Raw genomic sequence first — 276644 nt, 5'->3', positions numbered from 1 at the left:
GGTTCAATCCTTACATTTCTAAGCTAATTTGACATTTTTGTGTAAATTTGTTTAGTTCCGCATTATTTTGACTAAAACCGTCTCAGTGCTGCCCCCTTCAGGTGAAACAGTGCCTCTGCAGTTCGATTCTATTGGTGTCAAACGTTCCAGCTTCAGCCACGCCCCCTGGTGGCGACTGTATGTGATCGATAGCCCTGCTTTATCAATGTGTGATTGATCAGCAACACGCCGTGATCCACTCTGCCTGCAGCGCTGAGGGCCTCCACATGGCAGCTGCATGGCTGCTAAGCATGTCGCTGTAAATCTCTCCAAACACAGAATAACATCTACAAATTTGTTATTTCTTGGTTTGGATAAAAAGTTAAATATAGCGACAAACGGCAGCAGGGAGCGGCTGAGGGCCTCCGCATCCTGACCTCAGCCCTGACACCTGGCCACGCCCCTCTGTTTTCTTGCTAAATCCTAAATGTGTGAGGGGCTTAGCTTTCACACAGAACCAGTCCGTTTAAACAGAACTCAGTTGATTTTAATCATCATCCCCAAGTTAAAATCATAAATTAAGGTTCATAACCCTAGCGGACGGCAGAGGTACTGCGGCCCCTAGCGGTCGGCAGAGGTACTGCGGCCCCTAGCGGTCGGCAGAGGTACTGCGGCCCCTAGCGGTCGGCAGAGGCACTGCGGCCCCTAGCGGTCGGCAGAGGCACTGCGGCCCCTAGCGGTCGGCAGAGGCACTGCGGCCCCTAGCGGTCGGCAGAGGCACTGCGGCCCCTAGCGGTCGGCAGAGGCACTGCGGCCCCTAGCGGTCGGCAGAGGCACTGCGGCCCCTAGCGGTCGGCAGAGACACTGCGGCCCCTAGCGGTCGGCAGAGGTACTGCGGCCCCTAGCGGTCGGCAGAGGCACTGCGGCCCCTAGCGGTCGGCAGAGGTACTGCGGCCCCTAGCGGTCGGCAGAGGTACTGCGGCCCCTAGCGGTCGGCAGAGGCACTGCGGCCCCTAGCGGTCGGCAGCGGTCGGCAGAGGCACTGCGGCCCCTAGCGGTCGGCAGAGGTACTGCGGCCCCTAGCGGTCGGCAGAGGTACTGCGGCCCCTAGCCAGCGGCGCCAGCGTTACCTGCCACCTTGTCACGGATCAGCTTTGCCGACTCGACCTCGCCCACGCTGCTGAACAGGCTGCGCAGCTCGTCCTGGCTCATGCTCTGCGGCAGGTAGTTGACGATCAGGTTGGTCCGCGAGTCGTCATCCTCCTCCATCATTGTCTCGGTGAAGCCGTTGTCGTACAGCTCCTGAGACACAGGTGGGAAAACGCATCAGGTGAACACATAACGGCCAATCAGAGAGCAGCCAGAGGGAGCCAATCAGAAAGCGGTGCTTACCTTCACAGCTGCTCCTTTGGAGGAAATCTGAGTGTCTCTGACTTCACCTTGAGTCGGTTGGACCTCACACACCTGAACACACACAAGTGGGTTAAAGGTCATAATGCTAAATTTGGTAAAGCCTGGTATCAGAACCAGGATCCAGCTAGAAGTTATGGGACTGAACTGGTTCTGGATATGAACTGGGTTTGTTTTGGTTCTGAGATTTAAATCAGCTGGAATAATGAGAGTCTAAGTGGCCTTTATTTGAAAGGACCGGCCAATCAGGAGGTACGATTATAAAATAGTCCAAATAATAATGAGATCAGCTTAATCGGCTTAGATGGAACCGGTCCAGATTGGTACGAGTCAGCTGATAAGAACCAGTACCGGCCCATTTCTCTGCAGGGTGCCAACAGAACCAGTTGATGGTGGATCAAACTCCAAATGTTCCCCAACATCCTGAAGCAGCAGGCTTTAGGGAACCTGCTGCATCCTGGTTGCCATGGAAACGCCTGGCAGGTGTCATCAGTGGTGGGCTCACCTTCAGGTACCTGATGTGTCCTCGTCTCACTGCCATGGAAACAGGTCAGCTGGTTTTACTGTGTCTGAAAAAGGAAGCTAATTGGTCAGTTTGAGAACACTTTGATCACATGACTCCACCAACATGGCGGCCTCTGGACCAGTGGAGGTTCCCGCCCCTGATGTTCTACCTGATCATCCCCAAACACTTAATCTGACCTCTGACCTTCAGCTGCAATAATTAGGTTCCTCACAACTGATCCGGATCCACCCGGAACCCTAACCCTTCCCCCGCTCGGGAACTAAGCTACTCATCTGATTCTAGCTAGGTTCGAAGCGAGCCGCCATTTGACGGATTATGACGTCATCCATCTCTAAACAGAACCAGTTTCGGATCTAAAGACCGTAAATCCCTGCCGTACAAGGTTAACAATTACCGAACCGTGCCAAAACGGACCGAAACGGTTCTGACGTTAGCAGGTGAGAGGACTCAAACTGAGCACGCGGAGCTAAGAGAGTGCTAACAAGCTAACGGCGAGAGCTAACAGCTTCACTGATAGAGCTCACCTGGACAGGAGGCACAGGTGAAGCAGAATAAGACCCAGCAGTAAACAGGTTCGGTTCAGATTCGACCGATGGTTCGCTTAGTTTAGACACGAAGTTTTAAATTTGCAGCTTGACACGCTCCTCTCAACACAAAGAAACTGAGTCTCGCGAGAATACAGCTTCCTCTGCGTGTTTATGGAAGATGGCAGAAGGTGTTGCCCTCTGCTGCACAGGCAGGGAAACTACAGTTTTAAAATATCAAAAAGTTCCCTAAAACTCATCTTTTCCTGGTGTTACTGTGGTCAGAAGCTGTTTATGAATTTGCTGTATAAAAGAACTTCACATTAAACATACAGCAGTTGTTAATGAGCTAAAGTGATATATTTTATTTTTTAAAACTAAACGTCGCATTTCAAACATTCAATTTAGTTGTAATTGATTTAAATCAAAGCTTATTAATCTCAGTGAGAAATTAAGTCTCGATGCAATCTGCAAATAGAAACTTTCTAAACTAATTTGAATAATTAACGTAGCTTAGTGAATTGTTTGATAACCAGGGTCCAGTCAGAATGGATGTGTGATTGGATTTAAATGATTTTGTTGTAAAGTTCCTCGAGACGACGTCACTTGGTGCTGAATAAATGAACTGAACTGGTTGGTCCTTTTTTTTTTTTGGTTTTGTTGGGTCTAGTGGCCTTTATTTGAAAGTAGTTCGATAGGAAATAGGGCAATGAGAGACGGGAAGACATGCGGCAAATATTGCCAGGCCGGGAATCGAACCTGTGACCACCACCATGAGGACTAAGGCCTCGGCTTGGAGGTCCATTACTGCCCCCCTTTTGGATTGTGTGACATCACATTTTCTATTGATGTTTTCTCAAAGATCTAAGATGTTGTCTGTTCATGGTTAAATAATTTTTAGGTATCTGCATCTCCAGCGGAACCAGAGGGTCTGGATCAGAACCGGAGTGTTCCTGAAGGTGATTCTGGGCCGTCCCCTCACAGCTCAGCTACTGAAACGGAAATGAATAAAACGTTTAACTTAAAATGAACTTGTTCAAGTTTTTCTTGAGGAAAACGGACGGAGGTGGAAGGAGAAGCGAGTGAACGTAGCAAACAAACGAAGGCGGAAGGATTAGATTTGGCGGATTGCATAAACTGTGCATTGACTGTAGCAACATGGCTTCTCCATCAGGAGGGAATAGTGGGAATGGAATGGAACAAATATACAAAAAGCATAAATGTAGAGTGGATGAAAATTCAATGGTGGTGAAAAAAGAAAACTTTGTAGCATTTATGTGTCACATTATCAATGTTACAGTTCAAATGAAGAAGAAAAGTGATTAAATAAAAGCAATCGTAACAGCAGCAGGGAGATTCTTAGATATGAAAGAAATCCAAGCAGATCAGATTCAAACCATTTTGAGTGAAACAACAGAGAATGCTCAGGATTCAAGCTTTTATAATGTTCTACATATTATTCAATGGAATGCTAGAAGTTTAATAGCCAGTGGACAAGAACTTAAAACGTTTATTTATGATTTAGAAATAATTAGATATTATATGTATACAGGAAACATGGTTGAAACCTAACATTTTAAAATCCCAGGATATAGAGAGACAGGATAGAAGTCATGGTAGTGGAGGTGGATGTGCCACTTTAATTAAGAATGGAATAGCTTATAAGAAAAACATAACGAATAAAGAACTAGAATGTGTTAATATAGAAATATTTAAATTAAGAAAATATGGAAATATTAAAATGATAAATTACTATAATCCTTGTAAAAGTCTTGATAGTGAAATGTTTAAAGAAGTAGCAGGAAAAATACATAGAAGAGAATTATGGTGTGATTTTAACGCACTCAATAGTCTGTGGTAACAAGAAGACGGATCATAATGTATCATAGTTGAAGAACTGATGGATGAAATATCATTAGTTTGTCTTAATAATGGAAACGGTACAAGAGTAAATATTCATAAAAACACAGTTTCATGTCTAGATGTTACATTAATAACTGACTGTCTTGTTAGTTTATGTGAATGGATATTAACAGGGAGACTACATCAGGGAGTGATCACTTTCCAGGGAGTACAATAATTAATGACAGTATAAATAGGCAGCAAGATTTCATGTTAACAAGATGGTGGTTCAATAAAGCTAATTGGCAAAAATTTAAAATCAATTGTGAAAAAACCAGCCATATGGTTACATTAAAAGGTAACATTGAAGAATTTTCAAAACACATAACAGAACACATTTTAAATGCTGCAAGTTCTAGCATCCCAGAAATCAAAGTAAAAGGTAAGAAGAAAGTAGTTCCTTGGTGGAATGATGAATGCAGTACAGCAATTAAAGAACCTAACAAAGCATTTAAAATATTACAGAAAAATGTAACAACCGAAAACCTCATTGAATATAAAAAGAAAAGAGCAATGACTCACAAAATTATTAAAGAAGCTAAAAAGAAAACATGGAGAGAGTTTTGTTCCTCAATAGGTTCAGAAATAAAGTTGCAGAACGTTTGGTTGTTTAGGAAAATGATGGTGAAAAGGAATGAAGTTAAAATGTCAGCATTAGTCAGAGGGCAGGAAATCTTAGTTTTAAACAAAGATAAGGCAGATTTATTAGGGGAGACATTTGCTGCAGTTCACAGTGGTGAACATCTTACAGACATTCATAGACAGCAGAAAATAAAGAAACTTGGAAATTATAGAAATATTTTGGACAAATGTCAGAAATGCATGTCAACATTAGACATGAATATAACCATGAAAGAAATGAAAACGGTACTGAAAGGGACAGGATACTCAGCTCCAGGAGAGGGTCAACTATGTTATGCTATGTTTCGACAGACTACAGAAGTAACATTGAAATTAATATTATGATTATTTCATAAAATATGGAATGAAGGTTTAATACCAAATAGCTGGAAAAGGGCAATAATACTTCCATCATTTAATAAACCAGGGAAAGATCCTACTTGTCCAAATAACTAGACCAATAACTTTAACTTCTCATTTAAGTAAATGGATGGAGAAAATAATAGTCAGTAGATTAGGATACGTTCTTGAGCATAAGAAACTAATGAATGGATCCCAGAGCTGCTTTAGAACAGGGAGATCAACAATGGATGCTCTAACCAGATGTGATGATATAGAGAAAGCTTTAAAAATGAAGGAGGTAATTATTATAGTATTTTTTGATATAGAAAAAACATATGATTCACTGTGGAGAGAAGGATTACTTATAAAAATCAATCAGATGGGAATTAGTGGAAAGTTGTATAATTGGATAGCAAATTTTTTACTGGATAGAAAAATAAGAGTTAAGATTGGGAACGATTATTCAAAAGAGTTTAATGTGGAGAATGGGTTACCTCAAGGTGGTGCAATTAGTCCAAAATGATTTAATTTAATGATTAATGATATTTTTCTGATACTGATAAATGTATAAACTCTGCATTGTATGCAGATGATGGGGCCAAAGGGATGAGGGGAAAACATGTAAAACATGTAGTGGAAAAATTAAAAAAGCAATAAAGTGGAAAAATGGTCGTATGAATGGGGGTTTAAATGATCAGCAAGTGTCAGGTTCAAACACTAGACATTTCTTACACACTGCAAAAAACAGAGACAAAGAGTCAGTAAATAGTTTTCACTCGCGAGGAGAGTGCTTCAGAGAATGCTTCAGTTACAATCTCCGACCAACACTCTGAAGTTTCTCTGCTCACCTCGCTCTTTTATTGAATCAGAAAACGCCCTAGTTACAAGCAGCTTCAAACAGCTAAACAGATTCTGTTGAAGCTTGACACAGCAAACTCTTATCCATATAAGATAACTTGAACAGCACATTCTCCTCGAGGTCGTTGGGGTGTGTTCTTGTTCTCTGCCGCTTATCTTCTGCAACACAAGAAGTGAACGAACAACAGACAGAACAAACTTCTAAAAGTGGCATAACATTATAAGCTTCATATAAGTAAGATTAAACAAATAATAATTCTAACATTTCCCTCCTGTTTATGCCATTTTTAGCCAGAGCTAGTCCTTACTCAATAACTTCTTTCGATTTTCTATTGGTAATTCATTAAGTGGTTCAAAACAGGTACACTCAGAGGGAAAAGGACACATTTCGCACCTTACATCAATAACATTGTATTTACAAGTTCAACATAGGAACATTTGAGTCAGGATACAAGTCTGGAAGGTTGAGAGACATTTCATCTTCTTCATCACTGGACTCAGCATCTGTTACATCTTTATTGTCGTCAGGAGGAAGGAGAGAATACATTTGTTCCTGCATCGGAGTGATGGCAGTGGTGATGAGCTTTTGAATTAAAGCTCTAATACAGGGAATACAACAACATCCACACAAGGTCAGTATTGCTGCAAACACAGCTATGGGAATTAAGACAGAGACTATTAGTTGTTGATATCGGCCAAATACATTACCCAAACCGTCCCACATTTCTGTATCAGCTCCAGAGTGGTCTTTCATTTTGCTGTTTAGGGCCCTCAAACCATCCAAGGCCTTGGTGAGGCTGCCATCCGCAGCGGTATTGTTGGGAATGAAGGTGCAGCACTGCTCCCCAAAAAGGGCGCAGACCCCACCCCTTTCCGCCAACAACATGTCCACAGCAATGCGATTTTGGAAAGCCATCAGGGAGGTAGCTGACAGTTGCTCGTGGACGGCTGAGAAACCTTGCTCTGTTTTGTTACCTAACCTCTGGACATTGTAGTGGATGTAGTTTATTCTATCAACATTTTTATTTATAGTACACCACCAGCAGATAGATGATTCAAAACCTGCATATATCTGATTTACCAACTTATATTCATCAGGTACACCACGTGGGACCCCAATACTATCTATGTATGTGGGATCATCGTCATCTATTTGGATCATATGGAGGTGGGGTTCTATCAGATAGATTACTGCCTTGTGGTGTCGGTAGGGGTGGAGCAGTTGTTCCTTGTAGTTCCGGGCGCTGCTGCTCTACCGCAGCTTCCTGCAGCACTTGCCTCGCTTCTCTCAGTAATGCTGCATACACTGTACTGTCATTGTCATCCTCTTTTCTATGAAACATGACTGTACTCTTACTATTTCCCCCCCCTCCTTTCTTACACTCTGTCTCCTCTGCCTTATTTTTCTGCTCCTCCGTTTCCCGTCCTCTCTTATCTTTGGCCTTCCTTTCTCCCTCTTCTCTTCTCTCAGCTATTTGGAGCCAGACTTTTGTTTGTTCATAACCCTCTTTTGCCATTTGTTTTTCTTTTCCATTACATTTTGTTCTAATTTTTTGCTGTAGTTCTTTTATGCTAGTAGTACTTAAACTGCCATTAAAATCGTACTGTTTTACCCAGTAACAAAGCGGGTTTACTGCATCCTCATTTATTTTTTCAACTCTTTTCCAGTCTTTACTGGACAGGTCTTCTAAGACCTTTTGTTTATATTTGCTTCCCCCGGTACCCATTTTGAACTAAATTTAGTCCAGTGTGGTCTCAACACCTGCTGTGTTCTAAACACTGGAAAATTTCAACAGGATGGTGATAAATAGATTGTGGTAAAACTCACTTCAACTCAGAGAGCGGAGTTTTCTTGTCTACAAACATCCACAAAATCTCACCATTTGTTCCCCGTTGTTTTGGTATAAAACTGTTTATCTAGTGATATTCAGTTTTCATTCACTCACACACACTTTCACACTTTTAAGTAGGACACTCCTGCCCTTCGCGGATTTTAACTACCTAGTAGAGGACTCCCGTTGTCCTTTTTGCAGGGGACGCCGCCGTCCCACACAGACTTTAACTTATAGTTAGAGGAGTCTGGCCTCCCGCGGACTTTAACTGCTTTTATTTTACCTGATAGTGCCTAGGATTCTCAGGGTTTTAATTTCTTACCAGAGGACGCCGCCGTCCCACACAGATTTTAACTTATAGTTAGAGGAGTCTGGCCTCCCGCGGACTTTAACTGGTTTTAGCAAGCAAGTCTTGTTTTATGGTTGTTACAAATAAAAGAAATATCGATACAGGAACAATAACATTATACGGACAGCCTTTGGAAAGGGTTAAATAATTTAAATATCTAGGATTATGGTTGGATAGTTCTCATACATGGAAAACAGATAGATAACTTAGAAACCAAATGTAAGAAAGTTATAAATTTACTAAAGGCTGTGGCTGGTAATAACTGGGGTGCAGATAGAGAGTCATTATTAAACATATATAGGGCTCTTATGAGATCAATAATTGATTATGGCAGTTTTGTATATGGAGCAGCAGCTAAAACACTACAAAAGATAGATAGACTACAGAGCAGGGCTTTACGTACAGGAGTGGTGAAAACGACACCTATTAATGCTCTTCTAATAGAGACTGGAGAGACTCCGCTGGAAATGAGAAGAATAAAATTAGCTTTAATATGTTGCATGAAAATTAAAAGTAATGAAGAAGAGAATGTAGCATCAATTATATTAAAAAACTCTTGGGAATATGCAAAGTTCCCGAGTAATGGATTTGGATGGATGATAAGTAAATCCTCTCCTTGGGCTGCCACCTTATCATGGTGGAGGGGTTTGAGTGTCCCAATGATCCTAGGAGCTATGCTGTCTGGGGCTTTATGCCCCTGGTAGGGTCACCCAAGGCAGACAGGTCCTAGGTGAGGAACCAGACAAAGTGCAGCCCGAAGACCCCTATGATGAATACGAACTTTGGACTGCGTTTTCCCTCGCCCGGACGCGGGTCACCGGGGCCCCACTCTGGAGCCAGGCCTGGAGGTGGGGCACGATGGCGAGCGCCTGGTGGCCGGGCTTTTACCCACGGAGCCCGGCCGGGCTCAGCCCGAAGAGGAGACGTGGGTCCCCCTTCCGATGGGCTCACCACCTGTCCGAGGGGCCAAAGGGGTCGGGTGCATTGTGCTATGGGCGGCAGCCGAGGGAGAGGACCCTGGCGGTCTGATCCATGGCTGCAGAAGCTCTTGGGACGTGGAACGTCACCTCTCTGGTGGGGAAGGAGCCGGAGCTAGTGTGCGAGGCTGAGAGGTTCCGGCTAGAAATAGTCGGCCTCACCTCGACGCATGGCTCTGGTTCTGGAACCAGTCTCCTTGAGAGGGGCTGGACGTACTTCCACTCTGGAGTTGCCCACGGTGAGAGGCGCCGGGCTGGAGTGGGCATACTTGTTGCCCCCCATTTGGGCGCCTGTACGTTGGGGTTCACCCCGGTGAACGAGAGGGTAGCCTCCCTCCGCCTACGGGTGGGGGGACGGGTTCTGACTGTTGTTTGTGCTTACGGGCCGAACAGCAGTTCAGATTACCCACCCTTCTTGGAGTCCTTAGAGGGGGTACTGGAGAGTGCCCCTCCTGGGGACTCCCTTGTTCTACTGGGAGACTTCAACGCTCACGTGGGCAATGACAGTGAGACCTGGAGAGGCGTGGTTGGGAGGAACGGCCCCCCCGATCTGAACCCAAGCGGTGTTCTGTTGTTGGACTTCTGTGCTCGTCACGGATTGTCCATCACGAACACCATGTTCAGGCATAAGGGCATCCATATGTGCACTTGGCACCAGGACGCCCTAGGCCGCAGTTCGATGATTGACTTTGTCATCGTCTCATCGGATTTGCGGCCGTATGTCTTGGACACTCGGGTGAAGAGAGGTGCGGAGCTGTCCACTGACCACTACCTGGTGACGAGTTGGCTCCGGTGGTGGGGGAGGAAGCCGGTCAGACCTGGCAGGCCCAAACGTGTAGTGAGGGTCTGCTGGGAACGTCTGGCGGAGTCCCCTGTGAGACGGAGCTTCAACTCTCATCTCCGGCAGAACTTCGAACACGTTCCGGGGGAGGTGGGGGACATTGAGTCTGAGTGGACCATGTTCCGTACCTCCATTGCCGAGGCGGCCTATCGGAGCTGCGGCCGCAAGGTTGTTGGTGCCTGTCGCGGCGGCAACCCTCGAACCCGTTGGTGGACACCTTCGGTGAGGGATGCTGTCAAGCTGAAGAAGGAGTCCTATTGGGCCTTTTTGGCCTGTGGGACTCCAGAAGCAGCTGATGGGTACCGGTGGGCGAAACGGCATGTGGCTCAGGTTGTCGCTGAGGCAAAAACTCGGGCGTGGGAGGAGTTTGGAGAGGCCATAGAGACAGACTTCCGTACGGCTTCGAGGCGATTCTGGTCCACCATCCGGCGTCTCAGGAGGGGGAAGCAGTGCAGCACCAACACTGTTTATAGTGGGGATGGTGCGCTGCTGACCTCAACTCGGGACGTTGTGGGCCGGTGGGCGGAATACTTCGAAGACCTCCTCAATCCCACCAACATGCCTTCTGTTGAGGAAGCTGAGCATGGGGACTCTGGGTTGGGCTCTCCAATCTCTGGGGACGAGGTCGCCGAGGTGGTCAAAAAGCTCCTCGGTGGCAGGGCCCCGGGGGTGGATGAGATCCGCCCAGAGTTCCTTAAGGCTCTGGATGTTGCGGGGTTGTGTTGGCTCACGCGACTCTGCAATATCGCATGGACATCGGGGGCAGTTCCCCTGGACTGGCAGACTGGGGTGGTGGTCCCCCTGTTTAAAAAGGGGGACCGGAGGGTGTGCTCCAATTACAGGGGGGTCACACTCTTAAGCCTCCCTGGTAAGGTCTATTCAGGGGTCCTGGAGAGGAGGGTCCGTCGGATAGTCGAACCTCGGATTCAGGAAGAGCAGTGTGGTTTTCGTCCTGGTTGTGGAACACTGGACCAGCTCTACACCCTCAGCAGGGTCCTGGAGGGTTCTGGGAGTTCGCCCAACCAGTCTACATGTGTTTTGTGGACTTGGAGAAGGCGTTCGACCGTGTCCCTAGGGGGGCCTTGTGGGGGGTTCTCCGGGAGTATGGGGTACCGGGCCCTTTGATACGGGCTGTCAGGTCCCTGAATGACCGGTGTCAGAGTCTGGTCCGCATTGCCGGCAGTAAGTCGGGCTCGTTTCCGGTGAGAGTTGGACTCCGCCAAGGCTGCCCTTTGTCACCGATTCTGTTCATTACCTTCATGGACAGAATCTCTGACCAGCCGAGGTGTTGATCCGTTTTGGTGGCCTTAGGATCACATCTCTGCTTTTTGCGGATGATGTGGTCCTGTTGGCTTCATCAGATCGTGATCTGCAGCTCTCACTGGAGCGGTTCGCGGCCGAGTGTGAAGCGGCCGGGATGAGGCTCAGTGCCTCCAAATCCGAGGCCATGGTCTTGAGCCGGAAAAGTCCCTTCTCCGGGTCAGGGGGGTCGTCCTGCCTCAAGTGGAGGAGTTTAAGTATCTGGGGATCTTGTTCACGAATGAGGGAAGAAGGGAGCGGGAGATCGACAGGCGGATTGGGGCAGCGTCTGCCGTGAAGCGGGCGCTGTACCGGTCCGTCGTGGTGAAGAGAGAGCTGAGCCAAAAAGCGAAGCTCTCGATTTACCGGTCGATCTACGTTCCCACCCTCATCTATGGTCATGAGCTTTGGGTCATGACCGAAAGAACGAGATCACGGGTACAAGCGGCCGAAATGGGTTTCCTCCGCAGGGTGGCTGGGCTCTCCCTTAGAGAGAGAAGCTCGGTCATCCGGGAGGGACTCAGAGTAGAGCCGCTGCTCCTCCACGTCGAGAGGAGCCAGTTGAGGCTTGGGCATCTGGTCAGGGTGCCTCCTGGACGCCTCCCTGGTGAGGAGTTCCGGGCACGTCCCACCGGGAGGAGGCCTCGGGGAAGACCCAGGACACGCTGGAGGGATTACGTCTCTCGGCTGGCCTGGGAACGCCTTGGGATTCCCCCGGAGGAGCTGGAAGAAGTGGCTGGGGAGAGGGAAGTCTGGGCCTCCCTTCTGAAGCTGCTGCCCCCGCGACCCGAGCCCGGATAAGCGGAAGAAAATGGATGGATGGATAAGTAAATTGACCAAAATGTTTGGATTAGAGGAAAAGAAAACAGCTCAGATTAATCCGATTAGTGTTATTCCTCCATGGTTATTTCCTGAGGTTAATGTAGACATGAGACTTCTTAAAATGAAAAACGACTGGAATTTAAATGAAATAGGGGTAAAGACTGACTGATGTATATTTAAGATAATCATATTATAACTACCTCCAAATTTATTCAGACGGTTCTAACAATCTTCAAGGATGTGTGGGAATAGGAATAAATATACCAGAGTTTGAAATCCACATCTCCAAAAGACCATCAGATCAGCTATCTGTTTATATTAGGCTTGCAGTGGGTAGAGGAGGTTCGACCAGACAGGGTGGTGATATGTACAGACTCTAAAGCAGCTTTAGAAAGTATTCAGGGAGAAGGAAATGATAGGAAAGATTTAGTATTAGAAACTCTGCATAGTTTATTTAGAATATATAGAGGTGGCATTGATGTTTGGTTCTGCTGGGTACCAGCTCATGAAGGGTTAAAGAAAATGAAAAAGCAGATAAATTAGCAAAAAGGGCTTTAGAAATGGCAATAACAATAATAATTCCTTTTGGGAAAGGGGAATCCTGTATTAAAAATGAAGAAATAGAAAAATGTCAAAAAAGGTGGAATGAAGATAAGAAAGGGAGATTATATAAAGTACAAAAGTCAGTATTAATTAGAAATATTAATGAGAGAAACAGAAGGGAAGAAATAATTATGACAAGATTAAACAGGTCATACCTATTTAAATGACACCTTATATTTAATAGGGAAGAAAGTAATGATAAATGTGAAGGATGTGGAGAGAAAGAAAATGTAGAACATGTATTAATGAACTGTGGAACATATGAATCTGAAAACAATGGTTGGAAGGACAGGAATGGAGTCTTAAAGGAATATTAGGAAATGAAGGAAACATAATGGAGATTTATAGATTAAGGAAAGTTTTATTTATTTTTCTTAAAAATACAAGATTAATAAATAAGAAGAAGAAGAAGAAGAAGAAGAAGAAGAAGAAGAAGAAGAAGTTTTTCTTTCCTTCACTGTCATCTCCAGTCCACCAGCAGGAGGCGGCTCTGTTTGATCTGTTCACTAGGAAGTGACGTCACTGCGTGGTTTCCGTTGCTACTTGTAAACAAAGCGCAGTTAGCTGCGGCTACCCTGGTGACGAGAACTGGGCAATAATCAGAACCAAGCCGAATCGGTGGATCCGGACCGGAACGTCTTAGGGATGGAGTGAACCAGAACCGGCACCATGTCCATGGAAGACCCGTTCTTCGTCGTTAAAGGGTCAGAACCTCCGCAGCCACAGCAGCTAGCATCAAACCGAACCAGAACCGAGCCCGAACCCCTGGTTACCGGTTAAACTGGTCAGACTAGCACCCAGGCCGGCACCAGTCTGACCAGTTGAACCAGTTCAGCTGGTTGAGGAGCATCAGTTGCTAACCTGGTCGTGTGATGAGACTGAATAGAAACAACGATGCGTTCAGGTTCAGACCAAAAATAAAATATCTGAAACTGGACCTGATGTTCAACAGGGGGTCACGTGATGAGCACGTGACCTGAGCCTGCAGCTGGTTAGCTTGGTAATCTGCTCTAACTGACCCTCTGAGACACACCTGAGCAGGTAACCCTACCTGCAGGTACCACCGACCCGCCAGAGGTCCAGTTGGACCGTGTGGGTCCAGTTCACGAATACATTACTGATCCCAAAGGGAAATTAAACCCGGTTCTGGTTCTGACTCTGACTCGGTTCTGGTTCTGTGTGCAGGGAGGTAGAGAAGGCGGTTCACGCTGCCCAGAGCCTCCATCGCCGCTGGGTGGAGCTGCAGCAGGAAGTGGGCGGAGCCTCCAGGGAGGAAGCGGATTGGACGACCAATGAGCTGCGGAACGGCCTGCGGTCCATCGAGTGGGACCTGGAGGACCTGGACGAGACCATCAGTATCCTTGTCCCCCAGTCTGTCCTCCACTCTGTCTCCGAGTCCCCCATCCCAAGTCTCCGTTGTCCTTGACGTCCCTTAAGGCATCGTGGAGTCCAACCCCAGGAAGTTCCACCTGGACGCTGCCGAGCTGACGAAGAGGAAGGCCTTCATCACCAGCACTCGCCTCACCGTCCAGGTAGGTTTGACCTTCTCCAAACCTAACCCCTACCGGGTCCCCGAGCTGGTCTGACCCGGTACTCGGCTGGTTCTCTGTTTAACAGGACATGAAAGAACAGATGTCGGGTCCAGCAGCTGGTTCTGGTACTGCTGACAGATACGGCAAACAGGTACAGGCCCTCAACAGCCAATCAGCTGCTGTGACTCAGTTTGAGCTCTCTGATTGGTCGCGTCTCTTGCTGATAACAATCTGAACGGGTTCTGGTTCTGTTAGGTTCTGCTGGGAGACTCCCAGGATCCCATCTGGCAGCCTGGTTCCGATCAGTTCGGCCCACCGGACCACCGGCCGCAGAACGCCAACACTCAGTTCATCGGCGAGCAGCAGACACAGCAGCAGGTAGCAGAACTTGCTGCTGTGGTTCTGGTTGCCAGTTCCAGAACCACAGCCGTCGGTTCCAGTTCTGACCCGAACTGACCCGCCACTTTGTGTTGCAGCTGATTGCGGAGCAGCAGGACGAGCAGCTGGAGCGGGTTTCCGGAACCATCGGGGTTCTGAAGAACATGTCGGAGCGGATCGGCCTGGAGCTGGACGAGCAGGCCGGGTAAGAACCCAGTTCTGACTGGAACTACCAACTGGTCCAGTTGGGTCTAATCCAGTGCCGGTTCTGGTCCAGATGAGGTTAGTTCTGGTTCCAGTACCAGTCTGGTACCGGTTCTGGTACCAGTCTAGTGAACAACTTTGGACATGAGATGGACGGCACTCAGTCTGGTTGGGTTCTGGTTCTGGTTCTGGTTCTGGTTCCGGTTAGCGCTGTAACGATTATTAAAATTCCTGGAGGAAATTTTACCTGTAAAAATGTTTCATTTCAATCCATCAGATGTTATTTAACAGCAGATTTCAGCAGCAAGAGTTTCATGAAAATCAAAACAGGAAGTGACGTGAAGAATCAAAACGTTAAACCCTGACGAGTCGGGGGGCAGCACCGCGCCTCTTGACATCTTTAAAACGTAAACAGTGAGGAAGAGAAATAAAAAGAAATTAATACATCAATAAAAAGTAAAGATAAAACATTAAAAACATCAAAGTCATCAAACCCACTGAAACCCTAATTTAGCCACAAGCAGCTCTAACCAGGTGGGTTTAGTCTGGATGTAAAGGCTCTCAGTGTTTCAGCTGCTTTACAGTTTTCTGGAAGTTGGTTCTGGGGCTGCAGAGCAGAACCAGAACCAGAACCTGAGGGGTCCAGACGGTTGGTACAGCAATAACAGATCTTTAAATTATTGTGGTGCTAAACCGTTCAGTGATTTATAAACTAACATCAGTATTTTAAAGTCTATTCTCTGAGCTACAGGGAGCCAGAGGAGGAACTTTAAACCTGGATTTATGTCTCCATCTTCCTGGTTTTAGTCAGAACAGCTGCAGCAGCTTCTGGATCGGCTGCAGCTGTTTGATTGATTTATTAGTCAGACCTGTGAAGACGCTGCTGCAGGAAAAGATAAACACATGGATGAGTTTCTCTGATCTGAGACATAAGTCCTCTAATCCTGGAGATGTTCTTCAGGTGATAGAAGGCCGACTTTATGACTGTCTTAATGTGGCTCTGAAGGTTCAGGTCAGAGGTCAGAGGTCATCACTACTCTCAGGTTTCGGGCTGATTGCTGGTTTTTAGTTGTAATAACTGAAGCTGTGCATTGATTCTAGTTCGCTCCTCTTTAGGTCCAAATATAATAACTTCAGTTTTGTTTCTGTTCAGCTGGACCAAGTTTTGTCTCATCCACACATTGATCTTTTCTCAGTATCTGTTCAGTGACTGGATGGGGTCAAAGGTCACCTGGTGACATCATAATGTAGAGCTGTGTATCATCATAGTTATGGTAGCTGAACTTTTTTCCTGTTATAACATGAGCCAGTGGGAGCATATAAATATTGAATAGGAGGGGTTGTAGGATTGAACCTTGTGGTTCCGCACTTGTGACCTCTGACCTCTCTGATGAGAATTTTCCGATTGAAATACAGTAATCCCTGTTCTTTATGTAAGATTAAAAATTCAAACCAGTTGAGCTCTAGACCGGAGAGTCCGACTCAACTCTCCAGTTGATTCAGTAAAATGTCCGATCAACACTGAGGTCCAACAGAATCAGAACCAGCACTGTGGTTCTCCCACAGTCCGTATTTATATGGACATCATTGAACACTTTGACTAGGCCGTCTCCGTGCTCTGGTGAGACTGGAAACCAGACTGGAAGGAGTCAAGCGATTCATTATTGTTAGGAAGTTATTTAATTGTTTAAAAACTGCTTTTCCTTTTACCAAAATCGATCAGAACAACAATATCCTCAGTGCTGAGGCATCTTCTGCTGTTTTGGTTGAGCAAAGTAGGAGAGACGACCTCTCCAAGATGGCCGCCGTATTTCCTGCACCAGAGCAGCCAATGTGGGGTCTACTCTAATATTATATGTCTATGGTGAAGGAGACCTGCTGCTGTGCGGAGCAGGTGTGTGTTAGAATCATGGCAGCAAAGAACTTTTCACAGTTTTTCCCCCAAACTAACAGACTGAGTTGAGTGAAGCTGCTGGATGCAGGTAAAGTTAGCTAAAAGCTAAAGGTGACTAGCTAATACCAATACATCACCTTAAGCTTGTTAACAAGTAGCTTGTAGGCTACTGGTGTTGTTGTCTGTCCCCCTTGTTCATCTGGAGCCGGGGCCGAGTAGAACAGAGCCTCCAAGAATCCACCCCCTTCGCTCACACACACCGTTCAACCAGACGGCTATCTGTCAGCCATGTGGGCCCAGAAATGGTTTGGAAACCTGCCATAAGGTATGCTGGATTGATGGGTATGACAGACAGACAGAACACCTGTTGCTGTTCTGTAGCTGATTCGTAACATAAGTGTAGCTTTAAGGACGAAGCGCAAAATAAATTTCAGATCATCCTGGTCTCAACCAACGTGTGGCGGAGCGCATCGTGGCGACACGTAGCTACATCCCTTCGCTAACATGAACACAAAGCTATAAATGTCTGGGCAAGGTCAGAGTTCAACTATTAAACTGAATGAAGATGAATCATAAACTAAAGGCTGGAGTAAAAAAAGATGCTAGCACCATAGACATATTTTATAAGCGTATCTGTGAGCCTGCCTCTTTATTATTAAATTCAATATAATTTCAGATTTTTCTATAACTTTTCAGTTTAGCTTAGAAAGTGAGCTATTATTGTTACAAGTTAATTTTCTAAACTAAAGAAAAGTTATTGTTAGGGAAGCTGAAATATGAAAAATTGGCCTGATTGATATCTGATAATAACACTGTTGTTATGCTAGATTTACCAATATTTTATTTGATCATTTTTTTATTCGATTACTCGAGAAATCATCAGAATATTGATAGAATACATGATTACAATAACCCTAGTTCTGGTCCAGTTCTGGTCCAGTTCTGGTCCGGTCCGGTTGCTAAGTCTTGTCTACCCATCAGGATGCTGGACGACTTTGGACATGAGATGGACAGCACTCAGTCCCGCCTGGACACCGTCATGAAGAAACTCGCTAAAGTCTCACACATGAACAGCGGTAATCTGCCCGGCAACATATTATTCATTCAGAAGCTCAGTCTGGGTTCTGATTGGGTAGAATTCAGTGATTTGGAGCTCTGATTGGACAGAGCTGTGTGTTTTAGGGGCGTGTCTGTCTATCTGATCACTGATTGGTTGGTTTCTCCTCAGATCGCCGCCAGTGGTGTGCGATTGGAGTGTTGCTGCTGATCCTACTGGTCGTCATCATCCTCTTCTTCATCCTCTGACTGAAGCATCACATCGACCCAAACCGCTGATCCCAGCCCTCTGGACCCGGTCCGGTCCGGTCCGGTCCGACATGTTCCTGCTGTGATTTTCACTTGTTGAACTTTATTTCAGAGAAAAAAGAAGTCTGTTCAGTTTGTTTTTGCTTTTAATATTCTGAAAGTACCTAGCATAACTCTAAAACCAACCAGTCTAACTAGTTCCTGTCCAACATGGACCTGATGACTCAGCAGAACCTGGGTCCATTCTGTTCACTCAGAGCCACTTTGACCCGTTTGAGCTTTAATCTGATTGGCTCTGCCTGCAGCAGGAGGCTGGGTTCTGGAGGTTCTGGTTAGGAGTGCACCGATTGCAGTTTTCTGACCGATGGCCAATATCGCTCTTTAAAAGCCCGAGCTGCCGAGTCCGACTTTCTTTGTCTGGAATGTCGATAAATAAAATTATTTATTTGGATAACTGGGGCGGCTATTGTTACTGCAGACAGGATGTGGAGGGCGGGGCTAACCTGGTGGGCGGGGCTAACCTGGTGGGCGGGGCTAACAGTGTAACCTCAGCAGAGGACAGTGGCTGATTTTTAGAGCTTTGCTGATGTAGATCAGGTTGTCCAATCACTGATCTCCCAAAACAAAGAAAATCTGCACCAATAAATCGGCTGGCCGATAAATCGGTGCACACCTAGTTCTGGAGGTTCTGGTGGACTGGACCCAGACAGTGAACTCTGCTCCACCTTTAGACTGAACAGTTTTCAGTTTCATAAAATGTAAAAACATCAGGAAACATTATTCTTTCAATAATGTTTCTTAGAGAACCAGAACCAGAACCCTGACCCAAACATCCGTTTTAGTTTCTCCAGGACCAAAACAAACCTCACTCTGAACTAGAAGAGTTTAAACTGGTTCATTTTAACTGGTTAATTTGGTGGAACTAACTTAAAAACACTAAATTTTGTTTGTGTTTGTTTTGTTTACTGAAAACTTTTACTTTGTTAAACAGTTTAAGTGATATGTTGACGTTTGAATTCAGATTATTGAAAGTGTTTAGGATATAGATTTGAGTCCTCAACCACACTTCCTGCTGCTCCTTCACAATAAAAGCTTCTCTCTGTCAGTAAACTCAGCTCAGCGGTAGAAGCACCTTCTGACAGACTCTTATTCTGAAGGAGCAACAGGAAGTCTGATAAATGAGCTCTTTATGAGAACAGCTGACCAAGAAGCAGTCAATCATGGCTTTACACATCAGGTGTGACAGCCGTTTGGTCATGTGACGTCAATGAAACATTTCATTTCTGACTGATCAACTTTATTAAAGCATCTTGTTGGAAACTCCAGCTTTATTAAAGGAGCAGTTCGCTTTATTTCAGCTTAGTAAAGGCGTAGACATAATATCAGTGTAGTGACTATCTGTCCCAAAACTTAAAAATCAAAAAACTCAAAACTCGAAGGTGATCAAAACAAAAGTGAATCCAACTCAAATAGTCACCTGATGCACCGTGGATTCTGGTTTACGCAGCAAAAAAGGATCAAAGGTCAAAATATAGTTCTTTGGTTTTATTTTACTGTTCAGGCAAAAGGTTCCAGGCTTCTGCTCTGACTCCTGTATCTGTTCTTTGACTAGTGAGACTGATGTGACCGATTCTGTAGGCTGGTAACAAACCTCATGACCACCACGTGCATAATAAGACCCACCTAGTTATACCCTGAAATACCCACAGCCCAACCTGACATTCATTAACTCATTAAGTGAATTCTTAATCAAATTAAACAAAAATTCTAATGATAAATCAACTAGGAAATAAACAAATAATAAGAATAAACTAAACAATTTAAATTCTAAGATTTAACCAAAAAATGAGAAAATAGCTCCTACAATAAGGATAGACCCTCATGGCCGCTCTCTCCTATTGTCGCTGACGAGATTTAGGACGGCCATCTTGGAGCGGGCGGCCATCTTGGAGCGGTCCACCACTCCACTCAGCGTTATGTGTTTAGCAGCACAATGACGTATCAGCGCATTTAATCGATCATAACACGCTTTTTTGTTACTGGAAACCATATTCAGACATCTATCAAAGCTACATTTATAAACAATTGTATTATTTAGTATGTTTTTAATACATAGTTCAGCATATTTAAATATGCTTAGTGGCTATAACAATAGAATAGGAATGTAATATTCTGATATTGATGTATGATGAGCATATTAAGCACACAGCCGTTCATCATGTATTTAATAAATTATTTAGTAACATCAATACATATTTATATAACTATGCAAACAAATAAATAATGATTAATACTGAATAATATATGTTGAATACATGTTTATACCTTAGCATAGCATGCTAACAGGGCTAGGCGTTAGCATAGCTCCACTAACGGGGCTAGGCGACGGAACCAGCTGGATCAGAACCTTCTTGGTGGTTTCTCTGATGTCGGGTCCATTGAACCGAAGCTGAAAAGTGAATCTGGAAGCGACGGAGTTTCTGCTGCCAGAGGAACCAGGAATGAGACGCCATTCATTTCAACATTTTGAAAACTTGAAGCAGGAACTTAAGAGGTTAAAATATGTTTCATACTTTTAACCTTGGGTGAATATAGACATTTAAAACAGACGAGGAGTCAAAAGTACAAAAAGTTTTATTTAATCCAGTTTAATATCCATTGAATCAACCCAGTAACAGCAGTTGTTGGTCCAACTCCAGTCCACTTCGTTTTGTGTTATTCCACCAGTGAACACCAGGGGGTGACAAAATGTTTCTAAAGAGGGATTAGACTGTAAAAAAAAAAATCAGGTGCCATTAATTCCATTAGTTACATTCAGCGCTGCAAACTAAACTGGTTTCAGTGGTTTCCAGTTTGGAAGCTCGCTCTGCCCTGTGGCTCATCATCAGTCGGCTCTGATCTGATGGTCCACTCATTTCCATCAGAACCCTGAGCGGGACCGACCGATGACCTCTGACCTCAGACATGGATGGACAGACAGGGAGGAAACTGAGCTGTGATTGGGTGGGACGGTGGTCAGCTGACTTACATCAGCTGGTCTGTAATCTACGCTGCAGTTCTTGCTCTCCTCAGAACCAAAACTCTGCACTGATGACGACTTCTTCATTTGCAGTCCCAGCGCCCCCTGCAGGACAGACAGGACACACACTCAGCAAAACAAAATGTCTAGTGTTCAAAAATCAGGATCTACAACAGAAAATCTTCCCACACTGAGAGACTGAGCAGAAGGAGATTTCTTCCACAGGCTGCAGTTCCTGCCGTCACTGGGAAGACGGTCAGGAACCGGGGGAACCAGTCGGTCAAGGCTGGCGGTTTGAGTCTTGCTCAGTTTGACCGAGGAGAAAAGGCGATGCAGAGAGAGACGAGAGGGTCCAGCTCTACTGAATCTGAAGACAACAAAAGAGAACCGATTGGTTCATTTCTAAGAAAAACCGATCAGAGATCTGATCAGAAAAAGCTGCTGCCTTTTACACATTGTCAAATAAATATGGAAATTTGATTTTACCTTTATCTGCAATATTTTCAATGATTTTTTCGATTTCCTTGTCATCAGTTAATTTAATCTCAGATTTATTCAAGTTGCTCCTGATTGGTTGGCAGTTTAAAGGCCGGTTATGAAGAACAAGTTAGAATCTGATTCCTCAACATTAACCATTTAAACCTCAGTTTCAGTTTTAGGTTAAACCAATCAGAGTCCAAAGCGTCCAGCTGCTGGTTCTGGTGGCTCAGACTGAGTCCAGTCCCAAAACTCGCCCTGTGCCCCCTATGAAGTTTGGACTCAGTCAAAGTGCACATCAGGGTTCGAGGTTACAAGCAGTAAAAATGTGAGAATTGGGACAATTCACCTCCGCCTCCAAAATGGCCGACCGATCACCATTCAGGCATTTTCAAAAAAGTACAACAAGCAATCAGTTTTAGTGTACAGTAGACATTGTTTTTGCAGGAGACATTTGGTCGTTTAGATGTGTTTTGTTATGAGCTGCTGAATGCTGAACAAATGTACAGTAGAGTAAAACAACAATTATTCCAATACTTTACATTTGAAAACGATTGTTTTGTAACTATATTTCCACCTTTTAATTCAAAACAACACATGCAGCAAAGAATTGTGGGTAATATACTTCACCAAAGTTCTCCTGGAACCAGGTTTAGCAGATGTGCAGAAAGAGGACCCAAAAGGAGGCGGGGCTAAAGCAGGAAGTGGAGAATTGGGACGTGCTATGCAATGTGAGTCTGAAGGACACAAAGCAGGAAACCGTGGAGCCGAAGCCCCTGGTCAGCCTGGCCTGGTGCTACATGCAGCGGTGGAGCCTGTAGCTCCCAGCAGCCACAGCTGGTTTCACTCTGACTCTGGATCAGCACAGAATGAATCTGGATGGGGAGCCAACTGGGCAGCATGTGTGCTGCAGCTTTGATTGTTTTGTTGCTCTCCCCTTTCTTTTCTCCTAGGTTCTCACTCTAACCCTGAGATTATTTATAGATTACTTTAGAAAAATAAAACTAACTATACCCTCCTGGTTTTGTCTCTTCACTCCCTGGTTATTTATTGTTACAGCAGCCTTAGGGATGCAACACCTGGCAATGATGATGTCATCAGTCTGGTTTTAATGATGTCATCAGTTGGGGTCTAAACTCACCGCCCAGGATGTGAAACAACACTGTGCAGCTCTTCTCTGATTGGATGTCTGCGGTGTCCATCTGGGCTACCTGAGGTGGGCGGGGCTTTGTCTTCAGCTGTGGACCAGAAATGTGATGTCACCAATAAATGTTAATGCTTTTTTATAAATATTGTAAAACGCATTGAAATTGATCTTCTCTTATCAGTTTTTCAGTTTTATCCAACTTCTGTCTTTCAGCTCATTGTGTCCAAATAAATGTAAAGATTCGCTGATTCTGCCTTTTGACCACAGAGTTCACGACCTGAGTTCACATTCTGTCATTAACTGAAAAGTAAAGATTGTAGGAAACAAAAAGAAGCAACATTCTGTGTAAAACCAGCTTTTTCAGATCGATCCTGGAGTTTCTTTACTTTAAAACTTATAATTGATGCTTTAAGGTCAATTATGATTCTGTTCAGGTTCTGATCAGTCAGAGCAAAAATTACCTGATTTCTTTGTTTTAAATGGAAAAAAGATTTAAAACCCATTTTAAGAACATAAATCAGAGATTATAAGAGGAAACAAATACAGTTAGCTACCAACTGTTAGCCTCCAGTCAAAGAGCAGCTTTTCCCTCTGATTACCTGCAGCTCACTCTGCCTGACCACCTGGACGTTTGACCAGGTGGTCGTCTGAGCTCATCGTGTCTACAGGTCAGTCCTGTTCTCACCTGAGTGAGACCAGTCCGTCTTCTTCTTCAGTTCAGAGCCAGGCTGGGGATCAGAGCATTTCTTCTTCTCTTGCTGGTTTCCCATCATTGTGTTATGAAGCCCTCCATTCTGTGACATCATCAGTGATGTCACAGGTAGCGGGGTTACAGGGGAAGGACGTGTATGGTCATGATGGTTGCAGGTAGGTGGCTGGGGCGACGGCGTGCCCACCGGGTACAAGGCATAGGGGTTGGCAGGTGTGTCGACAGTGGGCGGGGCTTGTGAAGCTGTCACCTGGTTTGTACCTGTTTTATCCATCCTGCTAAGAGCCCCACCCCCTCCCTCACCTGAGTCAGCAGGTGAGATGCAGCCGATATAAGAGTCTTTGAGGACCTCCGTCCGCACCTGGAGGAGGGGTCTGTTCAGGCCCCGCCCCCTCACCTGGGCTACAGGTGGACGCAGAGTGAGGTGGCAGTCCAGCTGGGCTCCAGACATCGCCACCATCATCGCCGGTCTTCCTCTGACGTTGAGCTGGTTCAGGTCCGGTTTGGACACCTGGACACCTGTCCCCTGCTGCCGCTCCAGGTAACGAGACTCTGCCTCCGTCTCTGTCTCATCCTCGAACCGCAGGCGGCGAGTTGGAGACGCAGACCGGCGCCACCTGGTGGACGGATTGCTCAGGTGTCCTGGCAGCGATGCCCCGCCCACCGACCTGAAGACAAAGGACAGGTAGAGCAGTGAGAGGCCGGCGAGGAATAACTGGTTGTGGTTCCATTGGTTCTGGTCAAGTGAAGTTTATTTGTGTAACAGGCAGTTCAGGTGCTTTACGTCATAAAAACACAGAAATACAGACGTAGAATTACTGAAGCGTAACATTTTCACATGTCGATTGATTATTGATCAATGTTTCATTTATTATGTTTCAAAATCAGCTCCAACCAGCTGGTTTAGTCTTAAAGGAACTCTGTGTTTCAGCTGTTTTGCAGTTTTCTGGAAGTTTATTCCAGATCTGTGATGATGCAGAACCAGAACCAGAACCAGCAGGTTGATCCAGGAGCAGATCTTTAATCTTTCAGTGATTTATAAACTACCAATGAAGAACCAGGTGGTGTAGAACCAGGTGGAGTAGAACCAGGTGGTGTAGAACCAGGTGGTGTAGAACCGGGTGGTGTAGAACCGGGTGGTGTAGAACCAGGTGGTGTAGAACCAGGTGGTGTAGAACCAGCTGGTGTAGAACCAGGTGGTGTAGAACCAGGTGGTGTAGAACCAGGTGGTGTAGAACCAGGTGGTGTAGAACCAGCTGGTGTAGAACCAGGTGGTGTAGAACCAGGTGGTGTAGAACCAGCTGGTGTAGAACCAGGTGGTGTAGAACCAGCTGGTGTAGAACCAGCTGGTGTAGAACCAGGTGGTGTAGAACCAGGTGGTATAGAACCAGGTGGTGTAGAACCAGCTGGTGTAGAACCAGGTGGTGTAGAACCAGGTGGTGTAGAACCAGCTGGTGTAGAACCAGGTGGTGTAGAACCAGGTGGTGTAGAACCAGCTGGTGTAGAACCAGCTGGTGTAGAACCAGGTGGTGTAGAACCAGGTGGTGTAGAACCAGGTGGTGTAGAACCAGGTGGTGTAGAACCAGGTGGTGTAGAACCAGCTGGTGTAGAACCAGGTGGTGTAGAACCAGGTGGTGTAGAACCAGCTGGTGTAGAACCAGGTGGTGTAGAACCAGGTGGTGTAGAACCAGGTGGTGTAGAACCAGCTGGTGTAGAACCAGGTGGTGTAGAACCAGGTGGTGTAGAACCAGCTGGTGTAGAACCAGGTGGTGTAGAACCAGGTGGTGTAGAACCAGGTGGTGTAGAACCAGCTGGTGTCTCCACCCTCCTGGTTCTACTCAGGTCTCCAGCTGCAGCTTCTGCTTCGTCTCTCTGGTCTCAGACTTTCGTCCTCTGGGCCTGAAATGTTCTGCAGCTGCTAGAAGGTCCACTGAGGAACCGGCTTCATGAGGCTCTGGAGGCTCAGGTCAGAGGTCAGAGGTCAGCCTGATCTCTAGTTTACAGCTGGAAGAACTGAAGCTGACTCTAGATCGATAATTCTAGATCGTTCCTCTTCAGTAACTTCAGTTTCTGTTCAGATGGACAAAGTTTTGTCTCATCCACACCTTTATCTGTTCTTAGCATCTGTTCAGAGAATGGATGGGGTCAAAGGTCACCTGGTGACATCATAAAGCAGAGCTGTGTATCATCTGCATCGACATGGTAACTGATCTTATTTCCTGTTGTAACCTGAGACAGTCAGAGCTTAAAAACCCGACATGTGACCCCAGAAACCCCAGTTCTGCAAGTTAGTCAAGGCAGTTTCCATTTGTGTGTGTGTGTGTGTGTGTGTGTGTGTGTGTGTGTGTGTGTGTGTGTGTGTGTGTGTGTGTGTGTGTGTGTGTGTGTGTGTGTGTGTGTGTGTGTGTGTGTGTGTGTGTGTGTGTGAGACTCACCCAGAGTGTGTGTCAGGGGTCAGCAGGTTGTGGTCGCCCCTCAAAGGAAAACAGAGACGCTTCATACGAACTTCTTCCTCACACTGATGCTGCTACGATAACAGAGCACACACACACACACACACACACACACACACACACACACACACACACACATGGCATGGTGGGGGAAGGGAGAGGATGACATCAGCAGCCCTGATTGGTCAGAGTGACAGGAAGCCGGATTAAACAAAGCAGCTATTCAGGATTAATTAACTTGATGAGACAGAGTGTTTACCTCAGCGTCTGTGTGTGTGTGTGTGTGTGTGTGTGTGTGTGTGTGTGTGTGTGTGTGTGTGTGTGTGTGTGTGTGTGTGTGTGTGTGTGTGTGTGTGTGTGTGTGTGTCGAACTATTCTTCTTAGTTCTACAATTTACTGTCATATTTACTAACCTTCTGACCTTCTTTGGGGTCAGGGGTTAGGGTTAGAGGTCATGTATATGGTCAGAAATACAAACCTGTGTGCTGTGTATCATCTGCGTCGTCATGGTAACTCATATTGCTGATCATGGCACCGTTGGAACTTCCTGGTTCAACAGCTGCAGTTTCATTTAGAGCGGCTCCTGCAGACTAGCCGCCTCCAGCCGGCTCCGTGCTGCTGCTCACCTGGATTAGACCACCAGGCTGCAGACATGCACAGGAAGTGATGCAATCATTTGAGTCAGCTTGGCTGGAGCGGGAAACATCTGGAACCGGACCGGACCTTTCTGAGCACATCACTGAGGTTCTGATGAGCCGAGGTTAGGGTAAAGGGTAAAGGGTAAAGGTCGGGACGGTCCTGTCAATCGTTAGCCGGAGCAGAACCAGAACCAGCAGCTCAGTTCTGTTCCAACTGCTGCAGGTTCTGATCAGATCTGAGATTAAAATCATTGTTGCAGCAAAACAGAGAACACAAATAAAACTGGAAGAGTAGAAATACCTCAACAAATTTTTCCTCAAGTGAAAGTAAAAAATATCCGTCCATGAAATTAGTCAAGAGTAAAAAAGTATTTTGTAAAAAGTTTACTCAAGTACTGAGTAACTAATCAAATTATAAATAATTTCATATTTAAAAATTACATAATCAGAAAGAACAAAGTATAAAATTAAGATTAGGACAAAAATTTTAATAATTCATATAACAAAAAATAACTAAATCAGACAAAAGAAAATGTCTCCAAATAAGACTTTCTTTTTTCTGTTTCAATAAAATCTTCTGAGATTTAACAGAAACTGAGTGTCTGATTCTGCTGGTTTAGGGTTAAAACGTGTTTGTTTTTCATTCAGTGGGGAGAAAATCCAGAAGTATGAGTAGAACTACTTCAAAATAAAATGACTCAAGTACAAGTTAGAATTACATCGTAATAAAAACACCTCAAAAAGATTTATTTTATTATTATTATTAATTTATTTTTACATTTACTTCAGTAAATGTAGCTGGTTTTTACTCAACTCTGGAGTTAAACAGGAAGTTCTGTTGGGTCAGCGGTTCTGTCTGTGGTACGTCTAGTTTGCTGCTTCCTACATCTCCCAGAATGCACCACGCCAGTGGGCAGACGCTCATGGCCGCTCCTTAGCGCGGCCATCTTGGAGAGGTCGACCGCTCCACTCAGTCTAGTATGTTTGACATATCAGCGCATTTAATCGATCATAACTCGCTCAATACTAAACAGATTTTCACGATTCTTTTGCTGTGAGCCTTATTCAAACAGTTACCATAGCAACATTTACAAGGACATTATTTTTAACGTAGTTTTGAATTGACTGATAAATGGTTTAGCATATTTAAATATTCTTAGTGGAGCAACAGAATAGACTCGGAATATGATATTTTGATATTGATGTATGATGAGCATTTTAAATTAGATTGTTTAGTAATATCAATACATATCTATAAAAATAAACAAACACAAAATAATACAATCATAGAGAAACTAATATAATAAAATGATTAATACTGAATAATATTAAACTACACATGTTTACATGACTATATACATAATGTCTATGTAGGTTTTATTCAAGTTTTCCAGTCGAGGAGCTGAGATTCATCCGTCTCTCTTCTTCCTCACATCGTGTCTTTATGAAATAAGACGGGAGCCATTTTACTTTAGACAGACTGAAAGAATTACATATAAATAACTTTGTGTCGCATAATTTAAATCAATGTTAGGGAATAATTAATGCTTTTTAAGATTTACAAAATCTACAGTTAGCCTTCATAGCGGCTAACTGTAGATTTGATCTATTGTAACGTACGTATATATCACTTATCGGCCTATAAATAAAAATTGTATTGTTTGTCTGGATTCCTGTAGGAAATGAAGAAGTAGATATATTAGCTAAACAGGCCCTGAAATTAGATGAAATAAACTTAAATATTTATCTGAGGAAAAATGAGGGGAAATCTATTAAGGTAAGGTAATTTTATTTATATAGCACATTTTCAGCAACAAGGCAATTCAAAGTGCTTTACATGAGTTAAAATGATATACAAACAAAATAACTGTAGGAGCTATTTTCCCATTTTTTGGTTAAATCTTAGAATTTAAATTGTTTAGTTTATTCTTATTATTTGTTTATTTCCTAGTTGATTTATCATTAGAATTTTTGTTTAATTTGATTAAGAATTCACTTAATGAGTTAATGAATGTCAGGTTGGGCTGTGGGTATTTCACGGTATAACTAGGTGGGTCTTATGCACGTGGTGGTCATGAGGTTTGTTACCAGCCTACAGAATCGGTCACATCAGTCTCACTAGTCAAACAACAGATACAGGAGTCAGAGCAGAAGCCTGGAACCTTTTGCTTGAACAGTAAAATAAAACCAAAGAACTATATTTTGACCTTTGATCCTTTTTTGCTGCGTAAACCAGAATCCACGGTGCATCAGGTGACTATTTGAGTTGGATTCACTTTTGTTTTGATCACCTTCGAGTTTTGAGTTTTTTGATTTTTAAGTTTTGGGACAGATAGTCACTACAATAACAAACCAAAGGAAACAGAGGAAAGAAAACTAATCTAATGTTTTTCTAGTGTGTGTAAACTAAGTGCTGCTGTTCAGGGTTGCTAAGTATCTAATACCATTTCTAAATAGTGAAACTACAGTTTCTGATAAAATAAGCTAAAGAGTGACTGATCTAATTCCTTTTCTGGGTTAAAAGTAATATAAACTAAGCAGTGGCTGTTCCTGTTAAGTATTTCTGGATTCAAGTTTGTAGTTATTCTAATTCTAATTCTGTTTCCATTTCTAATCTGTATAATATTGATCTAAATAGTGCGTACTCCACAATTTCTGATATTACTAATAAACTAAAATAATCCTTTTCTGGCTTAAATAGGGAGGACTTCACAGTTTCTAACAAAAAAGAGGAAAGGACACATTAGGGCAGGTGGCAACATTCAGACAAAACAAAGACATGAGTGAAGGCGGTGAGGTCAAAGGGCCATGAAGCCATGTTGCTCAGCCTAACCCAAAGTCCCATACAGGTGTTGTTATCCAGGAATGATGTCCTTGGCAGCGCTCAGATCCACAGCTGCATCAGGAGGGGTGAGGAGGGAAGAGCGTTGTGTTTACATATCTTCAAGGAGATTAGAGAGATGCAGCCCTTCCAAGGCCACACGGGGGAAGCCAATTCAGAAACAGAATGTCTGAGGTCGGGAAGATTATAAATTTCAATCTTCCCTAAAGTCTCTCCGATGCATCTCAGTTCCCAATCATCCAAATTAGTTTGATGGTTCCACTGAGCCGAAACCAGCAACTTCTCCAAGATCGATTCCATCCCGTTAGTGAGTTTTAGAGTCCTGGTCTCTGTCCACCAACAGTCTGAGTGTTCGCTACTTCGGCCAAGTCCGTCACAAATGTGTCGATAATCCAGGAATCCAGAAGCTCCAAACAGCAGAAATCCTGTCATCATGAATAAATCCAGGATGAATCCTGCCGGGTGTCCCTGCAGGACAAGAGGCTCTCTGTGCCCAGACTTCTCGTCGAAAGTTTGATCAATGCATTGAGAGATCAGTTGATCAGATCCATAATTTGTAGATTCAGAGAATATGCAAAGAAAGGCTCCAAAAATATAGAAAGACAAAAACAAAGCAAGCAGGGAAGGGAGGGAGCAGAGGGAAAAAGGGTTCACCTTCACCAAGAGCAAGAGAGAAACAAAATTCAAAACAAAATCCTCAAGGTGTGGCAGGAACAATGTGATGATCAAGATACTGGCAGAAAACACAGTGGGGGTAACAGGAGTGGAAGTGATAACATCACGTCTCAGAACTGCTCATGCAGGCCTTAGATCTACAGGAACATGAAACAGGGACTTGTAGTTATTCAGCTGGAATCAGTGGAGAATGTTTTATTAGAATGTAACAAATATTCAGAGGAACGTCAGCATTTAATGAGAAAATAAAACAAGAAGAAGAAGCAAATAAATCCTCTAAGGGAAATGGGGATGCAGGGAAAGAGATACTGAGCTGCTGTGTCTTATTCAGTTACACCTTTTGATTGTTTCCATGTGTGAATGAAGGTTCATAAAGAAATACAGCTTAATAAAGATAATAACTGGGTAGATTTTGTAAATGATATGTAACACCTTCACAGTTATATATACAGATGGTTCAAAAGATTTAGTTTTGGGTAAAACAGCATTTGCTTATGCTATTCCTGAATTATATATATAAAAAATTATTTTATATATATATATATATATATATATATATATATATATATATATATATATATATATATATATATATATATATATGACCATTTACTGTGTAAACAGTGGAAATGTTAGCGGTAAAGAGTTCTTACATGTTCAAATTCATTATCATCACTAATGTCCCTTTTAAATGTCTCATATTAAAGTCGTATGGAGCTGATATGAGATTTATGAAATTATATTTAGAATGACACAAGCTCAAATAAAGATTAGGGTTATGTGGACAACTGCTCCTAAAGATTTTGAGGGAACAACATGGCAGATCATTTAGCTAAGATGTCTTTAAAACAAGGTAAAATTATGGAAATAACATATTGTAAGTCTGAAATAAAATCTATTATTAAGAGAAAAGTTAACTATGAATGGCAATAATTGTGGGAGGAAGAAACTAAACATTGTAATTTATTTTATATACAGAAGAAAGTAGGAAATATGGAAATAATTGGAGGAAATCAAAAGGAACAAGTAGCATATGACAAGGTTATGGCTTGGACACAGAATGAAATAAAACTTTACATTTGATAGGAAAACATCCAACAGGTAGCTATGAGTGTGGTATGGATATGGAGACAGTACAGCATGTAATGATCCAGGGTAAGTAGAGAAAAGTTAAAACAAGAAATTAGGAAATATGATGTGGAGACATTAAGAATAAGAGAATTTACTCTGTCCACACTCCAGCCAGTAGATGGCGATAATGTACCTTAACGTTAGATTTCACCCGCCATTGAAAATCAGAAAGAAGAAGAAAACGAAGAGCCTCGCCGTCTTGTTGATCGCGAAGCCAACATGGCGGCTCCTCTGGAGGTGGTAGTCAGCAGCGATTCGGGCTCCCAGCTCTGGAACTGCACCGTGTTCGACCTCCACAGCGGCTCCAGCCTGCTCTCCTACCGGGGAGGCAACTCTGCGGCCCGGAGCCTCGCCGTCCTGCGGGGGGAGTTTCTGCTCAGCGCGCAGCTGGGGAAAAACTTCATCAATGTGTGGGAGATCCAGAGGAAGGTGAGGACCCGGCCGAGCAGAGCCGAACCGAGCCGAACAGCCCTGCGAAGCGTTCCCGGACCAGCACACCGAACACCGAGACTCGTATAGCGCGAAAACTCAGAATCCCGACAGACACCGGAGAGTCCAACCCGGTTCCACATCAGCCGGATTTTAAAAATCCCGCTTGGTTCCAGAGAGGAATTAGACAGAACCCGAACCTGATGATTCTTTGATCCAATAGGAACATGTGAATCTGGTCTATAGGAACATGTGAATCTGGTCTATAGGAACATGTGAATCTGGTCTACAGGAACATGTGAATCTGGTCTACAGGAACATGTGAATCTGGTCTGCAGGACTACAGGAACATGTGAATCTGGTCTACAGGAACATGTAAATCTGGTCTATAGGAACGTGAATCTGGTCTATAGGAACATGTGAATCTGGTCTATAGGAACATGTGAATCTGGTCTATAGGAACGTGAATCTGGTCTATAGGAACGTGAATCTGGTCTACAGGAACATGTGAATCTGGTCTATAGGAACATGTGAATCTGGTCTATAGGAACATGTGAATCTGGTCTGCAGGAACATGTGAATCTGGTTTACAGGAACATGTGAATCTGGTTTACAGGAACATGTGAATCTGGTTTACAGGAACATGTGAATCTGGTCTATAGGAACATGTGAATCTGGTCTGCAGGAACATGTGAATCTGGTCTATAGGAACATGTGAATCTGGTCCAGAATGTCTTCCCACACGTTGGACTGAACCATTGTTCTAAAAACGGCGGGGGAACCTAGAAATTAATTCTTTTTTTTTTCTTAGATGAAAGGCGGGTTAATTGTGTTCTTTGTTTCTATTGCCTTTTCATATTGATATTATTTAAATGCAAACGTTTCTTCAATTATTATATTTGGGGGGGACGATTCTAGATGGTTTATATTTATATTTATGATATAAATATAAACCATAACTGAAAACACCGTCTCTTACCTGGTGCACAAGCAGAAATCTGGCAGCCTTCAGTCGACTCTGAGCCGATGTTGACCCTTGACCCCTCCTCTGGCCTGGACCTGTTTGTACCGGACGGGTCCGCCGTTCTCCGAGGCGTTTCTGATGGCGGTGTAAAAGTCACATGACCCTGCTGTGTTTGCAGGACCAGCTGCAGCAGAAGATCGTCTGTCCAGGTGTGGTCACCTGTCTCACCGCCTCACCTGACGGGGCTTTCCTCGCCGCAGGAGTCGCCGAGGAGGTCTACCTGTGGGAGGTGAGCCTACTGGTTTCCATGGTAGCAAAAAGCTTCTGCTGACTGTTGAGTGTGTTTATAAACTCTGTGCTCTGATTGGTCCAGGTGTGCACAGGTAAGCTGCTGGCGGTGCTCAGTCGACACTATCAGGACGTCACATGTTTGAAGTTCACCGACGACAGCAGCCATTTTGTTTCTGCGGGCAAAGACAACCTGGCGCTGGTGTGGAACGTGTGCAGGTAACTCACTTGGTGGTTACCTCGGTAACAGCTGAACCACCTGCCTAACAGGTCACTTCCTGTCTCACCTGTGTCTGTCCCTCAGTGTGGTCCAGATGGATTTAAGCCACGCCCCCGAACCACGCCATGTCCTGTCCCGCCACTCTCTGCCAATCACAGACCTGCACTGTGGTCACATGGGAGCTCAGGCCAGAGTCGCCACGTCATCGCTCGACCAGACCGCAAAGGTGAGGCTGAGCGTAGCCCCGCCCCCAGGCAGGATTACATCTGGATTACTGGTGTTAAACTGAGATTATGATGGTTTTGGGTCACATGTTTAATGTTGGGATTAAATTCAGATTATACACTAAAATACAGGATTACTCTTTGTGCATCTGTCCAGGTGTGGGAGCTCTCCTCAGGTGAGCTGCTGCTGTCCGTCCTCTTTGACGTGGAGATCATGTCGGTAACCTTTGACCCCTCAGAGTACTTCCTGTTCTGTGGAGGACGTGACGGGAACATTTTTCAGGTGTCTCTCTGCAGCCAGGTGAGTGGGAAGGGGGCGGAGTCAGGCGGCCTTGAGGAAACCACGGCAACGCCTCTCGTTAGCCAACAGGAAGTGACGTTCAGCTGTAGATGGGACTGATGGTGCAGAGGTCAGGAAGGGGTCACTAGGGGTCAGTCAGGCCCGATCAGGTAGAACCTTCCCTCGACCCGGTTCCGTTCTGATGGGACTTTAGCTTCCCATGCGTTCCTCGTCGAGTCCCAGTTGTCGAGTGTCCGGCGTTTGGTTACGGTGCCGGGTCCAACCGGCTAAAGTTGCTGGAAAAGCCCGTCCTGGATTATAAGGGGAACCGGTCCTTTGAAGCAAGAACGCGAGACGCATGGACGTTGCCATGACAACATATTCAAGATGTCCGAGCCTGAGTCGGGAATAACTGATCCCAGAATGATCCACTGGAATATTCCCAGCAGGAACATCGGCGCCCTCTGCTGGTCGGTTGGTCCACATGTGGCGACACATTGGAACCAGTAGGTCCAGTTTGGTCTGGTCCAGTAAAACTAGTTCGATCCTGTTTAGTCCGACTCAGGCCGGGTTCTGCCTGATGGAGAGAATGCACCCGACTGGTTCTGGAAGTACGGCCGGGTCTCACTGCAGTTTCTGTCTGCAGAGTCTGAACCGGGAGAAGTCGTTCCAGTCGGACGGCGAGGGAAACCAGGTGTTCAAAGGCCACAGGTGAGTAACCGTGGTTACAGCAGAGGCACTACCGGTTCTGGCCTGTGGGATGTTCTGACCCGGTTCTCCTTAGGAGCCTGGTCACCTGCCTCTCCGTGTCCATGGACGGGACGCTGCTGCTGTCCGGGTCGCAGGACGAGACGGCCCGCCTCTGGGACGTCCAGAGCCGGCAGAGCGTCCGCTGCCTCGCACACAAAGGTAAGCCCCGCCCGCCCCGCTGATCTGGTTCTGACAGGATCAGAGCGGGTCGGATCTGGTCTGGGATTTTCTAATGAACTCCCATAATCCCTGTGGGCGGGACGGGCACAGCGTTGCTCCCCGGCCCGGTTCTGCTGTGGGCGGTGAGGATGCCGCTAGAGACGCTCCGATCAGGTTTTCACCTGCCGATGCCGATTCCGATCGTTTCTCTTTAGGTATAAATGCAACTATGTGATCTGGCAGAACAGAACCACAAATTCACCTAATTTAGGCAAAAACATGGAAAATACCTGCAGGTCCAATGCAGCAGATATTCAGGCAAAAAGGCGACATAAAAAATCTGGATAACATTTTATATGAAGGGATGTGCATAAGACTGACATGACAAACATGACAACACTGTAATAAACATGACGTAACACTGTAATAAACATGACACAACACTGTAATAAACATGACACAACACTGTAATAAACATGATGTAACACTGTAATAAACATGACACAACACTGTAATAAACATGACACAACACTGTAATAAACATGACACAACACTGTAATAAACATGACACAACACTGTAATAAACATGACACAACACTGTAATAAACATGACGCAACACTGTAATAAACATGACACAACACTGTAATAAACATGACACAACACTGTAATAAACATGACGTAACACTGTAATAAACATGACGTAACACTGTAATAAACATGACGCAACACTGTAATAAACATGACACAACACTGTAATAAACATGATGTAACACTGTAATAAACATGACACAACACTGTAATAAACATGACGTAACACTGTAATAAACATGACACAACACTGTAATAAACATGACGTAACACTGTAATAAACATGACACAACACTGTAATAAACATGACGTAACACTGTAATAAACATGACACAACACTGTAATAAACATGACGTAACACTGTAATAAACATGACACAACACTAATAAACATGACACAACACTGTAATAAACATGACGTAACACTGTAATAAACATGACACAACACTGTAATAAACATGACGTAACACTGTAATAAACATGACACAACACTAATAAACATGACACAACACTGTAATAAACATGACGTAACACTGTAATAAACATGACACAACACTGTAATAAACATGACGTAACACTGTAATAAACATGACACAACACTGTAATAAACATGACATAACACTGTAATAAACATGACACAACACTGTAATAAACATGACGTAACACTGTAATAAACATGACGTAACACTGTAATAAACATGACACAACACTGTAATAAACATGACATAACACTGTAATAAACATGACATAACACTGTAATAAACATGACATAACACTGTAATAAACATGACACAACACTGTAATAAACATGACAACACTGTAATAAACATGACATAACACTGTAATAAACATGACACAACACTGTAATAAACATGACGTAACACTGTAATAAACATGACATAACACTGTAATAAACATGACATAACACTGTAATAAACATGACATAACACTGTAATAAACATGACAACACTGTAATAAACATGACACAACACTGTAATAAACATGACGTAACACTGTAATAAACATGACACAACACTGTAATAAACATGACACAACACTGTAATAAACATGACATAACACTGTAATAAACATGACACAACACTGTAATAAACATGACATAACACTGTAATAAACATGACACAACACTGTAATAAACATGACACAACACTGTAATAAACATGAAGGAGTCTTTATGAATGTTTATGACTATTGTCATGAAGTCATTCGGTAAATAATGACACTTTTAATGCAAAGTTGCTCTAAAAGTAAAATTAAAAGTCCATTAAAAATGCCAACTTTACATGATTTTGTACATTATAATTTAATGCAAATGACAACAGTCTGACATTCATAAAGACGTCTTTATGTTTATGACAGATGTTATGTCATGTCAGTCTTTTGCACATCCCTTCATATAAAGTGTTACCAAAATCTGCAGCCAGTAAAACATTGTTTCATTTCTCTCAAAGCCTAAATTATACACAACATTGTCTGTATCAAATATTGTCAAGTAAAATATTAAACATTCATTCAAAGTCAAATGCAGGTTGCATTAAAATAATCAACTCTGTTACTGGATCAACCTGCCTGACAGCAATAGCATGGCTAGCTGCTGATTGGCTGTTCCTGGCCAAGCGGTGTAATTCTGCAGAACACCTGAAGGGGGCAGAGCAGCTCCATTTCTTTCACAGATTGTCTGTCTCATGTTAGGACAGCAAAAGTTATAATACATATGTAAAATCTGTTAAGTTCACCGTCTGGGAAATATTACCACCAGTAGCGGCGGTTCACCTGGAATCCGCAGCCAATCAGCTGAGAGAACTCAGGAAGCTGCTTCAGGTTCAGGTGACACTGCTGCAGCTTCGTCTCCATGGAAACGGACAATGAGATCAGCATGAAGATGAACTGGGCTCGAACCAGTCTGTCCAGTTCAGTTCATTCTGCTAATCTGACCATCAAACTGATCAATAATCTGACAATCAGCAAATTGATTCATCAGCCAATCAGGATCAGTCGACAGCCTGATAAATTAAACTGATCTTTAATGAAGCGATTTCATCTCCTGATAGGCTCGTGCCTCTGGTCCCTCTGTGACGTCGCTTCCTGTTATGTGTCCAGGTCCTGTGACCAACGCCGTCATCATGGCCGTCTCAGCTAACATGTTCCTGCCGGACAGTCGGCCCGCCGTCCCGCTGCCCCGCTTCAGCCGACACCTGCAGGCCCCCGAGGGCCCCGACGCCGAGGGGGGCGGGGCCTGGGTCCGCCCCGCCCTCCATGCACAGGTGAGGGTCCACAGGTGAAGCTCCGCCTCCGCTGGAGTCAAATTTAATCCGTTCATCTTAATTCAGTGGATTCATTCGGACCAGAATGGATTCTGAGTTAAATTCAGTTTCATTGAGTTGATCAACTTTAAGTTTTTATCATTATTAAAGGTTCCACCCTTTTTGTGTGCGTAGCTCCCTCTGAGGCCTGGACTGTCCAGCTGAAAACCAAAACATCACAGACAGCAAGTGAAAAATGTAACCACAGAGTTGGAGTGTTGCTAGGTAACCACAGAGTTGGAGTGTTGCTAGGTAACCACAGAGTTGGAGTGTTGCTAGGTAACCACAGAGTTGGAGTGTTGCTAGGTAACCACAGAGTTGGAGTGTTGCTAGGTAACCACAGAGTTGGAGTGTTGCTAGGTAACCACAGAGTTGGAGTGTTGCTAGGTAACCACAGAGTTGGAGTGTTGCTAGGTAACCACAGAGTTGGAGTGTTGCTAGGTAACCACAGAGTTGGAGTGTTGCTAGGTAACCACAGAGTTGGAGTGTTAGTTGATGCTACCCAGCCTGTCTGTGTGATCGACATGTGTTGTTATTGATTGACTGTCCAGTCCTACTACTTCTGCACCTTCAACCAATTTCAGCAGATTATTTATCAAAACCTTCAGCTGCTTCTGGAGAATTACACTATGAGTAATTTCTCTGATACCTTTTGAAGAAATGTGACTTTTACATGAATTGAAATGCATTTAGCAGAACCTTTGCTCTTTGACAGCTTCTTCCTACATCAGCTCAGAAACTCCATTCAACTTTTCAACAAGTCATCTGCAGATTTGAATTCTCACAGATATTTTGCAAAGAAAAGCAATTTTTCCTCATTAATATTTACATGTCATTTTCTTATGAGTCATATTCAGTTGAGTGGAGTTTAAGTTTAGTTTGTTGATTGAACCTGCCAGCAAATTTAGTTTTGCATCCTTAATTTGTATTTATTGAATTTTCCACTGTGCGACAGTAAAGGACACTTCATTAAAAAAATAAGACTTTTAGTTTTTGAAACTAATTTTCTTTGTCATTTTTTTCTATTTTTTCAAAATATGATCTGAAATAACCTCATTTTGTTGTAGCTGATTTTTTCATCATCTTCAAAATTGGATGGTCCATTTTCTAACACCCTGTCCCTCAGTGGGGTCAGGAGGAGCTGCTGCCTCTCCAGCTAACGTTCTGGGCGAGAGGCGGGGTCACCTGGACGGGTCACCTGGACGGGTCACCTGGACAGGTCGCCAGTCTGTCGCAGGGCAACACAGAGACACACAACCACACACACTCACACACCTAGAGACAGTTTGGAGAGACCAGTTAACCTGACAGTCATGTTTCTGGACTGTGGGAGGAAACCGGAGAACCTGGAGAAAACCCACCATGCAGGGAGAACATGGAGACTCCATGCAGAAAGACCGGGAATCGAACCCAGAACCTTCTTGCTGCAAGGCAACAGCTCTACCAACTGCACCACTGTGCAGCCGGTTATGATCAGCCTTTGATTAGAATTCAACATTGAACTCTAGATGAATGTCTGATTTTTTCCATATGTTTTAATTTGAAGGGCATACAGTCCTGCTGGACCAAAGTCTTTTATTCTGAAAATAAACTTGTCTGTTTCATTTCCTTTGACGTCTTATTTTGAAGTCAGGCATGCTGCCATGGCTTTTGTGCTTTTATTTTGGCATGTTTCCTGTTTTCAGGAGGAGCAGGAGTCGTACCTGCAGAAGGCCAACAGGTTGTACTCCCTGATGCACGCCGTGAGCGACAAGGTGAGAGGGCTGGGCTTCATGTTCTGGTTCTGACCCGACGCACTTCCAGTCCCATTAATAAAACCATAGTGATGATGATGATGGTGACCTCTGACCCCTCCCTTCCCAGGCGCTCTGCGGTGACGGTGAGAACTCGGCGCTGCGAGTCGCTGAGCTGGAGGAGGAAGTCCAGACGCTGAAGAAGGTCAACAAAGATCTGTTTGAGTTTTCATCTCAGCTGCTCACCAAGCCCACATGAGCACTTCCTGTCCTACAAAATAAAAGCCCTGTTTTGTATCAGCTTCCTGTGTGTCTTTCCTCCAGACCAACCAGGACCAACTTTCCTTTGAGGCTGAGAGATGAAAGTTTCTACTAGAATCTGTTTGTCTCTTTCTTTCTCTGAGGCCATAGGTCAGGAGAGCGGGTTGAGGGTGAAAGGTCACCGGGTCGGCATGGTGATCTGTGGCGTTCCGCCCCCGGGCTACGCCAAAGCCCCGCCCACTTTCTCAAAACAGCTTCTGTGTCTTGATCTAGACAGTTTGACCTCTAATAACTCGACTTCTGCTACTTGTTCAGTTTATTTGACAAACTTGACTTTGAATCACATTTAAGTTACTTGCTTGAACAAAATACTAAACTTTTTGTCTGTAATGCATTTAATATTAATTTATATGAATAATTTCTAATTCATTAAGGATTAATATCACATCAGATATTGATTTTGCAAAATCATCTGCATACATGGTTAATTTAGCAAGTTTTAGAATAACAGACTCACCACTGATGAAGATGAAGGTGATGAAGGTCAACAGTGTTTCCAGAGGCGAGTTCTGATCAGTGACCTGAACGCCGAGACGTCCGATGGGATTCTTCCGTCTGCCGCCTTTCTGCATGGCACACCTGTAAAAAGGGGCGGAGCTTCAGCAGGTCGACCACCCGAATGGCCACCAGGGTTATCGTGGGATGCTTTAGGTCAGTCAGACGCTGTCCAACATCTGGACCTGACCTTGTTCCAACACACCTGCCTCAGGTGACTGACTGACCTCAGGAGTTCTGATAACTAATCAAAGGGAACTAGTTCATCTGAAAGGAACCAGTTCATCTGCAGGTGTTGATCATTATAACAAATTAAAACCCCAAATTCAGTATGTCAGAAAATTTGAGTATCGCTTAAGACCAAAAAATATTTTTAGAAATGTTGACCAATAGGAAGCTCTCCATGCTGAGTTCTACCTTCTGCCCGGTTTACTGCAGCCGTACAGCATGGCGTCCATCAGCCCGTGGCGTCCATCAGCCCGTGGCGTCCATCAGCCTGTGGCGTCCATCAGCCTGTGGCGTCCATCAGCCTGTGGCGTCCATCAGCCTGTGGCGTCCATCAGCCTGTGGCGTCCATCAGCCTCTGGCGTCCATCAGCCTGTGGCGTCCATCAGCCTGTGGCGTCCATCAGCCTGTGGCGTCCATCAGCCTGTGGCGTCCATCAGCCTGTGGCGTCCATCAGCCTCTGGCGTCCATCAGCCTGTGGCGTCCATCAGCCTGTGGCGTCCATCAGCCTGTGGCGTCCATCAGCCTCTGGCGTCCATCAGCCTGTGGCGTCCATCAGCCTCTGGCGTCCATCAGCCTGTGGCGTCCATCAGCCTGTGGCGTCCATCAGCCTCTGGCGTCCATCAGCCTGTGGCGTCCATCAGCCTACGGCGTCCATCAGCCTGTGGCGTCCATCAGTCTGTGGCGTCCATCAGCCTGTGGCGTCCATCAGTCTGTGGCGTCCATCAGCCTGTGGCGTCCATCAGCATGTGGCGTCCATCAGCCCGTGGCGTCCATCAGCCTGTGGCGTCCATCAGCCTGTGGCGTCCATCAGCCTCTGGCGTCCATCAGCCTGTGGCGTCCATCAGTCTGTGGCGTCCATCAGCCTACGGCGTCCATCAGCCTGTGGCGTCCATCAGTCTGTGGCGTCCATCAGCCTGTGGCGTCCATCAGTCTGTGGCGTCCATCAGCCTGTGGCGTCCATCAGCCTGTGGCGTCCATCAGCCCGTGGCGTCCATCAGCCTGTGGCGTCCATCAGCCTGTGGCGTCCATCAGCCTCTGGCGTCCATCAGTCTGTGGCGTCCATCAGCCTGTGGCGTCCATCAGTCTGTGGCGTCCATCAGCCTGTGGCGTCCATCAGCATGTGGCGTCCATCAGCCTGTGGCGTCCATCAGTCTGTGGCGTCCATCAGCCTGTGGCGTCCATCAGCCTGTGGCGTCCATCAGCCTGTGGCGTCCATCAGCCTGTGGCGTCCATCAGTCTGTGGCGTCCATCAGCCTGTGGCGTCCATCAGCCTCTGGCGTCCATCAGCCTGTGGCGTCCATCAGCCTGTGGCGTCCATCAGCCTCTGGCGTCCATCAGCCTGTGGCGTCCATCAGCCTGTGGCGTCCATCAGCCTGTGGCGTCCATCAGCCTGTGGCGTCCATCAGTCTGTGGCGTCCATCAGCCTGTGGCGTCCATCAGCCTGTGGCGTCCATCAGCCCGTGGCGTCCATCAGCCCGTGGCGTCCATCAGCCTGTGGCGTCCATCAGCCTGTGGCGTCCATCAGCCTGTGGCGTCCATCAGCCTCTGGCGTCCATCAGCCTGTGGCGTCCATCAGCCTCTGGCGTCCATCAGCCTGTGGCGTCCATCAGCCTGTGGCGTCCATCAGCCTCTGGCGTCCATCAGCCTGTGGCGTCCATCAGCCTACGGCGTCCATCAGCCTGTGGCGTCCATCAGTCTGTGGCGTCCATCAGCCTGTGGCGTCCATCAGTCTGTGGCGTCCATCAGCCTGTGGCGTCCATCAGCCTGTGGCGTCCATCAGCCCGTGGCGTCCATCAGCCTGTGGCGTCCATCAGCCTGTGGCGTCCATCAGCCTCTGGCGTCCATCAGCCTGTGGCGTCCATCAGCCTACGGCGTCCATCAGCCTGTGGCGTCCATCAGTCTGTGGCGTCCATCAGCCTGTGGCGTCCATCAGCCTGTGGCGTCCATCAGTCTGTGGCGTCCATCAGCCTGTGGCGTCCATCAGCCTGTGGCGTCCATCAGCCTGTGGCGTCCATCAGTCTGTGGCGTCCATCAGCCTGTGGCGTCCATCAGCATGTGGCGTCCATCAGCATGTGGCGTCCATCAGCCTGTGGCGTCCATCAGTCTGTGGCGTCCATCAGCCTGTGGCGTCCATCAGCCTCTGGCGTCCATCAGCCTGTGGCGTCCATCAGCCTGTGGCGTCCATCAGCCTCTGGCGTCCATCAGCCTGTGGCGTCCATCAGCCTGTGGCGTCCATCAGCCTGTGGCGTCCATCAGCCTGTGGCGTCCATCAGCCTGTGGCGTCCATCAGTCTGTGGCGTCCATCAGCCTGTGGCGTCCATCAGCCTGTGGCGTCCATCAGCCCGTGGCGTCCATCAGCCCGTGGCGTCCATCAGTCTGTGGCGTCCATCAGCCCGTGGCGTCCATCAGCCTGTGGCGTCCATCAGCCCGTGGCGTCCATCAGCCCGTGGCGTCCATCAGCCTGTGGCGTCCATCAGTCTGTGGCGTCCATCAGCCTGTGGCGTCCATCAGCCTGTGGCGTCCATCAGCCCGTGGCGTCCATCAGCCTGTGGCGTCCATCAGTCTGTGGCGTCCATCAGCCTGTGGCGTCCATCAGCCCGTGGCGTCCATCAGCCTGTGGCGTCCATCAGTCTGTGGCGTCCATCAGCCCGTGGCGTCCATCAGCCCGTGGCGTCCATCAGCCCGTGGCGTCCATCAGCCCGTGGCGTCCATCAGTCTGTGGCGTCCATCAGTCTGTGGCGTCCATCAGCCTGTGGCGTCCATCAGTCTGTGGCGTCCATCAGCCCGTGGCGTCCATCAGCCCGTGGCGTCCATCAGCCCGTGGCGTCCATCAGCCCGTGGCGTCCATCAGCCTGTGGCGTCCATCAGTCTGTGGCGTCCATCAGCCTGTGGCGTCCCCAGCCCGTGGCGTCCATCAGTCTGTGGCGTCCATCAGCCTGTGGCGTCCATCAGCCCGTGGCGTCCATCAGCCTGTGGCGTCCATCAGCCTGTGGCGTCCCCAGCCCGTGGCGTCCATCAGTCTGTGGCGTCCATCAGCCTGTGGCGTCCATCAGCCCGTGGCGTCCATCAGCCCGTGGCGTCCATCAGTCTGTGGCGTCCATCAGCCCGTGGCGTCCATCAGCCTGTGGCGTCCATCAGCCCGTGGCGTCCATCAGCCCGTGGCGTCCATCAGCCTGTGGCGTCCATCAGTCTGTGGCGTCCATCAGCCTGTGGCGTCCATCAGCCTGTGGCGTCCATCAGCCCGTGGCGTCCATCAGCCTGTGGCGTCCATCAGTCTGTGGCGTCCATCAGCCTGTGGCGTCCATCAGCCTGTGGCGTCCATCAGCCTGTGGCGTCCATCAGTCTGTGGCGTCCATCAGCCCGTGGCGTCCATCAGCCCGTGGCGTCCATCAGCCCGTGGCGTCCATCAGCCCGTGGCGTCCATCAGTCTGTGGCGTCCATCAGTCTGTGGCGTCCATCAGCCTGTGGCGTCCATCAGTCTGTGGCGTCCATCAGCCCGTGGCGTCCATCAGCCCGTGGCGTCCATCAGCCCGTGGCGTCCATCAGCCCGTGGCGTCCATCAGCCTGTGGCGTCCATCAGTCTGTGGCGTCCATCAGCCTGTGGCGTCCCCAGCCCGTGGCGTCCATCAGTCTGTGGCGTCCATCAGCCTGTGGCGTCCATCAGCCCGTGGCGTCCATCAGCCTGTGGCGTCCATCAGCCTGTGGCGTCCCCAGCCCGTGGCGTCCATCAGTCTGTGGCGTCCATCAGCCTGTGGCGTCCATCAGCCTGTGGCGTCCATCAGCCCGTGGCGTCCATCAGCCTGTGGCGTCCATCAGTCTGCGGCGTCCATCAGCCTGTGGCGTCCATCAGCCCGTGGCGTCCATCAGCCTGTGGCGTCCATCAGCCTGTGGCGTCCATCAGCCTGTGGCGTCCATCAGCCCGTGGCGTCCATCAGCCCGTGGCGTCCATCAGCCTGTGGCGTCCATCAGTCTGCGGCGTCCATCAGCCTGTGGCGTCCATCAGCCTGTGGCGTCCATCAGCCTGTGGCGTCCATCAGCCTGTAGCGTCCATCAGCCTCTGGCGTCCATCAGCTCTGCTCAGCTGTTGTCAGGCTCCATGTTGTTCTGTTTTTGGCCTTCAGCTCCAATGAAATGTCGGTTCTGGTTCATCACGTCTTTGCTAGTTCAAAACGCCACAGACCCTAAAACAGGTTCTGTGTTCAGCAGCCAAGTCCTGCTGGAAAATTAAATCTGCATCTCCACAATGTTGGTCAGCAGCAGGAAGTTCTGGTAGGTACATTGACCTTTGACCTCAGCAGTGGTGGAGAAAATACTCAAAAAATTTACTTTAGTAAAAGTACAAATACACAGACAAAACTGTACTTAAGTAACAGTAAAAAAGTACTGGCTTTTAAAAATATTTAAGTATTAAAAGTAAAAGTACTTGCTGAATGGATTACCTAATCGCTAATATCATTAAGTGAACCGATCGTATTTAATTTTAATACATTAGAAATGTGTCATTTTAATGAACAGCCACAGATAAAGCATGTTTTGATTGTTTACTCTGTAACATAGTTTAGACTTAGATATGTGATTCTATGCATCATCATTTCAGGGATGGAAACATCTGGTCTCCTGTCCTAACATAACATGAACTTCACTTTTTTTGCCACTAGTGGCTTTTATTTTGAAAGAAATCCAACTGGCAGGGGAGGACATGGAACCAAGGAGCCACGTAGCAGAGTTGTAGTCTGGACCACCGAACCTGAGACCAGCACCCCGCGCTACGTGACACAAATAATTTTACTTTTACCATCAAAATTGCTTCTCAAATTGATCTGAAAGATCCACATTACCATAAAAAACTAGATATTAAATACTTAGAGCTGAAATAAATTTAATCAGTAAAGATCCGTCCAGAAGAATCGGATCGTTCCTGAATGTTATATCACTAAATTGCACTTTGGTCACAGCGTTGTCCCATATATGCGACACCTCAGTCAACACCTCCACACAATAATTCAGCGCATGAGTGACAACTTGTTTTCATCGCAGATGCAGCATGTGTCTCTGTACAGCTAGCTTAGCTAGCATCACGTCCACAGATCTTACCTTTCTTTAAGCTTTCCTTCCAAGTGACGCTAAAAGTTGGACAAAGTCCCACCGTGATTTTACATGTCGCCATATCTATGATTTATGCAGCTATTATATAACTGACATTAGACAGACATCTTCTCCCGCTCAGAGGAAACCACTGCGCATGTCTGGAGCTCCGCAGCGAGTAAAGGTGGAGGCGATGGGTGACAACAGACACTAAGTCACGTTATTGCTGGGATTTTACGGCGCCACCTTAAATCCCTGAACTTCACATTTTAACGGACAAAAAGAGCAACGAGACTTGGATGTAACGAGTAACGCGACAGTTTAGTAGAAATGTAGTGAAGTAGAAAGTACAGATACTTACTGTAAAATGTAGTGGAGTAAAAGTAGAAAGTATTCATTATTAAATCTACTTAAGTACAGATACACACGTCAGATACACTTCAGTTCAGTTCTTCCCACCACTGGACCTGAGAAAACACAGTGGACCGACACCAGCAGAGGACATGGCACCAAACCAACACTGACTGGAAACTTTGACTAGACCTCAAGCAACATGGATTCTGTTGCTCTTCCTCTAGACTGAGAGGAAATGAAGAATTTACTGTAATCATAGAACAGAGCAGCTGTCCATCCGGCTTGTGTTCAGTCCAGGTGAGACGTTTGCGTCTGGTTCCGGTCCGACATGAGGAGGGTGACAGCTGCAGCCAGGTCTGTCCCTCTGACCCTCCGTCCCTCTGTCCCTCCGTCCCTCTGTCCCTCCGTCCCTCTGTCCCTCCTGACTCCAGCTGCTGGCCTCTCTCTGAATCTCCCTGATATTGTAAACGGTTTGTTTCCTGATCCTCTCCAGGACGGTTTTCCTGGTTTTCCTGGTTTTCCTTTTGTTTCCATGGTTTCCTTCCTTCACCTCTATGAATGTATCTGACCTCTGAACAGCTTCTTTAGCAAAGGTCATCTTCTGGACAGCTGTCAGGTCAGCAGTCATGTGACCTGCAGATCTGAACTGATAGACAATTTAAAACTGTTGGCACTGAATTAATAATCTGATTGGTGTGGAGCATCAGGGGTCTTCAATACTAAATCTTTCCACAAGAGGCCTATTCCAATTTTCTGAGATTCATAATTTGTAGTTTTAATTTGTTGTCAGCAATAAACACTAAAGGAAAAAAACATTTGAAATATATCAGTCTGTATGTAATGAATGATTAGAATATACACATTTTACTTTGTGGATAATTTAAATCAACTTTTTCATGATATTCTAATTTTATGACCGGCACCTGAAAGTGAATCGGTTCATCTAAGTGAATCGGTTCGTCTGGAGCCGTTTCCGCCTCAGAGATCGGATCCCGTCGTTCTGGATCTTTCTGTTTGCTGCCAGATGTTCAAACCGTCCAGATGTGATCTATAAATAAACTCTGCAACAGGAAGAACGGCGACACATTACAAATATTAAAAACGGGATTAAAACGATTCGTTTCATCTCGGAGCTGCAGGAAGCAGAGAGACAGGAAGCAGAGAGACAGGAAGCAGAGAGCGCCTCACTTCCTGTGAACGCTCACAGGAGCATCGCTGCTTCAGTCAGGAGCACACGGCTTTACGCTGCAAGTTGGAGCTGCACTGCTGATCTCAATGTCTTGCAGTTTAATATTCAGATCACAGCAGCTGGTCACATGATCAGGAACTGATCATTGATCATTGATCCGTTAGGATCAGGAGAAAGGATCCAGTGTTTCTGTCTCCAGGTTGGCAGGCGGTTCGGGTCCAGTTGGGTTTCTGTCCTAATGGCGGTTCTGTTGCACATTGAGGTGGAACCAGAACCAGAACTGGGTCAGAACCTGTAACCAGGTAACCAGGTGATCAGTTAGTCTCTGTCCTAGAGGAGAGCTGCTCTTTGATCTCTGAGAGAGCTTAGCCTTCCTCTTCCTCCTCCTCCTCCTCCTCCTCTTCCTCTTCCTCCTCCTCCTCTTCCTCTTCCTCTTCCTCTTCCTCCTCCTCCTCCTCCTCTTCCTCTTCCTCCTCCTCCTCCTCCTCTTCCTCTTCCTCTTCCTCTTCCTCTTCCTCCTCCTCTTCCTCTTCCTCCTCCTCCTCTTCCTCTTCCTCCTCTTCCTCTCTCTCCTAGTTTCAGGATCCCCCGGTAACCCCCCCCCCCCCCCCTCACCCCCCTCCTCAGTCTGTTTCTGTTTTCCGCTGGAGCGGCAGCAGGAGCGGCGGGAGCGGCAGAGCGATGCTGACGGCGCGGCAGGATGTCTCTCACCTCTACGTTGTCCTGGTTCCGGACTTTCCGAACTCTCCGAACCTTCCTGGTCGTGCAGCTTCTCTTGGGTCCGGGGTGCCACCTCCACCCGCAGCCCTGCCACCTCCTGGCGCAGATCGGACACGCAGTGCGCGTCGGTGCGCTCCTGCCGGCGCAACGGGAGGCTCGTCTCCAGGTCCAGGCGGCGCTGAGCCGCACGGCGGCCGCTCTGACCCAGGACCGGAACTGGGACCAGGATCCGGACCCCGAGCGGGTGAACTTCCTGCCCTACAACCTGAGCGTGGAGCTGGTGTCCCGGCAGCTGGCCGCCGCGGACCCGGAGTCCCTCATCCGGTGCGCGTGCCAGCGCGTGCTGGAGCGCGGAGTTTCCGCCGCGCTCGCCTTCCCGCAGAGCCGCGAGGAGCTGCTGCAGGTGGATCTGCTGGCCGCCGCGCTGCGCGTGCCCGTCATCAGCCTCATCGAGCACGCGGAGCCGTTGCGCACACAGGTAAGCCGCGCATGTTTACCTGGGCGCGTGCACGCCCACATGTTCCGTCCCTCCTCCGGTAGAGGTTCGGCTCTTCCGCTGTGACCTTGACCTGGTTCCGAATGAGGGACGCGGGCTGCCGCGCGCACGTGCGTGCTCTCCGTCTGTTGATTAAAGATTCTGAACCGAACCGAACCGAACTTTGAAGCTTCATTTTCAGCCTGAAAGAGTTTGAACACATTCATCTGTTCGTAGCATCTGTTCGGTGATCGGATGGGTTCAAAGGTCACCTGGTGACGTCATAATGTAGAGCTGTGTATCATCCGCATCGTCATGGTAACCAATCTTATGGGGTAGCAGGGCCGGCCCAAGCCTCCATGGGGCCCAGAACAGAGTCTGGTTTTGGGGCCCCTCAGATGATCAGGTGATTCACTCACCTGATCCACGTATTAGGATGTTGACATTGTACCTTTTATGCACGCATCATATTGGCAGCCATCTTCTTAACTTGGGGGTTCGGCTGATCTGACCCTGATCCGATCTGACGGGCCACCATCAGATCTGAATGCTTAACAATATTCACTGTTTCCACTCAGTGACTTTCTATTTAGCAACATTTCAGACAAAGAAATTGGTGTCGGTCAAATTAATGACATTCCTAAATTAATTTCTCTTAGGTGTAATTACAATAGTTAAAATGTAATTTGAGTCTTTCTCATCTGAGAATGTGGACCAGTACCGGTACCAGTACCAGTCATGTCACCACCTGCAGCTCATTGATTTGTTAATGCAGCTTAATGGAAAAACGTTTTGCAATAACATCGAGAAGTTTAAATTATTATTATCAAATTTGATCAAACACGCCGTTTTGAAGCCAAAATAATCTCAGAAACATTTCAGACCAACCAGGAGAATCGACTCATTTAAAGTTAAAACTCAGTTTCTCACAAATAAGAATATTGTAGCTTAAATGTTTGGCTGTTGAACTGAACCGTTCATGTTGCTACCAGGCTATGTTTCTATTAGCAGCTCCTCAAATCTTCCTGATAAACTTTACCAACACTTTAAAACTAGGGTGTAACTGGTTGTCTGTAGGTCCAGTCTGTTGGTGGGGCCCATCCGTCCTTCAGGAAGTTACGCCTGTTCATTAAAAAAAACCTTTATGTTGACTTCTTTTTGTTCTTGCTCCTTCTGTTCTCTCTTCCTGAAGGATAAGTGTTTTTGTGACATTTTGATAACTTTTCTTCCACCGGAGTTTTGGAGGTTTGTGAGCTCAGCAGCTCATATGACCATGATGTGCGATACCAACCGCGGCCACCAGGGGGGCCCCATGAGCAATTTGTTTTGATGTTTTGCTTTATGTAACAAATATTTCTGCATACATCATCAAATATATTATTGTAAAAAAAATCTGAACTTTATAATGAAGTTGTGTGTTTTTCTTAATATTATCACATGGAAATCATCACTAAACAAAAAATAAAAGCTCAGTTCCACTTAGGGGCCCAGCGGTCCAAAGTTTGCTTTGCCTTGGGCCGGCCCTGAGTGGGACCATGTAAATATTGAATCAGAGGGGTCCTAGGATAGAGCCTTGCAGAACCCCACATGTGACCTCTGACCTCTCCCATGAGATCCCAGTTCTTCATGTCGGACTGGTACCAGTCTGGACTGGTACCAGTCCAGACTGGTACCAGTCCAGGCTGACCCCCGTCCGACTGGAACAGTAACTAACTGCCTCAGAACCCATCAGTTCGCAGAACCATCAATTATGGACCCGGAGCTCGGCCGGGTTCTGGTGGAGATGGAAACGCAGCAGCAGGGTGGGAAAATTAAAATAAATCAGTTTTACGAGTGGCCTAGTCAAAGTCTTGATTTAAATCCTACTGAGATGTTACAGCCTGACCTTCAGCAGGTTGTTCTCCCAGTTCAGAGAGGGTCAAAGGTCGTCTACAGGAATGTTAGAGACTGAGCTCAAGGTGTGAAAACTTTTTCACATGGAACCAGTTAAATGATGGGGGTGAATCACTTCCTGTGGTTTTTCAGAATAAAAGCCTGAGTGTGGTGATGGGATTAACTCTGTAGGGATTTTCATTTCCACTCCGGAACAATCTCATTAAATCCCCGCAGGATTCCTCAGACATTCCTCTGTCAGCGCACAGCAGAACCAGAACTGGGTCACAACCTGGAACCGGATCAGGGCCGGGCCCGGAAGATGACACACATTAATAATAATAATAGTTTACTAGAGAAAACCGGCAACGTAGAGACAAACACTCAGACCGAGTCAATAAATAAACTCAGGGGCGCGTTATGGGGTGGGGGTGATGACAATTCTAGGGGCCCTGACCAGCAGGGGGCCCTCCACAATTTATTTATTTATTTATTGTTCATAGAAATAAAAAAATAAAAAATGGGTCCCTGTCAATTACAGAATGAATCATATTGTGTTTTCTAAAATTGTTTTTAGCAGTAAAAATCAAATGTTGCCCCTCCCAGACCAAAACACACATCTACATTTGCCCTGAACCCCCCTGGATCTGCATGAAATGGTTCGTTCCTGCTTAGCGGTGACGTTTTCAGCAGCAGTCAGTTCAAGACAAGAACGACTGGCTGTTGCTAAGCTGCCTAGAAAACTTATAAAGTTGGCTTTTCAAGAAATAGACAGAGAAAAAGGTTAAAGTGTCGATTTGTAACCCAGTTTTTCTCCAAGAGGTGAGTAGACTGAGATCACCAACCATTTAGCATAGTTAGCTTAGCTACAGACTGTTTGCCTCCATTTCACTAGCATTTAATGAATTAAGGAAATAATTTACCAAGATATTCATATATTTAACTTGTCCCTTGTACATTTAACCACTTAACAACAGATGAGTCAGTCAGCAGCAGCTCTAACCCACGTCCCCCCAGATCTGTTTTCTCCTGAGTGAAATTAAAGCTGCATTATGTCACTTTTATAAAAATATATTTTTTTCATTGTCATTATGTTGTGACAGGATGGTATGAGAGGTAATATGTGAAAAATTCCTGGCGGCGCCCCTGAATAAACTCAACGAAACATTTTTAGTCCTGCGACTCGATCCTGACGGGATCTTCAGTTCTGAATTGAACCTCTGACTGCTGGAGAACAGCGTCTTCCTGCTTCCTGTCCTGACAGGAAACACTTTCAAAATGTCAACTCGGTTTGACCTCACCTGAGAGGGTCCAGTTCAGACCTTCAGTCGGTACTGGCGGGATGAGACTCTGTTCTCTGGTTAAACTTGGCCTCTGTCAGAGTAGAGCTCAGTGGGTCAGAACCAGAACCAGAACCCTGGTACCGAACAGAGAACCATTGGTGGTCGGTTCCGACCCATTTTATTAAGACAGGCTCCAATCAGCTCTCTGAGCCTCAGAACCTCCAGCTGAGCCATTTGGACCCGACGGTCCCAGAACCTCCAGTTGGCTCGGTTCTGTGGCTTCAGTAAGCAGAACCGAGCTGAACCCGACTGAATCTGAAGTTTCTCCTCAGACTTTATTTGAGCCATCTTGGACCTCCATGGCTGCTGGTTGGGAACTGAAACCAGATAGCAGATTTAATGAGTTCATGACGAGCCGAGGGTTCGGCAGAAAACACAGCTGATCAAACTGATCCCAACTGACTGGAGTAAACACACACACACAGATCAAACACACACACACACACACACGCGCGCGCGCACACACACACACACACGCACACACACACACACGCACACACACACATTCAATCAGAGGACTGAATGCAGTGATGATAGTAATAAATTCAGTCCCATTCTGCGTCATTTGGAGATTACAGCTCGCGCGGCGCCCGCAGCTGTGACGTCAGCAGCAGATGAAACGTGTCAAAGCTTCAGTTTCACCGAAGCGAAGCTGGAGAATCTGATTAATACAGAAAGTCTGAATAACAAAGCGAGTTTCATCTTCAGGTCCGTTTGCTCCTGATTTCACCTGAACTCACCAGATCCATGAAGACTGCTGTTGCCATAGTTACTGTTGCTGTAACACCTTAACTGTCACCATCATGGAGCTGCAGCAGGAAAAGCAACTGGTTCTCTGAGGAATCGACTCTGATGCAACAGGACGAGAGGGTTTCCCAAACCTTTTCCCCAGTGGGTCCCAAACCTTTTCCCCACTGGGTCCCAAACCTTTTCCCCAGTGGGTCCCAAATCTTTTCCCCACTGGGTCCCAAACCTTTTCCCCAGTGGGTCCCAAACCTTTTCTGGGCCCCCCAGTGGATTACAAATGGCTGTCCAGTTGAATCGACTTTTTTACCGACGTTGACCTACAGGTCCGGTCCGGTCCGGTCTGGTCCGGTCTGGTCCGGTCCGGTGTCTGTAGGTCTGTAGGCTCAGTGTTCTGTTTGGGCTGAATGTGGACCAGTTCTGGTATCAGTCAGACTAAACACTGAGTTACATCTGGGATAGAATCCCAGCTGGGAATGTGTCCAGTTTCCTTTATGGACCAATCGGGTTGGGTTTTAATCCGAGTCCAGAGTGACACAGACAGGAAGTGACATCACAAAGACGGTCTGATGAGCTTCTGTGAGTTTATTCAGGTCAAAGGAAAATGTCAGAACGTTGTCACAGTGATGGAAGAGCTGTCCTACGTCACCATGGCAACAGAGACAGGCAGATGTGTGATGTTTCCTACGTTACATGATGGGTCAGAACCGGTCCTGCTGGAGTTCAGGTCGGGCTTCGGGTAGAACGTGCAGCTGTTGAACCCAGGTTCTGTCAGAACCACGAGCCTTTAAAGGGTCCTGTGATCAGAACCGGGTTCTGTCAGAACCACGAGCCTTTAAAGGGTCCTGTGATCAGAACCGGGTTCTGTCAGAACATATTACTATTACTTGGCTGGATCCATGAAACAGAACCAAACCAAATATTGTCCTGTACATGCCTTCATTCTTTCTAAGCAGAAGTTCTGCGTTGTTCTCCTGGGTTTGGTTCTGGTGAAGCGCTGTGGAGTGAGTATGGTGGGTTCTGGCGCTCCGGGTCAGACATCAGGAACTTTCTGTCCAACATATGACAATATGATCCCTCAGCACATGAAGGCTAATGAAGCCATGGAGATCTGCGGGTCCATTAGGACCATAAACCACGAGTCGGCATTTCTTGAAATATTGCAGAACCAAAAGTTCTGGTTCCGGTTCTGATGGGCCAATGGTCCTACTCTGAATGGAGAACCATTTAGGTGTATTTATGTGCTTTGTAGTTTGTTACTGTCGACAGAAAAACTTGTTCACAGCAGGTAGAAAGTTTGCATATATTTATAACTTTCATGTTATAAACATCCTGACTTGTGTGTAAAACATGACATGTTCTGTTTTCACGCTCTGATCTCTGCCTACATCCAGTGGAGGCCAGCGACGCTCCAGACTCTCCACTTATCACCGACAGTCTGGGTCACGTGGAGGTTAAGGGTTCTGCTGAAGTTTCACTAGGACATTAGTTGGTCCAGCCTTTCAGCTGACCGCATCATTCCAGTCTGACCCCTGGCTGCTGGTCATGCCTCCAACAGCCCCATCCTCCGCTCAGCTCCACGTCAATCACAATGTTTGGGGTCAGGAAAGGTCAGATCCAGACCTGTGCTGAGGTTCCTCCATCTCCAGAGCTCCTGCCTGCATAAATCTCACTTGGTCGGTGTGAAGAACCAGGGAACCCGTTAGTACTGCTGGTTCTGGTTGTTGAAGACTCACCTGCAGCTTAGCGGTGGAGTCGCAATGACATCAAGGTGCTGCCATCTTTATTAGTTGGTGGAACTTTGAATGGTTTTGGTTCCACTGTGTTCTCAGATTAATCAGCCCAGTTTGGGTCTCGGTGTCCAGGATTGGTCCAGATCTGAACAGAACATCTGAAACAGTTTTGTGGATATTACTGACCCATTTCCAATGAGGCCTAACTTTCTCCTGCTGCTTCTGGTCTCCACAGAACCGATTCCACCTGCAGATGGTGACAGGGGTTCCAGAATCTGTTCTGTCTGATCTGTTGCTGGCGGTTCTGCGGCGGTCCGGTTGGAGGGAGGGGACGGTGGTTCTGTGCCGAGGCTGGGAGGAGGCGGGTGGCCTCCTGCGGTTCCTGGACTCGCAGACCTCTGGTCCTTGGGACGGATCGGGCGCAGTCACCTGGCACCTGCAGGAGCTGCTGAACCTGACCCAGTCGGCCCATGACGACACTCAGATCCACGACTTCCTGTCCCGACATTTCAGACGGAACCAGCCCCCGCCTGCGGCGGTGCTGCTGTTCGGAGCGGACCCTGAGTGCGCGGCGGCGGTGCTGCGCAGCGCCCAGGACCTCGGGCTGACTCTACCCCGGGTCCACTGGGTTCTGGGCCAGCCACTCAGTCCCGACGTGCTGCACACCTTTGGCCTGCCGCTCGGCCTGCTGGCCTACGGAGAGGTGGACCGGAAGCCGCTCGACTTCTACATCAGAGACGCCCTGCAGCTGATCACCAGAGCTGTCGCCGCGGCGACCGTGGTGAGACCAGACCTGGCTCTGGTCCAGAACACGGTGAGCTGCTACGACACAGCAGAGGCACCAACAGCAGGGCGGTACCTGTCCAGGTGAGACACCATCCGTCAGGGGTCAGAGGTCAGGGTTATTGCAGATGGACCCCACTGGGTTTCCTAACAGGTCCAGTTTCTCTGTAAATGCATCATCCAAACTTTTTCATTTTTTCATCTATCGATTAAGTTTTTCTTTTCCTTAAAAACCATCAATTTTCACAAAAAAAAATTTTTATCCCATAAAATGCAAACAAGGGTTTTTACTCATAAAAATGTTTAATTTATAATATCTGTTACATTGTTTCATTTCTAATATAGACTCTTGTGTCAGATAATCTAAGTCAATGTTAGAGAATAATTAATTATTTTAGATTTACAGAATCTCAGTTATCCTTCATAGCAGCTGAACCCGTATTACACCAAACACTGTAGCTAATATTAGCTGGTATCTCACCGGTGGACATAAATACAGTAAAGTTATAATGACAATATATACACAATAATATGTCCATCTTACTTGTGAAATGTTGTCTGTGGAGCCTCACATTAATAGTCCATCGATCAGAACAACAATATCCTCAGTGCTGAGGCATCTTCTGCTGTTTTGGTTGAGCAAAGTAGGAGGACGACCTCTCCAAGATGGCCGCCATATTTCCTGCTCGGGAGCAGCCAATGCGGGGTCTACTCTTATACGTATTATGCCTATGCTGGACGCTCTTTGAGATGCTAACATACGGTGGCCAACAGGTGCAAATGCGCAGCAACAGAGAAAACATGCAAACAAAAAAAAGACACGCGCACAAATGAAATGCAGCAAACAAAAGAAAAGATGCAAACAAAAAAGTGCTGAAAACCGGAAGTGCTCCAGACCACTAGAGGGAGTCGAACAGAAAACAGCTGTGTCCAAATTTAGGGTCTGCATCCTTTAAAGCGGGTGTTCAGAAAAGCAGCAATGGTGGCAAAATTATTTTTGCTGTATTACACTTAAAATTACACGAAATTATTTTTACAATGTTTTTAGGCGAGAATGTAGATGTATAAATCTGAAATATCTGCTCGGCTAATCAATAAATCACTTAATTACAATATTGCTCCGACGTTTTCGGACCTGTCCGGCTCCCCTCCCAGCTGGCAGCTGGCCGGGAGCTCCAGGTTCGGTACGCCGAGAGAGAGCCATGTCTCCCGGCAACTCGTTAGAAAAACTCCCGATAGTTTCCCCTATAACAAGTTCCGTAGCTTTCTGTGTACTTTTAAATCTGCTTCTAGTCGCATCTTTTCGGGCCTGCTACTGCCTCTAGTGGCGTGGGGTGGTAGCACAACTAATATAATTATGTCACTAAAGGAGAATACCACAAAATCTTTACTATTTACTATTAATTTCGCTATTACTGGCAACATGAAAGACAAATTATCTTCTAAAATACCACATTTTTCTTCAGGATGTAAAGCTAATTAGGTGACATAAACAACACCTTTATACATTATAAATAATATCTATATATCTCCATCACTTATAGGAGGAAGAAAAGAAATCAGACATGAAAAACAACATTATCAACAACAATAAAAATACCATATACAAAATATACATAAGAAATTTAATTGAGCAAAAGTCAATAATGAACAAATTAATTAGGTTCACAGACGAATAACCAGGATTGTTAAACAAGCAATAATCCACATTTTTGTTTTGTTGGTAGAGTCCAATATATGGGAAAAATATGATTAAACTATTTAGTCTTCGAGGTGGAAGTTTTTATTTGACTAAAACAATAAAATTAATTAATAGAATCATAATATAAACAATTAGTGCATCAAGTAAACACTTAGCATGCTAAAGATAAATGTTATCATTTAGTTTGGCTCAGAATAATTATTGCACTGTCAGTGAATGACGTCTAATAGATGTTCTATATTAACCAGAGGAAACAGTGACGCCTTCAGGAGCTCAAACTGAGGAATAAAGAGGATGGATGATCTAAACAGTTTAGACAGAGATGTTTTTGGTTTCAACACTATTTACCTGCTATTTCTGCTGCTATTCCAAATATTCTTAAAAGTTTGTCTGTTAGTCAGCAGCTCATGTCACCAAACCAGCCGGAGATGAAAAGTTAAAACCTGAGATGACTTAAAACTTAAGTTAATTTTTTTAGGTTTTAACATTTTAACTCATTGTTAAATTGTTAACATTACTTAACTAGAGGTAATGTTAGCTAATGTTACGTCTAACTAACTAGAGGTTTTGCACAAGTTGCACTTGTTATATCACTGGGTCTTTTTAAAAGATAGGTTGACGTTTCTTAAAAATGTAATCAGTGTTTTCAGCAAAGTTGATCTGACTGTCCAGGAATAATCCAAGGTATTTAAAATGTGCCATAGTTTCAACAGGTTGGCCATCGAGTGAAACTGGAACCACTTTCAGGTTTTATGTCATTTAATTAGCTCTACTTCCTTAAGAAAATTAAAAGGTTTGGTGTTTGTGAGGGATTTTATCTTTTGTGGTTCCAGTTATGCCAGAATTAATAATAAATAATAAAGACTTTGGTATTCTGACTTAGTAATGTATTTATATTAGTTGTGCTACCACCCCACGCCACTAGAGGCAGTAGCAGGCCCGAAAAGATGCTTAAAATGAGCAGATTTAAAAGTTCACCGAAAGCAACGGAAATTGTTAAAAACTGAGCTTCGCTGAAGTAAATAAAAGAGAGAAGTTGAAATACATGCTGAGAGAGAAACTCCTTCCTAAAGATGAAGCTACATCACAGATTTCAAAAGAAAATTAAAACGGGAGGCCGCGGATAATATAGGAAATAGCGCCCCCTTCACTTCCGGAGTGCAATGGTCCCATTTCCAAATAAGGTAAGAGGCTGACTGGTCCGTCCCGCCCCTTCCTGTTTGCTGCAGCGACGTCCTTCTCTAGAGGTCTGGTTCGGTGGTATGGCTGTTAGCATACCACCGAACCGGTTCAGCTGATGCTGAACCAAACACAACGCGACAGACGGTGGGAGAAAAAGACAAGCAGCGCTAACAGATTTATTACTACTGGAGATGCTAACAAAGCTTGATCACCGGTACTAAATGTGAAATCATCACCAGTAACAGATGTTGCCGAACCGGACAGTTATCCACCTTATTCCTACGCCCCATGATGCTTTGAGTTATGGGCGTGACTTCCGCCGCAAGCCGGAACTTCCATTTGTTTAAACGTTACCCTGACGCTAACCGGCTTTTGTCAGAGCTTTAGGCTATAAAATATGTGGGAACAACATCGATCAAAGCTTAAATGTGATAATATCGGCTAACCTACAGCTATTACGGGGAGGGATGACAACTTGAAGACATGGCCGCATTTCTTCAAGTCTCACTAGCATGTAGCTACTTCACTGACTCAGTTGCTTCAGATGCAGATGTGGGTTATCTTGAACTTGCTGCAGCAACAAACTAAATGTGGTCTGATTATTAGAGAACAGCCACGAACAGCACAACAGTTACCCGAGCTTCACAAGGGCATCCTGCCACACTTTCCAGTTGCTCTCAGTAACAGGTTAATGTGATTCGGTTCCAGTCCAGTGGGGAGATTCAGCTGTTGCGTAAGATCTGAAGCGCAGCAGCTTAACACTCATCACTGTTTTGGCTGGAGCAGTCAGTTGGAAGTTACGCATCATTTACCCAGAATGCATTGCAGCGTGACCAACATGGTGACATTCCTGTGAAAATATTTTATTAAAGTTTATAAAACTACATAACGTACAGTATTATTACTGTTTTTTTACATCTAAAATAAATATTTCCCAAATTAGGTCCATCTTTGTAACTAGTCGTGGATCCATTTAATGTCGAGCTTCATTAACCAAATGGAAAACAAGACTTCAGACACCGAGACGCTGTCGGTGCTCCACAGACTACCGTTAGCCTAACGTTAGTCTACAGACTACCGTTAGCCTAACAGTAGTCTACAGACTACTGTTAGCCTAACGTTAGTCTGTAGACTACCGTTAGCCTAACGTTAGTCTACAGACTACCGTTAGCCTAACGTTAGTCTACAGACTACCGTTAGCCTAACGTTAGTCTACAGACTACCGTTAGCCTAACAGTAGTCTGTAGACTACTGTTAGGCTAACGCCGCTTTAGCTTTAGAAGCTAACAGAAAATGGTTGGGCTGTTGATGGATTTGTTCCATCAACAAAAGCTAATCATTTTTATTTCTTCCTTTATCTTTTTTGGTGTCGTTTCTTTAAGTGTCCAACGTTGGAATGAACAACATAAATTTGAAAGTGAAATCTTGGTGAAGAAATCTTTATTTCTATTCTCTTTGAATGTGAAATTGTTATTTCGCAAAGCATTGCTTTCTTGGTCTGTTCTTATTAATATATGAGGTTTTGGTTGGGATGTTTTATTCTGAAGTGAAAAGTCATCATCAATGGAGCCTGATTCCAATTTGCCATGGCAACCACTGAAATACGGACACTAGGTTGGCTGCAGCTTTAAAGAAAAAATCCGACTCAGCTGATAAAATCTGACTTGGTTTCCCAGCACTGAGTGGTCGACCGATTCAAATGTTTTGTTCATATAGTTTGAAACTAGAAGTTAAGACCTGGTTTACTTCCTGTTTGCTCTGTTGGTACTGAGCCCAGTTCTGGTTCTGGTTCTGCTGGAGGTTCCTTCCTGCTAAAGTGGAGTTTTTCCTTACCTCTGTTGCCCCCTGCTGGTCAGGAGGAGTGATGTGAATAATGATCGGAGCTTGATGCTGTGGTTGATAACTGGATCAGCAGGAAGAATCAGTTTGTTTTTAAAGTTCTATCAAAAGTTGCTGTGAATTAATCAACAATTGAAACTCATGAAAATGTAAATATTATTATTTCTGCAGAGGTATTTTTACATGCGTCACTCTGGAGAGCCTCATATCCTCAATGACTGTTACTGCCAACAAAATGTCATGAAGTAGAGTTCAGCGTTCAACCCTGAGGCGTTCGGCAGCATTAATAATATAATTCATAACATGTCCTGATATGCTAACAAACTGCTTTCATCTGCTTTTTAAAGGAGGCTGGATCTTTCCTTGCTGCTGGTCTGAGTCTGCTGGATTTTCAGCTGTTTTTCTTTTCCTGCAGGTTCCTGGCCAACACCTCCTTCTCTGGACTAACGGGTCCAGTTGGCGTTGACCAGAACCGCTCTCTGGTTCTGACTTCGCAGCGGTTCCACATCTGGAGCCTGCGGCGGGATGCGCTGGGCCAGCCGGCCTGGGTGACGGTGGGCAGCTGGGAGGACGGCCAGCTACAGGTGGAGGACCAGGAGGTCTGGCGGGGGCCCAAACCCCGGCGTCGGGCTGAGGGGTCGAGCGGAAGGAGTGGGGGCCGCTGGAGGCCCGGGACGCCCGTGGAGGGGATGCGGGTCCGGGTGGTGACCCTGGTGGAGCATCCCTTTGTGTTCACGCGGGACGTGGACGATGATAGCAGCTGCCCCGCCGGCCAGTTCTGCCTGGACGCCAGCACCAACAGCTCAGAGACTCTGGAGCGCTACTTCCTGGAGGTGGCAGCTGGGAACGGCAGCTCGCTGCCTCTGGAGTACAGGAAGTGTTGCTATGGTTACTGCATCGACCTGCTGGAGAAGCTGGCTGAGGACCTGGACTTCCACTTTGACCTCTACATCGTCGGAGACGGAAAGTACGGAGCGTGGAAGGGCGGTCGTTGGACGGGGCTGGTGGGCGACCTGCTGAGCGGCCTGGCAGACATGGCCGTCACTTCCTTCAGCATCAACTCCGCCCGCAGCCGTGTCATCGATTTCACCTCGCCCTTCTTCTCCACAAGCCTGGGCATCCTGGTGCGGAGCAAGGACACGGCGGCCCCCATCGGAGCCTTCATGTGGCCCCTGCACTGGTCCATGTGGGTGGGCATCTTCCTGGCGCTCCACATCACAGCGCTCTTCCTCACCCTGTACGAGTGGAAGAGTCCGTTTGGGATGACGCCTCATGGTCGCAACAGGGTCAGAGTGTTCTCCTACTCCTCGGCTCTGAATCTGTGCTACGCCATCCTGTTTGGGCGAACAGTGTCGTCCAAGACGCCAAAGTGCTGGACCGGCCGCTTCCTGATGAACCTGTGGGCCATCTTCTGCCTACTGGTGCTGTCCAGCTACACCGCCAACCTGGCAGCCGTCATGGTGGGGGAGAAGACCTTTGAGGAGGTCTCTGGGATCCACGATGCCAAGGTGAGAGAGCAGCTTCATGCTACTGTGAGCCTGGAGCAGAGGAAAGGTGCAGGGCAGAATCAGAACCAGCAGAAGAGACTGGACTGGGCTGATTGTTTGATCAGGAAGCTGATCTGATCATTTCACTCGGATCTGCAGACTTGTTATCTGTTCAGTGGAAGAACAGCAGATTCAGTTTGCTCTGTGGATCACCTGCTCTGCTCTAATTACTTTTTAATTCCGCAGCTGACTGAAGCATGAAACACACTGCTGGGTGTTTGTGCAGCCGGCGCTGCTGGGAGCTCAGAGGGCTTTAATTGGACGTCCATCTGTGTGAGATGAGCTTTTATCTTTTAATGTACAGAGGCTGAAGTTCTGCAGCTCAACATTCTCTGTCTCCTCAAACCTTCCCGGAGCGAGTTGAGGACTGTGCCATGGCGCTTGCTTTTCAGCCTTTTGAAAGGGACTCCGATCAACTTTTGTTCAATTTCTGTCTTCATCAGACTTCGGTAGAAACAGACCTGAGAGAGGCAACAGAAACTGGTTCACACTGACTCTTAGAGAAGTAGTGACTCATGATGGGAACACTGCCTTCCTTAGGATTAATGTCACCATTAGAAACCTCCTGTCCAGGAGAGATGATCCATGCATTTGTTGCTTCAGGTCTTGACTACTGTAACTCTTTACTATCTTTACTAAAGCCTTCCGCTCCATAGAGACCTGATGGGTCCATATGTTCCCAACAGAACCCTTCAGTACCAGGCTGCTGGTTCTAGCAGTAGAATGAGAGGAAGATCCTGTAGACATCAGGCTCCTTCCTCTGCAGTCAGGAGCTCAGAGAAGTTATGAATGAAACTATTGTAATTCAATGACCTAGAAGGGGGGCCGACCTGAGAACATCTAACCTGCAGGATTGCTGCAGTCAACGACTCAACGCTAGTGATTGTCTGCTGTCGCCCCCTTCTGGTCCTTTAGGAGTGAATGCTGCAGGTCAACGACTCAGTTCTCTGCTGGGTTTACTTTGACAGAAACTTTTAAACTCATTTAAATCTTTATCTGAATTTGATGCGTTGATTTATAACTCGGATCAACTGGAATAGCTGAAATCTGTCTGGATGACAGATCTAGAAACATCAGATTAGATGTTTCTAGATCTGATGGCTTCGGAATAAAAGTTTCTGGGTGAGTTTGTAGACTCTCAGTCATCCATGACATCACAATCTCAGAGATCAAGTACCTTAGAAAGCAACTGGACTAGAGAAGAGAATAAGTTATGTCAGCCTCTCATCCAAAAGGTGAAATATCTTCAGGAAACAAGAGGGAAAGTCCAGCTTTGAAGCTAGCACATGTTGCCTAGCAGGAAGGAGGTCCTGGCTTAGATTCAGCGCTTCGGTCCGTCTGCATGTTCTCCCGGTGGATGATCAGGTTCTCTCCAGGTACTCTGGTTCTGGTTGTTTGTTAATGTTTTTCCTTCCCCTGGTATGTTGTGTTACTCAAAAAGGTCAGTTCAAAGTCAGCAGACATTAAACAGCAGATTTCTTCTCATTTCTTCTTCGTTGGTGTCCAGCTGCACCATCCATCGAAGGGCTTCCGCTTTGGGACGGTGAGAGAGAGCAGCGCTGAAGACTACATGAAGAAGAGCTTCCCAGAAATGCACGAGTACATGCGGCGCTTCAACGAACCGACAACGCCTGAAGGAGTCGCAACCCTAAAGTAAGAGTGCAGAGTCCGGTTCTGACAGATCTGAGGTTCTGTTGCACATGAGATGGAACCTCCTCTGTCTGCTTCTGGTGCTCCGACCGACTTCTAATGATCAGTCTCCATGGTAACATGGACTAACCATGTCCCTCTGTCCTGAAGGACAGATCCTCCTCAGCTCGATGCCTTCATCATGGACAAGGCCCTGCTGGACTATGAAGTTTCCATTGATGCCGACTGTAAACTGGCAACGGTTGGGAAACCCTTCGCCATCGAAGGTCAGTGTCTCAGTTTCCTGGTCCTGTCTCTGTGGGAGACAATCCTGCGTCTTCTAGGCGCGTCCCTTGTCCATAATGCCTCAATCAAATGACTGAATGTCCTCAGTGTCCAGGCAGGTTCTCCTGCTGATGGACAGACTTTTGGACTGGTTGTGTTGAAGCAGAGGCGCAGCACACTGGAGGACAGGAGCTGCCACATGTGGTCCAGAACTCATGTCCACCGAGTTTTATTTCCATTTATTTTATGGAATTTTATCTTTGCCAAGTTGCTGTCATCACATTCATTTTCAGTCTCAAATGAACCAATAAAACGAACTGAAGAATCTGTTCGTTCAACTCATGTTCTACTGTAGAATCAGTTCATTAAAAGTCTCAAAATAACCATGGAAACAAACATTTCCGTCTGTCTCCGACAGGTTACGGCATCGGACTCCCCCAGAACTCTCCGCTGAGCTCCAACCTGTCCGAGTTCATCAGCAGGTACAAATCCGACGGCTACATGGACCTGCTGCACGACAAGTGGTACAAGGTGGTTCCCTGTGGGAACCGAGTGTTCGCCGTGACCGAGGTCAGTCTGAGCAGAACCCAGCAGAACCCAGCAGAACCCAGCAGAACCCAGTGTCTGGATGACATGTCTGTTGTTGAAGAAGATTTTAGGTTATAATATACTTTAAGAAAATCTCTGGGTCAATCTTCCTCTCACGGATCCCAGGAAGTGAAGCCACACAGAAAACAACAATGAGTGTAGACAGAATTAGAGTTTAATCCAAAAGAAGACAACGTATGAAATCACACCAGAAACTGCAGAACAACAGAGACATACATTCATTACCTGAGACAGATGGAAAAGAAGAAGAAGGAAAGAAAAGCAAAGACGTCTTTGGAGAATTGCTAGAGCAAATCTGATTTGTTCCTCCTGTGTAGAAAGTTTTATAGTGAAGGCGTATTCTTGTCTTTAATTTATTCAAATAAGGCGTATCTCTGCTCATCCAACCAGCAGCGGTCTCTCTGACCCTCTTAAAGTTAGAAACTCCCTGCAATTTGTTTCCAAGATCAAACACCAGTTGTCCCCATTATCTAAATAAAGTGGAAGCAGAGATTCTCCTGAACTCAGGATGTTTTACGGCTTTTCACAGATCAGTGTGAAGCTGGAGCTTCTGATTGTTTCCACTCAGACAAAGTGCAGAATAAGTTATTATCAAACAATCTGCTGTAACTACAGGCAACATAAAGGTCAACAGGGCAGAATAAGTTATTAATCTGATTAATTAGGCTATTTCAATCAAGACGTGTTAAGTTTGAAAACTAGCATATTATAAATTTATTTTCTTAAAACTGTTTATGGTTCCAACTGCTTTTGTAGTAAATTATTATTTATAATGTGGATTTAAGGAAGAGTAGCCGTTGTCATGGAGACAGCTAATGGGGATCCAAATAAACACATTTTTGTTTACCTGTGGTGCGTTCAGTGTCCGACTGCGTGGTGCGTTCAGTGTCCGACTGCGTGGTGCGTTCAGTGTCCGACTGCGTGGTGCGTTCAGTGTCCGACTGCGTGGTGCGTTCAGTGTCCTACCGCGTGGCGCGTTCAGTGTCCTACCGCGTGGCGCGTTCAGTGTCCTACTGCGTGGTGCGTTCAGTGTCCTACCGCGTGGCGCGTTCAGTGTCCGACTGCATGGTGCGTTCAGTGTCCTACCGCGTGGTGCGTTCAGTGTCCGACTGCGTGGTGCGTTCAGTGTCCTACTGCGTGGTGCGTTCAGTGTCCTACCGCGTGGTGCGTTCAGTGTCCTACCGCGTGGTGCGTTCAGTGTCCTACCGCGTGGTGCGTTCAGTGTCCCACTGCGTGGTGCGTTCAGTGTCCCACTGCGTGGCGCGTTCAGTGTCCTACTGCGTGGTGCGTTCAGTGTCCTACCGCGTGGTGCGTTCAGTGTCCCACTGCGTGGTGCGTTCAGTGTCCTACCGCGTGGTGCGTTCAGTGTCCCACTGCGTGGTGCGTTCAGTGTCCCACTGCGTGGCGCGTTCAGTGTCCTACTGCGTGGTGCGTTCAGTGTCCCACTGCGTGGTGCGTTCAGTGTCCCACTGCGTGGTGCGTTCAGTGTCCTACCGCGTGGTGCGTTCAGTGTCCTACTGAACCTACTGGTGAAGGTTAGGGGTCACCGACTTGACGCCGCCCCCTGCAGTCTGATTGAGGAACTGCTGTCTGTGTCAGACTCTGCAGATGGGCATCAGTCATTTCTCTGGACTCTTCGTGTTGCTGTGCGTTGGAGTGGGCGGAGCTCTGCTGACCCTCGCAGGTGAACACGGGTTTTACCGACTCGTCCTGCCGCACATCCGCCGCCGGCAGAACCTGAAGTACTGGCTGCACACGTCACAGGTGAGTCATGATGTCACGTCGGAGAGGAACTTCCTGTTCCTGGACGGAGAACTGAGGTCCTGATTTGTTTCCTGCAGAAGATCCACCGAGCTCTGAATCTGACGTACGACGATGTGAAGAGGCAGCGAGCCGACAGGGAGAAAAGGTTCTGGTTCTGATGGGACCCAGAATGGAACCATTATAAACATTTTTAAATATTTTAAAATTTCTCTGCATATTTTTAAGTCTGCTTAGGAAAATAAAACACATTTATGGCACTGATATCAATATATTGTCGTTTTGTACTAATAACTGACTTTATCTTTTTGACTTTGTCATTTGGTTGAAATTTATATTTAGTTTATATTTAGTTTATATTTAGTTTATATTTAGTTTATATTTAGTTTATATTTAGTTTATATTTAGTTTTAGGGTTTTTACTTTATCTCCATGCTTTTGTCAGTTTTAATCTGAACTGAGCAGAAAATGCTATAAATCAATAAATGAAGAGAATAAAATGTGCCTGTTTTGTTCAGCTGTAACCTGGAGAAGACCCAGGCAGACCAGGGGCCCCCGAGGCCCTCAGTACCTGCTGCCGCTGCCAGGTGGAACAACGAGTCCAGGAAGGAAACTCCAGCTGCTGCAGATGCTCCAGACTTCAAGCGAGTTCACTTCAGTCTGGAGACCCTGAACACGCGGCGCCTGCTGGCGCGCCTGGCGGTCACGGAGGCGAAAGGGGGCGGGGTTAGGGCTGACGGGGCGGAGCCTGTGAAGCCAAGGGCGGGGCCAAGCAGCCGGAAGTGTGAGAATGGGGGACCGGGAGCTTCACTGGCCAGTCTTGTGCTCTCACTGCCCTCCTCTTCCTCTGCGAGGACCAATGCCCCGCCCCTTCCGGGTGTGACTCCTCCCATTTCAGTAAAGACCCAACCCCTTCCTGAAATACCTCTTCCTGATGCAGCCCCGCCCGTCCCCGATACGGCACCGCCCCTTCCGGCTGAACTGGCGGCGCTGCAGCAGCAGATCGATCAGATGCGGGAGAACCTGAGGGCCGCGTTGGCTCGCCGGGCGGAGATCCAGACCTCACTAGCCAAGCCTGTTTCTACGGCAACCACCAGCCCCCCTCCAGTTTCGGTGGCTTCTACAGTGATCCCGTCCCCCACCTTACCTGCCATCACCATGGCAACAAGCCTTTCTCCAAACAGGAAGAGCGTGACGACCATGACAGCCCCCCCTCACAGGGTGCTGTCCAAAGTCCCGCCCCTCCGCAGCAGGCTGTCCAATCAGCGGAGGTGATGCCTTCACGTAACTTCCTGTGAACAGATGTCTGGACTGAGAAACGATAGATTTTATTTTTACAACCAGATCAAATGTGAACGCGGCGTCCATCCCGTCGTTGCTCAGTGCTGCCCTCTGGTGGTCCACCGCAGCTGCTCACATTCCCGAATTTAGGACTTTATGAATATTTTCACTTTGTTCAGACCTGAAGCTGCTGCTGTAGGAACCTTTGTGTAAATGGGAATCAGGCAGGATGACCTGGAGGAGTCGAGGCATCGGCCCTGAAGAACTCCGCATTGAAATTCTTTTTAGATTTGGTTTGTAAATGTTTAAATATGCAAACATTTGTTACTGCAGGTCAGATTTTTATTGTTCTATCTTTTAGTTTCAATAAAATCTACATTTGACTCTGGTGGCGTTTGTCTTTCACTGATTGGCTGACTTGTCAGGTTACCTGATTACCTGGCAGGTAACCCTGGTTACCTGTCAGGTGTTCCCATCGCCAGGATTCTGCCGTCAGAAACGTTGCAGGTTTTACTGAAACATTCAATTTTCTAGTCTGGGACAAAAAGAACAAAGGCAGAAACATAAAACAAACATTTATGGAACGATCGGTCAATTAACCTGCAGAACAAACTATTGTTAGGAATCAGGCATTGCATCAATGTTTGGCTCGTGTGATTATTAATAATTAGGATCAATACTTTATTGTCAATACAATTATTGATGAGTTAGTTTCTTTAAATTGAACTGAGGCACCAATCTGGAATCGTTAGCCGAACATGGCGGTTTCTAAAGGACTGAGTTCAATGCTATTGGAAAGCTAACTGACTTAGCAGGAAGGACTCAGAGATTCAGCCAATCAAACCTGAATGTTTATTAAAGCTACAGCGCAACTTTACAGTCCAACATAAATCAGTAGCGCTATGCTACCATCTACTGCAGCATTTTACTCTTCCTGTATTCAGCTGTGAGTCACAGTCAGTCGGTCGTAGGTCAACAGGAATCAGGGTCTGTAAATAGTGAAGCCTCAGAGTCCAAAACCAGGATTGTGGGTAAAACCAGGCAGTAAAACGGCTTCAGCTCGATTCTGAGGGTTCGAACAGCAGAGACCAGCTGGGTGTGACCTCTGACCTTCCGATGTTCAGAACAGCTGTGAGGCATTCACTGAACACTTCAACATTCTAGTATATAGTTTTCACACCACATAAAGGATTCAGGCTTCACACAACTGAAAATGGAATAAAAATTCAATTTTCCCTCCAAAAAATTCCCTCCACAATTTATTTTTTGTCAATTACAGAATGAATCATATTGTGTTTTCTAAAATTGTTTTTAGCAGTAAAAATCAAATGTTGCCCCTCCCAGACCAAAACACACATCTACATTTGCCCTGAACCCCCCTGGATCTGCATGAAATGGTTCGTTCCTGCTCAGCGGTGACGTTTTCAGCAGCAGTCAGTTCAAGACAAGAACGACTGGCTGTTACTAAGCTGCCTAGAAAACTTATAAAGTTGGGTTTTCAAGAAATAGACAGAGAAAAAGGTTAAAGTGTCGATTTGTAACCCAGTTTTTCTCCGAGAGGTGAGTAGACTGAGATCATCAACCATTTAGCATAGTTAGCTTAGCTACAGACTGTTTTCCTCCATTTCACTAGCATTTAATGAATTAAGGAAATAATTTACCAACATATTAATATTTTTAACTTGTACCTTTTACCACTTAAGAGATGAGTCAGTCAGCAGCAGCTCTAACCCACGTCCCTCCTGATCTGTTTTCTCCTGAGTGAAATTAAAGCTGCATTATGTCACTTTTATAAAAATATTTTTTTTTATTGTCATTATGTTGTGACAGGATGGTATGAGAGGTAATATGTGAAAAATCTATTTCCTCTGCCTTCTCCCAGTCAGTGGCAGGAGAGTTTTAGTGCTGTCAATCACCATCTTATGTGGTGCTGCTCATCCTTCCTCCCCCTCACTCTGTGCTATGCTGCAGCTAGCTTAGCACAGAGCTGTGCTGCAGCTAGCATAGCACAGAGCTGTGCTGCAGCTAGCATAGCACAAAGCTGTGCAGATTCAAACTGAATGCTCAGGTTAGTTAGCATAGCTACCAATGACGGCAGATAAACGGTTTCCTGTAATGATAAGTTGTTTCTCCACCATTAGCACATTTAGCAGTGAGTGAATGAGGATGATTGACAGCACTAAGACCCTCCTCCTGGTTCTGATTGGTTGTTTTGGTCAGAACGATGCATCACTTTAACCAGTAATTCAGGAAGCAGATGGAGGAGATGATTGTTTTCAGATTATCTGCCTCATAACAAACTGCTACATGGTGACAGCTGTAACAAATATGGAGAAACATATTTTTTATTGAAGTTATGAACTTTAATAAAAAAGTACATAACTTTTTTATTCAAGTAAAAAAGTTATGTACTTTTTTACTTGAATAAAATGCAACTACATAGTATTTTTGAGAAGTCTGGATTGCTTCATGTGTATGTGACTGTTGCCATGGAGACGCTTCAGTATCTAAAACTAATAGAAAACATTAACAACCTACTTGAACACTGGATGTGGACCGTTGGATGTTAAATACATGAGCAGTAAAAGTCTTCCTTACGGGCCGCCGTACTTTCTGCTTTAATACAAGCTTAAGGTTTTTCCATGGACTATTTCTGAGTTATTATATTAATAATCAGTCATCTGATTGTCTGTTGTTCGTCTGAATGGTTTAAAGAGCTGCTATTATTGATATGACAGGAGCAGCGGAATGACGCCTGGTGGTGGGTGTGACGTCATAACGTATTGGCTGCTGGCTCTGTGTGAGGAAGCCGGTGACCGGTGGTCAGCAAAGTTTGGAGAATGATAATGAGAATTTCATAAATCGATAATTGTGACAGAACAAAGAGGTTTGGAGTTGATTGATGAGATTCCCAGTTAAACCAGTGCTGCTCCACCACCGTCAGTTTGATTTAGAATAATAAAACGTTTATTATTGTTGATGCTTTGGTGCAGAAAACTGATGGAAAATCGATTTATTGACTGCATGTTTATGTCTGTTAAGTACGGTGGCCGACAGGTGCAAATGCGCAGCAACAGAGAAAACATGCAAATAATAAAAATAAAAATAAAAATAAAAAATAAAACACACACAAATGAAACGCAGCAAACACAAAGTGCTGAAAACCGGAAGTGCTCCAGACTGGAGGGAGTCGAACCATCGCTCCATCTATTTTTATAAAACTGATTGTGACTCAGCGCCTCACCAGCCGCACGTCACTGGAGGAACCGGAAGGACCGGAAGTCCGTCACATTCAGTCAAAGTTAGCAGCAGGAGGAAACTGTCCTGCACCGAACATGATGTGAGAATATTTGATTAAAATGTATGAAAACAGCTTTATTACCGTTTAACACCCAAAATAAATACTTACCAAATAATCGATTGTTTCAACTAATCATGGATTTTCAGCCACATTTGATGCAGCATTTGTACAACAGGAAGTTGATTTTGCTCCACAATCACAGCGCTGGCCCTTTAAATGAACCGGGCCCAGCTCGGTCCAAACGGGTTCTGCCTCCCTCTTAACCTGACCCAGATCTGGTTCCGGCTCGGTGAACTGGGTCGGCTTCAGCCGTTTCAACCCGGGTAACGGTTCTGACCCGGTTACCAGGTGAGACACAGACCACAGGAAGCCAGCTGGTTCCACAACTCTTTATTTTTGACCTTCAGCTGAGTCTGACCCACCAGCAGGCGGCCGCGCCTGGTCCACTGGGTCCAGTCGACCAGCAGGAAAAGCACCCGCCCACCCAGGCCCCGCCCCCAATGTCACGATCCAACCATGGAGGCGACGAGGTTCTGGTTCTGAACAGGTGAAGTCATGCAGCCTGAATACGTAAACGCAGGACACGCCCTCAAAGGGGCAACAGCCAATCAGCAGCTTCCTGTTCTACAAAATAAAAGCACAATTAGAGTTCCATCTGGGTTTCAGTCCGACAGAATGGGTCAGAACCAGAACCTGACGGGTCAGACATCCCTCAGCAGAACCGGCTCAGAGCTGTGGGTGTCCAGACGGGTCAGAACCTCAGTTCACCTGTTGGTCACACCTGAAGCCAGGGGTGGGGGCGGGGCTACCCTCAGATCAGCTCATTCATTGGTTAATTGATGGATCAGTTAATTAATTGATTAATTGGAGTAAAGTGCAGCTCAGTGATCAGCTGACGGTCCATAACCTCCAGGTGGCGCCGTGATGTCATCAGCTCACCTGGATGCTCACGACGTGCCGAGGGCAGTGGAGGTCTGCTGCCCAGGTGACTCGCTGTCTGTACCTGAGCTCTGAGGGGCGGGGCAGTCTGTATGAAGGGCGGAGCTTTCGGAAGGCTCCGCCCCCTGGCACCTGCTATCACCAGGTGAGGCTTCGGCTCCGCCCCCTGAAGCTTTATCCTCCAATGAGCCTTCAGGAGCTCCACCTGCGGCCCCACCCATCCAGAACTCCACACTGATCTCTGCCGACCCCTGACTTCCTCCCGAGTCAACGGAGGAGCCGAGCGCCTCTGTGATGACGGCGGCGGTCTGAGCGACCCAGTTAAGCTCCGCTCTGACCTCGCCGGCTCCGCCCACCGCCACAGAGGATGATGGGAGCGGCCCGGCCGGCGGCGGCTCAACGGTGCCGTCTGCTGACTGGCCGGTCCCAGCGGGTTCCGGCCCGGCACCAGGCCCGGCGGCCGTGGCGTGGTTGTTGTTGAGGTTGTCCTGCAGAGCCGTCTGGTTCTGACCCGCCTGCTGGTTCTGCAGAAGCATCTCCTGGATCCGGATCTGCTGCAGGATGGCAGGAAGCTCGTAGTGGTGGAAGAAGTAGATCATCGAGTGCTGCAGGAAGACAGAGAACCGGCCAATCAGAGGCAACCTGGGTAGGAAGGGGCGGAGCCTCACGGCTGACAGGAAGAGGAGGGACCTCACCTGGATGAAGAGCCAGGAAGTGACCAGAGCCAGGCTGCTGTACTGACCGTTGAAGCGGTAGTGGTAGGCGTAGAAGGCGAAGTGGTACAGGTAGAAGAACCTAGACCCAACAGAACCAACAGAACCATCAGAACCATCAGAACCATCAGAACTTTCTCATTCAGGAGAAAGAAATCAACCATTTTTGACATTTATCTGGACTGGATCAAAAACTGTCTCTATGGTTACCAGGTGAGCTACAGCAGCCACACCTGACCAGGTAAGCCACCTGACCAACCAGAACTGTGGATCCCATCATACCTCTAGGTATGATGGGGGCGTGTCTTGAGTGGGAGCTGACCAATCAGAGCAGGCTGTTCCTGTTTCTTCTGCTTCCTGCTGTTTCCTGTTGCATCATATTGTTTCCCATTTTCTCCTATTTCCTGCTTCCTGTTTCCTGCTTCCTGTTTGGGACTCACCGCAGCCAGTGGCGTTTGCTGGTGTTGGTGTGGCAGCAGATGGCATCGTATTGGTCGGCCAGCCAGACGATCAGGATGATGTAGAAAGCCGTGGTCGTGTCGTTGAAAAACTCGGACATTATGGCCTCCATGCCTGCCAACAGGAAGTGACATCACAGATACAAAACAACCAGAACCGTTTGTAAATTCAGACCGGATCAGAAGGAGAACCAACGCAGAACTCACCAACCAGGGCCAGGATGACGGTGAGCAGAGGGGCTGCTGGGAAAGCGATGGTCATGTTCATCTCCAGCATCTGCAGCAGATCCACTGAAACACACAGAGCAGGTTAGAACCGGACCGGGCCGAACCGGGTCTGAATGGACCAGGCAGCGCAAACAAACCGATGAAGACGAAGATCTGGTGGTGGGAGTATCTGAGCAGCATCGACACAGACAGCGTCTGAAAGGCAGAACCAGACCCGGCTTTATTTTGTGAGCGGTTCTGAATCCAACTGGTTCTGCTGATCTGGGTCCTAAAAGAACCTTTTAACCCGCCTGCAGCCGGTCCAGGTCCAGTTGATTTAAAGTGCCACTGAATTTAGTCCAGAGTTTTTGATCTTAAACAGATTTATTTCCTGAAATCTGGGATGATGAACGTCTGACGATAAATAAACCAGCTTTTGTTTGAAACTTTTTAATACCTTTTCTAAATTAATTTTAAATAAAATCAGTTAAAATCATTAAGTCCAGCCTGAACTATAAAGGTTCTCCTTCAATCTATAGATTTAATCTGAACATTTATCACTTCCCATCAGAAACAGGAAGTAGAAATATTCATCCCTTCCTGTCAGGAACAGGAAGTGGAAACATGCCTGACTTCCTGTCAGGAACAGGAAGTAGAAACATGCCTGACTTCCTGTCAGGAACAGGAAGTGGAAACATGCCTGACTTCCTGTCAGGAACAGGAAGTAGAAACATGCCTGACTTCCTGTCAGGAACAGGAAGTGGAAACATGCCTGACTTCCTGTCAGGAACAGGAAGTGGAAACATGCCTGACTTCCTGTGTGCTGCAGGCTCACATTCAGTTTCACATGCGGCTGTCGGGCCCCAGCTGACCAATCACAGCCCAGAGGCTCCCGGTCCGCCTGCGTCCTGCCGTGTCTCCGGTCCGTCGGCCTGACGGTGGAGCTCCGGCAGCAGATATCTACTACCATGACTCCACATAACCCCCACCGCGGCCCGGATGCATCATGGATGCAACAACTGCTCAAGAGTTGAACTGGCAACCTGTGACCTCCTGTCGGGTCAGAGGCGTTTGACCCGACAGAACCGGACTCGCATACAGAACCTTGTGAAAGCATTCGGCCTCCTTGAACTTTAACCTTTCGCCGCTTTTCAGGCTTCAAACAAAAAGATAAATTTTGATTATTTTGAAGAATCAACAGGAATCGTGAGGTGGAACGAAATTTATTAGATATTTTAAAAGGTTTTTAAATAAAAACCTGCAAAGTGTGGCGTCAATATTCTGGCCCCTTGTGTTGAAACTCTGTAGCGCCACCTGGTGCTGCGATTACAAACCTCTCAGTTTTGCACATGGAGAGAATGAAACTTCCTGAAAGCAGCTGGAGCTCAGAGAGGCTGGATGGAGAGAGAACAGCAGCTTCCAGCTCTTCCACAGACTCTCCATTGGATTCAGGGCTGGGCTTTGACTAGGCCATTCTAACACCTGGATACGTTTATTTGTGTAGGTTCTGCTTCATGTTTGGATCGTCGTCTTGCTGGAAGGTAAATCTCCGTCCCATCTCAGGTCCTCTGCAGGTTTTCTGCTCCATCAATGTTTTCCATCTTCTCTGTCCCAGACCATGATGCTGCCACCGCCATGTCTGACCGTGGGGATGGTGTGTTCAGGGTGATGCTTTCATCTGACCAGAGCTGCTCCTCCATGTTTGTGTCTCCCAGGTGGCTTGTGGGAAACTTTAAACCAGATTTTCATGGACGAAGCAGCTTTCTTCTTCTGGCTGCTCTTCCATAAAGCCCAGATTCATCCAGGGTCCCACCTGAGCTGCAGATCTCTGCAGCTCATCCAGAGTGACCCTGGGCCTGTTGGCTGCCTCTCTGACCAGTCTCCTCCTTGGTCCAGATGAAGGTTTGGCAGGTCGGCCGGGTCTGGGTACATCTGGTCCATTTCAACCTGATCGCTGCTCAGAAGCTGCTTCAGGTGTTTGAAGCTCTTTGTGGATCCAAACCCGGTTCTGAGCTTCTGGACCGGCCTGCTGTGATCCTGGGTCTCATGATTCTCTCTGCGCTTTAAACCCCAGAGACCATCAGAGCTTTTATAGACCTGATCACAGCAGGTGGATCACCAGGATCATTCAGAGACAAACTCAACGTCTGGACTGACAGGAAAGGAGCCCGAGAAAATTACACGCCACACTTTGCAGTTCATTTGTTAAAAAGATACAATAAACTTTGTTCCACCTCCTGATTGTGTCCCACTTGATTCTTGACAACATAATAAAAGTTTTACATCTTTATGTCTGAAGCCTGAAAAGCGGCTCTGATTTCTCTTTGATTCACATTTTATCTGTTTCTAGTCATTTGTATTCAGGTGAGTTTTAATTCATCGTCACTTTTTGTTTTCTCCTCTTCCAGGTTCTTGTTGGTAAAAAAGAAATGAGAGCAAACGTACAAATATGACCATGATGACGAAGGCGGCCAGATACGACGTTCTGGCCATCCACATGCTGACGAAGCGGTAATGTTCTCCAGACACCACGTTCCTCAGGAAGCCTGCGGAGAGCAGAGCTACCGTCAGCCGCCTCTACCTGCTGCAGGTACGTCACGGTCAGGTGGTCAGAGTGGGCGGAGCCTGAGTACCTTTGTTCTCCTCGTTCTCGGCAAGCGCCTTCACACTGGACATCAGGATGTCGTCGTAGCCCAGGAACTCGTCCAGCAGGAAGCGACTGAAGCCGTCGCCAAAGCACTCGTCCTTGGTGGGATCTGCACAGAACACAGAGAGGTCAGCGGGGTCAGAGAGGTCAGAGGGGTCAGCGGGGTCAGTGAGGTCAGCGGGGTCAGAGAGGTCAGCGGGGTCAGTGAGGTCGCGTGACGTGGCGGCTGACCCAGAGTGACGACCATGACGGGGATGTTGAGCCTCTGCCTGGTGCTCTGCGACAGCCGCAGGAAGCCGTACTCCAGCGAATACTCCACGATGTACTCGTCCTGCGGCCACACTGTAACCATGACAACGAGAGCAGCAGGGTGTAAACAACAACAACCCGAAGTAAACAGTCAGCCGTAGAAAGAAGATCTCTCCATCAACTGAGGGGAAGGACTGACAGAAGGTGGAGGTGGGTTTACCTGCTCTGGTCATCATCTCCAGCTCAGACACTGAGTCCTGCAGCGGCTGCATACCTTTAGAGGCGGGGCTAAACGACACGTCCTGGCTGTCATTGGCTGCTCCTCCAGAGCCTCCTCCAATCACAGACGGTTGGAGACGGGGCTCAATGTCCAGTTCAAACTGCAGACAGGTGAGGACAGACAGGTGAGGAGACAGACAGGTGAGGACAGACATATGAGGACAGACAGGTGAGGAGACAGACAGGTGAGGAGACAGACAGGTGAGGACAGACAGGTGAGGACAGACAGGTGAGGAGACAGACAGGTGAGGACAAACATATGAGGACAGACAGGTGAGGAGACAGACAGGTGAGGAGACAGACAGGTGAGGACAGACAGGTGAGGACAGACAGGTGAGGAGACAGACAGGTGAGGACAAACATATGAGGACAGACAGGTGAGGAGACAGACAGGTGAGGAGACAGACAGGTGAGGACAGACAGGTGAGGAGACAGACAGGTGAGGACAGACAGGTGAGGAGACAGACAGGTGAGGACAGACAGGTGAGGAGACAGACAGGTGAGGAGACAGACAGGTGAGGAGGAGACAGACAGGTGAGGAGACAGACAGGTGAGGAGACAGACAGGTGAGGAGACAGACAGGTGAGGAGACAGACAGGTGAGGAGACAGACAGGATCTTACCTGCACTGAGCTGTTTTCAAACACCGTCACCTCGTCGTCCTCGTCCTCCTCGTCTCCCAGGCTGACCCCGGCCACTGCTGCTCCTCCTGGTTGGGCCTGCAGCTCCCCCTGGAGGCCGGCGGAGTCGTAGTGCTGCAGGAAGACGGCGGCGCGGCTGGAGTTCCTCTGGATCTCCACCCTCAGGATGCCGTCGCGCGGCCAGCGATCCCGCACCGCCTCCAGGCAGTTGATGGGGGAGCGGGAGAAAGCGATGTGGATGTAGGCGAGGATGAAGAGGACGAAGAGCGCCTGATGCAGAGGGAGGGGACAAGAGGTTAGCCAATCAGGAGCTGCCTCTGGGTAAACCTCCATCTGTCCTAACAAACAGACGGAGTCGTCGTTAACGGGCTGTAGGGACTCCCACAATGCACTGCAGACCAACAGGAAGTCCAGGATGCGGCTTTGGACCCAAACCCACCCGGTTCACCAAATGGTTCTGGTTGTTTCCTCCAGCCCCGTCAGGACGTCAGAGACGTCTGGGAGACGTCTGGGAGACGGGTTAGGATTCAAAGATTCTTTTTTTAATCTTGAATCTTTATTTTGTTCATCTGCTTTTAACTTTTGTGGGAGAAAAACACAAATTTAGGTTACCGGGCCGACAAACACCTGCTAATCCTGAACTAAACGTCAAACAGAACCTGCTGCAATAGAGAGAAGAGAGAAGAAGACAACCAGTCTCACCAGGCCAAGTCACAACAAAAAGCCAAAGCTAACAAAAGCCACTGCTTGGCCTGCACCGCTGGCTGTGCGCCCCCCAGTGGTGGGGAGGGGAACAGGCCAGCCTCTTTACAGCGCCAGGCTCAAAGCCAACAGATGTTCTAAACTCCACAAGATATTAAAGGAACAGAGAAAATCAAACGTTTTAAAGACAACATCAGAAAAAATGAGCAAAAATAATTAAATGTGTCCGAAGCTCATAACAGCTACAGAGAACAGCTTCGGCTCCTGTCTGAGCCCTACAGGTCAAACTGTGTAACTGCAGTCGTTCCAGAACCAGATCAGAACCAGGGGAGCTGCTGGACCCAGCGGGAACCTCCCAACCCGGTCCAGGCCAGGTGGGACGTCTCACCTTCAGCAGGACGAAGAACTCAAAGACTCTCCTGAAGGACGGCGGGAAGAGCCGGGCGTAGGTGACGGCCATCTTGAAGAAGAGGGCGTGGAAGAGGCGGTCGCGCACATTGATGAGTGGGTTCTGGTTGATGTTGGGGTTCCGGATCCGGTTGGGCCCCATGTTGTTGTTCAGAGGAACGTTGTTGTTGTTGGCCTGGTTCTCCGACATGGCGGCGGCCGCTGCAGGACTCTAGTGCTCCCAACCCGTTCCTAGGTCAGCATGGTTCTGGTCCGTTTCATGAACTCAGATCCAGTCCCAGCAAGACCGACCCGGAAGCCGGATCCACCTGGAAGGTTCAACACAGCGCAGTTATTTACTAACTGGCCCTCGGTGCCAGAACCAGGTCAGGGTTCTGGTTCTGGTTCTGGTTCTGGTTAGCTTTGATGCTTTTATCACATTTTATATTTTCAGCTGGTGCAAAAAAAACAATAAACCTGAACCGGAAATTCACATCCTGACCAGACTGACCCAGACTGACCCAGACTGACCCAGACTGACCCAAACTGACCCAGACTGACCCAGACTGGTTCACGTCGCCGTTACCATGGCGACTCTCCACCTCACATTAATGTGTGCCGTGATCAGATTTTCTGGTTGCTATGGTGACCATGAAACCAGCTGGTGAGGTCTGTACCATGTACGGCAGAATGTGGGCGTGGCCTGGAAGCTGGCTGATTGGAGATCTTTAGATGTTTAAGAACCAGAACCCAGTTCTGGACAGGTTCGTTTCAAGGACACCCAGAACCCGGACCAGAACCGGTTGATAAACGCATCTGGATCAGAACCGCTGCTGGTTCCGGTGGTTCTGCTTACCTGGTCAGGTGTCAGAGGGTCTACAGGTGTTTAGAATCGGGACGTTGTTCCATCAGGTGAGGGATTCAGGTGTTCCTCAGCATCTTCTGTTCAGGTGTGCGGGGAGCAGTAGATGCTGAGGAACAGCGTCAGGCGTCACTGCTGCGTGTTGGGGGTCGTTTTCCCTCCGCCAGGTCAGAAAGGAGACCTGTAGGTGCGTCAGACTCACCTGTCAGCCAAGTTTTCCTGGCGATGTTTTCATCGGAAGGAAGCTAGCTGTTAGCTCGATGCTAACTGGAAGGACCGGACCTGAAGCTCGACAAAGCCCCGCGTTAGCGTTCGGCTGGCGGCTCGGAACCGACAGAGGAGCGGCTTCAGGCGGATTCAAAGGCCAGAATCTGCCGGGGAGCCGCTCAGAGAATCCGGGAGATGAGATCCGCTCCGCGCAGCAGCTCCAGCTAACGGCCGCTGCTACTGCCGAACCACAGCCGGAAGTACGGGTCCTAGCAGCGGAAAGGGCGTCGTGTGCCCTGAGCGCTGCCTGACAGGCGGCGGGGAACGTTATTCCTGAAATCGGACTGATCGGAAGTTTTTAACGCAGTTATTGGGAGTAGTGAACAGAGAGCGGCTGAATTAACCCTGAGCGCTGTCTGACAGGCGGCTTGCAGAATGAGCTCGGAGCAGGTTACCATGGGTTACTGCTCACTGGAGGTCTGCTACTGTAGATCAGCTGTTCTAGATCTGCTGCCCTAGATCACCTGCTCTAGATCAGCTGCCCTAGATCACCTGCTCTAGATCTGCTGCCCTAGATCACCTGCTCTAGATCAGCTGCCCTAGATCACCTGCTCTAGATCTGCTGCCCTAGATCACCTGCTCTAGATCAGCTGCCCTAGATCACCTGCTCTAGATCAGCTGCCCTAGATCTGCTGCCCTAGATCACCTGCTCTAGATCTGCTGCCCTAGATCACCTGCTCTAGATCAGCTGCCCTAGATCACCTGCTCTAGATCAGCTGCCCTAGATCACCTGCTCTAGATCTGCTGTTCTAGACCAGCTGCAGTAACGCTGCGTGTTGCGGTGAATGAGGCGCCTTCAGGCTGGAAGAACGTTTTTATTGTGACTCTTCATCATGGAGAGAACAAAGCATGCAGCATCATCATCCTCACACACGGCTTTACAGATGGCAACAGGATGAGATCACATGCAGCAGCAGGGACAGGCTGTCCACCTGTCCTCAGGGAGGTGGACAGCCTGTCCACCTGTCCTCAGGGAGGTGGACAGTCTGAGCCCCGCTGACAAAAGCAGCTTCACAAAAAATCACTAGAGAACGACAGTCACGTGACTCAGGCCGTCAGCCAATCGACGTCCGGCACCGAGCGCTTTACCACAACCAGACGTTACCGTAGCGACCGAGCCGTCGCCCTGGCAACAAAGTTGTTACCATGGTGACATCATGATTTCTATGAAAATGTTGTGGAGTTGAAGGAAAATGTCTCCCCGGTGTCTGTCGCCATGGCAACAGGCACATCCAGGCAGGTGAGGATCACAGCAGCAGCTTTAAAGCTGCAGCAAAACTTTTCCACACAGCAACACCGATGAGCTTCACCCTGTGGTCCCACTGCCATCTGCAGAAACGCACCGCTACCGCTCAACCAATGAGAGCCAGAGGGAGGGTCTTGGCACTGCCAATCAGCTCATGAACACGCTGCTCACACCCTCCCTTGTGCCAAACAGCCTAATGTCAAATAAACTTAATCTAAATTAATAGCATCATGGTGGCTATGCTAGCTGCTAGCTTGCATTGATGGCAGGCTCTGTTGCAGTGCATACACATGTGTGATTGACAGCGCTAACACCCACCTCCTGGCTGTAATTGGTCGTTTCTAAATGAGTTGTGTATTCTGTAGTTGGCACTGGGAGCAGGCAGATGATCTGATGACAGAAAAAACATTTTATTAAAGTTACAAACTGCAGCTTTAAGCTACTCATCATTTGGATCCAGAGTTCTGGTTCTGGTTTGCTGCGCTTCCAGAGGAAATCGTTTACATTTCTGGATGTGACCTTTGACCTCACACTGTTGATGGGCATTTCTGTGGGTGAAAAGTCCAATATTGTGTCCAGATGTCCTACCGTCACCAAGGCGACCAGGTCAATAAAGCCACCAATTTGCCACTTTAACTGCAATAAAGCTAACAGGTCCAACCTCGCTGACATCACTTCCTGTTGGCACACTGAGAGAAACAAATCTGCTGCTGGTAGCAGAGAGGCTAACGCGACCCCGCTGACCCTGAAGGTCAGCTGCGTTTGGTTCCAGTAACCCAGAGTTTCCCCCCTGGTCCTCAGGCCCCCCGCCCTGCATGTTCTAGATGAGCCTCTGTCCAGAACCGCTGATCCAAATGACTGACTGAGCATCAGGTGCTGCAGACGAAACACCTGGACATGGAGGACAGGAGGAGAAACCGCAGGAACACAAAATCCCTGTCCAACATCGCAAAGACGTCGAGTCCAGAACCCTGAAACGTTTTGCTGCCAACATTAACCATTTATTCCCCTGCTGGCAAAAAAACGTTCCTCAGTCCAGCTGCTAATATAGCAACCCATGCTAACGCTCAACAGGTTGTCGGTTTCATGCCAGGAAACGATTCACTAGAACCAAACGGCCTCCGAGAGCAGCTGGTGGCAGTGACCCTCAGTGGAGCGGCGCAGGCGGAAGCTGCTGGCGTCGGGTCCGACCTGCTCAGTGACCCTCATGGTTTACAATCTCATTATTGGACAAACATGTTTTTATTAGCTAAAAACTTTGCTGCATTTCTGTCAGGTTATAAAGCCGTTAGCTTTACTGCTGCTAAAATGGCCCAAAACCAGGAAGTCTCTGTCCTCAGGGTGTCTCTGTCATGTCCATGTGTCTGTCCCCTCCGTGTCTCTGTCCCCTCCATGTGTCTCTGTCCCCTCCATGTGTCTCTGTCCCCTCTAGGTGTCTCTGTCCTGTCCCTCTCTGGTCCATGTGTCTCTGTCCCCCCCATGTGTCTCTGTCCCGTCCCTCTGGTCCATGTGTCTCTGTCCCGTCCCTCTGGTCCATGTGTCTCTGTCCCCCTCCAGGTGTCTCTGTCCCCTCCATGTGTCTCTGTCCCGTCCCTCTGGTCCATGTGTCTCCTTCCTGTCCCCCTCTAGTCCATGTGTCTCTGTCCCGTCCCTCTGGTCCATGTGTCTCTGTCCCCCTCCAGGTGTCTCTGTCCCCTCCATGTGTCTCTGTCCCGTCCCTCTGGTCCATGTGTCTCTGTCCCCCTCCAGGTGTCTCTGTCCCCTCCATGTGTCTCTGTCCCGTCCCTCTGGTCCAGGTGTCTCGGGTCACGGTTGGTCCTTGAACCTGCGCCCCTGTAAACTCTTGTAGTAGTTTTCCTGTTCAGTCTGGTTCCGGATTTCCCGATCCAGCAGAACCAGCGCCGTTTTGCGCCTCATGGCCATTTCCCTACGCTGAGCGTCCGCCGCCATCTCCGCCTGCTGGGCGGGGTCGGCGGCGGGCGACGCGGAGCGGCGCGGGCGGAAGCTGCTGGCCCGGGCCGTCGGGTCCGACCTGGTCAGCTTGCTGAGGCCGTAGGGTTCTCGTGGCTCGTCTCCATTGGACACCGCGGCGGCCCACTCCCAAGGGCTTCCGTTCCCAGCCAGGGGCGGGGCTTGTGGAGGGGGTGGAGTTTGCACCACAGGATGATAGGGGGCGTGGGCGTCCACTGTGACGATGCCCGGCCCGTCTCGCGGGCGACAGAGCGGGGAGTCCGTGTTGGAGGAGGCAGCGGAGCCGGTGGAGGCGCTCTCAGAGGAGCAGGGGAGCAGACCCTGCTGCTTGGACAAGGCAATGACCTGCATGAGGCGTGGCTGGCTGCCGCGGCCAGCCGCCTCCCCGCTCGTCTTCTCCCGGATGGCGAGCCACTTGGCCCTGGTCAAGGCGCTCTTCGGGGACACTGGTGGGGGTCCGGCTTCAGGGATCTGAGGCGGTCTGGGCGTTGCCACAGCTTTGGCACCCCCTGGTGGAGGGGTGGGGTTGCGACCTGAGCCCACCCTCATGCAGTGCACCGGAGGTTGGTAGATGGGCGCCTGAGAACCGGCATCGTCCGTCCCCATAGAGCTCGCCTCGGAGCCGTCCTCACTGGGCTCGGGGTCCCCGTCCTCACAAGGCCCCGAGCCGCGCATCTCCATGGACTTCTGCTTCCACTCTGAGACCAGCTGCTGGGACCTCATGGGGCCCAGCGGGACCTGCACCGCCTTCAGCCGCCGCTGCACCGCCGCTCCCTGGGCCCCTGGTGCCTCGCTGGCACCCAGAGGGCCGTTGATGTTCACACTTGTTCTGGGCAGGGTGTTGCTGAAGGTCAGCATGGTCTCCTTTCCCATGGGGCTCCGAGGAGCCAGCAGCTCCACGTCTACGCTGGCCCTCTTCAGGCCCTCCATGGAGCCCTGCTCCCTCTGCAGCGGCCCCAGGCCCTCCAGGCGCTCCAGGGGGGCTGGCGCCGCCGCGATCTCGTCGTTGCTCTCCGAGGCCGAGGCGGGACCCTTGTTGTACACCGAATGGTGTCCGCGCTCCGTCAGCGCCCGCAGAGGGTCCTCCACCGGCAGGGGAGGGGGCGGAGCCTGAGCGCCCTCGTCAGAAGACCTGAAGTTGGCGACGGCATGAAGCGCCTGGAGAACGGGACAGGAGCAGCGCGTCAGAACGGGAGACAGTCCCAGGCAGACAGGTGGAGACGCTTCAGGTGTCTAACTTTGAGGCACCTGAAGACCTGCCGCCTCCGCAGCGCTGCACCGAGCCTCCTGGTGAAGTTGCCATGGCAACTGCAGTTGATCTCACACATGTGGGGTCTCACCAGATATGCAGCAATGAAGGCGCCAATCAGGAAGCCCACATAGACGTCGACCGCATGGCTGCGATGCTGCGTGATCTGAGTCAGGCCCGTCAGCGCCGCCGCCATGGCAAATGCAAAGACCAGGACCGGCTTCAGCAGCTTGGTGGAGTCGGAGATGGTGGAGTTAAAGTACATCTGGGGGGTGGAGGGGAGACGGACAGGACCAGTCAACCTTTGGAGATGGAACTGGGAGGACAGGGTTAGATGGTTCGTCGCTCACCGAGACGTAAACGGCGGCGAAGGCCGACAGAGTTGCATGCTGGGAAGGAAACGTCCTCCTGCCAGAGAGACATGAACAATCAGCCTCTACCTGGAGAACACGACACGGACAGGAGGACACGCCGCACCTGGCCGCCATGATGGCGTGCTGGTCGTGACCGGAGCAGATGTCTCTGGTGATGTAGGCGTTTTGGTCACATGACCCGCCGGCCAGCGTGTAGTTGGGCTTACAGACGGTGAGGAAGAACGGGGCGTGGTAACCCGTCGCCAGCTGGATGACGTCAGTGAGCAGCGCCGTCGCACAGAGCCCAAACACATGCACACCTGGGACAGGTAGAGAGACAGACAGGTGGACAGGTAGACATTTAGAGAGGTGAGGCAGTCAGGTGAGGGTCCTACCTACGAAGCGGACGGTTCTCCTCAGGAAGGAGTTGAAGCTGCAGCCGCCGGCGTTGATGCTTCCTTCGGCTCGGTGGATCTTCAGGCGAGGCTGCAGGCAGTAAACCGCCGCCTCCACCAGCATGATCTGACACACAAAACAAACGCACCTTAGCTGGCCTGGGTCAGGTTCTGGGTCTGTGAGGTCACTGGGTGGGCGTGGCCTCGTACCGAGGCGGCTGGGCCGGCAAAGGCCAGGCTCAGCAGCATCAGCAGCGGGATCAGCTCGTCTCCTCCGTCTACGTACGGCATGCTGAGGGCCCGGTCGCCGCAGCGGAACCCCGCCTGGGCCGGCTGCACCGCGTCCGTCAGCTCCAGGAAGTACAGCGACACCATAGAAGAAGCCACGATGGGCAGCTGCAGCCAGAACACAGTCAGGTTCCCTTCCAGTCCAGAAGATGCAGAGAGGTTCTGCTTCCTGGCCCGGAAGCGGATCCTCTCTGCATCTTCTGGACCGTCAACCCATCAAAGTCAAAAAGAGCAAATCAGGAAAAAAGATGATCGTTTGTTGAATCTAAAAACTTTGATGGTTAAAGACGATCTGAGATCGATTGTTTCTGTCTGCACAGGTCATGTTAGGATAGATATTTAAGTTTCTCTAACTGATAGTTTTCAATCATTTAGCTCCATCTTTATCCCTGGGTGACCTCTGACCTCGACAAAGTAGAAACATGGCAGGAGAGTCAGACTGTCCTTGGGAGCCTTCTTCTTCATCTTCTCTGTGGACGAGGAGCTCATCATCATCATCATCCTCATGAACCTGGAGTGCACACACACACACACACACACACACACACACACACACACACACACACACACACACACACACACAGTGAGATGTTTCGGCTCTAAAACTTTCTCTGTGGTCATGCTGCTACTGGCTGCTCTCTCTCCTGCTGTGCGTCACACACACCTGGGGTCCAGAACCAGAACCCAGCCCGGAACCGGGTCACATGAACAGAACCTGCAGCTCATCTACCCCTCTGTTTGCAGAACTTCCTCCAGAACCGGGTCACCGCCTGCGGCCCGATCGCATACAGACAAATCAACACCAAACACAGGAAGGGTTCTGGTTCTGGGTTCGGTGCTGTTTGGATCCAGTTCTTTTCTTTGCTACAGCTTCTTTGTGTGTTTAGACCGGGCCCAACTGGACCGCGTCAGTTTGAGCTGTTTGATCTGGTGAGATCGGCCGGAACCACGCTGGTTCTGGATCAGCGGCGCTGTGGACCAGGTCAGAGGTTCTGCAGGACAGATCCAATCAGTAATCACTGTGCTAGACACGAGGGGGGGCGGAGGGGGGGGGGGGGCTTCATCCTCCTCATCCTCCCCCGCGCTACGACACTCTGACCAATCAGAACCCAGAACCCGTCCGGACAGGCAGACAGGCAGGTGAGACAGGTGTTCCTGCAGAACCGCTTCATCTGGACCAGGAACGTTCTGCTTGCAGCGCGTTCACGTGCACGGATAAACACACGTGCACGCAGCAGAACGGTTCGGTCTCACCTTAGATCCCGGACAGGTTCAGGTTGTCTCTCTCCCGGTACCGGACGTTCCCGCAGAGCTGCTGGCTGCGGTCCCGTTAGTTCGGCTGCTGCTGGCTCCGGATCCGACCCAAACCCATCCGGCTCTGGTTCGGACAACGTTCCTCCGCAGCTTCCGCAGATCCGTGAACGTCTTTCTGTCTGCGGGCGATGCGGCGGCGCGGCGGGGGCGAGCTGCGCGTGCGTGTGGGAGAGAGAGAGAGAGAGAGAGAGAGAGACAGAGAGAGAGAGAGAGAGAGAGAGAGAGAGAGAGAGAGAGAGAGAGAGAGAGAGAGAGAGAGAGAGAGAGAGAGAGAGAGAGAGAGAGAGAGAGAGAGAGAGAGAGAGAGACAGAGAGAGAGACAGAGAGAGAGAGAGAGAGAGAGAGCGCCCCCCGTCTGTTCCGAGGAGCACTGCAGCTGATCAGCAGAACATTACGGTTCTGGTGGTTCTGACCCAAACTCCCAGTTGATTTCTTTCTGTGTGGACCGGCCCGGTTCTGTTGGTGCTCAGAACAAATCTGTGTTGGTTCCGTCTGTGGTTCTAAGATGGTGGTCCAGGCTCCCCCACCCCCACCTGTTGGTTGGTTGGGCTTTATATGGAAGTCTATGGAACACCAGTCTGATGCCTCATCTGGACCAGAACCAGCTGACCTGTTTGCAGCAGAACTCTTGAGTGGGAGGAGTAGATTCTGGTAATTGACCCCGTTGCCAGGTGTTGTAAGTCGTTGCTAGGTAGTCAACTCTGTTGCTAGGCAGCTAACCACATTTCTAGGTGGCCTAACCCCATTGCTAGATGTAGTAGACCCTGCTGCTAGCCTGGCGCCGCCTGCTGCTAGCCTGGCGCCGCCTGCTGCTAGCCTGGCGCCGCCTGCTGCTAGCCTGGCGCCGCCTGCTGCTAGCCTGGCGCCGCCTGCTGCTAGCCTGGCGCCGCCTGCTGCTAGCCTGGCGCCGCCTGCTGCTAGCCTGGCGCCGCCTGCTGCTAGCCTGGCGCCGCCTGCTGCTAGCCTGGCGCCGCCTGCTGCTAGCCTGGCGCCGCCTGCTGCTAGCCTGGCGCCGCCTGCTGCTAGCCTGGCGCCTGCTGCTGCTAGCCTGGCGCCTGCTGCCAGCCTGGCGCCGCCTGCTGCTAGCCTGGCGCCGCCTGCTGCTAGCCTGGCGCCTGCTGCTAGCCTGGCGCCTGCTGCTAGCCTGGCGCCTGCTGCTAGCCTGGCGCCTGCTGCGTTCCTAACCTTCACTGAGACGACGGAGCTGAAGAAGTTTGATCCTTTTATTAGAAAACAGGTTTTATTTACAGAACACAGGGGGCGCTGCAGCCTCTCTGCAGCAGACAGGAAGCAGGAGCTTCTCCATGGCCACGTCTGGCCAGGTGTGTTCAGGTGAAGCTGGGCGCCATCCTCCTCCACAGACCTCCACACAGGCAGTTCTTGATCCAGCGCTGCTCCCACTGCTTCATGGCGTTTGTCTTGTTGGGGGAGCGAAGCATCGTCACGCAGCCACACCTGTAGGGGGCGGTGTGTCACAGGTTACTGGGGCTCCAAGTGATCGGGTACTGCAATGACATCACTTCCTGTGGACTCACCTGGTGCAGGCCTTGCTCTCCTCGGTGGGGCTGACACCCATGTGAATGCAGCGCAGGTTGTCCATCTTCTGAGCTCCAGGACTCCTGAACACAAACACAGGTGAGCTCACCTGCAGCCAGAGCTGCAACGGGCCAGGTGAGGTTTACCTGGTGAACACATCCAGGGGGGCGGAGCCTCCCGCCCCCTGCAGCGACGAGGCTTTCCCAAACTGCAGCCGCAGCGGCAGCTTCCCTTGCAGCTTCACGATGATGCCGTCGTTCACTGGGAGCCAGTCCATACTGGGAACCAGCAGCTGACTGGGCAGCAAGCAGCACTCGTCTATCAGGCTCTCGTCGGGTTCCTGGGGGGGGCCGTCGTCCCGCGCTGCCAATCGGGACAGGAGGCGGAGCTTAGCGTCAGGTGCCCATCAATGAAACCCTAACATCTGATTAACGTGAAACGACCCCTAACACCGCTGAAGCTTTGCTTTCCCCAACGCCCCTGAATGCACCACCTGCCCTCCATGTTACAGTGATACGCATCAGCGACGTGCTGCCGCTGCGCTAGCGGGTGAGGTGTGGTGTTGCGGCGCCTTACAGCACAGCCACAGCTTGGTGAGCAGCCGGAACAGCAGCTGCATGCTGTCCTGGTTGTCCGACATGGCGGTGAAGGTGGGCAGGCAGCCGGGCTTCAGCAGGCCCCAGATCCGGATCATCACCAGCATCTCCCGCAGCATTCCCAGCGACGCCCCGTCTCTCATGAAGCCGAACCCGGGCCGCACCGCCGAGCCCTGCGGGAGGACAGGTCAGGGGTCAACGGTTCTCGCCTTGGCTGGACGAGGCGGCCGCAAGCTAAGCCGCCGTGAGGTCACCCACCTGGCTCACCTGGTTGGGCAGGTTGGCCAGCAGGTAGAGGACGAAGTCTCCCACCCACTGGATGAGCTGCTGCAGGGACTGCAAGGGGGGGCCGTCCAGGACGAACTCTTCCGTCTTCAGGTTGATCATCACCTTATCGATGTCTGAGGACACACGCCGCTGAGGTCAGACGCCGCCCGCCGGCCCGCCCGGCAAGCCGGCCGCTCGCCCGGCGCTTACCTGTGTCGGTGTTCTTGGCGCAGATCTCAGTGAGCCGGTCGCCCGGACTCTTGTCCGGCGTGTTGAGGACGTGCGGACGAAGCAGGGACTTCAGGGTGGAGCTGATGGCGATGAGCAGCAACTTGGCGTGAAAGTCGCACGCCCGCGCCGCCGTCGCCGTGGAGAGTTTGCAGAGAGACGCCTTGACGGCTACGATGCGCGTGGCCAGAACCTGCAGAGGTCAGAGGTTAGCGGAGAGAGGGCGCATGGCGGCGGCGGCCATGCGGTGCCGACCTGCTGCAGCGCCTGGTTCTGCCGCATGTACTCCTCATGCAGCTTCTCCACCAGGTTGTGCACCATGCTGGGCTGCACGTGCAGCAGCACGTCCCACCAGTCGTAGCCCGTCACCATGCAGTACTCCAGCAGGAACAGCAGGTGGCGCAGCGTGGTGTTCATGTCCAGCACCTGGCCCATAGAGGGCGACACGCGCAGCATGTGGAGCTGAGGACAGAGCAGCACTCAAGTTTCCTCTGAAGAGATTCAGCCTCACGTGCCAACAGACGGGCCTCACCTTGCCGTGGCCGTCCACCCCGGCCAGCGCCAGCGAGGTCCAGGAGAACTGCAGCGCCTTGAAGTGGAGGGCGGGGCCAGTGGTACGCGGGCGCTTGACGGCGGCGGCGGCGTCGTCCCCGGGCCGCTGGGCGGCGCCATAGAACACGCCCATGGTGTGGAGGGACAGGCGGTGCAGGATCTGGATGCTGCCGTCGTGGAATGCCAGGGCCAGACCTGCAACCAGAACCGGACCGGGTCACACGGGCCGGGCCGAGGACGGGTCCAGCGTCCGCCGTTTCCTCACCCAAACCGGGGCAGAACTTGGTGTCTGACGCCACCTTCAGGTCGGTGTTGGAAATGGAGATGGGCAGCTTGGGCAGCGCCACAGCGGAGACGCGCTCCAGGTCGCCGGTGGTCGTCAGGATGCGCCACTTCAAGATGGTCGGCTGCTTCTCGCCCACTGCGCAGAGGTCAGGTCAGAGGTCAGGACGTCAGGGGTCAGGTCAGAGGTCAGGACGTCAGGGGTCAGAGGTCAGGACGTCAGAGGTCAGGACGTCAGGGGTCAGAGGTCAGGACGTCAGGGGTCAGAGGTCAGGACGTCAGGGGTCAGGACGTCAGGGGTCAGAGGTCGGAACGTCAGGGGTCAGAGGTCGGGACCGAGAGGTGGGTCTTACCAACAGGAGAGCGGTGCTGGAAGATGTTGTTGACAGGAAGTCCCTCCTTCCTGAGGGACCAGCACTCCACGATGCTGCCGCTCTGATTGGACGCGCACAGCAGCACCTGCAGCCGGAGGAGCCGTCAGAGAGGGGCCGGTTCCGACCCGGTCGGCCCCGACCCGGTGGCACTCACCTGCTCCGAGTTCTCCCGGGTCAGGAACTTGAGGTGTGTGACGGCCGGATATTTGTCCCTCCGCAGCGGGTCGGTGGTGCAGCGCAGGAAGAGCGACGGCAGCAGCTCTGTGTCGATGCGGCACTTCTCGCTCACCACACTCACCACCACCTGCACAGACGCCGCCTAGTTAGCGTGCGCCTCGCCTGAGCGTCATGTTACCGCAGCAACAGCATTGCCTTCGGCCCTCACCTTGTAGAATTGGACCGGCGAGGAGCTGCTGCCGTCGGTCGCCGCCACCACGATGTTCCCGCCGCCGGTGAAGGCGATGTCGGCCAGCGCCACGCGGCCCCGCAGACGGCACAGGCTCTCGCTGGCCGTCAGCAGGGCGCCGCCCGGCTTCAGCAGCGAAACCGTCACCAGGCCGCTCACCGTCACCGCCAGCCAGCCTTCCATCGGCTTCCCACCGAACAGCGTCAGCGACGGCGAGAACTTGACCCGCGAGAACTTTTCTCCAAAGTTGGTGGAGCCAGACTGCAGCGAGAGGACGGGTAAGACCCGGTGCTGGAACAATGGGTCTAATGACGTTTCACTTTAGAGACATTGGACTGATCCTGATCGTCCATTTAGGTTAGATTTACTCATGATTAATCTAATCATAATCAGTAGAACATTTTCCTACTGGAAATGATCACCATTTGATTAAAATTAGTCTAATCAGGAGTTTTTATAGATTTATTCATCTGAAAATGTTTTAGTTCATTATAACTGATCAGAACATATTGACTGTAACGTGTTGGTATTGAAACTGATCATGTCTGTTTTATCACTTTGAAGATATTATATGAAACAAACGTGATAATTTTTATAATCAAATCAGCTGTTTGATGCCCTGGGTCAGAGGTCAGAGGTCAGCAGAGCTCTGTGGGTTCAGGAACCAGTTTGAAACGAGAAACACGGACAGCTGATGAACTTTGGTTCAAATGTTTCCGTATGAAATTAACATCTATTGTTGTTTCTCTGGGAAAGGAGGATCAGACAGAGATGATCTGACCCTCGGCCTGCAGCATGTCTCTGGCTACAGACGGCAACGATGACCTGGTGCTGCCTGTCGGCAGGCAGAGACGCCTCTGTAATGTCTCCAAACGTCTCCAAACGCCTCTAAATGTCTCTAAACGTCTCCAAACGTCTCCAAACGTCTCTAAACGTCTCTAAACGTCACCAAACGTCTCTAAACGCCTCCAAACGTCTCCAAACGTCTCCAAACGTCTCTAAACGTCTCTAAACGTCACCAAACGTCTCCAAACGTCTCCAAACGTCTCTAAACGTCTCTAAACGTCACCAAACGTCTCTAAACGTCTCCAAACGCCTCTAAACGTCTCTAAACGTCACCAAACGTCTCCAAACGTCTCTAAACGCCTCCAAACGTCACCAAACGTCTCTAAACGCCTCCAAACGTCTCCAAACGTCTCCAAACGTCTCCAAACGCCTCCAAACGTCTCCAAACGTCTCTAAACGTCTCTAAACGTCTCTAAACGTCTCCAAACGCCTCTAAACGTCACCAAACGTCTCCAAACGTCTCTAAACGTCTCTAAACGTCTCCAAACGTCACCAAACGTCTCCAAACGCCTCCAAACGTCTCCAAACGTCTCCAAACGTCTCCAAACGTCTCCAAACGTCTCTAAACGTCTCTAAACGTCTCCAAACGTCTCCAAACGTCTCCAAACGCCTCCAAACGTCTCCAAACGTCTCTAAACGTCTCCAAACGTCACCAAACGTCTCCAAACGTCTCTAAACGTCTCTAAACGTCTCCAAACGTCACCAAACGTCTCCAAACGTCTCTAAACGTCTCTAAACGTCTCCAAACGTCACCAAACGTCTCCAAACGTCTCCAAACGTCTCTAAACGTCTCTAAACGTCTCCAAACGTCACCAAACGTCTCCAAACGTCTCCAAACGCCTCCAAACGTCTCCAAACGTCTCCAAACGTCTCCAAACGTCTCCAAACGCCTCCAAACGTCTCCAAACGTCTCTAAACGTCTCTAAACGTCTCTAAACGTCTCCAAACGTCTCCAAACGTCTCCAAACGTCTCCAAACGTCTCCAAACGTCTCTAAACGTCTCCAAACGCCTCCAAACGTCTCTAAACGCCTCCAAACGTCACCAAACGTCTCTAAACGCCTCCAAACGTCTCCAAACGTCTCCAAACGTCTCCAAACGTCTCTAAACGTCTCCAAACGTCTCCAAACGCCTCCAAACGCCTCTAAACGTCTCCAAACGTCTCTAAACGTCTCTAAACGTCTCCAAACGTCTCCAAACGTCACCAAACGTCTCTAAACGCCTCCAAACGTCTCCAAACGTCTCCAAACGTCTGTAAACGTCTCCAAACGTCTCCAAACGTCACCAAACGTCTCCAAACGCCTCCAAACGTCACCAAACGTCTCCAAACGTCACCAAACGTCTCCAAACGTCTCCAAAGGTCTCCAAAGGTCTCCAAACGTCACCAAACGTCTCCAAACGTCTCCAAACGCCTCCAAACGTCTCCAAACGTCTCCAAACGTCTCCAAACGCCTCCAAACGTCTCCAAACGTCAACAAACGTCACCAAACGTCTCCAAACGTCTCCAAACGCCTCTAAACGTCACCAAACGTCTCCAAACGTCTCCAAACGTCTTTAAACGTCTCCAAACGTCTCCAAACGTCTCCAAACGCCTCCAAACGTCTCCAAACGTCAACAAACGTCACCAAACGTCTCCAAACGTCTCCAAACGCCTCTAAACGTCTCCAAACGCCTCCAAACGTCTCCAAACGTCTTTAAACGTCTCCAAACGTCTCCAAACGTCTCTAAACGTCTCTAAACGTCTCCAAACGTCTCTAAACGTCTCCAAACATCTCCAAACGTCTCTAAACGTCTCTAAACGTCAGACCACCAGACAGTAGAAACACGGCTGCATATAGAAGCAATGGAGCTAAAACAGCCAATCAGATCGCAGGTGGAGGAGCGTCTGCACTCGGTGCTCTCTGTCTTCGTATATTTGTATTTTTCTAAGGTAATTAATTTCCTGTGGCTTTTGGTTTTCTGCTGACCATGTTGAGCTGTTGGTCTGATTTTATGGATTTGTTTGAATAAATTCTGGTTGTCTTTGTGGTTTCACTTTTACACGACATCAACGGACCTGGAGAGACGAGAAAATATCCCGCGGCTCCAGGAAGTGACCTCACCATCTCTACATGCAGCGCCAGCTTGACGCCGTTGTGCAGCCAGCTCAGCGCCACGATGGGGTCTCCGTCCACCGAGCTGCTCAGGGCGCTCTCCCAGCTGTTCACCAGGTGCTCTGACATCGACCAGCACCGGATCCTGCCGTCACCATCCGCCGACAGCAGGCGGGAGCCTTTAGAACCGGGTCGGACCGGGTTAAAACACAGCGAGACACAACAGAGAATCAGAAAACTGCATTTAAAACCCTGCAGAACTGGGTCAGAACCCCCGGGACAACAGGTGACTTGGGTAAAGCTCACCTGATTGGTCCCACTCCAGACAGGAAATGACTTCACTGTGGCCAGAGTTGATGGAGAACACGTCCCACGGATGTTCTGTGTCGATGATGTGGATCATGTGACTGACATCTGGAAGATGAACGGGTTCTGATTAGGTCAGAGTGGGTTCTGATTGGGTCAAAGTGGGTTTTCCCGAGTCTTTGGTCCCTGCCTACCTTTGGTGTCGTCATCATCGTTCTTCAGGTCGGTGGTGAAGGCCACCAGGTTCCTGCAGGACCAGGAGCTCACCAGTGGGACGGACGGACAGTGGGTGCTCTTCGGACGCTTCTCCCAGTCGCACACATACGCCAGCTCCATGACTGAACCACAGAAGAAGAACCAGGACAGGTGGGCGCCTCACCTGAGAGAAAGCAAACATCTGGTGAGGCTTTGTGTTCCAGGTCAGGTCCGTCTACTGGTTCTGATCTTCTAGGTCAAGCATTCAGTTCTGGTGTAAACTGGGATAGGCCCAGTAGCATTTATCAGCAGGGGTCGCACTGCTTATGGAAACTGGGAAAAATAATAAATACATTTTCAGATTTAAATCACATCATCCTGTTTAATAGGCTGAGTTCTGATTAATTCAGAATCCCCTTTAAAAGCTGCTCATTTAAGCCATGTTGGTTTGACTGGATTTTAGCAGAAATCTATACTTATCCTTTATTAGAACAGCCTTTTTAAAGTAAAACTGCAGCCGAACTGGACCCATTGTCAGACGGAACCAGGTCCAGAAGCTGGAGGTGTTTAAAGTCCGCTGGTTAGCCAGTTTAATTCAGTTTTTCAGCAAATGCTAGCATCTACTAGCTGTTGTTAGCTTACCTGACTGATTAAGCGGCGAGAAAATAAAGAATCTTTTTCAGTCTCAGGAAAAAACAAAACTGTAGAATAAAACTTTAATATGAATTACAAGCCCGAATCAGGCCGGGTTTAGTAGAACTGAGGTCTATTCCAGAAATGGAGCTACAGACGGTGTAGTAAAACAGCCAGACTCGGTCCCACCCCCAATCCAACTAAAGCTGTTCAAACAGCTGCCTGAATGTAAAACTGGATTATTAAAGCATCTCATCAACAAGTTTCACATAAACAGTGTTGCGTTTTCTTTTTGGCGTTAAGTTTAATTTCTCTATAGATAATCTCCATTAAGCTCTGTTAAACCTGTCTGCTGATTACTGAAAAGGCGCCGCGGGCAGCCCGCACTGCGCGGAGGACCCACAGACAGGAGGACCATTTTACCCTCAGCGCGTTCTGACAGGCTCTTTCAGAAAACGTTTAAAGCGCTCATGCTTACCACCGTCCACCTGCTGGTGTTTTTATTTAAACTTCTAGGAGATATTTGAGCAGAATAATATTTAAACACGTTAATATTAATGTTTCACTCTGCTGACCAAACGGGCAATATCCATCAAACACCACAAATTCACATCTGAGACTCTGACCAGAAATGTTGTTAATAGTTAAACTCTGCAATATAAGAACAACAAAACTACCAGTTAGTATCGTAGATGTACTTATTCTTTATTTACTGAAGGAACAAAACTCAGAGATTAAAATCAGTTTATTATTATTGTGGGAGCATCAGCAGAATGCCTGTCAGTGAACAGGTTCTCCAATCAGAGCGCACCCTGCTGGTTGGGGAGGAGTAGGGGTTTCTTGGGATCATCTCCAAATATGGTTGCTTCCTGTCTGGTGGAGAAACCTCAGGTTTTTAACATGGCTCCGCCACCTGTGGGTTGGGTCAGTGATGTGACGTCAAAAGGAGGCTCTGACCTCAGCATGGAAGAAGTTCATGCTGATGGACTGCGAAGTTCTCAAGTCCAGAACCCATCCAGACAAACAGCAGAACTCCAACAATCAACAATCAATTTTAGGGCATCAATTTCAATCATGAGCAGTTACTGACTTCCTGTTTAGTTTTGTCTAATTAAAAGTGCCAAAATCAAACTCCTGCTTCGCTCTGAGGTCAGACTGAAAGCGACCAGTTGTCTCCACTGGACGTTTATTCAGCAGCTGATTGGATCAGGTGAGAACATCTTGTCTATAAGGGTCCATCAGTGGATGCTGCTGATCCATGACCCTGCTCAGGATTGGTCCACACTTGGTTCTGGAACCAAAGCTGGTCCTGGTGGTCTCACTGGTTGTCCTGGTTGGCGAACTGTCCAGCTTCCCACAGCAGCGCTCTCTGGTTCTTATGACGAACGACTCGAGTGGACTCCACCACCTGAGACAAGAGACAGAGGGGACATCATGGTGATGGAATAGATGCATGTGGAACCAGTCAGTGAAGTCTTTCAAAATAAAAGTCTTTAGTGACAGGGTCCAAATAACTCAAACTCCTGAAGATCCACAAGTTGATCCAGAAATCTAGACATGCTAACTAGCCAGTTGCTAAACATATGTCATGTCTTCAGCCTACAAGTTGAGAACCAACTGGGCCAGCGTTGGCTGGTCCAGTAGAACCATCATTCACAGTCTAAACGGGTTACAGAAAGCTTAGCGTGTTGATGGTTCAGACCTGGTGAGATGTTCAAAACCTTTTGGATTTAAACTCCTTTCATGACCACAGTTTCATCTCCACATCTCCCTCTGCTGGAGGACCGGTCAGTCCGGAGAACTGGACCGACTGAATGTTCTGTTTGACCCGGATCTACAGAATTATCGCAGAAATCTTCAGAATGTTGCTAAAGAGACGTTTTGGTGGGAATCATTATTTTGACCAATGACTCAACTTCTTCTTTGCGTCATCATCTTCTTCTTCTAGCCATGGTCTATGGTCTATGGGTGCCTCCATAGACCCAGTAAACCAAAACCATTGGGTCAGAACCTCTTAAACAGACATCGATTGAGTACTAAACATTCTGGGTTCTACAGAAACTCTCAAATAGCTTTTCAGAATAAAGCTCACAGATCTCCTTAAAGGTAAAAGTACTGCTCCGTAATGGATTGGGCCAGGTTCTCCAGAGGTTCTGTGTTCTAGCTGGGGTTGGTTCTGTAACTGGTGTAACTGGTTTCCATCCTGGACCGTTTCAGGGCCTGCAGTGCTTACCTCATTGTTGATGTCATCAACCGGCTGGATTCCTGCGTACTGAAAGACACAAACATCTTCAGACAGGAAGTCCCATCTCTCATTCTGAGACTACCAAAATAAGAGCAGGAGACTCACAGCGCTCTCTTCCAGCTTCAGCTTGGCTCGGTGTTCCTCAAAGTCCATCAGCAGCATTTCCGTCAAACCTCGAGGAACCGTCCGGACCGCCAGTGGGGAGGAAGAGGCCGGGGACGCCGATGAGGCCCAGGGCTTAGCGGTGACGAGGGAGGCGGAGGGCAGCCGGACGCTGAGATGAGGAGAGGACGAGGACAGACTGGCGGGTTTCTCTGAGTGACAGGAAGGAAGCACGTGTACATTAGCAGGCATGCTAACACACAACCCTGAGGGATACCTGAGACATCAACCACAAAGTGGCTGTGAGCTAATAGGATCTCCATGTTCTGGTTCTAGAGGAGTTCTAACGCCTCTTTAGAACCTGAATGCATCTCCAACACTGCTGCTTTGTGACACTGCCCCCCACATGCCACCCCAGGAAGGACAGCCCTGTTGTCCTTGAAGCTCAGGTGTGGTGTTCCTGAGGAGGCCGTCTGGCAGAGACTGGACTCTGAGTCAGAAACTGTTACTAATTGACTCAGTCTGCTGGACTCTGGCCTCATTAGGTTACTCATTGTGTCTACAGTGGGTTTGACCTGGAGCAGTTCTGGTCTAGTCTGGACCTCCTGGGAAACACCAACCCAATATCAGAACCTTGAAAAACTATGAAGCTGAGGCTTCCCATAAACATGGCTCAGGGTTCTTTAGAAATGACAGACCTTAGCAGCAGCCCAAAGGAACCAGCAGCGAGAATCTTGATCCCAGACGGTTCCTTTACGTGAACACCGAGCTAACGTTCCTCCACGTTCCTGATCCGGTGAAGGGAGCTAAAGTCAACCCGCCTCTGCCCCTAACCTGAGCGAGATCAGCTGGCTTCACGGCCAAGCACCTGCAGGGGGCGGAGTGAACATGAGCAACACCTCCTGCTGTGCCACCCCACCGGCCTGTTTCTTCTACATGGTTGTGTGGGACGAGCTGGATCAGGATGGAACAGCTTGGTGAAAATGGCCAAAGAGAATTTGACAGGACAGGCAGGAACTGCAGCAAACATCAGCATCCTTTTCCAAAACCGCCTGGGGTTCAATTCATCTCAGTGACAATAGATCCAACATCATGCCTGAATGTAAATATTTCTCATTAAAAGTGAAAGTAAAAAGCCGGTGCCATTAAACGTCGGATAGGAATCTGGTACCTGTTTTAAGTGGTGGGTAGAACTGCCTCATGGCCGTCCTGGATGCCTGCTCCACCAGAGGAACCGGAGAGAAGATGGGTCGGTTGGTTTCCTTCATGGACTCCCTCAGCTCTTTCAGCTCCTGTTCTCTTTTCAGAGCTTCTTCAATCTCCTTCTCAATGAAGTCTGGAGCTCCTTGCCCTCTGGACTGCAGGCCTGTGGACTCCAGGTTCTTCCTCCAGCTCTGAGGGAGCTCTAGTTCATGCAGGGTTGATGATACGAGAGAAGCAGGAGGGGAGGAAGCTGTTTGTTTTCTGCCCTCAGAGTCCTTTGGTGTGAATAAGGTGGCGGTTGGGTTCGTCTGGGAGAACCAGGACTCATCAGGATGTCGGTGAGGACAGCATGGAGAAAGGAACACTTCGTCTGTTCCAGAATCGGAATCAGGCTTTTCTCCTGAGTGTGGCTCAGCCTCTTCTTTCTTGTACCCCAGCTGTGGAGGAGGAGCTCTGCCATCTGGTTCCTGGATCTCTGGTTGCTGGGGGCCTTCCTCCCTTTGGGTTTTTCTGTGGAGGATGAAGCTCAGTGGATTCTTCTCGAAGGTTCTGTCAGGTGTCGAGGACAGCAGTGAACGTCTGGTTTTGATTCTGACCATCTCCGCTTGACCACTGCTGTGCTTCAGGCCTCGAGACTTCCGCAGCTCCGCCTCACGTTCCTGAGTTAATCGGATCTCCCTCTCAATGGGGGTTTCAGGGAACACCTTGGATTTTCTGCAGTGATCAAGCAGGCTGTCATCACTGGCGTAGCCTCCAGCCACTTCTACTGACAGCTCCTCATGGCCAGAGTCTTCAAAGACGCTACTCTCTCTACTCAGACTGCCATCGGACCGGAGCACTGTCACTCTCCTCTGAAGATCCATCTCATCTCCGCCTGCTGGTCTAATTGGAGTCGTGTCACCTCCTGCCTCCATGGCACCGTAGACCTTCACTTTCCTCGACACATAAACATTAGGACCCAATTCTGGAGTCAAGTCCAGTGGGATTCTTGGGGACCGGACAGGACTGAGCATCCGTGACAGTCGGTCTTGCTCTATCTGTAGAAACTTCTGTCGGGCTGCACCAAAGTTGATCTGCTCCTTCACCACAGCCCCTGGCGCAGCGGTTTGAGGAGGTTCTGGTCTGGAGAGATCAGGACTGAAGCTCAAACTGAACCCCTCTATCAGTCTATCTGTGGACAGGATGGGGTCCAGAACCTCCGCTTGGTTCTGTGGTTCTGGTTGGCTCCTCCTAGGAGCTTGGCTGTGGATGATCATCTTACGAAGCTGCTTCTCCTCATCCTCATCTATCATTTTTATCCCGTTGTTGGGATCCACTATATACTGATGGTCTCCATTGCTCTCTGAGAACAGACTCTCTGGCTTCTTGTTGCTGCTGTAGGTCTGTAGTTTGAATCCTTTCTCTTTCTTCAGGACGGCCAGCTGAGCCTGGCGCTGTGGTGACACCATCCAGGCTTCGTTCAGCTCCGCCTCCGGACTCCTGGGATCCTCCACAAAGGAGTAGAAGCCGCTCTGAGAGCCGGAGCTGCTACCGGGACTGTTGGGCTGCCACTCGTCACCGCTAGAGTTCCCGTCCTGCACCGTGTCATGCCGGACTTCGACGAGGCCGATCTGGGTTTCGTTGTTCTCCCAGGAGCTAGAGTCCCGGTCCGCCAGGCCAGGAGCTGACCCAACGATGGTTCTCAGGTCTGAGGGCTGCAGCAGGGGGGACAGAGGCTTCAGCACCCACCTCCTGGGGGAGCTGTCCATGCCTGTAGGGGGCGTTGCGGAGACACAGGGGGGAGAACCGTCTCTGGATCTTTGAGAACTTTGTGGGGACCAAACAGGCCAACAGTCTTCGGTTGAGAGTTTCTGCAACAACAGCAAAGACAATTACTGAAGCCAAGGAGCAATAAACTGATCAGCAACACCCAGGGAGTCCTGGGGGGTGTTTGCAAAGGATTGTGGGACCTGTAGTCCCCATAGAGTCTGAGCTGGGCTGGGAGAAATGAAACTGAAGTCACAGAGGAAAGGAACGTCTGACTGATCAGAGATGAGTTTACACCCCAGAGAGGAGCGGCTCGGTTCACCTGATGCAACGACCCGCCTCTTATCAGATCCGCCCTGCAGATCCAGAGATAAACCTGCTGATACCAGCAGTTCTGATGGACCCGGCAGCTGTTCTTTCAGGAGCCTTTGAACTGTGCTGATCTACACTGGTTTCCAGTTCAACAGTCCCAGTAAGCCAGTCTTAAACTGGATATCATGCTGGTTCTGTTGGTGGTTGACCCACAGAACCGCCCTTACTGGGTTCAGCCCGGGTGTATTTAAAACCAGAACCCGACTCAGGTCACTGACATCTAAACTGGTTCAACTCATCCAGTTTGAAACTGGTTTCATACTGAATTCTACAGGGTTCTGGACGGGTTCTGTTTAACTCTGGTTTCAAACTGGGTTAGATCCATCCGCATGCTGCTTTTAAACTGGTTCTGGATCGTTTCCATTTAAACTGCTACCATACTGGTTTAAACTGGTATGATTTTGCTTTATTTCGTACAGGACTTGCTTCTTTGGAATAAATTGGGATTAAAGTTGGTTCTGGACTGGTGTCAATTTGTGTCAGTCCTGGTTTTAGTCTGGTGTTGGACTGGTTTGATACCAATCCATTAATGTGGCGCCGCCTGCCAGGTTCTGGTTGGGTCCATATTAAGAGGATCAGAACTTCAGGTTCTCCCTCATCACTGATCCAGAACTTTCCGGACCGATCTATCACAGCCGGTTCTGGTCCGAATAGTTCACAACCAGCTGGTTGTCCGGGATGGTTCCAAGTTCTGGAGATCGGTTCACGTCGGGAGGATCAATCTGGATCAGAACCATCTGATGCGACAGTGAGAACTTGAACCACCAGAACTGCAGGAGGAACATTCAGAGCCGCAGCTTCGCCTGCGACTGGCTGATAAGACGCCGCTCCCGCAGCTGGCAGCCGATAGGCAACCACCCGCTGTGGGGCAACGGAACTGGGCCAGAACCTGTGTGTGTGTGTGTGTGTGTGTGTGTGTGTGTGTGTGGGAGTTCCTGTGTTGTTTCTGGACCGAGCCGAACCGCAGCCCAATGGACCCAAACATCTGGTCAGCCTCTGGCCTCAAATCACCTGAACAACAGAATCTCTCTTACCTCGGTCAGCGTCCAGCAGCAGCTGCAGGTCTGAAGAGCAGCTGCCTGAGGGGACGAAGGTTGCTGTGAGGCCCCGCCCCCTCACAGGCCCCGCCCACTCACAGGCCCCGCCCACCCGCTCTCCCTCAGGTGGACTCTGGATCATCATCATGGAGACAGTCGGGCTTTCTGGGTACTGAGAGCAGCGTTTCCCAGCCCTGGGCCTCCAAGCTCACTGCAGCCAGGTGATTTCAGTTGACAGGTGTTTGCTGAACTGCAATCAGCTGAATCAGGCGTAATGAAGCAGCTAAAACATGCAGGGCAGTGTTGAGAATAAATAATTCTGTTTTTCCTTCCATCTCCTTTAGCTAGTTGCAAAGCTAAAGGAAATGACATGTTAGGAAACGCCCTCAGAGCTAGGGTTAAAGGATATGACACACTAGGGAACGCCCTGTTTAGGGCACAGCTTAGATAGAGGCTAACAAAAGGAATGGAAAACTTTTGTGCGATGGCATTTTTTCCTTCTAACTCCTAAAGGTGCATGAGAAATGGACCAGCTGTATTTTGGTATTAATAAATGGAAATCGTGAATTCTACTCACTGACTCTTTTTCAACCTCATACATCAAGAACTTAGCATGGAGAAGGATAATTCTCCACAGTAGTGAGCCTGGAGGACCAGAGAACCAAGGAAACCCTGCCCCCTGCTGGACCAGCAGCGGTACTGAGGCTCTGCTGCCCCCTGCTGGACCAGCAGCGGTACTGAGGCTCTGCTGCCCCCTGCTGGACCAGCAGCGGTATTGCATCAGGTTGTTGGCAGCCTCACCTTGTTCTCCGGGTCCAGACTGAGAGCCAGAACCTTCCACGGCGGAGTGTACTGGAACATTCTGCTGCTCCAACTGGACCTGGCCTGTTCTTGCTGGTGCTGGTTAAAGACAGAAAGAGTCCATAGAACCTTTATGGTGAGTGGAGAATGTGGATGTTTATTGAAAAATTATGTATACAAGTTGCACATGTACCGGTACCGGTACCGCTGGGCTCCAAGTTCTGCTCAGATCCAGGATGATCAGTCTGGATGGATCTAAAGCTGATCAACCATCAGATCCATCTGATCAGTGATCAATCCTCCATCAGCTCCTCAGGTAGCGTCTCACCTGGATCAGAACCGAACCTGGTGGGTCCATCTGCTGACCAGCTGTTTTCTCTCCAGTCAGAATGAAATGAGCCACAGAAGCTTTCAGACGATGAGTTTCATCTTCATGAGACAAACTGAGGGAGTTATTATTTACATCGGAGTGAAGTTTCACCTTCCTTTAGTTTATTTTCTTTATTTTCAGGTTATTGTCTGAGGATAAATGTGGTTCAGCTTCATTGTTTAAACAATAAAAGATTCATGATAACCGTCGGGTTCGATGCTTCTTGGACCGAATGAAGTCAGATTTCAGGTTTCAGTGTATTTAGGTGAGTTTTGATGCCGTCTAGTTTGTTATTGTCCGTATTAAAAGTGGCTGTCGCACATTTTCACTGCAGGTAAAAAGTCTGTAGCTTTATGCAAACTTTCACACCACGTTCATTTTATACGTTGCCTTTGCGTAAAATATGACGCCACACATGTTCTGTGTGTATGCACACTTTATGATTCCCTGTAGTTCTTTGTCCGCCGCACTTTTCAGTTTTCATTTGTGAGTGTGAAAGCTGTGCAGTGTTTAATACAGAGCTCTGGTTCTGAAGCTGAAGGAGCTAACAGGTTCTGATGGCTCTGCTGGTTCTGAGGGTTTATGTTTGGTCTGCTTCTCCAGCTTGTTCTGCTCTTCATGAAGGTTTTGGTTTCTTTACTCTCAGAACCAGAACCGAGCCCAGACATCGGACAGATGAGTACCAATAAAATTTAAACCGTCAGCTACGATTGGTTGATACCGAAAATAAACATCAAAGGAACCGCAGCTGTAGGGGCGGGGCTAAAAATCTACTCTCAATAACGGCATCGATTAGCAACACAGGTAGCTGACATCATCATGATGTCACACAGGTAGGAACACGGAAAGACAAGCAGGACTCACCTAAGATCCACCGGACACCTCAGAGTGACCGGGAGAGTGTGTGTCTGTGTCTGTGTCTGTCTGTGTGTGTGTCTGTGTGTGTGTGTGTGTGTTGCTGGGCAGAGGAATTAGACAGGAATTCTGCTGATCGACAGAAATACAGACACAATGTTTACACCCCCCACACATTATCCCTTCCCAACCTTGTCAAAACACACACACACACACACACACACACACACACACACACACACACACACAGGTTTGTATTTCTATCCATGTTGGGACTTGGTTTTGACGACTTGGACTTCCTGCTGACCCGTTTCAGTCGAATATGTGTGCTATGTGAACTATGACCTCCGTCAACCAAAGCAACTGGGATGTAGCACACTAAGCTAAGCCTTCAACACACTGAACTGGATCCTCAGTGGGTCCAGACGTTCCAGTTCTGACCCTGACGGGTCTTAAGGATTTTATCATCAGTTTTATTAGAGAATGTATCTTCTATGGTGCCAGAATGAATAATAAAGACTTTGTTGTATTCTGACTTAGTGATGTAATTATATCAGTTGTGTTACCAACTCACCCCACTAGAGGCAGTAATCGACCCGAAAAGATGTAACTAGGGAGCAGATTTAGAGGATACAAAATTTAAGAACTGTGAGTTGAACTGAAGTAAATAAAAGACAGAAGTTCAAATACATGCTGAGAGTGAAGCTCCTCCCTAAAGATGAAGATAAATCACAGATTTAAAGAGGAAACGGAGACCATGGATAATACAGGAAATAGCGCCCCCTTCACTTCTGGAGTGCAATGGTCCCAAATCTAAGCTGTTTCCAGCTGCACAGGCCCCATTGGGCCACAATGGGCCCCATCAGGGGACCCATGGCTCTTCTTTGACCAGTCTGATCAGAATAAACTGGATCCATTACGTTCAGAAAGCAGCTGACAAGATCCATGACTTACAGTTCAGAGGATGAGAGAGAATCCAGAAAAGACAGCAAGAGGTCAAAGGTCAGAGAAAAAAAAAATCAATGTAAGCGAAGAAGAAGGTGAAGAGGATGTAGCAGGGAGACCTTCATCCTGACAGGTGACCTCCAGGGTGGCCTCCGCCTGGTGGTTACCATGGTGACAGCAGGTCCCAGGCGCTGGTGCCCACCTACAGGTTCTGTAGAAGAAGAGAAACAGGAAGAGCTGATGGCGCTGCCGGCCGGTCTGCATGGAGCCACGGGTTCTGATGGAGTCACAGTCTGGGTCCGCTACCTGAGGCAGTTCAGTACCCGGTTCTGGTTCTGGTTCTGCTGTGAGGTTGGGTGTTCTGATGGCCAGAACACATAACTGGGCCATCAGAGAGAAGAAACCCAGAAAATGAGAAACAATCTGAGAGCCACTAAGGCTGGCAGGAGCTGGGACCCCAGTATCACCAGTATCACCAGTCAACAACACACACACACACACACACACACACACAGCTTCACGGTAACTCGTTTATTTCCTCTTTTAGAAAACAGACAGGCATACAGGTGAACACACCTGGAGAGTGGAATGCTAACATGCTAATGCTAATGCACTTAAGTGTTCTCAGCAGGAAACAGCAGGTGTGTTGAAGTGACAGCAGAAAACAGGAAGTGATGTCATGTTGTTAAAGTGGCGCGGGCGGCGTTAGTTCAGTCTCAGTCACATGATGATCACATGATGCTGCAGCATTTACACGGCTGCTTCTTCTTCCCTGCTACCACCCTTCCCTCCACCGCCGCCTCTCCGTTGCTCGCCATCACCACTTCTGGAGCTTGGGTCGGTGTAGGCGGGGCAGCAGAGGGCGGGGCAGCAGAGGGCGGGGCAGCACAGGCAGGTGGATCTACCTTTCCATCTCCGTCATCGATGAGCACCAGCTCCGCCTTCACCGTGCCCTGCAGCCCCAGAACCTTCCTGGTCTCGTCCTCGTCCTCTACATCCTGGTATCCCATGAACACCATGGTAACCGGGTTCTGAGCGCTGGCCTCCGCCACGTCTGGCTCCCCGCCGGCCACCGCCTCCAGCCCCGTGATCTCTGTGTTGGCAGCCAGGGCGTGGCTGGGGGTCCATGTGGACCCTGGTTCTGGTTCTGGTGGAAGGCCCGACTCCCTCAGGACTTCTCCTGTTGGCAGGGAGGTTGCCATGGTGACGGAGTGTGACATCACCGAGGCCTCATCCGCTTTGTGAATGAGCTCCTCCACTTCAACGGAGCTGAGCAGGTGAGCGTCGTCCCCGTTCATCTCATGGACCACTGGGGACGGGATGTGGACGGGGACGGGATGTGGACGGGGACGGGATGTGGACGGGATATGGACAGGGACGGGGACGGGATGTGGACGGGGACAGGGATGGGGACGGTATGTGGACGGGGATGGGGACGGGGACGGGATGTGGACAGGGACGGGATGTGGACAGGGACAGGGACGGGATGTGGACAGGGACGGGATGTGGACAGGGACAGGGACGGGATGTGGACGGGATGTGGACGGGGACAGGGATGTTAGAGGGACACTAGACACACCTGCTGCTGAAGGACCAATAGCAACGCAGCACTGGATGACATCACACCAAGCAGCTGCAGAACTGACTGTTGCTCCTCCTGCATCATGGTGATGCCAGCAGTAACTTTAGGAGAAGGACATGGAGTCATGACAACCAGAAGCTTTCATGTTAATATGAAGCCATCTTCCTCCTCCTCCTCTTCCTCAGGCTCCTTGTCTCTTCTCCTAAAGCTCAGCTTTCTGTTAAATCTCACCTTTCTGTTCATCTTCATAAACTTTGACCCCTTGATCAGAGAGGTCAACAGGAAGTTTGGTGTTAGTGGAAAGAACTCTGGTTTCCCCCGTCACTCTGTCCCGCTCTACTTTAATCTCCACTGAGTACATGGCTGGAGGACAGGAAGTGGAGGACACGAGGTGGAGGACAGGAAGTGGAGGACAGGAGGTGGAGGACAGGAAGTGGAGGACAGGAGGTGGAGGACAGGAAGTGGAGGACAGGAAGTGGAGGACAGGAGGTGGAGGACAGGAAGTGGAGGACAGGAGGTGGAGGACAGGAGGTGGAGGACAGGAAGTGGAGGACAGGAAGTGGAGGACAGGAAGTGGAGGACAGGAAGTGGAGGACAGGAGGTGGAGGACAGGAAGTGGAGGACAGGAGGTGGAGGACAGGAAGTGGAGGACAGGAGGTGGAGGACAGGAAGTGGAGGACAGGAGGTGGAGGACAGGAAGTAGTCAGAGAGGATGCACATGGCTAACAGTGTGAAGGAAGTACAGCATGAAACAAGAGTTAGCACAGAAATAAAGAGCTGTTGGAGAAAGATGCTAACCATGAACTCATGATGTCAGCACCAGCCTGACCTCTGACCTGCTGAACCAGCAGTCTGGATCACCTGGTACGTATTTCTAAACTGGAACTGAATTACAACACATTGACAGAAAGCTAATGGTGGCTATGGCTACACACCTGTTAGCAGGTCCATAAAGCTGTACGTAATGTTAATGCAACTACTTATCATGTTATAAACCTGTAGTTACCACATTGTAAACCTGTAAAGACATTAAAACTGGTCATCATAGCACAACACTAGTAATAATCCTGTAATTAACATGTTATGCTGTTAACACTTTGCAAATCTGTTACCATGTTATAAACATGTAGTTAACACACTGTAGAGCTGTAGTGAAAAGCTATGCTAATGTTTCCCATTGTAAAATCTAACATCTTAACCGGTAGTTAACATGTTATAAATGTGTAGCTGACATGTAATAAACTTGTAGTTAATGCGTTATTAGGCTGTAGATCACCTGCTGGACATCTGACTCACCTTTCTTTATCTCACCCCGGGCTTCTCTTGATTTACTGACTTTAAGACTTTTGTGAACTTTGACCTCTGCAGGGTCTCATGGGACAAATGGGAAAGACGGAGACAGAATGTGATGTCATCACTCTCTACTGCAATGTGATTACTGTATCCTGATTGGTGTAACCGCTCCCACCTTGGATCACCTGACCTGACGGCTTAGCTCCGCCCAGCTCCATTCTGCTGCGACCTTTGACCTCAACAGCTGAGAAGAGACATGAGTTAGATGTAGAAACAACACAGCAAGAAGCAGAGAATAGGTAGTTACCTGGGTCAGGTGTTGACATCATCTGGAGGCACAAACAGAGACAGGAAGTTACCCTCCACAAACAGCTGAGACATTTCAAAATAAAACACTCCCAGTGAGATTGAGTGAGCGTAGTTACTCACAGCAGAGTGCGCTGTGGTCTGAGAGACAAGTCCAGTTTCCAGACTAGAAACTTCCTGAACTTCCTGCTCCAACCTGCAGACAAAACGCAAAAATAAACAGAAATAAACAAAAATAAACAGAAATTAACGAAAATAAACAAAACAATCAATAAACTCACAAATTAACGTAGTATAATGAAGGACTAGTAAAGTCGCTGTGAAACCAGATCAGACCTCCTGATGGACTCTTCCAGGGTTCTGGTTCTGGCCTTGTCCTCCTCCAGCTGACTCTGGACCTGGTCCGGGTCCTGGTTCTGATTCTGGTCTGGTCCAGCGGGTCCTTCCAGCAGCCAGCGCTCCCTCAGAACCTTCGACTGAAGAGACAGACACAGCGACACCTTCAGGTGACAACAGACAACATGGTTCTGTTGTTGGTACCGTCAGCTGGTACCGTCAGCTGGTACCAGCTGACGGTACCAGCTGACGGTACCAGCTGCTGGTACCCGTCTGTCGTCTGCTGGTACTCTTACCCAGACTGACTCGGCAGCCATGTTTGTTTTGAACAACAGAATGAACACCAGCTCCATTTAGGCCACGCCCACTCAGACATAGCCACACTCTGATGTTTGAACGAAGGGTTAAGACTTGCACTCAAATTGACTTTTTTTAACTTAAAAACAATTTGACCTTTGACCTTGGCCAATCAAAGCCTGCAGACATCTGGTGAGTTGCCATGGTTACCAGCAGAACCAACCTTCAGGTGCTGCAGAGCTCTCCGTTCATCCTCCAGCTGGCGCCGCTTATTCTCCATCTCCGTCTGCCACTTCCTGTTTTCCTGAGGTATGATGGGAGACTGAGTCAGTTTGGCCTCAGTGAACCAGAACCAGAACCAGAACCTGACAGCTGATGTCAGAGGTTGTGTGTATCTGAGGCGGCGTTTCCTGCTGGCCGACTGCCAGTGCATTTGTCTCTGAGTGGTTCTGAATAAAGCTGGCCCGGTTTGAATGCAGAATCTTCCCAGACTGGATCCATACCGGATCAATACCAGCATCAATCAGAACCAACCGCTGGAGGCAGAGAACCAGCCCATTTCTCCTGAGAACCCGGCTAAACCCGGTCCGGTTCTGCGGAACCTTCTAAGAGCCTGACCTCCGACCTTTTCTGAACCCACTTAGAACGGGTCGTGTTCCGTCTCTGCAGGTACCCGACCCGTTCTGTCTGCTGGCATCGGTTCTGATCGAAGTTTTCAATCAGCTGAATTGACTGGTCCGCAGTGAGGACCGGTTCTGTTCAGACTCACCGCCAGCTGCTGCAGATGGTTCTGATGAGCCTCCATGGCGCTGAAACACAAAAAGAGTTGGGTCACACTCGGTTCTGATGGTAAACCCAAAGTTCTGGTCCAGGATCTGAGTCCTCACAGCAACCAGAACCGATCCGGTTCTGGTTGTTCGGATCAAGAGAAACTAACAGCTTGTTCAGGACCAGAACCACAGCCAGTGGGTCAAATTGGCCTGCTCTGGTTCTGACCGGAAACTCCGCCCCACCCACCAGGAAACAGGAAGACCCTTTCAAAATAAGAGTCAGAACAGAACCAGAGAGGTTCTGCTGGACTCCAGAACCTCATCTGACCCGTCTGAGGCTGCAGGAGGTCGGATCAGAACCTCTGCTGATGTCCCTGCAGCTGACCTCACCATGAACTTTGACCTCGAGGTGAGATGACCTCAGAGAGCCGCTGGAGCACCAGCGCTGTGGAGGAGCGATGGGGGCCTTTTGTTTTGAAAACCTCACCGGAAGTCGTGCTGCCTGCAGGTGTCCACCTTGATGCGTCACATTAATGTCAGTAAACTGATCAATAACTGATACCAGCTGCAGCTCATTGATCCCTGATCGGATCATTCCGCTCTAAAAGTAGATCCTGGCCCGGAGTGCGGTCGGTTCCGACCCGCCTCGAACCGGACCGGGATCGGTTCTGCTGCAAAGTCCGGTGCCGCACAATGACATCACAGCGCGTGCACGTATAGACGCACGGGCGCGATTAATCCGCAATAAATAAAAATATTTAAGAACAACAGAAGAAGAGATGAAGGTTGACTCACCACTGCAGCGGAACCAGCCGAGACAAAACAGGCCCCGCCCACCGGAAGGGGAGGGGGTGCGGGGCGGGGCTTCAGGGTTCCGCCATGACGGAGCTGAACCGACTGGACCCAGAACCTCCACTAGGTTCTGTTCATCTTCCTGAAGGAGCAGCTCTGACTGTGGGGTCAAAGTTCAGAGGACCAGAACCAGGAGGTCAGAGGTTACCGGTGGTTTCCGCTGGGAGCCACCAGGGGGCCTCAGAGAGACCAAGAAAAAATGAATCTAATTCATTAAAACTGGATGTTTTCAAATAATTATAAAATGTAAAAGTAACTGAAGACATGCTCTGGTTGACCGTTTAACTGGGTCCGGACCAGAACCGACCAGCAGCTGAAAGCCCAATGAACTGATCTCTGGCTGAAAGACATTCTGAACACATCAGAACCAGTTCGTCCGTCTCTTTTGAGAACTCTGAGATGGTCTCAGAGACCCGGCCAGAACCAGAACCGCTCTGGACCCGATCAGACGATACCGGAGTACTTCTGGTTCTACTCACCTGGCCAGGTACCCGGCGCTCCATCTGGTTCTGCTGGGCATCAGACGATCCGATGGAAATCAAACTTTCTGAAACACCACTCTTTCAAAATAAAAGTCCACACAGATTCTGTTCAACAGCTACTTTTATTCTGAAAGGTCATCCTTAGTGTTCCAGGAAGCAGACAGGTGAGGGGGCGGGGCTAAAGGATCCAAGGCACTCCAGAACCACATTAGCAGGTTCTGGTTCCATCAGGAGCATAAAAAAAGTCTGCAGCTTTAAGAGCCGGCGAGCGGCCCGGGCGGACGGCGCCGCCCTACAGGACACTTTGTGACATGACAGTTAAATTAAATAAATAGGCGAATTCAGTCAGGATTCACTAAAACAGGCAGAAACACTGACTACAGCTCCCAGGATGCACTGCTGCTGCAGCCGGAGGCAGCATGGACGGAACCTGGGGAGGCGTCAGAACCGACCAGAAAACAGTTCCACCGCCTACCGGGTCAGAACCTTCAGGAGGAACAGAACCGCTAACAGAACCTGAGAGTTTCAGAACCGCAGCACAACCATGATTACTGGGTTCTGTTCAGAAGTTGGCGAGTCAGAAGCAGAGCTACAGTTCATCAGCAGATGAAGACCCAGGGATCGACTGGGTCGGCCGGAACCAGAACCATAGCAGAACCAGCGTGGCTGTGAATATTAATGTTGGCATTGGAACCTGCAGCGCTAGCAGCGCTAGCAGCGCTAGCAGAGCTGGCAGCGCTAGCAGAGCTGGCAGCGCTAGCAGAGCTAGCAGAGCTGGCAGCGCTAGCAGAGCTAGCAGAGCTAGCAGCGCTAGCAGAGCTGGCTGCGCAGCAGCTTATTGGCTGACACTTGGTAAAAAGTTCTGCTCTTCACGGTGACGAATGGTCGCTAGCTTAGCATTAGCATTAGCATGGCTGTCCAGTTGGGTTTTCTTTATCTACATTTTCCTGTGTTTCCTTCCTACATTTTTTTACAGTGTTTAATTTTAATGTGTCAGTTTTGTTACAATGATTTGGTCGATGATTCTTTACGATGTTTCTTTACGATGTTTCACCTCCGCTACTGCGGTGTGATAAATGTAGCGTGTTGTAGCTTTAGTGGCGTTGCCATGGAAACGATGCGGCCACATGGTGATTATGTCAACGACTCGGGAACAAGATTTTAACATGATGCTAATCGTAGCGTTTAATGCTAATCATAAACTGTTTTAGTCAAAACGGCTCAACCATCCATGTTCTGATCCACAGGACGGGTTCTAGCTGCTGGTTCTGATCCAGTGGGGGCTGGATGTGAGGGGGACCATGATGTCACACAGGTGAAGAAAGTAGGGAGCAAACGTTTCTAACTGAGCATGCTCAGCAGGAGGTGGGCGGAGCCTGGCTCAGAACTCCACCTTGCAGGCGGGGAAGGTCTCGTCCTGCATGGCGACGGTGCTGTTGCTGCCCAGCACCGTCACCGCCAGCTGCTGCTGCCGCTCATGCGTCTCCTGGTACCACTCGTGCATGGCCAGCGAGTCGAAGGTGGGGATGAGGGTCACCTGAAAGTCAGGGGGACAGACTGATCAGAGGGCAGGTCCAATCAGGAGAGGAAGTTCGGGACGGCGCCACCCACCGGATCGTCGGGCCAGGAGCTCTTCCCCACCAGCAGGCCCTCTAGGATCCTCCTCATCGCCGCCTCCTTCGCCGGGTCGTCGCCGCTGATGATGTAATACGAAGCACGCAGGCGTTTGAACAGGCCGTGGTCGATGGTGGAGGAGGCGGAGCCAGATGGCAGGTAGGCCAGGTCCACGTAAACCACAGGACCTTCAGGACCAGCAGAACCTGGCATGAACAGAACAACGAGGGTTGTTTCAGAGGAAGCAGCATTTTGGTCAGCAGGTGAGATGCAGCAGGTGAGGATGTCAGTCAGAGACCAGCAGAGGGAGCCAGAGGGATTTTCTAAACCATCAGATTCTACATTATTGATCCCAAAGCACAAATTAGTTGACATCCAGATAGTTAAATATTAGCAAATCCAAACATTACCAGAAGTCATAACATTCATCATGTGTGATTTAAATATGGACTAAAGTAAACTGAAAATATGAACATGGAAGCTGAGGATAAATTCCTGTTTCCTGCAGAAACGTAACCGAAAGAAGAAACAGACTTTCTGATTGGAGGCTAAAGGCTCCAATCAGAAACTGACTCTTTGTTTGGTTCTGGTTTGTCCAGAGATCAGGCTGAAACCATCTAAAGATTCCCAGGACTTCATCTACCTGACAGTCTTGAAGGCGTGACCTTGGATCCACCAGGCAAACTCCGTGACGAAGACTTGGAGTCGAGTCCGGTCCTCAGGGAGCCGGGGGAACTGGCTTTGGACCGGCTGCTTCCTGTTGTGGTTCTCTGCAGAGGCTTCTTTCTGGCGCCGGACGCCTTAAGGGCGCGGTCAGCCTCGGGGTCGGCCATGCAGGCGCCACGCTGCAGCGGCAGAGGGGGCAGGTCTTTAACCGGTGCCGGTGGAGGGTCGAGTCCCGTCCGCCGCAGGAAGCGCTGACCGGGAAGATCACTGGCCTGACGGAGGAAGCCAGAGTCTTCATCAGAGTCCAGGTCAGCGGTGATGGAGGGACACTCCTCGGTGCTGGGGGGCATGTCGGAGTCCGTGGCAGTCTGCAGAGAGTCGCTGACCGAAGTGGGCGGGGTCTCCTGGCTGCAGGCCGAGGTGAGAGGGGAGGGGTCATTGTCGGATAGGTCTGGTGAGGCACTAGAAGTCGGGTGGTGCTGGAACTCACAGGGGGACACCAGGCAGAGGTCAACATCGTGGGGAACCTCGGAGGGGAGTCCCGACACCCCGCGGACGTTCTCCCCAGAACCACAGCGTCCGTTCTGGGTGGGCCCGCCGGGAAGAACCGTGTTGGTGCCGGTAGAGGGGACCGGCTCTGAGGAGACCGAGAGGGAACAGTCAACCTCGGTGGAGTGGGGGGAGCCAACCTCCGCCGGCATGGACGTCATGGTTTGGGAGGAGTCCCTGGCCGGACTCAGGAGGCTGGAGCATTTATCCTGAGACGAAGTGGAGTTCTCCACACCTTCTGGCAGGGAGCTGACCTCTGAGGTTCTGCATGACCCGCCCTGGTTGTAGTCTTCAAAGCCCAGACTGGATCCCCGGGCGCCCGGGCTGCTGAGACCAGGCGTGTCTTCAGGGGACGGGTGGAAGGGAGTGTGTCCGGCACTGGTCGGAGCAGAGTCTGCAGGAGAAAACGGCTCCAGGATTTTCTCTACCTGGACTCTGGGGGAACCCTCTGCAACCTGGAACATTGCTGGACTGAGGTCGAAGTTCACTCTGAGTTCACCTTTTGGTGTTCTGGTGATGCGTGAGGTGGCGCCAGGCGAATCAGTCTCAACAGAGCGGAACTTCTCTGGACTCTCCGTGGTGGAGATCTGGTTCCCATTGAGGGAAGTGTCCTCGGACGCCCCTGCAGTCTTTGGGCCCCGGTTCCCGTTGGCATCCTCCAGGTTGTTAAACTCCACCGTCGTGACCTCAACCGTTAAAGTCTTCTGGTTTTCCTGGGATCCCGACTTCCCTCTCGTCTCCTTTTTAAAGGCATCTTTCTTTGGAAGCATTCCGCCCTTCTTCACACTGCCGGTTTTACCTGTAGCTTTCCTTTGGTCAGTAGCTCCGGTTAAGGAAGTGGTTCCACCGGTTCTCTTTACTTCTTTAACTGGTAACTTTGCCGGTTTCTTCTCCTCGGTTCTACTGTCCTTCTTGCTGTCTTTCTTTGGTTCTGGTTTCGCTTCATTCTTGGTCTTAGGAATAGTGGCGTCCTTCTTTGGAGCTTCCTTCTTCTTCTCCGAAGCCTCTTCCTTCTTCCCAGAAGCAGCAGACACCTTCTCATCCTTCTTCTTCACATCCTTCCTGTCCTCCTTTGACCCATCCCTCTTTGAATTTGATTTCTCAGCAGCTTTTGTGCTCTTTGGTTTCAGATCTACGTCCTTTATCTGAGTTTTTTCTTCTGCATCCTTGGTCGTGGCGTCCCCTCCTGCTTTGGTCTTAGTCTTCAGCTCAGGTTTTCGGACTTCGAACCGTCTATCTTTCTGTAAGGCACCGTTGGGTCTCGGGTCTTTGGACTGGGACTTGAGACTTTCGCGACTCTCTTGGCGGCTCAGTGGCTTCTGGGTTTTGGACGCTTCCAGAACCTCCAGACTGACAGTCGGCTGTTTCAGGAAGTCCAGATGAGCGAGTTTGTCCAGAGCGTCCAGGATCTTGGCCTGTGGCGTGCAGCCGGGGAAGAGAACTCGCACGATCCGGTCCTGGGTTCTGGATGGGTGCCAAACCAGCAGGGCGCAGATGGACACCCGGCAGGTCAGAGGAAGCTCTGCAGCTCCTGAGTCTGCTCCGTTGGGCCACAGCTGCATCAGAGCCTCCAGGTCCTTGGACCCGCGGACCGGGTTCAAAACGTACAGCTCCAGCCGGCCCACTCCCATCTTCTGGAACAGGATCAGCGGCTCTATGGCGGGCCCGCCAGGCCTGCTCAGAGGTTCTGGAGTCACTCCCAGCTTCTGGAGGGTCAACAGGGCGAGAGCCGCCTGGTCGCAGCCGCGCAGCCAGCCTGGTTCTGGATGGACGGACTTCAGTCTGCCGGGAGCGTTGAAGAACACCACGCCGAGCTCCGGGGACACCAGGTTCCTGACCCGGTTGTCCCCGTCCTCCTGGTTCTGCTCGGCTGCCTTCCGTAGCAGCAACGCGTTCAGGCCCGGCAGGTTGTCCTCGCCCATGTGGGTCAGCAGCACCGAGTCGACCCGGTCCAGGTGCCGGACCAGCTTCCAGAAGCAGGCGCGTGGATCGGATCCGCCATTCACCAGCACGTTGAAGCCGTTGACGGCGAAGAAGGCGGAGTCACCGCGGCCGCCGGGGAACACGTAGCAGCAGGGCCGCGACAGTTTGAGGAAGCCGGCGGTGCCGGGCGGCTCCAGGAGGTCAAAGGGCGAGCCGGACTCCAGCGACTCCGACAGGTACTCTGTGAACTCCTGCAGGCCCTCCATCTCCGGCAGAACCGGGCCCGGGTTGACCCGCACACAGACCGGCACCTGCAGGTTCTGCAGCTCCGTGTCGGTCCAGAGGCAATGGGCCGGGCAGCTGAGGGTGAGACAGGCCTTCAGAACCGGGTCAGCAGAACCCACCACCTGCAGCACCAGAGACACAACTGTTACCAAACGGACCGGAACCAGCTGACTCTAACCATTAGAACAAGCTGGTTCTAATAATCAGAACCGCTCACCTCGTCACCGGCCAGGATCTGGGTCAGATCCTGGCTGGAGAATCCGCCCTGCTGCAGAACCAACTCGCCGCTGCTCTCCACGCACTGACCCGCCAGAACCAGCAGCTTGTGGCGCGACGGGTCGCAGAGGAGCCGCTGGACCTGAACAGAACCGACAGGTCCGTTAGAGTCCGTCAGAGGAGACCCAGATGCAATGAGAGTCTCACCTCTGAGCAGACCAAGCTCTGGGTCGGGTTCAGAACCACCTGGGTGTCCAGAACCTCTCCCCGGTGCTGCAGGGTCCGCTGACCTGCAGGACCAGCAGAACATCTGTTACACAGCAGGAAGAATTGGACGGACCGTGCCCTGGGTCAGAACCAGAACCTGGTTACAGAATGGCAGCGCCCGGTTCTGCTCATTGGTCTTGTGGTTCAGAAACTGGGTCAGAACCAGAACTGCGGTGAAAACGCCCCTGATGTTCCTGCAGGCGGCTCAGCAGAGACTCAGCTGACCCGGTTCATGTGCTTATACACACACACACACACACACACACACACACACACACACACACACTCGTTCTTCAGCAGGAGGGCCAGTAAAGTTCTGGTTCTGGTCGGTCTGCTCACACTGAGGCAGCAGCTGATCTACACTCACTTGCAGGAAGCTCCACCTGAAGCTCCACCTCATCACAAAGCTCCGCCCACTTTAGTTCCCGACCGCGATGATGGCGGGGTCTACTACACCCACTATAGTTCTACCCCTGTATCGAGAGGAGCACCTTGTGTAAATAGAGGATCTTTGTTCCTCACCTCGGATGTCTTCAGACAGAAAAGCTGAATGTCTCGACACGAAGAGCTTTAACTGCTGATCCAGAACCGCAACGTCTAGATCCGCCTGCCAGCAGCGCACACCTGGAACAGAGACACCACCTTGTCATCATCATCATCATCATCACCAGGTCCTAACAGACCTAGTCGTTCTTGATCTGAACTAGTAAATAAAATGACAACTAGGATGAGCAGAAATGTTGGTTTGGAATCATTGGCTTCAATATCAATATCTATCACCAAAGACTTGTGATCAATATCAATTCAAATTGATAATGTCACTGAACTCTGATCCAGGAATGCCTGGCATTCTGGGGGATGTAGGCAGAGGAAAGCCTGTTGGTGTCACTAAGCTAGCTGGGTGGAAATCAGAAATTACACTGGAGTCGCTGATCACCTTGAACCCGGGTCGGCATGAGCTGCATGCCGACCCGAGCTGCACAGTGGGAACCCAGCGCTGTGTTCTGAAACTGAAAATTAGCAACAATGCTAAGGTGAAGACGCTGCACAGTGGCACAGTTGGTAGAGCTGTTGCCTTGCAGCAAGAAGGTTCTGGGTTCGATTCCCGGCCCCAGTCTTTCTGCATGGAGTCTCCATGTTCTCCCTGTGCATGGTGGGTTCTGTCCGGGTACTCCAGCTTCCTCCCTCCCACAGTCCAGAAACATGAATGACAGGTTAATTGGTTTCTCTAAATTGTCCCTAGGTGTGGTTGTGTGTCCTGTGTCTCTGTGTTGCCCTGCGACAGACTGGCGACCTGTCCAGGTGACCCGTCCAGGTGACCCGTCCAGGTGACCTGTCCAGGCGACCTGTCCAGGTGACCCCGCCTCTCGCCCAGAACATTAGCTGGAGAGGCAGCAGCATCTCCTGACCCCACTGAGGGACAGGGGTACAGAAAATGGATGGAAGGATGGATAAGGTGAAGTAAAAAGTAGTCAATAACATGTGAAGTACCATTATTATGTTGACTATTATGGACAGAGGCCATTCAGTGCACAAACATTAATGTACAAGCTAAAATGCTAAGGCTAGCTTAATGTGGGGTATCACCAGCATGTTGACTATCGCTGTCACACTCCATTTAGTGTGTAAAGTTTAGATTTTATGTTAAAATGAGCTAAAATGCTAAGGGTTAGCTTACATCTCGCCATCACCGGCTTGTTGCCGTGACCATTAGCATGTGTTGAAGCATGAAGCTTTAAGCCAATTACAGTTGTTGGCTCAGGATGGCGGACCAGCCGTCAGCCTCTTAACCTCCATCGTTATTGAAATCTGAGTTCATCCAGAACTTGTCATCCAGTGAACACATGTTTATGGAGCCATTTCTCATCACAGCAATGGAACTTTAAAATAATCCAGAATGTGAAACTATGAAATTGAAAGGATGAGCAGATAATCTGGAGGTTTTAATTTGCTAGCTGCTTATCAGCATCTGCTTTCTGTTTGAGGGTTTTCTGTCCTGTTTTGTTATAATACTATTATTTACAGATATTAGAGGAAAGAGTTTCTACCGCGGCAGGGACTACCGAGAAAAACAGAACCTGAACAAAAAGGTCCCGTTAGGCCTCAGTTTCCTCAGAGTGACCCATCGCTTTTTCTTCCTATCTTTGACCAACAAGCGTTTCCTGAACAAACAGGAAGTTGGTATGTAGAAACAGAACTTCCTCTTTCTGCCCAGCAGCTACAGAACCACAGCAGGTTCTCCAGAACCTGGGCTCAGAACCAGTTCTTCTCCAGGTCCAATCAGAACTAGACGTGTCCAGACTGAGGGCTGCTGCTCGGGAGGGTCTGCAGGGAACTGGGTTCGGTGAATGGACTCCTGGGTTCCTCCAGGAGGAGACGCATGTTCTGGTTCTAGATCCTGGACCCGGCCTGGGTTCACCACACCGCAAACAGAACTGTTGCTCCTCCAGGTGCAGACGTTCAGAGAAGCGGGTCAGAACCGAGCCACAACCAGCCGGAACCAGGCTGAACCCGGCCATCTCTGGTTACTGAATAAGATTTGGTCCAGATTCCAGTTTATGTTTCCGGATCAGGATCAGTAAGACTGATTCTGGTTCGGTTCAGTCCTGTAGTTCATAGACACTTTACTCTGAAAAGCCAGCTTCCGATAGAGAAAGCCAGGATGCTAACCCCGATAGCATGGCTCTGTCCGACCACAGAAAGTTCTGTTAAGAGTTCAAACCTGCCTTCAAGACACTGTGCAGCTCTTCACACCGAGCCTAAACCCAAGCAAAACCGAACCGGGTTCTGAATTTATCCGGGTCTCCGCGCTAGTCCGAACTGCAATAGCCGAATGCTTTTATTTTGAAAAGCTCACAGACCTCCCGCCCTACAGTTCGGTTCTTCAGTCCTCCAGAATCCGCTCACCTGCTTCTATCTGTCGCAGTACGAGATCCAGCGGTCCCCTGGGCTGGAGCGCTCCCACCACGACCAGAACCGAGTGATCCGCACCCACTGCGGGCCGAGAAGGACCGGGACCGCCGCCCCGCTGCGCCGCCATCACACTGACTGCTTGCAGCCAACGTCATTCCGCACGTTGACGCTCAGCTCCGCCCTGACATGAATACGGGAGGTGGAGGCGGGTGGACGGCTTCATTGCAGCCAATCAGAGACCACAAACAGAACTGTCCTAACCGTGATCCAACAGAAACTCAGTGCGCTGTCCAATCACAGGAGACCATGAGAAATCAAACTGATTTCGGCCCAGTTGGAGTTGAATCCAGAAAGAAGGTTGCATTCTGAGTGGATTCAGCAAACTCCAGCAGAATAACAGGAAAGGCCTTTAATGTAGCTATCTAACGAAACTATGAACATATTCCTGCTTTCTTTCACATAACTTTTAAACTGTTTCCACTTCAATCGGTCTGCCGGCATGTACTGACTTTTCCCACACTTCCCTGGTCACCCGAACGCCTCGTGTCTCTCTGGGAAAACTCTGGACTCAAGACGTTTTGGTGTCCGGTTCTGGGTCTGTCGGAACTCCGCAGGAAGACAAAGTAATACTTTGGTATTAACTTGAACTGGTCCAGAGTTTGAGACGGAAACAGATATTAATGTGTTATTGATACAGCTCCGCTCGTTAGGGGTCCGATTAAACATGAGAAATCCGTTTTATCCTCATTGTGATGACATTAGTAGGACTTACACTACACTAAAGGAGGAGCTGTGCAAACGACAAAAGCACGTGTTCATGACGTGTTTCCGCCACTACAGGAGCTCCGATAGACGTCAGCAGTAATTTTCCCCACTCCGCTGTGGACCCCGTATTGTTGTCAGTGACTGCCTGTTTTTTCTTACAGCCCTCCGAGCCCCTGAACGCCTCACCAGGGCCAATATGGCGGCACCTCTGCCCAGCAGATGCGGCTTCTTCGTCCAGAAGAAAAACCGCTTCTGTAAGATGGTCCCCGGAAAGGGGCGGAGCTTCTGCGGAGAGCACGCGACCATGGTGAGTCACGTGGATTCAGGAGTTACTTCCCAAAAAGGTCTCATCTGGATCGGTGCGCTGATCAACAATTACGTCATTAAAACTGTGACGTGTTTCCTGTTTCAGGAGGAGGGGGTCGGTGGCAGCAGGAGGATCACGTGTCCACTGGACCCCAAGCAGTGAGTCCTGGTTCTGATCTGTCTGGGTTGGACTGGGAACCGGGTCGGGAATCAGAATCTGTTCTGTCTACAGCACTGTGGCCCAACAGAACCTGGAGAAGCACCTGAAGAAATGCAACTCTAGAGAGAAACCCCGACCCGTGAGAACATCCAACATCTAACCTTCATCCATCCATTATCCATCCATCCAACCGTCCATAAAACCTCCATCCATCCATCCAACCATCAAACCTCCATCCATCCATCCATTATCCATCCATCCAACCTCCATCCATCCAACCATCTAACCTTCATCCATCCAACCTCCATCCATCCAACCGTCCAACCTCCATCCAACCATCCATCCATCCAACCATCCAACCGTCCAACCTCCATCCAACCGTCCATAAAACCTCCATCCATCATCCATCCAACCTCCATCCATCCAACCTCCATCCATCCAACCTCCATCCATCCAACCTCCATCCATCCAACCTCCATCCAACCTCCATCCATCCATCCATCCATCCATCCATCCATCCATCCAACCTCCATCCATCCATTATCCATCCAACCATTATCCATCCATCCATCCATCCATCCAACCATAAAACCTCCATCCAACCATCCAACCTCCATCCATCCAACCATCTAACCTTCATCCATCCAACCTCCATCCATCCATTATCCATCCATCCATTATCCATCCATCCAACCATCCAACCTCCATAAAACCTCCATCCAACATCCATCCATCATCCATCCAACCTCCATCCAACCTTCATCCATCCATTATCCATCCAACATCCATCCAACCTCCATCCATCCATTATCCATCCAACCATTATCCATCCATCCAACCATCCAACCTCCATCCAACCTCCATAAAACCTCCATCCAACATCCATCCATTATCCATCCAACCTCCATCCAACCTCCATCCAACATCCATCCATCATCCATCCAACCTCCATCCAACATCCATCCAACCTCCATCCATCCATTATCCATCCAACCATTATCCATCCATCCATCCAACCTCCATCCAACCGTCCAACCTCCATCCAACATCCATCCATTATCCACCCAACCTCCATCCAACCTCCATCCAACATCCATCCAACCTCCATAAAACCTCCATCCAACCCTCTTTCTCTCTCTCCAGGTCTACTATGTAGAGAACATCAATGCAGGACGAGTTGACAGAGATCAGGAGCTTCCAGAGGTAACAGGGCTGATGATGATGATGATGATGATGATGATGATGATGATGATGATGATGGTGGTGTGTATCAGGTGTCTCTGGCTGAGCGCAGCAGAGCAGATCTGGAGTCTCTGGTGGAGAAACTGAAGGCAGCTGCTGAAGGTGAGTTTCTGATGCCAGGTAACCAGGTAACCAGGTAACCAGGTAACCAGAAAAGGACCTGGTTAGTCCATGTCCCCCTGCAGGTCTTCAGCAGGACGTGGAGGACAGGACTCTGTCCCATCCCGTCCTCCAGGAAGAACTGTCTGACCCAAGGAACGGAGGCTCCGCCCACAAACACCTGAAGCAACAGGTGAGGGCAGACGCCAGTGGAGACGAACCAATCGACGAGCCGGTCCCCTCTGAGGGGGCGGAGCCTGTCTGACGGCCAGGTGTGTTCAGGCCTCCCTCCTAGGTCACCTGCAGGAGCTGGGTCTGCTCAGCAGGGGGCGCTGCTTTGTGGAATTCGGCGCTGGGCGGGGAAAGCTGTCCCACTGGATCCACCGGGCCCTGCAGAACCCTGAGGGTCAGGGCGTCGCCATGGAAACCAGCCAGGACCTCCAGCTGCTGCTGGTGGAGCGCTGCAGCACCCGCTTCAAGGTAGGAGAACCAGGGAACCAGAACCGGTCCGATAAATATTGATGTAAACCATGAAACCGACCAGAACTAGAACTGGACCTGCCCCTCTCACCTTTTCCCTTCTTCAGGTGGACGGGAAGCACCAGGGTTCTGCAGACCCATTTGAGCGGCTACAAGTGGACATTCAGCACCTGGACCTGAGTAAGACCCGGCATCTTCTGAGGCTCTGCAGTGCTGGTTCTGACCCGGTTCTGACCCGGTTTTATGCAGGTAAAGTTCCAGTGCTGAGGGAGAAAGCGCTGCCACTGGTGGGAGTCGGGAAGCATCTCTGCGGAGCGGCGACAGGTGAGAGCTGCAGGTCCAATTCAGCTGCTAGATCCCAGTTCTGGTTCTGGTTCTGCCCCCAGATCTGGCCCTGCGCTGCCTACTGGACACGGCCGGAACCCGACCAGGCACCCAGCCGCTTCCCAAGCGCCTCAGAGGGCCAGAGCTCAACTCTGGTACTGGTCCGGTTCTGGGCCTGGCCGTGGCATTATGCTGCCACCACCGCTGTGAGTGGCGTCACTACGTGGGTCAGCAGTTCTTCCTCCAGAGAGGACTCGGACCCGCCGAGTTCTCCGCCTTCTGCCGCATGTCCAGCTGGGCCACCTGCGGCCCGCCGGCCAATCACAGCGGAGCGGCCAATCACAGCGGAGCGGCCAGTCACAGCGGAGCGGCCAATCACAGCGGAGCGGCCAGTCACAGCGGAGCGGCCAATCAGAGCGGAGCGGCCAATCAGAGCGGAGCGGCCAATCAGAGCGGAGCGGCCAGTCAGAGCGGAGCGGCCAATCAGAGCGGAGCGGCCAGTCACAGCGGAGCGGCCAATCACAGCGGAGCGGCCAGTCACAGCGGAGCGGCCAATCAGAGCGGAGCGGCCAATCACAGCGGAGCGGCCAATCACAGCGGAGCGGCCAGTCACAGCGGAGCGGCCAATCAGAGCGGAGCGGCCAGTCAGAGCGGAGCGGCCAATCAGAGCGGAGCGGCCAATCAGAGCGGAGCGGCCAGTCAGAGCGGAGCGGCCAATCACAGCGGAGCGGCCAATCACAGCGGAGCGGCCAATCACAGCGGAGCGGCCAATCAGAGCGGAGCGGCCAATCAGAGCGGAGCGGCCAATCAGAGCGGAGCGGCCAGTCAGAGCGGAGCGGCCAATCAGAGCGGAGCGGCCAATCACAGCGGAGCGGCCAATCACAGCGGAGCGGCCAATCAGAGCGGAGCGGCCAATCACAGCGGAGCGGCCAATCACAGCGGAGCGGCCAGTCAGAGCGGAGCGGCCAATCACAGCGGAGCGGCCAGTCACAGCGGAGCGGCCAATCAGAGCGGAGCGGCCAATCAGAGCGGAGCGGCCAGTCACAGCGGAGCAGCCAATCAGAGCGGAGCGGCCAGTCACAGCGGAGCGGCCAATCACAGCGGAGCGGCCAGTCACAGCGGAGCGGCGAATCAGAGCGGAGCGGCCAATCACAGCGGAGCGGCCAATCACAGCGGAGCGGCCAATCACAGCGGAGCGGCCAATCAGAGCGGAGCGGCCAGTCACAGCGGAGCGGCCAATCACAGCGGAGCGGCCAGTCACAGCGGAGCGGCCAATCAGAGCGGAGCGGCCAATCAGAGCGGAGCGGCCAGTCACAGCGGAGCGGCCAGTCACAGCGGAGCAGCCAATCAGAGCGGAGCGGCTGAAGGTCGTGAAGAAGCGGAGCAGCTGGCGGCGCTGAGCAGGTAAAGCTTTGATTTCTGCTGGCGGTTCTGGAGCAGCAGTACCTCCTGGTTCTGATCCATCCTCCTGTGGTTCTGCAGGTTCTGGTCGGCGGCAGAACGGGAGCATCTGGGTCGGCTCTGTAAGCTGCTGATCGACAGCGGTAGGCGGGACTTCCTGCGGACCAGAGGCTTCAGCAGTCGTCTGATTGGCTACATAGACGCAGAGGTGACCTTGGAGAACGTTCTGCTGACCGCCCTGCCCTCGTCCTGACGGACTCGCCCGGTTCTGGCCTGGTTCACGCCCTGCTGGACCGGACCTGCTAGGGTCTGGTTCCTGTCCGGAACCAGCAGCTGTAATAAAAGCGACAGTCTGTGGATCAGAACCCGTTTATTAAAGTCAAACTTGATCAGCTCCAGGTTCTGATTTCAATTCTGTCTCTTGATCCAAACTGGGTTCTGGTTCTGATCCGGTTCACCGGAATCAGGCGGTAGAGGGGCCGAGCTGAACCGGGTCATGTCTGGGCTGGTCTTCATCCGTCTCTGAAAGGTCCATAACAGAAAGACGTCAGAACCCGCCGGCCCGGTTAGTGGTACCATTAGACCGTGATCAACATGGAGGTTAATGTTTGGGTCGGATGGTTCCGTTAATCCAGTTAGTGGGTCAGGTTCTGCCGTGGTGACCCGGTTACAGCTGAAGCAGTTTACTAGTAAGGGTTAGAGTCCAGACCCGGCGGTACCATCAGACCCAGCGGTACCATCAGACCCGGCGGTACCATCAGAACCGGCGGTACCATCAGACCCGGCGGGACCATCAGACCCAGCGGTACCATCAGACCCGGCGGTACCATCAGAACCGGCGGTACTAACGGTGGAGGCTCAGCACGGCGTCGTTTCTCCTGGATGTAGGTGAGCATGAAGTCCCGTCCAAACATCTCCCGGTCGTCTTCCCCGTCCTCCGTCCTCAGGGGCAGAGACACGTCCACAATCAGAGGGTTGTCCCGGAAATTCACAAACCTGTCCACAAGAGACGGCGCAGAATCAGTCCATGAGCCTGAGACATGAGAGACCGACCTGGGACTGACGCACTGCAGATTGCCCAACTTGGACAGTCTGTCCTGCAGTTGGACAGTCTGTCCTGCAGTTGGACAGTCTGTCCTGCGGTTGGACAGTCTGTCCTGCGGTTGGACAGTCTGTCCTGCGGTTGGACAGTCTGTCCACAGTCTGTAAGAATAGAACCATGAGCTTCTGGCTCGTTAGTCCCTGTCCTCCTCCTGCGTGGACACAAAAGCCACGGAGAGGCAGAGACGCGTCTCTCTGGACACGGACAAGTCAAAGCTCCACGTCTTCAGAGTTTATTCTGACATTTAAAAGTATAAAATCTCATTAGCACTTCAAACATCAAAGCGTTTTTGGAGAGTTGCAAAAGCAAAAACAGCAAATCTGAACGTTTACTTAAAGGTGTGATTTTATATTTTATATATCTGCTGGTCCAACTGGAAGACGTCTCTCACTGTCTCTTTCTGAACACAGGACAAAGTTCCTCATCTGTCCTGAACCGTTTCATGTTTTTCACAGATTAGTGTGAAACCCCAAACTACGGCCCGCGGGCCGAATCCGGCCCGCCTCCACATTTGGTCCAGCCCCTGAACAATACCAGAGAATTCAGATTGTTTTCCATATTTTCCAGACTATAAGCTGCTTATATGTGGATTTTTCTTCCACCACCAGGGGGCTCTCTAGCAGGAAGTGAATGATTGGAAGTCCAAATTGGAAATAAAAGAAGAAAGCGCCCATTAAAACAGAATTAGGTTTTAATAGGGAATTGAAATTTGAGAATGTTGTTGATCAGTTAAATAGCATTGAGGGGAAAAAGAAGATTTTTAGTTTTATTAAAATACTGGGATCATTATGAGAATCTGAGGTATAGATATTAGGATCCAGTAGGTGGCAGTAGAGCAACAATAATGGATGCAAGCTGCTGCTGAAATCTAAAGAAGAAGAAGAAGAAGGAGCCCGTTTTCATTTAGCACATTTAGCTAGTAGCAACACGAAGGATCAGCACTTTGTTACCGTTACGGTTCAGAAACTAATCAGTTCATTTAAATCTAAACTTGGAAACTTTTTATTTTCAGCCGTAATAAATGTGATATTCAGTCGACCTGTTCTGACCCAGATGTTGGCAGTTCGCCCCTCTGCTGCTGCTGCTGCATGGTGTGGAAAACCTGGTTTAATAGTTAGAAAATACGGATTATAATCCTTCCTGGATTTGTTCTGTGAAGAACCCAGAGAGGATTATTTGTTCTTTCTGGAAAACAATACATTTTTACATGTAGGCTCTCCTGCAGTCTTTCTGTTCCAAACTGACTCCGGCCCCCAGCAGAGAGACGTCATGTGGCCCTCAGGTAAAGGTTTGGGGCTCCTGGTTTATCCTATCCAATGAAAGAATCGTTTCCCAACAACCTTCTATAAAACACCTGAGCAGTTTTCAAACACTAAAAACATTTTCTATTTGATTCTGATGAACTGGCAGACATCACAATCTCAGAATGAATTAGATGATGGTGGTTTTAGATTCTCTGTTGTTTTCACACCAGATGCTCGTTTGGAAACTTTATGACTTTGTGAACAGAACAAACTTCTCTCTCTCTCTTGCTCGTCCAGGTGAAACCGCCTAAAATGGCCTCCTGACCTCTGACAGCCAAACGCTCCCTGCAGGTCTCCATCGCTCCTCCTGGCGTTGGGAACTGACCCATCAACAGTTTCAGATTAAATCATGAACACAAACCTGTTCTAAATTAGGAGTTTTACTCAAAATAACGTGTTCACATGTATGATGAACTGTATGAAACTCAGAATATTCAATTTTCCTCAACGATTCTCAGACACTTTGAATTTACAGATTCTTTTGATTTTGCCAAACTGTTTGATGGCTTGTTGTCTGTTGTGGTTCTGGAGCAGCTCAGAACCGTCCTGGTCTCACGGGGACATGCAGGTCTTGGACATGCAGGTCTTGGACATGTAGGTCTTGGACCTGTAGGTCTTGGACATGTAGGTCTTGGACATGCAGGTCTTGGACATGTAGGTCTTGGACCTGTAGGTCTTGGACATGCAGGTCTTGGACATGCAGGTCTTGGACCTGTAGGTCTTGGACATGCAGGTCTTGGACATGCAGGTCTTGGACATGCAGGTCTTGGACCTGTAGGTCTTGGACATGCAGGTCTTGGACATGTAGGTCTTGGACATGCAGGTCTTGGACATGCAGGTCTTGGACATGCAGGTCTTGGACATTTAGGTCTTGGACATGCAGGTCTTGGACATGTAGGTCTTGGACATGCAGGTCTTGGACATGCAGGTCTTGGACATGCAGGTCTTGGACATGTAGGTCTTGGACATGCAGGTCTTGGACCTGTAGGTCTTGGACATGCAGGTCTTGGACCTGTAGGTCTTGGACATGTAGGTCTTGGACCTGTAGGTCTTGGACATGCAGGTCTTGGACATGCAGGTCTTGGACCTGTAGGTCTTGGACATGCAGGTCTTGGACATGCAGGTCTTGGACATGCAGGTCTTGGACCTGTAGGTCTTGGACATGCAGGTCTTGGACATGTAGGTCTTGGACATGCAGGTCTTGGACATGCAGGTCTTGGACATGCAGGTCTTGGACATTTAGGTCTTGGACATGCAGGTCTTGGACATGTAGGTCTTGGACATGCAGGTCTTGGACATGCAGGTCTTGGACATGCAGGTCTTGGACCTGTAGGTCTTGGACATGCAGGTCTTGGACATTTAGGTCTTGGACATGCAGGTCTTGGACCTGTAGGTCTTGGACATGTAGGTCTTGGACCTGTAGGTCTTGGACATGCAGGTCTTGGACATGTAGGTCTTGGACATGCAGGTCTTGGACATGCAGGTCTTGGACATGCAGGTCTTGGACCTGTAGGTCTTGGACATGCAGGTCTTGGACATGCAGGTCTTGGACATGCAGGTCTTGGACATGTAGGTCTTGGACCTGTAGGTCTTGGACCTGTAGGTCTTGGACATGCAGGTCTTGGACATGCAGGTCTTGGACATGTAGGTCTTGGACATGCAGGTCTTGGACATGTAGGTCTTGGACCTGTAGGTCTTGGACATGCAGGTCTTGGACATGCAGGTCTTGGACATGTAGGTCTTGGACATGCAGGTCTTGGACATGTAGGTCTTGGACATGCAGGTCTTGGACATGCAGGTCTTGGACATGTAGGTCTTGGACCTGTAGGTCTTGGACATGCAGGTCTTGGACATGTAGGTCTTGGACATGTAGGTCTTGGACATGCAGGTCTTGGACATGCAGGTCTTGGACATGCAGGTCTTGGACATGTAGGTCTTGGACATGCAGGTCTTGGACATGCAGGTCTTGGACATGTAGGTCTTGGACCTGTAGGTCTTGGACATGCAGGTCTTGGACATGCAGGTCTTGGACATGTAGGTCTTGGACCTGTAGGTCTTGGACCTGTAGGTCTTGGACATGCAGGTCTTGGACATGTAGGTCTTGGACCTGTAGGTCTTGGACATGCAGGTCTTGGACATGCAGGTCTTGGACATGCAGGTCTTGGACATGTAGGTCTTGGACATGTAGGTCTTGGACATGCAGGTCTTGGACATGCAGGTCTTGGACATGTAGGTCTTGGACCTGCAGGTCTTGGACCTGCAGGTCTTGGACTTGTAGGTCTTGGACATGCAGGTCTTGGACATGTAGGTCTTGGACATGCAGGTCTTGGACATGCAGGTCTTGGACATGTAGGTCTTGGACATGTAGGTCTTGGACATGCAGGTCTTGGACCTGTAGGTCTTGGACATGCAGGTCTTGGACATGCAGGTCTTGGACATGTAGGTCTTGGACATGCAGGTCTTGGACATGAAGGTCTTGGACATGTAGGTCTTGGACATGCAGGTCTTGGACATGTAGGTCTTGGACATGCAGGTCTTGGACATGCAGGTCTTGGACATGCAGGTCTTGGACATGTAGGTCTTGGACATGTAGGTCTTGGACATGCAGGTCTTGGACATGTAGGTCTTGGACATGTAGGTCTTGGACATGCAGGTCTTGGACATGCAGGTCTTGGACATGTAGGTCTTGGACATGTAGGTCTTGGACATGCAGGTCTTGGACCTGTAGGTCTTGGACATGCAGGTCTTGGACATGTAGGTCTTGGACATGTTCGTCTCCGACAGCTGAACCAAATGTGAGGCTTGTCTAGAGGCTTGAGCTGAAGACGGGTTTCGTTTGTTCGATCCTGCTGTTGCAGCGCTGACGTCTTCGGGGACTGAGACAGATGAACGTTTACCTGAGGTTGGTCATGTCCTCCATCAGGGATGGGATGTCCCTCAGCCTGTTGCTGCTGAGGACCAGCGTGTCCAGTCTGGACATCCTGCTGATGTTCTCTGGCAGGATCTGCAGCTCATTCCTCTGCAGCCACAGCGTCTGCAGCATCTGCATCCTGAGGACAGACACGTCCCATTGGTCCACTGGGCCACAGGGGGCGGAGCTCAGCGCCACAGGGGGCGGAGCTCAGCGCCACAGGGGGCGGGGCTCAGGTGTCCCTACCTGTGGATGTCGTCAGGCAACTGCTGCAGGCGGTTGCCGCCCATGTCGAGCCACTGCAGCGCCGGCAGGGCGACGACACAATCTGGCAGCGAGACGAAGTCGTTCATGGACAGATCCAGGTGCTGCAGCCGAACCAACTTCCTCAGCTGGAGACCAACAGAGACGGGTCAACTGGACCGGACCCAGACTGTACTGGGACCTGGTCTGGTACCTGGTCTGGGAGCTCCTTCAGGTCCCGGTTCATGGCCAGCTCCAGCCTCTCCAGAATCTCACAGCCACCGAGTTCTTCAGGAACGACTCGGATCCGGTTGTAGCTCAGCAGCAGCTCTCTGAGCCGGGTCAGCTTCCCTGAGAAGAGAACCGGGTCACGACAGGTGTTCAGAGGCTGGATAGAACCAGTATGGGTCACCTGGGCCCAGTCGGTGCTTACCGATCTGCTGCGGAATCTCGGTGATGGCGTTCCGGGACAGGTCCAGAACCAAGAGATTCTGGAAGCTGCAGATGAAAGGCGGAACCTTCAGCAGGCCGGTTCTGTGGATCTGCCACTCCTGGACCTGGACGAACCGAACCAGACATGCCGGCAGGTTCTGAGACAAACACAGAAGGGTCAACAGGATGTTCTGGACCAGGGAACCGGGCTGGTCCCTGGGCGGTACCTTCCACTCCTCTTGTTCTATCCGGAGAACCAGCCGTCCATCTTCTGTCTGCAGCTTCTCCCTGAGGCGGGCCAGAACCGCCTGGTCCTCCCAGACCTGGACGCTCAGCCTGGTCCAGAACGGGTCACCGCAGTTAGGAACTGATCCCACCAGAACCCGACTACTGATCCTGGTTCTGAAGAACCTCTGATCTCAGTTTGGTTCTGGACACCATTCTCCTGGTCCGGCCCGGTCCGGTTCTTATGAACTGGAACCAGTATGTGGAGCCATACTGGTCCCAGTCCAGATTCATGGTGTCTGAACACAAACAGGACTCCATAACTCCGTTACCATGACAACCACCCGGGATTAAACCAATGATGATATCAACCAATAGGAGTGAGTGGGCGGGGTCTAACCTGCCGGTGGCCCCGCCCCTGGACGGTCTCCCCCTCTGCTCCTCCTCCTGCCTCCGTCTCTGGATCCGCGTTTCCCACAGAGCTTTGATGGAGCTCACCGAGCCACACGCCGCCACGCCCACCATGATGTCGACCTCTGACCTCTGGACGTCTTCCTCAACCTCTGCTGAGGACGCAGGAGGACAGTATGTGACGTAACATCGATGTGCGCATGCGCATTACCATAAGGCAGGGGCGCGGGATGACCATTCTAGGGGCCCTGACCAGCAGGGGGCCCTCCACAATTTAATTAGTTATATTTTGTTCATATAAATAAAATAAAATGAACTTTGGGTCCTGTCAAATACAAAATTAGTCATATTGTATTTTCAAAGATTGTTTTTAGCAGTAAAAATTTAATGTTTCCCCTCAGACCAAAAACACATCCGTTTTGTCCTGAAGCTCCTGGATCTGCATGAAATGGTTCCTGCTTGGAGCTTCATGGTGACGTGTGCTAGAAACAACAGGAGAGTTTTAGTGCTGTCAATCACAACCTCATGGTGCTGCTCATCCTTCCTCCCCCTCACTCTGTGCTGTGCTGCAGCTAGCGTAGCACAGAGCCGTGCTGCAGCTAGCATAGCACAGAGCCGTGCTGCAGCTAGCATAGCACAGAGCCGTGCTGCAGCTAGCATAGCACAGAGCCGTGCTGCAGCTAGCATAGCACAGAGCCGTGCTGCAGCTAGCGTAGCACAGAGCTGTGCTGCAGCTAGCATAGCACAGAGCTGTGCAGATTCAAACTGAAGATTCGTGGCGGCGCCCCTGGCATAAAGTATGTTGGATTTTCAGGTCTGACAGACAGTCAGAACACCTGCGTGGAAGTTTAAACTCGCTGTTGGTGCTTCAGGTTATGTCGAGTTTAATGCTGTGATCAGTGAACCTGAAACGGAAAATCAGCAAGAATCTCTGAACGGGCTGAGCACAGATACAAATACGTCGATGCAGGGCCGGACCAAGGGACAAGCAAACTAAGCAGCTGCTTAGGGCCCCAAGGCCACTAAGGGCCCCTCAGTGGAGCTGATTTTCTTTTTTTTCTTTTTTTAGTAATAATTTATTTAATTATAATATCAAAAACACACAATTTCATTGTGAAGTGACTTGTTTTTACATTAATATATATTTGACAATGCATGTAGAAATTATAATAAGTTGCTCTGGGCCCCCTGGTGGCCGCGGTAGGAACCGCAGCTCTGGGCCCCCTGGTGGCCGCGGTAGGAACCGCAGCTCTGGGTCCCCTGGTGGCCGCGGTAGGAACCGCAGCTCTGGGCCCCCTGGTGGCCGCGGTAGGAACCGCAGCTCCGCCGGTACCAGGAGCTGCACCGAGGATCCAAACGTCCTCTGCTGGACGTCCAACAGGCCACCGGCTCCACGACATCTGAGGCTTTATGACGTGACGCGACATGTTGGGGCCGTTTATTGTCTCATCTCGTCTGATGACCCAGTGGACATGTCCCACAATGCACTGAGTAAATAACTCACTGAGTACTGATGCTCACTGACTGCAGGCTGGACTAAATGTTAAACACAAACCAAGATAAATGTTACTTTGGTACAATGTCAGCAAATGCTCATTTACAGTTGGCAGCAATATCTGACATGGACCTTTATATTCTGTTCAGAACACTATTAGCTCACTGGCACCAAGATCCCATTCAACATGGCAGACGTGACGCATGGCAGCAACGAGCCAGGCCGCTCACTGAGGCGTCTGCGTACTCATGACTCTGGGGCTGAGGACTGGCCTGCAGGATTCTCCCGCTGCTCCCAGTCGTCCCAAATCAGAGATTTATTGAGCTCCTGAGGCAGAAGCTCTGGTCTCGGTGACCCTGATGCTTGGCTGACAGGCTGGAACCAATCAGCTGGTCATGAATCTGGATTCAGAGTCTCGTTGATGAAACTAAAATTAGACGTTTGATCGGCTCGTTTGCGTCCCCGTTATACACGTTAGGACATTGCATCGTGCTAGCAGTCACTGCTAATTGCTGCTGGCTAGTCTGAAGGAATTGAGCTGCGTCTTGAAGGCGGGGCTATGGCCACCCAGGTGTTTACCACCTGGGAGGTTGAATCAGTGCAACTCGAAGACGTGAAAGATTTTACGTGATTCTGGCCCTTTAACAACCACAAACTGCTGGAAACGTGAGCAGCTGGGCTTCTGTGACCCAGTTCTAAACTGGACCTCCGGAACCAGGAGGCCGTTTTATCTGGATCTCTGGAGAACCAGAGTCCGGTTGGCCAGTTCTGGAACCAGACTGTTAGTAAAATTCTGATTCTCACCTTGGAGCTCTGCCGCCGTCCTTCATGCTGCAACCCGACCTCCGATCTGCTGGCCAAGAATAGACCGGGTCACGTGACCCGACTGCCGGGTCACGTGACCCGGATCTGACGGCAGCTGCTTCCTGTAGGAATGTGCAAGACTGGCGTCTCCCTGTTGTTGGACCAGAACCGTATTGGACCAGAACCAGACAGGAAGTGTTTTCAGCAGCTTTATTGAGATCTTCCCACTAAACATAGAAAAGCTTTACATGACTGTGACCGGAGCAGGACCCTGGAGCCGCCAGCAGGGCGGCGACACCGACCACCCCATCATCAGGAGACGCTCTGGTTCTGAACCGGCCCGGCCAAACCGGATCCGACTGCGGTCCTTTGCAGCTGACCTTTGACCCGGGGCAGCACCAAAGACACACGGGACTTTTAGGACAGACATGGGACGCCAGCTGTAACCACGGTTACGCAGCCCTCAGTAGTTCCAGTGCTGCAGGAGGAGGGGGCGGAGCCTGAAAGGTCAGCTGGTCAGGTCATGTGAATCGGACCTGTGGTTGTGAGGAACCTGCCGGACGGTTCTGGATCTCCCGGTGTCTACTTGGTTGTCATGGTAACCGCCCCCCAGGGTCCTGCTCAAAGGCAACAAGGAAGCTACGGAGTGACAGGAAGGCCTCAGACACAAACAGGAAGTGAAGGCGAGGGATGGGCGGGGCCGAGGGGCCGGCCTCCCCGGGGCTCATGGGTACAAGTGTCTATTTCAGGTCCAGAACCATGCTGGCCGGGTTCTCCAGGTACTCCCGCCACAGGTTGGAGAAGCGACACATGGTGGCGCCGTCGATGAGGCGGTGATCCGCCGACCAGCTCACCTTCATGATGTGGGCCGCCTTCACCTGACCGTCTGGGCCGAACCGCGGCAGAACCTGGAAGGAAACACCAGTTAAGCCTGGAGAACCAATCAGAATGCCCCCTGGATGGATCCTCACTCTGATTGGCCGATCAGGAACACCTGGTCTCACCTGGCTGCTAGGATCAGATCATTCACCGTTTTACGATTTCAACTGGCTGAAAACTGAGAACCGTTTGCCAAATCAAGTCAGATTTTCATTTTCAGGAGGATTCGTCTGGGCCTCCATGTGACCTCCATGTGACCTTACTGAAGGGTTGACCCCGGTGTGGAGGGTTGACCCTGGTCTGGACCGTTGACCCCGGTCAGGACCGTTGACCCCGGTCTGGACCGTTGACCCCGGTCAGGAGGGTTGACCCCTACTGGACCGTTGACCTCGGTGTGGAGGGTTGACCCCGGTCAGGACCGTTGACCCCGGTCAGGACCGTTGACCCCGGTGTGGAGGGTTGACCCCGGTCAGGACCGTTGACCCCGGTCTGGACCGCTGACCCCGGTCAGGAGGGTTGACCCCTACTGGACCGTTGACCCCGGTCAGGACGGTTGACCCCGGTGTGGAGGGTTGACCCCGGTCAGGACCGTTGACCCCTACTGGACCGTTGACCCCGGTCAGGACGGTTGACCCCGGTGTGGAGGGTTGACCCCGGTCAGGACCGTTGACCCCTACTGGACCGTTGACCCCGGTCAGGACGGTTGACCCCGGTGTGGAGGGTTGACCCCGGTCAGGACCGTTGACCCCTACTGGACCGTTGACCCCGGTCAGGACGGTTGACCCCGGTGTGGAGGGTTGACCCCGGTCAGGACCGTTGACCCCGGTCAGGACCGTTGACCCCGGTGTGGAGGGTTGACCCCGGTCAGGACCGTTGACCCCGGTCAGGACCGTTGACCCCGGTGTGGAGGGTTGACCCCGGTCAGGACCGTTGACCCCGGTCAGGACCGTTGACCCCGGTCAGGACCGTTGACCCCGGTGTGGAGGGTTGACCCCGGTCAGGACCGTTGACCCCGGTCTGGACCGTTGACCCCGGTCAGGAGGGTTGACCCCTACTGGACCGTTGACCTCGGTGTGGAGGGTTGACCCCGGTCAGGACCGTTGACCCCGGTCAGGACCGTTGACCCCGGTGTGGAGGGTTGACCCCGGTCAGGACCGTTGACCCCGGTCTGGACCGTTGACCCCGGTCAGGAGGGTTGACCCCTACTGGACCGTTGACCCCGGTCAGGACGGTTGACCCCGGTGTGGAGGGTTGACCCCGGTCAGGACCGTTGACCCCTACTGGACCGTTGACCCCGGTCAGGACGGTTGACCCCGGTGTGGAGGGTTGACCCCGGTCAGGACCGTTGACCCCTACTGGACCGTTGACCCCGGTCAGGACGGTTGACCCCGGTGTGGAGGGTTGACCCCGGTCAGGACCGTTGACCCCTACTGGACCGTTGACCCCGGTCAGGACGGTTGACCCCGGTGTGGAGGGTTGACCCCGGTCAGGACCGTTGACCCCGGTCAGGACCGTTGACCCCGGTGTGGAGGGTTGACCCCGGTCAGGACCGTTGACCCCGGTCAGGACCGTTGACCCCGGTGTGGAGGGTTGACCCCGGTCAGGACCGTTGACCCCGGTCAGGACCGTTGACCCCGGTCTGGACCGTTGACCCCGGTCAGGAGGGTTGACCCCTACTGGACCGTTGACCCCGGTCAGGACGGTTGACCCCGGTGTGGAGGGTTGACCCCGGTCAGGACCGTTGACCCCGGTCAGGACGGTTGACCCCGGTGTGGAGGGTTGACCCCGGTCAGGACCGTTGACCCCGGTCAGGACCGTTGACCCCGGTGTGGAGGGTTGACCCCGGTCAGGACCGTTGACCCCGGTCAGGACCGTTGACCCCGGTCTGGACCGTTGACCCCGGTCTGGACCAACACTCATGCAGACCTGGAACGGGTTCGGTTCTGGAACCAACCTGGATTTTCCCCAGCGCTCCGATGGCGACCTCTGGAGGAAGAATGACCGGCTTGGCGTACGTCCCTCCGATCTGAGACAGAAGCACAGAGCGGTCGGACCGGATCGGACCGGGTCGCAGTCGGGAAGCCCGGCGGACTCACCGATCCGATGTTGGACAGAGTGAAGGTTCCCCCGCTCAGCTCGGCCGTCCCCAGCTGGCCGGCGGCGCCCAGCGCCTGCAGCCGGGTCAACTCCTGGGCCACCTGGAAGACGCTGAGCAGCTGGACGCTCTTCACGCTGGGGACCAGCAGGCCCTGGCTGGTGTCCATGGCAACGCCGATGTTATGGGACGCCTGCCGAGACGCCGCGTCAGCAACATGTCGCCGTGTCAGTGATGCGTTGCCCTGCTGACCGCCTCACCTTGAAAGTGATGTTCTGGCAGCCTTCGTCCAGCGTGGAGTTCAGGACGGGGAAGTGAAGCAGGCTGAGGGAGGCGGCCTGAGAGAGAGTTCAGCCAATCACCACATCGCTGTTCCACCCTGAACCAACCGGCTGCGTCTGAGCTCTGCGCTCACCTTGATGAAGAACGGCAGGTAGCTCAGTTTGACGCCGCGTCTCTCAGCGACCGGCTTCAGTTCGGACCGCAGCAGAACCAATCGGCTCAGGTCAACCTCGTCACAGTAACCAAAGTGAGGGATCTTCAGCGCCGCCGTCATCGTCTTCACCATGGCTCTGTGGAAACCTGCAGACAAACGTGGGACCAGAGAAACTCATCCAGGATTTTAAACACCTGCAGCAGCGACTCATCAGGTCTGACCAACAAATCAACCGTCCAGAAGCTGCAGCTGATCCAGAACCAGGAGGATGGAGACATGACACCAGATCTACATGACACCAGATCTACACCACCCAGATCTACACCACCCAGATCTACACCACCCAGATCTACACCACCCAGATCTACATGACACCAGATCTACATCACCCAGATCTACACCACCCAGATCTACATCAACCAGATCTACACCACCCAGATCTACACCACCCAGATCTACATGACACCAGATCTACATCACCCAGATCTACATCACCCAGATCTACACCACCCAGATCTACACCACCCAGATCTACACCACCCAGATCTACACCACCCAGATCTACACCACCCAGATCTACACCACCCAGATCTACATGACACCAGATCTACACCACCCAGATCTACACCACCCAGATCTACACCACCCAGATCTACACGACACCAGATCTACACCACCCAGATCTACACCACCCAGATCTACACCACCCAGATCTACACCACCCAGATCTACATGACACCAGATCTACACCACCCAGATCTACATGACACCAGATCTACACCACCCAGATCTACATGACACCAGATCTACACCACCCAGATCTACATGACACCAGATCTACACCACCCAGATCTACATGACACCAGATCTACACCACCCAGATCTACACCACCCAGATCTACATCACCCAGATCTACACCACCCAGATCTACACCACCCAGATCTACACCACCCAGATCTACATCAACCAGATCTACACCACCCAGATCTACATCACCCAGATCTACACCACCCAGATCTACACCACCCAGATCTACACCACCCAGATCTACATGACACCAGACCAACACCACCCAGACCTACATCACACCAGATCTACACCACCCAGATCTAACCAGACCACCCAGATCTACACCACCACCACCAGATCTACACCACCCAGATCTACATCAACCAGATCTACACCACCCAGATCTACATCACCCAGATCTACACCACCCAGATCTACACCACCCAGATCTACACCACCCAGATCTACATGACACCAGATCTACACCACCCAGATCTACATGACACCAGATCTACACCACCCAGATCTACACCACCCAGATCTACACCACCCAGATCTACATCAACCAGATCTACACCACCCAGATCTACATCACCCAGATCTACATGACACCAGATCTACACCACCCAGATCTACACCTGGAGCTCAGAGGACAGACTGTAAAATCCTGATAGTTTATGAATCACTGGACGGATCAGAACCACATCAAAGATCTGCTGCTCTATCAACCTGCCAGACCCTCAGGTTCTGGTTCTGGTTCTGCTCTGCATCAGAACCAGAACCAGACGAGGAGAAGCAGCATTCAGCTTCTATGCACCACAGATCTGGAACAAACTTCCAGAAAACTGTGAAACAGCTGAAACACTGACATCCAGACTAAACGCTGCTGGTTAGAGTTTATTTGAAACGTAATTAATTATGAATTTATTGACGCGTCGACTTGATGTCATGTTTTGATTGTTGATTCTCTGCTGCATGACTTTGTGTTGGTCATGATGTGAAGCTCTTTGAAATGTGCTGCACATATAAAGTTTGATTGATGGATGAAGCCACATGATCCGTCACATGACCCGGTACTGGTCCAACGGGTCTGACCTTTGAGCGGCTCCGTCACATCCTTCCCGGTGAAGACGGGTCTGGGGGTCGCAGGTGGAGGTCTGACCCCAGCGGGGGCGCTGAGGGCTGGTGCGGCGGTGGGGGCGGGGCCTGGCGTCTGGATCTCCTGGAAGAGAGGAGCTGGAGGCAAGATGGCGCCGGTCTGCTTGGCCAGGAAGTTCAGGATGTCCTCCTTCAGGATGCGTCCGTCCTTCCCTGTCCCCACCACCTCACTGAGCTTGATCTGAGGGGACGCAGCAGAGACATCACATACCTGCTCTGGACCTTCTGTCCATCGCGGACAGACTCCTCAGGTCCATCTCTGGATCATCTGGCGGTCAGAGCTGCCACCGCCCGGTGGACAGAGCCGTGATGGACAGGGACCTGGGGACAGACTCACGTTGTTCTCCATGGCGAGGCGGCGGACAGCGGGCGTGGCCTGGGTCTTGTGACCTTTGATCTGTTGGTGGGTGTGCTCCTCACGGGCCATGGCGGGCGTCTCCACCACATCCTCCTGGCTCAGCTCTGGGGGACGGACGTCAGAGACTAGTGGTCCTGATGGGACGGACGGGACCGGGCAGAACGGTCGGCGCCACCTCACCTGATGCAGACTCCGTCTCGATGTCCACCAGCGGCTTGCCCACCAGGGCGGTGGCGTCGGCGTCGTAGTACAGCCTCCTGATGACGCCGTCGTAGCGGCTGGTGATGGTGACGGACGCCTTGTCGCTCTGGACCTCGCAGATGCTGTCAAACTGGGACACCCTGTCCCCCTCCTTCACGTACCTGAGACAGGTGAGACCAGGTGGAGCGGCTGGTCAGGAGGTCACATGACTTCAGAGGTCATGTGATTAGCAAACATGAGCCAAAGGAAGGTAACAGGAGCTAATGGAATCAGAAGCTAACAAAAGCTAACGAATGCTGCTGCGGCCCAGCAGAACCGGGCCTGGTACCTACCACTCCTTGACCGTGACCTCCATGATGCCCTCTCCGATGTCGGACAGCTTGAACTGGACCACGGGTCGGCACCGCGCTGCGGGACACAGACGCCATCAGCTGCAGGTCGCCATAGCGACTACATCCTCCAGGACGGGATGACCCAGACCGGAACCGGTTTGGACTTACCCATGGCGGTGTGCAGCGTCCTGCTGCAAGACGTCTGCAGCGACGCGGCCCATCTGGACGGCACCGGCTCGGTTCTGCTCAGCCTGAGGTTCTGGGGTCCAAAACTCCTCCGGCGGTACTGCTGGGTCAGCTGACAGAGAGAACCAGAACCGCAGTTACCAGGTCAGAACCGGAACTGGCGTTCAGTGGGATGTGATTAAAGGGTCAGTTAGAAACAACAATCTGCTGCTGATCTCAAATGGACCTCAGAACATTTTGCTCTGGACCGCCTCAGGCCCCGAGCCTCCCAACAAAACCACTAATACCCAGTGAAGTCGGTATCAATGCCCCGTTGGGTAGATGGACGTCTCCCAGTTGCTCTCTGGATATTTCAGCTTCATTTATTGCTCCAGTGTGAAAACTTCCAACTTTTGAGTGAAACGCTTCAATTATCTGGTAACCCCACCACTTCCTGCCAACTCCACCACTTCCTGCCAACCCCACCACTTCCTGCCAACTCCACCACTTCCTGCCAACCCCACCACTTCCTGCCAACCCCACCACTTCCTGCCAACTCCACCACTTCCTGCCAACCCCACCACTTCCTGCCAACCCCACCACTTCCTGCCAACCCCACCACTTCCTGCCAACCCCACCACTTCCTGCCAACCCCACCACTTCCTGCCAACCCCACCACTTCCTGCCAACCCCACCACTTCCTGCCAACCCCACCACTTCCTGCCAACCCCACCACTTCCTGCCAACCCCACCACTTCCTGCCAACCCCACCACTTCCTGCAAACCCCACCACTTCCTGCCAAACCCATCACTTCCTGCCAACCCCACCACTTCCTGCCAACCCCACCACTTCCTGGTAACCCCACCACTTCCTGCCAACCCCACCACCTCCTGCCAACCCCACCACTTCCTGCCAACCCCACCACTTCCTGCCAACCCCACCACTTCCTGCCAACCCCACCACTTCCTGGCAACCCCACCACTTCCTGCCAACCCCACCACTTCCTGCCAACCCCACCACTTCCTGCCAACCCCACCACTTCCTGGTAACTCCACCACTTCCTGGTAACCCCACCACTTCCTGGTAACCCCACCACTTCCTGGTAACCCCACCACTTCCTGCCAACCCCACCACTTCCTGTGCGCCGGCCTGGGAGGGCAGCTGGGATGTTGGCATCACCATGGCAACATGTACAGGCGTGGCGGCAGTGGGTCAGCTCCTTCCTGATCATTAGGACCAGATTAGCAGCTGGGAAGCAGATCGCTGTTTTTGAGATCCGGGCCTCAGACGCCCTTCCAGTGGTCCGGTCCGGTACCGGCTCTGGGTCCAGTCCCAACCTTTTGCTGGTTCTGGTTCTATGAAGTGATCCCCAGAACCGGATTGAAAATCAGCCATTTATCCTGAAATCTAAACAAAGTGGGAGAATCCAAGCAGAACCTGGAAAAGTTCTGGACAAACTGACTGGACTGAAAGCTCAGAACCACATAGATGTGGAGCCGGGTTTGGGCTGCAGCTAAACCCTCTGCACACACGTAAGTAAGTAAACTTTATTGCTATAGCGCCTTTCAGACATAAAAACCACAAAGTGTTTTACTGAAAGGAAACAATGAACCAGCAGCCACTGATGGAGGGAGCCGGTCCAGAACCTGGGCTGCACCTGATGCTCCGTCACCGCCAGTTGAAAACGGTTCTGGGAACCAGAACTCAGAGTCCTGGGCGGACAGACAGGCTCCAGAAGGTCCGATGTACATTTGGGAGCCTCACCATGAAATGCTTTAAAAGCTGAAACCAAAGTTTTAAAATGAGTCCTAAAGACACGGGAGCAGAGCAGAGAGGCCAGAACAGGAGTTCTGTGGTTCTGGTTCTGTGGGTCTAGTTAAAGCCTGGCTGCAGCGTTTAGCACAGACTGAAGGGAAGCCATGGAGGATTTACTCAGACCCACTAAAAGGCCGTTGATCTGAAGGAGAAGAAATAAAAGCAGACAATCATTTCTAGGTCCTTCTGAGATAAAACGGCTTAGAAATGTTCCTTACTGGTAAAAACAGCCTGGAACCAACAGTGGCAGTGATTGTCCATCAACTGTCCAACTGTCCATCAACTGTCCAAGAGAACGTCCAGATTTCTGAGGCCGTTTTTACTCACAGGGTTTAAAAACCTCCATCCTTCCATCCATTTTCTTGCACCCTTGTCCCTCAGTCGGGTCGGGAGGGGTGCTGGTGCATCTCCAGCTAACATTTCGGGTGAGAGGCGGGGTCACCTGGACAGGTCATCTGGACAGGTCGCCAGTCTGTCGCAGGGCAACACAGGACACACAACCATGCACACACACACTCACACCTAGGGGCAATTTGGATAGGCCAGTTAACCTTACAGTCATGTTTCTGGACTGTGGGAGGAAACCGGAGAACCTGGAGAAAACCCACCATGCACAGGGAGAACATGGAGACTCCATGCAGAAAGACCGGGAATCGAACCCAGAACCCTCTTGCTGCAAGCCAACAGCTCTACCCACTGCGCCACTGTGCAGCCGGTTTAAAAACCTGATTCTGTGATTTTATCACCAGGAGCTTCGATAAGCGTCTCAGTCCTGCATTTACCTGCAGCTGGTTCAGATTTAATGTCAGATTTAATGTCAGCAGATTTAATGTCAACGTTACTGAGTTCAGTCAATTTATCCAGAGGATGGAAATGAACAATATCGTGAACATTGTTCATAAAAACAGGAAACGACCCATCAGATGATGTTCAGCCTGATCCAGAGCAGGCAGAACATTATGACCACCAGCTGCTGCTGCTTTCTTCAGACTGAGGTCCAACTGGACCGAGCCGTCAGCAGCAGAATCTCTGACAGAACATGAACGCACCATCAACCTTGGACTCTAGCGGAACCAGCAGCTCAGGGGAGCCCACCGGCTCGGTTCGGGAAAGACAGAACCCGCTGTCCGCTGCTCCAGAACGGAACCGACCCGGATCCATACCATCACAACCCAGCTAGCCTCAGTTAGCACCGCAGTGACGTAACGCCTGCGTCACCAGCAGCTTTTAGCGTCAGCCGCGCAGGCGCTAAAAAGCAGAACGGCCTGGTTGGGTTCCAGTGTGGCTCGGGTTCGTTTCGGCGTGGTTCCGGCTCGGTTTGCTCCTCACCAGAACTCTGAGAGCGCTGAAGGATCCTCTGGTCACCGCCGCCATCTGTCCTCTCCGCTGCACGCCCCCGACTGCAGCCAATCAGCGCGCTCCGCGCTCTTCTTCTGCGGCAGGAGGCGGAAACAGCGCCACTCGGCGACAGGAAGCGGCTCAGATTATGGCTCATTGACCGGTCCTGTCTTCCTCTCATAACGGGATTTCCACAAAGTCTGCATATCATCCCTCAGGAAGTCTTTATTGTTTGAGTCCTGCTATCAGCAGCTTCCATCCTCTTATATCAGCGATGAAAAATCATGAATACACACAACGTGTTGGAAACAACTGTCAGGTTTACGGTGAAAGACCTCGTTTATTTATTTATTTTACCATTTTGTTAGTTGCCCATTAAACTGGAAGTTACAACCTTGACATGATTATATGAGTGGTTTTATCGATAAATCGATCAGAAGGAAATGGTCGGATCCTCTCTGCCTGCAGTGCGCGCTCCCGACACAGGGGGGCAGAATTTCACACAGGCTTCTGGTTCTGCTGTAGGTGGGTCCAGAACCAGCTGAGGTTCTGTTCCGCTCTGCATGGTGCGTTCAGGAACAACTTAAGGTGACATCATGACGTCAGAGAGTTTAGGTCCAGATTGATCAGAACCGGCAAGACGATGACCGCTAATCCATCCATAATATAATTTATAATATGTAATAATCAGGACGAGCTCGTTTGTCAGATTTAAAGTATTTTTTAAAATAACTTTTTAGCAGCTATTAAACATACGTTTCCTTCAGCCCATAATTTCTGCATTAAATAGTTTTTATTGGTTTATAATATTCTATAATTACAGTAATTATGATAATTCTACTCCTTAAGGAAGCATAATTACATGTTTTCCAGGTCAAAGCTTATTTTTATAGCACATTTATAACAACCTGAGCTGAGCAAAGTGCTTCACAACATCACAGGTAGAAATATAAAACAAAACATACAATTACATAGCTATAAAATTATTTAAGCATAATCAAGTAACTGTTACCGTCAGAAATTTAACTTCCTGATTTAGCATCTTGAAATTGGGTCAGTTTCTTAAAAACCTCCTGCTCTCTGTAGCTCCGCCTCCAGGAAGTCGTCCCAACATGGCTCCTCTATTAACCCTTTAATGTTCTTACCAGCACTGATCTGAGCAGCAGTTCCTATAATGAGCTCAGCAGCTGGTTGCTAACTGCAGCTGGCTAGTCTGAAGGAGCTGAGAGGGGGAGGAGCTGCGCTTTTGAAGGCGGGGCTAGGGCCACCCAGCTGAACGGTTGCCATGGAGATTAAAATACTTCTCAAACATGAAAGAATCAAAGCCACACTCCAGGGACAAACGTGATGGAAATGGATTTTACACGACACTGGCCCTTTAAGAGAAACCTCCATCTGGACTTCCTGGTTCTGATCAGCTCACAGCTGGGGCCCACCGCTCCTCAGTCACCCAGTTAGACTCATTCATTCGTTCATTCATCATCCTCAGCGTGTGATCAATAATCCAGATATTGATCAGAAACACTGACCGAAGCCATCCAGTCCATCTGATCCGTTTCTGTCTCATTTCCTGTTTCTAAACATGTTTTACTTTATTTTCTCAGGTTTTTTCTTTCCATTTTCACTTTTATTTCTCTGTTTTTTATCTTCAGACTGGCTCCGCGTGCACGCGCGCGGGCGCGTGCCACATGAGTCACTGCGCGCGGCACGGAGCCGCTCGCTGATTGGCTGCCGCCTCTTACCATTCAGCAGGTCCGCGTGAAGCCGCGCGCGCGGAGAGTGACTCGGTTCGGCTGAAGCGGAGCTGCTGGTTCTGATCGCGTTCCGGTCCGGAACCGCTCTGGGTTTTTTTCTGCTGCAGGGAGCGCGCATCGGACCCGCCCAGCTGAGGTGAGCCCGCCGCACATCTATATCGAACCAGAACCGAACCGAGCCCAGGGTGGAGTCTGACTGGCTGCTGATCTTCTCTGATCCAAACAATCTGGATCAGAACCTGATTCTGTCTGGTCGCGGTTCTGTTGGTGCTTTCTGCAGGGTTCTGGTATTTGCAGGCCCAGAACCAGAACAGAACTCTGGGGGTTCTGTTGGGCCAGAACAGAACCTTCTAATCAAACTGACCCATCAGAACTTCTGCAGACGTTCTGTCTCTAGGTTTAGAGAACCGGAACCAGAACCAGTCGGTGGTGGACAGGTGACCTCCTGCTCTGATGGGTCCAGTTGCTCCAGCTGCAGAACCCAACCAGAACCGCAGTGACCCAGCGGGTTCAGACTCGGTTCTGAAGCAGCTTCCTGTTTTCACTAGGAGACCGCTGAGCTGCTGCTGAGCTTGTCTCCATGGTGACGGTGCTCAGGTGGGACCGAGCGTCCAGAACCTCCTGAGAGTCCTGCATCAGAACCGGGTCATGGTTCTGATGGGATGGATTCAGCTGGCTCCCATGACAACAAGGCTCAGTCACATGACCGGAGTTTCACCTAAAGGACACCTGATGGCAGTATGGTCCTGGTCTGGGTCAGAACCTCCAGAATCATCAGAACCTCAGAGTCGGAACCTCTGGACTCCATGATGGTTGGAAACCACGAGACAAAAGTTCTTCATCTGACGCTTCTGCAGGAACATCTGCACATCTCCTGCTGAGTCCTGGTTGCCATGTTGCCTGGTTGCCATGTTGCCTGGTTGCCATGTTGCCTGGTTGCCATGTTGCCTGGTTGCCATGTTGCCTGGTGTCCTGGTTGCCATGTTGCCTGGTTGCCATGTTGCCTGGTGTCCTGGTTGCCATGTTGCCTGGTTGCCATGTTGCCTGGTTGCCATGTTGCCTGGTTGCCATGTTGCCTGGTGTCCTGGTTGCCATGTTGCCTTGTTGCCTGGTTGCCATGTTGCCTGGTTGCCATGTTGCCTGGTGTCCTGGTTGCCATGTTGCCTTATTGCCATGTTGCCATGTTGCCTGGTTGCCATGTTGCCTGGTGTCCTGGTTGCCATGTTGCCTTATTGCCATGTTGCCATGTTGCCTGGTTGCCATGTTGCCTGGTTGCCATGTTGCCTGGTTGCCATGTTGCCTGGTTGCCATGTTGCAAGCGTCAGGTCCACCTGTGGAGCTCTGAGCTCGGGGTCCAATCAGAGGAGAGAATTATCCTCAGGTGTTCATGGTTCTGGTTTCACCAACAGCTGGAGTTCCTCTGCTGGGTCTCCCGGTGGGGCCCCTCAGGGCTCCGTCTCGGGCCCTCCACCTGGGTGTCTGGTTGGGGTCAAAAGGTCAGAGGTTCTCCTGGCTGATTGGTCTGGTTTGGTTGAGAAACGTTCCAGGGTTTGTCTCTACAACCAAACACAGGACATGAGGTCCAACTGGACCTTCCTCCTCAGGAACCAGCTCAACCCGCACCAGATGCCAGTCTGACCATTTCCTGGTCCAGACTGACCACTTCTTGTCCTGGCATCAGAACCATCAGCAGTTCTGCTGCTGGCAGGTGTGAGCCAGGTAATCGCTGACCACTCGATGGTCGTAATGTTATGCCTGGTAGACGTGGCCATCATGCCGGCGGTCATGTGACCTGTCCTCTTGCCCCCCAGATGGCGAAGGCAGACCAGCGCTACGGCCAGCGGGACGGCTCCGACCAGAACTTCGACTACATGTTCAAGCTGCTAATCATCGGGAACAGCAGCGTTGGGAAGACGTCCTTCCTGTTCCGCTACGCCGACGACTCCTTCAGCAACTCCTTCGTCAGCACCGTCGGCATCGACTTCAAGGTCAAGACTGTTTACCGCAACGACAAGAGGATCAAGCTGCAGATCTGGGTGAGAACGGGGCGGAGCTTAGTCCTGAACGGGGCGGAGCTTAGTCCTGAACGGGGCGGAGCTTAGTCCTGAACGGGGCGGAGCTTAGTCCTGACCGGGGAAGAGCTTCTGATTGGTTGGGCGGGGTTTAATGGGCGGAGCTTCGATTTGGATTGCAACCATAGGCTGAATGGGAGGGACTTCAGAATGAGTAGGGAAAGGAGGTCTAGGAACTCTCAGTAGGAACCATTAGTAGGAACCTTTAATAGTAACCTTCAGTAGGAACCATCAGTAGGAACCTTCAGTAGGAACCATCAGCAGGAACCTTCAGTAGGAACCTTCAGTAGGAACCATCATTAGGAACCTTCAGTAGGAACCTTCTATAGAAACCTTCAGTAGGAACCATCGGTAGGAACCACCAGTAGGAACCTTCAGTAGGAACCTTCTATAGAACCTTCAGTAGGAACCATCAGTAGGAACCACCAGTAGGAACCATCAGTAGGAACCTTTAATAGTAACCTTCAGTAGGAACCATCAGTAGGAACCTTCAGTAGGAACCATCAGCAGGAACCTTCAGTAGGAACCTTCAGTAGGAACCATCATTAGGAACCTTCAGTAGGAACCATCAGTAGGAACTTTTTATAGAAACCTTCCGTAGGAACCTTCAGTAGGAACCTTCAGTAGGAACCTTCAGTAGGAACCTTCAGTAGGAACCTTCAGTAGGAACCTTCAGTAGGAACCTTCAGTAGGAACCTACAGTAGAAACCTTAAGTAGGAACCTTCAGTAGGAACCATCAGTAGGAACCTTCAGTAGGAACCTTCAGCAGGAACCTTCAGTAGGAACCTTCTGTAGGAACCACGAGTAGGAACCTTCAGCAGGAACCTTCAGTAGGAAACATCACCAGGAACTTTTTATAGAAACCTTCAGTAGGAACCATCATTAGGAACCTTCAGTAGGAACCTTCAGTAGGAACCTTCAGTAGGAACCTTCAGCAGGAACCTTCTATAGAAACCTTCAGTAGGAACCACCAGTAGGAACCACCAGTAGGAACCTTCTATAGAAACCTTCAGTAGGAACCATCAGTAGGAACCATCAGTAGGAACCTTCAGTAGGAACCTTCAGTAGGAACTTTCTATAAAAACCTTCAGTAGGAAGCATCAGTAGGAACTTTCAGTAGGAACCTTCAGCAGGAACCTTCAGTAGGAACTTTCTATAGAAACCTTCAGTAGGAACCATCATTAGGAACCTTCAGTAGGAACCATCAGTAGGAACCACCAGTAGGAACCTTCAGCAGGAACCTTCAGCAGGAACCTTCAGCAGGAACCTTCTATAGAAACCTTCAGTAGGAACCACCAGTAGGAACCACCAGTAGGAACCACCAGTAGGAACCTTCTATAGAAACCTTCAGTAGGAACCATCAGTAGGAACCATCAGCAGGAACCTTCAGTAGGAACCTTCAGTAGGAACTTTCTATAGAAACCTTCAGTAGGAAGCATCAGTAGGAACTTTCAGTAGGAACCTTCAGCAGGAACCTTCAGTAGGAACTTTCTATAGAAAACTTCAGTAGGAACCATCATTAGGAACCTTCAGTAGGAACCATCAGTAGGAACCACCAGTAGGAACCTTCAGTAGGAACCACCAGTAGGAACCTTCAGTAGGAACCTTCAGCAGGAACCTTCTATAGAAACCTTCAGTAGGAACCATCAGTAGGAACCATCAGCAGGAACCTTCAGTAGGAACCTTCAGTAGGAACTTTCTATAGAAACCTTCAGTAGGAAGCATCAGTAGGAACTTTCAGTAGGAACCATCAGCAGGAACCTTCAGTAGGAACCTTCAGTAGGAACTTTCTATAGAAACCTTCAGTAGGAAGCATCAGTAGGAACCTTCAGTAGGAACCTTCAGTAGGAACTTTCTATAGAAACCTTCAGTAGGAACCATCAGTAGGAACCATCAGCAGGAACCTTCAGTAGGAACCTTCAGTAGGAACTTTCTATAGAAACCTTCAGTAGGAACCATCAGCAGGAACCTTCAGTAGGAACCTTCAGTAGGAACTTTCTATAGAAACCTTCAGTAGGAACCATCATTAGGAACCTTCAGTAGGAACCATCAGTAGGAACTTTTTATAGAAACCTTCCGTAGGAACCATCAGTAGGAACCTTCAGTAGGAACCTTTAGTAGGAACCTTCAGTAGGAACCTTCAGTAGGAACCATCAGTGGGAACCACCAGTAGAAACCTTCCGTAGGAACCATCAGTAGGAACCTTCAGCAGGAACCTTCAGTAGGAACCTTCAGCAGGAACCTTCAGTAGGAACCACCAGTTGGAACCTTCAGCAGGAACCTTCTGCAGGAACCTTCAGTAGGAACCTTCAGTAGGAACCTTCAGTAGGAACCTTCAGTAGGAAACATCACTAGGAACCATCAGTAGGAACCACCAGTAGGAACCTTCAGTAGGAACCTTCAGCAGGAACCTTCAGCAGGAACCTTCAGTAGGAACCACCAGTTGGAACCTTCAGTAGGAACCTTCAGTAGGAACATTCAGTAGGAACTTTCTATAGGAACCTTCAGTAGGAACCTTCAGTAGGAACATTCAGTAGGAACTTTCTATAGAAACCTTCAGTAGGAACCTTCAGTAGGAACTTTCTATAGAAACCTTCAGTAGGAACTTTCATAGAACTTCAGTAGGAACTTCATAGGAACCTTCAGTAGGAACCTTCAGTAGGAACCTTCAGTAGGAACTTTCTATAGAAACCTCCAGTAGGAACCTTCAGTAGGAACCTTCAGTAGGAACTTTCTATAGAAACCTTCAGTAGGAACCTTCAGTAGGAAACATCACTAGGAACCATCAGTAGGAACCTTCAGTAGGAACCTTCAGTAGGAACCATCAGTAGGAACCTTCAGTAGGAACCTTCAGTAGGAACTTTCAGTAGGAACCTTCAGTAGGAACCTTCTATAGAAACCTTCAGTAGGAAGCATCAGTAGGAACCTTCAGTAGGAACTTTCAGTAGGAACTTTCTATAGAAACCTTCAGTAGGAACCTTCAGTAGGAACCATCAGTAGGAACCTTCAGCAGGAACCTTCAGTAGGAACCTTCAGTAGGAACCTTCTATAGAAACCTTCAGTAGGAAGCATCAGTAGGAACCTTCAGTAGGAACCTTCAGTAGGAACCATCAGTAGGAACCTTCAGTAGGAACTTTCAGTAGGAACTTTCTATAGAAACCTTCAGTAGGAACCTTCAGTAGGAACCTTTAGTAGGAACCTTCAGTAGGAACCTTCAGTAGGAACCTTCAGTAGGAACCTTCTATAGAAACCTTCAATAGGAACCTTCAGTAGGAACCTTCAGTAGGAACCATCAGTAGGAACCTTCAGTAGGAACCTTCAGTAGGAACTTTCTATAGAAACCTTCAGTAGGAACCTTCAGTAGGAACTTTCTATAGAAACCTTCAGTAGGAACCTTCAGTAGGAACCATCAGTAGGAACCTTCAGTAGGAACCTTCAGTAGGAACTTTCTATAGAAACCTTCAGTAGGAACCTTCAGTAGGAACCTTCAGCAGGAACCTTCAGTAGGAACCTTTAGTAGGAACCATCAGTAGGAACCACCAGTAGGAACCTTCAGCAGGAACCTTCAGCAGGAACCTTCAGCAGGAACCTTCTATAGAAACCTTCAGTAGGAACCACCAGTAGGAACCACCAGTAGGAACCACCAGTAGGAACCTTCTATAGAAACCTTCAGTAGGAACCATCAGTAGGAACCATCAGCAGGAACCTTCAGTAGGAACCTTCAGTAGGAACTTTCTATAGAAACCTTCAGTAGGAAGCATCAGTAGGAACTTTCAGTAGGAACCTTCAGCAGGAACCTTCAGTAGGAACTTTCTATAGAAAACTTCAGTAGGAACCATCATTAGGAACCTTCAGTAGGAACCATCAGTAGGAACCACCAGTAGGAACCTTCAGTAGGAACCACCAGTAGGAACCTTCAGTAGGAACCTTCAGCAGGAACCTTCTATAGAAACCTTCAGTAGGAACCATCAGTAGGAACCATCAGCAGGAACCTTCAGTAGGAACCTTCAGTAGGAACTTTCTATAGAAACCTTCAGTAGGAAGCATCAGTAGGAACTTTCAGTAGGAACCATCAGCAGGAACCTTCAGTAGGAACCTTCAGTAGGAACTTTCTATAGAAACCTTCAGTAGGAACCATCAGCAGGAACCTTCAGTAGGAACCTTCAGTAGGAACTTTCTATAGAAACCTTCAGTAGGAACCATCAGTAGGAACCTTCAGTAGGAACCATCAGTAGGAACTTTTATAGAAACCTTCCGTAGGAACCATCAGTAGGAACCTTCAGTAGGAACCTTTAGTAGGAACCTTCAGTAGGAACCTTCAGTAGGAACCATCAGTGGGAACCACCAGTAGAAACCTTCCGTAGGAACCATCAGTAGGAACCTTCAGCAGGAACCTTCAGTAGGAACCTTCAGCAGGAACCTTCAGTAGGAACCACCAGTTGGAACCTTCAGCAGGAACCTTCTGCAGGAACCTTCAGTAGGAACCTTCAGTAGGAACCTTCAGTAGGAACCTTCAGTAGGAAACATCACTAGGAACCATCAGTAGGAACCACCAGTAGGAACCTTCAGTAGGAACCTTCAGTAGGAACCTTCAGCAGGAACCTTCAGCAGGAACCTTCAGTAGGAACCACCAGTTGGAACCTTCAGTAGGAACCTTCAGTAGGAACCTTCAGTAGGAACATTCAGTAGGAACTTTCTATAGGAACCTTCAGTAGGAACCTTCAGTAGGAACATTCAGTAGGAACTTTCTATAGAAACCTTCAGTAGGAACCTTCAGTAGGAACTTTCTATAGAAACCTTCAGTAGGAACATTCAGTAGGAACTTTCTATAGGAACCTTCAGTAGGAACCTTCAGTAGGAACCTTTAGTAGGAACCTTCAGTAGGAACCTTCAGTAGGAACTTTCTATAGAAACCTCCAGTAGGAACCTTCAGTAGGAACCTTCAGTAGGAACTTTCTATAGAAACCTTCAGTAGGAACCTTCAGTAGGAAACATCACTAGGAACCATCAGTAGGAACCTTCAGTAGGAACCTTCAGTAGGAACCATCAGTAGGAACCTTCAGTAGGAACCTTCAGTAGGAACTTTCAGTAGGAACCTTCAGTAGGAACCTTCTATAGAAACCTTCAGTAGGAAGCATCAGTAGGAACCTTCAGTAGGAACTTTCAGTAGGAACTTTCTATAGAAACCTTCAGTAGGAACCTTCAGTAGGAACCATCAGTAGGAACCTTCAGCAGGAACCTTCAGTAGGAACCTTCAGTAGGAACCTTCTATAGAAACCTTCAGTAGGAAGCATCAGTAGGAACCTTCAGTAGGAACCTTCAGTAGGAACCATCAGTAGGAACCTTCAGTAGGAACTTTCAGTAGGAACTTTCTATAGAAACCTTCAGTAGGAACCTTCAGTAGGAACCTTTAGTAGGAACCTTCAGTAGGAACCTTCTATAGAAACCTTCAGTAGGAAGCATCAGTAGGAACCTTCAGTAGGAACCTTCAGTAGGAACCATCAGTAGGAACCTTCAGTAGGAACTTTCAGTAGGAACTTTCTATAGAAACCTTCAGTAGGAAGCATCAGTAGGAACCTTCAGTAGGAACCTTCAGTAGGAACCATCAGTAGGAACCTTCAGTAGGAACTTTCAGTAGGAACTTTCTATAGAAACCTTCAGTAGGAACCTTCAGTAGGAACCTTTAGTAGGAACCTTCAGTAGGAACCTTCTATAGAAACCTTCAGTAGGAACCTTCAGTAGGAACCTTCAGTAGGAACCATCAGTAGGAACCATCATTAGGAACCTTCAGTAGGAACCATCAGTAGGAACTTTTTATAGAAACCTTCCGTAGGAACCATCAGTAGGAACCTTCAGTAGGAACCTTTAGTAGGAACCTTCAGTAGGAACCTTCAGTAGGAACCATCAGTGGGAACCACCAGTAGAAACCTTCCGTAGGAACCATCAGTAGGAACCTTCAGCAGGAACCTTCAGTAGGAACCTTCAGCAGGAACCTTCAGTAGGAACCACCAGTTGGAACCTTCAGCAGGAACCTTCTGCAGGAACCTTCAGTAGGAACCTTCAGTAGGAACCTTCAGTAGGAACCTTCAGTAGGAAACATCACTAGGAACCATCAGTAGGAACCACCAGTAGGAACCTTCAGTAGGAACCTTCAGTAGGAACCTTCAGCAGGAACCTTCAGCAGGAACCTTCAGTAGGAACCACCAGTTGGAACCTTCAGTAGGAACCTTCAGTAGGAACCTTCAGTAGGAACATTCAGTAGGAACTTTCTATAGGAACCTTCAGTAGGAACCTTCAGTAGGAACATTCAGTAGGAACTTTCTATAGAAACCTTCAGTAGGAACCTTCAGTAGGAACCATCAGTAGGAACCTTCAGCAGGAACCTTCAGTAGGAACCTTCTATAGAAACCTTCAGTAGGAAGCATCAGTAGGAACCTTCAGTAGGAACCTTCAGTAGGAACCATCAGTAGGAACCTTCAGTAGGAACTTTCAGTAGGAACTTTCTATAGAAACCTTCAGTAGGAACCTTCAGTAGGAACCTTTAGTAGGAACCTTCAGTAGGAACCTTCAGTAGGAACCTTCAGTAGGAACCTTCTATAGAAACCTTCAGTAGGAAGCATCAGTAGGAACCTTCAGTAGGAACCTTCAGTAGGAACCATCAGTAGGAACCTTCAGTAGGAACCTTCAGTAGGAACTTTCTATAGAAACCTTCAGTAGGAACCTTCAGTAGGAACTTTCTATAGAAACCTTCAGTAGGAACCTTCAGTAGGAACCATCAGTAGGAACCTTCAGTAGGAACCTTCAGTAGGAACTTTCTATAGAAACCTTCAGTAGGAACCTTCAGTAGGAACCTTCAGCAGGAACCTTCAGTAGGAACCTTTAGTAGGAACCATCAGTAGGAACCTTCAGTAGGAACCTTCAGTAGGAACCTTCTATAGAAACCTTCAGTAGGAAGCATCAGTAGGAACCTTCAGTAGGAACCATCAGTAGGAACCATCAGTAGGAACCTTCAGTAGGAACTTGCTATAGAAACCTTTAGTAGGAACCTTCAGTAGGAACCTTCAGTAGGAACCTTCAGTAGGAACCTTTAGTAGGAACCTTCAGTAGGAACCTTCAGTAGGAACCTTCAGTAGGAACCTTCAGTAGGAACTTGCTATAGAAACCTTTAGTAGGAGCCTTCAGTAGGAACCTTCAGTAGGAACCTTCAGTAGGAACCTTCAGTAGGAACCACCAGCTCTCTGCAGTGAGTCATGCTGTTCTGCTGTGACAGACTGTCTCCCTGCTGTGCTGGTCTTTTGGTCGGTATGTTGTTGCCATGGCAACACGTCTTCATGCTCACGTCCCTGCTGCCTCACACAGAGACAAAGACAGAAACTGAACCAAACTGCATCATAGTGGGAGATAATTAAATGGACACATTGAGACCCAGCAGATGTGCAGGGATGTGTGTGTGTTGGTGTGTGTGTGTGTGTGTGTGTGTGTTTATCTGTGTGTGTGTGTTTATCTGTGTGTGTGTTTATCTGTGTGTGTGTTTATCTGTGTGTGTTTATCTGTGTGTGTTTATCTGTGTGTGTTTATCTGTGTGTGTGTTTTCTGTGTGTGTGTTTATCTGTGTGTGTAACTCATTCTGTCCTGTGAGGAGTAAAAATAGACTGAAGCCTCAGATGTGTGGAGCAGCTGCAGCCGTTCCTGGCAGAGAGCATCATGGGAGCTTTAGTCATCACCATGACGCTGCAGCAGGAAGTTCAGATGCATCCTCTTCCTCAGAGAAATGAGGGAGACGTGTTTTACCTGGGCTCTGGGCTCCATTAGTTTGGTCTGGCAGCGGGCTGCTGGTTCAGGCGGCGCGTCTTGATGCTTCTTGAAAGCTCTGGAGGTATTTATGTCCACCAGAACCAGAACCAGAACCTGAATGGTCCTTTCATTTCCTGTTTGTGTCCAGGACACTGCAGGGCAGGAGCGCTATCGCACCATCACCACGGCTTACTACCGAGGAGCCATGGGCTTCATCCTCATGTATGACATCACCAACGAGGAGTCGTTCAATGCGGTCCAGGACTGGTAGGGGATTGGTCAGATGTTGGCTTGTGTCGTGATGTCAGAGGTGTGAATCCCTTCCAGCTAGCTGTCGCTCTGTGTCCACAGGGCCACCCAGATCAAGACGTACTCGTGGGACAACGCCCAGGTCATCATGGTGGGCAACAAGTGTGACATGGACGTGGAGAGAGTGGTACCACCTGAGAAAGGAAAACACCTGGCGGACCAGCTAGGTGTGCATCAGTTAGTTTTAGAAGGAAATAAAAACTCAGTAGTCAGATAATCTGTTATCAGGGCATTCCTGAATACTTTATTGTCTCAATAGTGATCTACGGTGTTTTTCAGTTTGATGCCAGTCAACCAGGGTCCAGGTCCTAAGATACTTTCCTGCAGCTCTTAGAGACATCCCTGAACCCAAGGCTGAAAGTCCAGTTCTCTGTCTCTCTGCTCTGAGTCAAACCAACCAACTTTGACTAGGCAGTCGGACTGGAGTCGGGTTAAATGGACTGAACAGGACTGGTGGGAATGAACCCTGAAAGCTGCAGGATGGTATCTCTGGAGGACTGGAGGTATGCCAAGTGGTACGTTTAGAGATTTTGAGCAATTACTGGTCCACTAAGACCTAATCAGAGACCTTCCACTAAACATTTCTAGAAGCAGAAACATCACAGGTCAAAGTTTGGTAAACCAGGCTTTCCAAACACAGACTGGAGACTTCTGCTGTGACCTTTGCCTGTCTCCTGCAGGGTTTGAGTACTATGAGGCGAGTGCCAAGGAGAACATCAATGTACGTCAGGTTTTTGAGCGCCTGGTAGACATCATCTGTGTAAAGATGTCTGAACGTGTGGACGTGGAGGCACCAGTAGCTCCGGGATCTAAGACCACCAGACTGACCGACAAGCCTGCCCAGCTACCTCAGAAATGCTGCTGATCATCGGTCCACTGCCCCCCATCCTGAGCTGTAGGTAAAATAAAAAGATCAGATAGTCTGACTGTTGAGACATTCCTTCACACCTGCTCTGCTTCAGTCCATGTTTGTGAGCCGTCAGTCATCCCTCCTGTGACATCCAGGAAACCCCCGTCTGTGTACCTGAGGCCGGCTGACTGCTGGAGGTCCCGTCCCGCCTTAACCTGGCCGGTCCATTGGATCTTCATCCAAATGGCAGTAGAGTATCGGTTTAGAACAGCCCACAGTGCCACCTACAGACTGTACAGATGAGTAGCACTTAGGGGCTGCTGTCTTTTCTGTGTCCGCACCTCCAAGAGTTTAGTGTTTCTACTGAGCCGCTGGAACGTCCGGAGCCCCAGTGCAACCAGAACCTCCAGCTGCCGTTAAAGCCATGATGAGGCTGTCAGCAGGAAACCTTCGAACACCCGATTGGCCCAATTGGCTCTGCTCAGGAAAACAGCGAAGTAGGTGAAACACCCAGAGGTCAACTACAGGTCAATATGAGTCACCTGCATGCCTGTCAAGTCTCCGGTTTTTGGCCAACATTTTTTACCCCCTTTTCCCGTATTGTGCCCCCTCCCCGCTCTGACCTCTGACAATAGCACCGGACGGCAACGTTTCCTATATTCTCAAATTCTAAACGTGACAAGTGTGGTCACCTGCCGAACATTAAACTCAGCACTGATTAGTCTCCTTCTGACCTCCAGCATCCAGACTCGTCATGTAAAGAGATATAATAGTCAGTCCAGACCCGAGGCAGTCCACCGCAGTTTTGCCTGGAGTCATTGGCTGCGTTCACACTGCAGCCTGAAGTGACCCAGTTCTGATCGTTTTGACGTGATGCGACCTGGATCCGATCTTTTCATGGCGGTGTGAACAGCTCAGGTCGGATTCTTTTAGAATGTGATCCATATCCGATACGTATCCGATTCAAATGCGACCATAACGTCCATCATCCGAACTGAACGGCACTGATTCTCAACAAATCTCACTATTCTGCTCCTGATGCGCAAGTGGGAAGAAAAACAACAACCAAGACGGATTATATGAGGATTAAGTTGTTAATGTGCTGCTCCGGTTGGACAACAACTTCAAATATATAAGCTAAGCTCCACCGTTAGCCTCCATGTTTGCTTCCTCAAACTCTGAGCTCTTCTTCTCTCTATGGCGGCTAGCAGCACACAGAGAACGCTGACTCTATGGCGCCCTCTGCTGCGCATGCGGGACACTTTCAGGTCGTTTGCCCGTTCAGACTGCAGAACTCATGCAGGTCGCATTTACTGCCAGTGTGAACGGCAAGAAAATGGGAATTGGGTCACTTCAGGCTGCAGTGTGAACATTTTGTTCCAGACTGTTCAGCTCAGGAAAGAACAGTTCCGGCCAGTTCAGATGAATCAGGCCAGTTCATCCCAGTTCGTGGTCCATCCCGCTCCGGTCCGGTCCGGACGGTTCCTCTCAGCCTGCAGCCGAGCCTCATGCTGGCGTCACTCTGAAGCTGTTTTTAGTCACTCATTGGAGTGTGAGGAGGCTCCGCCCCCTTAGCAGGTGTTGTCTTGTAGCCGCCATGTTTGCAGTGTGTTTCACATGATCAGGTGTGTGTGTGTGTGTGTGTGTGTGTGTGCGTGTGTGCGTGTGTGTGTGTGTGTGTGTGTGTGTGTGTGTGTGAGATATCGTTAAATATAATTACCATGGTAACCTGTCCAGCTGTAAGGTTCCCATCTGCCCCGATGAGAATAACGATAATATTGTGATATTTTGAGGTGAAACTGTAAATGATAGTTAGAGCTAAATATACCGTTGTTGAGTATGAGCTTATCTTTATGACTAATTCTGTGAACCTGTCTTACGGTTTGCTCCGTCCGGAGAAGCACAAAGTGATTGTACAAAATATTGTGTTTGTATATTGTAGATGATTCTTAGTATAATAAAAACCACAGTCTTTCATCAGAACACATCTTCTTTCGGTTTGTTCGGACCAGGATCCAGGTTCTGACTTTGTCGTGGATCGGTTCGGTCCAGTTCTTGGGTCGGTTCTGGAACTCAGCTTGGTTCCTTTTTCACATGTAGCTTCATCCAATAGGAAAGCAGCTGATGGAGTGAGCACTGATTACGTCATAAATATGGGCCCGATCCTGATCGGGGTTCTGACGAGAAGGACCTGCTGCAGCAAACAGGAAGGGGCGGGACGGACCGCTGCCAGCCTTTTACCTTATTTGGAAATGGGACCATTGCACTCCGGAAGTGAAGGGGGCGCCATTTCCTATATTATCGGCGGCCTCCAGATTGAATTTTCTGTTGAAATCTACATCTTTAGGAAAGAGTTTGACTCTGCCTGTGAGGGATTGACCCTCCCCAACAGCTGCTGTTTCTGTTACTTTTATCACTTATTTAGTGAATGTATCTGGTGTTTGGGGAAGTAACTTGATTTATTTACTTGTTTTAATCACCTTCTCATCTCTCTGAGGTCACCGGGTCATGTGTTGCCATGGAAACGCGCCCATGAGCAGCGCTGACGAGGACCTGGTGTTTTCAATCAGCCTCATTGGGAAAATCCATTTTCTGAGAGGGAGGAGAGAAGTTTTTGATTTCTAGTTTTGTTTGAGTTATTTGTAACTGTAGACATTTTTAAGAATTTAGTACAAATGTTTGTTCTTTGTTTCTGGAAATATCAATGTCTCCACCATCTATTTAGTCCTGGTGGGAGCCAGGAGGTTCAGATGAGACGGAGATTCTCCCTCTGACTAACATGATATGCTGTAAACTGTGAAGCTGAAGATAAAATAATAATATTGAGCTCTGCTGGTTCCAGCCTGGTTTCTTTTTGATGGCAAACTAACAGCATGTATTTGAATTCTCTCTTATTTTCTTCAGCAAAACTCAGTTTTTAACATATTCTGCAGCTTTCGGTGAACTTCTAGATCTGCTCCTTAGTCGCATCTTTTCCGGCCTGCTGCTGCCTCTAGTGGCGTGGGGAGGTAACACAGCTAATATAATTACATTTCTAATCAGAATACCATTAAATCTGTGCTAACACTTTATTTGAAGGGGTGTGCATAAGACTGACATGACACCTGTCATGAACATACAGAAGCCTTTATGAATGTTTATGACTGTGTTGCCACAAGGTTCAGTTCTGATGTTCTCGTGTGTTCAAAGATATCAAACTAAAATTTATTCCAGTTTTTTGAGTAATTCTTTTACAAGAGCAATAAAGTTCTTTGGTCTTGAACTTTAGCAAAGAACTTTATTCTTTGCTAAAGAATAAAGTTCTTTCGCAACTTTATGACATGTCATGTTTATGACAATGACATGTTTATGACAGTGTCATAAACATGACAGTGTCATGTCAGTCTAATGCTCACCCCTTCAAATAAAGTGTTACCAAATCTTTATTATTTATTATTAATTCTGGCATTACTTGAACCGAAAAAGATAAATTATCTAACAAAACACCACCAGAACTAATTAAAATGACATAAACGAGACATTTATACATTATAAAATACATTATATATACATTATACAATATAATGTATATACATGGAGAGACATAGAGAAATTTCTCAATGGAAAATTTGAATATACTGTCAGCATCAACCCTAAAACTTAGAGTCAGTCTGAATGTTGTGATTAAATTGTGAGCTTCACAATGAATTTAGCTCATTTTAGGAAAAATTGATAATAAAGTAAAGTCTCAGTCCTGCATAGTCCGTTCATATGTAAATATTCAACTACAATTTTATTTTCTCTCTAGAATATTGTTTGTGTTTGTGTCGATGTCAGTTCGGTTTTATGTGTGTATCTTAATAATAGAGCTCTAATAACATAGCGACACAAAATGTAAGATGTTTGTAAAATCTCAGAATAACTGTTTGCTTTGAGATCGATGTGTTGTCTTCTTCACTTGATGGTGTATTTTATTTCTTATTTTTAAATAATACGGACGACTTTATGGTCTGGAAACAAAGGAAATATGTACCTAAAAATGAATAAAATTGTAAACAATAGACTGCTGATCACGCAGCCTGTTGAGCTCTCGACCAATCAGAGCGCTTCTTTGACGCAGCCGCAGCTTCGCTCCAACTACAAACTTGAAACTTCAGCAGCAGCTGTCGAGCACACATCCAGGTAAGTCTTTCTCCTGCCGGTACCACAGGTCCAAACTGAATTTCAGAGCCAACACCGGGCTGCTGTCAAAGCCGAACTAGAACCGGGCTGAAGCGCCGGCGCAAACAGTTAGCCGTTAGCGGATTAGTTAGCAGACTGAGTCGCTAAGGCGGGTTAGAAAACAGCTTGGTTCAATTCCAGTTCTTGTTAATTCGGCCTTTTAGAGCTGCAGTTTTCCAGGATGTTTAAGGTTCGGTTCCGACTGCTAGTCCGCTGTTGCCTCTCTGTTTTCTGGATGCGAAGCTAGCAGCTCCGCTCTTAAATCGGCTGATATTAACGTGAAATTTTGCTCTCTATCTCGAACTGTCATTCAAATACAACGTCATATTCTGCGACGCGCCAAACTGCTGCAGGAAAATCCAACATTTTTCATTTGTTTTTATTTTCCAGCACCGGGAGACATGTTGGAATATTCTGGACATTCCCGTTTAAAACAACAGGTTAATGTGAACAATTCGGCTGAAAGTTTTAATATGTTTTTAAACTACTGTGGGGAAGATATTCCCATACTTTATCTGCTGGTGATCAAATTCAACTTTATTCATTTACCTGCACTGACCAGCAGGGGGCGGGGCTAATTCACAGACCTGGATACAACTCGGATTGAAAGCTTCAGGTTTTTTTGTGTAAAATGAGTTTTATCCATGTTTGCTGAAAGGTTGTTGCCGCCATCTGGTAGCCAGACCCAGAAGTCTTCCCTCTGATGAGGTCGATAGCTGCCATACCCCACCTAACCACTAGAGGGCGGTAACTGTGTCGCGCTGTTTCGTTATTAACGTGGTTCTGATCAGTGGTGGAGCCAAACTTTTAAATTGGAGGGGGGGGATGAAAATCTGTGTATGTGTATATATATATATCAGTGACGTGCGGTCACGTGCCTCACCTGCCTCCCCTGACCGCACGTCACCATGGAAAAATAATAATATCATTTATATTGCCATTTTCACCCTATGGTTTGTACTATACCTATTTTTTACTTAGCTTAACCAATTCTGATGAGTTTTTTTCTTAAAAATCGCTGAATTTTCGCATTTTTCCATTCAAATCCTCAGAAGCGAAGCAGGTGAGGCAGCAGCGAGCTGAGCCTCACCTGGGATTGCGCAACCTCTCGCTAGCAAGTTCGTCCTGTCTGCACGCCGGCAATAAAATGGCTAAAAAACATTTATTTGGACTGATTTTCCATAATTTAGCTCATGTATTTAATGTACAGTGTTTTTTGTCACTGTGTGTGTCGTGTTTTGTGTGAGGAGGAGCGATAAGAAACGGCAGAGAACAGACTGGAGGTGAGGCAGGCAGTTCTCCTGTCTCACCGCTGGGGGCGCTCATGATCCCAGATATAGTGACAGCACAACTGCAGAGTAAGACACAGCGAGCTAGCCATGGAGCTAGCCACACAGTAAATAAGTAAAGTACAGCGATATATTCGTTTTCTTCTCTCGTCAACATGAAAAACTACATTTCTACACTTTAACAGTTTTCTAAAGTGGGTTTTCAGCTGAAGCAGGAGATGAGTAGCAGTACAGGACCAGAAAATGGAACTCAACATTTACACTCGGGTTACACGAGTCTTATCATCCGTGGCCTTCATCTCTTCCATTGGCCAGCTAGTTATTCCGGCAGGGTATCTGATTACTGGTAAGGCATAGCTGTTTATTGCACGGATCTTGTTCTTGCCATTGAGCTGGCTTCTCAGGACTTGCCTTATTCGTTGGAGGTATTTGGCTGTGGCTCCTTTCCTTGTGACCTCATTGAGGTTGCCATTTGCTTGTGGTATTCCCAGGTACTTGTAGCTGTGCTCTATGTCTGCTATTGTTCCTTCTGGGAGTGAGACCCCTTCTGTGTGGGCGACCTTCCCTCTCTTTGTAACCATCCGACCACACTTCTCTAGTCCGAATGACATCCCAATGTCAGTGCTGTAGATCCTGGTGGTGTGGATCAGTGAGTCGATGTCTCGCTCGCTCTTGGCGTACAGCTTGATGTCATCCATGTAGAGGAGGTGACTGATGGTGGCCCCATTCTTGAGTCGGTATCCGTAGCCAGTCTTGTTGATGATTTGGCTGAGAGGGTTCAGGCCTATGCAGAACAGCAGTGGGGACAGAGCATCTCCTTGGTATATGCCACATTTGATGGACACTTGTGCAAGTGGTTTGCAGTTGGCTTCAAGGGTGGTTTTCCACAGCCCCATCGAGTTTGCAATGAAGGCTCTTAGAGTCCTATTGATGTTGTACATCTCTAAGCATTCAATGATCCAAGTGTGTGGCATTGAGTCACAGGCTTTCTTGTAATCAATCCAAGCGGTACACAGGTTGGTGTGTCGGGTTTTGCAGCTTTGGGCGACTGTGTGGTCTACAAGGAGTTGGTGTTTGGCTCCTCTGCTATTTATGCCGATGCCTGGGTGGGTCAGCTCTGTTGTTGGTACCCTGCCATTGGAGTACACTTTAGCTGGTTGGGTGGAGGAGAGCCGGTTAATCCTCCTGGCTTCATTCTTTAGGCAGCTGGCCAAGGCTTGGAGCCTTTGTTTGGCAGTTTCAAGTGCTTCAGGCGTATATATATATATATATATATATATATATATATTCTGACACATAAATATTTTTATTATAATTATTTTCTCGCATAAACGTGAATAAAGTGTGCCAACTTTGCCGAAACACGTTGTTTGAGCGTTCACGGGTCCGTAGTTCTCCAGATAAGTGCACTGAACAAGTGTGTGTTTTCTACACGCCTGTTTTTCCGCCTGGGTGGTGCAGAGCGGTATCTGATGGGGGAACGCGGATCGACGTAACAACGGAAAAGCCGGTTTTTGACATTTCTCAGACGGTTTACTTATGTTAGCATAACTCCGGTTGGCCTATTAATGCAATTTAAAAACTAGTGTGTAGTTTCTAATGTGCTCTTTAAGCAGAAGTTGAAAGTGAGACTGTGGGAGTCTTGCTGCTACGCCATTACAAATCAGACTTGTAAAACACTGACTTGGTCTCACCTCTGCTGTGTAGGAATGTCTTGTTGTTACAAGTCGGTCATCGGGGGCCGGGGCCCCCAGGCCCCCTCTGGCTCCGCCCCTGCCTCTGATGTCATCCTGCAGCTTTTCTTAAACATAAACCTCAAATGTCTGCAGGTCCAGCTTCCCCTCGCAACTCAGAAATGCCTCAGACCAAAAAGTCTGTGAGGGGCGCCGGTGGTGCGAGTCGGCCGGGCGACCCGGAGCCGGGCGACCCGGATCCGGGCGACCCGGAGCCGGGCGAGCCGCCGCCTCCATCTCCACAAGAAGGGAGGCTGGCTGGAGGAGGAAGAGGCGGAGTGGAGCTGGAGCAGGGAGACCCGGACATCGTCAAGTCCCCCAGTGACCCCAAGAAGTACAGGTGGGTCCTGGTCCCTGTCCCGGTTCTGGTCCCGGTTCTGGTCCCGGTCCCAGTCTCTGCTCTCGGTCTCTGTAGGTTCCTTGAACTCGGAAACGGACTCCGGGTTCTGCTGATCTCGGACCTCAGCAGGGCGAACGAGAACGAAGAGGGTCAGCAGGAGGAGAGCGAGGGAGACGAGGAAGAGGAGGACGATGAGGAGGATGATGAGGAAGGAGAATCCAGTGCCAGCTCTGATGAAGAGGAGGAGGAGGAGAGCGATGAGGAAGAGGAGCCAGAGCTGATGGAGGTGGACGAAGAAGATCGAACGAAGAAGAAGAGTTCAGAGAAACAGGTGGGTCAGACGATGAAGATGGAGGAAGAGTTACCAGCTGCTCTCCCCTCCGTCCCTCTCTCCCCTCCCTCTCTCTCTCCCCCCTCCCTCTCTCTCCCCTCCCTCCCTCTCTCCCCTCCCTCTCTCTCTCCCCCCTCCCTCTCTCTCCCCTCCCTCTCTCTCTCCCCTCCCTCTCTCTCTAACTCGTCCCCGGTGGGTGGAGCTCTCCGCCTGTGGAGGGCGGGTGTTTCCTCCGTCAGCTGGCTCTGATGCTGGCAGGGAGGCCGTGGTCTGAATGGTCACCTGGTCAGGAGGGTCCTAAACGTCGTGCTCCCTTCATCGGTGGTGCAGTAAAGCGAACGGCCTCCACCAGCATCCGCTGAAGGACGAGCGGAGAGATTTCCAGTCCCAACTTTCTTTAGTGGAGCTGAGAGGGGCTACAAGAATTACACAGACAAATCAAATGAAACGGTTCCGGTTCATAAAGCACACGACGAAGATGATGACTGGGTGATCTGCTCTACTGTCTCCGTCTGCATGAAGAATACCAGGACACTAAATATCGGCGGTGGGACGGGTCCACATGACCCGATGGGTTTAGAGACGGCTGGTCAGAAGACCCACCAAGGAAACGAGCCGCAGTGGGTTTGAGCTGCACCACCTGCTGCTGGAGCCGTTTTATTCTCCAGCTTTGGACATTAATGTTGCTCCGGGTGGAACTGGAAAAACCTTTTTTCTGTTTTATTAATATAGAATTTTATTTATTTATTTATTAGCGATGTATATAATTTTTGCAGCAGACCAATCAAAATGAGTCTGTTGTGTTGCTGCACTGCTAGCTTTATAACAGAACCGGGGAAGATCCTCGTCCTCCATCTTCTAAACCAACTCAGTTTATAACCTCAACTAACCATTATAACCTAAACTAACCATAACTGAGTCTGTTTATAACCTAAACTAACCATTATAACTTAAACTAACCATAACTGAGTCTGTTTATAACCTAAACTAACCATAACTGAGTCTGTTTATAACCTAAACTAACCATAACTGAGTCGGTTTATAACCTAAACTAACCATAACTGAGTCTGTTTATAACCTAAACTAACCATTATAACCTAAACTAACCATTATAACCTAAACTAACCATTATAACCTAAACTAACCATAACTGAGTCGGTTTATAACCTAAACTAACCATAACTGAGTCGGTTTATAACCTAAACTAACCATAACCGAGTCGGTTTATAACCTAAACTAACCATTATAACCTAAACTAACCATTATAACCTAAACTAACCATAACTGAGTCTGTTTATAACCTAAACTAACCATAACTGAGTCGGTTTATAACCTAAACTAACCATAACCGAGTCGGTTTATAACCTAAACTAACCATTATAACCTAAACTAACCATAACTGAGTCTGTTTATAACCTAAACTAACCATTATAACCTAAACTAACCATTATAACCTAAACTAACCATAACCGAGTCGGTTTATAACCTAAACTAACCATTATAACCTAAACTAACCATAACTGAGTCTGTTTATAACCTAAACTAACCATTATAACCTAAACTAACCATAACTGAGTCTGTTTATAACCTAAACTAACCATTATAACCTAAACTAACCATAACTGAGTCTGTTTATAACCTAAACTAACCATTATAACCTAAACTAACCATAACTGAGTCTGTTTATAACCTAAACTAACCATTATAACCTAAACTAACCATAACTGAGTCTGTTTATAACCTAAACTAACCATAACTGAGTCGGTTTATAACCTAAACTAACCATAACCGAGTCGGTTTATAACCTAAACTAACCATTATAACCTAAACTAACCATAACTGAGTCGGTTTATAACCTAAACTAACCATAACCGAGTCGGTTTATAACCTAAACTAACCATTATAACCTAAACTAACCATAACCGAGTCGGTTTATAACCTAAACTAACCATTATAACCTAAACTAACCATAACCGAGTCGGTTTATAACCTAAACTAACCATTATAACCTAAACTAACCATAACCGAGTCCGTTTATAACCTAAACTGGCTGGTCGACGCCTGGAGGACTAACCAGCTCAGGATCACCAGTAAACCTGGTAAAGGTGAAGGATGGGACGGTGAGTGAGGCTCGATAATTATAGAAATAAATGATTCATCTGTTTAATTTCACCAGTTGGGTTTTCTGATCCTTTTTCATGTTTTCTAGATGCATTTAATACTAAACTCCTGTAAGACATCAAAGCTTTAGTCGTTTTTGCCGAGTTTCCATCTTTATGAGGTTATAGATGTTGGAAAGTCATTTATGAGCCGATGTTACCCTGTCAGGATGAAACATCATCATCATTTATTGCACCATTTGGTTTTTATCATTTGTGTTCATGGTTTGCTGCCATGAGGTTCTGGAGGAGAAACCAGACGCTTCATTCCAGCTGCTGGACGGCGTCCATGTTGGTTTGAAACGTTGGTTCTCTGACCCTCCAGGCGGCCGCCGCTCTCTGCGTCGGCGTCGGCAGCTTCTGTGACCCCGATGACCTCCCCGGCCTCGCCCACTTCCTGGAGCACAGTGAGTAAAACAAGGCAGAACATTATGACCAGCGGCTGGTCATGCCGGCAGCCTGAGTTCTCCTGAAGTTCTGGTTCTGGGTCCAGTGGTCTTCATGGGAAGTGAGAAGTTCCCGGCGGAGAACGATTTCGACGCGTTCCTGAAGCGTCATGGCGGCAGCGACAACGCGTCCACCGACTGCGAGCGGACCGTCTTCCAGTTCGACATTCAGAGGAAGTTCTTCAGGGAGGCCCTGGACAGGTGAGCGTGGCCTCGGAACCGACCCGACCCGGTCCGACCCGGTCCTGATGGGTCTCCTGTGCTCAGGTGGGCCCAGTTCTTCATTTGCCCTCTGATGGTCCAGGACGCCTTGGACCGAGAGGTGGAAGCCGTGGACAGCGGTGAGTTCCGGTTCTGACCCAGGTTGGCCTCTAACAGGTGTGCTGAGCTTCCTCTCTGGTTCTGGTTCTGTCCTCAGAGTACCAGTTGGCCCGGCCGTCTGATTCCCATCGTAAGGAGATGCTGTTTGGCAGTCTGGCCCGACCCGGACATCCCATGACGAAGTTCTGCTGGGGTGAGCTGCGGTTCTGATCTGGTCCGGCCCGACCACCGCGGTCGGCCCGCTGTTTGGTTCTGCCTGAGTTCAGGGCGGATAAACGCCGAGGTTCTGTTGACGAGCGATCCGACCGGACCTGTTGCACCAGCCGGCCACTGGGGGGAGCCTTGGTGCCAGGGCGGGGGTCCAGGGTGGGCGGAGGGCCCAGATGGGGCCCCAGCATGGCCCAGATGGGGCCCCAGCATGGCCCAGGTGGGCCCCAGCATGGCCTAGCTGGGGCCCAGTATGGCCCAGATGGGACCGCGTGTGCCGCTGCTTCAGCGCGTCATCAATGAGCTTCAGCAGCTGCTGGCTGCTCCAGGCTCCGAGTTGAAACTGATAAAGTGCCGAAATGATCCGATCGCTCTCAGTGGTTCTGGACTGGTGTGACTTTGTGTCGTTTCAGCATCAGTGACCAGCAGCCTGATGGTTCTGTTCTCTTCTTGTACTTCATGTCTGATGGGTCCAGAATGACAGAGTCGCTCTGTGGTGGTGAAACTTGTCCATGTTGTAAAGTTAAATTATCATGAGCTTTATTATTGGGCCCGGTCATTAGCCCCGCCCCCTGGCCATTAGCCCCACCCCCAGCCATTAGCCCCGCCCCCGGCTATTAGCCCCGCCCCCGGCCATTAGCCCCGCCCCCCGGTCATTAGCCCCGCCCTAGTGATCAGGAACAGCCTGGAGCAACAGCAGGAAGCTAACAACCTTCACATGGCCTGTCGCGGGGCGTGACCCGTCATGTGACCCGTCATGTGACCCGTCATGTGACCCGTCATGGCGTCTCTCCTCAGGTAACGCTGAGACGTTGAAGCACGGGCCACGGGAGAAGAGGATCAACACCTACAAGAGGCTGCGCGAGTTCTGGAGGAGACATTACTCCGCCCACTACATGACTCTGGCGGTTCAGTCCAGAGGTACCAGCAGAACCATCTAAATGTTTCTGTTGCTGGAGGTTCTGGTGGCTCCGCTGATCAGATCAGCTCCAAGAAAAGCAGCAGAATAAACCCCAAAGTACTGATCCAATCTGTGATGTCATCACATGATGTAACTCTGATGTCTGTGTTTCCATGACAACCTTCTGACTGCTGCAGAGTCACTGGAAACCCTGGAGGAGTGGGTGAGAGAGATCTTCATCCAGATACCCAACAAGTGAGGCTGCACGCACACACACACACACACAAATACACATATACACACACACACGCACAGACACACACATATACACACACACACACACATACACACACACACACACGCACAGACACACACACATACACACACACACGCACAGACACACACATATACACACACACACGCACAGACACACACATATACACACACACACGCACAGACACGCACACACACGCACAGACACACACACATACACACACACACACACACACATATACACACACAGACACACACCCTATGTATGCTGTGATTGGCTCACCGTTTAACCAATCAGGTTACAGACACCGCCACTTTAAATGAAACCAGCCAATCAAACGAGTTTCTGATGTTTTTGCAGCGGGAAACCCCGACCCGACTTCTCGCACCTGCAGCAGCCGTTTGACACTCTGGCCTTCCACAAGCTCTACAGAGGTCGGTTCTGATCCGTCTGACTGGTTCTGATCCGTCTGACTGGTTCTGGATGGTTCTGATCCGTCTGACTGGTTCTGATCCGTCTGACTGGTTCTGGATGGTTCTGATCCGTCTGACTGGTTCTGGATGGTTCTGATCTGTTTGACTGGTTCTGATCCGTCTGACTGGTTCTGATCCGTTTGACTGGTTCTGGGTGGTTCTGATCTGTCTGACTGGTTCTGGATGGTTCTGATCCGTCTGACTGGTTCTGGGTGGTTCTGATCCGTCTGACTGGTTCTGATCTGTCTGACTGGTTCTGATCCGTCTGACTGGTTCTGATCCGTCTGACTGGTTCTGATCTGTTTGACTGGTTCTGATCTGTTTGACTGGTTCTGGATGGTTCTGATCTGTTTGACTGGTTCTGATCCGTCTGACTGGTTCTGGGTGGTTCTGATCCGTCTGACTGGTTCTGGATGGTTCTGATCCGTCTGACTGGTTCTGATCTGTTTGACTGGTTCTGGATGGTTCTGATCTGTTTGACTGGTTCTGATCCGTCTGACTGGTTCTGGGTGGTTCTGATCCGTCTGACTGGTTCTGGGTGGTTCTGATCCGTCTGACTGGTTCTGATCTGTTTGACTGGTTCCGGATGGTTCTGATCTGTTTGACTGGTTCCGGATGGTTCTGATCCGTCTGACTGGTTCTGATCCGTCTGACTGGTTCTGATCTGTTTGACTGGTTCTGGGTGGTTCTGATCTGTTTGACTGGTTCTGGATGGTTCTGATCCGTCTGACTGGTTCTGATCTTGTGAACATGCTGCAGTGGTTCCGGTCCGGAAGGTCCACGCTCTGACCATCAGCTGGGCTTTGCCCCCGCAGGTGAAACACTACAGGTGAGTCGGACCCAGTGGCGCCATTGAAACAGGAAGTCCCGCCTTCCTGTTGCTGTTCGCACACCTCTGCTGATATGCTAATGACAGAGCTAATGGGTAGCTTAGCACGTTAGCCCTGCTGCTAACTTTGTTTAGCTCTTCATTCATGTAAATTAATTTTCTGGATACATTCAGAAGCGCCGACTTGCTGCTTGGAAACTTTCAGCTAAATAAAGTTTGTCTTTGTCAAATTTTGGTTATTGACTGTTAAGATTTATTCAGCTAAGACATTTATATTCAAGCTCTTATTTTGAAGTGAGTTCTGTTTCCTCTTCTCAGATATAAACAAATATTTACATTATTAACTCAGATAATGGAGGATTGTAGCGCTTGGAAACATAACTGAAGGTAATCACATCTGGAAATGGAGTTTTTGTTGCAGACCAGATAAAATTAGAGTAAATGATAAAGTTAACATAAAAGCTCTGAATCACTAAGGTCACCTTTTTCCATTCAAATCACACAACCTGGTTCTGCTGTTCTCCACCCTACATGGAGCAAATGGGATTTACTCTGTACCCAGAATGCATTGCTGCATTCTACTGTAAACGGTTTACAGTCCTACGACGGTCAGTCATCAAAACTCAGCAACTTTAAAAACCTGTTCCACAGAATCACAGGTGTAACGACAGGTCTGAGCCTGTTGAGGGCGATACACCACATGGTTGCACATTCTGTGTCCTTGACACATGGTGGGTATCAACATGGTTCAAGTTAGCGCTTTAGCATTAGCTGGCTCTAAATTAACCCTTTGCATCTAAGGTCCCAGTCTTCAGAGGTGGAGCCACTCTGCCATTGCGGACGTTAAAACAACGTTGGACTCGTTACCTTTACGTTGTCCTGTTCTCACGCGGCCGACTGCAAAAACAGACCAAACTTTCATTTTGTCATAAACCTTTTGTTTTTGGCTCTAGTGGCTTTTATTTGAAAGTAGTTCAACAGGAAATGGGGCAAAGAGAGACGGGAATCGAACCTGTGACCGCCGGCATGAGGACTAAGGCCTCAATACGTGGGTTGTGCTCTGCGCCGCCACAGCAGCCATTATCATTAGGGCTGTAGTGATACAATCTCACGATACGATATATATTGCGATATTCAGCAAACGATACAATCCAATACACTTTTGATTTTCTGAAAGATTTTAGAGGGACAGAGATTTAGGTGACATTTTGTGACTGTTATAGAGTTTAGATTTAATAAATGTAACTGAAACTGATTAAAAGCACCAACTACACAACACCTGGCTCTGGTTGGACACAGACTTAAAGTGGACAGCTGGACAGAATGAATCAAAGTGGTGAGAAAACATGTTTCTTTTAGTTAAACCGTACAAACTGCAGCTGTAAAGTGAACAAAGTGAACCAAGAACCTGCTCTGAAGAGTTTGATGCCTTTTTAACATCTGAAGGAACCACTCAGCCTGGGACCTGATCTCTGCTGGTGAAGCAGGAGGTGAGGGACCAAGGTGACAGTTGGATGTTACGATACTTGTGGATGAATATCGATTTTTTCTAGGAAAGAAAATATCGTATATATCGTGAAATGGATATTATTACATATATTATCGTAACCTTAGATGAGGACAGGCGGGTAGCGTCCCGGCAGCTCTGTTCATTTGAGGATTTGCAGCAAAAACATTTTATAAAGTAACAAGATTAACGTTCAGCTTTGCTTTCAGCTCTGCAGCGTTTAGGGAAACGGCGTTTATGACTTGGTGACATAAATGGTGAGAATTCTGGCAAAGTTGGCGATTTGATCAAATCATTAGACATGTCCGGAGGAAGGAGGTACGGGTTGGTTTTTAAGCTAACTAGTCCCAACGGTTGTAAGCGTTTAGACCAGGTGAGCTGCTTTCGCAGACGAGTTGGCAGAAGCCAAAACGATCAGCTGGACTCTCAGACGTCCGTCATGGCGCCTCCATGTGGTCAGGAGACTTGGCTGCAAAGGCTCAGCACTTTAGCATTAGCATAGCTAGCTTGTTGGTTAGCGGTGCCTGCCACTGCGTTCCAAATGTGTCCATCGGAACCAGAACCTCCTCTGCATCCCTCAGGGTGAAGCCTCTTCATTACATCTCCTGGTTGATGGGACACGAGGGAACCGGCAGCATCCTGTCGCTGCTACGGAAGAGGTGAGTTCTGGACGGCCTGGTTCTGGGTTCTGACCCAGTTCAGTCGCTGACCAGCTGTCTGGTTCCAGGTGCTGGGCTCTGGCTCTGTACGGGGGAAACAGCGAGTCGGGCTTTGACCAGAACTCCACCTACTCCATCTTCTCCATCTCCGTCACGCTGACGGACCTGGGCTACCAGAACTTCTTCCAGGTCTGGACCCGGACACGCCTGGCCCAGAACATCTCATTGAACAGCCGGTGATGACGATGTGGTTCTGTTTGCAGGTGGTCCACTTGGTGTTCCAGTACCTGAAGATGCTGCAGAACCTGGGACCTCAGCAGAGGTCCGACTCAGTCAGCCGTGAGGTTCTGGTCTACACTAATGAACAGAACCGCTCAGACAGTCCATTTGGTACCATGAGGAGGGAACGGTTCCTAACTAGAACCTGTCCCGTTTCAGGATCTATGAGGAAATCCAGAAGATCGAAGACAACGAGTTCCGGTACCAGGAGCAGGTACAGCAGGTTCTGGTGACCCAGGTACCGGCGGCAGGTTCTAGAACCCGTAATCAAGCCAGAACCTTCCTCTGTTCTGCTCCACAGACGGATCCGATCGAGTTCGTGGAGAACATCTGTGAGAACATGCAGCTGTTCCCCAAACCGGACCTCCTGACCGGAGACCAGCTCATGTTCCACTATGACCCCGAGGTGAGCCAGCCAGCCTGGTTCTGGTCAGGGTTCTGACCTGGTTCTGACCCGGGGTCTTTGTGCTCAGGTGATCGGAACCGCCCTGTCTCTGCTGACGCCGCTCAGAGCCAACCTGCTGCTGCTGGCTCCAGAGAACGAAGGCAGCTGCCCGCTCCAGGAGAAGTGGTTCGGTACCAGCTACAGCTGTGATGGTGCGACCCGGTCCGCCGCCCTTCAGAACCAGACTGTGCCCTGAGCAGCTTTTCATGGTGTCCGTGTCCTCAGACATCCCAGAAGAGTGGGAGCGGCGCTGGGAATCCGACTTCGAGCTGAACCCGGACCTTCATCTTCCTGCAGAGAACCGCTTCATCGGTCAGTCGGCCTTCAGCTGGAGAGCGGTTCCGGTTCCGGTTCCGTCTGAGCTCCAGCTGGAGCCCAGTTCAGGAACCTGGAGTGGCTGGATCACTGTCTGATGCTGCTGGAGGCCTGGAGCCTGACGGTCTCACCTGTCTCTGCCGCAGCCACGGATTTCAACCTGAAGAAGTCCGACTGCCCGGACACGGAGTTTCCGGTCCGGATCCTGGCCCTGGAGCAAGGAGCTCTGTGGTACAAGAAGGACCACAAGTTCAAGATCCCCAAAGGTGAGATGAGGAGAAATGACTCAGAAATGATTCCGATAGACCAGGTGAGGAGAGGCAGAACCGTTCCAGGTCAGCCTGATGATGGCGGACGTTCCCACAGGAGGATCAGGGAATGTTCTGGAGAGCTGACGGCATCTCCTCCTCACAATCTCTTTCAGCTTACATCCGCTTCCACCTGATTTCTCCCATCATCCAGGAGAGTCCTGACAAGTAAGAACTCACCTGAACACACACACGCTGCTGGGCCACCTAACCGGCCAAGCTGTAATCGGACCCACAGCCTTCAGTCCGCCGGTGACCGACTCGTCTTCCTCCCTCAGCCTGGTCCTGTTTGACCTCTTCATCAACATCCTGGCCCACAACCTGGCAGAGCCGGCCTACGAGGCCGACGTGGCCCAGCTGGAGTACAAGCTGATGGCGGGAGAACACGGCATGGTGATCCGTCTGAAGGGCTTCAACCACAAGCTGCCGGTGAGGACACCTTCTTTGCCGGGTCCGGTAGAACGGTTCTGCTGGAAGCCGTCGTGGTTTTGAGTGGCGCTCCTCTTCCTCACAGCTGCTGCTCAAACTGATCGTGGATCAGCTGGCGGACTTCAGCACCGAGCCGAGCGTCTTCGGCATGTTCGCAGAGCAGCTGAAGAAGACCTACTTCAACATCCTCATCAAACACGACCGGCTGGGGAGGTGGGCGGAGACAGCTGCCCGGCAGCCAATCAGAGCAGAGGGGAGGAGTCTTCTGTAACCAGGTGCTTCACCTGTTCAGGGACGTCCGGCTGGTGATCCTGGAGCACCACCGCTGGTCTGTGGTCCAGAAGTACCGGGTCCTGACCGAGGGTCTGCAGGTCCAACAGCTGATGGCGTTCGCTGCGGCGCTGAAGGACGAGCTTTACGCCGAGGGCCTGGTCCAGGGGAACTTTACCAGCGCTGTGAGACACACACACACACTGCGGTTCTGGGCGGCCCGGACCGGGCCGGCTGTCGGTAATGTGTGGCTGTCTCTCCGACAGGAGTCCATCGAGTTCCTGCAGTACTTCACTGAGTGAGTATCTGGCCACGAGGATGGAGAACCTTAACGTCAGAGTCCGGTGTGCAGGTCCAATCAGAACCAATAACGCAATAAAACCAATCTGTAGCGATCAATATCGATGGAAAACATCCGACCTGCACGGCATTGTGGGGGATGTAGGCAGAGGAAAGGCCTCTCAACCTGCCACTGCTAGCTAAGGATGGTTTGTGGTTACCTGGTTCTGACCCATTCTGACCCGTCCTGCTGGTTCTGACCCGTCCTGCTGGTTCTGACCCGTCCTCCTCTTTGTGATTTGTGTCCAGTAAGCTGCAGTTCCGGCCTCCGCCTGCAGAGGTCCCTGTGCAGTTCCGGGTGGTGGATCTTCCTCGGAGACACCACCTCTGCAGGGTGAAGTCTCTGAATCGAGGAGACGCCAACTCTGAGGTCACCGTGTACTACCAGGTGAGCTCCTGGTCCGGTTGGTTCTGGACTCAGATGGTGCCGCTGATTGGCGTCTCCTTGTTGGTTACCATGGAAACATGTGTAAATGTTACTGAGAGTTCTGTTTGGATCCGAACCGGGCCAGAATGTCTCGTCAGATGTGTCCTCTGTCTGGCCCGGTTTGATCCAGACCTTGATGAAGTTCTGGAGGTTCTGTTGGTCTCTGTGTTGCAGTCAGGCCTGAAGACGCTCAGGGAGCACGCTTTGATGGAGCTGATGGTGGTAAGTGAAATCCAGAACCTCCTGGGCCGCTCCAGAACCTCCTGGGCCGCTCCAGAACCCTGCAGTTCCTCAGAGTCCCTGTCTGGTTCCAGATGCTCATGGAGGAGCCGTGCTTCGACTTCCTGAGGACCAAAGAGATGCTTGGGTGAGTGGGTCACTACCGAGCCTGGCCAGAACCGCTCTGATCTGGTTCTTCCTCTCAGCCCGGCTGCTGCCACCTGCTGGTTCCAGCTGGTACAGCGTCCAAACTGGACCAGTCGGTTCTGGGTCAGATCGTTGGTCCAGAAGTTCTTCCGGTCCTCTTTGACCTGCAGGTACCAGGTGTATTCGACCTTCAGGAATACCTCGGGCGTTTTGGGGTTCTCTGTTACCGTGGAAACGCAGGCCACCAAGTTCAGGTGAGTAGGTTGCTTCTTGTAGTGGTGGCTAACGCTAACACAGCTGCTAGCTGCACAAATGCTAAACATTATCCTGCTAAGGTGCTACACCAACATGGAATTTAGTGGAAGCTAACGCTAAAGCGCTAACTTGCAGCTTCTGATTGGTCTGTCTGGAGGCGAGCAGGACCCATGAACAACCCACCATTAATCCGACTGGAAGTTCAGAAAAGAACCAGTTCAGTTCAGATCTTTTTCCAGAAAGATTCATTTCTGGGAAGCGAAGCGCGTTTTAAAATGTTAGCTAAAAATTAGCCCTGCTAGTAGCTGATTAGCGGTTTCTTGGTAACCGACCCAGCCGGTTCTGTTGGTTCTCCTCGTCGTCCTTCTGGTGGCGTGCCACTGTAACGCTAGCTCCACTGTGATGTCACTTCCTGTCTCAGCTCAGAGCTGGTGGAGCAGAAGATCGAGGACTTCCTGGTGAGCTTCGGCGGGCGCCTGGCGTCTCTGAGCGAGGAATGCTTCTCCGCCCAGGTGACGGCGCTCATCAAGCTGAAGGAGTGTGAGGACGCTCACCTGGGCGAAGAGGTCGACCGCAACTGGTACGAGGTGGCGACGCAGCAGTACCTGTTCGACCGGCTCAGCAGGGAGGTGAGCAGGAACCACCAGGGGTCCAGATGGGTCCCAGACTGGCTGGCAGGTTCTGATGGGTCCGGTCTGACCCAGTTGCATGTTGCAGGTTGAGGTTCTGAAAGACTTCAGCCGGGAGCAGCTGGTTTCCTGGTTCCTGCATCACCGTGGCAACTGCAGCAGGAAGCTCAGCGTGCATGTGAGTGCAGCCATGATGGTTCTGGTTCTGAAAGACACGCCTGGTTCTGAGGTCCAGTGGGGCGACTGGTTCTGCTGGTGAAAAGACTGCTAGACCTGAGCAGGACCAGAACCACAGAGGAGCTGGTTTGTTGTGGTGATGCTCACAGGAAGTGATGTCATCACCCTGTGTGTTTCATCAGGTGGTGGGTTTTGGGGTGGAGGAGAACGACCCGCCTCATCAGAACCCCAGTGGCTCCGCCCCCTCCTCCTACGGCCCGGTGAGCGAGCTGACCTTCCTGCCGGCGGCGGCGCCTGCCCTGAGGAACGCCACCCTCATCACTGACATCAGAGCGTTCACCTCCGCCCTCCCTCTCCACCCTTACTATAAGATCCTCAGCTAGGCCCCTCCCCTCCGCTCATTTCCATGACGACAGCCATATTCACTTCCTGTGGGCCGTCTCTGTAAATAGCAGCTTCTGATTGGTCCGTCTGGAGGCAAGCAGGAAGAAGCGCGACGACTGAATAAAACCGGAATCATTTTAACTGACTTCTGTTGTGGTTCTGATCCGCTGAACACCTGCAGCGCCCTCTACTGGTTAAGACGAGAACTGCAGCCATCAGCAGAACGGGGTCAGGGCGCAGCAGCAGCTGCAGCAGCAGCAGCAGCAGCAGCAGCTGCAGCTGCAGCAGCAGCAGCAGCAGCAGCAGCTGCAGCACAACCGGCTGCATGGCAGGTTAGCAGTGACGGCCAGGAGCAGCAGGTCACTCTGCACGTTTTGTTCTCCAGCATTTTGACCGACAGGATAAAAAATCCGTCATCTGCTGTTTTTACCCATCAGATTATAATCATGTTAACATCATTAACTTCGGCTCCTGAGCCGCGTTTTTATGCGTTTAGTTAATATTCAGAGGTTGAACCTGAATCCAGATCCCGTCAGATGAATCCATCCAACCTTTTCTCCTGCCAAGGGCGGAGATTCCCTCTCCTTATTGGAGGAAGTGATGTCATCATCCTGTTTTTTTAATTGCTCTTAAAAAACGGACATTTTTTAAGAGCAATTTTGGGTTGGTTGACAAAATGTGACGTAAAATGAGGTTTAAATGATGTTGAAGGGCCAGAAATGAGCAGATTCTATCTGAGACCCACAGAGTCAAACTAAGAGTCAAATGTTTAGATCTGAGTTTGATTCACTTTCTGATCTAATCTCTGAAACGACTTCACAAAAACTTCATGCTGACTAAAAACGAGCTTTAATGAGCGACTCACTGGATAAAACTATAAATATCCATTTACTGCAGTCAGGCTCAGTACAAGTTATTTACATTATAACCTGAGTTGCTTTAAACTTTTCTCTCTTTTTCACGTTAAAACCTATAAATATGTAAGAATTTAATATTTGAGAAGTTTAATAATTTAAACTTAAGGCTCAGCACCAGAGGCGTCTAGAAAAATATCCAGATCTTATTTTGTGGTTTTAAAGGCGCTACGTTGAAGATGGTAAGAAATAAAGACATATTTTCTGTTGTCTCGCTGCCAGCTGCCTCTCGGCTCCCATACTGAGCTGTCGGCTAGTGCTAACGCTGAGCCGCTCCACGTTCAAACTCTCTTATTAAATAAGATCTAGAGAGCGCAAGAAAACGTGTTGCATGTCTTTTGCTTTAGGTATTACTGGAGGGTTTCTGTTAGTGCTGCAGCTGTTAGCTATGGCTCTGGCTATTCCCTCACTAAAGAACACACCTTTTCATTTTCTTAAGGATGTAGATCTAATTAAATGAGATAAACGAGACCTAAAGTGATTCCAGTTTCCCTTGATGGCCAACCTGTTGAAACGAGCAAATTTTAAATGCTACGTAGCTGAACATAGACAACATCAGTAACAAGTAGCTACAAGCTACTTGTTAACAAGCTTAAGGTGCTGTATTGATATTAGCTAGTCATCTTTTAGCTAACATTACCTGCGAGTGTTACACTACCTATGAAGACTGTCCAAGGCGCAATAAGCAAGAAGTAACCAAACAGAAGGAAGTGACTGTTCTCATCCTCCCTCCTGCTGCAACGTCTGCCACCATGACAGGAGACAAAAACAAAGAGCAATGAGCATGCTCTGTGTTCCTACGTTCATGATTTATTCGCCAATTTAAAAAAAAGTGTGTATATACTTTTTTCCCCAATGAAATAAAGATAACAATAGCTACTATAGTGTACGCAGAGCATTACAAGAACACAGAACGTCTCTCAGTGAGGCTTCAGTCCTTTAGGACTTAGTAAAGATCCGTCCAGAAGAATCGGATCGTTCCTGAATGTCATATCACTAAATTGCACTTTGGTCACAGCGTTGTCCCATATCTGCGACACCTCAGTCAAAACCTCCACACAATAATTCAGCTCATGAGTGACAACTTGTTTTCATCGCAGATGCATCATGTGTCTCTGTACAGCTAGCTTAACTAGCATCACGTCCACAGATCTTACCTTTCTTTAAGCTTTCCTTCCAAGTGACGCTAAAAGTTGGACAAAGTCCCACCGTGATTTTACATGTCGCCATATCTATGATTTATGCAGCTATTATATTACTGACATTAGACAGACATCTTCTCCCCCTCAGAGGAAACCACTGCGCATGTCTGGAGCTCCGCAGCGAGTAAAGGTGGAGGCGATGGGTGACAACAGACACTACGTCACGTTATTGCTGGGATTTTACGGCGCCATCTTAAATCCCTGAACTTCACATTTTAACGGAAGAAAAGAGCAACGAGACTTGGATGTAAGGAGTAACGAGACAGTTTAGTAGAAATGTAGTGGGGCTGCTGTGGTGGCGCAGAGCACGACCCACATATTGAGGCCTTGGTCCTCATGCCGGTGGTCACAGGTTCGATTCCTGACCTAGTGACATTTGCCACATGTCTTCCCTCTCTCATTGCCTTAAAACTAAAAAAATACAATGTAGTGAAGTAGAAAGTACAGATACTTGCATATTAAATCTACTTGAGTAAAGTACAGATGCACAAAAAATTAACTTAAGTACTTCCCACCACTGCCGCCGGGCCTGGATTTGTTAAAACCGCAGACTGGTTAGCTGTTAGCTGGCTAGCAGTGGCAGCTAGGACAGCGACGCTGATGCTGGACTGAAGAAAAGTTTGGTAATCACTCAGAAATCATCTGTCAAACTGGCTCAGATTATCTATCAGTAATCATAATTAGTAATAATTAGTTTTAGAATTGACATCAAAGGTCGTTGAATCTTTGTGTGTAATTGGAATCAACCAACTGTAAATCCATAAACAGGAACTTTGGTGAAGTTTCTGCTACATTAATATGTGATGGAAACCAAGATGGCGGCCAACTTGTCATCTTCATGCTGTTGGATGTTTGTGGTCTTGGCCAGGAGTTCTGGTTCTGCTGATGACCTCTGACCCTCCGAAAGAAGCGAACCAAGGAAATAAACTGAAGTTGCTATTAGCTTGTGGTGGAAAGTCCCTGAACAGCTGCAACAGATTAGTTATTTGTCCAGAACAAATTCAGTACCTGAACTTTCTACAAGCTGGACGTATTCTGGACGTATTCTGGACGTATTCTGTGTTGGACTTTGACCTGAACTCTAGCGGCCGGTGGACTGAGTCCTTCCTACAGAGTCCAGGGTGGCTCATCATTTACCAGTTCAGTTTCAGGGACAGACTGAGGCGGTTATAAAGGAAACTACCTGCAGACCAGTTGGTCTTTTGTAATGGCAGACATGACCGTGACATCAACTCCAAACAAAGAGCTGGATTATAGGAAAGTCCTGCAGAGACATGGAGCAACTAGTTTGATTCATCTGCAGCCTGAATGTTTCTCTGATGGAAGATGTCTGGTCATTTTCCTCCCCTGCTCTAAAGAATCAGAGGCTTCAGTGAATCTGATTATGTTTTTATTTAATTTCTTCTCTGGCTGAAGGTCAGCTGATCTGGACCTGATGAGGTTTTGTTTGACCTCCAGCTGCAGGTCGTGAGCGTGGTGGCTCACGGTGGCGGCTCACGGTGGCGGCTCACGGTGGCGGCTCTGAGGAACAGATGAACGAATGCTGGGCTTCGGCTGAGCAGTTGGTAGGAATCCATCTTCTGGGGTTTTCAACCAGCACACAGTCTGAGCTGATGCCAGCCTCATCCCGGCTCGCCGGCGCCCCCTCTGGCTGAATGAACTTTGTCCCACAGCCAGAGGTCGTGACCTCCAGATTGACCTGAGGACGACAGAGAACGTCAGCAGCAGAAATGTGGTTCGTTGAAGGTGGAGTGACGGAAACGTTCCACCGATCCAGAAGGACTTCCTCCCGCCAGCCTCCACATCCAGGCGGCGTCCTTCCTGGAGCGCACGCTGCTCAGGCTGCTGTTGAAGCTGAAACACAGCAAACATCAGACGCTTCAATAAGCCTTCAGCTGACCGCCAATGCTCTGACCTTTGGTAGGGTCAGAGGTCATACAGCACAGGGAGGTCAGCTGCTGATTCCTCCAGACAGCAAACATTTCCTCCTGCTCTCCACCCAACAGAGGAGCTTCTGCTGCCAAAGATCAAAGATTAGTTTGATCAATACTTAGTTTTGATGAAGCTAAACTAAACATGGTGGGCCCATGCATGGGGGGCAAGAGGTGTTCAATGCCTCCCATGGGCCCACCACCCGTCGAAGGGGCCAAAGAAGTCGGGTGTAGTGTGTTACGGGCGGCAGGGGATCCCCCTATCTGAACCCAAGCGGTGTTCTGTTGTTGGACTTCTGTGCTCGTCACGGATTGTCCATCACGAACACCATGTTCAGGCATAAGGGCGTCCATATGTGCACTTGGCACCAGGACGCCCTAGGCCGCAGTTCGATGATTGACTTTGTCATCGTCTCATCGGATTTGCGGCCGTATGTCTTGGACACTCGGGTGAAGAGAGGTGCGGAGCTGTCCACTGACCACTACCTGGTGGTGAGTTGGCTCCGGTGGTGGGGGAGGAAGCCGGTCAGACCTGGCAGGCCCAAACGTGTAGTGAGGGTCTGCTGGGAACGTCTGGCGGAGTCCCCTGTGAGACGGAGCTTCAACTCTCATCTCCGGCAGAACTTCGAACACGTTCCGGGGAGGTGGGGGACATTGAGTCTGAGTGGACCATGTTCCGTACCTCCATTGCCGAGGCGGCCTATCGGAGCTGCGGCCGCAAGGTTGTTGGTGCCTGTCGCGGCGGCAACCCTCGAACCCGTTGGTGGACACCTTCGGTGAGGGATGCTGTCAAGCTGAAGAAGGAGTCCTACCGGGCCTTTTTGGCCTGTGGGACTCCAGAAGCAGCTGATGGGTACCGGCGGGCGAAACGGCATGCGGCTCGGGTTGTCGCTGAGGCAAAAACTCGGGCGTGGGAGGAGTTTGGAGAGGCCATGGAGACAGACTTCCGTACGGCTTCGAGGCGATTCTGGTCCACCATCCGGCGTCTCAGGAGGGGGAAGCAGTGCAGCACCAACACTGTTTATAGTGGGGATGGTGCGCTGCTGACCTCAACTCGGGACGTTGTGGGCCGGTGGGCGGAATACTTCGAAGACCTCCTCAATCCCACCAACATGCCTTCTGTTGAGGAAGCTGAGCATGGGGACTCTGGGCTGGGCTCTCCAATCTCTGGGGACGAGGTCGCCGAGGTGGTCAAAAAGCTCCTCGGTGGCAGGGCCCCGGGGGTGGATGAGATCCGCCCGGAGTTCCTTAAGGCTCTGGATGTTGCGGGGTTGTGTTGGCTAACGCGACTCTGCAATATCGCATGGACATCGGGGGCAGTTCCCCTGGACTGGCAGACTGGGGTGGTGGTCCCCCTGTTTAAAAAGGGGGACCGGAGGGTGTGCTCCAATTACAGGGGGATCACACTCTTAAGCCTCCCTGGTAAGGTCTATTCAGGGGTCCTGGAGAGGAGGGTCCGTCGGATAGTCGAACCTCGGATTCAGGAAGAGCAGTGTGGTTTTCGTCCTGGTCGTGGAACACTGGACCAGCTCTACACCCTCAGCAGGTCCTGGAGGGTGCATGGGAGTTCGCCCAACCAGTCTACATGTGTTTTGTGGACTTGGAGAAGGCGTTCGACCGTGTCCCTCGGAGTTGCCATGTTGGGGGTACTCCGGGAGTATGGGGTACCGGGCCCTTTGATACGGGCTGTCAGGTCCCTGTATGACCGGTGTCAGAGTCTGGTCCGCATTGCCGGCAGTAAGTCGGGCTCGTTTCCGGTGAGAGTTGGACTCCGCCAAGGCTGCCCTTTGTCACCGATTCTGTTCATTACTTTTATGGACAGAATTTCTAGGCGCAGCCGAGGTGTTGAGGGGATCCGTTTTGGTGGCCTTAGGATCGCATCTCTGCTTTTTGCGGATGATGTGGTCCTGTTGGCTTCATCGGAACGTGATCTGCAGCTCTCACTGGAGCGGTTCGCAGCCGAGTGTGAAGCGGCCGGGATGAGGCTCAGTGCCTCCAAATCCGAGGCCATGGTCTTGAGCCGGAAAAGGGTAGAGTGCCTTCTCCGGGTCAGGGGGGTCGTCCTGCCTCAAGTGGAGGAGTTTAAGTATCTGGGGATCTTGTTCACGAATGAGGGAAGAAGGGAGATCGACAGGCGGATTGTGGCAGCGTCCTGTGAAGCGGGCGCTGTACCGGTCCGTCGTGGTGAAGAGAGAGCTGAGGCAAATATCGAAGCTCTCGAATTACCGGTCGATCTACGTTCCCACCCTCATCTATGGTCATGAGCTTTGGGTCATGACCGAAAGAACGAGATCACGGGTACAAGCGGCCGAAATGGGTTTCCTCCGCAGGGTGGCTGGGCTCTCCCTTAGAGTGAGAAGCTCAGTCATCCGGGAGGGACTCAGAGTAGAGCCGCTGCTCCTCCACGTCGAGAGGAGCCAGTTGAGGCTCGGGCATCTGGTAAGGATGCCTCCTGGACGCCTCCCTGGTGAGGTGTTCAGGTCCCACCGGGAGGAGGGGAGACCCAGGACACGCTGGAGGACGATGTCTCTCTATGGCCTGGGAACGCCTTGGGTCCTGGAGGACCTGGAAGAGGCTGGGGAGGGAAGTCTGGGCCTCCTGAGGCTGCTGACCCCGAGACCCGACCCGGATAAGAGAGATGGATGGAAGATTAGTTTTAATAAAGTTTAGTTTCATCAAAGTTTAGTTTTATTCTCTCGTGGTTCTGTTTCTGTCCACTGTTGACTTCTCTGATCAGAACCCGACCTGCTGGAGCTCCAACAGTTTATGGGATGGCTGAGTGTGAGGTTACCGCGGTAACAGTCAGAACTGAGCCTCTGTATTTTCTCCATTTTCTCCTCCCAGTTGATCAGTAAAAACATTTAATAATCAAAATAACTAAAAGCCTAAATAATCTAATGAACCTGAGTTGGTTTATTGGTCATTAGATTATTTAGGCTTTTTAATCGGAACCAAGCTGAACTTCGACCCTCATCACCGCAGACGGTTCGTCAGAGTTCATGTTCCACCTGCTGAGGTCAGAGGTCAGGAGGTCCATCGGAACCAGACGGTACTTACAGCAGAGAGCAGGTTCTGTGGGCGCTGGCCCAGCTGGCCACGGACCGGCTCACCATGTGGCAGCGCCCCTGTAGGCGGTCCAGCCCTCAGGACACACGCTGGACAGGGTCAGCACCTGGAAGGGAGAACAGCTGGTCTGTAGAACCTGTCCAGAACCAACCCAGAACCTGGATGGGCACTGTTGGACCTCCAGCCATGTATCAATCCCACAATGCACTGTGTTAACCTTCAGCAGGAGACTCCAGTCTCATTCTGTGGCGATGCTTCACCAGAGGACCAGGAAATGAAAACGCCACCAGTTTCTGATCCAAACGCAGCATCATGATGGTTGCCATGGCAACTGGGACAGAAGAGAAGCATCTCTGAGCTGCTCTGCTTCTGCTGCTGAGCCTCGGTGCTCCGACTCGTTTCCTTCTTGTTCCAGTTACATTAACTGACCCGACTTCACTACTTGGTCAAATTAAACTTTCTACTGGTTCACTGGAAATATTCCCCCCTCGCTGCTTGTCCAGGCTCTGACTGCCACCGTTTTGTCAATAATTAGCAGCTCCTGGATCCAGGCTCCGCCCCACCGTGTGGCCGCTCCTCTACAGGAAGCTGCTCTCAACGCGACTCAGATCCTGGTTCAGTGAGTCTCAGATCCTCCAGTCTGGTTTCTAAACCTTCCACTGAATCTGCTCTAGTCCAGAACGACCTGTTGGTGGCGCTGCTGAGGGAAATGCTGCTTCACCAGGTCTGTCCACCAGGTCCTGTCTCTGGCTCAGCTCATATTTATCAGGACGTTCTGCGTTTGACCGCTGATTGTTAGCGTAGCAGCTAATATAAACACTGATTGTTAGCGTAGCAGCTAATATAACCGTTGATTGTTAGCGTAGCAGCTAATATAAACACTGATTGTTAGCGTAGCAGCTAATATAACCGCTGATTGTTAGCATAGCAGCTAATATAACCGTTGATTGTTAGCGTAGCAGCTAATATAACCGCTGATTGTTAGCATAGCAGCTAATATAACCGCTGATTGTTAGCGTAGCAGCTAATATAACCGCTGATTGTTAGCATAGCAGCTAATATAACGCTGATTGTTAGCGTAGCAGCTAACGTTTCTTCCTTTTTGTAATGAGAGCTGATGAGAAACCGCTGTTAGAGGAGAAGTGAATTAAAAACCAGAGGATTTAGTGAGTAAAGGTCAGTCAGGATCAGAGCTGGAGCTGCTGGTCTTCAGTCTGTTTTCCAGCTCAGCTTCTCCATGTCGGTGTTTAGCTATAAAGATGCTACGAGTCAGAGCCCAACATGCTGAAAATGGCTTTTATGAATGTGAAGGAAACATTTAATGTATTTTCTATTAACTTTTGGATAATTTCTCTTTTATTTCTTGGCTTTAGCCTGTGAACCAGGACGTCTCAGAAGTCATTGAGTTCTCCAGTGTGACCAGCAGACTGAAGCCTGTGACCAGTGTTCTCAGTATAACATATACATGTTTTATTCTTTCACTTTTTGTGTATTTTTAAATATCTCAATCTGAAGTATTAGTGTATTAATGTAGCTTTTGTAATGAAATAAACATAATTTACTCTGTTAGAATTATTTTCACTCTTTGCTGTCAATAGCAGAGTTGACATACTGTAATATTCTCTGGGGAAAAAAAATGTAGTTTAATGTTTGACAGACTTATAAATCAAAAGTAATTTCTCAATGTATAAAAATACAGGAAAATTATTTGTTGTCTTGAAATGTTAAATGTACATTGAATTGTGTAAATATATTCTTTAATAAAACTGTAAAAGTTTCTGTTCATCAATTCAATATAAAATGATCAGAATCTATCAAATCAAACATTGAGCTCTTTATTCAGAAAACTTATAATCACATCCAAAGTTAGAAACTGTCTTTAGTCATTTCTCTGATTACCGAATATATTAATGTGTGAGAAAATAATTAAGTTAAAATACTTTGTAGAACGGCACTTTATAAAGTTCGGTCCATTCACTTGTATTAGCTACTGGCAGAGATGCCACATTTCAAGATGGCGGACGTTGTTACGTATCGCAGCAACGGCCGGCCGCTCCATGACCTCTGACCCGCTCCATGACCTCTGACCCGCTCCATGACCTCTGACCCCCTCCTGTTCTATGGTCGCTGCCTGTTCCGCCCACAGACGTCCCCCATTGGACCGGCTGGCAGCAGGTCTGGTACCTGGTTCTGAACAGCAGCTGGATGATCCAGACGGAGCTCAGCTCAGCGTTCCGTAGCCACACAGTCCCAACTGGCTGAACTCGGATCTCCGATCGTCGCTCAGGTTTAGCTCATCTGAGTATTTTCCCTCATTTCCTGCCACAAAGTAACTGCTCACCTTAACCTCCCGGGTTCTTAACGCCGCGGCCGGGTCCGAATGCGTCATTCATCCTGCAGCTCGGAACCAGAGGACGGAACCAGAGAATCGAGAGGACGGAACCGGAGGACGGAACCAGAGGACCAGAGGACGGAACCAGAGAATCGGAGGACGGAACCAGAGGATCGGAACCGGAGGACAGAACCAGAGGACGGAACCAGAGGACGGAACCAGAGGACCAGAGGACGGAACCAGAGAATCGGAGGACGGAACCAGAGGATCGGAACCGGAGGACGAACCAGAGGACGGAAACCAGAGAATCGGAGGACGGAACCAGAGGATCGGAACCAGAGGACGGAACCGGAGGACAGAACCAGAGGACGGAACCAGAGGACCAGAGACGGAACCAGAGGACCAGAGGACGGAACCAGAGAATCGGAGGACGGAACCAGAGGATCGGAACCAGAGGACAAAAAACCAGAGGATCGGAGGACGAAACCAGAGAATCGGAACCAGAGGACAAAACCAGAGGATCGGAAGGACGGAACCAGAGAATCGGAGGATGGAACCAGAGGACGGAACCAGAGAACCAGAGGACGGAACCAGAGAACCGGAGGACGGAACCAGAGAATCAGAGGACGGAACCAGAGGACAAAACAGAGAACCGGAGGACGGAAACCAGAGAATCAGAGGACGGAACCAGAGAATCGGAGGACGGAACCAGAGGACGGAACCAGAGAACCAGAGGACGGAACCAGAGGACGGAACCAGAGAACCGGAGGACGGAACCAGAGAACCAGAGGACGGAACCAGAGAACCGGAGGACGGAACCAGAGAATCAGAGGACGGAACCAGAGAATCGGAGGACGGAACCAGAGGACGGAACCAGAGAAGGAGGACGGAACCAGAGGACGGAACCAGAGGCGGAACCAGAGAACCAGAGGACGGAACCAGAGGACCGAGGACGGAACCAGAGAATCAGAGGACGGAACCAGAGAATCGGAACCAGAGGACGAAACCAGAGGATCGGAGGCGGAACCAGAGAATCGGGAGGACGGAACCAGAGAACCGGAGGACGGAACCAGAGAACCGGAGGACGGAACACAGAGAACCGGAGGACGGAACCAGAGGATCGGAGGACGGAACCAGAGAATCGGAGGACGGAACCAGAGAAACCGTGAGGACGGAACCAAGAACCGGAGGACGGAACCAGAGAACCGGAGACGGAACCAGAGGATCGGAGGACGGAACCAGAGAATCGGAGGACGGAACCAGAGAATCGGAACCAGAGAACCGGAGGACGGAACCAGAGAACCGGAGAGACGGAACCAGAGGATCGGAGGACGGAACCAGAGAATCGTGAGGACGGAACCAGAGAATCGGAACCAGAGGACGAAACCAGAGGATCGGAGGACGGAACCAGAGGATCGGAGGACGGAACCAGAGAACCGGAGGACGGAACCAGAGAACCGGAGGACGGAAACAGAGGACCGGAGGACGGAACCAGAGAATCGAACCAGAAGGACAACCAGAGGATCGGAGGACGGAACCAGAGAACCGGAGGACGGAACCAGAGGATCGGAGGACGGAACCAGAGATCGGAGACGGAACCAGAGAACGGAGGACGGAACCGAGGATCGGAGGACGGAACCAGAGAATCGGAACCAGAGGACGAAACCAGAGGACCGGAGGACGGAACCAGAGAACCGGAGGACGGAACCAGAGAACCGGAGGACGGAACCAGCGTCTTCTGAAGCGAACATCTGGATCAGAACCAGCTTCCCCTTTCAGACCAGACGTGTCTCTGAAAACCCCTGACTGTGGAGTCAGCAGATCCTGGTCCTACTGAAGGACATCTGGACGTCCTGATGAGTTCAGACGCTTTAGGCAACACCCACCTGCTGGTATTACCAGAGCTCCAGCGTTCCCAGTGCTCCCAGTGGCTCCCAGCATTCCCGTGCTCCCAGCGGTTCCCCGGTGCTCCCAGTGCGTGCTCCCTCAGAGCTGTGTGTGTCTCCAGGTAGCGCCTGGTCCTGCGGCTCCGTCTCGTCAGGGAGGGCCGGCGCTCCGGACGTCTCCTCTGGAGGGAGGGGCTGTTTCTCCCAAAGAAGCTCTGCCTCAATATCGGTCACTGGGTCTTCATCCTCCTCCGGTTGAGGAAGAGGAGGAGGCTCTACCTTTAGGTCTTCTGGGTTGCAGCGTCCTGGCAGACGGAGATCAGGGAACCAATTCAGAGAGGAGGTGAAGCTTTCACCTGAAACTGTAGCACTTGGTTCATCATCAGTTCATCGCCCAGGTAACTAACTGTAGACAGGCTGACGGCTCCCCCTACAGCCCGACGGCTCCCCCTACAACCCGACGGCTCCCCCTACAGCCCGACGGCTCCCCCTACAACCAGACGGCTCCCCCTATTGGCCAAAGGCTCCCCCTACAACCAGACGGCTCCCCCTACTGGCCAGCGGCTCCCCCTACTGCCCGACGGCTCCCCCTACTAGCCGGCGGCTCCCCTACTGGCCGACGGCTTCCCCTACTGGCCAGCTGCTCCCACTACAGCCCGACGGCTCCCCTACCACCCGACGGCTCCCCCTACTGGCCGACGGCTTCCCCTACTGGCCAGCTGCTCCCCCTACAGCCCGACGGCTCCCCCTACTGCCCGACGGCTCCCCCTACTGGCCAGCTGCTCCCCCTACAGCCCGACGGCTCCCCCTACAACCAGACGGCTCCCCCTACAACCAGACGGCTCCCCCTACTGGCCGACGGCTCCCCTACAACCAGACGGCTCCCCTACTGGCCGACGGCTCCCCCTACTGGCCGACGGCTCCCCCTACACCCCGACGGCTCCCCCTACAACCCGCCGGCTCCCCCTACTGGCCGACGGCTCCCCCTACTGGCCGACGGCTCCCCCTACTGGCCAGCTGCTCCCCCTACAGCCCGACGGCTCCCCCTACAACCAGACGGCTCCCCCTACAACCAGACGGCTCCCCCTACTGGCCGACGGCTCCCCCTACTGGCCGACGGCTCCCCCTACAACCAGACGGCTCCCCCTACAACCAGACGGCTCCCCCTACAACCAGACGGCTCCCCCTACAGCCCGACGGCTCCCCCTACAGCCCGACGGCTCCCCCTACAACCAGACGGCTCCCCCTACTGCCCGACGGCTCCCCCTACAACCAGACAGCTCCCCCTAGTGGCCGACGGCTCCCCCTAGTGGCCGACGGCTCCCCCTAGTGGCCGACGGCTCCCCCTACAACCAGACGGCTCCCCCTACAACCCGACGGCTCCCCCTACAACCCGACGGCTCCCCCTACAGCCCGACGGCTCCCCCTACTGGCCGACGGCTCCCCCTACTGGCCGACGGCTCCCCCTACAACCCGACGGCTCCCCCTACAGCCCGACGGCTCCCCCTACAGCCCGACGGCTCCCCCTACTGGCCGACGGCTCCCCCTACAACCAGACGGCTCCCCCTACAGCCCGACGGCTCCCCCTACTGGCCGACGGCTCCCCCTACTGGCCGACGGCTCCCCCTACTGGCCGACGGCTCCCCCTACAACCCGACGGCTCCCCCTACAGCTCAACCTACAGACCAAAACAGAAATGGCCTCTGCACTCACCTGAGCGGGGGTCAAGGATCTCCACGGCGGCGGTGTTTCTCTGACCCATGACGGCGTTCTGAGGGTTCCTCAGAGTGACGCTGAAGGCCTCGTGGTTCTCCTCCAGGCCGTCGTCCAACGGGAAGACGCTCCAGGTTTTTACGTTCACACCTGGAGCCAACAGGATGTAACGCATCAGACTGGCAGTGGACCAATCAGGACGGAGAACCGGCGTTGGACCTGACCTGTGTCGAACTGGATCAGAGCGGCTGAGCTGTGGGTGAAATCCCGGCCGGCTTTGGCCGATCCTTCCTCCACCTGCGCAGCAAGCAAAGCTCTGCTCAGTTATTCAAATTAGTCCTGATCCGATCCGGTTTCCATCAGAACTCTGCTGGAGGAGTAAACTTCCTGAAGACCCAGCAGCTGGTTCTACCGGGATCATCTGGACCACAGGAGCTTCCGAGTTTCAAGGTCCAGTCAGAACCGGGTTCAGTCCAACACGCTGGGAAAACGTGGAACTGGACTGTGGGGCTGAACCCTGTAGAACCTGGTAAGTTCTGACCTCTGTGGGTAAACCTTTGATCTGCTCAGATTGGTTCTGGTTTGATAGTTTATCCGATTCGTTCCAACCTGGACTCACCTGGATGGAAACGTAAGCCGGGTCGGCGCTCCGCCCAGCACGTTGGATCTGGATCTGCAAAGTTCCAGAAGTCTCGCAAGTTCTGTAGCAGCTGGCTGACAACTGGACCCGGGACCAGAACAGCTCCAGCCTGCAGGACCGGAACCAGAACCAGAGTCTGGGACCCAAACCAACAGGTACTGAGTCACGTGACTGGAGCGGACACCTACCTGTGAGGTGGAGCTCCATTTCCTGCCGGGTCCACGAGTCGGAACCAGAACCCGTCGGCCGTCACATCCACATCAATCGGTACGATGTAGAGGACGGAGCGCCGGTCCAGATCGCGCTGGGTGAAACGCTGGCTGATGGCGGACCCTGCAGGACGAGGAGGGGATAACCTGGGGCCCGACGCCAAGAGCCGGCGCCGAGACCCGACGCCAGAACCCGACGCCGTGACCCCATGCTGTGACGTGACGCCAGGACCCGACGCCAAGACCCGACGCCAGGACCCGGCGCCATGACCCGACGCCAAGACCCGACGCCGTGACCCCATGCTGTGGCCCGACGCCATGACCCCATGCTGTGGCCCCATGCTGTGGCCCGACGCCGTGACCCCATGCTGTGGCCCCATGCCGTGGCCCGACGCCGTGACCCCATGCTGTGGCCCGACGCCATGACCCCATGCTGTGGCCCGACGCCATGACCCCATGCTGTGGCCCGACGCCGTGACCCCATGCTGTGGCCCCATGCTGTGGCCCCATGCCGAGACCCGACGCCGTGACCCCATGCTGTGGCCCCATGCTGTGGCCCCATGCCGTTGCCCGACGCCATGACCCCATGCTGTGGCCCCATGCCGTTGCCCGACGCCGGACGGGTTCTAGCTGTTGGACCCATAGGGGTAACACGGGGCCCAGTGCGTTCTGGTGCTGACTGAGTTAAAGACAGGAGGAGAAACGGACCAGAAAAGGAGGTTCTGACCCGCTGCTAAACCTCTGGTTCTACCTGTGGCTGCATTCTCCAAGGATCCGAACTGAGGCGGCGTGATGATGGAGAACTCCAGGAGTTCTGCTGGGCTGTCCGGGTCCGAGCCCCGCAGGTGTCTGCTGGTGATGAAGATGCCATAGCGGCCGGCGCCGAGGTCCGTCACGGTACTGGGGCTCTCCAGGCAGTCCAGACTGGGAGCGGCCCGGTCCACCTGTTCCACCTGGGTCCAGAAGAGACATGGGTCAACCAGGAACCCAAAAGACCGGGACCAGCACCGACTGGACTCCATGCCTCCAGTGCAGAGCTCAGCTTGAGTTCTTCTGATTTCTGGATCCGTTTTCAACAAAACTCCAGAATGAAAAAACAGAATCAGTTACAGAAAGTTCTTAAAAACGGTATTTGACCCATCGTCTCGTTTAGCGAAGGAGTTCTAGGTTGGAACACAATCGCTAATTATGCTACAACAAGCTGTAAGAAACAAAAAGATCCAAATATCCTGATCAGGGAGATGTTTGATGTATGGAGGGATCTCACTGCACCGCTAATGTGGGGGGTGGGGGGGTCACTGTACGGCTATAGGCAAGGGGGGGGGGTCACTGTACGGCTATAGGCAAGGGGGGGGGGTCACTGTACGGCTATAGGCGAGGGGGGGTCACTGTAAGGCAATAGGCGAGGGGGGGTCACTGTAAGGCTATAGGCGAGGGGGGGGTCACTGTACGGCTATAGGCGAGGGGGGGGTCACTGTACGGCTATAGGCGGGGGGGGGGGGGTCACTGTACGGCTATAGGCGAGGGGGGGTGGGGGGGGGGGCGATAATGGCCCCAATCAGCACTCTGTCCACACCGAGGTCCAAGTTTGGAAACTCCAGATGGAAACTGTGACACCTGAACATCCTCATACATAAATGTCCAAAATGACATTTATTTATTTTGCCATTTTGATCCATGAGCAGAAACTTTATTCAACAGATTTATTCTATGTTCCAGTTCGTACCTTCAGCCCCCAACGTGTTTAGAAGGAAAATTATTCTAATTTCTCTAAAGGTTCTGTGGAGGTTCTGTGAAGGTTCTGTGGAGGTTCTGTGGAGGTTCTGTGGAGGTTCTGTGAAGGTTCTGTGGAGGTTCTGTGGAGGTTCTGTGGAGGTTCTGTGAAGGTTCTGTGGAGGTTCTGTGAAGGTCCGGTGAAGGAAAACCTCACGGTGCAGTTCCACTGTATGACCACCAGGTGTCACCATCAGTTCATGCTGCAGACTCAGCCGCTGGAATCAGCAGAAGCAGGACCACCTTAGACTCGGGATGGAAAGGTTCTGCTCAGAGGTTCTGGAGGTTCTGGACCGGCAGGTGAGCTCGTCAGAATCGGATCTGGATTTGAAGACTTTTCTACATCTGAGGTTCTAGACCATTTCTGCAGGACGCAGAGACCCACACAGACAGTTTCAGGCCGGTTCTGACTTCACCCCTTGTTGGAACCGTGAGGTCCAGTCCGGATCGGACCTCACGATGAGGCTGATGGGGCCCTGAGGGGAGGAGCTGGATGGGGCCCCAGCTGGACCGCTGCAGGTTTACCTGCTGCTGCTCACCTGGATGCTGAACACTGCAGGCTCCTCCTTCAGCTGGCCAAACTCCAGGTAGCCTCTGTTGGTTCCGTCGCTTGGCAGGAAGTAGAACCGGTCCGGCCGCGCCGGGCCGCCCGCCTCGTGCCGGTAAGCCAGGTCCAGCTGGTCGATGTCGGTCTGGAGGAACCTGGGCGGCGAAGGGAGCGGCGCTCCCCTCAGCAGAAGCTTTCCGTACCTGGGCAGCAGCGTGATCACAAAGGTCAGGTCGGAGGCGGCGGTGTCCGGGTCCGAGAGCCGCAGAAGGTCAGGGGTCACGGCAGCGACGGAGCCGTCCCGCAGACGAAGGCCGGCGTTGGTGCTGAGGGTGGGAGGGATGCGGTCGCTGCGTTCAATGGTGAAGAGGAGCGAGCCGGAACGGGACGAGGCGCCGTTGGTGACGACGAACCTGCAGACAAAACACATCCGTGTTCAGTGATGTGCAGCGCCCTCTGCTGGGTGGATGAGCGTACATCATGAGACCCTCACAGGTTTGATTCTGCACTCATTAGGAGAAGGCTCCCTGCTGAGCTCTGCTACGACCCAACGTCTGGTTCTGGTTCTGGTTCTGGGTGAGCTCCCAGTAAGACAAGGATGATGAGGACTGGGTCACAGGAGCCCACATAAAAATAGCTGGACAGGCTGGTGTGTGTTTGCCCTGACAGCTCCGTGCCGATCTGTCCTCACCCTGCAGCGCACACACACACACACATATGCACACACACACACACACACACACATATGCACACACACACACACACACACACACGCTGCGCAGCAGCATCTGGCGGCGGCGGCCATGTTTGCCCAGGGACGGCCGTCTGTCAGTTTGGCCCCTAATTCATCATCTGCTGTCACTTGAACACTGAGGCCTGGAGGCTCTGATGGTCAGGCGACCCGAAACAATCTGCTGAGCCCAGAACCAGCTAACGACCTGACTCACCAACAGCCTGGACCGGGCCCACTGCGGGACCGGGCCCACTGCGGGACCGGGCCCACTGCGGGACCTGGACCGGGCCCACTGCGGGACCTGGACCGGGCCCACTGCGGGACCTGGACCGGGCCCACTGCGGGACCGGGCCCACTGCGGGACCGGGCCCACTGCGGGACCGGGCCCACTGCGGGACCGGTAACTGGGCCCACTGCGGGTCCTGGACCGGGCCCACTGCGGGACTGGGCCCCCTGCGGGCCCGGGACTCGTTGGACCGTCGGGTCGCTGTGTGTTGCCCATCAAATCCCAGTGAATGTATTTGGTTAATTGAAATTAAAATTCCTGAAGGATTGGTCTGACAGCCTTCTTTCTATTGGTCTGGCAGGGCCACACAAAGTAATTCCACGGGCCACTTGTGGCCCCCGAGCCGCCCTTTGAGCTTCTCTGCTGTCAGCATAGAAACGGTCTGGACACAGAAGCTGATCATGAGTGGGACCAGAAGCCTGGCGTGTGGTCCGTCCCCCGCGGACCGGGTCGAAGTGTGAAGCGCTGACCCGGTTCTGTGGATCAGGCAGAAAGCGTAAAGTTCTGGCCCGGTTCTGATCCGATCGGCTGCAGCCAGGATTGTGACAGGAACTGGGCCGGCTGGCTGCTCGCCTGCGTTGGCTGAGATCGGCGGTCTGCAGCCAAGCAGGCGGCGGTTCGCGGTGGCGCGGTTCTGGGTGACAAACCCGGACCTGCTCACACCGACCTGCCCCTCCCCCACCCGCTGCTGCCAAGTTGGCTATAAAAGCCCCCCCCCTCCCCCCCATCTGCCCCCCGGCTTGTCTCGCTGCCCAGCGATCCGTCCTAATGTGCTGCAGCCGTTTTCAGGGGACAGAAACGTGGAGACGGAGAGGTTCTGATGGGTTCTGATTGGATCCGGATCAGCTCAGGTGTTTCTGTAAATGTGTGATCAGAACCAGAACCCGCTCCAGGAGTGCGGCCTCACCTGAACGAGTCGACGTCCGAGTCGTGGTCGTTGCTGTGGGTGTAGCACACTCGGTGCGCCGCCACGTCCAGCTGGGTGAAGCGGGTCAGCGGGCGGCCGGGTCGGCGCGCGGCGTGGACCAGGCCGTGTCGGGGCGGGCCGGACACGGCGAACACCAAGTCCTCGGGTCGGCCCGCCGAGTCCAGCGCCAGCAGGACGTCGGTGTTCAGGACGAGCCGCTGTCCCTCCCGCAGGCGGACGGGCCGGGTCTGCAGGACGATCTGACCTGGAGGCGTTCACAGGAAGACCGATGTACTGAAACCGACCAGAACCAGAACTACTTCAGCAACTTGTGAACACTAAACACACTGACAAACACCAAAACGTCTAACGGGTCGAAACAACCAGGAAAACTAAAAACTCAAAGTGAAAACATTCATACACCTTGTTGAAAAAGTGGATCAGAACCAGAATCAAGCCAGAACCTGATCCAATTCCTGAGCCATTCATCAGTCTAAAAAGTTCTGACCCAGATCTGAGCTCCTGCCTCGCTCAGCAGCGTGCCGGGTTCTGGAGCGACCCGTGTTTGTGTTTCGGATCAGCACCCAGAGGAGCCGGGTCCACAGCTGCTGCGCCTCCTCCCCGTTAATTATTCACCGCCTAACAGGGCCGCCGGTTCTCACCTCGGCTCCTCCAGGACCGCCGGGCCCGGCGCCAGAAGGGCCGGGCCCGGCGGAACCGTGTTCACCCGACTGGTAAAAATGACAGGAAGGAGGCGCTAAATAATGCAGGACCCGACGGACCCGGGGGGCTGCAGAACCGGGTCTGTGGACATAAACTGGATCAGTTCGCTTTAAACACGTGTTGTGGATCCACTGAGTCGGTTCTGGTTCTGGTTCTGGTTCACTGAGGCTGACCTGGGTCCACCGTGCGAATGGAGATCAGGAAGCTCTGAGTTGGAGACTCGTTGTCCTCGTCGCTCAAGATGAACCGGAAGCTGTCATGACCTCTGAACCCGACGCTGCTGGTTCTGTGATGGTACCAGACCCGGTTCATCTCCACCTGTTCCTGAGTGAAGTTCTGACCCGCTTCAAGGTCCGTCCAGCTGGACTCCGTCTGCAGAAACAGAGGCAGAAGCTGAGCGGTGGGACAAAAACTCTTCAGCACCGGTCCGTTTGGGTCAGGGAACAGAACCTGGAAACCTTCCAAAGTAAGAGTGGAGCTCAGAGAGACTCGTCACCTTCAGTAGAAGTTTTCCAAATCTTGGTGCCGAGTTGATGAAGTAGAACACCTGGTGGGCAGGTGTGTCCAGATCAGCGGCTTCCAGAACCGCGCCGGAGATCAGTCTGCGCTGCCCAGAGTCCAGGTCCAGTCCGGCGTTCCTGCAACAACAGACAAGTTGGTCTGGACCTCCAACAGAACCTCATCTGGAACCAGCTTCAAACACAACCAACCAAAACCCATCAAGTCTATCCAGCAGAACCAGAACCAGCCATCGTTCAGCCATCGCCCGCAGCGCTCTATTTACAGCACTTAAGATGGCCGCCGCAGCGCTCTATTTAGGCAGTAAAGATGGCCGCCGCAACGCTCTCTTTAGGCAGTAAAGATGGCCGCCGCAGCGCTCTATTTAGGCAGTAAAGATGGCCACCGCAGCGCTCTGTTTAGGCAGTAAAGATGGCCGCCGCAGCGCTTTGTTTATGGCAGTAAAGATGGCCGCCGCAGCGCTTTGTTTATGGCAGTAAAGATGGCCGCCGCAGCGCTCTGTTTATGGCAGTAAAGATGGCCGTCGCAGTGCTTTGTTTATGGCAGTAAAGATGGCCGTCGCAGTGCTTTGTTTATGGCAGTAAAGATGGCCGCCGCAGCGCTCTGTTTATGGCAGTAAAGATGGCCGCCGCAGCGCTTTGTTTATGGCAGTAAAGATGGCCGCCGCAGCGCTCTATTTACAGCACTTAAGATGGCCGCCGCAGCGCTTTGTTTATGGCAGTAAAGATGGCCGCCGCAGCGCTCTGTTTATGGCAGTAAAGATGGCCGCCGCAGCGCTCTGTTTATGGCAGTAAAGATGGCCGTCGCAGTGCTTTGTTTATGGCAGTAAAGATGGTCGCCGCAGCGCTCTGTTTATGGCAGTAAAGATGGCCGCCGCAGCGCTCTGTTTATGGCAGTAAAGATGGCCGCCGCAGCACTCTGTTTACGGCAGTAAAGATGGCCACCGCAGCGCTCTGTTTATGGCAGTAAAGATGGCCGCCGCAGCGCTCTGTTTATGGCAGTAAAGATGGCCGCCGCAGCGCTTTGTTTACGGCAGTAAAGATGGCCGCCGCAGCGCTCTGTTTATGGCAGTAAAGATGGCCACCGCAGCGCTCTGTTTATGGCAGTAAAGATGGCCGCCGCAGCGCTCTGTTTATGGCAGTAAAGATGGCCGCCGCAGTAATCTGTTTACGGCAGTAAAGATGGCCACCGCAGCGCTCTGTTTATGGCAGTAAAGATGGCCGCCGCAGTAATCTGTTTACGGCAGTAAAGATGGCCACCGCAGCGCTCTGTTTATGGCAGTAAAGATGGCCGCCGCAGTAATCTGTTTACGGCAGTAAAGATGGCCGCCGCAGCGCTCTGTTTATGGCAGTAAAGATCGCCACCGCAGCGCTCTGTTTATGGCAGTAAAGATGGCCGCCGCAGCGCTCTGTTTATGGCAGTAAAGATGGCCACCGCAGCGCTTTGTTTATGGCAGTAAAGATGGCCGCCGCAGCACTCTGTTTACGGCAGTAAAGATGGCCACCGCAGCACTCTGTTTATGGCAGTAAAGATGGCCGCCGCAGCGCTCTGTTTATGGCAGTAAAGATGGCCGCCGCAGCGCTCTGTTTATGGCAGTAAAGATGGCCACCGCAGCACTCTGTTTATGGCAGTAAAGATGGCCGCCGCAGTAATCTGTTTACGGCAGTAAAGATGGCCACCGCAGCGCTCTGTTTATGGCAGTAAAGATGGCCGCCGCAGTAATCTGTTTACGGCAGTAAAGATGGCCACCGCAGCGCTCTGTTTATGGCAGTAAAGATGGCCGCCGCAGTAATCTGTTTACGGCAGTAAAGATGGCCACCGCAGCGCTCTGCTTATGGCAGTAAAGATGGCCGCCGCAGTAATCTGTTTACGGCAGTAAAGATGGCCACCGCAGCGCTCTGTTTATGGCAGTAAAGATGGCCGCCGCAGCGCTCTGTTTATGGCAGTAAAGATGGCCGCCGCAGTACTCTGTTTATGGCAGTAAAGATGGCCACCGCAGCGCTCTGTTTAGGCAGTAAAGATGGCCGCCGCAGCGCTCTGTTTAGGCAGTAAAGATGGCCGCCGCAGCGCTCTATTTAGGCAGTAAAGATGGCCGGCGCAGCGCTCTGTTTAGGCAGTAAAGATGGCCGCCTCAGCGCTCTATTTAGGCAGTAAAGATGGCCGCCGCAGCGCTCTGTTTATGGCAGTAAAGATGGCCGCCGCAGTACTCTGTTTAGGCAGTAAAGATGGCCGCCGCAGCGCTCTATTTAGGCAGTAAAGATGGCCGGCGCAGCGCTCTGTTTAGGCAGTAAAGATGGCCGCCTCAGCGCTCTATTTAGGCAGTAAAGATGGCCGCCGCAGCGCTCTGTTTATGGCAGTAAAGATGGCCGCCGCAGTACTCTGTTTATGGCAGTAAAGATGGCCGGCGCAGCGCTCTGTTTAGGCAGTAAAGATGGCCGCCGCAGCGCTCTATTTAGGCAGTAAAGATGGCCGCCGCAGCGCTCTATTTAGGCAGTAAAGATGGCCGCCGCAGCGCTCTATTTAGGCAGTAAAGATGGCCGGCGCAGCGCTCTATTTAGGCAGTAAAGATGGCCGCCGCAGCGCTCTATTTAGGCAGTAAAGATGGCCGCCGCAGCGCTCTGTTTAGGCAGTAAAGATGGCCGGCGCAGCGCTCTATTTAGGCAGTAAAGATGGCCGGCGCAGCGCTCTGTTTAGGCAGTAAAGATGGCCGCCTCAGCGCTCTATTTAGGCAGTAAAGATGGTCGCCGCAGCGCTCTGTTTATGGCAGTAAAGATGGCCGCCGCAGTAATCTGTTTACGGCAGTAAAGATGGCCACCGCAGCGCTCTGTTTATGGCAGTAAAGATGGCCGCCGCAGTAATCTGTTTACGGCAGTAAAGATGGCCACCGCAGCGCTCTGTTTATGGCAGTAAAGATGGCCGCCGCAGTAATCTGTTTACGGCAGTAAAGATGGCCGCCGCAGCGCTCTGTTTATGGCAGTAAAGATGGCCACCGCAGCGCTCTGTTTATGGCAGTAAAGATGGCCGCCGCAGCGCTCTGTTTATGGCAGTAAAGATGGCCACCGCAGCGCTTTGTTTATGGCAGTAAAGATGGCCGCCGCAGCACTCTGTTTACGGCAGTAAAGATGGCCACCGCAGCACTCTGTTTATGGCAGTAAAGATGGCCGCCGCAGCGCTCTGTTTATGGCAGTAAAGATGGCCGCCGCAGCGCTCTGTTTATGGCAGTAAAGATGGCCACCGCAGCACTCTGTTTATGGCAGTAAAGATGGCCGCCGCAGTAATCTGTTTACGGCAGTAAAGATGGCCACCGCAGCGCTCTGTTTATGGCAGTAAAGATGGCCGCCGCAGTAATCTGTTTACGGCAGTAAAGATGGCCACCGCAGCGCTCTGTTTATGGCAGTAAAGATGGCCGCCGCAGTAATCTGTTTACGGCAGTAAAGATGGCCACCGCAGCGCTCTGTTTATGGCAGTAAAGATGGCCGCCGCAGTAATCTGTTTACGGCAGTAAAGATGGCCACCGCAGCGCTCTGTTTATGGCAGTAAAGATGGCCGCCGCAGCGCTCTGTTTATGGCAGTAAGATGGCCGCCGCAGTACTCTGTTTATGGCAGTAAAGATGGCCACCGCAGCGCTCTGTTTAGGCAGTAAAGATGGCCGCCGCAGCGCTCTGTTTAGGCAGTAAAGATGGCCGCCGCAGCGCTCTGTTTAGGCAGTAAAGATGGCCGGCGCAGCGCTCTATTTAGGCAGTAAAGATGGCCGGCGCAGCGCTCTGTTTAGGCAGTAAAGATGGCCGCCTCAGCGCTCTATTTAGGCAGTAAAGATGGCCGCCGCAGCGCTCTGTTTATGGCAGTAAAGATGGCCGCCGCAGTACTCTGTTTAGGCAGTAAAGATGGCCGCCGCAGCGCTCTGTTTAGGCAGTAAAGATGGCCGCCGCAGCGCTCTATTTAGGCAGTAAAGATGGCCGGCGCAGCGCTCTGTTTAGGCAGTAAAGATGGCCGCCTCAGCGCTCTATTTAGGCAGTAAAGATGGCCGCCGCAGCGCTCTGTTTATGGCAGTAAAGATGGCCGCCGCAGTACTCTGTTTATGGCAGTAAAGATGGCCGGCGCAGCGCTCTGTTTAGGCAGTAAAGATGGCCGCCGCAGCGCTCTATTTAGGCAGTAAAGATGGCCGCCGCAGCGCTCTATTTAGGCAGTAAAGATGGCCGCCGCAGCGCTCTATTTAGGCAGTAAAGATGGCCGGCGCAGCGCTCTATTTAGGCAGTAAAGATGGCCGCCGCAGCGCTCTATTTAGGCAGTAAAGATGGCCGCCGCAGCGCTCTGTTTAGGCAGTAAAGATGGCCGGCGCAGCGCTCTATTTAGGCAGTAAAGATGGCCGGCGCAGCGCTCTGTTTAGGCAGTAAAGATGGCCGCCTCAGCGCTCTATTTAGGCAGTAAAGATGGCCGCCGCAGCGCTCTGTTTATGGCAGTAAAGATGGCCGCCGCAGTACTCTGTTTATGGCAGTAAAGATGGCCGGCGCAGCGCTCTGTTTAGGCAGTAAAGATGGCCGCCGCAGCGCTCTATTTAGGCAGTAAAGATGGCCGCCGCAGCGCTCTATTTAGGCAGTAAAGATGGCCGCCGCAGCGCTCTATTTAGGCAGTAAAGATGGCCGCCGCAGCGCTCTATTTAGGCAGTAAAGATGGCCGCCGCAGCGCTCTATTTAGGCAGTAAAGATGGCCGCCGCAGCGCTCTGTTTAGGCAGTAAAGATGGCCGCTGCAGCGCTCTATTTAGGCAGTAAAGATGGCCACCACAGCGCTCTGTTTAGGCAGTAAAGATGGCCGCTGCAGCGCTCTGTTTAGGCAGTAAAGATGGCCGCTGCAGCGCTCTATTTAGGCAGTAAAGATGGCCGCCGCAGCGCTCTGTTTAGGCAGTAAAGATGGCCGCTGCAGCGCTCTATTTAGGCAGTAAAGATGGCCACCACAGCGCTCTGTTTAGGCAGTAAAGATGGCCGCTGCAGCGCTCTGTTTAGGCAGTAAAGATGGCCGCTGCAGCGCTCTATTTAGGCAGTAAAGATGGCCGGCGCTGCGTTCAGATGGCTGTTTCAAAATGTTTTTTATTTCTATATGCGTCCTTTCTGTCTGAAGGTTTCTGAAACATTTTCAGGACTTTGATGAGACTAAAACTGCAGATATCTGACCCTGTTGGTACTTCTGGACCAGGTTCTGGATCCAGTGTAGCTGGTAGCTGCAGCGGGAGGCAGCAAGCAGAGGAGCTGCTGATGCTGGACGTCTGCAGGCAGGTTGGGGTTTGGGGGGTTTGGGGGGCTTGGGGGGTTTGGGGGGCTCTGACATCAGGAACCATCTGTTTGCTTCTTCACTCGGAAATAAAATCCACGCAGGAGAAGCTGCAGCTCCGTCCTGCAGGAAACCAGGAGAGCAGCAGCTGCCAAGGAGACGTGTTCTTCTGCCTGACTGGAGGCCACAGCTCTGCTCCTTACTGCCCCCTCCTGACTGACTGACCCCTCCTTACTTACTGCCCCCTCCTGACTGACTGCCCCCTCCTGACTGACTGCCCCCTCCTGACTGCCCCCCCCTGCCTGACTGACCCCTCCTTACTGCATGGCCCCTCCTTACTGCATGGCCCCTCCTGACTGCCCCCTCCTGACTGCCCCTCCTGACTGACTGCCCCCTCCTGACTGCCCCCTCCTGACTGACTGACCCCTCCTGCCTGCCCCTCCTTACTGCCCCCTCCTGACTGACTGCCCCCTCCTGACTGACTGACCCCTCCTTACTGCCCCCTCCTGACTGACTGACCCTCCTTACTGCCCCCTCCTGACTGACTGACCCCTCCTTACTGCCCCCTCCTGACTGACTGACCCCTCCTTACTGCCCCCTCCTGACTGACTGACCCCTCCAGGCTTCATCTAGACCTGCAGCAACCAAAGGTCAGGTAATGTTCTTCTCCACAGGTGATCAGGTCAGCAGGGCCCGACCCGGCTAGGAGACCTTTGACCCAGGCTTTGACCTGGTCCGTTCTGACGCTGACCTTTGACCCAGGCTTTGACCTGGTCCGTTCTGACGCTGACCTTTGACCCAGGCTTTGACCTGGTCCGTTCTGACGCTGAGATTCGAGACGTCCAGCAGTCAGGCATCTGAACTGTGAGCCGCTCAGGAATCGGGTCAGTGTCCTCTCAGTGTCCTCTCAATGTCCCCCTGTCTCTCAGGACACCCGGCCTCTGTCCCCAGAGGGACGTCCTTCAGACATTTCTCCGTCTGTGACGTTCAGGTCTTCCTGCTGCTGAGGACCAGATGGTCCAAAAGGTGTTTCCATGGTAACGTCGTCCCAGCAGGACAACTGCTTCTGGTTAGACTCTCAGATTAAACGTTTATTAATAAGGATCATAAAAAACTGGAGGACTAACTCTGACCTCTGACCTCTGGGTCAGATTTACAGCTCTGACACGTTTAAGCATTAAACCACGTCTGCGTGTGTGTGTGTGTGTCTGCGTGTGTGTCTGCGTGTGTGTGTGTGTGTCTGTGTGCGTGTGTGTGTGTCTGTGTGCGTGTGTTTATGTGTGTGTGTCTGTGTGCGTGCGTACGTGTGTGTGTGTGCGTGTGTGTGTGTGTGTGTGTGTGTGTGTGTGTGTGTGTGTGTGTGTGTGTCTGCGTGTGTGTGTGTCTGTGTGCGTGTGTTTATGTGTGTGTGTCTGTGTGCGTGCGTACGTGTGTGTGTCTGCGTGTGTGTGTGTGTCTGTGTGTGTGTGTGTGTGTGTGTGTGTGTGCGTGCGTACGTGTGTGTGTGTGTGCGTGTGTGTGTCTGTGTGCGTGCGTACGTGTGTGTGTGTGTGTGCGTGTGTTTATGTGTGTGTGTGTGTGTGTGTCTGTGTGCGTGCGTACGTGTGTGTGTGTGTGTGTGTGTGTGTCTGTGTGTGTGTGTGTGTGTGTGCGTGCGTGCGTGTGTGTGTGCGTGTGTGTGTGTGTGTGCGTGCGTACGTGTGTGTGTGTGTGTGCGTGTGTTTATGTGTGTGTGTCTGTGTGCGTGCGTACGTGTGTGTGTCTGCGTGTGTGTGTGTGTGTGTGTGTCTGCGTGTGTGTGTGTCTGTGTGCGTGCGTACGTGTGTGTGTGCGTGTGTGTGTCTGTGTGCGTGCGTACGTGTGTGTGTGTGTGTGCGTGTGTTTATGTGTGTGTGTGTTTGTGTCTGTGTGTGTGTGTGTCTATGCGCGTGTGTGTGTTTGTGTGTCTGTGTGTGTGTGTGTCTATGCGCGTGTGTGTGTGTGTGTGCGTGTGTTTATGTGTGTGTGTGTTTGTGTGTGTTTGTGTGTGTGTCTCTGCCCTGAGGGATAATAACAGTGTTAGCTGTAGTAACAATACTAGCAGTAATAGTGATAATAATTACAGCTGCTCAGCCTCAAGCGACCCTCACAGCTCAGCGCCGCTCCGGCCTATTGGCCCCCGCGGGGGTTCCCGCCCCCTCCGCCAGGCCGTACGCATCGATGAGTTCGGCATCGCTCCGTGACGACTCGCCAAAAGTCTGGTGCAGATCGGCCGATGTAGCGAGGAGCTATAGCTGATGGAATAACCTAGGGGGCGCAGTGGAGTCAAATTACAACTCCATGCTGTCGGGCTCTTTAGAGGTGAATAAAGGTCATACGTATCCAGTTTGGTGCCAATCGGATGTTCCACGTGAGATTTAGAGACAACCGTATGCAGATGGCGAGGGACTACAACTCGGCATTTTGCCACGCTCGCATGGTTCAGCCAGCAGTGACATCATCATGTCATTTTATGTCTGTTGGCACAGGATTAAACCCATGTGAATCAGAGTGAAAGTAAGGCACACAGTAGATTAAACAGGTGACTTCCTGTCAGAAGTGGGCGGGGCTAAGGTGATGTCATCATTGACCACCTAAATGTGATCAGAGCTGGTCTATAATGAGACATGGGAAGTCTGATGCAGCTGTGACCTGGTATGTGGAAGTTATCGCATCTTGATGTTTTATGGCGAATGGTCAGTGACACTTAGCCCCGCCCACATGCTTTGACGTACGAAACATCCTGTGATAACTTTTGACCTGCAATGTCTCAAGAGTGAGCTGAGTGAGTTTGAAGTCTGTAGGAGTTCGATTCCAACACAGAATCATCTTGATTAGGTCAAGAGAGCCAGAGATGGAGCTTTCCAAGGAAAACAAAGGCACTTCCGGTTCTGAGGGGGCGGGGCTTAGATGACGTCAGACTATGACGATATGGGATGGTAAGGGACCCAACCAGGATCACTCATGTCAAGTTTGGTGCAGCTCGGCTCAAAATTGTGGAATCTAGAGCCAAACGTAGGGTCACGGCGTTACAGGTCACTTCGCCACGCCGCCATGCCGCCACGCCGCCACGCCGCCACGCCCACCTGCTGCATCCAAACCAGCTGGGGTTGGAATCCACAACACACCAACATGTCTTCCGTCTCTGGACACAGTTTAGTGTTGATTAGGTCAAAGGGGTCAAATAGCGAACGTTCACAGTAAAACATGACACTTCCTGTTCTCAGGGGGCGGGGCTTAAGTGAGTTCAAAATTTCACCGTTGCGTCTTGTAGAGCAGTGGTCCCCAACCCCCGGTCCGTGGACCGGTACCAGTCCATGGACCAATTGGTACCGGGCCGCACAAGAAAAAAATTGTATATTTCCGTTTTATGTATTATTTGAGTCTGGAGGATCTTTTATTTTGAAAGTCCTTTAACCGGATTCTCTCGGTTACTTGCCGCCAACATTGAGCCACAAGCAGCAAAATGAGTCAGAAACAGATCAGATGTCTGGAAAGTTTCTCTGCAAAGAGGAAAAGGCCCAGAGAAGAGACAGGAGGATGGATTTATCCCGGACCGGTAGGTGAGTCCCACATTACAAGCCGCTCTGCGTAACATGCGGCGACCGGCTGCTAATGAGGCAATGAAGCTTCAAGCTGCTTCACCACGTAGAGACCAAGCAGGCTGTGGATATAAGCAACACTTCAGGTGTTATTGTCTCCCATCTCTCCCAGATGGACCGTCTGGTTGCAGAGAAACAAGCTCAGGGCTCCCGTTAGTCATTATCATGAGTTAAAATGTTCACCAAAGTAAAATGTTCGTTTTTGTGGCGCATCTGTATCTTATTTTGAAGGGATATATAAACGTTACCATAGCGACCAGTCAGAGCGTTTGGGTCGAGAGGAGAGGAGTAGAGCTTGTGAGTCTTAAGTCTGGTTTAGACTGAAAGATTTCAGAATGTCGGCCGATTCTCCAAACCTCTGTGACCACAGAGCTGATAAAGTCCAACAGGTTCGATCGGTTCGTGTGTCCAAGGCAGGAGCAACACGAACCGATTCCAGTCACAAACATCCCGATTCCAGAGGATAATCCAGGAAAACCCCCAACATGGCGGGAAATTAGAACAACCAAACATGGATGACGATGTAGAAGCAACAGTGATAGTTTGTGGAGTCATTTTAGAGATAAAAGACGTAACAAAAAGAAAAGGAGGTGGATGAAAGACGACGGAGCAGCCGCTCTATTTGCTGCTCTATGATTTGGAGGTGAATGTTTTTTCATAGTTAACATTTTTAACTGAATAAACAATAATGACCTTTAGATTTAATAATAAATCTACGTATCATCCACATATCATCTCCGATATGTCAGCTGTTTGGGATTCCCCTCTGTTCTCACCGCGCTTTCTGATTGGCTGCCGTCACATTCAGCAGGTTGTTCTCGTTCCCAGTCAGGGAAAAACTCACAGGCTGGGTAAAAAGGCCAAGACAACCCAAATAGGGAATATTCAGGATTTAGAGGGACACCAACACCGTCTCTCTCTCACCCCCCCACCACCCCCCCGGTCTGCGGCTATAAAAAGGTTGGGGACCCTGTTGTAGAGCACCCAAAGATGATCAATCACTGAAAGTTTGGTGCCTCTATAACAGTGTCACATTTCTTGGCATGTAGGTGAACTTTGACCCCTGGTATCACCCCTTCAGCATGCACGAAAACTCACCAATTTGATAACTTTTAATCGGCCATGCCTTCTGAACGATCTGACCAAGTTTGAAGCCGATCGATCGAATTCCCTAGGAGGAGTTCGATCAAATGCGACGTCTGTAAACGCGACGTCTGTATACGGCCAAAATAGGGTCAAAATCGGAACTTAAATCCAAAATGGCCGACTTCCTGTCATACTTGGACTATGACATTAATTGTAAATTCTGTGCGCCTTGGGGAGCTCTACAACTGTACCGAAGTCTCTACGATGAAGTAAGGTAATAACAAAGGGTCTTTTGAAAATTTCTAGGTGGCGCCGTTGAGCCGTTTCTGTTGAGATTTTTGCGTTGAATTTAAAATATGTAAATTTTCCGCCAAGTTTGGTGAGTTTTTGAATATGACAAAGCCCCCAAAAAGCCGATTCATTTGAGGGAAGCGGAATAATAAACATTTTAAAAACAATAGGCCTTCGCAGCGAAGGGCGGCGAAGGCCTATTAGTAGTAGTAGCATTATTAGGCCTTCGCAGCGAAGGCCTAATATTGCTACTAATAGGCCTTCGCAGCGAAGGCCTAATAATGCCAGTAGTAGCAATAATACTAGTCGTAATAAGTCTTCTAACCTCTCAAACTTTTAACCCCCTGCTGAGGCGGCGTTTGAATGTAACTACCCAGTAATCAGTCAGTTAGTTATTTTTAAGTAGTAATCGGAAAGGAAGCTGCATCCCGGACGGCCCTGTGCGTACCTGACCAGGTGTGGCGCGTTGTCGTTGACCGGCAGCACCGTGACCCGGACGCCCCCCCCCACCGAGTGGACGCCGTCGCTCAGCCGCAGCAGGACGCCGTCCTCCAGGGTGTCCGAGTCGTCGTGAGCGTACAGCACCGTCACGCCTGCAGGGAGGATACGGACCCAAAACAGCGGTTCTGCCTGTAGAAGCGGGCCGGAGCCCAGAACCCGGCCCATCGGCCTCCTCACCTTGATGCAGCTCCTGAAGGGTGAAGGTCGTGACCGGGGCGCCCGCCCCCCCCTGCGTAGTGCGGACCAGCCGGCCGTGACTCGGGGGGCGCTCCACCTGGAAGGTCAGGAGGTCGGCTGGGACGTCCAGGTCGCAGGCGTCCAGGGTGGGCGGAGTCAGCTCCTTAACCCCGCCCTCCTTCACCTGCGGAGGAGCCGCAGGAGTCACTCACCTGTCTCATGTTACCATAGTTACATCTTTGATCAGACGCACGGTGAAGTTGGTGAGCAGCAGGGAAGGCGGCTCGTCATTGGTCGGGTTGATGATGATGTGGAAAGGGACGGGGGCGGAGCTAAATGTGCCGTCACTCACTCTGATGGACATCTGGTCCGCCGTCGGCTCCACCCCTCTGTGCTCTGATTGGACGTACCTGATGAAGCCCAAAGTCAGGTGGGTCAGGCTGAAGGATTCTGGGAGAAGACAGTCGGGTCAGGATCCAGAACTGGGTTGGGCCAGGAACCAGAACCAGACCTACGGACCAATGGGTATTCCTGCGCCGCTCTTCTCTGAGCCCGGCATCGGCAGCACGTTCTCCAGGAAGCCGTGAAGGGGCGGAGCCTCCAGGTGAAAGGTCAGCTCCTGGGGGGGGCTGTCTGGGTCTGAGGCCCCAAGAACCCCCCCACACAGACAGGCCCTGGAGCCTTCATCCACCAGCAGCAGGGACTCACCTGGAGACACAGAGACGGGACGCCAGGTGGGCACAGGTCAGTCCCTCAGAGCCCAGACCTGGAGCGGCTCAGGAGCCCTCTCTGCCCTCCTGGTGCGCTGCCTCTGAAGAACCCGGGTCAAAGTTCGTGTGCAGCCCGTGTATTTTCAGGCGGTTTGTTATTTTGTTTGAAATGAAAAATGAAAACACGGAAAGTTTTTCGTTATTTGCTCATTAAACCAAAATCGGAAAACGACTCGGCTCCTTGTTTCTGATTTTCGTTTTTAATTTCAAATGGAAAAACAAACAGCCTGAAAATACACGGACCGAGAGAGTCCTGATGGATCATTAGCCCCGCCCCCTTGGCTCCCTGGTCCAATCAGGAACGACTATGACCACCAATCAGCTCTGTCTCTGCAGCGACCTTGGAGAGCAGAACCGCATGGAGCTGGCCAGAACCTTTCTCTGGACTCGGGTGTTTATCAGAACACTCTGGGCTGATCCAAGTCGCTCTCACCAGAACCGGACCCGCCCTTGGGTTCCCGGTGGTCTTACCCAGGGTGACTTCAGGAACCTTGTTGTTCACAGGAAGAACCGTGATGTTCAGGTCAAAAACAGGAAGCGAGCCGTGCAGAGGGACAGGTGGGGGCGGAGCGTCTCCATGGCAACAGTCATCCATCACTCCGGCCTCTCCGTCAGAGATGATGAGAGTGACGGTGTCGAACACCGGCCCGGGTCCGATCTCTGCACCTGAACACAGAAAGGTGTTCTCAGCCCGGTGTAAAGACCTGCAGGCCCTGAACGCGGCGCGGACCCACCTGAACGCACCTGAACGCGGCGCAGACCCACCTGAACGCACCTGAACGAGGCGTAAACCCACCTTAACGCACATGAACGCACCTGAACACGGCGCAGACCCACCTGAACGCGGCGCAGACCCACCTGAACGCGGCGCGGACCCACCTGAACACACCTGAACGCGGCGCGGACCCACCTGAACGCACCTGAACGAGGCGTAAACCCACCTTAACGCACATGAACGCACCTGAACACGGCGCAGACCCACCTGAACGCGGCGCAGACCCACCTGAACGCGGCGCGGACCCACCTGAACACACCTGAACGCGGCGCGGACCCACCTGAACACACCTGAACGCGGCGCAGACCCACCTGAACGCACCTGAACGAGGCGTAAACCCACCTTAACGCACATGAACGCACCTGAACACGGCGCAGACCCACCTGAACGCGGCGCAGACCCACCTGAACGCGGCGCAGACCCACCTGAACACACCTGAACGCGGTGCAGACCCACCTGAACGCGGCGCAGACCCACCTGAACACACCTGAACGCGGTGCAGACCCACCTGAACGCGGCGCAGACCCACCTGAACGCGGCGCAGACCCACCTGAACACACCTGAACGCGGCGCAGACCCACCTGAACGCGGCGCAGACCCACCTGAACGCGGCGCAGACCCACCTGAACGCGGCGCAGACCCACCTAAACCCACCTGAACACGGCGCAGACCCACCTGAACGCGGCGCAGACCCACCTGAACCCACCTGAATGCGGCGCAGACCCACCTGAACGCGGCGCAGACCCACCTGAACGAGGCGGAAACCCACCTTAACGCACATGAACGCACCTGAACACGGCGCAGACCCACCTGAACGCGGCGCAGACCCACCTGAATGCGGCGCAGACCCACCTGAACCCACCTGAACGCGGCGTAAACCCACCTGAACGCACTTGAACCCACCTGAGTGGACGTAGTAGACGCGTCCCTGCAGCAGGTCCTGCTGGGAGAACCTGTCCGTCTTCACGCCGGCTCTCTGCAGCTCCCCGTGCCCAGAGCTCCTGGCCAGCATGTAGGCCAGCCTGGAGTCGTCGCTGTCCCGGTCCGAGGCCCACAGGAAGTCCGCCGTCAGCTGGACCCGCCCCCCCTCCTCGCAGCGCAGGGATGTCCGCAGGCCCCCAGCCAGCCGGGGCGGCTCGTCGTTCATCGGTCGCACCTTAGGAGGAAGCAGGCAGACGCTTGGATGACCCGGTAGAACCCTGGATCCGCTCTTAACCCGGTAGAACCCTGGATCCGCTCTTAACCCGGTAGAACCCTGGATCCGCTCTTAACCCGGTAGAACCCTGGATCCGCTCTTAACCCGGTAGAACCCTGGATCCGCTCTTAACCCGGTAGAACCCTGGATCCGCTCTGTAACCCGGTAGAACCCTGGATCCACTCTTAACCCGGTAGAACCCTGGATCCGCTCTGTAACCCGGTAGAACCCTGGATCCGCTCTGTAACCCGGTAGAACCCTGGATCCGCTCTGTAACCCGGTAGAACCCTGGATCCGCTCTGTAACCCGGTAGAACCCTGGATCCGCTCTTAACCCGGTAGAACCCTGGATCCGCTCTTAACCCGGTAGAACCCTGGATCCGCTCTGTAACCCGGTAGAACCCTGGATCCGCTCTGTAACCCGGTAGAACCCTGGATCCGCTCTGTAACCCGGTAGAACCCAGGTTTAGCTTATTGAAACTCAGCCAGGTCTAAAGACCTGCGGGCCCTGAATGCAGCACGGACCCACCTTCCAGAACCCGTCCAGCCTGACCCGTCTATCGGTGCTATTGGATCATGTCGCTACTTCAGACTCACCTGAATGTGTAGCACAACGTCCATGGAGTTCTGACCGTCCGTCACCTTCAGAACCACCAGGTCTTGTCTGGTCTCCGAGTCGTCATGGACGTACCTGGATGTAGGCAGAGAGCTGCTGAGCCTGGTTCTGGTTCTGGAAAACCCAGAGCCGGAGCCAGAGGGAAACATCTCCTCCAGAACCTTCTGGACAGAAACGCTTGGTGCTAATGAGACAGGAGGAAACCATGAGGAGACACCATGCTGGGGTCAACGTACGGAGCCACGAGCCCTCTGTACCGGGCCCTCTATACCGGGCCCTCTGCACCGGGCCCCCGTCACTGGGCCCTGTGCACCGGGCCCACGGCGCCACGGCACCGGGCCCACGGCAAAAACCATCTGAGCTCACAAAATCCTGGAGGTTCTGCTGCCTGACTTCCCGCCACATTGGGTCAGAACCAAACTTGAGTCAAAGCTCTGCTGAGCCCTGGATGAAGGCGGATCTCACCTGAGCTGCAGTCCTCTCAGGTCCGGCAGCCCAAACCCGCCCCCCTGCAGCAGAACCCCGCCCTGCAGCTCCAACCGACCGTGCCGGGCCGTCTTCTGCACCTCCACCCTCAGCTCGTCCTCTGGACTGTCCCGGTCCTGGACCTGCAGGTGCTCCTCTGTGACGAAGGCGGCGCCGCCCTCCTCCACTCGCAGCAGGTTGGTGAAGGCCTGAGAGACGACAGGTGAAGCAGAAACACGACCTCCATCCACTCAGAGCAGCCAGGCGACCTCTGACCTCAGGTGGGAGGTTGTCCACGGGGGTCACGGTGATATTGAAGACGAGCCCAGAGACGGTGCCGCCGTGCGGGTCGCTGACGGAAAACACAAACTGCACCAAGAGCGGGTCGGGGCCGATGTCCTCCACTGGCGGCATGAAGGCCACCTTCCTGTGGTGGACGGCGTGCTGCAGGGCAGAACATGGAGGACGGTCACTGGAGCCCAGAGAGCCGGTTCTGGAGGACCTGGAGGACGGCGAATCTGGACCCGGCAGGAAAGATGCAAACCCAGATGAACTAGTTTCTCTTGAGCAGCAAGTCGCCACGTTCTCCAGCCGCAGGGATTCAGTAAAACTACTGCAGCCGAAAACAATCCAGGTGAGAGGAAGAAAAGACCAAATGCCTTCGACTGGAGTATAAAACACAGAACTGCTAAATGTGCAGAAACGCTAAATCGTGTGTTAATGAACGACCTGACAAAGAGATTCTCACCAACCAGGACTCAGACTGATAAAACCCATTTTCACATTGATTTGCTGAAATATACTGAGAGACTAAAACGACTTTATAATTTATTCAAAATGTTTGTTCAGGTTTCTGTCTATTGATATTAAGACCTACATGAAGAACAGAGCGACAGTAACTGATGATAGTTTTAGTGCCATGTTTACTGTGTTGTATTAGTAATCAGCTTAATTTAATTATCACAAAGCAATTTACTAATTTAGTTAGAATAAAATCACCTGAAGCTGTGGAAGAAATGAAAGCAGAATTATTGAACTATAATTGGCCAAATGTTGATAATAACCAGTCTGTGCTAGCTGTCACTGCTAGCCAGCTAACAGCTAGCTGTCACTGCTAGCCAGCTAACAGCTAGCTGTCACTGCTGCTAGCTGTCACTGCTAGCCAGCTAACAGCTAGCTGTCACTGCTAGCCAGCTAACAGCTAGCTGTCACTGCTAGCCAGCTAACAGCTAGCTGTCACTGCTGCTAGCTGTCACTGCTAGCCAGCTAACAGCTAGCTGTCACTGCTAGCCAACAGCTAGCTGTCACTGCTAGCCAGCTAACAGCTAACCAGTCTGCGCTAGCTGTCACTGCTAGTTCCGATCCAGGACCGGTTCTGATCCAGTCAGGACCGGTTCTGATGAAGACTGGACCCGATGTGGCGAAACTCTGAGCTCATTTATTCATCTGCAACATCTGACCTCCTCCCCCCAGCACCGTAACGTGGTTCTGATCCGGTTCTGACCCGGTTCTGTGTGTCCCACCTGAGTGAAGGACTTCAGAGCCGGCACGGTCGGGTCCTTCTTCACCGCGCCGCTGCTGTCAGTGTAGAACAGACGACCCGCATCCATCAGTCTGGAAGGAGAGACATGGTGAACAGGCCCGGTCAGAGTCCGACCCGACGGACTCTGACCGGGTTCTGGTTCCGTACCCGGGCCGGAGTGGGCTGAAGCAGGACTGCGTGACGATGTAGGTCAGCTCAGAGTCTGGATTTTCTCTGTCTGTGAAGTGAAGCTGAGACGGCGAGACGTGGACCACCTCCGTCTCCATGACGACCAGAGACCGGACCGTACCGGGAGCCTCTACCGGGACCATGTCCTTCACCGGGAACACGTGGACCACCACCGTCTGCAGGCAGAGGACAGGACAGCTGGGAGGACAACTGGGAGGACAGGACAGCTGGGAGGACAGCTGGGAGGACAGGACGCCCCAGAGGACAGGACGCCTGAGAGGACTGGACGCCTGAGAGGACAGGACGTCCCAGAGGACAGGACGTCCCAGAGGACAGGACGTCCCAGAGGACAGGACGCCCCAGAGGCCGTCAGACTCACGTATGTCTGGGACAGGTTGGGCGGCTGGTGGCTGTCGGACAGCAGGAAGTCAAAGGTGTCCTCAAAGGTCTCGTCTCCTGAGTGCTGGTAGTAGATCTGTCCCTGAATCAGGTCTCTTTGCAGGAAGCTGTCCACAGGGACACCTGCAGGACATGAAGCTGGACGGTTGGTCTGAACCAGTGGACTCCAGTCCTGCGTCTCGAACACACCTGGACCAAGTGGACGTCTTGCTGCCTTTAGCTGGCTGACCGCTGGAGACGGATTCGTCCATTTGACTCAGGTGTGTCGGAGCAGGGATGCATCTAAAAGCTGCAGCGTCCCGAGGACCGGACTTCCCCTCACCTGATGTACGAGGCTGGAAGACCTTGAGTCTCCAGATTCTCTCACCTGGCAGCGTGGGGGTCGTCTCACCTGTCTGGAGGGCGGAGCTCTTCCTGACCAGCCGGCCTGCGCGTGGCGCGCTCACCACCTGGTACAGGATGAGGTCGTCGCTGGAGTCCATGTCGGCGGCCAGCAGCAGGAACTCCTGCAGCCGCACGGCGCCGCCCTCCGCCACCTCCACCGCCACGTTGTTGATGAGGAACGGCGGGGAGTCGTCCTTCGGCAGGATGTTGATGGGGAACTTGTGGCGGATGCTGTGTTGGCCGTCGCTGATGCGGAAGACGATGTGGTCACGGGTGGAGTCACTGTCGGAGTGATGGTAGACGACCACGCCCTCCTTCAGGTCCTGCACCTGGAACATGAAGGCCTTCACACCTGGAGGCAGCAGACATCACATGACCAGGGTCAGCTTTGTTTGAGCAGAGCAGGATGGGATCGTTCAGGTGGTGGGCGGGGCTCTATGTGGTGGGCGGGGCTTCGGGTGGTGGGTTAGGGTGGTGGGCGGGGCTTCCAGTGGGGATTCAGGTGGTGGGCGGGGCTTTATGTGGTGGGCGGGGCTTCCAGTGGGGATTCAGGTGCTGGTCGGGCCTTCATGTGGTGGGCGGGGCTTCAGCTGTCACCTGCATCCAGGAGATCTGCCAACTTCTGTTTCAAAATTGAACATCTTTTTCCGTTTCGCAGTGACCCGGCTCACCTGGTTCATCCTGGTTCATGGAAACCATTATCACTGCTAATGCTACTTTAAATACCTTAAATATTAGAGTAACAGTTTTATTACTGCTATCATCACCGTGTTCCAAATTATTATGCAAATTGGATTTAAGTGTCATAAAGATTCAGTTTTTTGTTGTGCTATTAAATTTATAGATGTTTTTGTGTCTAATGAGCTTCAGATTAACGGAAACCTGCTGAAGGAGGGCGATCAAGCAGCCTGGGGGAGAGAGAGGATCAGCAGCCTTATGCTGCTGTGGCTGATCCACAGCAAAGATGGGTTTGTGCAGACAGAGGCTCAGTGAGGAAGGTTTCTGCTGGACATCAGGTGACCAGCGCCAGTGGACTGGACCTCGGCTGAGTCGGGTCCGTCCCTGTAAAGGGTGTATTTTTATGCAACCACTTATTTAATGTTGCATTTTTCATTATTTGGTAGAAATCCGTTTTCATGTCATCTTTTAAAATTACACCCAAAAAGATCCTGATTAGTTTGTAAAATGACCCCCAGAGGGGTGAAAACTTTTTACACACATTGGTTGATAAGTTCTGCTGCAGTGAAACCCGATTGGGTCGACTCTCCGTCTCCTGCTGCCTCAACATGAGAAACTTGTTTGTCCTACATGGACGAAGCGTCTCCATCTGTCCGACGCCACCGGCCAACATGGACCGCTTCCAGTCACATCCACACTGATCCAATTACCGTCCCGGCGCCGCCCAACTGGACCGCACCTTAGGTTGGCGCCTGCAGGCACGCGAGCGCAGAGCCGGGCCAACGCGTGGCGTCCTTCCCGAGGACGGGGACTTCCTGCCGAGGACGGGGACTTCCTGCCGAGGACGGGGACTTCCTGCCGAGGACGGGGACTTCCTGCCGTCCTCTGCCAGGCGGACAGAAGGCCAAGGTCAGCAGACAGCTTGAGGGACGCGCTGGCCCGGCCCGGACCTCGTTAGCGAGAGGACCGGGGGGAACCGGGCCGCCGTCCGGGACCGGGGGGAACCGGGTCCACCAGACGCAGACTGCTCAGTAATTGGGCCCAAAGGTGGTTCTGGGCAGCCGGCCCAATCCGGCAGAGACGGGCCGCAGAGACCGTGAGGCAGGCAGCCGGCCATTTGACTGGAGGCGCTGTTCTGGACCGCCTGGCGACTGGGCTGGACCGGGCTGGACTGGTGATCTGTGGGTTGTCTGCTCCTCAGAGACCCAACATCTTCTGCTGCTCCAGCAGAACCAGCAGAACCCGGGCTTCCAGCGCTGGGTAGCAGAGGAAGAGGATTCTGCCGGATCCAGCAGAACCGGAACCGGCTCCGTGTGTCTGGCTGACAGCTCTCCTCCTCCTCTCCCTCAGCAGCATATGTCTCGTCTCCCTGCATGTGTTTCCTAATCAGGTGTAAAATCGGCCAAGGCCACTTTGCCCACGGCGACCTCTGACCCCGCCCCCGCCCTGCCAGCCCGCTGCCGCCGTTCGGATGGAGCAGCAGATTGGAGGCGCTGATGGCTTTCATGGCGCCGTGAACATGGAGCAGATGCACCTCATGCACACACACACACACACACAGGCAGAGACACACACAGGCAGAGACACACACACACACAGGCAGAGACACACACAGGCAGAGACACACACAGGCAGAGACACACACACACACAGGCAGAGACACACACAGGCAGAGACACACACAGGCAGAGACACACACACGCAGAGACACACACAGGCAGAGACACACACACAGGCAGAGACACACACAGGCAGAAACACACACAGGCAGAGACACACACAGGCAGAGACACACACACACACAGGCAGAGACACACACAGGCAGAGACACACACAGGCAGAGACACACACACACACAGGCAGAGACACACACAGGCAGAGACACACACAGGCAGAGACACACACAGGCAGAGACACACACACACGCAGAGACACACACAGGCAGAAACACACACAGGCAGAGACACACACAGGCAGAGACACACACAGGCAGAAACACACACAGGCAGAGACACACACAGGCAGAGACACACACAGGCAGAAACACACACAGGCAGAGACACACACACACACACACACACACAGGCAGAGACACACACAGGCAGACACACACACAGGCAGAGACACACACAGGCAGAAACACACACAGGCAGAAACACACACAGGCAGAGACACACACACACACAGGCAGAAACACACACACACAGGCAGAGACACACACAGGCAGAGACACACACAGGCAGAAACACACACAGGCAGAGACACACACACACACAGGCAGAGACACACACAGGCAGAAACACACACAGGCAGAGACACACACACAGCAACACACACGTTTGCCTAGCTGTCTTTGTTCACACCTCAGTCCTAAATCTGACCCCGGCTGGTTCAAACAAACATCAGTTCATTGGGTCAGTTTTCAAACCTGTGACCCAGCATGACCTTTGACCTCTCCTGAGACAGAGACCCTGGTCCCAGCCCGGTCCTCTGAACGGGTTTGGGTCTCAGCGTTCAGTGAATCGTCTTTATTTGGACTCAAGTAGAACCTGATCAGTAAAAGTTACCTAACAACACAGAAGAAGTTCTTCTGACGCTGATGGACCCAGTAATGTGTTGGTTCTGGTTCTGAGCACCAACATGGACCCGGCCAGCTTCTAATACTGGTTCAGACGATAATGGGCGGCACGGTTCAGCTACGGGGCAAGAGACAGGTTCTGACCAGGTTCTGACCAGGTTCTGACCAGGTTTAAACCAGGTTCTGACCAGGTTTAGACCAGGTTCTGACCAGGTTTAAACCAGGTTCTGACCAGGTTTAAACCAGGTTCTGACCAGGTTTAGACCAGGTTCTGACCAGGTTTAAACCAGGTTCTGACCAGGTTTAAACCAGGTTCTGACCAGGTTTAAACCAGGTTCTGACCAGGTTTAGACCAGGTTTAAACCAGGTTTAAACCAGGTTCTGACCAGGTTTAAACCAGGTTCTGACCAGGTTTAGACCAGGTTAAACCAGGTTTAAACCAGGTTCTGACCAGGTTTAGACCAGGTTAAACCAGGTTCAGACCAGGTTCTGACCAGGTTTAGACCAGGTTCTGACCAGGTTTAAACCAGGTTCTGACCAGGTTTAAACCAGGTTCTGACCAGGTTCTGACCAGGTTTAAACCAGGTTCTGACCAGGTTTAAACCAGGTTCTGACCAGGTTCTGACCAGGTTGAAACCAGGTTCTGACCAGGTTCTGACCAGGTTCTGACCAGGTTTAAACCAGGTTCTAATCAGGTTCTGACCAGGTTCTAACCAGGTTCTAACCAGGTTCTGACCAGGTTCTGACCAGGTTTAGACCAGGTTCTGACCAGGTTTAGACCAGGTTAAACCAGGTTTAAACCAGGTTCTGACCAGGTTTAGACCAGGTTAAACCAGGTTCAGACCAGGTTCTGACCAGGTTTAGACCAGGTTCTGACCAGGTTTAAACCAGGTTCTGACCAGGTTTAAACCAGGTTCTGACCAGGTTCTGACCAGGTTTAAACCAGGTTCTGACCAGGTTTAAACCAGGTTCTGACCAGGTTCTGACCAGGTTGAAACCAGGTTCTGACCAGGTTCTGACCAGGTTCTGACCAGGTTTAAACCAGGTTCTAATCAGGTTCTGACCAGGTTCTAACCAGGTTCTAACCAGGTTCTGACCAGGTTCTGACCAGGTTTAGACCAGGTTCTGACCAGGTTTAGACCAGGTTCTAATCAGGTTCTGACCAGGTTCTAACCAGGTTCTAACCAGGTTTAAACCAGGTTCTAACCAGGTTCTGACCAGGTTCTAACCAGGTTCTAACCAGGTTCTGACCAGGTTCTGACCAGGTTTAGACCAGGTTCTGACCAGGTTTAGACCAGGTTCAGACCAGGTTCTGACCAGGTTTAGACCAGGTTCTGACCAGGTTTAGACCAGGTTCAGACCAGGTTCTGACCAGGTTTAGACCAGGTTCTGACCAGGTTTAAACCAGGTTCTGACCAGGTTTAAACCAGGTTCTGACCAGGTTCTGACCAGGTTTAAACCAGGTTCTGACCAGGTTTAAACCAGGTTCTGACCAGGTTCTGACCAGGTTGAAACCAGGTTCTGACCAGGTTCTGACCAGGTTTAAACCAGGTTCTAATCAGGTTCTAACCAGGTTCTAACCAGGTTCTGACCAGGTTCTGACCAGGTTTAGACCAGGTTCTGACCAGGTTCTGACCAGGTTCTGACCAGGTTTAGACCAGGTTCTGACCAGGTTCTGACCAGGTTCTGACCAGGTTCTGACCAGGTTTAAACCAGGTTCTAATCAGGTTCTGACCAGGTTCTGACCAGGTTTAGACCAGGTTCTGACCAGGTTTAAACCAGGTTCTAATCAGGTTCTGACCAGGTTCTAACCAGGTTCTGACCAGGTTCTGACCAGGTTTAGACCAGGTTCTGACCAGGTTCTGACCAGGTTCTGACCAGGTTTAAACCAGGTTCTAATCAGGTTCTGACCAGGTTCTGACCAGGTTCTGACCAGGTTCTGACCAGGTTCTGATCGAGCTGAATCCGATCAGAATATCCTGGTCGGTGTGTTTTTCCGGGTATGTCCATGTAAACGTGCCTGCTGAGATGTTCTGGTTCTGATGTCTGGAGGTGTAAATGGACCCGTCGGATATTCTAGAAGGAAAAGCTTAATACTGGAGGGGCTCTTCCCTGACCTCTGACCCCTCACCTCTGACGCTGAGGCGCCCGTGCGTCGGTCCGTCCACAGCCACCAGGTGAACGGCGTTGATGTTGTCCTTGTCCACGACCTGCAGCTCCTCCCAGGTGATTGGCCGGGACTGACCCTCCAGCAGGTCCAGACCTGAGGCGTTCAATGTCTGTCAGAAATCTGTTCATTGATGCTGGCGGTAAAAAGCAACGTACCCATGTTCCAGGAGACTCGAGGTGCGTTTGTTTCCGACATCCTGATGGACAGGTGGACCAGGATGGACGGGCTGCTGGTAAAGAACCCGTCTAGTGCCTGGAACTCCACCTGAAGAGGACACAGAGGTGTGAACCGGTTCTACTGGGTCAGAACCAGAGCCCTGTTGACTGACCAGCGCTGTCTGGATCTGGACGGTACCTGCAGGGTCCGGCGGAGGCTCTGGCTGCTGTTGGGGGGCTGGTAGGCCACCTTCATGTCATGCAGGTCCAGCCAGGTGAAGGACCCGACCGGCCTGCTGTGGTCCTCCAGGTGTGTGATGTACCCCTCCACAGGGGGCGCCGTGACGTTAAACACCAGCCGGTCCTGCGGCGTCTCGGGGTCAGTGGCGTCCAGCGTGGCAGTGCTGAGCGGGGTGAGGATGAACTGGTCCACCTCCAGGATGGAAGAGGCCATGAAGCCGGGCTTGGGGGGCTGGTTCTGCACCGCACCTTGGATCAGAACCGGCAGCCACAGCGCCTGTGACTGAGAGAAGCAGAAAACGATGTTAAAATGCACACGACATCCAGAAGCATGTGGAAATCGGTATGATGCATGGATGGGATCGTATGCGTCAGGAGATGGAAGAATGTTTAGATCCGTTAGCTGGGCTGGCGCTAAACACGCCGCACCACCACGCTGCCTCCGAACCGCCTGCTTCCTGCCGTACCTCCAGCAGCTTCCGGGTTGCCTGCTCCCTCAGCTCCACCCGGATTGGGATGTAGTCTGTGTCAGGGGACGGAGGACTGAGGTGTTGGTACCTCAGTCCGGAGCTCAGGAAGTTCTGGCAGCTGGTTTTAAGGAACTGGACCTCGGTGGTGTGGTGGAGACACGGCTTGTTTCCAGAACAGACTTCCTCCACCTGCCGGCCTAGAGGAGAGGAGACGGTTCTGTTGGGCTCAGATGAAAACCAGATGAAGGTCACGGCTGACCAGGTGTTCTGAACCGGAGACCTGAGTTGTCCTGGTTGACCAGCCGGCCGATTGTTGGGAACTTGGTTTCTGCGGACATCAGCCTGACGGTGCAGGCCAGGTCGTCTTGGGTCCTGATGTTCAGCACGGTGCTGTTGAGGGCGTTGGACAATCCAAAGAACCGAGGAACCACCAGAGCACTGCTGCCCAGCTCCGCCACACTGGACCCTCCATCCACCACCTTGACCCGCAGCACCACTGTCTCCACCTGCATGTCTGAATCTGTGAACCTGAGGAAGGAGAACTTACATTCTGGGTTCTGGTACCACAAACAGAGAAAAACCCAGCTGGTCCAATAAGACCAGAGCAGGTTCTAGTGTCAGAAACATTGGAAGATTCTGGTTCTGTTGGGTGTGGCCCGTCTCAGTGTGTGTTCCTACCGATATACTCGGAGCAGCACTGAGTCCTCGTCCAGCAAAGGACTCCCATTGTGAACATATCTGACCTCATCCTTCAGGAACCTGCAGTCAAACATCTGTGGAGCAAAAACCCAGTAAGTCCCCAGGCCCAGTCACCTGACCTGCTACAGTCACTCTCACCTGGGGAGTCAACTTCCCCACCCATTGGGTCACTGGCTCGTCCAGTACCACCTCGACCTTGCAGCCGGAGCTCGGATCCACTTGGATCTCCAGGTCCGACTCAGTGATGGACACCGAGCGACCTCGGAGGACCTGCACACCAGGATTCACTTTCACCATGAAGCGGGAGCAGCTAGCCGAAACCAGGAAGAGCAGCAGGACCAGAACCGCTCCAGCCATGATGGGTCCCTGAACGCCTCGTTTACCGGTTTATCTGAGGAACTTCATGGCCGCCACCGTGTCCATCTGCAGCCTGCAGGAAAACATGAGGAAACGTCTCAGTCCTGACTCATTCACAAACTCCACGACTCAGAGGAAACACGAGTCGAGCAGTGGGACAAGAGGAACAACACGTTTTAGCTAAATCCAGCCTGACCTTTGACCTGTAAGTCACATGGATCCTGAGTTGGTTCTCTATAACAGCCAGATCCCCGATAGGAATGTCTGACCCAGCAGGCAGACTAATTCAGATGAGCTGTGCAGAAATATTCGCAGGAACATCTGACCCTTATCATCATGGTACCACCTCTGACCAGCAGCCTGGCTGCAGGGCCTGGAGAACGGATCTCAGCTGGAGTCCAACAGGACATCTTCCTCTCGGCTCCTCGGGCTGAAGGACCCAACCAGGATCAGGTGTTGATCCCTAGGTTTACGTCTGCTTTAATCACGGATGTTCTGCCGTTTAACCAGACGGTCTTCTTCTTCTTCTCTTCACAGTAATGCTGCGTTCAGCCATCTGTGCTCAGAGTTAACCTTTTACCTCCTGAGAGTAATCTAGCTGTTCTGAGGTCAGTTTGCAGCTGAACCCTGCAGTGATTCGTTCCCTGGTGATTCCCGGATCAACTAGCGAAGCAGACAGACCCGGTCTGACGGTTTCAGATTCAAAGAACCAGGAGAAGATCAAGTTTGAGAAAAAAGCTGAACAAACCTGAAGCTGCTGCTATTGTTCCCCTCCGTCTCTTCAGAATGAAGCACAGATCTTCAGCAGCTCGCTGCGCCTCCACACATCTGGTTTCAGCACACTGAGGAGAGGAAGGAGAGAGGAAGGGGGGGCAGGAAGTTTCACAGCCTCGTCTCTCCGTCCGCCTGGGAGGCGAACTAATGACTCGGGTCCCTCAGAGGGACGAGTCCTGACCTGCACTGAGACAGAGTCGCCCTCATCTGGCAGCTGGACCAGGAAACTACTGCAGCAAATACACTGGACCAGAAAACTACTCCAGCACATACACTGGACCAGAAAACTACTGCAGCAAATACACTGGACCAGAAAACTACTGCAGCACATACACTGGACCAGAAAACTACTCCAGCAAATACACTGGACCAGAAAACTACTGCAGCAAATACACTGGACCACCAGAAAACTACTCCAGCAAATACACTGGACCAGAAAACTACTCCAGCAAATACACTGGACCAGAAAACTACTGCAGCAAATACACTGGACCAGAAAACTACTGCAGCAAATACACTGGACCAGAAAACTACTGCAGCAAATACACTGGACTGGAAAACTACTGCAGCAAATACACTCCAGCAAATACACTGGACCAGAAAACTACTGCAGCAAATACACTGGACTGGAAAACTACTGCAGCAAATACACTCCAGCAAATACACTGGACCAGAAAACTACTGCAGCAAATACACTGGACCAGAAAACTACTGCAGCAAATACATTGGACCAGGAAACTACTGCAGCAAATACACTGGACCAGAAAACTACTGCAGCAAATACACTGGACCAGAAAACTACTGCAGCAAATACACTGGACCAGAAAACTACTGCAGCAAATACACTGGACCAGAAAACTACTGCAGCAAATACACTGGACCAGAAAACTACTGCAGCAAATACACTGGACCACCAGAAAACTACTCCAGCAAATACACTGGACCAGAAAACTACTGCAGCAAATACACTCCAGCAAATACACTGGACCACCAGAAAACTACTACAGCAAATACACTCCAGCAAATACACTGGACCACCAGAAAACCACTACAGCAAATACACTGGACCAGGAAACTACTCCAGCACATACACTGGACCAGAAAACTACTGCAGCAAATACACTGGACCAGAAAACTACTGCAGCAAATACACTGGACCAGAAAACTACTGCAGCAAATACACTGGACTGGAAAACTACTGCAGCAAATACACTCCAGCAAATACACTGGACCAGAAAACTACTGCAGCAAATACACTGGACCAGAAAACTACTGCAGCAAATACACTGGACCAGAAAACTACTGCAGCAAATACACTGGACCAGAAAACTACTACAGCAAATACACTGGACCAGAAAACTACTGCAGCAAATACACTCCAGCAAATACACTGGACCAGAAAACTACTGCAGCAAATACACTCCAGCAAATACACTGGACCAGAAAACTACTACAGCAAATACACTGGACCAGAAAACTACTGCAGCAAATACACTCCAGCAAATACACTGGACCAGAAAACTACTGCAGCAAATACACTGGACCACCAGAAAACTACTCCAGCAAATACACTGGACCAGAAAACTACTGCAGCAAATACACTCCAGCAAATACACTGGACCACCAGAAAACTACTACAGCAAATACACTCCAGCAAATACACTGGACCACCAGAAAACCACTACAGCAAATACACTCCAGCAAATACACTGGACCACCAGAAAACCACTACAGCAAATACACTGGACCAGGAAACTACTCCAGCACATACACTGGACCAGAAAACTACTGCAGCAAATACACTGGACCAGAAAACTACTGCAGCAAATACACTGGACCAGAAAACTACTGCAGCAAATACACTGGACTGGAAAACTACTGCAGCAAATACACTCCAGCAAATACACTGGACCAGAAAACTACTGCAGCAAATACACTGGACCAGAAAACTACTGCAGCAAATACACTGGACCAGAAAACTACTGCAGCAAATACACTCCAGCAAATACACTGGACCAGAAAACTACTACAGCAAATACACTGGACCAGAAAACTACTGCAGCAAATACACTCCAGCAAATACACTGGACCAGAAAACTACTGCAGCAAATACACTGGACCACCAGAAAACTACTCCAGCAAATACACTGGACCAGAAAACTACTGCAGCAAATACACTCCAGCAAATACACTGGACCACCAGAAAACCACTACAGCAAATACACTGGACCAGGAAACTACTCCAGCACATACACTGGACCAGAAAACTACTGCAGCAAATACACTGGACCAGAAAACTACTGCAGCAAATACACTGGACCAGAAAACTACTGCAGCAAATACACTGGACTGGAAAACTACTGCAGCAAATACACTCCAGCAAATACACTGGACCAGAAAACTACTGCAGCAAATACACTGGACCAGAAAACTACTGCAGCAAATACACTGGACCAGAAAACTACTACAGCAAATACACTGGACCAGAAAACTACTGCAGCAAATACACTCCAGCAAATACACTGGACCAGAAAACTACTGCAGCAAATACACTGGACCACCAGAAAACTACTCCAGCAAATACACTGGACCAGAAAACTACTGCAGCAAATACACTCCAGCAAATACACTGGACCACCAGAAAACTACTACAGCAAATACACTCCAGCAAATACACTGGACCAGGAAACTACTCCAGCACATACACTGGACCAGAAAACTACTGCAGCAAATACACTGGACTGGAAAACTACTGCAGCAAATACACTCCAGCAAATACACTGGACCAGAAAACTACTGCAGCAAATACACTGGACCAGAAAACTACTGCAGCAAATACACTGGACCAGAAAACTACTGCAGCAAATACACTGGACTGGAAAACTACTGCAGCAAATACACTCCAGCAAATACACTGGACCACCAGAAAACTACTCCAGCAAATATCCTGGACCACCAGAAAACTACTCAAGAAAATGTAGGAAATAAAAGTATAGACTAGGAAATATCCAGACTCCAGAGGAAAAAAACAGAATGAGAAATAAAATGTCTGAAACTAGAGTTCAGTTCCAGGAAATACCCCATCCCAGAATCAGTAATCAGTGTTGAGAAAATGAGTGGACTCCAGTGAATAGACGCCACCAGCTGGAGGCGCCATTTCTACTGCCAGGGTTCTGAAAGGACCAAGAACTGGACCTCTCCTTGTTCAAGGTCCGGTTCTTCTCCAGTTCTGGAATGTGAAACCAAACATGGAGACGTTTGGACTTCCCCTTCGTCCGTCTTCTCTGGTCTGTTGTTCTCATCAGGAGACAGACTGCTCTCCCAGCACGCTGCGGCCCGGTTTCTGACCCGGTTAATGGAAGAACCAGGAGCAGGAAGCGGTAAATAAATCCGGATCGTGTTTTGACTTGATGTGTTCTTGTTCAGTCAGAAAAAGCTGCTTCACAGCAGCTGAACAGAACCAGAACCGCCTCCTAACAGCGGACTGAGCCAGGTAACAGGGCCTGGTCTCCTGCAGAACCCCAGCTGGTTCTGGTCCAGAGGCCAGCTGGTTCATCAGCTCCCAGTTTGACCAGTTCAGCCTGGAACCAGTCAGAGGGAACTGAAACATCCTGGGCTTTCACTGAAGCGGGTTTGAAAACTTTAGTATTTCTCAGATCTTAATTTTGTGCTAAATAAATCGCAGCATGGTCCCTGTTTGTCGTTCGGGCCCCCAGAACCCGGCCCCCGTTCTCTGTCCTCCTGGACGGAACCTGCAGCCCGGTTGTCTGTCAGACGGATTTACGCTGATCGGATCTTGGCTGCCAGGAACGGCGCCGCTGCCTGATCCGTTCTGACTGCTACCCTTTTGCCGTGGTGACTTCAGAGCTGGCCGCGGCGCTTGGCCCCCTGCCCACCGCTCCGGGGCCCCGGGGCCCCTGTCAGCCTGACGTTGTGACTCCTCTGCTGCTTGAAATTAATTTTCTTCCTCACTGACCCAGAATGAAGTCCTGGAAGCGGCGGCGGGATGTTCTGCTACTTTGTTGATGCTCAGTTTGGGAAGTTCTGGCTGCCGAATCTGCAGGATCCCAACAGAACCATCCGCCCCAGCTGGTGGGCCCGTTCCCGCCCCAGAGGGCCCGTTTCCAGGTGAGCAGCCTCCAGTCGGACCGCAGGGGTTCCGTGTTGGCAGCGGAACCAGGCAGTGGGTCGCTGCCAGCCTCATGGCTCGGATTCAGCCGGATGGCACCGGCCCACGGAGCGCTACCGATCCGGAGAGTCCAGCTCTTCATCACTGGGGAAACATCATCATCATCATTTGGCTGTGAGGAAACGATCAGAACCAGAACCACCAGTACAGTCCAGGAGGAAATGATCCAAAACGTCCGGATCAGCCGTGGTTCTGATTTCTACCCTCTGCTGTCCGGTTCTGGGGAAATTTCATCCCATTTCCTGCATTCATATTCTGACCCAAACTAGTTCCCAGCTGGTTCTGATGAGCCCAATCTGCCAGATTCCAGGTGAATCAGATCAGAACCAGACTGTGGGTCAGAACCCGTCTAGTGAAGTTCTGGGCTGTAATCTGACCCGGTTCTGTTGGAACCAGTAGCTCTGTGGACTGATGTCCTCTCAGGCCATTACACCCATTCAGCTCCCATACTGGTGACCTGTGGAGGTTCCCACTGGGAAGCTGTCGGTTCTGATCCGTCGCCTCCACTGACTGATGGACTGACACCACCCCCACCACCCCCACCACCCAACACCAGCGCCCCCCAGGAGTGATGGGAGAACTGGGAGGCCTGCAGGACAGCCAGCAGTCTGAGGCCGGACTAAAGCAGTGGGGGAATCAGCTCCTGAGGAGGAGGAGGACTGGTGTGTGTGTGTGTGTGTGTGTGTGTGTGTGTGTGTGTGTGTGTGTGTGTGTGTGTGTGTGTGTGTGTGTGTGTGGGGGGGGGTGTTGGGTCCGGTCTGCCCCTCCACCCACCGCCAGCAATGAGGAAAGAGGAGCTCATCCTCAGATTATGCAAATGAAGTTTTGTTTTGATGCAGAATGAGCCGGACTGGCTGCTAATGTCTCTGGAGTCGTGAAAGGGCGAGACTTCCTGGGAGAAATACCAGGGGGGGGTGGGGGTCCGGTTAGAGGGGGGGTCCGGTTGGAGGGGGTCCGGGTAATGAGCGAGGCTGGGGAGGGGGGCTGCTCCCCCAGCGTTATACATTATCATATTTCCACGTAATTACTTGGGTTTTCCACATGAAATGAGGAAGCGGCTCGACGGTGCGTTCACCGCCGCGGGAAAAGCCGACTCCGCCTTTTCTGCTGCTCCGCCACGAAGACGACCTTTGAACTTCGCATTCACTTCATCAACCACAGCCATCAAGCTGGAGAATGCATGGATCTGATCAGTGGACAGGTCAGATCGACAGGGACCTCCAGGGATCCTGAGGAAGGGTCACCAGGGGTCATGAAGGGTCACAAGGAGTTCTGAGGAATTCTGCAGAGTTGTGAGGGATTCCTGGTGATTTTAGAGATCACAAAAGATCCTGAAGGGGTCGTGACGAGTTGTGAGCGATCCTCCAGGGCCTTAGGGATCCAGAAGGGTCCTAATTGGTCTTGAGGGCTTCTGAGGGCCTCCAGCAGAGTCTGATTACAGGAAGGGAAGAGCTGAAGAATCAAACACAAACATGAAGCCTCCTGCAGCAGAGTCCAGATCTCCAGCCGGAGATCTGGAGATCTGAACTCCAGATCTCCAGCCGGGTCTACTCAGCTACTCAGAACCTTTCCCAAACTTTCTGGGCCCATCAGAACCAGATGAATGTTCATTTCTGCTGCGTCCAAAGGAAACAGAGACTATGTTTACAGGAAGAAAGGAAATAACTCCAGATGAGTGAAACCCAGGAGTCTCGGTTCTGGAGGTCCAGATTATTTCATCTATCCTGATTTCCTTTCCGGACTCTGGTCCAGTTTGCCGTCCGTCTGCGAGCTGCTCTGCTACTACGGAGATCCATGCAGAACCTGAACCAGGAAGAACTTATTTTCCAGGACCAGAACAGTCAGCTGGTTTCTGCAGGACCAAGCAGGGAAACTTCTTCATTTAATGGTCTGTACAGGACTGCTACCTGGGTGAATTGGTCCAGAACCTTTAACGTCCAGGTTATGAAGGTTAAAATCAGAGGCAATAAAACTCCAACAGACCTAATGAGAGTCCTAGAACCGACCCGTCTTATTCCATCCAGCTGTCCTCTGACTCCTCTTCGAAACTTCTCTGAAGTCCTCTGAGCCATGACCCTGCTCTCCATCCGTCCCCGGAGGTCCTGCTGTAGAAAGTCACCTGTCACCATGGGAACCGGAGGCCGCGTGGACTCAGGCAAACCCAGGACCAGAGGCCGGGGTGGCGTGCGTCCCACGGAGCGTGCTCAGTGAAGCAGCAGCGAGCAGTAGCTTCAGATTAGTCTGCAGAGAGCGGAGAGGAGCTGGCGCCGATCCGAACGTCATGCTTCATCAGCCAGTTTCTGTCTCTGCTGCTGGCTGCAGATTCATTCTGAGGCCACCGCTGACCGAGCCACTGCTGCAGTCTGAGGCCGCCACATCGGACCGAACCGGATCAGACCGAACCGGATCAGATCGGGCCACTGCTGCAGAGCGGTTTCACTCTAAAGCAGCAGCATCAGTGGTTCAGTCCAGGACAGGTTCGGTCTGATGCGGTTCAGTCTGACGTGGCGGTCCGGTCCGATGCGGTTCGGTCCAATGCAGTTCGGTTCGATGCAGTTCGGTCCGATGTGGTTCGATCTTATGCGGTTTGATTGGATGCGGTTCGGTCCGATGTGGTGGTTCGGTCCGATGCGGTTTAATCCGATGCGGTTCGGTCTGATGCAGTTTGATTGGATGTGGTTCGGTCTGATGTGGTTCGGTCCGATGCGGTTTGATCTGACATGGCGGTTCGGTCCGATGCGGTTTGATCTGACGTGGCGGTTCGGTTCGATGTGGTTTGGTCCGATGCCGTTTGATCCGATGCAATTTGGTCCTATGTGGTGGTTCGGTCCAATGTGGTGGTTCGGTCCAATGTGGTGGTTCGGTCCTATGTGGTGGTTCGGTCCTGTGTGGTGGTTCGGTCCAATGTGGTGGTTCGGTCCTATGTGGTGGTTCGGTCCTATGTGGTGGTTCGGCCCGATGCGGTTCGGTCTGATGTGGTTCGGTCCGATGCGGTTCGATCCGATGCGGTTTGATCTGATGCGGTTCGGTCCGATGCGGTTCGATCTGACGTGGCAGTTCGGTCCGATGCGGTTTGATCTGACGTGGCAGTTCGGTCCGATGCGGTTCGATCCGATGCAGTTTGATCTGACGTGGCGGTTCAGTCCGATGCGGTTTGATCTGACGTGGCGGTTCGGTCCGATGCGGTTCGGTCCGATGCGGTTCGATCTGACGTGTTGGTTCGGTCCGATGCGGTTCGGTCCGATGCGGTTCGGTCCGATGCGGTTCGATCTGACGTGTTGGTTCGGTCCGATGCGGTTCGGTCCGATGCGGTTCGATCCGATGCGGTTTGATCTGATGTGGTTCGGTCCGATGCGGTTCGATCTGACGTGGCGGTTCGGTCCGATGCGGTTCGATCTCGATCTGATGCGGTTCGGTCCGATGCGGTTTGATCTGACGTGGCGGTTCGGTCCGATGCGGTTTGATCTGACGTGGCGGTTCGGTCCGATGCGGTTCGATCCGATGCGGTTTGATCTGATGTGGTTCGGTCCGATGCGGTTCGATCTGACGTGGCGGTTCGGTCCGATGCGGTTCGATCCGATGCGGTTTGATCTGATGTGGTTCGGTCCGATGCGGTTCGATCTGACGTGGCGGTTCGGTCCGATGCGGTTCGATCCGATGCGGTTTGATCTGATGCGGTTCGGTCCGATGCGGTTCGATCTGACGTGGCAGTTCGGTCCGATGCGGTTTGATCTGATGCGGTTTGATCTGATGCGGTTCGATCCGATGCAGTTTGATCTGACGTGGCGGTTCAGTCCGATGCGGTTTGATCTGACGTGGCGGTTCGGTCCGATGCGGTTCGGTCCAATGCGGTTCGATCTGACGTGGTGGTTCGGTCCGATGCGGTTCGGTCCGATGCGGTTCGGTCCGATGCGGTTCGGTCCGATGCGGTTCGATCTGACGTGGTGGTTCGGTCCGATGCGGTTTGATCTGATGCGGTTTGATCCGATGCGGTTCGGTCCGATGCGGTTTGATCTGACGTGGCAGTTCGGTCCGATGCGGTTCGATCCGATGCGGTTTGATCTGATGTGGTTCGGTCCGATGCGGTTCGATCTGACGTGGCGGTTCGGTCCGATGCGGTTCGATCCGATGCGGTTTGATCTGATGCGGTTCGATCTGATGCGGTTTGATCTGATGCGGTTCGATCCGATGCGGTTTGATCTGACGTGGCGGTTCGGTCCGATGCGGTTCGGTCTGATGTGGTTCGGTCCGATGCGGTTCGATCTGACGTGGCGGTTCGGTCCGATGCGGTTCGGTCTGATGCGGTTCGGTCCCATGCGGTTCGATCTGACGTGGCGGTTCGGTCCGATGCGGTTTAATCCAATGCGGTTTGATCTGATGCGGTTCGATCTGATGCGGTTTGATCTGATGCGGTTTGATCTGATGCGGTTCGATCTGATGCGGTTTGATCTGATGCGGTTCGATCCGATGCGGTTTGATCTGACGTGGCGGTTCGGTCCGATGCGGTTCGGTCTGATGTGGTTCGGTCCGATGCGGTTCGATCTGACGTGGCGGTTCGGTCCGATGCGGTTCGGTCCGATGCGGTTCGGTCCGATGCGGTTCGGTCCGATGCGGTTTGATCTGATGCGGTTCGATCTGATGCGGTTTGATCTGATGCGGTTCGATCCGATGCGGTTTGATCTGACGTGGCGGTTCGGTCCGATGCGGTTCGGTCTGATGTGGTTCGGTCCGATGCGGTTCGATCTGACGTGGCGGTTCGGTCCGATGCGGTTCGGTCTGATGCGGTTCGGTCCCATGCGGTTCGATCTGACGTGGCGGTTCGGTCCGATGCGGTTTAATCCGATGCGGTTTGATCTGATGCGGTTCGATCCGATGCGGTTCGATCTGACGTGGCGGTTCGGTCCGATGTGGTTCGGTCCGATGCAGTTCGATCTGACGTGGCGGTTCGGTCCGATGCGGTTCGATCCCATGCGGTTTGATCTGACGTGGCGGTTCGGTCCGATGCGGTTCGATCCGATGCGGTTTGATCTGACGTGGCGGTTCGGTCCGATGCGGTTCGATCCGATGTGGTTCGGTCCGGTGCGGCAGCAGCTCGGTCACCTCCACCAGAGGACGGCTTGGTTTGCTGCTCAGGTTCTTTTAAATCATGTTTGTCCCTGTTTTGGGACAGCGACCCCTATCCGTCATCCTGGTCCTTCGCCGCCCCTCTGCAAAGAAGATGTAGAATACTTGCATTGAATATCATTTTATGATCAATATTACTGTCATTATTGTTGCTGTCTTGATTTGTATTGTTGTTTCTGTGATTATGATCAAAATCATTAAAAGAAAAACACATTACTGAATTATCAGTTTCCAAAGAACAAAAAAGCCATGGGAATAAAAATTATTTTTAAGGGGTTGATTATAAAATGCAATGAAAGGACATTCAACTTAAAATCAACAGGCCTATCATCAGCCAATCAGAGGGAAAAGCCATTTTCTACCGTTCGATACTAAATGTTGCACGAAGTGGCCAGATAAGTCGCATAGCAACACCAGTTTAAACTCTGAACTATTAGCAACCGACTGAGCTGCAGCATTAAAACATGGATAGAACTGTAACTACATTAATCATAGCTCTTCTTCTCTTCAGGGTTTCTGGTGGTGCAGCTCTGTGCTGCCTTCAGGAGAATGGGACATCAGAGCATCATCCATAAAACTTCATGTGGCATTTATTGTTCAAACCAGAGCTTTCAGTGGAAAAACTAAAGTTCCTTTTAATGCCATATGAGACAGAAACATGGATTATATCTTTATATAGATCTGACTATTGATTATAGATTAATAGTTTTACTGGACAGAAATGACAAAGAACAAATCTGGTTCTTAATCAAATCCTAATGAGTCAAAGTGTCATGGAGTCATCAGCCTCATGACATTAACACTGACATGAAAAATAATATTGAAGAAATAAATATATCAAATCTGATTAAAAACATAAGTGGTAAGTTTATTACTGTTATCATTACTGTTAAATATATTCCTTCTCAGTACTAGATGTGGTCTCAACAAACATGGCACAATATTATCTTACCTTTTATCTATAGTGTCCCTGTATTAACTATTGCTCAAAAGATCCTGTCATATCAGCTTATTGCTCTGTATTTAGTTTCTTAGTTAATTCTCTCATTTGTTCTTTTTCATTTAGTTTCTTTTGATTAGTTTTATCCTTTCTTGGTTTACTGTTATGTCCCCTTCAGTTTCTCTCCTGTTTTTAGTTTTATTTGGTGGTTTTTATTGACTCACCATCTTCCCTCTTCACCTGCTGCTCCGCCTCATCATCGTGTTTCAGCTGATCTGCCTCTTTGAGCTCTTTTCACTGCTCAGCGTGAATCACATTCTCTGGTCTGGATTCACATCTAGTCCGTTAAACCGCTCTATGTCGCGGTTCTCCTGTTTGTTTCTGAGTTCTGCGCAGCGTCGTTTTTACCCCCTACTGCTGCCGGGGAAAGACAGACTGATGCAGCCTGTTAAAAAAATCCCCTCAAACTGATGAGTGAGAGTTAAAAGTGCTGGTGGTGCCACTGCATACCGGACCGCTTACAGCAACGACAGCAACTAAAATGTATGGGGTTCCATTTGTGTCAAAAATAAGTAGAAGCCATATGTGTAGATGTCGGTCTATGTCGCATGTAGATGCTGCATATGTGTTCGCTGCACGTCTATGTTACATATGTCTATGTTGCATATGCGTTTGCTGCATGTGGTTCATGTCGTTGGTCCGTGTTGCTATTGCCTGTTCTCTTCGCCATTAAAAAGTCTTGAAGTAGGTCATGTCTGATCAAATAGTTTATTATATATTACAAAACTGTTGGTCTTTCAATATCAGTGGTTTCAACAAAACTGTTTTCAAAATGCTTAGATTTCTACCTCGTATTTTCTTTAGGCATTAGCAGTGGTGGAGAAAGTACTCAAAAAGTTTACTTAAGTAAAAGTACAAATACACAGACAAAAATGTACACAAGTCAAAGTAAAGTACCACATTAACATTTTACTTAAGTAAAAAAAAAGTACTGGCTTTTAAAAATACTTAAGTATTAAAAGTAAAAGTACTTGCTGAATGATTACCTAATCACTAATATCATTAAGTGTACCGATCGTATTTAATTTTAATACATTAGAAATGTGCCATTTTAATGAACAGCCACAGATAAAGCATGTTTTTATTGAGTTTACTCTGTAACATAGTTTAGACTTAGATATGTGATTCTATGCATCATAATTTCAGATGGAAACATCTGTCTCCTGTCCTAACATAACATGAACTTCACTTTTTTTGCCAGTACGGCTTTATTTTGAAAGAAATCCAACTGGCAGGGAGGACATGGAACCAAGGAGCCACGTAGCAGAGTTATAGTCAAGACCACCGAACCCGAGACCAAATCAAGACCAAGACCAGCGCTACATGACCCAATAAAATTAAGTTTACATATCATAATCGCTTCTAAAATTGATCTGAAAGATCCACATTCCCATAAAACAACTAGATATTAAATACTTAGAGCTGAAATAAATTCAACCAGTATCAATTCAAACTCTTCTTCATTCTGTTTTGCTTTCATCTCTGTAGCACAATCCGCAGAGGTCTCCTGCCATCCCTAAAAAAATAACGCCCTGGGCGGTTGCCCATATTGCCAATGTCCGAAACCACAACTGTCTGCACCATTAAACACAGCAATTAACGTAAACAACTGTAAACTATGACACTGTCCAAGGTGCAATAAGCAAGAAGTAACCAAGCAGAAGGAGGTGACTGTTCTCATCCTCCCTCCTGCTGCAACGTCTGCCACCATGACAGGAGGAAAGAGCAATGAGCATGCTCTGTGTTCTTACGTTGTTTTATTTATTCACCAATTAAATATATATTTATTTAATATGTTATAAATATATTTTTTATTAAATAAAATACTAGCTACTGCAGTGTACACACAGTGCTACAAGAACACAGACCGGTTCTCAGTGAGGCTTCAGTCCTATAGGACTTAGTAAAGATCCGTTCAGAAGGATCGGATCGCTCCTGGTCACAGCATTTTGCTGTGACCAAAATGCTGTGACCATTGCACTTTGGTCACAGCATTGTCCCATATATGTGACACCTCAGTCAACACCTCCACACAATAATTCAGCGCATGAGTGACAACTTTTTTTTCATCGCAGATGCAACATGTCTCTGTAGCTTTGTTAGATCACCTCCACAGATCTTACCTTTATTTAAGCTTTCCTTCCAAGTGACGCTAAAAGTTGGACGAAGTCCCACCGTCTGTGAAAGCGAAGCGCTGCTGATTTTACATGTCGCCATATCTATGATTTATGCAGCTATTATATTACTGACGATTAGACAGACATCTTCTCCCGCTCAGAGGAAACCACTGCGCATGTCTGGAGCTCCGCAGCGAGTAAAGGTGGAGCCGATGGGTGACGACAGACACTAAGTCACGTTATTGCTGGGATTTTACGGCGCCATCTTAAATCCCTGAACTTCACATTTTAACCGCAAAAAGAGCAACGAGACTTGGATGTAACGAGTAACGCGACAGTTTAGTAGAAATGCAGTGAAGTAGAAAGTAGAAAGTATCCATTATTAAATCTACTTAAAGTACAGATACACGAAAATTGTACTTAAGTACAGTAACGATGAAACGTTACTGTACTTAAAAGTTGTACTTCGTTACTTCCCACCACTGGGCATTAGTCAGGGCAGCTAACGAAGTCGAGGGGTCCTGGCCCAGTGAAGGAGGCGCTATTTCCCATAGATCCGCGGCCTTCCGTTTTTAATTTTTTTAAAAATCTGCGATATATCTTCGTTTCATTTTAAGAATGATTTTCACCATCAGTATGTTTTTGAACTTCTCTCTCTTATTTTCTTCAGCGCAGCTCACAGTTTTAAACAAATTCTGTAGTTTTCGGCGTACTTCTAAATTTGCTCCAACCATAGACATAATATAAGAGTAGACCCCGCATTGCTGCTCCGGAGCAGGAAATACGGCGGCCATCTTGGAGAGGTTCGTCCCTCCTACTTTGCTCAACCAAAACAGCAGAAGATGCCTCAGCACGGAGGGATATTGTTGTTCTGATCGATGGATTATTGATGTGAGGCTCCACAGACAACATTTCACAAGTAAGATGACATATTATTGTGTATAATTGTGATTATAATATTACTTTACTGTATTTAGTCCACCAGCTAATGGATACCAGCTAATATAGCTACAGTGCTCGTGTAATACGGTTCAGCCGCTATGAAGGAAACTGAGATTCTGTAAATCTAAAAACTTTAATTATTCTCTAACATTGACTAGATTATCTGACACAAGAGCTATATTAGAAATGAAACAATGTGACACATATTATAAACTTATATTATGTGTTATAACATTCACCAGCAAAGTTTACACAGGTGGTAAGACTATTATTTATATGTAATTCTCCATTAGTACATACATCCCAAATCTTCCGTTTTTGTTTGAAGGTTTCCTAAAGACACCGATGTAGGAAGAAGAGGGAGAATCTATAAGAGAGACGGATCACTGCAGGATGAATCACATCAGAGTTGGACTCAATCTCAGCGCTGAGCTCTGAAGATAGAACTAGTCGGCTGAAAACAGAGATATATATTATACATGTATCGATATATATTATTCAGTATTAATCTATTTGTGTTTGTATGTTATATAAATATGTATTGAATATAAATAATTATTAAATAAATGATGAACAGCTGTGTGCTTGTAAGTCTGCCGTCATTCATTAATATCAAATATACATTCTATCTATTGTTATAGCCATATATTTAAATATGCTGAACTATGTATTAAAAACATACTTAAATAATACAATTGTTAATAAATGTAGCTTTGATAGATGATTGAATATGGTTTCCAGTAACAAAAAAGCGTGTTATGATCGATTAAATGCGCTGATACGTCATTGTGCTGCTAAACGCATAACGCTGAGTGGAGTGGTGGACCGCTCCAAGATGGCCGCCCGCTCCAAGATGGCCGTCCTAAATCTCGTCAGCGACAATAGGAGAGAGCGGCCATGACGGTCTATCCTTATATTATGTCTATGGAACCAACGACATGAAACCACATATGCAACATAGACCAAAGACATCTATATGGCTTCTACTTATTTTTGACACAAATGGAACCCATAAAAAATGAACGGTCTCTATCGTGGAATCACCATGGAGGGATTTGTTTATTAAATGGATTCATTTTTCTGAGGACACACAGTGAGGTTTTGAGATTGTAGTAAATGTTTATCAGAGCGACGTTCCATGGAAGCCTGCAGCATCCAGACGGATGTTAAGACACTTGTCCCGTTTAAATTAAAAGTCGTCCCAAAGTTGCTGCTTTGACACGACTTTATAATATATTATTGTAAAATATTGTAATAATAATATTACAGTATATATAATATTGTAAAACCAGACACCTGACCAGTGAATCACAGTTAGCCGGTTTAACGCTGAACTGATGAGGTGAAGCTAAGAGAAGCAGAAGAATGTAGCTGCGCCAACAGCTAACGGAAGCTAACAGAAGCTAACGGAAGCTAACAGAAGCTAACGGAAGCTACAGAAGCAACGAAAGCTGACAGAAGCTAACAGAGCTAAAATAACAGAACTAACGGAAGCTAACAGAAGCTAACGGAAGCTAACAGAAGCTACGGAAGCTAACAGAAGCACTGAAGGGAAGAAGAAGAGCTGCTATCGATACAGATGCAGCCAAGCGTGTTTTAAATGTACACACCTCAGTTTTAGCAAGTAGCTCAAAGTCTCAACAGGTATTGTTGTGCATATAAGGTGTAAAGTTTACACCTCCAAAGGAATCGCAGCGCCGCCCTTTAGTACATTTTCTGCCAGCGCCCCCTGCCGTACCTGAATGCCCGTTGAGAAAAAGCTATTTTAAAGGGTTTGTCGGCTCCGAAGCCTTTGGACGGGTGGTAGCGCTACAATAGCAATAAAGCATTTTGTTTCTGACGTGAAGTCATGAGCTAAAGGTCATCAGGCCGGGACTCGAACCGGCGAACCGCGTCGAGGACTGAGGCCTCCGTGGATCACGCCCCCTGCTGGTTGGGTTCCTAAGGAAGCTCCATAAAACCTGGAGCTGCAGACACTTGTTGCAGCAGCAGAGATGAGGACTCCTCATCTTCAGCCAGAGTCAGAGGAGGAGGAGGAAGAGGAGGAGGAAGAGGAGGGTGTTGGCTGCAGCAGCATGCAGCGGCGTGGCGGAGCTCCAGTCTGCTGGCCAAAGCCCAGTTGGTGCTGGATCACAGCGAGCGGTCAGCCGCCGCCTTTCACAGCCAGCTGACATCAGGCCTGGGAGAGAGAGAGAGAGAGGGTGTGTGTGTGTGTGTGTGTGTGTGTGTGTGTGAGGAAGTGTGTGTGCTGGGACCCCCCCCCCCCCCCCCGCATCCCTCCACCTCCCTAAAGCCCCCGTCACCCCATGAGCTCCAGCACAGCTTGTATCGTAGGTGTGTAACCTGCATCCAGGAGGATTAAACTGGCTGCTGCTGCGAGTGTGTGTGTGTGTGAGTGGGGGGGGGGGCAGTGTGGTGTGTGTGTGTGGGGGGGGGGGGGTGACCTGCCAACACCATGACTCTGTGCAAACTGTGCTGATGAAGCCAAAGCTGGAGCTGAGCTGCCAGCTGACCCGGCCGCTGGCTCCCCTGTGTGTGTGTGTGTGTGTGTGTGTGTGTGTGTGTGTGTGTGTGTGTGTGTGTGTGTGTGTGTATGTGTATGTGTGTGTGTGTGTGTGTGTGTGTGTGTGTGATGACTGCTCACATCTGTTGGGAATCAGAATTTGCATCCATCTTTGGTTGATGTAATTATTAATAACTATGATTAATAATTTAGGAGTGTTTTGTCGGTTAAACTTTGAATCAAGTCTGAATTTGATTCAAACTAAACAATAACTTAAGCTAACCGGAGCTAACTAGCCCTCTTAGCAAAGGAAGAATCAGGAAGCGGTCATGGGGTCCTCAGAAGTTCTGGTGTCCCAATAATGCCTGATTTTTTTTTACATTCTTTTCATGTCTGACGGTGTTGACAAAAACTAGGGACACATTTCAATGGAGTTGGAAAATATATAAAAATGATTTTTAATTCAATTTATTGATTCTTTTATAATTATTTATATGACTATTTATACTTAATTGTCATGATATATAATTTTAGTATTTCTTTAATTGTTTTAAACTATTATAATGTACCGAGTTCTGCTCCTGGACGAGGGATTTTACAGGCATCATCCACCGACTACAATGTTTAAAATGAAAAAATATTCAGCAAATACCAGGAAAATATACATTGTTGTGCTGACATGACCCAGTTAGTTTAGTCAGATATTTGAAAATTTATATTTTGTGTATATTTCATTCAAATTTTGCGCTTTATCCAAAGGACCTGTTCTGTCCCTATTCTCAAAAATCACTTTAATATAAAGTCTACTTTAATATTATATCTATGCTGACAGCTGCTGCTCTAATGGACCTTACCACAGGCGCCGCCTTTCAGTGGCTAATGCCCATTTTACGTCACAGCGCAGCTACCACATGCCTGACCGTCTCACAAACACAAGCTACAGTAATAAAAACATGCTAATGTACATCGTGGACTAGCAGACCGACAGAATGTTTTTGCGTCAGGACTCAAAAAGAATGGTTCTCCTCCGTCAGTGGGAATCTGTACAGGTGATGTCAGGTATCCTGATTGTGTTTGTGGAACTAAAATTCACAGATTTCCAAAATCTGAAACGGAATGCCTTGCTTGGATCAAAGCTTGAGCACGACCGTCGTAGGATCAATAAGAACAAAGTGTCTGCTGGCATAAGTATTATTGCTTTGCTTTCTTTGTATTTAGTGAATGAAAAAAATAAAGTCAATAATAAACACATCCATTATGAAAACCTTTTAGCCAAGTGCAGCATAATGGCAGTACCGATACAACTTCTACACCCTGAAGCCTGTTTGTTACAGCCTTACGTTAGCTGAACAGATCAATATGCAATGTGTACCGAATCTGACATACATTAAAGATTTTATTTCACCTGAAAAGGCTTTTTACTAAACTGTAATCGTGTTAGCCACGCTAGCTTTTACTAAACTGTAATCGTGTTAGCCACGCTAGCTTTTACTAAACTGTAATCGTGTTAGCCACGCTAGCTTTTACTAAACTGTAATCGTGTTAGCCACGCTAGCTTTTACTAAACTGTAATCGTGTTAGCCACGCTAGCTTTTACTAAACTGTAATCGTGTTAGCCACGCTAGCTTTTACTAAACTGTAATCGTGTTAGCCACACTAGCTTTTACTAAACTGTAATCGTGTTAGCCACGCTAGCTTTTACTAAACTGTAATCGTGTTAGCCACGCTAGCACCGAGTACCAGGTATAAGTCCTAGACACATTCGAACCCTCTAAACCATGAATGCCCGACTCACCCAGCCTTGTTCTGGCTGTGATCAGCCATTAGTGATCACTTATGGCTGATCACTGATCAGCCATCAGTCTGAAGGATCTTGTCCACAGCTATATTTATGCTGAGGGTCTGAGGATCTGCTGTTTTCCTCATCGACTGGTAGCATTTAGCTGCACAATGTTAGAGGCATCATGTGGCTAAAACATCTTGATGTCGTCCAGAAAAGATTACATGAACTTGTTGGTTCCCTTGTCGTGGCTGATATTTTGTGAAAATCCGGCAGAAATGCTAAACTAATCGACTCAGAAATACTCTGCAGAGTCAGTCGAAACGAAAAATCCCATAGAAGCTATTAGCTCTGCGAGGAGTTAATGTGAGACATGAAGCCATGTGGGACTTTTCTGGGCGGAGCTTGGTGAGGTCCATAGTCCGGTGCGGCTCATAGTTAGGAAAATACGAACTATAATCCTTCCTGGATTTTTCTGCGAAGAACCCAGAGAGGATTATTTGTGCTTTCTGGAAAACAACACATTTTTACATGTAGACTCTCCTGCAATTGTCACATTTTCTGTTACAAACTGACTCCGGCCCCCAGCAGAGAAGGGAAACGGTATGCGGCCCTCAGGAAAAGGTTTGGGGCCCCTGGCATCAGGGGTGAAAGTAGTTTTAAATTCTTGGGGGTACTATGACAAAATTATTTAAGTGATACATTCAATCTCCATAACTTTAAAGGTTTCTCCAGGTCCATGATCTGAAATAGTTTGAGGGTCAATATGACACTCCACCACTCTGGGCCTCTGGCTTGGGAACGTAAAAGAAGCCGATCCTGGAACGGCTCTTGTGAACCTTTGAGAAGCGAGAATAATCTCTGACCTTTGGATGTTTGCATATTTCAACAAGCCCTAATTCCTCTAGTAGATTCTTCAGCGCCTTTGTTTTTGATAATTGATATTTTTGTTCCAATGGAAATTTGATGAGTCAAGACACAATTAAAGTTTCCACATAAACAATTATTCCTTTAAATGTCCCGCTAAAATGTGGGCCAGCTCTTTAAAAAGCCTGGATTATCCTCATTGGGGCGTAAACATTCATAATGGTCAGAACCAACAAGCATCATCCAGCGGCCTTTATCCCTGATTTCTGCTACAAAGCATAAAGATTTATGACACTCCTTTTTTTATAGTTTTCATAGGATGCACTGAGTATCTGTCCCTCTCTCTCTCTCTCTCTCTCTGTCTCTCTCTCTCTCTGCCTCTCTCTCTCTCTGTCTCTCTCTCTCTCTCTCTCTCTCTCTCTCTCTCTCTCTCTCTCTCTCTTTTCATTTAGCATCTTCTGCCTCATTTAAATGAGTTTCTTGCAAAAGCCCAATTGTACAATTCAACCTTTTTAATTAGGATATTTTTCCTTTTGATAGCGTGATTTACTCCATTAATATTGTAAGTAACAATTTTCAAAGTCGTCATAATTATATGAAAACAAAAATATTTTACTTAGTAGTAAATGGTAGATTGATACCTTTGCTAATATATTTAACAATCAAAATCAGCTCAACTCTAAACTCACTTCCCTGCAGTCAGTAACAATAAAACCACCAGGATGAAGTTTGTTTTGGTCTGTGGCCTGTAAAGATGGCGCCTGGACCTGAACAACGTCTGACGCTGGTTCCGTTGGCCAATAGGAGAGGAGCTGCTCTCCTCATTAGCATAACGATGCACACGGAAAGTAAAAACTGAAGAGGAGGCAACGACTAAGGAACGAGGGATTCATCCATCCGTTCATTCATTCATTCATCCATCCTCTGTACACCCTCGTCCCTTACTGGGGTCGGGAAGAACGAGGGCTTGTATAAGGAAAAGACGAAACAAAATACACATTTCTTGACAAACTGATGTGTAAGGACAAGGAAAAGCTAAATATATTTATGCTTTAATTTCTTATTATGTCAGTTTTGATCCTAAACCAACCTTGAGTGTTAATTTGAAACATTTAACCTGAAAAGTACTTTGAACTGTGAAATACTATTTCTAATGTGTGTTAAAATGGAATATTAAGAAATGTAATAATGAATAATGGAGTTTTTAATTACCATATAAACTTATTTATATAGTGATTATAAAGAGAAGACATGCATAGATTATATTTATAGAATGATTTTGACATTGATAAAACCCAGGGTCCTGGGCGTAACGTCCTGAAGGACAGGTGAGGACATGTCCTGAGGGACAGGAGTGGACATGTCCTGAAGGACAGGTGTGGACATGTCCTGAAGGACAGGAGTGGACATGTCCTGAAGGAAAGGTGAGGACATGTCCTGAAGGACAGGAGTGGACATGTCCTGAAGGACAGGTGAGGACATGTCCTGAAGGACAGGTGAGGACATGTCCTGAAGGACAGGTGTGGACATGTCCTGAGGGACAGGTGAGGACATGTCCTGAAGGAAAGGTGAGGACATGTCCTGAAGGAAAGGTGAGGACATGTCCTGAAGGAAAGGTGAGGACATGTCCTGAAGGACAGGTGAGGACATGTCCCCACCAGCTCTGGCAGGAAGGGGACAGTCGGTCCCCACCCATATGTCCTGCACTAGTTTTCTCTTTGCACCTGCATCTATTTGCGGACAGTAACTCGGAGCAGCTTCATTCAAAGCATCCGCAGCCAGTTGATGCTCTTTAAAATGGCAGTCCGCTCAGTGACGTAGTGAGCTGGACGTCACGTGACTATATATGGCCATATATATTTAAGCCATTAAATATATATGGCTTAAATATATATATAGATTCTCTGCTCTCCAACCTCCAGACCCATAAAAAGTTTGGCGTCTTTATTATTTGCTGCTGTTTGTGATTCATCAGGACTAAAAGTTTATTCCAGCTGTGGAGTCAGAATCACATTTGATTCATTTGCTAACACGGAAGTTATTTATTCTGTTTTGAAATGTTTAAGAACATTTTGATTGTTACAGAAACTCATGATGACGTTTTTAGCTCTTGATCAAATCAGATAGAAAATGGCTGAATAATGAAATAATGATTCCATGACGGGGAAGGTTGTTAGTCATTCCATCACCCAGTGACATTATATAGATTAATTAGATTACTTATTATTAGTTATTGATTATCAGCTCTGTTTTACACAGGTCCAGATCCTGGGTTCTGTTCCGGTTCCGTCTGTTGCCAACCGGGCCAGACTGGCAGGCTGACCACATGGTGAACCTCCTTCCACTCCTCCCAGTCCGGTTGGAGGCACTGGGGCCACAGCCAGGCTGTCATCGTCCCTCTGGACCGGACCGGACCGGACCGGACCGAGCGGACCGGACCGTTTCCCATCATCCCTCTCTCTCCCTCCAGGAGCTGAATGTTAAATGTTGCTGTGGATGAAAAACATTTCTGGGATTTCATGGACTGTTTGTCTGTACAGATTATTAATATCATTTATTAATTTTGTTCTGTTTTTACTCCAGCAGTCGAACCAGAAAAGTTCTGATCTCATCATTCATTCACTCATAATTGGTCAGTTTAACATCCACATATTCTTATTTTTAAATGATTCTGTCATGCTGCATTATAATCTATATTTCTATATTTCTGCATTTGTTTCCTGCTGGTGACTGGATTCAACCCTCTGCTGCAGTGATGAAGATGAAGATGAAGATGAGGATGAGGATGAAGATGAGGATGAGGAGGACAGATTACAGGACAGGAGCAGCTTTGATGTGAACATATGCAGATGAGTTTTTAAAATGTCAGATTAGCATAAAGTGGGTCGGCTTCCCTCGCAGCTACAGGCTGACAGCTCGGCCCGGGTCCAGACCTGCTTTACATATCAGAGCCCGTCACCATGGAGACGGATGGGGACTGACAGGTGGGGGCGGGTCGGCTGGTGGAGGCCTGACCACCTGACTCCTGCTGGCCAGGTGCTCAGGCTCCCCCTGCTGGTGGAGGATCACATCACAGCTGCTGGATCTGGAAGAGCCGGTCTTGGTTCTGATGGTTCTGGTTGAACAGAGTCCAGCTGAAGTTGAGGAATGTGTTATCAGAACCGTCCGTCAGCAGGATCAGCTCCTCTGTTCCGGGTCGGACCGGGTCATTCTTCTCTGCGGCCGTTGGAACCGGGTTCTGTGGTTCTGGTAACTGTGGATGAGCTTCCTGTTTAAGGCGGCTGATTGGACCTAATGACCCACCACAGAACCAGGACCGGCGCGAGTCCAGCTGCCTCCAGTTCGGTACCGCCGGACCGGATCAGAACCAGCTGGGTGATGAGCCAGGTCCTCTGATTGGTCCCAGTCGGGTTCTGTTGGACTCTGGGTCCAGTTTAGTGGTTCTGGTCTCCTCGTTTTTGGTTTATTCGTCCTACTAGTCAGAATGTAAACGGATGTTTCAAATTATCGTCCAGGAACGAAGTTTTCCGTTGACTTTATGATAAAACGTCTTGCCATACCAGCAGGAACTCCTCCGGCTGTTCAGCCCAGTGTCTCGATAGGCTCTGGTTCAGCCAATCAGGAAGCTCCATTCCCCGAGTGCTGATTGGTCGGCCAGTTCCCGACCCTGAGGAACGCCTCCAGCTGCTTCACCTCGTTTTCTTCCGGTTGATTTAAACCATTTTCATGTGTTTAGACACAAATTTAATATCTGTATCAGTTTGATATTGGAAAATATTCTAGATGAACCCGAACCTTCAGGGCGGATCTATTCAGTCTGATTCTATGCTTTGTGCTCTGAGTAACTGATGGTGGCGTAACGTCAGTGAAAAGTCCACATCTTTAAAAACATGTTTTTGTTTCATTGTTTGTGTTAAAACAATGTAAAGTGTGTATAAATGTATATATATCCTATATTTTCACACTAACCATAATCCATATCAGGATAAAACCATAACGCCGTTTCCTGCGTGGAGCGAAAACCCAGAGCTGATGATCAATCAGACTTTATTGGCTTCACGTTTTACGTAAACACGTCACGTGGAGATGACGGCGTGAAAAGACGTCAGGACTCGATCTGATCGGAGGAATTTGTGCCTGCTGCAGGTCTCTGTCTGCCCAGCCTGGAGCTGAGCAGCACCGCGCCCCGCGCTGACCGACTGCATCTGTAACACCTGGAATCAGGTCATTATGTCCGTCTGAAAAGGATCAGGAGGTTTTTCAGCCGCATCACCTGGAAGGAGGGCAGGAAGTGGAAAGAGGGTGATGATGTCACGGCGGCGGCTCCCAGCATCACGGCTCATAAAGTTGTTTCATTGAATCCAGAACTTTTCTTCCAGTTTCCCCAAAATGCTGCATCAGGAGCAGCTGGCAAGTAGGCGGGGCTTGTCGCTCCAACCCCAACGTCTCCTCTGATTGGCTGATGAGTCAGAATTACACCTGTTGCTATGATTTATAACGAATTATTCACGTAATTTTAATTAGCTTTAATGCAAATGATTTTATTTTTTACCTTAGCAGAATATAGAGAGAGATTAGTGAAGGAGTCAGAGCTCAGCCTGATGATGGCGCTGTGCTCACTCAGCAGCTTTACACATTTTATTAGATTTTAAATGATTTAATAGGGAATAAATACACCTGGATGAAATGTGTGGATTTTCAGGATCTTTGTAATGTTTGAACAAATATTCAGCCTCTTCCTCTGAATATTTATTTTATATTCCTGATTAAATTCTCTGAACCATTTGAAAGATGTTTTGTTGCTTTTGTCACTTTATCTTTTGCTGCTGTTTGTTGAAGCAGCAGTGAAACGTTCCCGTCCCGTCGGCTCCGGTGGGGATCGGCCGGCGTCCTGTTGGTTCGTGTTCTGGGCCTCGAGGTCTTTAAATATGCTGCGTCTCCATCCAGGCGTCCTGAAGCCGCAGCGAGCTGCGGCGCTGCAACACGCCGCCGTGGCCTCCGTCCAGATCCGCCTGCAGCCATGACGACGCGCCGCGCCGATGCTCCACATGCTTCCTCTCAGCCGGGGGCGGGTCCAGCAGACTCCTGTCCTCCTGAGTCGGGCTCTGATCGCCGGGTTTTAAAGTCTACAGACCAGAACATCAGAACACGTGAAGGTGACTTCCTGCTTCCTCCATCCATCATCAGGACCTCCATCTTCTTGGTTGCCAAGGAGACGGGAGTAAATGGGGCACCGTCCATCTGGACCTGTTGATGGTGTCCAGAGCAGAACCGGGTCAGCACTAACACTCGATCATGGAGAGGGGCACCAGCTGATGAGATGCTGCGTTGCCATGGCTACCAGCTGGTCCATAAACCTGGATTATTACAGGAAATGACATCATCGTTGGAGGTCCAATTTAATTTTAGAAATTAAAGGCCAAAAATGAGCAGTGAAGAGTTTAAAGACCTTGTTTCACTGACAGCCAGGATCGACGTCAGAGTGAAGCTTTAAAGCAGCCGCTTGATGGGGTCACATTCACTTTACGCAATATTTACTCTATAACCTCTGAAAAGTAGATCAAATGGACGAAATGGAGAGGAAGATTTGAGACGCACAGCAATAAATCGTCAGCATAAAGAGTTTGAATTCTGTAGCTAATCAGAAAATTCCAGTAAAAGTGTTAGAGGACCTTAAAAAGATCGAGAGGCTCTGTGCCCAGAGCAAACAACGGAGGGGGTAACCACGGAAAGTCTGAGCAAACTGGATTGAATCCCATTGGAGGAGACGCCAGCATGAGGACAAATATAGAAGAGACGAATCCACGAAGGCATCAGACCAAATTCCCTTAAAATCAGTAATTCAGCTCTGACAAACGCTTTCTCAGCGTCGACCGAGATCACGAGGCGTTTCAGTGGTTTTAGAGTAAATGATGTTCAGGGCGGATATTAAAGTTGCCTCCCCTTAAATCCAGTTTGCTCAAGGGAAACAGTTGTTGGTTCTATAAAGTCTTAGAAAGGATCTTAGCATCTGCATTTATTAAACAAAGGTCAGTATGAGCTGCAAAGATCTGGATCCTTGTCCTGTTTAAGAGGAGACTAGTAGAGGCCTGAGTTAAAGTCTGACCTTCATTACAGGAGGTCAGTCTGGAAGAGACTGGCCTCCTGTAATGACTCCTTGTCTACCGCAGGGACTATTGGGGATAACTTGTCCTGGAATGTTTTTAAATTCAACATGGAATCCATCCAGACCGGGAGCTTTGCAGCAACAATCTCCTCCCTGGTTAAAGTCACGTTCCACTTGAGGCTGTCAAGAAACTGATTCATTTCAGTGGAAATTCAGATCTAAATAAAGAATAAAATGACTGAAAATCTGAATAGCAGTGGGATCCTGATGCAAAGTGCCTGATGAGTCCGTCATCTATATGAAGCTGGAGGGCGAGAAGGCGGCTGGCCTCGTCTCCGGTCAGTCAGAGGAGTCGCTCTGCGTCATCGGTAAAATCAAACTCAGTCTTAGATCAAATGGTGGATTACGAGATAATCTGTCCTCATAAAAACACTTTTAGTGATTCCCAGAGTAGAGAACATGACATTTGATTCCTCTCATCCTGATTTATTGCAATAAAATCATCAATTTGAGCTGAAATAAATGTGTTGAATCTGAAAGAAGCAAAGGGTTGAGTCTCCAAGGTGTGAAATACTGATGATGAGGATCAGAAATGACAACACGGTGATTATTAATTTGGAATTAGCTTAGAGTCCATTGATTATGACAAAAACATAATCAATACGAGAGAAAGACGGATGCAAGTGGGAAAAGAGAAAATGTCTTTGATTGGGGATAGAAAATCCATCTTTTGACATGAAATCTGTCATCCAGACATTAATGAAGGGACCAATCTGTGCGGTCAGACTGATCGATTGGGATCAATGACACGATTCATCTCCCATTCATTCTATGAGGAGATTATTATGTAAAGAAGGAAGAGATTCAAATAGCTAATAAAGTTTGGATCATCAAAATGATTGAAATGACGTGAAATAAAGCACCAATGACAACTAAGCATCTGCCATTTTTATCTGATATCATTTTAGAAGCTGAAAACTGAATTAATTTACCAACTAAAATAGCCTCCAAGCCCAAAGCCGCTTATAATAACCGAACTTGACGACCAAAACTAAAAATAGTTCCAGTTTTTCCAGCAACCAAATGTGCAACTCGCTCCGTTGTTTTCTGTCGCTGCTGATTCCGTCGCATAGAAACGGTGGTCACTCCCCAAGACGCATAGAGGAGATGATGGTAACCACAGCAACGCCTTTAAAGTGACTTCGATAACTGTAGTTATCTGACTGCTGGATCTGAAATGGCAACGCGTGAGATTACTCAGTACTGAAGAACTGGTCAGACGTCAGAAACGCGTCTCTGACGTCTGAACATCAGTCTGTTGTCCATGAAGGTCCAGGAGGTCCAGCCTGTTCTGTATGAACCAGGAAACAGGACTAGTTGGGTAACAGGTCCGACTGGTTGGTGTCTCCTTGGCTCCTTGGTGCCTTCCTCCTTGGTGTCTTGGCTCCTTGGTGCCTGGGCTCCTTGGTGCCTTGGCTCCTTGGTGCCTTGGCTCCTTGGTGCCTTGGCTCCTTGGTGCCTTGCTCCTTGGTGCCTTGCTCCTTGGTGCCTTGGCTCCTTGGTGCCTTGGCTCCTTGGTGCCTTGGCTCCTTGGTGCCTTGGCTCCTTGGTGCCTTCCTCCTTGGTGCCTTGCTCCTTGGTGCCTTGGCTCCTTGGTGCCTTGGCTCCTTGGTGCCTTGCTCCTTGGTGCCTTGGCTCCTTGGTGCCTTGGCTCCTTGGCTCCTTGGTGCCTTGGCTCCTTGCTCCTTGGCGCCTTGGCTCCTTGGTGCCTTCCTCCTCCCGCTGTGGCGCCTAATGAAGCCACTTCCTGACCGTTTCCCTGCAGTCAGTCAGCTTTGGGTCAAACTGCTGAAACAGAGATAAGAGTGAGGAAGACGACGGTTAGAAAGATGATGAACATTAGAAACGTTCTGAAACACATTGAAATATTAAATACTGGTTATAGAACAAACACAAAGCGTTCGGTTCCCCATGTACTCAGTTAAATGAATTAGGACACATTAATGAATATTCATTAATATTTATCTTAGTTGACAGACGGTAACATTTACCCATCAAGCTGCAGCGTCATGTAGCATTTATGATGCTCGTGTTAAAATGAGGGAATCGATATTTAAAATAAATTCTGTGTATCAGAAAACCTGAAGATAAAACTCAGGGAGGATCAGGGCTGATTTAACACAGACAGATTTATACTGTAGTAAAAATTATTTACAGTTTATACAGGATAAACTTCCACAGCTGGTTCAATCTTCCATTAGCTACAAACATTTCCAAATAAGTTGATTAAATTAATAAAAAAATGTCCATGTGCTGATAAAGATCCTGCACCAGCAGTAATAGTCCAGTTTAACCAGTTACCAACCCAAGAATCAGCAGGTTTAGCTCAGCGGTTGGACCAACAACCTCCAGACGGTCAGCAGTTGTTCCCACCTCTGGTCCTGAAGTCAAACTGACCGAATGTTTGCAGTTCAGTGAAACCTGTTTGATCAGCCGTCTGGAGGACCAGGATGTAAAACATCCTGGTCCTCCAGACGTCGACGTTTCAACACACAGAAAACTCAACGACACATTAAAACATCACTTCATGGCTGGAGCTGGATGGTTGATCCACCGTCAGTCATCAACCTGAACCATTAATCATCCACTCTGACTAAAACTCAGCGTTGCTTTATGTGCTTCTGGGAAATCAGTGAATCCGTCTGACCAGAACCAAACCGCATGATGGGCAGATTTTATTCTTCACAACTGGTTCTGAGGACGGATCATCTGGACTGGATCAGAATCCATCAGAATTATGATCCACTGAAGTTTCATTAAACATCCAGAGAAATTATTATTTACCAAATATTTGTAACTTTTCAGTTTCAGAATCCATTCAAGTCGTCGTGACAAAAGAAATTCAGGTTGAATTCATTCAAGTTTTTATGTTGGATGATAACATGGAGCCACTACGTGTGTGTGTGTCCAGGTGTGTGTGTTCAGGTGTGTGTGTGTGTCCAGGTGTGTGTGTGTGTCCAGGTGTGTGTGTGTGTCCAGGTGTGTGTGTGTGTCCAGGTGTGTGTGTCCAGGTGTGTGTGTGTGTCCAGGTGTGTGTGTGTGTCCAGGTGTGTGTGTCCAGGTGTGTGTGTGTGTCCAGGTGTGTGTGTCCAGGTGTGTGTGTTCAGGTGTGTGTGTGTGTCCAGGTGTGTGTGTGTGTCCAGGTGTGTGTGTCCAGGTGTGTGTGTGTGTCCAGGTGTGTGTGTGTGTCCAGGTGTGTGTGTCCAGGTGTGTGTGTGTGTTCAGGTGTGTGTGTCCAGGTGTGTGTGTTCAGGTGTGTGTGTGTGTCCAGGTGTGTGTGTGTGTCCAGGTGTGTGTGTCCAGGTGTGTGTGTGTGTCCAGGTGTGTGTGTGTGTCCAGGTGTGTGTGTCCAGGTGTGTGTGTGTGTCCAGGTGTGTGTGTCCAGGTGTGTGTGTGTGTCCAGGTGTGTGTGTGTGTCCAGGTGTGTGTGTCCAGGTGTGTGTGTGTGTCCAGGTGTGTGTGTGTGTCCAGGTGTGTGTGTCCAGGTGTGTGTGTGTGTCCAGGTGTGTGTGTCCAGGTGTGTGTGTGTGTCCAGGTGTGTGTGTGTCCAGGTGTGTGTGTGTCCAGGTGTGTGTGTCCAGGTGTGTGTGTGTGTCCAGGTGTGTGTGTCCAGGTGTGTGTGTCCAGGTGTGTGTGTGTGTGTGTGTGTGTCCAGGTGTGTGTGTGTCCAGGTGTGTGTGTGTCCAGGTGTGTGTGTGTGTCCAGGTGTGTGTGTTCAGGTGTGTGTGTGTCCAGGTGTGTGTGTCCAGGTGTGTGTGTGTCCAGGTGTGTGTGTGTCCAGGTGTGTGTGTCCAGGTGTGTGTGTGTCCAGGTGTGTGTGTCTGTCCAGTGGAGCCACAGAGGGATAATTTCTGCAGATTATCTGAGATTAATGAATTATAAACATGGATTATTATCAGAACTGCAGCCTGAGGAAGAGGAGGGGTGATGAAGATCACCTGTTGGCTCCGCAGCAGTCGGTCAGCTGGGGCTCCAGGAGGCCGGGATGGTTCTGCTGCTTGGTTCTGATCGGTTCTGGTGTTGGGTGGCTCGTTTGGACCGGCCGCTGCGTCTCCGCGGCGCTGGCAGGACGTGATTCCTGGTGGCAGCGGCTGCAGCCGACCGCGTCCCTCCATCACATTAATTATGCTAAGCAGCCGAGAGGCCAGGGGGGCGGAGCTACCGGGGCGGCCCGGTGGCGGCCCGGTGGCGGCCCGATGGCGGCCCGCGGTCAGCCGTGATGACCGCAGCAGACAGGCGAGTCGGGATGCTAAAAACAGCTGCGGGGCGCATCAGCATGCGGAGGAGCTGGGTTCGGATCAGCTCAGCTGGCCGGACCGGCTGCAGCCAGGATGGTTCTCCTTCCTGACCCATAAACATCTCGGTCTTCTCTGACTGTCCACCCCGTGAGGACATCTGCTGTCCTCTGTCCTCTCCAGGACACACACAGCCCGTTAAAGGTCCGCTTGGTTTTCGTCTTCAGACCCGGATGGGTTCTGACCGGGTTCTGGTCCAGCTTCAGGTCTCCATGGATGTTCTCGGTTCCTGTCGTTCCTCCCGCTCAGTCCCGGTTCTTCTCATGTGGGTTCAGAGCGTCTGGACCCGGTTCTGCTGGGAGACCCAGACTCCAGCAGCTCCACCTTGCAGCCTCTAGATGGCGCCAGCTCCCCTCAGTGGTTCCGTCTGGCCCACTGGGTCAGAACCGGCAGCTCAGATATCAAAGCTTCCCGGCCTCATTGAGGTCCGGACGGATCCGGAGCCTCGGACCGGGCCAGATGAAAGCAGCGGCGGGCCGGCTGGCGGGCCGGCGCCTCCTGGGGGACAAAGCGGCCTTTCATCCCGGAGCAGGAAACCCAATCGGACCTTCAGCCTGGAGACACCGGATCCCATCAGAACTTCTCCCTGTCAGTAAAACCCGGTTCTGATTGGGTTTGACCCGCCAGGCTGTGGGTTCATAGGAGGTTCTACAGAACCGGGCCGCCCACTGACTTATAACACATCTGAGGTTCTACTGAATTCCCCAGAACCTCCGCAGAACCGGGCCCGGTTCTGCGTGGTCCAGTCTGCTCACCTGGTGAAGCTGTCGAAACCTTTCAGAATAAAAGTTCTGCAGCTCTCCAGTCCAGAACCAGGTTCTGCAGAACCAGCTCACCGTTTCATGGATGTTCTGGAAGCTGGAGTCCCGGTTCTGTTTGGATCCGGTTTGATCTGATGGTTAAATATTCAGATTCTGTGAATTTTTTCTTCCGAGCGGTTCTGTCCGGTTCTGTGCGGTTCTGTTGTTCGCTTATAGACGGAACCCCGGTTCCGTGTATTCTTCTTTTAACCTGGTTCTGGTTGTATTGGACTTTTGGAGCAGCTCTGACCCGGTTCTGTTGAAATTCTAAAGAGTTTCCAGTTCCTGAAGGTTCCTGGCTCTGGCCCGGTTCTGGTCGGGCTCAGACAGCAGCTGCAGTCGGAACCGGCCTCGGGTCAGAACCGGGGCGGGTTCTGGTTGTCAGAGGATGACGGGCCTGGCCGCCGCTCAGCGCCTGTCCGCCTGATGATTCGGGACGGGCCGTCAGCCGAACCGCCCGGCGCCACTTGGCGGTCGCTCCGCGTCTTCAGGGCGTTTGGACCGGACCGAGCCGCCCGGCGCCAACATGGCGGCAGATTGATGAGTTTGTTCTGATCCGTTCAGACACGCAGGAGGTCACGGCGCAGAAATAGGCTGAAGGACGCGGGAGACTCATCAATCTGAGGGGGTTCGGTTCTCCTCAAGGTGGACGGGCTGAGAGCCGGTTCTGATGCGGGCAGAACCAGGTCCTCAGGAGGTCCGGAACCGGTTCACTAGGAACTGGATAATAACAAAACCATCAAAATATTAAAGGAAACGACAATTAAAATATTAATAATCCAACAAACCGACGGAGCAGAAAGTTCAGCCCAGCGGTTCTGGTTCTGGTTCTGGTTCTGGTTCGAGTCTCTCATTATAATCCCTCACTGTCTCATTCTGGGCCGGTTCTGTTGGGTCAGTTCCGTCCTGTCTTCTGAACCGGATCAGAACCTTATTCCACCTTTATGGAAAATCAGATTTTATGATTTTAGATTTAAAATGATCTCATTAAAATGTAGTTTAAGTAAAAATTGGTTTTATTTTTATTAGCAGCAGAAAGTTGAGAATATTTAGCTTTTAATGAAAGGAGCCATGACGTCATTAATATGTCCTCTACTTGATCTGTCCCACTTGTCCCTCGTGTCTCCCGCTCATCTCTGCTGCCTGGATTATTGTCTTCATTCCACTACAAATCATGGCAGATCTGCTCCTTTCGTTCTTTAGAGGTTGACTTTGACTAGACCTGATGGTTTGATGCTGCTGACCCATCATTAAAATGTCATTTTAATCTAGAGCAGTTTCTCCTCCTGTCCTCCATGTCCAGGTGTTTCGTCTGCAGCACCTGATGCTCAGTCAGTCATTTGGATCAGCGGTTCTGGACAGAGGCTCATCTAGAACATGCAGGGCGGGGGGCCTGAGGACCAGGGGGGAAACTCTGGTCTAGAGTTAATAGTGTTAAAGTTTCTTCAGTTTTCCGATATCTGAACATTTCAAACAAAATAAATAAAAATATAAAATGTTTTGTTTTAAATGTTGCTAAAATCATAAACATTTAAACTCTGACCGGCTGAGACGGTTTTTATCTGCTTCCGGTCTCCACTGATCCAGAGGACCGACTTGTTTACTTCCGTCTGTGGAGGAAAGCGAAGCCGCCATGTTGGAGGCGGGTCTTATGGTCTGCTGCGTTCTGACGCCTGCGCAGTTGGAGGTCAGGGTTTTGTTTTATGGAGCCTGGGAGTCGCTGACCGGAGCCTGTTGACCTTTGTCCTGTCCAGTCAGGCTGCATGTACTGACAGCAGCAGGTCCGGATCCACCGGATAAATGAGAGTTTGCCGAATTTCGATCCTGGTTTGATGACCTGCTGACCTGCTGACCCGCAGCGGCCTTGGCTTGGGCCCAGGCCGTCTCTGACTGGCTGGTGCACAGGAAGTGACGTCGCTCGGCGGGGCGACCGTCGGAAAAGCGACGATGGGACAAATCCCAACAAAAGCTGAACATTTTTCTGCGTTCAGCGGCGAGAGGATGGTGGACAGGAAGTGACGTCATCAGGCGAAGCAGACTGCCTTCCCAGGGGGCCAGCAGCTGGAGCGCGGCTTCAGAGCTGCTCTGTGGTAACCATAGCAACCAGATCCTTCAGAACCGGCGGAACCGGGCCGTTGTTCTGCACACAGCAGAACTTCTAGACGGATTTTCTATGTTTTCTATGAACTCATTCAGGTTTTAACCCAGAAACGATCAGAATCATTAATAAAAATGTAATAAATGACGACAGACAAGATATTTATGAAATGAACAATATAATTAACAATATGACGTTTTAAACTATGAATATTAAATAATAATGATTCATCAGCAGATTATTATTCGTCCTTTTGGACTCGGATATTTTCCAGAACGAATAATGAATATTAACTGTCTTCATGCGTCCGGAACCGGGTTCTGCTGGTGCAGAGTGAGCAGCTGTCCCCGGCCTGACCCCCTCCCTCCCGGCCCGGTTCGCCTTACCGAACCGGCCGGACCTCGCTATCTGCGGCTCCATCACATTCCTCCGCCACAAAGGGAGAACTGTGGCTCGGCTTCAGGTTTTCCCCTCTGAGCAGCAACCCGACCCGCCGCACCTTCACCTGGCACGACAGAACCGAACCAGAACCAGAACCCGGGCTGGAGCCAGAGCTTCAACCCGAACCCGGCTGAAACAGTACCAGGTCCAGAAGCTCCTGCGGGTCGGAACTTAATCTTCACAAATTCATCCAGACATTTTCCGGAGGGTTCGGTTCGTTTCGGTTCCGCCCGTTGATGAAAGATAAGGACAGAAATTAAATGATGCCAGAACCGAGCCGTTCTGCCGAACCAGTCGGAACCGGGCCAGATGTTCAACCAGCCAGAACATCAGATTTTCCGAACTTTGTGGTTCTGACGGAATCAGTTTGCCATGAAGACCCGGTCCAGGTTCTGGTTCTGGTTCTGGTTCGGATGCCGCTGTTAGTGACATTCCTCACAATTCACTCAGTTCGTTACAGAATTTAAATAAATCCTGATGAACGGATGATGGATCAAAGCTTTATTAACCCCAGAGGTCAATAAACTCCTCGGACTTCCGGTTCCTGTTGGTTCCGCCCAGCAGAACCTGGGCTCCGGTTCGGTCAGAACCGGGTCTGGAGGTCCGGGGCGCGCGCTGCTTCCGTCAGCAGGTGTTTACATGAGGAAGAACAAGAAGTTTGGAGTCACGTGGTTCACCTCCTGACGATGATGATGAAGATGAAGCTCTAATTAAAGCGGAGGAGGAAGAAGCGACCCGAGGAGCAGGCGGAGTGTGTGTGTGTGTGTGTGTGTGTGTGTGTGTGTGTGTGTGTGTGTGTGTGTGTGTGTGTGTGTGTGTGTGTGTGTGTGTGTGTGTGTGTGTGTGTTCCTGCCTGCTCACCTTGCCACGGGCTCCACACCAGATTGGTCGGTTTTTTTTACCCATGATTCCTCCCGGTTCGGAGCGGACTACATGTTGGCCGTCATGCCAGAACGAGCGGTTCCTCCGTGGGGTCCTGGTGCGCGCAGAGCTGAGCCGAACCGAACCGAACCGCAGCAAATGAGGCTCTCTGACGGCGGCATGGCAGCCAAAAGCTCCGAGGGATCCATTAAATGGCAGCTGTGCTACGACATCTCCGCCCGAACCTGGTGGATGGTGAGTTGGACCAACTTTTTGGCCCGGTTCTGGTTCCTCCTTCCTTCCTCCTCCTCATCCTCTCTGCAGCTTCATTTTAACTCTCGCTTTACATGACTTTTCCAACTCTACGGGACTGGTCCGGCTGGGGTCCGGCTCGGGTCCGGCTCGGGTCCCGTTCCGGTCCCGCTGTGGTCCGGTTCTGGTCCCGCTCCAGTCCAGTTCCTGTCCCGCCGGCGTCGCTCCGCGGTTCGGTGTCATCGCCAGGAGGTGTGAGACTCTAGTTCGCTCCCCGCGGCTGCTAATTAGCGGGCGGCCGAATCTCTGGCCCGGTTCGGGCCGAGGTTCGGGCCGAGGTTCGGGCCGCCGCGCCGGGACACATTAGGCGGGGTTTGACGGTCAGCGGGGCCAGGCGACCTTTGACCCCCCCGTCGCTGAGGGTGCTGCAGGGGGCGGTTCTGGGGCCACAATGGCTCTTTGTTGGTCCAAATGAGCTGGAAGTTGAAAACGAGCTTCAGTACCGGACAGCTCGCCGCCTGGCCCGGTCCAGTCTGAGTCCAGCTCGGAGCTCCGGACGGACCGCCGCGGGTTCCGCTGCAGGTTCGGGAAAAGCGGCAGCAAAGGGGCTTTACTTTCTCTGGAACTGGACCGAATTCCCTCCAACTTTTGGACCGGGACACGGAGACCGACACCGACACGGCGCGGCGGCTTGTGACCGTCCTGCGTGGACCGGAACCGCGTCTGTGTTCGGCTTGTTCGGTTCTGGTTGGACTGAGTTGGATTAATGCGCCGCTTTGATGTTTCTGCTGCATATTTTATTATTATTATTGGACATAATTTAGTTTTTATTCCAAATAAAATGTTTCAATTGTTTTGATGTCGCGGCGGTTCGGATTTAATTCGGAGCAGAAAGGAAAATGATCGGAACCGCCGCGGGTCCAGTGAGACGCGGTACATTTTTTAGTCTATTTTTGCTGCAGATTAAAATTAATTCTAGTTTAATTTTTGGTTCAGTTTATTTACACTAAAATTAATTTCGTTATTAAAATTCAAGAGATAAATTACAGATTTTTCTCCGTCATATTTAAAATATAGAAACATAATTTAGTCAGAAAATTCTGACATTATTATTTTATCGTAACATTTTACAGCAGAAAATTTCTAATAATTGAAGTTTTAATTCCTATAAACCGGAAGATGTTGGAAATTCTGGATTTTCTGTTTTAGTTTAATTTAATTATCTGATTTAAATGAATCTGAAAACTTTGCAATAAACTTCAATTATTTAAAAAAAATGTTTGTTTTTAAAATAAACACAAAAAAAAATCCATTTTAATTTCTGATGAGAGGATTTATTTCCTCTGGACCTGCTGACCCGCTGCCGGCCCGTTTGGACCCGTCAGCAGCCGAACCGCCGCAGCTCAGATGAACGGCTGCAAGAGCAGAACCGACCAGAACCCGACCCGACGAGGAGGTTCTGCAGCAGGAGTCTGGTTGTCTTCATTGGGTTCTGGTTCTGCTTGACAGACGGAACCAGAACCTTAAAGGAAAAGTTGGTGATATTTTCTGAATTTTCTCTCGGACTGAAATTAATAATGTTTCAGTTTTAGCCTAAAAACAATCAATAAATTATAACATCGGCTGATTCTGACCCGGTTCTGGTTCTGGTCCTGGTTCTGTAGGGTTAACAGTGTCTCTGTGTCCGGGCCGGGTTCTGGTTCTGGTTCTGATTTGGGCCGGGTCTGCAGCAGCCAGAGATGATTACAGGAGGAAATTGGAGGATTAGAGTTTGTCTGCTTGAACTTCCTGGACTCCCCCCACCCCCCCCCCGTCTGGACACCGTGACATCACGCTGACATCACGTTGTCCCGGTAACCGGAGGCGAAGCCTCCATCTCCTAGAGAAGAAGAAGTTTGAGTGATTTATCGTCTGCTGTGGTGAAGACGAGCAGAGAGAACTTCACCTAAAGCTCAACGTCCTGTCCACTAAATGTCCTGTCCACTAAATGTCCTGTCCACTCTGTGTCCTGTTCACTCTGTGTCCTGTCCACTCTGCGTCCTGTCCACTCTGCGTCTTGTCCACTCTGCGTCCTGTCCACTCTGCGTCCTGTCCACTCTGCGTCTTGTCCACTCTGCGTCCTGTCCACTCTGTGTCCTGTCCACTCTGCGTCCTGTCCACTCTGTGTCCTGTCCACTCTGCGTCCTGTCCACTCTGTGTCTTGTCCACTCTGCGTCCTGTCCACTCTGTGTCCTGTCCACTCTGCGTCCTGTCCACTCTGTGTCCTGTCCACTCTGTGTCCTGTCCACTCTGCGTCCTGTCCACTCTGCGTCCTGTCCACTCTGTGTCCTGTCCACTCTGCGTCCTGTCCACTCTGTGTCCTGTCCACTCTGTGTCCTGTCCACTCTGCGTCCTGTCCACTCTGCGTCCTGTCCACTCTGTGTCCTGTCCACTCTGCGTCCTGTCCACTCTGTGTCTTGTCCACTCTGCGTCCCTCTCGTCTCTCACCAGGATAATAAACTTTGTAGCTTCTTGTCCTGAACAGATTAAAACTCGGCCTAGTCAAAGTTTCCTGCTCAGCAACTCAAATGTGGAAACTGAAAAAATAAAGTAAAACTTTCTGATCGACTTTCTCCTCTGAGATCAGAACCGATGACGTCGTCCAGTTTGGACCTCCTCAGCTCAGAACCATCTGAACAGAACCGGGTCTCAGAAAGCCTCCGATTTTTCCCGACCCAGTTTCTGTTCTGATCCATGTACCAGATTTTCCTCCAGAACCTTCAGCTCAGATGGCGGTTCTGACCCGGTTGGATCCAGCTGCCTCTGGTTCTGCCGTACTGATCGACCCAGAGAGGATGGGTTCTAGTTCCAGGACAGCTTCAGTGTTTTAGCTCCTGAAACACGGACCGAACCCGACCGGACCGGGTCCTCTGGTTTCTGGTTCTGGTTCCTCCCTCGGTCTGGTCCGGATGGATCCGCCTCAGCTGCTCCGGTTCTCTGGGCTTCTGGGTCGAGTTTCAACTCTAATCCGGACCAGAACCGACCCGCCTCACTCTGAGGTCCAGTTCGCTCCAGGCTCCAATATCCGGTCCGGTTCTGCAGTTCGAGCCCAGATAACAATAATCACTGTTATGATTATTGTTATTATTGTTACTAAAGTAATTATAATCCTTTAATAAACCAGACTTAGTAAAACATTTAGTCTAATAGCTAAAAGTTTCTTTACAACATAAATTGAGTCAAAATTCTTCATATTTTATTTAAATGAGTTTTTAGATTTGAGCCTTAAAAATGAAAAGATGATTAGAACAGAAATATGAGTTTGATGAAGTTTCTGATGTGAACTTATATTTTTACAGAACCAACTGGTTTTGACAGGATTATTGTCTCAAATCGTTTTGTGTTCATAATATCAGCAGAAATCAGTTTTAATAAATTCTTTTCACCTCATTAACATATTTAAATTAAGCAACTTGATCTCATTTATGTAGATTTAGCAGCAGGGGAACCGGCCGGCCCACGGTTCTGAGGCCCGGCAGGTTCTGGTTCTGGATGTGATGAAGAGCAGACTCCTCCTCCTCCTCCTCAGAGGTTCTCTGGACTGGTCCGTTCCAGTCAGGGAAAGAAGGACCGGTTCTGGTTCTGGACCTTCTGACTCTGACCTGACTGCGGTTCTTCAGCAGAACCATCATAGTCCTGGTACCAGAACCTCCGTGTCTCCTGTGGTTCTGGACGTTTGTGGGTTTGGACCAGTGTGGAACCATTAGTTATCACTCTGAAATGACCTCTGATGACCTTTGGATTCTTTCAGCTGCAGTAAAAATAAAACTCCATAAAAACAGAATAAATAAACCCTGGACGTTTCGGTGGTCAGGTCTAACTGACCCCAGGTTCCCGCTGACCAGGTTTGGATCCTGCGGTTCCAGGAACTGACGGTCTGACGGGATCTGGATGCTACTGAGCGTCATGCTAACGTTAAACATGATCAACACGGGAAACATAAAAACACCTGAGCAGAAACGTGACGACTTCATGGAAATCAGTTTTTATTTCCGTCTCCATTTTCATGCTGTAAACATTTATACCTATAATAAATATAAAAAAATCCACAATCAGCAAAATGAAAGACCTGGAGGACCAGGATGCTCCTCTGATATCAGGACCTGCAGGATGTTCCAGGACCTGCAGGATGTTCCAGGACCTACAGGATGTTCCAGGACCTGCAGGATGTTCCAGGACCTGCAGGATGTTCCAGGACCTGCAGGATGTTCCAGGACCTGCAAGAGTTCCAGGACCTGCAGGATATTCCAGGACCTGCAGGATATTCCAGGACCTGCAGGATGTTCCAGGATGTTCCAGGACCTGCAGGATGTTCCAGGACCTGCAGGATGTTCCAGGACCTGCAGGATATTCCAGGACCTGCAGGATATTCCAGGACCTGCAGGATGTTCCAGGATGTTCCAGGACCTACAGGATGTTCCAGGATATTCCAGGACCTGCAGGACCCGATTCTGCTGACTGGAGTTTCTGACCTCAGTTAGCGCTAGGCTAACGCTAGCATGTCTCCTCTCTGTTTTGATAGGACTTGTTGGTAACCAGGTCCAGCAGGTCAGCTGACTGGGGAACCGGCAGAGCAGGTCACATGACCCAGACAGGAAGTGAGGACGGATTCTCCTCACTTCCGGGTTCTGATCGGTTCTGATCCGGTCCAGGTTTTCTGGGACCAGCAGCTTGGTCATCATCATCATCATCATCATCATCATCATCATCATCAGCCAGAGGTTCTGGGTGTGAAACTGTGTGATTCTGTGTGGAGCAGCAGCCAATCAGAGGCCAGGCTGGGCATAGGGGGCGGGGCCTGTGGTGACAGGAACATGCTGGAACCAGAACCAGCGGCACCATCTGCTCCGGGCTCTGGACCGGCGCCGCGGTGCGTTCGGGTGCCAGCCGCCGCGTCAGTCTTCAGGCTGTTTGCTCCGTCGGCACCGCTGGGCTCCTGCCAGGCAGCCGTCAGGGTTCTGGCCCGGTACCAGCGGCGCCGATTCTCACTGTTTGCAGCTTCACGCCTCGCTGCGTCGAGGCGCCTGGGCGGATCTGTCAGGAGTCCGTTTGGGTCGGAGGGACTCCGGTTCTGGTCGGTCTATCCATGATGCCCCGGCAGAACCAGAGAACCTATACGGGCCGGTTCTGATCCAGCAGAGCAGATCCTCCCTGGTGATGGTTTCTCTCTGTTCCCATGGAAACGGTCTGCTCCTGCCGGCCCGGTTCTCTGCGGTTCTGACCGGCTCAGTGTGATCTCTGAGTGATTAACCAATCAGTAAATGGATCAGAACCTCAGCGCAGCAGCTGGCCCGATCCGATTAGCAGGGCCGCCAGATGTTGGAAGACCTGCTGGTTCTCTGGGTCACGTGATCCGGACCCGACCCATTTACAGAACCGGGCCATCCTCTGTGACCCACCTTCAGGTCAAAGGTCAACTATGAAAATGTTCTAGGATCTTCATCTCCGAGGCCTGCAGGAGGCGCCACAGAGTCCACTCCTCTCCTCCAGAACCAGAACCACCGGAACCACCAGAACCATCAGAACCACCAGAACCACCAGAACCATCAGAACCACCAGAACCACCGGAACCATCAGAACCATCGGAACCACCAGAACCATCGGAACCACCAGAACCATCGGAACCACCAGAACCATCAGAACCATTAGAACCGTCAGAGCCACCAGAACCAGAACCACTGGAACCATCAGAACCACCAGAACCATCAGAACCATCAGAACCACCAGAACCATCAGAACCATCAGAACCACCAGAACCATCAGAACCATCAGAACCACCAGAACCATCAGAACCATCGGAACCACCAGAACCATCGGAACCACCAGAACCATCGGAACCACCAGAACCATCAGAACCATTAGAACCGTCAGAGCCACCAGAACCAGAACCACTGAACCATCAGAACCACCAAACCACAGAACCATCAAACCACCAGAACCATCAGAACCACAGAACCACCAAAACCATCGGAACCACCGGAACCATCGAACCACCAGAACCATCAGAACCACCAGAACCATCAGAACCATCAGAACCACCAGAACCATCAGAACCACCAGAACCACCAAAACCACCAGAACCACCGGAACCACCAGAACCACCAGAACCATCAGAACCACCAGAACCATCGGAACCACCAGAACAATCAGAACCACCAGAACCATCAGAACCACTGGAACCATCAGAACCAGTATCTATCCCCCCAAGCTGCTCATCATCAGAGCTGCAGGTCAGCGACCCGCCAGGTCCAGTTGCAGGCGGTTCTGCTGTTGGACTGAAACCGGACCCGGCCGCTGGCGGACCTGGAATTGAAGTGGATTGGGTTTCTGAGGATGATCCTGGAGAAACCGAACCGGGTCGGTCCAGGTTGAGCCCCTGGGCTGGAGCTGCTCAGAGGGAAAGCAGAGCGGGAATTGAATCGGCAACCCGAAAGGGAAGCTGGACGGTACCGGCCCGCAGGATGATGCTGCCATGCTCAGACGGTCCTGGTCGTCCAGCTCTGCTTCTGGTTCCGTCTGATATTTAAAGGTTCTGGACCAGAACCTGACCCACAGCTGGCTGTTTCTGGCCTGCAGCCCATCTGGGTCGGAATCAGAACCTTCAACCATCAGCCCCCTGGCCCCAGCAGGAAGTGTGCATGCGGTTCTGGTTCTGGTTCTAATAAAGCGGGCCGGGCCTGGGGCTGAACTTCCTGTAGCTCTGCTTTGATTTATCTCAGATGTAAACAGAGAGCCTTCCTCTCCTCCTGGGTTTATTTGGGTTCTGGCCCGGCCCGGCCCGGCCCGGCCGGCGCTGCAACCGGATCGCTGTGGCTCGTCAAAACGTTGCAGGTCCTGCAGAACCGCAGAGCAGGAAGTTCCCTGATCGCAGGATCGTCTTCAGCAAATAAAATAAAATAAAATAAAATAAATTCCTTTCTGCTGAAACATCCTGGATAACAAGGAGCAGCTGGACACACACACACACACACACACACACACAGAGACACACACACACAGAGACACACACACACACAGAGACACACACACACACAGAGACACACACACACACACACACACAGAGACACACACACACACACACAGAGACACACACACAGACACACAAACACACACACACACACACACAGAGACACACACACACACACAGACACACACAGAGACAGAGACACACACACACACACACAGACACACACACACACAGAGACACACACACACACACACAGACACACAGAGACAGAGACACACACACACACACACACACAGAGACACACACACACACAGAGACACACACACACAGAGACACACACACACAGAGACACACACACACACACACACAGAACCAGAGAATTATTGGTCTGTTCTCATCAGAACCTGGTTCTGGTTCTGCCGACCTTCAGCTCTCCATCAGCTGTAGAACCACAGAACCGGATCTGAATTTTATCAGAATCTCACAACTACTTTTTGTCCACTCTGCGTCCTGTCCACTCTGCGTCCTGTCCACTCTGTGTCCTGTCCACTCTGCGTCCTGTCCACTCTGCGTCTTGTCCACTCTGCGTCCTGTCCACTCTGCGTCCTGTCCACTCTGCGTCTTGTCCACTCTGCGTCCTGTCCACTCTGTGTCCTGTCCACTCTGCGTCCTGTCCACTCTGTGTCCTGTCCACTCTGCGTCCTGTCCACTCTGCGTCCTGTCCACTCTGCGTCCTGTCCACTCTGCGTCCTGTCCACTCTGCGTCCTGTCCACTCTGTGTCCTGTCCACTCTGCGTCCTGTCCACTCTGTGTCCTGTCCACTCTGCGTCCTGTCCACTCTGCGTCCTGTCCACTCTGTGTCTTGTCCACTCTGCGTCCCTCTCGTCTCTCACCAGGATAATAAACTTTGTAGCTTCTTGTCCTGAACAGATTAAAACTCGGCCTAGTCAAAGTTTCCTGCTCAGCAACTCAAATGTGGAAACTGAAAAAATAAAGTAAAACTTTCTGATCGACTTTCTCCTCTGAGATCAGAACCGATGACGTCGTCCAGTTTGGACCTCCTCAGCTCAGAACCATCTGAACAGAACCGGGTCTCAGAAAGCCTCCGATTTTTCCCGACCCAGTTTCTGTTCTGATCCATGTACCAGATTTTCCTCCAGAACCTTCAGCTCAGATGGCGGTTCTGACCCGGTTGGATCCAGCTGCCTCTGGTTCTGCCGTACTGATCGACCCAGAGAGGATGGGTTCTAGTTCCAGGACAGCTTCAGTGTTTTAGCTCCTGAAACACGGACCGAACCCGACCGGACCGGGTCCTCTGGTTCTGGTTCTGGTTCCTCCCCTCGGTCTGGTCCGGATGGATCCGCCTCAGCTGCTCCGGTTCTCTGGGCTTCTGGGTCGAGTTTCAACTGTAATCCGGACCAGAACCGACCCGCCTCACTCTGAGGTCCAGTTCGCTCCAGGCTCCAATATCCGGTCCGGTTCTGCAGTTCGAGCCCAGATAACAATAATCACTGTTATGATTATTGTTATTATTGTTACTAAAGTAATTATAATCCTTTAATAAACCAGACTTAGTAAAACATTTAGTCTAATAAGCTAAAAGTTTCTTTACAACATAAATTGAGTCAAAATTCTTCATATTTTATTTAAATGAGTTTTTAGATTTGAGCCTTAAAAATGAAAAGATGATTAGAAACAGAAAATATGAGTTTGATGAAAGTTTCTGATGTGAACTTTATATTTTTACAGAACCAACTGGTTTTGACAGGATTATTGTCTCAAATCGTTTTGTGTTCATAAATATCAGCAGAAATCAGTTTTAATAAATTCTTTTCACCTCATTAACATATTTAAATTAAGCAACTTGATCTCATTTATGTAGATTTAGCAGCAGGGGAACCGGCCGGCCCACGGTTCTGAGGCCCGGCAGGTTCTGGTTCTGGATGTGATGAAGAGCAGACTCCTCCTCCTCCTCCTCAGAGGTTCTCTGGACTGGTCCGTTCCAGTCAGGGAAAGAAGGACCGGTTCTGGTTCTGGACCTTCTGACTCTGACCTGACTGCGGTTCTTCAGCAGAACCATCATAGTCCTGGTACCAGAACCTCCGTGTCTCCTGTGGTTCTGGACGTTTGTGGGTTTGGACCAGTGTGGAACCATTAGTTATCACTCTGAAATGACCTCTGATGACCTTTGGATTCTTTCAGCTGCAGTAAAAATAAAACTCCATAAAAACAGAAATAAATAAACCCTGGACGTTTCGGTGGTCAGGTCTAACTGACCCCAGGTTCCCGCTGACCAGGTTTGGATCCTGCGGTTCCAGGAACTGACGGTCTGACGGGATCTGGATGCTACTGAGCGTCATGCTAACGTTAAACATGATCAACACGGGAACAATAAAAACACCTGAGCAGAAACGTGACGACTTCATGGAAATCAGTTTTTATTTCCGTCTCCATTTTCATGCTGTAAACATTTTATACCTCATAATAAATATTAATAAAAATCCACAATTCAGCAAAATGAAAGACCTGGAGGACCAGGATGCTCCTCTGATATCAGGACCTGCAGGATGTTCCAGGACCTGCAGGATGTTCCAGGACCTACAGGATGTTCCAGGACCTGCAGGATGTTCCAGGACCTGCAGGATGTTCCAGGACCTGCAGGATGTTCCAGGACCTGCAAGATGTTCCAGGACCTGCAGGATGTTCCAGGACCTGCAGGATATTCCAGGACCTGCAGGATGTTCCAGGATGTTCCAGGACCTGCAGGATGTTCCAGGACCTGCAGGATGTTCCAGGACCTGCAGGATATTCCAGGACCTGCAGGATATTCCAGGACCTGCAGGATGTTCCAGGATGTTCCAGGACCTGCAGGATGTTCCAGGATATTCCAGGACCTGCAGGACCCGATTCTGCTGACTGGAGTTTCTGACCTCAGTTAGCGCTAGGCTAACGCTAGCATGTCTCCTCTCTGTTTTGATAGGACTTGTTGGTAACCAGGTCCAGCAGGTCAGCTGACTGGGGAACCGGCAGAGCAGGTCACATGACCCAGACAGGAAGTGAGGACGGATTCTCCTCACTTCCGGGTTCTGATCGGTTCTGATCCGGTCCAGGTTTTCTGGGACCAGCAGCTTGGTCATCATCATCATCATCATCATCATCATCATCATCATCATCAGCCAGAGGTTCTGGGTGTGAAACTGTGTGATTCTGTGTGGAGCAGCAGCCAATCAGAGGCCAGGCTGGGCATAGGGGGCGGGGCCTGTGGTGACAGGAACATGCTGGAACCAGAACCAGCGGCACCATCTGCTCCGGGCTCTGGACCGGCGCCGCGGTGCGTTCGGGTGCCAGCCGCCGCGTCAGTCTTCAGGCTGTTTGCTCCGTCGGCACCGCTGGGCTCCTGCCAGGCAGCCGTCAGGGTTCTGGCCCGGTACCAGCGGCGCCGATTCTCACTGTTTGCAGCTTCACGCCTCGCTGCGTCGAGGCGCCTGGGCGGATCTGTCAGGAGTCCGTTTGGGTCGGAGGGACTCCGGTTCTGGTCGGTCTGTCCATGATGCCCCGGCAGAACCAGGAGAACCTATACGGGCCGGTTCTGATCCAGCAGAGCAGATCCTCCCTGGTGATGGTTTCTCTCTGTTCCCATGGAAACGGTCTGCTCCTGCCGGCCCGGTTCTCTGCGGTTCTGACCGGCTCAGTGTGATCTCTGAGTGATTAACCAATCAGTAAATGGATCAGAACCTCAGCGCAGCAGCTGGCCTGATCCGATTAGCAGGGCCGCCAGATGTTGGAAGACCTGCTGGTTCTCTGGGTCACGTGATCCGGACCCGACCCATTTACAGAACCGGGCCATCCTCTGTGACCCACCTTCAGGTCAAAGGTCAACAATGAAAATGTTCTAGGATCTTCATCTCCGAGGCCTGCAGGAGGCGCCACAGAGTCCACTCCTCTCCTCCAGAACCAGAACCACCGGAACCACCAGAACCATCAGAACCATCGGAACCACCAGAACCATCAGAACCACCAGAACCACCGGAACCATCAGAACCATCGGAACCACCAGAACCATCGGAACCACCAGAACCATCGGAACCACCAGAACCATCAGAACCATTAGAACCGTCAGAGCCACCAGAACCAGAACCACTGGAACCATCAGAACCACCAGAACCATCAGAACCATCAGAACCACCAGAACCATCAGAACCACCAGAACCACCAAAACCATCGGAACCACCGGAACCATCGGAACCACCAGAACCATCGGAACCACCAGAACCATCGGAACCACCAGAACCATCAGAACCATCAGAACCACCAGAACCATCAGAACCACCAGAACCACCAAAACCACCAGAACCATCGGAACCACCGGAACCATCAGAACCATCGGAACCACCAGAACCATCGGAACCACCAGAACAATCAGAACCACCAGAACCATCAGAACCACTGGAACCATCAGAACCAGTATCTATCCCCCCAAGCTGCTCATCATCAGAGCTGCAGGTCAGCGACCCGCCAGGTCCAGTTGCAGGCGGTTCTGCTGTTGGACTGAAACCGGACCCGGCCGCTGGCGGACCTGGAATTGAAGTGGATTGGGTTTCTGAGGATGATCCTGGAGAAAACCGAACCGGGTCGGGTCCAGGTTGAGCCCCTGCTGGGCTGGAGCTGCTCAGAGGGAAAGCAGAGCGGGAATTGAATCGGCAACCCGAAAGGGAAGCTGGAGCGGTACCGGCCCGCAGGATGATGCTGCCATGCTCAGACGGTCCTGGTCCGTCCAGCTCTGCTTCTGGTTCCGTCTGATATTTAAAGGTTCTGGACCAGAACCTGACCCACAGCTGGCTGTTTCTGGCCTGCAGCCCATCTGGGTCGGAATCAGAACCTTCAACCATCAGCCCCCTGGCCCCAGCAGGAAGTGTGCATGCGGTTCTGGTTCTGGTTCTAATAAAGCGGGCCGGGCCTGGGGCTGAACTTCCTGTAGCTCTGCTTTGATTTATCTCAGATGTAAACAGAGAGCCTTCCTCTCCTCCTGGGTTTATTTGGGTTCTGGCCCGGCCCGGCCCGGCCCGGCCGGCGCTGCAACCGGATCGCTGTGGCTCGTCAAAACGTTGCAGGTCCTGCAGAACCGCAGAGCAGGAAGTTCCCTGATCGCAGGATCGTCTTCAGCAAATAAAATAAAATAAAATAAAATAAATTCCTTTCTGCTGAAACATCCTGGATAACAAGGAGCAGCTGGACACACACACACACACACACACACACACAGAGACACACACACACACAGAGACACACACACACACACAGAGACACACACACACACAGAGACACACACACACACACACACACACAGAGACACACACACACACACACAGAGACACACACACAGAGACACACAGAGACACACACACACACACACAGAGACACACACACACACACACAGACACACACAGAGACAGAGACACACACACACACACACACACAGAGACACACACACACACAGAGACACACACACACACAGAGACACACACACACAGAGACACACACACACAGACACACACAGAACCAGAGAATATATTGGTCTGTTCTCATCAGAACCTGGTTCTGGTTCTGCCGACCTTCAGCTCTCCATCAGCTGTAGAACCACAGAACCGGATCTGAATTTTATCAGAATCTCACAACTACTTTATCAGAACCCTTTTGATGTTTTCCACCAGAACCGGCGATCCAGCTTGAAGGTTCTATTGTTCTATTGACCCGGAACCAAATATTGGGCCAAAGTTCAGGGGAACTGAGGAAATTATACTAAATAAATGTATTTTGTTAGCATTTAGTGGTAGATTTATTTAACTTTCACAATGAATTAAAATGATAGTGCTGCTCTTTTAGCTGCTGCATGGAGACAGGATCAGACTTTCCATCTGCTGGATCTGCAGCCTGGATCTCTGGAGACACAAGTGGCTCTTTGACTCACGTCATATATCAAATATTGTTTATTATTTTTGTTTTTAAAGTGCCCCATAAAAACGCGCTGACTATCCTGGCCCTGTGGTTAAATTGGTCTAGAACCAGCCTCCAAACCTGGAGGCTAAATATTCCTGTAAATATTTTGGTAATATTCTTTAACATCCCAGAATTTTCACGTGACTTTTATATTTTTGGCTGTCTGAGGACATTTTGAATATTAAATCATGTGTTATGATCAATTTCTCATTACTTGAGTAGATTTTTACCAGATGCTTTTTACACCTGTTTAATTAAATCTGCTTCAGTAGAAACATGAGACTCTGATTGGACAACAGGTTTTGGTTCTAGGCCACCTCTACTAACGAATCCTCTATGGATCCCTTTAACTAAAACAGCCATGAAATACCGTCAGTCCCTGCAGCGGCCGTCCCACCGTGAGACCCATGACACACACACACACACACACACACACACACACACACACACACACACACACACACACACACACACACACACACACACACACACACACACCGTGTCTATTGGAGATCTGACATGAGCGTCAGGCGACATGCCGTGGTGGGGCGTCCCTTATTTTGATTTCTGAAAGGTGGCAGCTATAGCTGGGCCGGGTCGTTGACTCGGTTCTGAGTCGGTTCTGACTCGGTTCTGACCCTGTTCCTCCATCCTGGATGGAGCTCCTTTGCCTTCCATCCTCCATATAAGCTGCAGACAACCGGATCGACTTCAGCAGAACCGGGTCTCTGCTGACAGCAACTATATTGTTTGTCATGTTTTCCCGGTGCCGGGTTGGTTCGTGGTGGGCCGGTACCGGACCCTCGAAGAAGGATCATATGTGATCCTGATTAGTGAGGATGAAACCGACCAGAGCCGGTACCAGTCTGCCAGCAGCAGCCGTACCCGCAGACATTCCAGAGGTCGGGTTCTGAGGTTCTATAGTGTAGGCGGACCGGATGCCAGTCCCTTCAGAACAAAAGCATCTGTGCTCTGATACCAGGAGTTCTGGTTCTGCTGACCAGAAGTCCTTCATCATAATCAGCTGATTATGATGGAAGTCCTTCCTGCAGTTCCCAGCGGCGGCCAGCAGAGGGAGGCATTCCTCCATGCTTCCTCCTCTCTGCTGGTCCGATTCAGGTTCTGGTTCTGGACGGGTAGCCTGCAAAAAAGTCCAATGTTCCACTTTAAACAGGATTCAGATTTTTACATGTTCAATCAATCAAACTTTATTTGTTCAGCAAATTTCAGCAACAGAGCTTTACATCATAAAAACACAGAAACAACGGAAGCGTCACGTTCTGCTGCCAATACACATCAGATTATTGATCAATGAAGCACTGATTCATGTTTCATTGATTATGTTTCTAAAGCAGCTCCAACCAGCTGGTTTAGCCTTAAAGGAACTCAGTGTTTCAGCTGTTTTGCAGTTTTCTGGAAGTTTGTTCCAGATCTATGGCATATAGAAGCTGAATGCTAATTCTCCATATTTGGTTCTGGTTCTGGCTCTAGATGAAGAGCAGAACCAGAAAAATGAGAGGGCTGAAGGTGATTAAAAAGTATATATCTTTATTGTTTTTATGATTTTGTATTTGTTTTTATCAAATCTAATATTTTTATTACTGTTTTAATTTTAATTGTATTTATGATTTCTGTTATATTTATTCTCCTTTACCATTTCTATTGTAATATTTTATTATGTTTTTATTGTCTTACTTTAGTTCATTTTATTTTTATTATTTCTATTTTTATATATTATTTCTTCTTGGCTCCTGCGATTTCTGGCCAATCAAGTTTCATCTAAACGTATCAAACACGTTTCCTCTGATTGGCTGATCAGAGTCCAATCAGGAAGCAGCTCTGTGACGACTTACAAGGCGTCCAAAGGGCTTCTGATTGGTCACATGACTAATCAGAGCAGCAGCCTGACTGGCTGTTGTCCTGACCCACCTGTCTCCATCTGCAGGTGTGTGTGTGTGTGTGTGTGTGTGTGTGTGTGTGTGTGTGTGTGTGTGTGTGTGTGTGTGTGTGTGTGTGTGTCTGTGTGTCTCCAGCTGTGTGTGCAGGTCTGTTTGTCTGAGAACATCTGGCTGCTCTCCTGTTGTTTTGCTCTGTGTTTGGAGGCAGATTGAGCATCTGGGTGTGTGTGTGTGTGTGTGTGTGTCTGAACCAGGTTTTTGTAACCCTGTGGGGACTTATCTCTGTCGACAATGTGGGGCTGTGGGGACCTCTGCTCCTAGGGGGACATTTGGTCCCCATGAGGGAAATGCTGTTTTTGGGTTAGAGGTCAGGCTGTAGAATATGAATGGATGTCAATGTGAAGATCCCACAAAACACAAAAACACGACTGCCTGTTTCTGTGGGTGTTAAGCTCCTTCTGCTCCAACATAAACTTTTTTCTCTCTTCAACTTCCTGACAGAAACCTTATGGGTCGCCTGTTTGGGTCGGGGTGAGAAGCTGAACTTGAACCAATCGGATCACTAAACAGGAAGGATGAGTGGATCGGATCAGAACCTCAGAACAGTGCGGTGTGGATCCCTGACTGGTTTAACTGTTTTGTTTTTTTTTTGTCAAAGATGGGGGGGGGGGCGGGTTGCTGCCTTGCTTCTCGCCTGCAGGCTCCTTCTCTGAGCTGCAGAGCTGGGCTGGTTCTGGAGGAGCCGGGATGTGCGTGGGCAGGAGGGTGTGTGTGAGTGTGTGTGTGTGAGAGGCAGAAAGCAGAATAGATGAATGTAAGGAGGCTGACCTTTGACCCCTTGCTGCCTTCCCTTCAGCGCTCCGCAGATATTTTGGTTCTGTGGAAGAATCTGAGTTTTTTTCCTCGAATGGTTTCTGTGGTGGTTCTGCTGGGACCGGGCCGACTGCTTCAGAACCACCAACCATCAGAATCCGCTGACCTGGATCAGGAGCCGTCAGAACCTTTTCCAAGTCGGAAGGACAGTTCTAGCACCAGAGGTCTGTTGTAAACTGGACCGGTTCTGGACTTAAATGAGATGGTTCTGGTTCTTATGTTGCTGCGCTCAGTAATCCTGCATGTGTGTGTACTAAACAAGTACACACACACACACACACACATACACACACATAAAATAATTTAGTGTGTCTCTGAAAGCCACTGGCCTTATGGGGCCCAAAGCCCAGTTCTGGTGCAGTGGACCCCTTGTTGAGTGTCAGAGGTCAGGGGTGAGGTGTGTATCAAGTTCTGGTTCTGGTTGGGTTCGTTTAAGTGTCTGGTTCAGGCATAAGGTCCTGATATGAGGAGAAATTAGTGACTCCATTAAAATAGTTTATGCAGTTAATCAACCTTTTCATCTGTTCAACCACCAAACTGGAGCAAAGTTAATCTTTCCAGAGTTTTTCTGATCAACCATTGAGATTCTTTAGCAGCTAACAGCAGCATTAGCTGCTACATGCTTAACATTCAACTGCTATTTTAGGCTAGCTTAGCATCTGATAGGCTAACTCTTTTTAGCACAACTTGAACACAATCGTATTTTCCAGCATCAAATCGTTTAGAAGCAGAAATTATCCGAGAAAACCAGCTTCATTGCTGCTGTTCGCGGATGTAGCTGTGCGTCAAATTCACCGACCTACCAGAAACAGGAACACACAAGTTTCTAACAGAACTCTTTACACAATAAAAAACTAGCAATTGTGTTAAAATATTTAATGCTTTAAATCCTAAATTAATTATCAAATGAATGTGTTAAAATCCCGCCATTAGTAGAAATGTGGTGGATTTGCTGCAGATGGTCTGTCATGGTTCTGATGAAGTTCTGATGTTTTTGTGGATCTGATCGGGTTTTGTTTCTGGTTCTGATCGGGTTCTGTTGTTTTCCTGAGATCGGATCAATAATTCAGGAAGCTGCTTTCCTCCCGGCTCCTTCTGGCTCTCAGGGTTTTGGCATCTTGCCGGCTTTCTGGAGACAGATGGTGAAACGGCTGGGAATCAAACACCGACTGTCCTCCTCTTCCTCCTCCTCCTCCTCTTCCTCCTCTGCATGACAGACAAACGGATGAAACCTGGAGACGGATCCTCTGCTGCCAGATCAGAGTCAGGAGATGTTTCAGTTCTGGTTCTGGTCCAGGCCATCCTCCCCACCGCCTTCCCAACCTTCACCGTCTCTATGGCAACGATGTTTTGGGTTTCAGCTCCTCTTCCTCCAGGCGATTTTGTTGGGAGTCACGCGGGCCTGGTTCTGTTGAAAGAACCGGTCTGGACCCTTGTTAAGTCCTGATGAAGGTTCTGGTTCTGGAATGGTTCTGTTTCAGTTCTGGTTCTGGTTGTGTTCTCAGGCTGCAGTAGCTCCCCTCCGCCTGCAGATGGCGCCCCAGGCTGCCGTTCATCACTGCTGCCACCTCCAGCTCAGGTTTTCCTGCTGAACGTTCCCTGGTTGCTCCAGGGCCGGATCTACAGGGGGCTACTGGTGGGGGGATCTGCCCTCTCTGCCCCCCGGCAGGAGAGCTCAGTTATCCTACTCATGTTTTATGTCCTTAAAAATAACCAAATCTGTCTAGTTGTAGTGATGATCTTTGACCCCTGGCCTGGCTCCGCCCCCTTACCGTTAAGCACTCAGGTTGTTCTCTGTAACAGAAGCGCCTGCTGAAGTTGATGGACCGTTTCAGTTTGATACGTCCAACTAAGAGTCACGTTTGGTTTGTTAGCCATTAACATATTTCGTTAGTAAGATTTTCTAACAATAAACTCAAGAACAGTTTATGAAAAGCTAAAATATAAGAAATGTTTCCGACTCCAGCTGTTCCTCACGTACTGATGTAGCACTGAAGCTAGCAACAGTTTGAAAAGATGGAAGACTATTATCATTATTGTTATTATCATTATTACAGTTATGCCTGCTGCTGACTATCAGAGTAGTTGATTTACTACAACGACCTGACAGTGAAAAGTTTACAATAAATATTTTTTGATATTACTTAACATAAGCCTAAAAATGTAAATACAGTAAGATAAGTTATTATTTTTCAAGTAGTATTACTGTTTACCCATCTGTAAACTGTAACACTGTTCCAGTTTTTCTGGTTTTATTCAGAAATATCGATAACTACCTGACTTCGTCTGCTCTGGGATCGATTGGTAGTACCTCCATCCTCCACCAGGGGGCTCAGGCCGAACCCAGAGGAACCTGCAGCAGGAACCGGTTCTACTCAGCACTATGGACCTGAACCAAGACGGGATCTGCTGCTTCTGGTTCTGTTTGTTCAGGTTCTGGTTAGGAATCGGGTCAAGCTCTGAGGATTCACCGGGCCTTCAGCTCACTGAGTTCTGATTGGTTCTGATCACCTGAAGGTTCTGTCCAATCAGAGCAAAGCTGAGCTGCTGAGGTGTATTTATTTGGACCAGTCAGAACACAGAGTGTTGTCTGGTGCTGGTTCCTCAGAACCCGCAGGCTGCTTTGGATCAGAACCAGTGGAGGCGGTTCTTGATCCAAAGCACAGTCTGGTTCTGGTTCTGGACTGTTGAAGGTTCCGATTCTGATGGCCCACATGGTTCTGTCCAGATGGGTTCTAATGTCAGCATCTGTGTTTCTGCAGCTACCGGGTTCAGTCCAGTTGGGCAGGACCTTCATGGTCCATTTGAGGTTCTGATAAAAATGTGGGTTGAGTCGTTCATCTTCTAACCTGGACAGCTGAGGAACAAGCTCCGCCCCCCAAAAAACCTGATGGTGCTGAGCCCATCATCATCATCATCATCATTATGATGATGATGAAGAAGAAGTTTGGTGACTTCTGTAACTTCTTCTGCGGTTCTGAGTTCGACCCGGTTCTCCTCCGGTTTTCCACCTTCTGTTCCTCTTTGCTCCTAAAGGAGGGGGGAGGGCACTAGTGGCGCTCTCGTGCAAGCGCGCGCGCGCACCCAGCAGCAGTATACTTGTGAAAGTGCGCGCGGAGGATCGATGCTGTTATTTGTGATCGATCAGCGGCGCGTGTGATCAGTCTGTGGCCGCACACGGAGCGACGCAGTCCGGCGGAGGAGCAGCGGAGGAGTCGGTGTTCGGAGCTGGAGGAGTTCGGGACAGTCTCTCGTCTCCCGGGTCGTCCCACCGCCTCTCCCCGCTCCCGGCAGCGCTTGTCCCGGGAAGGACTCCGTTGCTGCACCGCTCTCTTTCTCCTGAGCGCAGGGGAACCGCACGCCGGCCGCGGCGCACCGCAGAGCGGTCAGGGATGCCGGCGGGGGCCGCTCCTGGACGCAGTTCTTGGGTTCTGTGAAATGCAGTTCGGGACCGGTTTGGATCTTTGTTCCGTCCGTCTGAACCTCCTGAGGTCCTCGCTGCTGCTCTGACTGGACTTGTGCGGTGTCGCCGGAGATGTGGTTGGATTGTGGGCGGAAAGTTGTGCGCTCCCCGGCGGAGGGCCTCCACAGGTCCGGACCGTGACCCGAGGCGGGTCCGAAGTTCAGCTCTGCCCGGAAATGTGAAGCGAAGCGGGCAGAAGGAGGGCTCCGCTTCCCCCTCACTCACTCTCACACACACTTTCTTTTTTGCTCTTCACACACACAGACCAACACACACTGGAGTCACAGTAACACCCCCCACACACACACACACACGGTCGCACACACCTTCCAGAGCTCGGAGCCCGGCGGACAGATATGTATTCTCCGCTATGTCTGACCCAGGTGAGTCCCGTCACCTCCGGCCTTCTGCCGCCGGAGCGCCAAACTTCCTCCACAGCCTGGTCTCCATTTACCGGGTCTGGCAGCGATGTTGGTTCGGTTCGGCCCGGTGGCGTCCGACGCCGTTACCCGGGAGGCTCTCTCAGGCTCCGGGCTGTAATTGGACGGAGACAGGTCTGATCGGAACCAGAATTTGGACTCCGAACCCGGCGGGTTTTTCCTCTTTTCTTGGCTCTTAAACTTTGCAGCTGTGCCGCGCAGGAAGCGGGAGAAGCGGCCGGTTTTCCGGTCCTGATTCCGGCCGTGTTTCGGTCACCTGTGGGCGTCTGAGCAGGAAGCCCGGTTTTCTTCATGAAGCCTGCCTTCCTGCAGCTGTTCGGGTCGGAACCGAACCTGCGGCCTGCAGCAGAACTCCAGGAACTGGAGGTGATCCCGCGGACCGAACCGGATGACTCCTAGATTTAAACCTCATAAACACCTGAAGTCCTGCTGCAACCTGCAGGGTTGCATTCAGGGTCAGAGGTTAAAATCGGCATTTAGAGTCTCCCTTCGTGTTTCTGAGGGAAACGGGGACAGCCAGGATTAAATCCTCACAACAAATTGGGCTGATTTTATTTTTATTCCTGCATCAGACACAAATATTTAAATTGATCCGTTTCTGTGAAATCCTTTTTAATCTGAGCAAAGGCTTTAATAAATTACATTTAGATTAAATCCCAGAGCTGAATAATTACTGGCTGTGCTGCTAAATCTGAAGGGATGAGATTTATTGATAATTCAGGAACATTTGAATGGAATCTGCTGTTTTCTCCGCAGAACCTTTTGTTGCTCTGATCCGCTGATGTTCCTGCAGGAACTAAATCTGGAGCTTCGCTGTTTGAAGTTGGTCTGAAGCTGCAGCAGCGAACGGGAGCGCTAATCAGATTATCAGCCTGTTAAACCAATAATCAGCAGCCTGACTGACTGGCTGCTGGTTCTAATCCCGCTCAGCTGCCGTCAAACACTTGATTCACTCTTTGATTTTAACTGCTGCAAAGTTTAGAAGAGAAAAAAAAACAGATTTTCTCCAAATGTTGAAATTGTTGAAATTGTTAATTGTAAATAATCGGGCCTTTCTTTTTTCTTTTTTTTAAGTTTTTCTGAGATGACGTCAGCGGTTTCTGCCCTGCCACCAGGGGGCATCTTTTGCGATATCTCCTGTTAAATTCGATAAATTTCTGAACAATATTTGTTCATTTAATTCTGTTATTTGTGGAAATTATTAAGCAATAAACAGAGCAGAAATATAAATAGAATTACTGAATTCAAGAGGTTTAATTTTGTTAAACATTTTAAATATTTAGGGTTTTTTACACCAGTTGTTTTAATGTTTTTGTGTCTGTGATTTTATTTAACACAGAAAACAAAATGGAATAAAATAAAAATATGTATCTTTTCATTCAGGCGCAGCAGCATAGAAGAAAAATGATTAAAAATAAAAACAAAATCAAGAATAATTTCTGGTGCAGTAAAGAAAAGATGATGAGTTTAAATCCAGGAGGTTCTGCTGCTGGTTCTGGTTCTGCTGCTGGTTCTGGTTCTGGTTCTGGTTCTGCAGTGGGAATAAAATCTAAACCTGCAGATTTTAATCCCTGATTGGATTTCAGTTTTGGATCGTTGTTCTGGAGGCCCGGTCTGCTCAGCCGCCGGATGACCTGGAGGTCCAGCGGGCCTCTGCCCCCCTGGCTCCCCCTGCTGACCCCCTGCTGACCCCTGCTGACCCCCGGTGCTCTGATCCCCTCGGTGTGAGAGGCAGCGCAGTGCCGGGAGTAGATTGGTGTTTCTGCTCCTCCACATGCCGACTGCCAACTGGGCCGGTTGTTCCTGTTTTCACGGTGCCGACAGGGAGCATAGAAACCTGCCTGGGCCCCCAGCGGCCCCCCAGCCCCCAGCGGCCCCCAAGCCCCCCCACGGCCCCCAGCGGCCCCCCCACAGCCCCCAGCCCCCCCAGTGGCCCCCAGCCCCCCCGCGGCCCCCAGCCCCCCCGGGGCCCCCCAGCCCTCCACCGGCCCTGGAAGATGAAGGAAGAACCGCCTTTGGTTTCCAGCTGTTTGATCAGAATTCCCAAATTTAATTCCCAGGACCAGCGTCCGGGCCGGAGGAGCCGGAGTGGGATTTTAGGACCTGGATAACAGGAAAGATCTGCCGGGATCAGAATCTGTGAAAAGTATTTAAAATTTCACACACAAAAATTCCAGTTTTCTCACAGATTTTTTCCCCCATATTTTTGAGGGGATTTAAAAAAATATTTCCTTCTTCTGAAGATTTGATCGGAAGCAGTGAATGTTAAAAAATAATTAGACATTTTTTAATAAATTCCTGAATTGTGGAATAATTTTCCTGTTTCCCTTCAGTTGATTTTCCTGAAGCTGTAATTTTATTTCCTTTCCTGGAGCAGAATGACTGAATTATCTGAAAGGAAAGGCGTCCGTGAGGAAATGTACAATTTTCCAGAAATGGCAGCTTCTTCCCAGAGTTTCCTGCAAACATTTGGGAAAACGTTCCTGAGGATGTTGGGATCATCTCCCCCGCTAGCAGGAAAAGCAGCTTTTGAGGCCGGACCGAGACTCGTTAAGTGGGATTTGGTTTGCGGCAGACAGACGGAGTGTCAACAGAGCAGGTCAGGAATGTGAGAATGCGGCGTCGGAGCCCAGCTCATCTCGGCAGCCCCCGGACTCTAATGCCGAGCGGCAGCGCCGACGTTCCGGGCCGTCCGGCGCTCAGAGAGAAGCCGCTGAGCTGCTGGAGGCTCTTTTGGAGACAGACCCGTTCTCCTGGAGTGGATCCAAGAAGGAACAAAGATCCGTATTCAGACCCAGAGCGGGGGGGCGCAGCTCTGCAGCTGGCGCTCCAACGCAGAGCTGCAGCACTCACTCTCAACATCCGGCCTTTGTTTCTGGAAATCTGACCTGATCCTGGAGCAGAACCTGCAAAACAGACTCCTGGTTCTGAAGGAAACCGTTTGGGTTCCTGGTTCTGCAGAGAGACGGAATTCATCAGAAATCTGAAATACATTTCTAGAAATCTGAGGCCCGTCCAGCCCAGTGTGTGGCATCCTGGGTCTTCAGCATCCTGGGGCCCTGGATGCCATCTGGGGCCCAGTCTCTGGGGCCCAGACGGCATTGTGGGACCAATACGGTGTTGTGGGGCCTCTCTGCCATTCTGGGGCCCAGATGGCATTGTGGGACCAATACGGTGTTGTGGGGCCTCTCTGTCATTCTGGGGCCCAGACGGCATCCAGGCTGAATCTGTTCTGTTGTTTAACAACTGGATGGATGGACGGTTGGTTGCTGTCTCCACCCGGCCAATCAGAGGTCAGCGTTGCTGCAGCCAATGGCAGCAGCCGGCCATGTCTCTGTCTGTCTCACCGTGTCTCTGTCTGTCTCACCGTGTCTCTGTATGTCTCACCGTGTCTCTGTATGTCTCACCGTGTCTCTGTATGTCTCACCGTGTCTCTGTCTGTCTCACCGTGTATCTGTATGTCTCACCATGTCTCTGTCTGTCTCTCCATGTCTCTGTCTGTCTCACCGTGTCTCTGTATGTCTCTCCATGTCTCTGTCTGTCTCTCCATGTCTCTGTCTGTCTCACCGTGTCTCTGTCTGTCTCTCCATGTCTCTGTCTGTCTCTCCATGTCTCTGTCTGTCTCACCGTGTCTCTGTATGTCTCACCGTGTCTCTGTATGTCTCTCCATGTCTCACCGTGTCTCTGCTTGTCTCTGTCCGTCCCCAGGATGAGTTCCATCCGTTCATCGAGGCGCTACTCCCCCACGTCCGGGCCTTCGCCTACACCTGGTTCAACCTGCAGGCGCGCAAGAGGAAGTACTTCAAGAAGCACGAGAAGCGCATGTCCAAGGAGGAGGAGCGCGCGGTGAAGGATGAGCTGCTGGGCGAGAAGCCCGAGGTCAAGCAGAAGTGGGCGTCCCGCCTGCTGGCCAAGCTGCGCAAGGACATCCGGCCCGAGTTCCGGGAGGACTTCGTGCTGACGGTGACGGGCAAGAAGGCGCCGTGCTGCGTGCTGTCCAACCCGGACCAGAAGGGCAAGATGCGGCGCATCGACTGCCTGCGGCAGGCCGACAAGGTGTGGCGCCTGGACCTGGTGATGGTCATCCTGTTCAAGGGAATCCCGCTGGAGAGCACGGACGGCGAGCGGCTCGTCAAGGCGCCGCAGTGCGCCAACCCCGGCCTCTGCGTCCAGCCGCACCACATCGGCGTCTCCGTCAAGGAGCTCGACCTCTACCTGGCCTACTTCGTGCACTCAGGTGGGTCCCTGCTGCTGGAGGTTCTGATGGTGGGCCGGTTCCTGGTTCTGATGGGTCCAGATCCCTGGTTCTGATGGTGAGATCCGGTTCAGCGGTTCTACATTTTCAGACCATTTGTCTGCTGCAGAAACAGGAAGTGACAGATGCAGCTTTTCATATTAAAACGCTCTGGCAGAAAAAGGCTAGGGGTCAAAGGTCATCCTCTCACCCTGGCAGCCTCTGTAGAGACACAATGAGAGGTCAGAGGTCAGCATGTAGGGGGCCTGACCCTCCTCCACCCATCTGTCTCACTGTGTTCATCCGCTGCTGAAAGTAGTTCCTGATTGGACTTTTCACCTCTGATGGCTCAGCACACCTGCTGCAGGTGTGTGTGTGTGTGTGTGTTTGTAATACATTGTGGGGATCATTTTCCTGACACATACTACATTGTGGGGACTAATTGCTCCTTGTGGGGCCCGAAGCCTCGTCCCCTCAATGGGAAACACTGTTTTTGGGTCAGGGGTCAAATTTAGGACTAAGGTGTGAACTGAGTTTTGGTTATGATGAGGTTTAGGGTTAGGCTGCAGAAATGAATGGAAGTCAATGGAAAGTCCCCATAAAACGTGTGTGTGTGTGTGTGAACCAGGTTTTTATGTCCTTGTGGGGACATTTTCCTGGTCCCCATGAGGGGAAATGCTGTTTGTGGGTTAGAGCTAGTTAGTTAGGGCTAGAGAGAGAGAGAGAGAGTGTGTGTGTGTGAGCTCTGAGCTTTTAACCAGATTTGAAGCTTCGTTTCTGGATTAATTACCGAAGTCCTGACTGACCTGCAGACTCACACCTGAACTCAGCTTCACCTGCTGACGCACACACACACAGAGCAGTCCACAAAAATTAGTGTTTATTAGTGTTTACTTTAGTGTATACTGAAAAAAATATTATCCTTCCCTCCATTTTCTGTACCCTTGTCCCTCAGTGGGGTCAGGAGGA

General features: G+C 50.2%; 17 protein-coding genes, 6 long non-coding RNA genes and 1 pseudogene across 51 annotated transcripts in view; 9 read left to right on the top strand and 15 right to left on the bottom strand.

The window, feature by feature from the left end:
• The window catches only part of LOC103463278 (ELAV-like protein 1), an 8986-nt gene extending 6373 nt beyond the window's left edge, over positions 1 to 2613 (bottom strand). The window contains exons 1-4 of the mRNA XM_008406534.3: positions 2440 to 2613; positions 1895 to 1958; positions 1372 to 1443; positions 1110 to 1281 (exon numbers count right to left, since the gene is read on the bottom strand). Coding sequence (XP_008404756.1) covers positions 1110 to 1281; positions 1372 to 1443; positions 1895 to 1930 — 280 coding nt within the window. The 5' untranslated portion in view covers positions 1931 to 1958; positions 2440 to 2613. The remainder of the gene's footprint in view (positions 1 to 1109; positions 1282 to 1371; positions 1444 to 1894; positions 1959 to 2439) is intronic.
• A 10720-nt stretch (positions 2614 to 13333) lies between these two features.
• LOC103463277 (syntaxin-6) lies at positions 13334 to 19523 on the top strand. Its single transcript, XM_008406532.3, has 8 exons — positions 13334 to 13589; positions 14071 to 14240; positions 14323 to 14417; positions 14503 to 14568; positions 14673 to 14795; positions 14894 to 15000; positions 17875 to 17969; positions 18122 to 19523. The coding sequence occupies exons 1-8, from the start codon at positions 13555 to 13557 to the stop codon at positions 18196 to 18198; spliced, it is 768 nt and encodes a 255-aa protein (XP_008404754.1). The 5' UTR covers positions 13334 to 13554; the 3' UTR covers positions 18199 to 19523.
• A 1294-nt stretch (positions 19524 to 20817) lies between these two features.
• Positions 20818 to 26392, bottom strand: LOC103463287 (uncharacterized). Of its 4 annotated transcripts, XM_081605861.1 has the most exons (5): positions 25986 to 26391; positions 23854 to 24218; positions 22836 to 22932; positions 21407 to 21584; positions 20818 to 21322 (listed from the first exon to the last, which is right to left on the bottom strand). In XM_081605861.1, exons 1-5 carry the CDS (start codon positions 26048 to 26050, stop codon positions 21119 to 21121), a joined length of 909 nt encoding a protein of 302 aa, XP_081461987.1. In that variant the 5' UTR covers positions 26051 to 26391; the 3' UTR covers positions 20818 to 21118. The 4 variants fall into 4 exon arrangements, with proteins under 4 accessions (XP_081461987.1, XP_081461988.1, XP_081461989.1 ...); XM_081605862.1 differs by lacking the exons at positions 23854 to 24218; positions 25986 to 26391 and adding an exon at positions 23527 to 23836; XM_081605863.1 differs by lacking the exons at positions 23854 to 24218; positions 25986 to 26391 and adding an exon at positions 23527 to 23836 and having other exon boundaries at positions 22836 to 22926.
• Positions 26393 to 28413: 2021 nt separating this feature from the next.
• LOC145551299 (uncharacterized) lies at positions 28414 to 31518 on the bottom strand. The gene is made up of 2 exons (XR_014087107.1): positions 31423 to 31518; positions 28414 to 30295 (listed from the first exon to the last, which is right to left on the bottom strand). It is a non-coding gene; the product is annotated as an uncharacterized LOC145551299 (long non-coding RNA).
• Positions 31455 to 39545, top strand: LOC103463275 (WD repeat-containing protein 18). Of its 2 annotated transcripts, XM_008406530.3 has the most exons (10): positions 31455 to 31718; positions 32861 to 32971; positions 33056 to 33189; positions 33275 to 33416; positions 33572 to 33715; positions 34341 to 34405; positions 34479 to 34603; positions 37310 to 37473; positions 39198 to 39266; positions 39376 to 39545. In XM_008406530.3, the coding sequence occupies exons 1-10, from the start codon at positions 31509 to 31511 to the stop codon at positions 39502 to 39504; spliced, it is 1293 nt and encodes a 430-aa protein (XP_008404752.2). In that variant the 5' UTR covers positions 31455 to 31508; the 3' UTR covers positions 39505 to 39545. The 2 variants fall into 2 exon arrangements, with proteins under 2 accessions (XP_008404752.2, XP_017160046.1); XM_017304557.2 differs by lacking the exons at positions 39198 to 39266; positions 39376 to 39545 and adding an exon at positions 37648 to 37904.
• A 7585-nt stretch (positions 39546 to 47130) lies between these two features.
• On the top strand, positions 47131 to 66810 carry LOC145551252 (glutamate receptor ionotropic, NMDA 3B-like). Its single transcript, XM_081605738.1, has 10 exons — positions 47131 to 47219; positions 47494 to 48115; positions 54040 to 54671; positions 59726 to 60818; positions 62365 to 62510; positions 62658 to 62773; positions 63190 to 63341; positions 64980 to 65144; positions 65222 to 65289; positions 65660 to 66810. Exons 2-10 carry the CDS (start codon positions 47618 to 47620, stop codon positions 66414 to 66416), a joined length of 3627 nt encoding a protein of 1208 aa, XP_081461864.1. The 5' UTR covers positions 47131 to 47219; positions 47494 to 47617; the 3' UTR covers positions 66417 to 66810.
• A 3288-nt stretch (positions 66811 to 70098) lies between these two features.
• On the bottom strand, positions 70099 to 78528 carry LOC103463274 (membralin). Of its 4 annotated transcripts, none has more exons than XM_081605857.1 (12): positions 78009 to 78527; positions 76946 to 77273; positions 75838 to 76125; positions 75157 to 75316; positions 74919 to 75029; positions 74674 to 74796; positions 74486 to 74586; positions 72199 to 72256; positions 72041 to 72124; positions 71816 to 71948; positions 71358 to 71457; positions 70099 to 71267 (listed from the first exon to the last, which is right to left on the bottom strand). In XM_081605857.1, the coding sequence occupies exons 2-12, from the start codon at positions 77153 to 77155 to the stop codon at positions 70671 to 70673; spliced, it is 1965 nt and encodes a 654-aa protein (XP_081461983.1). In that variant the 5' UTR covers positions 77156 to 77273; positions 78009 to 78527; the 3' UTR covers positions 70099 to 70670. The 4 variants fall into 4 exon arrangements, with proteins under 4 accessions (XP_081461983.1, XP_081461985.1, XP_081461984.1 ...); XM_081605859.1 differs by having other exon boundaries at positions 75211 to 75316; XM_081605858.1 differs by lacking the exon at positions 78009 to 78527 and adding an exon at positions 77801 to 77990.
• A 2446-nt stretch (positions 78529 to 80974) lies between these two features.
• plppr3b (phospholipid phosphatase related 3b) lies at positions 80975 to 85572 on the bottom strand. The gene is made up of 8 exons (XM_008406541.3): positions 84830 to 85572; positions 83981 to 84086; positions 83498 to 83683; positions 83288 to 83414; positions 83017 to 83212; positions 82890 to 82947; positions 82631 to 82804; positions 80975 to 82448 (listed from the first exon to the last, which is right to left on the bottom strand). Exons 2-8 carry the CDS (start codon positions 84080 to 84082, stop codon positions 81126 to 81128), a joined length of 2166 nt encoding a protein of 721 aa, XP_008404763.2. The 5' UTR covers positions 84083 to 84086; positions 84830 to 85572; the 3' UTR covers positions 80975 to 81125.
• A 526-nt stretch (positions 85573 to 86098) lies between these two features.
• Positions 86099 to 93541, bottom strand: LOC103463273 (mediator of RNA polymerase II transcription subunit 16). 3 transcript variants are annotated; one of them, XM_008406524.3, is made up of 16 exons: positions 93211 to 93538; positions 92568 to 92752; positions 92374 to 92481; positions 92077 to 92246; positions 89110 to 89391; positions 88879 to 89028; positions 88704 to 88809; positions 88334 to 88489; positions 88049 to 88263; positions 87772 to 87978; positions 87499 to 87709; positions 87280 to 87422; positions 87002 to 87194; positions 86572 to 86788; positions 86425 to 86508; positions 86099 to 86344 (listed from the first exon to the last, which is right to left on the bottom strand). In XM_008406524.3, exons 2-16 carry the CDS (start codon positions 92707 to 92709, stop codon positions 86218 to 86220), a joined length of 2511 nt encoding a protein of 836 aa, XP_008404746.2. In that variant the 5' UTR covers positions 92710 to 92752; positions 93211 to 93538; the 3' UTR covers positions 86099 to 86217. The 3 variants fall into 3 exon arrangements, with proteins under 3 accessions (XP_008404746.2, XP_008404749.2, XP_081461982.1); XM_008406527.3 differs by having other exon boundaries at positions 87289 to 87422; positions 93211 to 93537; XM_081605856.1 differs by lacking the exons at positions 86099 to 86344; positions 86425 to 86508 and having other exon boundaries at positions 86698 to 87194; positions 93211 to 93541.
• On the top strand, positions 89320 to 92944 carry LOC145551356 (uncharacterized). The gene is made up of 3 exons (XR_014087155.1): positions 89320 to 89408; positions 89887 to 91904; positions 92037 to 92944. It is a non-coding gene; the product is annotated as an uncharacterized LOC145551356 (long non-coding RNA).
• A 344-nt stretch (positions 93542 to 93885) lies between the features above and the next one.
• Positions 93886 to 108390, bottom strand: misp (mitotic spindle positioning). 9 transcript variants are annotated; one of them, XM_008406521.2, is made up of 14 exons: positions 108257 to 108370; positions 107461 to 107500; positions 106915 to 106995; positions 106395 to 106534; positions 106182 to 106254; positions 106060 to 106081; positions 105928 to 105996; positions 105756 to 105830; positions 102997 to 103088; positions 100708 to 100806; positions 96720 to 98601; positions 95552 to 95760; positions 95435 to 95473; positions 93886 to 94609 (listed from the first exon to the last, which is right to left on the bottom strand). In XM_008406521.2, the coding sequence occupies exons 2-14, from the start codon at positions 107494 to 107496 to the stop codon at positions 94520 to 94522; spliced, it is 2907 nt and encodes a 968-aa protein (XP_008404743.2). In that variant the 5' UTR covers positions 107497 to 107500; positions 108257 to 108370; the 3' UTR covers positions 93886 to 94519. The 9 variants fall into 9 exon arrangements, with proteins under 9 accessions (XP_008404743.2, XP_008404744.2, XP_017159863.2 ...); XM_008406522.3 differs by lacking the exon at positions 108257 to 108370 and adding an exon at positions 107852 to 108242; XM_017304374.2 differs by lacking the exon at positions 106915 to 106995 and having other exon boundaries at positions 108257 to 108390.
• palm1a (paralemmin 1a) lies at positions 103394 to 104953 on the bottom strand. The gene is made up of 2 exons (XM_081605855.1): positions 104691 to 104953; positions 103394 to 104186 (listed from the first exon to the last, which is right to left on the bottom strand). Exons 1-2 carry the CDS (start codon positions 104818 to 104820, stop codon positions 103609 to 103611), a joined length of 708 nt encoding a protein of 235 aa, XP_081461981.1. The 5' UTR covers positions 104821 to 104953; the 3' UTR covers positions 103394 to 103608.
• Positions 108391 to 108898: 508 nt separating the features above from the next.
• On the bottom strand, positions 108899 to 122158 carry map1sa (microtubule-associated protein 1Sa). Of its 3 annotated transcripts, none has more exons than XM_017304372.2 (7): positions 122051 to 122158; positions 114838 to 114939; positions 114256 to 114338; positions 114050 to 114190; positions 111053 to 113954; positions 110407 to 110615; positions 108899 to 110332 (listed from the first exon to the last, which is right to left on the bottom strand). In XM_017304372.2, the coding sequence occupies exons 1-7, from the start codon at positions 122112 to 122114 to the stop codon at positions 110177 to 110179; spliced, it is 3657 nt and encodes a 1218-aa protein (XP_017159861.2). In that variant the 5' UTR covers positions 122115 to 122158; the 3' UTR covers positions 108899 to 110176. The 3 variants fall into 3 exon arrangements, with proteins under 3 accessions (XP_017159861.2, XP_008404736.2, XP_017159860.2); XM_008406514.3 differs by lacking the exon at positions 122051 to 122158 and adding an exon at positions 117223 to 117355; XM_017304371.2 differs by lacking the exon at positions 122051 to 122158 and adding an exon at positions 117223 to 117355 and having other exon boundaries at positions 111086 to 113954.
• On the top strand, positions 118168 to 122399 carry LOC103463270 (tRNA methyltransferase 13). The gene is made up of 11 exons (XM_081605851.1): positions 118168 to 118300; positions 118406 to 118458; positions 118532 to 118598; positions 119603 to 119662; positions 119734 to 119803; positions 119887 to 119993; positions 120083 to 120280; positions 120388 to 120460; positions 120530 to 120604; positions 120667 to 122008; positions 122087 to 122399. The coding sequence occupies exons 1-11, from the start codon at positions 118190 to 118192 to the stop codon at positions 122256 to 122258; spliced, it is 2328 nt and encodes a 775-aa protein (XP_081461977.1). The 5' UTR covers positions 118168 to 118189; the 3' UTR covers positions 122259 to 122399.
• Positions 119178 to 119566, bottom strand: LOC145551355 (uncharacterized). Its single transcript, XR_014087154.1, has 3 exons — positions 119477 to 119566; positions 119384 to 119405; positions 119178 to 119317 (listed from the first exon to the last, which is right to left on the bottom strand). It is a non-coding gene; the product is annotated as an uncharacterized LOC145551355 (long non-coding RNA).
• On the bottom strand, positions 122359 to 131053 carry LOC103463271 (leucine-rich repeat-containing protein 39). 2 transcript variants are annotated; one of them, XM_017304379.2, is made up of 9 exons: positions 130933 to 131053; positions 128623 to 128785; positions 128225 to 128333; positions 127999 to 128155; positions 127780 to 127916; positions 127569 to 127714; positions 127309 to 127461; positions 122855 to 123001; positions 122359 to 122527 (listed from the first exon to the last, which is right to left on the bottom strand). In XM_017304379.2, exons 2-9 carry the CDS (start codon positions 128745 to 128747, stop codon positions 122518 to 122520), a joined length of 984 nt encoding a protein of 327 aa, XP_017159868.1. In that variant the 5' UTR covers positions 128748 to 128785; positions 130933 to 131053; the 3' UTR covers positions 122359 to 122517. The 2 variants fall into 2 exon arrangements, with proteins under 2 accessions (XP_017159868.1, XP_008404740.1); XM_008406518.3 differs by having other exon boundaries at positions 128623 to 128788; positions 130933 to 131039.
• A 75-nt stretch (positions 131054 to 131128) lies between these two features.
• On the bottom strand, positions 131129 to 140650 carry LOC145551353 (lipoamide acyltransferase component of branched-chain alpha-keto acid dehydrogenase complex, mitochondrial-like). Of its 2 annotated transcripts, none has more exons than XM_081605852.1 (11): positions 140492 to 140650; positions 137350 to 137479; positions 137182 to 137257; positions 136829 to 137010; positions 136628 to 136752; positions 136228 to 136471; positions 134322 to 134488; positions 134167 to 134244; positions 133908 to 134099; positions 133766 to 133837; positions 131129 to 131840 (listed from the first exon to the last, which is right to left on the bottom strand). In XM_081605852.1, exons 1-11 carry the CDS (start codon positions 140534 to 140536, stop codon positions 131673 to 131675), a joined length of 1479 nt encoding a protein of 492 aa, XP_081461978.1. In that variant the 5' UTR covers positions 140537 to 140650; the 3' UTR covers positions 131129 to 131672. The 2 variants fall into 2 exon arrangements, with proteins under 2 accessions (XP_081461978.1, XP_081461979.1); XM_081605853.1 differs by lacking the exon at positions 140492 to 140650 and adding an exon at positions 140212 to 140360.
• A 3350-nt stretch (positions 140651 to 144000) lies between these two features.
• On the top strand, positions 144001 to 152742 carry LOC145551328 (ras-related protein Rab-3C-like). Its single transcript, XM_081605815.1, has 5 exons — positions 144001 to 144012; positions 144066 to 144290; positions 152270 to 152388; positions 152473 to 152597; positions 152690 to 152742. The coding sequence occupies exons 1-5, from the start codon at positions 144001 to 144003 to the stop codon at positions 152740 to 152742; spliced, it is 534 nt and encodes a 177-aa protein (XP_081461941.1).
• Positions 152743 to 153157: 415 nt separating this feature from the next.
• Positions 153158 to 173713, top strand: LOC108166244 (nardilysin-like). Of its 3 annotated transcripts, none has more exons than XM_081605844.1 (31): positions 153158 to 153325; positions 160599 to 160842; positions 160918 to 161173; positions 163658 to 163739; positions 163826 to 163979; positions 164046 to 164119; positions 164197 to 164292; positions 165105 to 165227; positions 165405 to 165462; positions 165842 to 165915; positions 166714 to 166783; positions 168872 to 168949; positions 169018 to 169138; positions 169213 to 169271; positions 169388 to 169442; positions 169530 to 169634; positions 169702 to 169825; positions 169899 to 169985; positions 170135 to 170254; positions 170413 to 170464; positions 170575 to 170725; positions 170811 to 170938; positions 171018 to 171180; positions 171262 to 171293; positions 171584 to 171722; positions 171936 to 171983; positions 172076 to 172128; positions 172298 to 172381; positions 172804 to 173011; positions 173100 to 173189; positions 173371 to 173713. In XM_081605844.1, exons 1-31 carry the CDS (start codon positions 153286 to 153288, stop codon positions 173569 to 173571), a joined length of 3369 nt encoding a protein of 1122 aa, XP_081461970.1. In that variant the 5' UTR covers positions 153158 to 153285; the 3' UTR covers positions 173572 to 173713. The 3 variants fall into 3 exon arrangements, with proteins under 3 accessions (XP_081461970.1, XP_081461971.1, XP_081461972.1); XM_081605845.1 differs by lacking the exon at positions 153158 to 153325 and adding an exon at positions 157331 to 157441; XM_081605846.1 differs by lacking the exons at positions 153158 to 153325; positions 160599 to 160842; positions 160918 to 161173 and adding an exon at positions 163096 to 163293.
• LOC145551351 (uncharacterized) lies at positions 162036 to 162711 on the bottom strand. 2 transcript variants are annotated; one of them, XR_014087150.1, is made up of 4 exons: positions 162628 to 162711; positions 162539 to 162589; positions 162424 to 162506; positions 162036 to 162187 (listed from the first exon to the last, which is right to left on the bottom strand). It is a non-coding gene; the product is annotated as an uncharacterized LOC145551351 (long non-coding RNA). The 2 variants fall into 2 exon arrangements; XR_014087149.1 differs by lacking the exon at positions 162628 to 162711 and having other exon boundaries at positions 162539 to 162614.
• Positions 162769 to 163272, bottom strand: LOC145551352 (uncharacterized). Of its 2 annotated transcripts, XR_014087152.1 has the most exons (4): positions 163215 to 163272; positions 162979 to 163061; positions 162883 to 162946; positions 162769 to 162812 (listed from the first exon to the last, which is right to left on the bottom strand). It is a non-coding gene; the product is annotated as an uncharacterized LOC145551352 (long non-coding RNA). The 2 variants fall into 2 exon arrangements; XR_014087151.1 differs by lacking the exon at positions 162769 to 162812 and having other exon boundaries at positions 162869 to 162946.
• A 3348-nt stretch (positions 173714 to 177061) lies between the features above and the next one.
• On the bottom strand, positions 177062 to 218534 carry LOC145551350 (FRAS1-related extracellular matrix protein 1-like; annotated as a pseudogene). The gene is made up of 34 exons (XR_014087148.1): positions 218304 to 218534; positions 217337 to 217628; positions 217178 to 217272; positions 216780 to 217027; positions 216497 to 216696; positions 215989 to 216312; positions 215790 to 215898; positions 215596 to 215727; positions 210216 to 210560; positions 209805 to 209947; positions 209405 to 209601; positions 209238 to 209328; positions 207991 to 208158; positions 207715 to 207923; positions 207231 to 207324; positions 206343 to 206595; positions 205136 to 205330; positions 204414 to 204602; positions 204148 to 204344; positions 203895 to 204078; positions 203665 to 203809; positions 192931 to 193072; positions 192608 to 192806; positions 191712 to 191976; positions 189778 to 190198; positions 188217 to 188418; positions 187445 to 187589; positions 187236 to 187365; positions 186841 to 186913; positions 186617 to 186766; positions 184974 to 185208; positions 180677 to 180807; positions 177458 to 177542; positions 177062 to 177387 (listed from the first exon to the last, which is right to left on the bottom strand). The product of XR_014087148.1 is annotated as an FRAS1-related extracellular matrix protein 1-like (transcript).
• A 20442-nt stretch (positions 218535 to 238976) lies between these two features.
• LOC145551348 (uncharacterized) lies at positions 238977 to 243469 on the top strand. The gene is made up of 2 exons (XR_014087147.1): positions 238977 to 239020; positions 239111 to 243469. It is a non-coding gene; the product is annotated as an uncharacterized LOC145551348 (long non-coding RNA).
• Positions 243470 to 251406: 7937 nt separating this feature from the next.
• Positions 251407 to 276644, top strand: part of LOC103463264 (nuclear factor I/A) — a 46650-nt gene continuing 21412 nt past the window's right edge. Inside the window, exons 1-2 of one of the 3 annotated variants that reach the window (XM_081605843.1) lie at positions 251407 to 251767; positions 275150 to 275678. In XM_081605843.1, the coding sequence (XP_081461969.1) occupies positions 251585 to 251767; positions 275150 to 275678 (712 nt within the window). In that variant the 5' untranslated portion in view covers positions 251407 to 251584. Of the gene's footprint in view, positions 251768 to 270565; positions 271385 to 273390; positions 275679 to 276644 lie in introns of those variants that run through there. The other 2 variants (XM_081605842.1, XR_014087145.1) reach the window with 2 other exon arrangements.

Source organism: Poecilia reticulata, chromosome 4 (assembly GCF_904066995.2).
Source record: "Poecilia reticulata chromosome 4, P_reticulata-male-v2, whole genome shotgun sequence".
Taxonomy (NCBI): Eukaryota; Metazoa; Chordata; class Actinopteri; order Cyprinodontiformes; family Poeciliidae; genus Poecilia; species Poecilia reticulata.
The sequence above is the reverse complement of the archived record's forward strand: the minus strand, read 5'-3'. Positions and strand labels throughout refer to the sequence as shown.

Coding starts and splice junctions, on each gene's coding strand:
- LOC103463277 (XM_008406532.3), top strand. CDS start 13,555: ATGTCCATGGAAGACCCGTTCTTCGTCGTTAAAGG. Junction 13,590..14,070: donor CCGTTCTTCGTCGTTAAAGG/GTCAGAACCTCC, acceptor TTCTGTGTGCAG/GGAGGTAGAGAAGGCGGTTC. Junction 15,001..17,874: donor GAGCTGGACGAGCAGGCCGG/GTAAGAACCCAG, acceptor TCTACCCATCAG/GATGCTGGACGACTTTGGAC.
- palm1a (XM_081605855.1), bottom strand. CDS start 104,820: ATGTACTCAGTGGAGATTAAAGTAGAGCGGGACAGAGTGACGGGGGAA. Junction 104,187..104,690: donor TTATGAAGATGAACAGAAAG/GTGAGATTTAAC, acceptor TCCCGTCCCCAG/TGGTCCATGAGATGAACGGG.
- LOC103463275 (XM_008406530.3), top strand. CDS start 31,509: ATGGCGGCTCCTCTGGAGGTGGTAGTCAGCAGCGATTCGGGCTCCCAG. Junction 32,972..33,055: donor AGGAGGTCTACCTGTGGGAG/GTGAGCCTACTG, acceptor TGATTGGTCCAG/GTGTGCACAGGTAAGCTGCT. Junction 33,190..33,274: donor CTGGTGTGGAACGTGTGCAG/GTAACTCACTTG, acceptor TCTGTCCCTCAG/TGTGGTCCAGATGGATTTAA.
- LOC145551353 (XM_081605852.1), bottom strand. CDS start 140,536: ATGGCGGCGGTGACCAGAGGATCCTTCAGCGCTCTCAGAGTTCTG. Junction 137,480..140,491: donor TCAGCGCTCTCAGAGTTCTG/GTGAGGAGCAAA, acceptor TCTCTCTGTCAG/CTGACCCAGCAGTACCGCCG. Junction 133,838..133,907: donor CTCTGTCCAACATCGGATCG/GTGAGTCCGCCG, acceptor CTTCTGTCTCAG/ATCGGAGGGACGTACGCCAA.
- LOC103463271 (XM_017304379.2), bottom strand. CDS start 128,747: ATGGTGGGCGTGGCGGCGTGTGGCTCGGTGAGCTCCATCAAAGCTCTG. Junction 128,334..128,622: donor AGGGGCGGGGCCACCGGCAG/GTTAGACCCCGC, acceptor GTTCTGGACCAG/GCTGAGCGTCCAGGTCTGGG. Junction 127,917..127,998: donor CGAGATTCCGCAGCAGATCG/GTAAGCACCGAC, acceptor TTCTCTTCTCAG/GGAAGCTGACCCGGCTCAGA.
- misp (XM_081605848.1), bottom strand. CDS start 107,211: ATGCTGGTATTGATCCGGTATGGATCCAGTCTGGGAAGATTCTGCATT. Junction 106,255..106,394: donor CTGGAAGAGTCCATCAGGAG/GTCTGATCTGGT, acceptor TTTTGTCTGCAG/GTTGGAGCAGGAAGTTCAGG. Junction 98,602..100,707: donor GTCTGGACCCGGAGAACAAG/GTGAGGCTGCCA, acceptor CTGTTGTTGCAG/AAACTCTCAACCGAAGACTG.
- LOC103463270 (XM_081605851.1), top strand. CDS start 118,190: ATGGCGGCACCTCTGCCCAGCAGATGCGGCTTCTTCGTCCAGAAGAAA. Junction 118,301..118,405: donor GCGGAGAGCACGCGACCATG/GTGAGTCACGTG, acceptor TTCCTGTTTCAG/GAGGAGGGGGTCGGTGGCAG. Junction 120,281..120,387: donor GCTGCAGCACCCGCTTCAAG/GTAGGAGAACCA, acceptor TCCCTTCTTCAG/GTGGACGGGAAGCACCAGGG.
- LOC145551252 (XM_081605738.1), top strand. CDS start 47,618: ATGTCTCTCACCTCTACGTTGTCCTGGTTCCGGACTTTCCGAACTCTC. Junction 60,819..62,364: donor CTGGGATCCACGATGCCAAG/GTGAGAGAGCAG, acceptor GTTGGTGTCCAG/CTGCACCATCCATCGAAGGG. Junction 65,145..65,221: donor ACTGGCTGCACACGTCACAG/GTGAGTCATGAT, acceptor TGTTTCCTGCAG/AAGATCCACCGAGCTCTGAA.
- LOC103463274 (XM_081605857.1), bottom strand. CDS start 77,155: ATGTCGGAGAACCAGGCCAACAACAACAACGTTCCTCTGAACAACAAC. Junction 74,587..74,673: donor CGAGAACGAGGAGAACAAAG/GTACTCAGGCTC, acceptor TGCTCTCCGCAG/GCTTCCTGAGGAACGTGGTG. Junction 71,458..71,815: donor AGCAAACGCCACTGGCTGCG/GTGAGTCCCAAA, acceptor TGTTGGGTCTAG/GTTCTTCTACCTGTACCACT.
- plppr3b (XM_008406541.3), bottom strand. CDS start 84,082: ATGAGGATGATGATGATGATGAGCTCCTCGTCCACAGAGAAGATGAAG. Junction 83,684..83,980: donor CATGTTTCTACTTTGTCGAG/GTCAGAGGTCAC, acceptor TTCTGGCTGCAG/CTGCCCATCGTGGCTTCTTC. Junction 82,449..82,630: donor CCTTCATTGCTGCATATCTG/GTGAGACCCCAC, acceptor CCCGTTCTCCAG/GCGCTTCATGCCGTCGCCAA.
- LOC108166244 (XM_081605844.1), top strand. CDS start 153,286: ATGCTGCTGATCATCGGTCCACTGCCCCCCATCCTGAGCT. Junction 165,228..165,404: donor TCTGGCGGTTCAGTCCAGAG/GTACCAGCAGAA, acceptor TGACTGCTGCAG/AGTCACTGGAAACCCTGGAG. Junction 168,950..169,017: donor CTGTCGCTGCTACGGAAGAG/GTGAGTTCTGGA, acceptor GTCTGGTTCCAG/GTGCTGGGCTCTGGCTCTGT.
- map1sa (XM_008406514.3), bottom strand. CDS start 117,355: ATGGCGGCGCAGCGGGGCGGCGGTCCCGGTCCTTCTCGGCCCGCAGTG. Junction 114,191..114,255: donor AGAGCTTGGTCTGCTCAGAG/GTGAGACTCTCA, acceptor GGTTCTGTTCAG/GTCCAGCGGCTCCTCTGCGA. Junction 113,955..114,049: donor AGATCCTGGCCGGTGACGAG/GTGAGCGGTTCT, acceptor CTGGTGCTGCAG/GTGGTGGGTTCTGCTGACCC.
- LOC145551328 (XM_081605815.1), top strand. Junction 144,291..152,269: donor GGATCAAGCTGCAGATCTGG/GTGAGAACGGGG, acceptor GTTTGTGTCCAG/GACACTGCAGGGCAGGAGCG. Junction 152,389..152,472: donor TTCAATGCGGTCCAGGACTG/GTAGGGGATTGG, acceptor CTGTGTCCACAG/GGCCACCCAGATCAAGACGT.
- LOC103463287 (XM_081605861.1), bottom strand. CDS start 26,050: ATGAAGCGTCTCTGTTTTCCTTTGAGGGGCGACCACAACCTGCTGACC. Junction 24,219..25,985: donor ACCCCTGACACACACTCTGG/GTGAGTCTCACA, acceptor CTTTGTCTTCAG/GTCGGTGGGCGGGGCATCGC. Junction 21,323..21,406: donor CTTCTGCTCAGTCTCTCAGT/GTGGGAAGATTT, acceptor TCTGTCCTGCAG/GGGGCGCTGGGACTGCAAAT.
- LOC103463273 (XM_008406524.3), bottom strand. CDS start 92,709: ATGGAGCTGGCGTATGTGTGCGACTGGGAGAAGCGTCCGAAGAGCACC. Junction 92,482..92,567: donor CGATGATGACGACACCAAAG/GTAGGCAGGGAC, acceptor TTCATCTTCCAG/ATGTCAGTCACATGATCCAC. Junction 88,490..88,703: donor CCAGCACCGCTCTCCTGTTG/GTAAGACCCACC, acceptor ACCTCTGCGCAG/TGGGCGAGAAGCAGCCGACC.